The sequence below is a fragment of the Notechis scutatus genome, chromosome 2 (assembly GCF_049901735.1).
Source record: "Notechis scutatus isolate UNSWTSFEM ecotype Mainland chromosome 2, rNotScu1.2, whole genome shotgun sequence".
Lineage (NCBI taxonomy): Eukaryota > Metazoa > Chordata > Lepidosauria > Squamata > Elapidae > Notechis > Notechis scutatus.
In genome coordinates this window covers 102337916-102626273 of record NC_142010.1, presented here as the reverse complement: position 1 = coordinate 102626273, position 288358 = coordinate 102337916, and the positions used below count along the sequence as shown (strand labels likewise).

The window sequence follows — 288358 nt, the reverse complement described above, 5'->3', positions numbered from 1 at the left end:
ATTTACTTGTGCGTGGGAAAAGTTAGATTGGTTTCATTTTTGCTGCTATAATTTTGATGAACTTATTCATGAAGATCACAGGTGTCAAACTCGCCATGTCACATTGCCATCACGTGATGTATTGTGTAGTTTTTTTTCCTTCGTGGAACTGGGGTGGGCGTAGCCAGTACGTGATGCATCTGACCTGATGGCCACCACACCCCTGATAAAGATGATGAAGAATTTGGTAACATTATCAAATATTTTCTAAATTTCTGGAGTCTGTGACAAAACCTTGTATCTCTTAAGATTTTTTAAAAAAATATTAAAATACATTTAAGTAATTTTTTTAATCCTATGGATACAAAGTTAATATTTTGTAAAATTTATGCGTCTCTTTTTAAAATAAACTCTAAATGTGGCTAATCCTGTCTTGCATTAACAGAATTCTTAAGACAGCTAAAAAACAATGGGCCTCTGTCCCAATGTGGCTTTTTTGGCCTACAGTGTGTTTGTGATCCTGTTTCTTCTGGTAAAAGTGAAGACAAGAAATGTCTTCAGTGTTGGGAGTTTCCGGTTTGTCGGCTTCGCGGCGGTAGGGATTCGCGAAGCTGCGCGATCCCTGCCGCTAGCCGTTTTGGGGCTCCGACCGGACGGGTGCGGAGCAAGGCTGCCCTGCAGGGGTAGCTGAAGGTAAGGGGATCCGGAGGAAGGGTTTGGGGTGTTGCAGACCCCCTCCCTGGCGGCAGAACCCCCTGTTACCAGGGCGGTGCAGCGGCGGTCCGTAATGGCCGCCACAAAGAAGTTGACAGCCGGGCAAGTATGCGCAGGAGGAAGAAGAAAGTTATTGAAAGTAAAAGTTCTTCTTGGTCGACCCAGGGCTTTGAGATTTTTCTAATTTAATTCCTGGAAAAGATGGTTTTCTGATGATTTCTTCCACAAGAGAAAAAAAGCGGCTATTTTGAGGTGCTGAAGGGAAAGTTTACTCTCCTCCCGACGGAATTAAGCCGGAAGGGAGAGGATAAAGAAAATATATTAATTTGGATCTTGTTGGAGGAGATGCCTTGAAGACTTGAGGACAGAAATACAATCTTAATAAGGCTTTAAAATATAGACTTGGATTCTTTTTTTTTTATTTGTTTGATACCACCCCTGGAAGAGGAAGGGGGAATTTTGGCTTGCTTGGATTTATTGAGGATTGTGGATTTTGGGATTGTTTTGCCTTTCTCTCGGAATATTTGGTTGGTGTAAGAAGAAAGAGGAATAAAGAAAAGAAAAGATTTATTTATAATGGCTTTCCTTTTTGAAGACCTGAGGGATGAATATGAGCAAACAAAAGCAACCTGCAAAGATGGCATGGAAAAAGCTTTTCTATTTCTAGAAATGGCGCTGGTCAATTACCAACAGACAATGGAACAGATGGAACGGAAGAAGAACAACAAGGAAGAGACGAAGACGCCATCTTCATTGAATCCCAAAACTTATCTAAGGAAGAAGGAAGGAAGAGAGCAAGGAAAATGAAGGACTTAAGATCTAAAAAACATTTGAGAAAGAGAAAAATATGATCCAAAGTAAATATAATGATAACAAACAAGAGAAAAAGGGAACACAACAGAGAAGGGATCCCAGCAAGGTAGAGGTTAGAAGAAGAAGGGGGGTAGGAAGATTTGGTGGGGGAAGAAAGAAAGGGGAAAGGCGGAGAAAAGCCTCAAAGCTTTAAAATTGGATGGGAGAAGAGGGATTTTTTTTAGAGACAAAGGATGAAATATAATTTTCTGTAAGAAAGATTCTGCTAAGGTACAGAAGATGGTATTGTAACATTTATATTTGGAATAGTAAATTAGAATGGTTTAAGATTTAATAAGAAATTAAAATGTTGAAGTTTTTAATAATGATTGATTTTTAAAATGTAATAAAATATCGAAGGAAAGGAGGATACAATGTATTTAAACATTTTTGGTGGATAGAATGTACCAAGCAGAACCAAATTGGGTATTTGTTATGCTGAATGTTAATTTTATTAACTTAGGGGAGGATAGAAAGGCATCATACTCTGATTAGTGATTTCAGGAGAAATTTTTTTTTATTATAAGAAGAGATAGAGAGATAAATGAATGGGCAAAAGATACAAATTTAATGATTTAATTAAGATGGATTAAATAAGATAGAAATGTGAAGAGTGATATGTGCTATTATTTTAGCCCATGCAAAGAGAGGTAACTGGGGCCAAGGTACTTTACTAAAAGATTTTTTTTATGTTTGTTTGTGTTTGTTTGTGTTTTATGAGAATATTGGGAAATTATTGTAGAAAGACAGGGAAAGACTTAATATGTAATGATTTGTTTGTTGTTGAAACTTTTAATAAAACTTGTTTTAAAAAAAAAAAAAAAAGAAATGTCTTCAGTGTTCATTTCAATGTTCATTTTTTGAGAGAAAGAAAGAGAAAACAATACTTGAGGTTTGATTTCAGTTATTATAAACTTTTCATGTACTGTAATTTGAGTTACCTGCTGCACCATGTCAAGCATGTGAAGATCCAGATATCAGCCAGTATTGCAATAGAAACACCTACTTAGCCATATGCTGATCTTTACTGCTCCTTTATGCCTTTTGCATATTTGATTTTTACAATGGATTCAGCTTCAAATTAAGGATAGTTAATATTTTCCAATAAAACAAGTCTTAAATAGTATTGATATTTTTTTCCATCTGTTAGTCAAAATACTATTTTGTAGCTGTTGATTTTTAGTTTATAAATCTCTAAGTCAAGGGTCCCTAACCCCTGGGCCATGGACTGGTCAGTATCCTATTAGGAACTGAGCCTCACAGCTGGAGGAAAGCAAGGGGAGGCGAGTGAAGCTTCATTTGTATTTGCAGCTGTTCCCCATCATTGCTTCAGTTCCATCTCAGATAATCAGATATTAGATTCTCATAGGAGTGTAAATATCCTACTGTAAATTCCGCATGCGAGGGATCTAGGTTTTGTGTCCTTCTCATTCCATCAGGTCTGTGGAAAAATTGGGTTCGATGAAACCAGTCCCTGGTGCCAAAAAGTTTGGGGACTGCTGCTCTAGATGTTTATAAATTTTAAAAAATCTCTTGAGCTGATCTCAATTCTTTGTGACTACATCCATGCAGTTTTTTTTGGTAGCATTGGAAGTATAGTTTGCCATTGCCTTCTTGAATGTTTTTCCACTTCGTATACTTAGCAAATTACATTGTACCTGACTTCATTGTACTTATAAAGAAGTAAAAATTACTGAATTACATGAAAGATGTATCAAAATATCATTAGATTATGGCTGTTGGTTAAATGTAAGTGATTTGATTAAATCTTTATATTTTTAAAATCAAGAAGAAATTTGTGTTTCAGTAGAAGAGATGTCAGAGCCTAGGGGTGGGGTGAAAAGGGGGTTCAGCCTAGAAACCCTAGGTATCCAAAACAAAACAAGCCTGACCCTCCTGAGTGTTGTTGACCCTTATCTAAGCAGGTGCCAATCATTAGTTGAGAAGATTCCTATGCTAGACGTTGAGCAACAAATCAGTTTAATTGAACCTTCACCTGTTGACCTGGTTCTTCATGCCTGATAATTTTAGTAAATATAATTCTGTAGATCTAAAATATATGACTCAATATTTGGAGTTGTACTCATAGATTTTATAAAGATTGTGCCTAGTTTGAAATATTGACATTGTGGGTATTATGATATACAGTAATAACAATTTTGTAAAAAAAATTGAAATAATTTTTAAGATGTAAATCATTCTAAAATAACTGTTTTTATTGGTAATGGCAAGCAAAAGGTAAAATGGTCTCATAAATGTCTAAAAATTCTAGCTATTGAAGCCAGGTTTTAAAAATATAATATGTCTAAGTCTGATTTTTATCTTTCTTTCATTACCTAATATAGAACACCTATACAGTTCTTGATATTTTTAATGAAAAGAGCATTAGTTATAAATTACAACTAATATTTATATGCAATCATACTCTATATATGTTTTTAACAGCAAAGTACCTTTCCAAAATAAACTTCGTACAGTTTAGAAATTCAAGCTATGTTATGTCAAGCTTATTTTAAAAGTCATTGATAAAATAATGAGAAATTAAACAATGCAAACAGTGATACAACTCTGTTTATATATCATTGGAATGAGATCAACTAACTATCACATATCTCAGACAAGCATTTGAAAATTTTTACTCTTACAAAGATCCTTTTCAGAATCTCTATAAAAATCTCTTTATTTGGCATATGTAAAATCAAAGATCTGCCATGTTCTACATGTGTTACTCTCATCAACTATATTCAGCATGGCCAGTGGCAAATAATTATGAAAATTGAAGTCTTGATAATTCCCTGTTGCTATCTTTCACCTAGATCCTCCACTTAACACATAGTTGTTTTTCTTTTCCCTTATATAGCCTTCCTGTTAGCAGAATAATTCATTCTTCAGTCCTTGATCTAAGTAAAGAAACTGTGCCATATTGCGAATACTGGAACCGTTCTCTGTCTCACAAGACAAATTGCAGATTTGCAGCCATTGTTTATATTATTATTATTATTATTATTATTATTGTGGACTGAGGTCTATACTTGATATTTCTTGGAATATTTCTGTGCTATTTTACTCAAAAAAATTGGGGCAAATTAAAATACACTAATTTCAATTTAATTCACATTTAAAATAGATCAAAGTAGTTAACACAATTAATTTTATTTTTTCATTTGGTAACATTAAATTTTAGTATTTGACAATATGTTTTAGTGATATACTGAGGAATATACCAAAGTTTTTCTGGAGCATATGTAAATCTGCTGTAGACAATAACTGCAAAGGTATTATACTGAAATCAACTCATTTTTTATTAATATTTAATTCTTTACACTAAAATGGAAGTTTGCAAAATACATGCGATATTTTCCAAATCAAACGCAGTGCTAAATTGTTGAATAAGAACCCAAGGGAAGTATCTGAGAAAAGTGATCCTTTTTATAGAAATACTTACATTATTAATATGTAAATTACTTTCATATTGTATAGCAACAATAACACCCAACTTGATACAGTAAGTGTGAGATTACTTGTGGCACTGATAGGAATGACAAATCAAAAGAGGAAAAGATATGGACTGCCTGTCCTCCACAAAAGAGGCAGGCTTCCAGACTTCTACACAGAAAAATTGGGAGGAAATGGAAAAGAGATTTTCCACCCCAAATTCCCTAAATAAGGGTATCTGTTACAGTCCATAAACCTGAACAGGGAAGGGGAGGGGAGGTGAAAAGGAATTGTTAAGCTGGTAAGTAAGGAGTTTTAGAAAATATTTTTCAGTTCTGAGAAAGAAACTCAAAATACCCTTTCCCCTGATTTGGTTTAGTATAAAATGAAATAGAGAAAAACATAGGTTTTCAAGATTCTGTTATTCTGTCTTGCAACAATGAAGAACGTTCCTCGAATCTTTATTGCATCTGTTACTTGACATTGCCTAGCTCAAAGAATGGCAATATCTTATTTGAAAGTAATTCCTTCACCAGAAATCTCTTCTACCATCTTTTAAAACATAATACAATAAATAAATAGTTACATAGATTCTTGTTGTCTGAATTAACATTTTCCAGTATAGACTGCAAAGACAGATGTCTGATATTAAAATAGAAGGCCTTAGATAAAGCCTTAAAGCATCTATCTATCTGCCTGTCTGCCTGTCTGCCTATCTATCTACCTACCTACCTACCTACCTACCTACTACCTTGATATATAGACTTTGACTTTTGACATAATATATTAAGTTAAGTTGGGCTCCACAAAAACCTCCAAGCTACATGTTGAGCTGTTTATGTTTTTTTTCCACCACTCGTGAATATTACTGGGGTCGGGGGTGGGATTCTACCAGTTCGCACCTATTCGCTAGAACCGGTTGTTAACATTCTAAGCAGTTTGGAGAACCAGTTGTTAGAAGAAATTACTGGCCTAATCCTATAAGGAAGGCAGGAAGGAAACATTCTGGTGTTGCTTACAGAAACTGCCTCTCAGTTAACCCTTATTACATTCTTGGCAGGACTACACTTCCTGTCTCAGGAACTTCTCTGGAGTTTTTTTCCCCCCTCCTTTGCTTGTATGGAGTGACCATTCAAAGTTACAATGGCACTGAAAAAAGTGACATGACCATTTTTCACACTTACAACTGTTGCAGCATCCCCACAGTCATGAGAGGCCAGGCAAGGAGATGCGTGCCTCGATGTGAGTGATATTGAGTTGGCCACGCCCAGCCAATAACATGACCACCAAGCCATGCCCACCAACTAAGCCACGCCCACAGAACCGGTTGTTAAAAAATTTGAATCCCACCCCTGACTGGGGTGGATTGTAAATAGTACATAATCTCAATAGTACAGAAATGCCAATGTAAACCTGCTTTTACAAGACCTGCTTCTCAGTGCTTACAAGCAAAGGTCTTGGTGGCTAGCTGATGGAGCAGGAAGTATCCAGGATAGTTTGTGAAACTGAGAAAAGGGATCTTGTAATGTGTGTCCTGCTGACCAAAAGAATTATCTTGCTTTTATCCTGATATCACACTGAGGGTAATTCAGTTCAGCCAGCATCTTAAAGCCTCTCTGACAGCCAGCACACAAGGATCTCTTTCATAATGTGCTGCTCTTTCTTCCTAACAGCTGTCTCCTTTAGCTCCCTTCTCTGAGGCACTTGTAATCATGTTATTGAATTAGTGGTATTTAAATTTGCAGTTTGACAATGGATGTTTTTTGACTATGAGCAGCAGGAATGAGGAACTTTGAATGCTAAAAACCACCATACCTTCAGTCAATATTACTGAACAATAAGCTGTTCGGGAAGACCTCCTCTGGATTTAGAATTAAAAGCAAATGCCACCTAGCATGTTGCTATCCCTTTAAATGTATTTTTGAAAAGCTGTGGGCTATGAATTTAAAGAGATTTGTGCTATGAGAAGATGTTCATAATAAGGTGGATTAAAATTGAATGGTCTGTTTGTTTTGTTTTGCACACACAAAAAATCAGAGCCATATAGTTAACAGTAAATTGGGAGAAAGGCAGATAAGGGATCAGTATTGAGGAGAACAAAATTTATACAGTAAGAATTTGTGTATGAGTCCAAAAGCTCAGAAGACAGAGCCTCTGGTCCTGGTGACTGACCCAGATTGGACCCTGCAACATTATCCCAGGACATATATATTCGCCTTCGTTCGTAAGGATTTGTGCTAACTGAAGGATGGGAGAATAGCATTTAACTCAACAGCAGAGAAGACCACTGTTGGATGATGATATTTCTAAAAAAGTATAACATAGGCTTCCAATGCCTCCCTGAATATTTTGTCACAAAATTACAGAATTTATGAACGAATTTAGCACAGGGGTATATTCTATCTTCAAATTTTACACTTAATTGGGCAAAATGTAATGATGTAGCTGATAGCTTGTTTTATCTAAAGCTGGTGAATTTTATTTTATTTTTTATTTTTCATCTTGCCTTTATTATTTTTAAAAATAATGCGAGCAGTGAAAATATCTAATACTAGCTCTATACCCATGCTTCACTACAAAACTATGTGATCTTGCTTAGTTTTTGGGGAGGAAAATAAGGGGGGGAAATTGTGCCTCTGCCTACCAGCATCCATCGGTATTCATCTGGCTGAATACATCCTGTCAGTGTGTTTGGAAATTGAAACATGGAAACTGAAACAGTATTTTGCTGTGTAAGCAAGGAGACAGCAAGGAGACAGCAAGGAGACAGGGCATGGGTTAGCTCAACTGCTCTGTACTAAAGCTGCTTGGTGCTCTGAAACTGAAACTGAAACTCATCTGCTTGTGTTTTGCAGGTGGGCAGGGGAAGTAGAACTCCTTAGCATCAAAGGGTGTTAATAATAATATACGAAATACTAATGATCTAATGGTCATTTCGAAAAATATTTTCTTAGTGAGCACCTAGAAGCCAAGAGCAACATACGTGCCAAATTTCAAGTTTGTAGGCTTTACGGTTCTGGAGATTTTGTGATGACATGTAAATGGTATTTCTCTTTTATATATATATAGAAGATTCCTTCCTCCTTCTACTTTGCTCACAATAACAACCTTTGATGTAAGTTGGGCTGAGTGAGAGTGACTGACGCAGTCACCAAGCTGGCTTTCATGCCTAAGGTGAGGCTTGAATTCATAGTCTACTGGTTTCTAGCCAGTTCCTTAATCACTAGACCAAAACGGCTCTCATGCCAGAATAATTAATGCCAAATTAAATTTGTGTTTTCATTAAAAAAATTATTTACAGACATTTCTAAAGTTCTGTTTTCACTTTGTCATTATGGGGAATTGAATGTAGATTAATGAAAAAAAAATGAATTTCAACAACTGTGAAAATCAGGCTGTAGCTTAACAAAATTGGCAGAAGTGAAGGGGGTCTGAATGCAAGGATTGGTCACAAAGTTATTTTTGCATCATAACTATTGGACCCTAGAAAGGCTGCTGGTCCTGACGGTGTCTCTGGCCGAGTGCTTAAAGACTGTGTTGATCAGTTGGCTGGAGTCTTTTTTTTCCTATGGCACAAGGTTTACTGTAATTGCAACATTAGCTGAACCCTGACATTTTCATTTTACTCTATAGACACCAGTATGAAAAATACTGTTATTTATACCACCTAATGCATATACTATTTGTTATCAGCCTTCTGTGATGTGTCTTTCATTAAAATTGATATTGATAAAACAATCTTGCCATAAATAAGAGTATTATCAGTATAGCCCTTTGTTCTATGTGAAGATGTATAACAGTCTGTTGAGTAGCTTAAAAAAATAAGGAAAAGATGTAGAAGGTTTCAAGTTTGTGTAGCAAAATAGCAAAGGAAAGCTTATCTCCTATTAGCTTTCCTGCTGAATACCTTCCCTTTTAAATTATTTCTCAGTGTGATACCTTAAGACTTTTCCATACAAAGACTCTAAACCAGGTTAAAAGAACCCGCCAAACTTTTGTCTGTGTTCAGAAGTTAAATCAGTATATTTCTGGCTTGGTTGTGGTTTATTTGAAACTACAACTCAAACTGGTTTTGTTTTAGCTTTTTGTTTTGATAATGTTGCTACTTTTTGTACATTGTAAGAAGTCTCATTTGGAGGGACTTCTGCCTTACATTGGTTGTTGGCTCCCGTGCATCACGTCTTTCAAGGGGAAAGGTCAAGGTGGCTTGCTTAATTTGCAGCTTCCCTTTATGGGAAATGCAGAGAGATGGAACAAGATTGTTTTTCCTCTCCTTATTGTCAGTGATTTGAAGTGTCCAGATCTGAAGACAAAGGGAAACTATTTATCAGGAAAATAGCTTGGAGGGAGAAGAAACTTCCAATCACTGCAATCCTAATCAGATTTTTCCCTTATTGCAGGGATGGTATTTTAGATGCAGTTCTATATTAGTCTGGTTTAAATTTATAAACTGTAAACTGTTCTTAATTTAGTGATCTCCATGGGAAACTATCTGACCAGCATTTCTACCTGTTGAAAGCACATGGACCATAGTTTGCTTTTAGCTTTTATGGTGTTGTGTCCCTATGCCAGTTTCTTATCTACAGAAATTTGGGTGCTGAGAAAAAAAATATTTACACTGGCCTCTTAATTGAATGTTGATGTTTACTTTGTGGAAATTTTTATTTGCAAAATGATCTTAGATTTTTAAATGATATAAATAGTCCTCCATTTACAAACACAGCTAGGCCCAGTATCTTGGTCATTGAATGAAGTGGTCATTAAGCAAAATGCCATGTGACTGTTTCATTCAAAAATTACAAAGCCAGCTCTCCCGGTGGTGGTTGTTGAGTGACTTTGAGGTCATTAAATAGACAGAGTATTACCAAGGAGATGGCCTAGGTTTCCCCTTATACCTGGGAGATCTAGGCCTCCTCCCCACCATAGTGGTGAGAATAATTGTAAGAACAATAACATTTGCTAGTATCTTTGCTAGATTTGAGGTATATTTCTCTAACAGAGTCCAATCTTTCCGGCTTTGCAGGGTGGGGGCAAGAGAGGATGGTTCTGTGCAAGCACCCAGCAAGCATGCACATGGCTCCATTTGTGCGAGTGGTGTGCACATGCACATGCCACTCATGCAGATGGAGCATGCATGCATACACTTGCCCACTGCTCTTGCAAGTGAGGATGTGCGTGCATGTGCACTTGCTCACTGTTTCCCCCCCGCCGTGGCCATGATCCCTGCTCTAGCATATAGGTACCAGATAGTTTCTCTTGGAGATCACTGAATGAGAACAGTTTACAGTCAGTGGTGGGATTCAATTTTTTTTACTACCGGTTCTGTGGGTGTGGCTTAGTGGGTGTGGCAAGGGAAGAATACTGTAAAATCTCCAGTTAGAGGTGGTATTTGCTGGTTCTCCGAACTACTCAAAATTTTCGCTACCGGTTCTCCAGAACTGGTCAGAATCTGCTGAATACCACCTCTGTTTATAGTTTATAAATATAAGTGCATCAGAGCATACCTATGTTGGGTAAGATGGAAATATCATTTTTCCACTATTACAACAAAAGGTGATTTAATAGTGCTTCAAATATAGGCTGGGGCAGAGGTGGTATTTAGCAGGTTCTGACCAGTTCTGGAGAACCGGTAGTGAAAATTTTGAGTAGTTCGGAGAACCAGCAAGTACCACCTCTGACTGGAGATTTTACAGTATCCTTCCCTTGCCACACCCACCAAGCTATGCCCACAGAACCAGTAGTAAAAAAATTGAATCCCACCACTGGGCTGGGGATCAAATGAAGGAAATATTATGAGGATCATAGCAACCAAAAAAGGCTGTTATGACATGTTTGTGCTAGAGTTTAAATGTAAATGAGGAAAGGCTCTGAGATAAAATCACAGAGACATTTAAATGTCAATAACAATCAGAATAATAACAGCAATGATCCTTGTCTTGGTAATGCACAGCATTAAAGCTGAACACTGAAAAAGAAAGAAGATATTTTGAATCATGGATTTGGAAATTGTTACCAACAGTACCATGAACTGTAAGGAGAAGCAATCAGTTGTAGACCAATGGCAAGTAGAAATTCATATATTTTGAGCAGATGATAAACTAGAAACAAATACTATATTTGGCATAACTGAGCAAAATAAAAGAAAGAGAAGACAGTACATAAAAACTGCAGATTACCTCTAAAAACATAATTACTGCAAAGTTTGTTCCACACAATCACCAGGAGTCAAACTTGACTTTCTGGGGCATAGCTAAGCATAACATCTGAGTGCATGTTTTACATTTAAAAAACATCCCTTGTGGAGGAAATTTCAACGTCTTTCTACAATTCATCCAATCTTTAAAATGTAAACATAAAAGTTGATGAGACTTTCTAACCTACTTGGAGTATCTGCAATGAAAATAATATCAGCATTATGAGAATTGTGTAAACTAAGCATTTTAATACAATAAAGTAGGAAAACATAAAATGTTTTGGAGCTGTAATTTCTCCTGACCTTCTGAAACATCTAAATAAAGACGTACACAAATCAAAGTGAAATTAAGGAATAATTCAGTAGATCTTTCTGACAGATTGATCTAAAGCAGGCTTGCACATGAGGCCTGGAGCCTGCCAAGCAGCCTTGTGCAGCCCACAATTTTTAAAAAAGTAGTAAATTTATAGCTGCTGCTGCCACCCTAAAAGGATGCTGCTGAACATCTCCAAGTTTCACCACTGCAGCCAATTCCAGTGTTTCTGCTGCTCTGCTAACTGTGGAAAAGCTTATTCCCATTCTATTCCCATTCCCAAACCCATTCCATTCTAGTCTAGTCTATTCTATTCTCCAGGTATTTCTTGGTAGTCTGCCAGGATTTTTAATTGATCGTTGTGATCTTTCCCTTGATTAAGATGTGCAGGGGCAGTCTAAACAAAATGGTAAAATATGAATATTTTTTTCCTTGGCTTATAATGTTCGTTTAAGGTTGTCTCATTTCTATTTTTAAAAAAAGTTAAAAGATTGATAATGTATAAAATTTTAGAACGAAAATTTAGATACTTTTTCTGTTTGTAAAAGTATTACTATGACTCACTGTGACTGATATTTTAAAATAAAGTAGGAGAGAAAACGTTTGTCTGTCTGTACTCCAGAGGTGGTATTCCCCAGGTTCTGACCAGTTCTGGAGAATCGGTAGTGGAAATGTTGAATAGTTCAGAGAACCGGCAAATGCCACCTCTGACTAGAGATTTTACAGTATCCTTCCCCTGCCACGCCCACCAATCCACGCCCACAGAACCAGTAGTAAAAAAATTTGAATCCCACCACTGCTGTACTCTAAGATTATATTTTCAACGTTTCTAAGATAGTGATAACCTCTGACTACAAAATGAAGTAAAAAACTGCTTTTCATAGTGATTGTTTTGGAAAGACTAGCAAATTGTTCAGCGCCAAAATAAATTTTAAAAAAACCTAGAGGATTATTCTGTTACATGTATTAATGAGTATTAAATATATTTTACATTTGCTAATGAGTGAGAAATATGTTGTATTTCTTTGTCATATACAATCAGATTATTCTAACTGTTGCTTTTAAAAAAATAATGTACCATACCGTTCCATTTAAATTTTGGAATGTTTTGCCACTTGAATCAATCAGTGTTTGAACCTATGGATAAAGGGAGAATCTGGTTTTCTTCTATGCATTTATTCAACCTTTTCTAAAATTTAGTCTTAATATTAAGATGCAGACTTAGTTTCAAATTAACATGGAGGGTAAACTGTTGCTCTGCTAAGAGCAAAATATTAAATTCATTTCTTGCTGTTTCCAAGAAGTCTTATAGACCAAGTATAGTTTCATATTCAGCAGAAGATAAATTGCTCTGTTTTTCCTGTGAAAGTTTCTAAAAATAGAGTGTTCTGAAGCTCCTATGAACAAAAGAATTCTGTAGCTCTACCTTTGTCATTGTCTCTTCTATCTGTATTTTAGCTGTTTTGCCTGAAGAGCTCCATCATTTAATATTCCAAAATGTTTTTTCCTATGTCTGTCCTAAGGATATTTTTTCCTAATTGCTCAATTCTTTCAACAAAAATCTCAGAATTTCATCTAATACCTAGGGATCTTTAAGAAATAGAAGTACAAATTTTAAAAATATATTTTAAAGATATACTTATTGCAAATCAAGAGTCCAAACTTATATTAATTCCAAAACATTACTAGACACCTATATTGCTGTACATATTTTAAAAAGCTATTGTATACCTTTATGCATACATTTAAAATAAATAGTATTTATTTAAATTCTATAGTGTATAGGCAGCTAATTATTTTGCATATAAATCATACTCGAATAAAATATTTAATTTATATTACAGCCTGTCTGCTCCGTAGGTAGTTTCTGTTAGTTACAATTGCTTTGCAATGTTTATGAGCATGTGTAAACACACACACACACACACACACACACACACACCGAATAGCTGCTAGGTTCTCTCATTGGACCTTTGTAACTCATTCTTCCTCTCACACACATAGACATAAACCACTAAAATTTGGCATCAAAAAGGATTTTTAAAAGATGTTTTTGTTTAATTTACAATTTTTTACATTTTTCATTGATCATTATCTCCATAAATTAAATAAAAATAAAGTGTTATAAGTATATAGTTGCATAAAGATATGAGTAAGAATTTTGGTGAATGTTAAGGCCATTGGAGAGTGGGGTAGAGATAAAAGGAGATAGACAGGATACATTTAGTTGAGGAAATCAGAGAAAACAGAGTCAGGATTAATTTATTTATAAAATTTGTTGATTTATGTACTTATAAAATTTATTGCCTCCCGGCTCATGTCCAACAACTCTGGGTGGCTTACAACATGAGAAACCTGAAAAACATTAAAAAAAACATTCATGATTAAGATAACAGATTAAAAATATTAACAATTATATAGAGACAAGATGGCAGAGAAGGGAGCTGGACACAATGGTGTGGGGGAAGAAGTGGCATTGAACTTAATTAGCCAAACACCTCCAAGAAGCTCCTCCATTGGTCCCCAAGCCAATCTGGCAGAATTGGGATTGGATTGGGCAAATAGAGGATATGGAGGGAACATGAAAAGGGAAAACAAAAATAGTGGATTAAAGGTAGGCCTCTTTTCCGTTCTCTATTAGACAGTTTCTAGATTTGTGATATTTTCTTCACCCCATCTTTTCCATGGTAACCATATTTGCATGATAATACAACAAGCCATATTTATTGTTTGGGGTTAGTATGTTTTCCATGTCAAGCATATAGGGTAGATAGTGAGTTAAAGTGTCTTAACCTGTGACTATAACTGCTTATTGATTGTTGTACATTAACCACAGCTCACTGTTTCATATAAACCTGAGATCATGGCTAAGCAAATGGATTATGGTTAAGCAACAATATATTTTCCAGATAAATAATACAAAGGGCAAGAGAGGCCACAAAACGATGCAGCACCTTGAGCAGTATTTCCTTTGAGCCATATCTCTTTTGCTTCTGGTCTTGTCATGCCTGTGAGAGTGAGATGCTAATGGAAAATACTAGAAAGGGGAAGACTCAGCCTTTCATAACTGTTTCTAGGATCTTCGGTAGAGTTTATTTTCAGGAAAATTACAGAGCTACAGGAGGAATAATTAGATTTTTTTCCCCTTCTCCACCATGTCTCTCAGAAAAGTCTTCCATGAAGTATTGTAGAATAACTTTTTGATATCATTGTGGACGAATGAGATGGGGGCTGCAATATGCAGCTCATTGAGACTTCCCATTTGTGACTCACCCATATAATTCATCCTGCTCTGGCATGGTACTTATAGCCATATATATAAATGAGGAAAGAAGCAAGATTGATAGATGAACTATCATTAGAATTGATCATTTTAAATTGTAAAAGCAGACCAAAAGTAGAATAATATAGATATAAAATTGTTCATCTACCCCAGGATGAAACAAGCAGATTTCTTATTCAGATCAAATCCTTTATCATAGCCGATGACTAGATGTACTGTAGGTACAATTCAATAACAATATTATAGGAGTGGGAGGTGAATGATATTAAGGTAACTGAGAAATTACACAAGAGAGGAAAAAGGAAGAGAAAGTTAAAAGAACGGATAAGAACAGGAGTACCAAACCGTATATAAAAACAAGACAGAGAAAATTGAAGTATGTACCAAGCTATATTATTGTAAAACAGTCTAGTATAGTATTTAAATACTAATACATTTAATTTTAGCTAATTTAAGATGTGCTGATAAAATGCAGAGATATACAGTACAGTAATATTACAGTATGCGTAGTTAATGATGCTTATTTAATACCTAGTATTTTATGATAATTATAATTTATGGTTATATTAAATGAGAAAAGAGAAAGAGAAGAGAAAAAAAATAAAATAGTCGAAGGATATTTAGCTCTCAGGTTGAGTCTAAAGTTAGTTGTTGCTTAGTTTTAATTATTGCAGTGATAAACTTAGCTGCGGTGTGGGTGATGTCACGATTTAAGTCTGATAGTATGTAATGGCTATACAAATTATCAGTTCTTCCTAGCATTCACAATAAAAAGAGGAGTTAAAATGTTGTTTCAAATATCTTTGTAGGAATTGCAGTAAAGAAGAACATTTTGGAGTACTTCTGTTCTCCAGATTCACAAGGCCTTATATATTGGGATACAGAGATGTGGGCATAGCAGCCATATACATTACAAGCACCAATGGGACCTAACCTTAAAAAAAATTCCTTTCCTGAACTTAAAGGAAGTGAGAATGTACAAGAAGCTTGCAAATTCCTTGGAACTTGTATCTAATAGAATTCTAAAGCTCTGACAAAGGAAACTGATTTCAGATTGATATTCAGTATCCCTCAATCTTTGCAGCACTAGCTTTTTGGCCAGAGCGTGTAATTGTATAGAAGAGAATTTACTATTCTCATATCTGATTTAATACATTTGTAACATCCTCCAAGGAAGATGTTTTTCAGCCTTCCCTGGAGCCCAATGTTATAAAATTTCTCTGAGTGTTCTGGAGAGAATTTCCCATATTATCTGAAGCAGCTGATAATGGTTCTATTATCTTTTCAACATTGGCTTTCCATTTAGGTAATCAAATGCTGTTTACCATTTTGATCAGCATTGATCTGCAACTGAAGATTATTCCACTCTTCAGAACTGTAAAGATAAGATGGTAAATGCCAAGTTCTGCCTCTCTAATCCATTTTAACAGCTTTTGGGTTCTGACAAGATAAAATCTGTTGATTTAAGGACACATGTTGTACTTGGACACCATCTTGCTTGAAGTTTGTCAGTACTTTAACACAGAATCAAGATTTGGTACATTCTACATGACTGAATTGTTAAAACAACAATTTTTACTAAACTTTGGTAAATTCTAAATGTAATTTGAGATAGGCAGAAATTGCTAGTTGCAACATAATGGAAGGTTTATTCTAAATGTAGACATGCAAAAAATATGGACATACAGTAATGTAATATGAAGCATATTTTGGAAAAGTTAGCCAATTAGGATATATGTATGCTTATAATTTGGGGGGACTGCAGATATTCTTATTTTGGCACAATTCATCTTTCCAAGAGAAATTTCTCTTGGCTTATTTTCAAAAATATTGCATTAACATAACTTTAGTAATTTCTACATATTTTTTTAAAAATGTGGTTCATCCACAAAAGACTGTCAAAATTTGTAATAAAATATTTGTATTTATAGTAGAATAAAAAGGAATTATTCAGAGTTTGCTGAGTTAGAATAAATTAGACCATGGATGAACATGAATATTTGTTTCTGTTTGAACATAACCATATTTTGATAGCTATGAACCATTTAACCATATTTTGATAGCTAACCTAAAATCTAATGTTACAAAAATTGTGGCTCTTAATACCAAATTTCCTAGAAAAGAAACAGACTAGTTCAAAATATAGCAATAGCACTTAGACTTATATATTTCTCCACAGTACTTTACAGCATTCACTGATAGTTTACAAATGTCAGCATAATTATCCCTAACAATCTGGGCCCTCATTTTACCAGCTTCAGAAGGATGGAAGGCTGAGTCAACCTTGAGCCGGTTAGGATCAAATTCCTGACTGTAGGCAGAATCAGCCTGTAATACTGCATTCTAACCACTACCCTACCATATATCAATCAACTATAATGTAATATATACATTATAGTTGATTGATATATTGTGTCAACAAGTCATGGTGGACTCTTAGCAGTCACATACTGGAAACAGATTTTCCCTTGGTGATCTGTCCCTTTTCTGGTATGTTCAGGTGTTCCAATAGTACACTGAACACCATTATAACTGAGTCTATCCAGCTTCCCACTGATTGTTCTCTTTACTTCCACCTTTCCCAGCCCAGCCTTCACTAGAAAATTATGTCTTTACATAATGTGTATCTGAATTTGAGTATGATTATTTATGCCTTGAATGAGAACTCTGGATTGATTTGTTCAATGATTCATTTGTTATGGCTGTCCATAATATTCTCAGAAGTCTTCTCCAACCCCAAAGTTCAAAAGTTACAATAACAATAGCACTTAGATTTATATACTGCTTCACAATGATTTACAGCCCTCTTTAAGTGGTTTACAGAGTCAGCATATTGCGCCCAGTAATCTGAGTCCTCATTTTACTGACCTCAGAAGGATAGAGGGCTGAGTCAACCTCCTACTTCCAATTTTTGTTTCCATCGAATGTCACAGAGAATGCCATGGTTCTATCTTTGTAGGTATAGACACAACCAATATTTTAATATCTTTTTCAAGGCCTTCATATGATTTATTTCAAGTGCTAGTTTGTAGCATATTCATTCATTGTTTGATACTTTACTGTTGATGGTTGATTCTAAAAAGCAGAAGCTATCCACCACTTCATCATCAGTCATAAGGCTGGTTATTCTACCTGTTGTCCTTAGTTCTATCTTCTTTAAATTCAATCTTAGTCCCATTCTTTTTGGTGTGCTCTTGATTTTTGTTATTAAATCCTTTGAATTTTTAACTATCAGAGTTGATCAATGATTAATAACCAACTATCATCATTGCACAGTTTATTGATGCTTCTTCCTCCATTTGTCACACTCATTTTCTTCCTATCCAGTTCCTCTTAATATACTGTATATTCAGCATGTAGGTTGAATAAATAAGGAGATAGCATGCAGCCATCAAACTTCTTTGCCAACCTGGAACCATCCTGTTTCATAAAGTTCTGTCTATACTGTAGTTTCCTGACTTGTATATACATTTTTCATGAGGACAATAAGATTCCCATTTTATGAGCATTTTCTACAGCTTAATGCATTCAACATAGCCAAAGGCATTCCTATAATCAATGAAGCACATGCTAAATTATTTCTGGTATTTGGACTATCTCAATTATCCATTGCGCACCAGCATAAGTATCTGATACTCCTTGGCCTTTTCTAAAGCCAGTTTGAACATCTGGCATCTCTTTTTCCATATAGTGCTCTAATCTGTATTGGATGATCCTAAGCAATATTTGTGCTAGCATGTGAAATTAAGGATACTGTGCCATACTTTGCACACTCTGTTAAGCCTCCTTTTTTGGTATTAGTATGTAGATTGACCTCTTCCAATCTGTTGGCCACTATGTCATTCTCCAAATATGCTTAGAGCTTTTACTGATTCTTCTTGTTGCTTGCCAAAGTTCTGTGGGTATTCTATCAGTTCCTGTAGCCTTCAGACTTGGCAGTCAAAAGAATGCTGATCTAACTTCTAGTACTAGAAATTCTAGTACTAGAGATTCTTATAAGCAAGGAATATTTTCCAAGGAATCTTGGCTGTTGATCTTACTATACAGTATATCAGTACACTCCTAGCTTTGTTTAATCTCCTTTGAATCTGTTGCTATCTGTCCATTGGTATTTCTTAGCATACCAATTTGAGGTTGGAACTACTTCTGAGTTCAGAGATCTTTTGAAAGACATTCCTTGTTTTTCAATATCTGTTTCCATTTTCAGCGTCTTTACACATGATGTTGAAATCCTGCTTCTTGTCTCTACTAACTTCTTGTCTCTGTAATTCTTTGTTAAATTTATTTCTGAGATTTTGGTCTTTCTTGGCTTTGGCTTCCCTTCTTGGCAATTTCCTTAGTTGTTTTGACTCCCTTTTTACTTTCTTCTGTTTCTTCATTTCTGGCAGTCTCTTTTCACATTAAACCTTAAAGAAGTCATTCTTTAAATTCTTTCCACTGTTCCTCTTGTTTTCTAACAATTAGGTTCAGAATCTCAAAACCATTCCTAATTTATCCTTGAAAATAATGGGCATATTTCAAGATCATCTCGTACAAATTAACTAGTTTTCTTCTTCTTTAGTTTAGCTTGGAATTTACACATGAGCAGTCTGGAATCTGTTCCACAGTCAGCACCTGGCCATGTCTTTAATGCTATAATTGAGTTACTTCATTTAGAAACAACATAATCAATTTGATTTCCATATATTCCATCTGGTAATGTTAATGTATTGAGATATTGTTTTGGTTGTTTGAAGCCAGTGTTAGCTATGAAGAATTCATTGGAGTGGCAGAAATTTATAAGCTGGTCTCCTGCTTCATTTTAGCTTCCTAAATCATACAATCCAATTATTTTTTCCTCTTTCAGATTGGCAACTTCAGCATTCCAGTCTCCAATCACACGCAACACATTTTGCTTGCATCTTCTGTCGGTGTCAAGTTGAACATGATCATAAAATACAGCAGCTTCCTCTTCTTCTGTACTGGCAGCTGGAACATAAATTTGAATGATCACCATATTAAAGAGTTATACACAACAGATCATCAATATTATTTGGTTATTCATTGCACTGTAGCTATGTAGTGTTCTTACTATACTCCTCGTAACAATATAAGCAGTGCCGTTCCTTCTTTGTTTTTCATATCCTGAATACTAAACAGTCTGATTAAAGATGTACACTTTCAATCCATCTCAATTCTCTAATGTCTAAAATGTAAATTTGTAGTCATTTCACTTAATCTTTCTGTTGAACCTCCCCATGTTCTTGCTTCTTGCATTCCATGTTCCTTCTGTAATTCTGCCTTTGTAGCTTTGGATCTTCTTTCCCATCATCTGGTTTCAATATCACTGCTGCCAAATATAGATGTCTTCTTGTTTTAGCTGTGCAGGTGGAATGACTTTCATTCCTTTGGTAGTCTCTGCTGGGAATATATACTTTTAGCATATAGTTCTGGTGTTTTTTGCTCATCCCTCCCAGGAACACCCCCAGCCACCATGAGGAAGCACCACAGGACTTTATGAGAGGACGTCATAATAGCCTTTTTAAAATGTAAAATGTGCAATTTCTGACTCTCATTTCTTCACTTTATATCATGTGAAAAATCAGGTTTTTCCCCTAACTGATCTAGAAAATACAGTATTAACAAAATAACAGAATAAGAGAGCTTGGAGATCTTTTAGTCCAACCCCCTACTCATGTAGGAAACCCTATACCATTTCAGACAAATGGTTGTCCAATCTCTTCTTAAAAACCTTCAGTGTTGGAGCACCCACAACTTTTGGAGGCAAATCATTTCACTGATTAATTGTTCTAACTGTCAGGAAATGCCTCCTTAGTTCTAGGTTGCTTTTCTCCTTGATTAGTTTCCGTCCATTGGTTCTTGTCCTGCCTTTAGGTGCTTTGGAAATTAGGTTCACTCCCTCTTCTTTGTGGCACCCTTCAAATACTGGAACACTGCTATCATGTAACCCCCCTTTTTATTTTTTTTTATTAAATTACCCAATTCCTTCAACCGTTCTTCATATGTTTTAGCCTCCAGTTCTCTAATTATCTTTGTGGCTTTTCTCTGCACTATTTGTAGAGTCTCAGCATCTTTTTTATATTGTGGTGACCAAAACTGAATACAATATTCCAAGTGTGGCCTTACCAAAGCATTATAAAGTGGTGCTAATACTTCACATGATCTTGATTTTTATCCCTCTGTTAATGCAGCCTACAACGGTGTTGGCTTTTTTGGCAGCTGAAGCACACACATTATTTTAAGTACATTGTTCTTTATGTTTAAAATTGAAAACTTTGCTTCAATCCAAATCAGAGGAAGAAATGTTTTAAATGCCCAATACCTCTTTTCTTGAGGGTGGTTTGGAAAATGCAAAATATATGGTCTCACCCCTAAAGGTGAAATTATTCAAGCAAAACCAAGCATGACTAAACAATTTGATTTGTGTAAGAAAAATGCATGGGCATGCTTAATTTCAAATCTCTTGTTATTTATTTTAAACTGCTTTACTGCAAAAATGATTATATCAAATTGTTTGTGTTCAAGATTAAATAGCATGGGTTAGAAATCCCATACTAATCCAAAATCACCCCTATGAAGACACACAAACTGGGTGAGTTTATCTGCTGGGAACGCTGCATTGCTTTGAAATTACATGATTGTAAATTATACAAAACCCTCAATATTCTGTGCTGCCAGCTTGTAATGTTACTTTTTCTGTCTTGCAGATGACGTCAGCCTTTCTCATGGTATCATATCTATCACAACTCAGAAGAAAGAAGCCTGGTAAGTGTTCGCATTTACGATAAAGAGTTAGTATTTTAACATTCTTCTGAGATTTAACATTCAGTTTACTTTTCACTTGCATTGGAACATTAAGCTTCATTTAATGTCATGCAAAATAAAGCGTATAACCTCACCATATAATCCTTCTGGGGAAATTCCATAGCCTCTCTTTGAATTGAGGCATAATCAAGCCAGATACATGTAAATTTTAGATCAGTGCAACATATCTACTACCTGAGGATTGATCTTAAGTACATTTATTTGAAAATTGTGAAAAAAATATAACGCTGTGGAAGACTGCCAGAAAAAAAATGAATATGGTTAGAGTTGGTGTGTAATATTATCCTTTTTTAAGCCTTTAAGTAGTATGTTGCTTCAAATTTTAATATGAACCTGCTATATTAATAATGTAATAGGAGTATGGCTGTGAAACTAACAAGAGTTTCAGTCTCCCCCATTATTAATATTGGCAAATAGCAACTATTCTGGTTGTGACTGCTGCAGCTATTTTGGCAAATAGCAATAGCACTTAGACTTATATACCGCTTCACAGTGCTTTACAGCCCTCTCTAAGTGATTTACGCTTAGAGTCACTTACATTGCCCCCCAACAGTCTGGGTCCTCATTTTACTGACCTTGTAAGGATGGAAGGCTGAGTCAACCTTGAGCCTAGTGAAATTCGATCTGCCAAATTGCATGTAGCTGACAGTCAGCAGAAGTCGCCTGCAGTACTGCATTCTAACCACTGCGCCACCACAGCTCAAATCCAAAGGCCACAATTTCTGCATTCCTTTTCTATATGCTCAGCAAATAATATGTACACTTATTCTCTCATGTGGACATATTGCTGTATATATTGTATATTAACTTGATGAAAGTTTACTGAAATATAGTTTTGTGCAAGTTTGTCTTTTATTCTAGAAAGCAAATAATGCATTTGCAGCTTGTGTTGAAAGAATCTGCCATCCAAAAGTGAACAAGGAATCTAAACAAATGAATGCAACAGTGAAAAATTTTTCCACTATTGAATGAGGAAGCAGTTGCCAAGAGCCACAGAATATAAGAACCAATTTTCATGCATGTTAAATACACACACGACCCCCTATTACTGTAACTTTTTTGTGTTTTTGAAAGGTTGTCATGTGAGTTTCCTTGGTTCAATCATTGTTGCCTTACAATGTACTATTTCATCCAATGGAAGGTTACACACAGATACAAGAGTTTTCACAGTATAAAGATAGTTCCTTGGGGATTGTTATTAATTATTTTTTAAAAACTGGCATTGGACTTACAGCAATTATGCCTTAATAGTCATATAGACTAATAATAAAAAATTGTCTCAATTTATAGTTTTTAACTGACATACCTTGACTGTTCTTTTCAGCAACAAGACAGAAGACTATTTAAAATTCAGGAAAGGCTGTTGTAAAGCAGATCCTAACAGATCGTTGGATCAAAGAAGCACGAATGTCTTGTGGGATTGCTCTACGCTGGAGACAATGGGTAGTGTCTCCAGGGAGGAAAGCACTTTAGAAAAACTTTCTGGTTTGAAGGATTCAATGAATTCTAAGGAAGCTGAATGGAGAAATCCTTGTAACCCAAAGGAATTCAGTTCTGCAGTGGAATCCAAACTCATAACAATGCTGCAGGTGAATACTAAGGATTTAGGAAGGGAGACCGAGCACTTACACTCTCAGGCTTTACCACCACTTGTTGGAGTACAGACTGTTAGTGAAGATGAAAGATACCATAGCAGTGAACCAAAGCATGTAGACACCTTCAGCAAAGAACACTTGAACAAAAGTCAAGCATTGGAGAAAGAAGACTTTCACAGATTTGATTGGAGTTCTGGGCACAGAGAAGGGCATGGGCCACTCCCCAAAAACACAAGTAAATCACCAGATGTAGCAACAAACCTGTCTGCTAAGAGACGGTCTGCACGAGAAGCTTCTTTGTTGGCTTTACCGGTATTTAGAAAAATGCTAAATCCCCATTTAAATAAAGCAACCAGTGTAGAGTGTGTGTTCTCTCCCTGGAAGGGACAGGCAGTGGATTCTGATATAGATGAAATAAGTTCTGCTATTCCAACTGACTGGGCATTAGAGAAATCAGGACTTCAGACAGCTATGGATCTTGTTGTTCATAAACATGGTTGGACTGTTAGTGACAAAGACACTATGGAACATGTTCCCCTAAGGTCTGTGGAATCTCCTTCCTGTAGCACTTTTGATGAAACAAGACCTTATATGTGCAATGTCCTTTTGGAGGAGCAAGAAAAAGATGATGTTGGCCAAGAAGGGGATCCAACTGTTTACACATGCATTGAGTGTAGCATCTATTTTAAGATGAAAGAACATTTGATGGATCATATGCTTCAGCATAACAGAGGATTGGATCAGGACAAAGAAGACACTAGAGGTCTGGATCAGTTGACCTGTAATGAGTGTGGATGGGGTTTTGGGGACATTGAATCTCTAGACCAGCATAGGAGGCTTCATCAGCAATCAAGAGAAAAGATCATTGAAGAAATTCAGAAGCTTAATGAATTATCAGATGAAGGGAGAGATGCCAGGCTACAATGCCCAAAATGTGTGTTTGGAACCAATTCTTCTAAAGTGTTTGTTCGGCATGCAAAAATGCATGTTAGGGAGAGGAAAAACCAAGGTTTGAAGAATGTGTTTGGCAGTTCTGCTTGTAGTGAACCACAGAATAGCTCTATGCACAATGTGTATAAACATTTCAGGCCAAATGAACATATATCTCAAGTTGCACATGATGCACACAGTAGAAGTAAAAAGCTTAGCATTTGCACGCTTTGCAGCTTCCCTGCACCAGATGAAAATATTTTAAAAGAACACATGAAATATGCTCATTCCCACCTGCCCTGGAACATAGAGACTTTGGAAGCAGACATGAACCAACCTGGGACTAGTAGGGATGACTATAGCTCTAGCGAGTCAGGACGATTTTTGGAAAATGATTATTTGAGCAAAACAGACAGATTCTTTCCACAGTACCACTGTGAAACTATGCCCCGCTACAACTCTTTCCTTGAGTGCACAGCAGGTCATCCAAAACTTCATAAAACTAATGGCACTAATATAAAGGACATCCCAATGCCAGGATTTCGGGCTAGGAAACGAGCTCCCTATAACTCCTCACAGAATGTCTTGGCAATGTCCACTCTTACCTCATCAAAAGCTTATTCTCCATATGCCTTGAACCAAATGAGAAATAAAAGCACAACTCTGCCACTTGAGGCTGAGAGAGAGAGTATCCAAAGCCATACAGGTGGGTTGGAGGAACAACTGTGCAAATGGTTACCTATAAACAATATTAGGACGACTGAAGAAGAATTCCCTTTGATGACAGAAATAGAATTAGCACAGAATAGATACTTTAACCCTTTTGTTATTCCTCAATCTGCCTTGGAACTCAAAAGGACTTTTGTAGGCACTTTGAAGGCAATGGATTGTACAACCCTATCAGCAGGACAGCAACAGCAGTTACATCAAATGGTTCCTATTGTTCTTGTTGAGGAAATTAATATTTATCCCCAAAAGAGGAAGAAGCCGAAGATGAAGAATCTGAGAAAAAAGTTGTCACCTGCAAGACACTTTGGAATGGAGGAATCTCTTCCCTTAGGTGTATTTCTGTTAGATTCCTCTCTAGAAGGATCTCTTGAACTGGATGATCTTCTGGGTACAGATTCCACAATGCTGAAAAATGAGGAGAGAAAATGCCCATACTGTCCTGACAGATTCCACAATGGGATTGGTCTGGCCAATCATGTGCGGGGCCACCTGAACAGGGTGGGTGTGAGCTACAATGTCCGTCACTTCATCTCTGCAGAAGAAGTGAAAGCTATTGAGCAAAAATTTTCCTTCCAAAAGAAGAAGAAAAAAGGTAGTATGTATTCAATTTGTATTTTTTCAATGTTTCCATTTTTTTTTAATTTCCTTGAAAATGGGTATGTATGCTCTCCAATTTTATTTCCTGAAAATATTTTACAATATCTTTGTAATAGCTGGATATTATTACATTATGATCTAATAGAGATTTTTTGAATGGCCCCTCAGTTTCATTATATGACACTGATTATTATTTTGTTTTTCATAGTTGCAAACTTTGATCCCAGTACGTTCAGTTTAATGAGATGTGAATTCTGTGGAGCTGGCTTTGACACACGTGCAGGGTTATCCAGCCATGCCAGGGCCCACCTGCGGGATTTTGGCATCACTAACTGGGAGCTCACCATTTCACCAATTAATATCTTGAAGGAACTACTAGCCAATTCATCTGAACAACACCCCGTGTTGCAGTATGTGATGGAAACAGACCCCTCATCTCCAAATGAAGAAAGAGAGATGCTTGGGTTTGGGCCCTGCAAAACTACACTCCCCATATCTGATTACAGCATTTCACAATCAACTTTTCCCCCCTTCCCTTCTTCCTGGGGAGATGAGACCATGCAGGCTTTCAGACATGGTAAGCACCTTTTAAACTGTATGTGTATCCAGGAAACAGTGCCGATATAATTTAAATATTCTGCCTTCTCTAGTTTCCTTGATAACAGCATGACGTAAATGGTGGCGTTTGCTGAAAACATGGAAGTGCAGTTGAAGTGCAGTGGTTTTTACAGGTCCATTGAGGAGAGCCATAGAAAGCTGATTTATAACCGGGGGGGAGGGGGAGTGTTTTCACTAGTATGACATGATTTTGTATGTGTCTTTAGGAGGGAAAAGGGGGCAAATGACAAAATTGCAACACAACATTGCACACAGAAGTACTGCAACAATCTGTAGCTTACCTTGTGACATCACAAGGTACGTGATGTCACATTCCTTGTGAGGAGCTTCTGTGGTGCAGTGGTTAGAGTGCAGTACTGCAAGCTACTTCTGCAGCCAGCTGCCTACAATTTGGCAGTTCAAATCCCACCAGGCTCAAGGTTGACTCAGCCTTCCATCCTTCCGAGGTGGGTAAAATGAGTACCCAAATTTTTGGGGGCAATATGCTGATGCTGTAAACCGCTTAGAGAGGGCTGTAAAGCACTATAAAGCGGTATATAAGTCTAAGTGCTTATTGTTTAAATGCTTATCACAAAATACTAGTTTCTTATACAGGCTGGCTTCTAGCTAATTTCAGCTGTACTAATTTTCATTTTCTCTGCAGCATTTGATTATAGATGGCTCAATCCTAACTTAAGCCTGTACCTTGCCTTATAGTTAGAGTTTTGAAGAAAAAAAGAACAGCAATATATTTTTTTAAAGTATGAGGAACAAAGAGGGGAAATGTTAAAAGAGGAAGATGGAAAAAAAGGAGAAAATAGAGAAATAGAACAGAAAGAAAGTACAAATGTGATGAAGGCATAAATTTGTAACATGACCTAATAACACATGTTCACTGTATGGAAAATGACCAAGCCAGGGTATCTGTAATTAGTTTACGTTTATTGCTGGCAAAAAGCAATTTAAGGAGATGATGGTGAGACAGTTTCAGTCTGTGAAATGCTGAACCACATTCACACTATAATAAATCAGTAGGCAACTTTTCAGTAGGCAAAGCTAGAATTGTTTGAAAAACAAGCATTGATGTCATAATGCAATCCTTATTAATTTTCTTCCTAATGCAATCCTTATTAATTTTCTTCCTAATATTTAGGAAATCAATTTTAACCTTTATGGTGTTTTTAAACCATGCTGTTATGGTATGTTATGGGATGGATATACCAGCAACATATGAAATATGGATGATAAAGATGAGATGATGATAATAATAATGATAATGATTTCAGAAAAAGCCCATGTTAGACTTATTTTTGCAGGAAAATAAAAACATTAATTAAAGAAAACTTCCCTGATAAAATTAATATGGAGACATAATCATCTAACACCAACTAGAGTCCTATACTGGGTGGAAAAAGAGATGCCAGATGTTCAATCTGGCTTTAGATAAGGCCGAAGAGTAGGAAAAGTTATTGCTGATGCATGCTGGAAAATTGAGAAAGCCAACGAATACAAAAAAGAGGTCAGTGTATACCTCATCAATTAGAAAAAAGCCTCTGATTGTGTTGATCAGGTCAAGTTGTGGAAAGTGCTGAGAAAAGTTTGGAATCCCAGAATATCTCATTGTCCTCATGAGAAACTTACGTACAGGTCAGGAAGTCACAATATGGGCAGAACTTGATGAAAGAGACTGGCTTCACATCAGCAAAGGAGTGCAACAAGGCTGCAAGCTTTCCTCTCATTTATTCAACCTATATACCAAATATATATTAAAGGAAACTAGATCGGAAAAGATGAGCATGGTTTTAAACTGGAGGAAGAAGAAAAATCAGTAACCTGCACTATACTGATAACACTATTCTGATAGCTAAAAACATAAAGGGTCTGCAATCCCTAGTACTAAAAGAGCTTAGTGAAAAAATGGACTAAAATTAAAAAAGACCAAACTAATGTCAAGAAGTAGAACAACCAACCTTAGAATTTACAATGAAGATATCAAATTGGAGGGTAGACAGAATATAAAAAGCAATTTAGGCTCAACCATCAACAATAAAAGAACGAATAGTCAAGAAATATGCTGCAGACTAGCACTTGGTAGAACAGCTATGAAGGCCTTGGAAAAGACACTCAAGTGCTGTGATGTGTCTATGCCTACGAAGATGAGAATTTTGCAGGCCATAGCATTTTCTGTGATACTCTGTAGAAGCTAAAAATAGACTTTAAAGAAGCAAGATGGGAAAAATATTAACACTCTTTACTTCTGTTGTTGGAGAAGACTCCTGACAATGCCGTGGACAGCCAAGAAAATAAACCTATGGCTCATTGAAGAAATCAACCCAAAGTTATCACAAATGGCCAAACGACCAGGCTCAAATTATGTTACTTCTGATATGTTATGTAAATATCTATATCTCTGAAAATGCTGGGAAAGTTGGAAGGAAAGTGGACAACCAGCACAAGGTGGTTGGATTCAGATACAGTGGCAATGAATTTACTGTTGGGAGACTTGAAAGAACAAGTTAGGGATGGATTGTCATGGAGAAAATTTACCTTATGTGGTTGCTAGGAGTCAAAAAGAACTTGGAGATACATAATCAATCAATAAAATGGAAGTTGGTGTTATGTTCCAAGTACTCACAGAATTGTTGTTTTTCTAATGCATTTAAATTAACAGTGAGATGGCCAAACCAGGTAATGCAATCTAGATTTGTTCAGATTAGAATCAAACTGGCATAATTTTCCATTCTTAATGTATAGGAATGGAGGTGCAATGGCTCAGCAGTTAAAGATGCTGACCTTGTAAGTTGGAAAGCTGATACCCCAGATTCGAGACAAGAGCACAACGGGGTTACATCCCATTACTTTTCCCAGGACCTGGCCATCCAACAGTTTGAAAGCATGCAAATGAGAGTAGATAAATAGGTATCATTTTGGTGGGAAGGTAACAGCATTCTGTGTGCCTTTGGTGAATAGTCATGGTGGCCACACCACCATCGAAATGTCTTCAGACAACATGGCTCCCTCAGCTAAGAAACAGAGACAAACACCACCCGCTAGAGTTGGACAGACTGGATAGGGGGAAAGCTTTACCTTAATATATAGGAAAAGCCACAGAACTAAAAAATGATGAAATATGAGAGAAGATCATCAATGCAGTTATAGTTTTAATTAATTGGGAGAAGAATTAATGAAGAATTTAGAAGTGTCAATATCACAATGATATAGAAAAATAATCCCAATGGCTGCAGTTTCTGCTGTTCTCTTTGAGGGAAGGCATGCATAGAATATTTAAGTCTTTAAAATATAATCTTGTTCAGTATTCAGTTGCAAAAGTTCTCAATGAGGGAATATGTAGCCTTTCACACCTAGAGGACATAAGATTTAATCTGATGGGTATATGTACATAGAATACAAGTATGTCTATTGTATTCCTATGTTATAGTAAAGTCTGTTTCATTAAACATTTCCCTAACAATGTACATACTCTCTACAAAAAGAAACAAAGCACAAAGAAGGGTGGAATACAACAGGTAGCTCTTGTACAGACAAAAGAAGCAACTTCTTCAGAGGATCAAAATAAATATACTTTATTTATTAATTGGGGTTGAGATAAAAATAAATAAAGTAAAAAAGAATCTGAAGCTGACCCAAATTATTTTAAGGATAAACTTTTATGAAATTGTGAAAAACTGCAAAAAGTCCTTTTTAAGTTGTATATAAAAAATGGCAGTCTGAATCCACATAAGCCATTAGCAAAGTGACTTGTACTGAGTGGAAAGTGTGCTCACATTATATGGTGGCAATCCCCAAGGTAGCATGAAGAGAATTTTCAAGTAAGGAAAAAGATGAAATAATTAAAAAGACACAGTGGAATATTAAGGGAAATATTTAACATTTAAAAAGACATACATATTATTTAAGTAATATGCCTATTTTTAGTTGGAGAACTCCTGAAGCATATTTTTAATGTAAAGAATAGAAAAGGAAACTTTCTTTAAAAAATTATACCTTTTAGATACTTTATTTATTAATTAAATTTATATGACACCTATCTCATTTAGAGGCATCTCTAGGTGGCTTGCATCCAAATAAAAGCAACAAGATAAAAATTAAGTCATTAAAACAATAAATATTAAAATTGATTCAAAAATTAATAAAGATGCAAGGAAGGGAACAAGATGCACATGGGGAGAGGCTCTTATGTCTAATCTGCCATCAGCTGGAATTTGGAGTTCATATTTCCGGGTCATATTTTAGTCATTAGCTACTTCCACTATAGCACATCCTCATCAGGCCCCTGGGCCAATTGGCAGAGTTTTCTGGCCCTTCTGGAAAGCCAAAAGGATGGGTATGGACCTCACCTTAGGGGGGGCATCATGTTCCAGAGGCAGGAACCATAGCAGAAAAGGCTCTTCTGAACTCTACCGACCAGAATTCCTTGATCAAAAGGGTCCACAGCAATAGAGCTTAATAGTGGTGAATATCTGTAGCTCAGGTATAGGATGAGGGTAAAGGTTCATTCTCCAAGCTTGTATGTTGGTTTCCAAATGTTTCATTACCAGGCTAGGTAACATCTTCAGTGGAGTTTAGGGTATATCGGTGTCAGTGTTCTTCTGTTTATAGGGGCTTCGTGCGGTCAGTAGGTCAGTTAAAACAGGATTCATGAACACCAGGTAGCAGTCAAACACCACAATCCCAAATCCATAATTTCTACCCACACTGACACCAAACAGCACCAGTTCAATTGGAACAACACAAAGATCACCAGCCATGCTATCACCCACCACGCTCGTGGGATCATCAAAGCCTGGAACTCCACAAGCAATTCCATCAACAGACACACTGACCTAAAACCAGCCTACAAACCCCTCAGAATCCAAATCAACCGAAGAGCCAACCAGAAACAGCACTGACCCTTAAACAACCCATGCAAACCTCCCCCAACCAGCACTTCACCCTCCCAATGACCCTCACCTGATGTAACCTCCCCATCCCAAGACTTTCACAGGTGATTTACACCTGACCCATCACAAGACCCTGAACTGGTGGGACCCTCACTTGACATGACCTCACTATCACAAGACCTACTGACCACACAAAGTCCTTATAAACAGAAGAACACTGACACGCCCTAAACTCTGCTGAAGATGTTACCTAGCCTGGTAATGAAATGTTCAGAAAGCAACCCACAGGAGAACTTCCATCCTGAGAGCTTAATAAGATTGCAAAATTAGAGCGTAAAAAATAGAAATTCCAGCTGATCAAGTGGCAAATTAAACATAAGAGCTTTGTTAGATTAAACCAAGGGACTACCAATCCTTTATTCTGTTTCCCACAATAGGAAACTTATTGAGAGAACACTTCAAGGAATATTTGAAAGCACCAACCTTCCTATTTTTAAGCAATTAGTATTTGGAAGTACGCTTTCTTTAGTATTGGAAGTAGCATATAAGTAGTACCATTATCAGTTTTATCCCCAGGAGAAGGTTAGGTATTCCACATCCACCAGACCATTTTTAAAAATTAATCTTGCAGCCTCATTTGATTGCTTCACTGAATTTTGTTGGAATAATTGACAATGCTGGTAGCCAAGCTTTCCACAATTTTGAAATAGGAAATGCATGAAAAATTGGAGTTTAATTCATAAAAACTGTACAGTTTTTTACAAAAGAGGAAAAACCATGTATCAACTTTCAAGGATGGATCACAAAGAGTTGCTCCATTTATTTACTATTGGCAAACAATTTTTAATATGTAGCCTAGAATTCTACTGTAAGTAAATATATCTGAATTCACATTTTCTGCACTTGAATAACTTTTGGACCTGCTATAATACATGAAAGAGTGTAGGAACTGATATAAGCAGCTGATACAATACCTAGGCTTCTGTACACCAGAGGGTCAGGAGTGGGATTCTACCTGGTCAGACTGGTTCTATAGAATGGTTGTTATGATTCTGCCCAATTCAGAGAACCAGCAAATCGCACCACTGTCTGGCCCCGTCCCTCCCTCCCACCCACCACTCACTCCTTACCTGGTATGTGCGCCATCAAACTTGGTTTGGTAAGTTGCTATTTTTTTTTTTTTTTCCCGACCATCAGCTGTTCTGCTGTGCCGGGAGATTTAGATTAGCTAGAAAGCAGAAATCATTGGATTTCTTGCTTTCTAGCTAATCTAAAAGCAGAGCTGAACCTTCCTTAGGACTGAAACTTCTATTTTTCAGTGCAGACTCAGGTAGCAGATTGCAGAATGGTAGATCTCTAAGTGAATCTGTGATTCTGTGAGCAACTCAATCTGCCTGCCTGCTTTGCCTGATTTTGGGTAAAAGTTGCTCTTTTTATAAAAAAAATAATATAATATTTACATACAAGCCATGCCCACGCAGTCATGTGTCCACCAAGCCACGCCCAGTCAGCAAGCCACACCCATAAATTAGGCCACACCCACAGAACCAGTTGTTAAGACATTTGAATCCCACCCCTGCAGAGGCCCTTCCAGCTTTGTGGATCAGCGGAGGGGGGAGATGGTTCTGTGCAAGCGGTGGGTAAATGCGTGTGCAAGCATTTGCCTGCCACTTCTGTGGTCTGGTTCCAAATAACTCAAGGCCCAGTAGTGGGCTATAGCCCAGGGGTTGAGGGATCCCTGCTGTGCACCAAATCCCACATTAGTGCAAGCTACTTGGAGCAATTTGAATGACAGTAAGCTATGTTTTGAAAAGAAAAAGACCACAACTTCATCAAAAATTAATTATACAGATGCATTGATTTGTTGTTACTCTGCTTTTTCTCCCATTCTTTTTCAGAATGCCTCATTTGAAACATATCATGACCATGTGTAAATAGGGAGGAAAATAATGTTAAGTTAGCATCAAAGTAGATAAATTTGTTATTAAGCTAGAGGTGACTTTTGAAATGTTGATAGCATGTTATCACTCCCCAAAAATGGTTACTGTGGGAGAATGTACACGTTCCACAATAGCTGCCATGGAAAACATGGCTAGACAAAATTATACCCATACATTACAAAATAAATTTTGCAAGTTTGCACTTTTGTACCTCCTGATTTTTCCATAGGATAGTTTTCAATCCCATACATTTTTTTGCTGGTCAAGCAGGCCTATTTCCAAACAAAGCCCTAGACAGGTAGTCCATACAGGTAGTCTTTCGCTTATGATGACAACTGAACCCAAAATTTCTGTTGCTAAGCAAGATAGTTGTTAAGTGAATTTTGTCCTATTTTACAATCTTTCTTGCCGCAGTTGTTAAATGAATCACTGCAGATGTTAAGTTAGTAACATGGTTGTTAATTGAATCTGGCTTCCCCATTGACTTTGCTTGTCAGAAAGTCACAAAAGGGGATCACATGAAGCCAGGACACTGAGACCATCATAAATATATGCCAGAATTTGGATCAGGTGGTTTGTGGGTGCTGCTACAGTTGTGTGAAAAAGTCATAAGTCACTTTTTTCAGTGCTGTTGTAACTTTGAAAGGTCACTAAATGAACTGTGGTAAGTCAAGCACTACCTGTTTACTATTTGTGTTTTCTGAGAAAGGCTAGGAATCCAAACATCACTAAGCATATTTTTAAAATAGGTTTCTGAGGCTAGCTTTTACTTCTCAATATACCAAGCTTCATTAATATATTTTAATAACATAAATTTAAAAAACCTATCATTTCTAATATATCAGTAATTTAAATATAGACTGTTCAGCATTTCTGATTAATCAAAACCTAAAAATAATTTTATTAAATAATTTTAGTTCTTTAATCTGCATTTAAAAAGGTAAAGATTCCCCTTGCACATACATGCTAGTAGTTTCCAGCTCCAGGGGGTGGTGCTCATCTCTGTTACAAAGCCGAAGAGCCAGTGCTGTATGAAGACGTCTCTGTGGTCATGTGGCCGGCATGACTAAATCTGAAGGTGCACGGAATGCTCTTACCTTCCCACCAAAGTGGTCCCTATTTTTCTACTTGCATTTTTACATGCTTTCAAACTGCTAGGTTGGCAAAAGCTGGGACAGGTAACGGGAGCTCACTCCATTATGCGGTGCTCGGGATTCGAACTGCCGAACTGCTGGCCTTTATTTATTCCAATATAAATTGAAGTATTTATTATTAATTAATTTATTTATTGAAATAAATATAAATTTATTCCAATATACATTGGAGATTTATTCCAATGTAAATTTGCATTTACATTGGAATAAATCTCATCTCATTAGGAATTGATAAATGTAAGATTGTAATAAATGATATAATCTATTTTTCTTACACACAAAAGTAAATTGTATTGTGTCTTTTGTGAAGCCACACCCAGTGAATTTCATAGGACTTATTTTTTGGTAAGTGGGTATAGAACAATAGTCTAGAGATGTAATGTGTACATGAATGTGTATTAAAATAGAGAGTACCTTCTATTTTGAAAAAGTTAAGTGGTAAAGAACTTACAACTTTAATAAATATGACATTATTGGAAGATGTGATTAGTCCATCTTAATTGAAAAAAAATTAGGCAAAGAGCTTTTTGTTATGACTCAGTTAAAGTTATATCTCTCTACCCATCAACCAGCATAAAAATTAATGAGCATACATTTGGGGTGACATTACTATTCCAATTGTCTCAGTTCTGGTGTACAGTTGATGGACTATTCCTCATTTACCATGGAGAAAAGTTTGGCCTCTCCCTAGCTGGCAGAAAAGCATTCATTTACAGAACTGTGATGAGTAGTAATTTTGACAGGTAGATATTTAGTAGTTTATCAGGTTTAATTTGTCAGAATTTCAGGCCAAGAATCAGTTTGGAGACTTGGTACATGAAGAATTTTGTTTGAAACACAATTTCATTAGGTTTCATGCAATAGTATCTTTTTTTCTAAATAAAGTGTAATGAAACTCATATAAAAATAGTGGTCATGACACATGTCTTTGGGAGAGCATTTCATAATAAGGGGAAGTTCCAGGTAGCCTTGTTGGCAGTTGTGACAGTTAGGTGTCCTGTAGTATAAAAGAACCATTTTGTAGTTTGGATTTAGATGTTTGATTAAAAAATAATAATCTTTTGACAGAAATAACTATTCTGTGGCACTCAAATATTTTTTCCCCCTTCAAATCAATCTTGGCTCCTGATAGCATCGACACCTCTTGTAGCTTTTTAGTAATAGTTCAGAATTTACAGTGCATTCTTCCTCAGAATTTTCAAGCAGATGCTTCTCACAAAATATATGTCCTTTAAAGCTTTAGTAATCCCAAAATGAATTTATATCTGTGACAATCATTTTTATGAAATTCTTCAGCTCTTTTTATAAGTCTGAAAGCAATCTGACCTTAGGATGCAATAAGTACTGAGTGAATTAAATTCTAAGTGTTTGCTAATTTCATAAAAGCTTTGATTTAGATATGCTATCTGTTCATAAATAAAGGTGTATCCGTTGTGTTAATGATGCTAGAATCTGAAAAACATTTCCACTTAAGAGTTCAGCTAAACTGATTAATTTATCTAAATCCCCGAGCAGTGTAGAGAGCTTAAATTGTGATTACGGTAGTTACTGCTGGCACAATAAGCTGAATTTCCCTTTCCTTATATGGATTTGGCCAAATCGGTAGTTTAGTGCTGGAATGGTTCCCCTTGAATCTCTAGCGTGGCTGTTAGGAAAGCTCCTGGGTTGCTCCCGATCTACAGATACGGAGCTGGTTTTTCTCGCTTGGCTCGGCGCTCGATTATTTCAGCTGACCAATCTCAGCTGGAGTTTTCGGCGCTCCACCGTCCCGCCTCGCTGCCGCCCTGCATGTGCCGGAGCCAAGATGGCGGCCTCCACCCTCTCTCAGCCCAAGGCGACAAAAGCGGTGGCGGCGGCGCGGCCCCGAGACGAGGAAGAGGGTGCGGGGCCGCCTTCGGAGGCCGGTAAGACCCTGGAAGTTAAAACAAAACAACAAAAGGGAAAACTCGGCTTGCTCAGTAGGAAGGCCGATCTCGGCGTGACAGCTTAGATGTCGCTTCCCTCTTCGGATACCCCCTTTCCCGGCCTCCGGATCAGCCCGGGCTGCGCCCGAAGAGATCGCGGCGCTGGTTGCTCCCTGGAGGGAGGCGTCGGAGGGCGTTGAGTGACAAGTAGCTGCGCCCCGTTTCTCCTCGCCTGCCCGATCGCAGGCCAGGATCTCTTTTATGTCAAGGCCTCGGTTCCCCTGTCTTCAACGACAACAGTGGTCCTCATTCATTCATCCGCCCTTTCCTTCAGCTTGCAGCACCCACAGCCACTGGCCAGCGCCTGTCGCGGCTGGTCCCTGCCTCTGAAACGGAGAAACCTGGTATTTGGAGAAGAGTTCGTTTCATAAAGCATATTTGTCCTTGAAGAAGGGAGAGGGGTAGCGAGGATAATCTTCCACACTCAATTGTTACTATTTCCTAATTGTGTCAGTTCTAAACAAGAGCGGCCTTCATGCTTATGAATATCGGTCTTCTGGTGGATTTTTGAAAATCCTTTTAAAATGTAGTGTTTATTAACTCATCTAGCTAAAAACCTAAAGGCATATATGAAAGGGACTGGTTACACTGTGAATAAATATATAAGATGTTGGTGCTATGGTTATGGGGAAAAATGCTTCATATATGCCCGGGTTTAAACACTCCAGAATGATTGATTCTGTTTTTAAAGCTAACTGTAGAAGATAAAATAATACAACAAAGTATTTATATTTTGATGTGCTGTTGATTTTGTTAATTAATTTCCTGAGTTTATAAAATATATTTATCTCTGATGTGTACCAAAAATTGAATCAGTTTTATTTAATAGAAGATCCCTAAACTTAATATTGTGTCTCGGTGTTCTTCTTTGTAGTTTGAACTGACATATAATTACCCAGAAGTTATTTTAAAGTATGTTTTATTAAATACATTCCTACCCTTAGGATAGGATAAATTGTTTAACACCAGACCTATGAAATAAAATAGGTTGAGGAAGTGAAGATCCAAGGTCACCCAGTCATCTTTATGGTTGAGTGGAGATTTGGTCCCAATACACTATGCTAACACTTTGCTTTAATAGAATTGTGGTTCATGGAGAGTTTTGATTGGAAGTTTCCCCCCTCCGTTATGGGGAAACATTGCCTTTGTAATTTGTTTTCAAATTATTTTATTATGGTAATTGGTAATCTTACCAGTTACAAATTACAACATTTTGTAAGTTGTATAATTGACATATTGACCTTCAGGTAATGATTTAAATTAACTGGATTTTATTGTTACAATTTTTCCTCTATGTGTGCACTTAATTTTTATATGCTTAACAGAATTCTGGATGCCACTGAGTGAGGTACTTTGAAACTAAATCCAAAGAGTTTCTGGACCAAAGAAGGAAATACTTTTTCACATACAGCATAATTAATCATTGTCAGTAGTTGTAGAATGGGCAACCAATATACTTGGATTTAAAAGGGGATTGAACAGACCCATGAAGGAATCAATAAATATTAATGCTAATGGCTTTTAACCACTCCCTTGGCTACAGGCAGCATTCATTATAAACTAATTGCTGAGAATTAGGTAGGAGGAGGTTATTCTCCAATCCAGAATGGGAAATGAATAAAAATTGATCACTTATGTGGCAGAGCATGCTGTACAATGTGAGCCTTGGGTCTGATCTCACAGGGCTTTTCTTATGTTCATATATACAAGCAGGAAAGTTTGCTGAAATAGAAACTGGCATCTAAGCGAGTAGCAGAATTTCAGATGTTATTATATTACCTTTCATTAATAAATTTGTTTAGTTCAGTGAATATTAATTCAAAATATTTTATGACTTTCTACCCAAGGAAACAATCTGTTTATTTTTATTTACCTAAAGATTTTTTTTATTTAATTATCTCTGGTATTTTTATTTTGTTCCTTCAAGTTTGAATGTTTCAAGCTTTTAAATTTAGTTGGCTGTTATGTTTATGTATAATGGAATAATCTGATTTGTAATTTTTGTACATAGCTGATTTTATTTTTCATATTTTGATTTTTAAAAATATTCCATATACATTTTGAAGAAAAATAAGGATTGTATTATGAATATCCTATTTTAATGTTCTATTTTTTTCTAATAAGATACATATGCAGCAAAACTAAATCTAATCGATCTTTACAGGACTTAATTCCAAACATAAGATTGCACTGTTAGCTTAGTATAGTTTATGTCCATCAGGAAAAAGATTTTTTCTTAATTAACCTGATCAAGTAGTGGATAACTTATATAGTACTTAATATTGTCACACTCCTAATCTACAGTTTTCAATTCAATCCCTATAATCCCTTCTGTCGTTTGGTAGTTATGGTTTCTGAGGAAGAAGAGGAGATGATTACCTCAGAGATGAGCTCGCCACTCCTCCAGAAGAAGAATTCTTTGGCTGGATCACTAGATCAGATTCCAAACCGAATAGGAACCTCACTTTCTCCTGAATCTTCAAGCAACAAGGCAGACTCCCAGGATGCCAAATGTGAGTCTCTCACGGTTGCTACTGAACCTTGTGTGGTATCCATGGTGGAGAAACTCTTCTCTGTGCCTCAGCTTATTTTTAATAAATATCTAATCATTTATAACTTGTGTGAAGGATGTGTAGGGTGAATATTAATTATAGATTTTATTGCCCAGTATACAATTTTCATGATTAAAAACTTTTATTTATCTAGATAAAATATTACATAAATAAATCTATAAAACACTTCAAAACGTTTATGTGTATAATGGTAGAATAGTTCTACTAATGATTTTATTCTAATGGTTTGTAAAGTTACTTCAGGTGACCCTTCATCTGAATATCAAATGAAAAACAAATTTCAGGAGATTGTGAAACCCACCTCAAATTTTGCAAGTAAGATTAGCAACTTTACATATATTGGATATTTTAATTTTTTTTCAAATGTAATTTTTAATTTAATTTTGGAATACCATAGATGCTGTTTGGGTGAGTCAAATGTAATCTTTAAATGCTGCTGCTAATGTTAGTAGCCTGCTTAAAGGAAAGAGCTGAGAAATGCTGTTCTATATATTTTCATGCATTTTAAAAATAATTCAAAATTGTATGTGAAAATACACCTTTGTTCATTAATAGGATTACCATTCATCTAACTGAAGTATCCTTTTTCAGATATGAATTGATGACCATAATATGCATAGATACGGTACTTAATGAGACTCAAAATATTTTCTCATTGTTATAAAGTGTAGCCACAAATCTTTTTGTACGTACAGAGACAGTATAATAGAAGATGTCTGTAGAATTATCCAATGCTGCACTACTGGCTAAATGAACAATACTAGAACAGTGCACTGTGTCACATCTTTACTGAACACGTTGAATCAATATTTACTGTTTTTTTGGTAGAAAAGTTAATTTTAGTTTTAGGTTACCACCTCTCTTAAGTAGTAAGTCGAATTAGATATTCCAGTCAATATATCAGGCAAATAAATTAACAATCAGGTATGAGTCTAAGGTGTTCTCCTCTTTAAAAAGGAGTTCACACAACTGGAATCTGCTGTTGATGATTAATTGATGGAATCTGCTCTTCCTGATCCAAGTTTGTGGAAATGAATCATGTTCTGATCAAGAGAGATCTCTACAGACTTTGGAAAAGGGTTTGGTGATGCCCTTGTGGATGGAAATGGTACTGAAATCATTGCCAAAGTTATTGGCCTCTGTCAGACCATGATCAAGGAGATAGCATACAGATTGAAAAAAAATGTACTCTAGTATCATTGTTATTTTTCTGAGAAGTGGTCCAGCAGAAATTACCCAGAAAACAAAATATACAATGCTATGGGAAACTGGGAAACTACAAAGAGGTAATAAAGGATCTATGAGCCATTCTTGCATTGTCTCTTATCAGTGTTCATGAGCCCATCATTAAAAAAACAATGAACAAGTGTTTGCACAAATGAGACTACAGTGGAAATGTTTGCCATTCATGAGAAGTATTACATCTGGAGGGAAAAAATGCATTCCAACAAAGAAACTTGTGCCAGCTATAAATCATGGTAGCCAGATAATGATTTGAAGCTTCTTTGCATCTTCAGAATCTGAAAGTCTGACATTCGTTGATGGAACAGTAGATTCTAGACTGTATCAGCAAATTCTACAAAAAAAAATAAATCAGGATATTTATCCTTGAGCTGAAATTTAAACAAATGCAGATCATGCTATATGATAACCCCAAGTAACCAAGAAATCTTGGGAGTGGCTGAAGGAGAAGAAATTTCATATTGGAATGACTCAGCCCAAACCCTGACCCTAATTGAATCTTGTGGGCAAAACAAGCCCCAACATTACAATGAATTTAAGTAGCTCTGTAAAAAGAAGCAGACAGAATACTTTAAAACTGATATGTAGGACTTGTCAACAGATACAGGAAACTTTTAGTTGAAGTCATTGATATTATAGGAAGTACCACCAGTTATTAAATCTAGAGAGTGTGTGTGTTGATTCAGTGTGTTCAATGGAGATGTGTGTTGTTTGTTTAGCCAGAATATCTCAATAAATTAATAGGAACTAGGTAAGATTCAGATCACATTGTAGGTCACAATGCTTCCAGATTAAATATAACTTGGGGATTCACAAGCTTTTTTCATGATTGTATGAAGTTTTATTTTGCAGGAATCTTAAATATTGATTTGTATATTCATTTGTATATTTCTGAAACAGGCACGATACATAGAGAAGATTGAAACATAGGCATCTTTTTATTTTATTTAATATAGCAAATCAATAGCTATATTTCTTTAAAATATTTTGCTTTGATCTTCAGCTGAAAACAATTCAAGAGCAACCTAAAATATAAATAAAAACAAGACATTTCCCTTCCAAAAGCTTATATATTTTAAAAAACACAAAAGGAACAGTGGGAGGAAAATAATTTTTAAGCACTAATTCTTAAAATCATATCATATTGTTATAACAGGCAGTTTGAAAGAAAAAATCCAGGAGAAGAAGAGACAGATATATTTGATCCCTCAGTAGATTAGATGGAATGCTGTGGATACTTGAGGAAGACCCTATTTCTCATCTCTCCCCACTGCAGCTGTATATATAATAGAGTCCTATTACTGCTGTATGTCCAGCAACAGATGAGAAACTACATTTGCCATAAGTTTGAAAGTCTAGTAAGAGTTACAGTGTTGTGTTAAGATGGTTAGGCAGTGTAGGGAATTGATCCTGTGTGATTTCTAGGATTTAGTTATGGTAAGGCAGCTGAAACGAGTTTATGTGTGAACATGTTTCAGAGTGATGGCTACACAACGGATGAGAAGTTAATCTTGATTTGATTTTTACTGAAGAAATTTGCAACCACCACTTATCATTTAGCAAATGTATCTGTTGTAAAATAGACTGCAGAAATCATTTTCCTCATCTAAGTCTGGCTGTTTTGTGGAGAAGGGTCCCAAACAAGATAACATAAATACATTTCTGGTCTGCTGAGTGGTAGCAAAGATAGTCTAGGGTTAAGCTTAACATTGTCTCAATCAGTCACTCTCCTCTTTCCAGCACCAAACCTCACGAAATGTGAGGTCTGTGGTACCTGCTTCGAGACCCGCAAGGGCCTGTCCAGCCATGCTCGTTCTCACTTACGGCAGCTTGGTGTGGCTGAGTCTGAGAGCAGTGGAGCTCCTATCGACTTACTTTATGAACTGATGAAACAGAAGGGAAAAGTGGACAGCAGCCCCGTCTCTCCAAGTCTTAGCAAAAAATCTGCCTCTCCCAAAGAAAGGTCTGCAGGGTCCTCCCGGCCAACACTGCTGCTGCCTCTCGACAAAGCCTCGGAAAGGTCACAAGAGCCACCTGTAAACAAAGCAATCAAATCCCCTCCAGGTTTCACCCCCAAGAATGTTTCCCAACCAGGATCTCCCATATTCAAGAAAATGGCATCTGCTCTGCCTGGTTCTCCGCCACAAAAGAACCCTGAAGACAAAAGCCCCAAGCTACCGTTGGGCCCTCTGCAGAATTCACCTAAAACACAGTGGTCACAACTGGAGGATGAAGGCCCTTTAAATCTAAGTGAGTCTGTTTGATCCTGATGCTGCTTGCAAATAGGAGAGCTGGCTTTGCCGGTTGCTACTGCAGGGAGCTCTTTGACTTTCACATTACCTTGTAGCGTGAATCCCTGCAGGATTGCCCAGTCGGGAGACGCATTTTACAACTTTTGGCTTTACCTGGGTTACTCCAGTCACACACATCGCAACTTGTGTACATTATAGTATTTGTGACGTGCACCATATGAGCGAATAAGACAAATAGGATGCATTTGATCTGGTGCAAAGATTTCTGTTCTAAAAGAACTACTGAGGTTGAGATTATGATTCGATTAGATGGAGTATTTTTTTTTCTCCGAGTAAGTGGGTTTTGCATTTTTAAAAATCCTAAATACTTCATCTCAGCAAAAGAGGCACTTCTATGTAATTTAGCAGTCTCTTTGTCCAGCTTGTCCCTCATACTTACACAATTCCAGGTTTTGCTGCAAAGCTTTTGTGTGTGCCATTTTTATTTGTGCCCAGAGATCATATGTTTTTATGGTTGGAACTCAACGATATTTCTCCATTAAAGGGCCAGCAGGCATAAACACCATCTGCTTCTTTCTAAAATCTTGAGCAAAGTTACATTACCTTTGAAAATAATAGATTACATTCTTAGCCTCCTGGGAAGAAATAATCATTAAAAATATATAATAATTATAGAATACAAGATAGTACTTTAATGCTACTAGCATCACTAGTTTTCTGACTGAAGAATTCTTTCTAGTTTACACAACGGTCCTCCCCCAATTACATGCACATTTTTCCTTTTTGCCATCGTTGTTGGGATTTATTTTAAGATTTGTGGACTTGTGACTCATAATGGAACTTCTCTGATCTGAAACTAATTTAGCATATATTTCTGGCTTCTATATTCAGGGCTAAGTCTGTTCAGCCTTTCTGTGAAATCTGTAGAAATGGTATAAGCCATCCACTATCCTTCCGTGATTTCTTTTGCACTGGAGAGTTTTTAGTGTCTGTGCTATTGATTCAGCCTTTTTCAGCTCTTCAGTAATTGTTACTGGTAGCTTTCAGTGAGTTTCATTTAGTTTTGCATATAGGCTGAGGTAAGTAGAATTATAAAGAAAGAGCAGTTGTCTGATGGGTTTGAGCAAGGATTCTAAGATAACTTTTTATGTCTAGGAAGTGGATAAGGAATAATAATACATAAGGCTTCTGTTGTGGTTCTTTTCATTGTTGTATCAGCAGTGAAGTCCACAGCACTACTTTTATGCAAAATGTATTTCAACCTGATATATTCATCCCATCACTGAATTCTACACTAGTTTCACTGACTAAAAATTATATAGTGTATCCAAGTACTGTTTGTTGCTTTTCGGAATAAATTTAGGGCAGACACACTGTTCACAATGTAATAGTTTAACTATTTAATTACAATCCTAAAGTATGGTGCAATTCTGCATCAGTTATAACACTTAAGAGGTTGCCACCAGAAACTTTAATTTTCCAATCCTGCTCTGAGCTATTATTCATCTCTAAATGGATGTCTTCTCTAAATACTTTGTGTTCTAAAAACCTATGCTGTCTTTATTTTGAATGAAGAAATGTCAAATATTATTTTGTCTTACATATCCAATAGAAGATTTTCAAACTATAACTTGTTATTTTCTTTATGGCTTATATGGCTTTTCTGAACATTCGTGTACATTTGTCATAGGCATAAATGTAATTAATTAAAATAAGCTCTTAAAATATTAGTTCTGCAAAACCCAACTAACAACTCCTGTCAGTTTTACATTTTGTAATACATAAAAGGCACAGCACTGCAAAAGGTACGTCAGTGTCTTCTCAATCCGTCTTATTTTGAAATCAAAATGAAAGCTTATTAAATGAAGATGTTTCTAACAAATGGATAGATGGGAGAAATGATTTCTTATGGGAAGAATTCCACTCAGTTGAATGTCATTTAGCTGTGCTGACCAGATTGGTAAGGAGCTTCAAGTCATGAAATATTAGGAAAACACAAATAGCACTGTTCTGTCTGCTATCTGATTTTTCTGGCATCAATTGATATTTGGAAATTTGACATAACTAACTTTTTATTATTCCATTCTCAAAAGTAGTTACGCATACTTAAACAGCTGTTGGTTTAAGCTGAGATAGAACTAACCTATACATCAAAAAAGAGAATTTTGTTGGAAAAATTGACCTGGGTCAGTGAAAGGAAATGTTAAATATCTCTTCTGCAAAATTGTTTATTTTAACTATTAAATCTGCAGCTCTGCTAAGGGTGAATAACAAGCCTCTCCTTTGGAGTTGTTTATCAATTACTCCTATAGGTAAATATTTTTAACATGCCCTTTCTAAGAAACGAGACCTTTAGGGAAAAGTCCTTTTCAGGTTTTAAAAGGTGCTTGAGACACATTATTTATGTAATCGTATCTCTTGTGATCAATGTTTTTTTTTTCCGCAGCTGTAGATAGTGACTCGGGCAGAGAAATTGACTGCCAATTATGTGGTGCCTGGTTTGAAACCAGAAAAGGGCTGTCAAGTCACGCTAGAGCCCACCTGAGACACCTGGGAGTGAGCAATCCAGATGCTAAAGGATCTCCTATTGATGTTTTAAATGATCTCATCAAAAATGAAGACTTCAAAGGCCGTCTTTCCTCTCTCATCCATAGCGAGAGAGACTCATTAGGGGAGATTGGGAGTTCTGATGGACACAGCCCAAAGAGTACAGCTACAGCAACACCTACCACAGGCATGAAACAAGCACACTCACCAAGGCCTTTGGGCAAACAGCCATCTATACTCTCACCTCACTCCCTTCCACCATCCAAGAAGCTGAAGCCACATGGGCACAGGCTGTCACTTGTGGCCAGTCTACAAAGGAAACAGGGTCTTTCTTCCAGTGCGTACTGGGCATCAGATGCTGAGATGGCTCCACTCAATCTCTGTAGGTTCTATCAGCACTGGCTATTGTCCCCTCCTTCTCTTCCTCCTCCCCCTCTCCCCCTCTAGTTTTGTTTATGTGACATGGAGCTGTGCACTTAGAAATGCAGACCTCTTGTCATTACCTGCCTTATGTCTTATTTAACCAGTAATGGGGTGGAGAATCATACTCTTTGGCTTGCAATCTCCATTGCACTTTCCCTTCAAGGGTAAACCTTTCCCAGCTGGCCTCTGCATATATGCTGAAGTTCCTTCTCTGGGCATTTGCTCTATTTGATCAGAATAGATAACCAATCCTTGACCCAGGTATGACCCAGCGATATGCTTGTTTTCTATGCAGTTAGAAATATCAAAAGACAAGTGTGGACTCCACATAGTACCTTATAGAAAGGGAAGGGTTTGGTTTTTTTTTTTTGCTATTTAAAACATTTTTTCTTTTGCAGCCCCTGGGCCTTTTTGTGGCCCTGGGTTGGTTTCTGACTTCTCCATTTTGTAGGGCATTCACTAGCTGTATTCATTCGCTACAGAATATTGAATACCAATATGTTTCTCTTTGACACATACAGCCTTAGCTTTTAGAGAACTAGGATGAAGATTGTTTCTTTTGCCATTTATATCAGGGCTTTAACTAATGTTTTCACCATCCCATATCAGGGATGAAGGAGTGTAACTTCAAGGTAATTAAGATCATAGCTGTTTTCCTCCCTTAATGTAATTAGATAAAACCAGTCAAAGGGTCTCTTCCTACTGGTGATTTAACAATTGTTTGATTGTTCTGTATTACCTAAAGACAATTGCATGGTGGCAAATAAAGGACACTTGGTGGTTTTCCCCAAGCTTTCTGGGAGTGAGTTCTTTGATAGGGAGACTTATGTAGACATTGAATGATGGGATGGAAAATATAATTATTAATTTATACTTTGGGATTAACTGCTCAAGTGTACAATAAGCCAGTGTGCTTAATGCAGACAGGGGGGGGGGGCTTTTGTATTTTAACAGTGACTATGTGGTAACTGCCATGGAAATGTGTGAACTTCTTCCCTCAAAAGCTGAATGAAGTTGGATTAGAAGGAAACTATATAACTGTGCTATACTTTAACATTAGAAGATCTTGTATCAGCTGTGTTCACCCTTTTTTAATTGGACATTTTCTGCTGTTCTCAGTTCTTTGTCCATATTAACAGGGAGCCTTGCTTTAACCTAGATTTCATGGTGTTTTATTGGAATTATTGGTGTTTATTCTTTTGGCCAAATTTACTGAAATACCAGCTTTGCTTGTGAAAAAACCCTTGCATTATATATCTGCTTCATACTCCATATTGGACGGGAATACATAGTTGGTACCCACATCATCCTGCTTTTTCCTGCATATTTTTTTCAGTCACATTAATTTATTGGTTCTTCTTTCTTTCTTTTATTCTCAGCCTCTGGTGCAGAACCTGTGCGGGACATCAGATGTGAATTCTGTGGGGAATATTTTGAGAATCGCAAAGGGCTCTCCAGCCATGCCAGATCCCATCTACGTCAAATGGGAGTGACTGAGTGGTACGTGAACGGTTCTCCAATTGACACACTCCGAGAAATTCTGAAAAGGCGAGCTCAACCTCGGACCAGTACCTCAAGTTCCCCAGCACATGGTCAGAAGTCAATGACCCAGTCGGTTCTTGGAGGCTCTCTGGAACCCTGTAGCCCAGGAGAAAGCCACATGCCTGGGATCTCTAAGAAGGCACAGCAGCCAGGGAGCCCCATGGGACACTCGCCTACCTCTTCTCCTCCCCCAACCGCTAGAAAAATATTCTCCGGGCTTCCTTCTTCTTTGCATAAGAAATTGAAGCAAGACCAATTACGAATGGAAATCAAGCGGGAAATGATATCTGGGGGACTTCATAATGAATCGCATCTGTCTGACAGAGCCTGGTCACCACGGGAAGAGATGTCTCCACTCAATCTCTGTAAGTGTTAGTAATGGGTATTGGATGCCCACACAACATAGTTTTTTGATGCACATCTAAATGAAACCAAATTTCATAAGATATTTCATTTTTTTGTTTTTGTTTTGTTAGGCAGTGAATTTTGGATAACAGGAGACTGCATGCCATTTTGACAATTTTATCCGTGTATGCAAATGTATTTTATACTATGGAAAAGGATAGTTTTGTTTTTGATAGTTTCTTAATAAAGCAAGAAGGTTTAAAACATTTAGTAATTCCCAAAATACAGGTCTAAACAGCCAATCATTGTAGAGTAGCTTTTCCAAAACTTGAGAGCTCTCCGGATGCCCTAGACTTTAAATACTAGAATTCTCCAACCAGCATATATCCCTTGCTGAAAATCTAAAAATATGGCAACATTGGAGAACAGCTGTCCTATAAGTTGTAAATGGTTGAAGCATAAATATAGACAAATAGACAAGGTTGGATCTGCCCACCCTTATGTGACTTGAAAAATGCTGTAGAAATAAATCAGAGTGTTCTGATTTACTGCTAGTTCCTTGTTTGTTAAACATTTTCTGTGTGTGTCTTTCTCTAAGCTGCTCGTGCAGACCCTGTCCGGGAAATTCGTTGTGAATTTTGTGGCGAGTTTTTTGAGAACCGGAAGGGGTTGTCCAGCCATGCCAGGTCTCACTTACGTCAGATGGGAGTAACTGAATGGTCAGTCAATGGATCTCCCATTGATACATTACGTGAAATCATAAAGAAAAAGAACAAGCCGTGCTTGATAAAGAAGGAGCCAAACACAATGAGCATTGAGCTTCCCACAGCTATGGGAGACGATGGAGCTGATCCTAAATTGCCTGGGAAAATTCTGCAGCCCATGACATTGTCTCCACTGGGCGGAAAGACTGGAAAACCACATCTTGGTCGGGATATGTCCTTGTCCCTACTCAAGTCACAGGAGGGATTCTTGGCACCACTCTCTGCTAAACGGCCACTATCAGATGAACGACTGAGTGGCCATGAAATGAAACATAAAACATACATCCAGACCGAATTGCCATTCAAAGCCAAGTTGTTACATGAAAAGCCCACTCATACATGTAAGTGCTATCGAGGTACAGGGAAAGGATTTGAAAGGGATTCAAATAAAATTTGGAATTCGGTGACAGGGCTTTTCTTTGTGAAATTGAATTGCTTTCTGACTTGGTAGAGTGAAAAAGATGGGATGATTAAATAGTAAACCAGGCACAGATGCCAAAGTAACTCTCGGTATTTTATTTTGTTTTATAATAACTTCAAGCCTGTAGTAGTAGTATACTCAGCGGTTTTTTACAAGCTCTTTAGTGCAAATCATTATCTATTGGGATAGTTTTAAGGTGTATAATTGTGAGCATATCTTTCTTCCTTTCTGTATGTTTAATTCTCCCACCCTGTCATCATGGTTGATAAAGAAGTTTCATCATTTGCAGAAGTGAGTATTAAGCAAACAAATAAATAAACTACTGTCTTTCAATCATAGTTCCATGCCCTCAAAATGGCCAAAAGGTATTTGCAGCATAACTCTTTTCATGGAAAGAATAATGAGTTTACTTAGCTTGTAAGTATGATATTAAGAGTTGGAGAAAACAGTGCTTTAGGGTTTTCAAACAGAACTTTTCAAAAGCCTTAATCCTGAGTAATATTTAGGGAGACATAGAAATCATGAGATGGAACAGGTAAGGGTATCATTCAAATTCTGAACTGCTGATTAAGCCCTTTATTGAGGATTTTGCTCAGTCTGGCTCCCTGCCTTTTCTGCTTCCAGCCAGTGAAGCCTGCTGTGAACTCTGTGGCCTCTACTTTGAGAACCGCAAAGCACTAGCCAGCCATGCTCGGGCACATCTCAGACAGTTTGGCGTAACTGAATGGTGTGTGAATGGATCCCCAATTGAGACTTTAAGTGAATGGATCAAGCATCGCCCCCAGAAAGCGGGAGCCTATCGCAGCTACATCCAAGGTGGCCGGCCCTTTGCAAAGAAGTTCCGCAACGCTGCTCACCTGCGTGATGGTGATGCCTCTGGGAAGAGAGTTGCTCTGAGCCTGCATGCAGGCAGCCCTTCACTGATGAGCAGAAGCCTAAGTGGGGAAATGATGCCAAACGAGCACAGTAAAGGTGTGGATGGTTGTGGCAGCAGTGAGCGACCTGCAATCACGTCCCCTTTGTCGCTTGTAAAGGTGGAAGAGCATCAGCAACATAACATCAACAGTGAGTCGTTGCTCTTAGATTGCCAGCAGAAGATGCATTGCAAAGCTTGCTGGAGAGAAAGGTCTTGGTAGAGGAGGTATTAGCTTCCTTGTGGGGAGGTGGGTATACTGGCAGGGATTTGAGTGCTGGTACTTTGTAAATGCCTCACTGCCTGTGCCTGGTGGTTCAAATGGTTTGAGTAGTTATAGTAAAGCACTTGAGTAAGGTTAATTAAGAGACCGTTAGGTTAAAAGCTCCGATAATGTTGTATTCCAAAATGGGCAGAAAATCTGATGTGACTTTCAAGACTCCCTTTTCTTATCCGCCTTTCCAGCACTGACTTTCCTGAATACATTTAATATTAAAAAGTCCTTTTTATTCAACCTCTATCTGATCTGCAATTGATTTACTATATTCCATCACACTTTTTGAACTGACAGACCTTTCTCTTCATTAGAGTTTGAACGGAGGCAGGCAAAGCCCATTGAGGCTCCTCTACATAGGGAAGAGGAATCCAGTGACTTGCAACAGAGGGCTGAAGAGGTCCGCCAGCCAGCCCCCAGAGTAAGACCAGTGCCCTCTTTGGTTCCTAGGCCACCACAGACTTCCTTGGTGAAATTTGTGGGCAACATCTACACACTAAAGTGCAGGTTTGTCTCATTCTTCTATTGTATTAATTTCCAAATTCAATATATTAATCATGGGATTATCTGTGGCTACACCATGCATCTGTGTGACCTCAGACAATTTTTCTTTTCTGAAACCTCTTTAGAAACAAAGAGATAAATTGGGAATCTCAATAGATCTTTTTGCATATATAAAGTTTCACTCTTTGGCATTCTAATGACACTAATTGACATTATGTTCTTTGCAGATTTTGTGAAGTGGAGTTTCAAGGACCCCTCTCCATCCAAGAAGAGTGGGTGCGGCATCTTCAGCGCCACATTTTGGAGACTAACTTCTCCAAGGCTGATCCGTTGCGAAGTGGGACTGATATGCCTGCAGCAGCACCTGTAGCTGAAGCCCAATAGCAAAGCTCTTAGGAAGCACCAGCATTCCAGGCTTTCTGCCTTACATTTCCAAATGTACAAGAATAATGTTGAACAAATAGGAGTGAACACAACGTTTGTTTTTCTGGGTTCTATAGTTTCGCTACAGAGTCCAGGTATTATTCATAGACTTAATTTGGACTTTCAGAGGCTAAGAGAAGAGTCCAGAGTTTGAGCACTAAACAAAACCAAGTTGGGTTGTTTTTTTTTTTTTTTTTTTTTTGGAGATGTCCTTATTGATAGCAGTGGCATTCCACACTAGAGCTTCTTGTGTGTGTACTGTCTGCACAGAGGGAGGATGGGTTTTTTTTTTTAAAGCAAAAAAGAATTGTCCTTAACCTCCCAGTAAATGCAATTTTTTCCAAAGACACACTCTCCTCACACGGAGAAAACATTTCACTCGCTCTGTTGCAGTTCAGGCTGTAGAAGATGTTTTGGTGAGAGAGATGAATGTGAGGTTCTAGTGAAAGTTGTGAACATGGGGGTCATTTTGAGCCCAAACATAATCTGGGAGGGTAGAAGAAGAGCTAATTTGCTGTGTGGGGGAAAGCTATTGATTCTATATGTGACCTTAATATATGTTTGATTCCTTAGATGACAAGTCTTTAGTTTCTGTGGACGTTGGATCCTGTTGTGCATGTTCACATCCTCTAATTGTGTGTAATGGGGTACTCCATCCCAGTACGTTATAGGGGAAATCAAGAACTTCTTGACCATATACGTTTGCCTCTTCCTTACTTCCTAATGTCAATTGGTTATCCTTGTTTCCTGTGGAATTTTATATGTAGGTAATCCTACTCTGCAATACTATGGCAGTTTGATTTTGGTAGAGGGATAAGATTCTCTTTTATCTTAAGCCTTGGGCTAATGATTGACCTCTGCCTGAAGATGACATGTCCTTCTGGCCAGTTCTGAATTAATAAGTTATATCCAGGAGCGACTGAAGAACTTGCCGCACAGACTTCTGGACTTCTTGTTGGAGGGGCTTTATATGTTGTTTCCTTTCTAGCAGGCACTTGGTGCAGTTCCCGGATCAGCAACAGTAAGTCCTACTGGAATTTCTGCTTTCCTGTTTTCGATTACCGTTGCCGTCTTCTTTCTCTTCATTGAACCTCAACTTTTTAAACTCTAGTTTTGTGTAGAAATAATGAGCGTTTGTTTTTATTTGGAACTCAAGCTGATCAAAGCTAGAAGAGAAATTACCTTTTAACTTTTTCAATAGGCATATTCTGGTTATTATTGTACCTAGGAATATGTATATTAGATTAAACTCTGTTCTGGAAACAAAATGGAGAAACTGAATGTGTGCTTTTTGAGTCTTTGTAGAAATATGAAATAAGTGAGGGAGAGAGAGAGAGAAAGAAACAGAGACAGACAGACAGACAAACCTGGAGTTTATGTAGAGGGAATTATAAGAGTGGATATGGAAACAATTTCCTGAAAAAGTCCTAGATCTTACCACCTAGCATATATTGAAGCATTGTGTGCTTTCTCATTCTGCTTTTCTCTTAATGAAAAAACTAAGCTTTTGAAAAATGTTGTTCATTATCCAAGATATTTTCACAACTAATGTGGCATAGGAGATTGTAAACTAAATTTCTTAGGGCAATTAAAACAATAATTAAGGTCTTGCATTTTTAAGGGATCAGTAGTGTCAGTAAGCTCATTTTTATCAAGAGGACATTTATTTTGAGATGCAATTTTTCCCTCTAATAGTTAAAGTATTAATCCATGTACTTTCCTTTGATAGTTAAAATATTAATTCAGTCACCCCTTAAGGTATGAAATGATCTTAATCTAAAACCAGAATTTCCATGTCAAAGGAGTTTTCCCCTCCACATGTAACTACAATACCGAAAGCTACAATAACAAGGCATTTTGTAACAATAACCACTTTAGTGAGCTGAATACATTCCTTTGCAAAGTTTAAATGTTGATTTTAGTTCAATTGAAAATTGAATAGTGAAAATCACTAAGATTAGTGAGGTCATAACCAGAAAAATGGTAAACAAATCAAGATGCAAGCCTTACTGCTCTATAATATGCATGCAATATCATACAGGTAGTCCTCAAGATACTGATCTCTCTTTTTTTTTGATAAAAGTTTTATTTGGGTTTTCATAAAGCATAATACAAATAAAATATCTTTTTGAGAGCAGCATGATTCCAGGTTATCACATCTCCATACAGACATAATCTCAGTTACATATTCATCTTTGTATTCAATTTCATATCTTGTCTCTATTTTATCAATTTCTCAATAATTTTTCCCTTCCCTTACTTTCCTCAACCTTATTTATGATTATTTCATTCCTTTCTAATTCAATTACATATCTTTTTCTAAATTTCTATATCTTTCTAGTCATTATATTTGTACTTTTGTCTGTCCTGTTTACAATTTCATACATTCTTTTTCCATCATCATCCCGAAAGGGAAAATAAAAAAAACAATTCCCTCCCCTTCCAGGCATTGAAAAGCAAGGTTTCCCCTATGATTACCAAGTAGAGTGTGTCACCTTTATATCTTATAATTGTTATCCTTTCAAATCTCATTAAACATTTAATTTATACATTATATAATTATAACATTCAATTTCTAATATCTATTTTATATCATATAACTCTTATCAACCTAATTCCACTTGGTACTTTCCCTTAAAAATACACACTAAATTCTAAAAAAAGAAAAATTATATAACAATAATGAATCAAGTGGTTATTCTATTCCAATTCATCCTGACAACTGATATTGATTTCATTATAAATCTTTTACATTTCTTTTCAATTGTATTTTATACAATGTATTTTAAGAACAATTAAAGTATTTTCATTCCTTCCTCTTATTCCCTCTTCTTTTACTTTTATTCCCTTTCTCTCTTTATTTCATTTAATTATTAGCAAACATTCCATTACATAACAATACCAGTTTTGTCTTTCACTTTAATCCGTTTCATATTTTCTAGCTCATTACTATTTCCAATATAACAACACTATATCTTGTACCCTTGCAGAATCCTCTTTTAATTTATATTTTAACCATTATCTTTATGTCTTTTAAATAGGCGAATACCTTTAATCCTTGTATGTTTCCGCTGTTTATTTCCTGTTTCTGTCCCTTATAACTTCTTTTCCTTTTTATCTTTCCCCTCTTTTTCTTATCACCCTTTTTGTCCCCCTCTTTCTCTGATTCTCCCCTCTGTAATCCTCTTTTCTGCTTCTTCCTAATGTTATATTTACTTTTCAGACTATTCTTTTTTTTTTAGTTGTTTCCTCAGATCTTGAATTTTTAACTCCCTTTCCCCCCTTTTTCCATTTTACCCCACATTGAATTGTTTGGTCGCCAAAAATGGCTTCTTCTTTGTCCAGCCCTTCTTGTTCTTCAAGCATTTCTTGTTTTTCATAGTTCATAATCTCCATTTCTAAGAATTGAAGTGTGAAGCCAAAGGATCCTTCTCCCTCTTGCGACTATTCTTTTAAGTTCCATTTTTAATTCCTCAAGGAGTACTGCCATTTTAAGCACTTTTAAACGACCACCCGATTAATTTTAATTCAAACCACTAAAAATCCAACACCCAAAATTCCAAAAATCACCAAATAATCCAAAACTGTTTCTTCTTCTTTTTTCCACTTTCTCTTTCCCAGGGCTCTGTTATCTTGTAACAAAGTTTCAGTTACAATATATCCTTTGGAAGTCTTGTTAAAATTTCACAGTTAATTCTTTTTATTTCCAGGTGGTACTCTCTGTTGTTTCCAAGTTCCACCCTTTCTTTTTTCCTCCACTTTCCTCCTTTTGAAGGCTTTAGAATATCCAGAAAGTCTTTATTTTCCCTTTAACACTTTAATTTCAGCTTAAAATTGCCTGTTAGTGTCAAAGAAAATTAACACAAATTTCTTACTTAAATCTCTTCTTTTTAGCATTCAAAGCCAATTGCAACTGTCCATGTGAGAAAGAAAAAGTACTTTTTCCTTTTCCGACTCTTTTCCGCCTCTTTAAAAATCTTTTAGGAATAACATTCTTAATAATTTTAGTTCCAGGGTACCTTGCTTAGATGTTATTTCTGCTTAGGCCGGTCTGTCAAGCTCTCCCCTTTGTCTTCCCTCCTGCTCAATCTTGTCTGGTTGGGTTCCTCTTTGAGATGGCCATTTCTGACCGCCGCTGCAACCGCCTTCGGGAAAGGTAGTAATGACCAGCCGAGGAGGAGAGATGCGGCTCCCCTCGACTCAGCTGGCGGTCTCCCCCCTCTTCGCCACCTCTACAGGGTGACTTCAGTCCCAAATCCAAAGGATCAGGGCGCTCCAGCAGCGAACACGGATCGAAACCACGTATGATCGCGGATTTTGGTGTATCGCTGAAGAAGCCCAAACTGGAAGTCCACACAACTGATCTCTTAAATTCAAGATGCAACTGGCCATTCAAATTGACGACAGACTCCAAAAACTGTTTATAATGATATTCTGAATGTATGGCTACTGTAATGCGCCCAAGTCATTTGCCGTTATGACTGACCTCAAGAAACGTTGCAACACACACACACACACACACACACACACCACTGTGTACCCACAGATCTTAGTGCTGCTCCTCTCCCACACCCATTGCACACTTACCTCTTGAAGATCTGTGAACTTTATGTTAGGAAAGGCTAATCATCCCTGGACCACAGGACTGCATCCCAGAAGTGGCCACTATTTTCAGTGCACCAAAAATTCCTTGCAGAAATAGCAGCTGCTTCTGGAGCTTTCTGTCTCAATCAGCTGACAGTTGGGAGACTGCAGGCCTCTCCTATTCTTGTTAGGCTTTGAGGAAGCCAGCTCCTTGCATGAAAAAGTGGCAGCTCCAGAACAAGCTTCCCAAAACCTTTCCCTTCCTGACTGTCAGCTGATTGGGGCAGAGGCCTAGCTGGACTCCTTCTTTTGAAATGGGAATCGGATAGGAGGAAGCAGGCAGAATATTATGTAATATTGAAAAATGCTATTCAAGCTTTTCAAAAGAAAAACACAAATCATAAATATTGATTTAACTATCCATTGTTTCTGAAACTCAGAAAGAATCTGAGAATCTGTGAGAATCTTATCATGATCCTATACAGGTTCTGTGCTTATATCTTAATGTAAAATCAGTTGCGTTGATTTGCTGCAGTAGTTGCTTTCTATAAAAAGCATGTAGGGGTCATAAAATATAAAATATGTTTCTTGTTTTATTTCATATTAGCTTTGATAGCCACACAGAGGCAAAATATGGACTGATTTGGTTTAGCTAAGCTTTGCACTTCCTTAAAACTAGAAAATCGCTTCACATGTACTGATAGAACAAAGATCTTTATTAAAGGAACAAATATGCCTTCCCACAAATATAGTCAAAAACCATAAAGCTCATTGTGAATAGAGTTCCTTCATTCAGAAAAAAAGTCATAATGGTGTGTTGATATAGGGTTACTATACCCAACTCTAGTCATTCAGTTACTATTGCATGTATTTCTTTAAAATTTGGCTAATGGTATATTAATAGAAGAAGTTAAGCATAATTAAAGAAACAATCTAATTGAAGGGGTCAGACTAATCAGTAGAAGAAAAAAGTAATTCAAATAGTATATTCAAATTAATGGATCAAAAATGGGAAGAATATGTATAAAAACAGTACAACATGATTAAATGACATGCATTTCAATCCATAAATAGATTTGTTACATCTTAAACATTTGCCTCAGGAATATTTCACTGGATGAGTTAAAATAAATATTTAACTGGGTGAGTTTTAGAAGATTAGACACACAATATACATAGGTGTAGATAAAAATATTAGCATGCATGACTAGGATTGGTGAGCAGGAAACAATACCATGAGACAGTTATCAGAATATAGCAGGCAGTAGTACTGCTAGATTTGGGATAGAAATCTCTGGGTGACCATTACACATTGCAAACGATATTGTGGTCTTTTGGATTTTTGCAGCTCAAATTTACATCCTCAGATACTTGTGTTTCCAGGTGTAATTCAAAGTACAGGTTGCCATCTATAAAAACATACATGTCTCAGTACCACTTTTCTCTGGTATTCACTGCCTGACCTATTATATCTGGCAGGGTTGATATATTTCTGTTAAACAATGCCATCTGAATTCTAGAGAAATGCCTTGGAATGTTATCACTTCTGGACTCTGGAAAACATTGCTACTCTGCTCAGCCCTATCCTTCCCACTTGCTTTTAGAAAGGTGGTGAAAAATTGGGCTTTTCAAATAGGCCATGAGCTGGTGTGTGATAACACTGAATGATGTATAGTGATTTTTTTAAAACATCAGTCACCTTGAAGGTTTCCAATTTAGTGGCTTAATAATACATAGCCCAAAAGGCATTAAGAGTTGTTAACCTAATCCTGCGTAGCTTTTTCTCCGGTAACATCACACTACTAACTACAGCATACAAAACATTTGCTAGACCAATACTTGAATACAGCTCATCAGTCTGGAATCCTCATTACATAACAGATATTAATACAGTCAAGAAAGTCCAGAAATATTTCACGAGAAGAGTTCTCCACTCCTCTACTCATAGCAGAATACCTTATGCCACCAGAGTTGAAATTTTAGACCTAGACAATCTAGAACTACGCCGCTTTCGGTCCGATCTAAGTATAGTACATACAATTATCTACTGCAATGTCCTACCTGTCAATGAATACTTCAGCTTCAACCACAACAATACAAGAGCACACAATAGATACAAACTCAAGGTAAACCGCACCAAACTTGATTGCAGGAAATACGACTTTAGGAACAGAGTGGTCAATGTCTGGAATACTCTACCTGACTCTGTGATTTCTTCCCCAAATCCCAAAAACTTTAACCTTAGAATGTCTACTATTGACCTCACCCCTTTCCTAAGAGGTCTGTACGGGGCGTGCATAAGTGCACCAACGTGCCTACCGTCCCTGTCCTATTGTTTCTTTTTTATTAGTATCCATTTCATGTATTCATAACCATGCTCATCCTTATACATGTTAACTAATACTTGCTTGACAAATAAATAATTAAAATAAATAAATAAACTTGAATAAATAGGTAACTTTAGCATACATTTCATTATAATCTGGAATCAGAGTATGGAAAAAGCCTTTAACACACTAGTGAAACACACTTTTAAAAAGTGAGGCTTAATTTACAGAAGTACACTACAGCATGGATTATTTTACTCATCAGTTCACAACAGTTGATTTCACAGATAATGCTTTACTAAAGAAATTACGTCTAAGTCCCATTGTTGGACTTAGGTTAAGTTTTTCAAGTGTGCATTCTCAGTATGTCATTTTTTAAATTGACACTTTTATTGCTACACATTTTTACATATATTTATAAAAAATTACTATTTTAAAATTAATATTAGGGAAATAACTTCCATTTGAATTTTTCTGAACTTTTCATCAGATAAGATGATGAAAACAAAAAATGGAGGAAAAAAATAGAATTGAAATCAGAGTTGTTCAGTCAGCTTTAAGATAGATATAGGATTGGGCTACAAACATTCTAATTAAATATAATAAAAGGTATGTCCTCTCAAATTTATTGAAATAAAAATCCTGATATGTCCATCAGTCAGTAATCCTCAGGATGGTGAAGTTGTTTGAAATTGGATTCAGATCCAGGAATCCCAAAGTATATTTGTTGCCCATAAGGTTCAGGCACCCAGGTTGTCATGGAACTGGAAAGAATTTAGTTCCTGAATTTGAGAAATATTCAATGTCTTTGAAAAATGGTTTATGTAACCCCCATCCCCCCCACAAACCAACAAACCACAAGTTCTTCAGGCAAAGCAAAAAGCATTTTACTAAGCAGAAGTCAAATCTTTATATTTGGTGCAGAAATAAATGACACATACATTTGATACATCAGCATAAAAATCAAACTATAAAAGCCATTGATTAAAAATGAAAAAGTAGACACCCTTAAAATATGTTGCATCTTTTTTCCCACCCAGGGAAAAGAGGAGATGCAACATATTGTTTCTTTAACACCTGCAACACACTCAATGACTTCAGCAAAGGAAATAGTTTTGCTCAAAGAAAAAACATGGTTTCCTAAACTTCAAAAGAAGACAATGCTATGCTAAAGGCTTAATATCACCTTTATTAAAATGCTAATAATGAAATATAAAATTCCAGGTAACAAATTCCCTATATGTTTCTCAAAATATTAATTTGCTAATTCACCTTTTAATTAATTAAGCAAGTGAACAGTTAACATTTGACATCGCTTGGGATCTATGGTGGGAGCGTTCTGTGGGGTAAACTAAGAATTATGGCAACACTGGATTGTAGGTATTGAATGGGTGCCTTGAATAAGACAACATCCAAGCCGGGCAAGGGCAATAAATGCTTCACCCACTCCAATCTGCCATCCAAGTCCCAAGCATTTTGATTTCCTTGAAAGGTTTCCCTGTTTCTTGTCAGGGAGAAATTATTTTAGTTAATTTCTGTTAATTTCTCTTAAACATTCATGAAAATTTCAGCAGCTTTGATTAATATACATAGAGACACGTACCTTTAAGGTTCCACTAATAACTGCTCTAAGGCCACCTTAGTTTTCAATACTACATCTTTCTGAGAAGTTAATTCACCCAGAAGTTGCTTACAGCTGTTTGAGGTGTCATTAAGAAAGATTTTAAAAACAAATTATACATTTGCAACAAATTCAGCTAAATAGCAATAGCACTTAGACTTATATACCGCTTTATAGTGCTTTACAGACCTCTAAGCAGTTTATACACTTAGCATATTGCCCACGACAATTTGGGTCCTTATTTTACCCATCTCAGAAGAATGGAAGGCTGAGTCAACCTTGAGCCTGGTGAGATTTGAACTGCCAAATTGCAGGCAACCGGCACTGGGCTGAAGTAGCCTGCAGTACTGCTTTCTAGCCACTGTGCCACCATGGCTCATGTAAAATCCTGTTTATAAAATAAAGTGTGTGTGTGTGGGGGGGGGGGAATGTTGTCAAATGCAATAATGTGATTTACTTACCAATCAGTACTTGGGGGAATATGAAAAATAGGGTATCCCTTACCTCCATGTGGGGGTGATGAAAAGGAGAAAATCCCACAAGTTTTATTTTGCAGGCCAGCATTTTTGATCACATAAAGCTTGAGCTGAACAGGAGTATGCTCTCCTAGCCCATCCCATATCCATTTGTTGCATTAAAAAATTGCAAAAGAAACAGAAGTCATGGCTGCTTAAAAATAAGAAGTCCACAAAGATTCTGAAAAAAACTTCATCAGGCCAGTTCCAAGAGTCTGTCAAAGTCAGCAACAGTTCATTTCCCCATCTGTTATGAAATCAGGCACTTTTTAAGCCTCATGAAATCTCCCAGCTAGAATGGATGGATCTAGTCAACTCAGAACTGTGCTCTCTACCACTGCTGCCTTCCAGAGCTCACTTTACTGCTTCTGTAAGGATAGAAACAATTTGGCAATTCATCTTGCCCGAACTGAAAGAACCTTCTCATAAGCAATAGCAAAGAGAACAAGTGCAAAACTGAACAACACAATGTTCTTCACTAGTCTACACTCCTTAGCAGCCTGATAAGTGATTGCCTTTAGTAATAAAAGAAATGGGACCCAAAAGTGAAATGACCAGATCTGTATACTGCTTCAAGTCTGGACTAGCTAGAAGCCATGCTTCTTAAGTGGCTATACGCTAATTTGTAAAGGATTGAGTCCGACATTCAAGGAGAATGGTAGCATCTCCTGAGGAACAAAAGAGTCAATGGAAAACCCATAATCAATTCTTTAAATATTTGAACAAGACCGTAGAAGCCAAAGCTCTTGGGTATCCAATTGTACCACAAGCAACAGGGTCCAGTTGTTTAGTGCCTACCCCCTCTTGGATCCTCGTTGTCTGCCTCTTCCAAAGATGTGGGAGTGAAGTAACAATTTTTGTGCCTACTTTGATGCAGGCTGATCTGAGCCCTGAGGGGTGCTGCACTGCAATCCTGGGACAGGTAATATAATTAGATAAAAACTATCTGAGCCCAGCCATGGCCCACCAGATGCTCCCACTTGCTCGTTCCACAGGTTTTGTTTGGGTGTCATTCTGTAGCAGTACTGTAGTTTTATATTGAAAACATGGGGCCTCAATAGGAAGCAATCCCAGAGATTTAAAAAGCAGCCAATACTTGAAGGCTGTCAGCTCCTACTTCAGAGCCCCTACTTAAAAGTCTGAATCAGATTTAGCAAGATTTTTAGCCAGACTCTTTCAAGGGGTGTTTCGTTATTAGAGAACGATGCTGCATTGCAGTAGATTGTATTGCAGAGTCCAGTCTAATGAAAAGGCAGTAGCCTTTATCTCACTGCCAAGAGCTATTTTCTCTTGTCAGGCAGCCATGCTTTTATATATTCACTGTAGTTAGCAGGCTAAAATTTGCAGAGCAATGAATCTCTTTGGCTCGAAAGGACTATTTGCAGATCTGTGCTGTAGCACAAGAATTAAAACAAACCCGAAACTGGACCTGGAAGGGCAAGCAATGACTAATCAGTTCTGTAACTCCCAAGAAAACAATACTGTGTGGGTTATGTCTCTGAAGTCAACAGGAGTTGACTCGAAAGTTTTAATTAATGTCAATCTCGACTTGCATATAACCCGGGATAAATCTATGTAACGATCCTTCAAATGGTTTCAATTTAATCCAACATAAGAACGAACTATGATCCCAGAGGTACCTCGATTGGAAACTTTTTTTTCCCTACCGAACAGCCTATTTATTGATTTTCTGAACTGATTATGGGCCGTCAATTTCGACTTCTAACCACCCCACTGATATCCTCCATGAGCTTATTACGCCGGTGTTCTGCACGAGGGGGCGGCTCAAGCGATTCCCACAAGTAGCCAAGCGAGATGGGCCCGGCCTACACAAAACACGTCGCTCGATGCGCAGTATCGCAATCCCCGCCGGGTGTCATCGCGGACCGCCTCCTTTTCTTTTTTCTTTTCTTTTCATCGCCCGCTGGGACCGCCTGCGATACCGCTTAATGGCTGCTCCTCCCCCCTCGTTCTCGGGGAACGGACGCTCAAGCATTTCAAAGGCTCTTCAGGGACCGAAGGAAGGAAGGGAGTTCGCCGCACACAAGGACTTCGCACCCCCCCCCCTCCCCATTGTGCGCACTTGTGTTGTGGGCGACACAACAGGTTGTACATTCCGATGGGCAGCTCCCGATAAAAGGCGCGCTCATCCTAGCCAAGCCAAGAATTCAGCGGCGGCTCCCATTTCAAGGCGTGAAAGAAACACCGTTACCCTCTAGAAAACAGCGTAGGCAAATTAGCCCCCGACAATAAAGCCCGTTAAAACTGATAAAGAGTTTAGCCCTCGCTGAGGACATCGAGCGGAAGACATTATTTGCTTGGCGGGCTAAAACTGACACCCCACTTTACCTACCGCTCACCCAATAGATCTGACGGACGTTTTCCTTACCGAGTGAGCTGCGGAGCTTTGGACCCACACGGCCCAATAGAACCGGAAAGGGGCGGGACGGAGGGCTACCGTCACCAATGGAAGAGTGAAGCTAGGGAAAGTGAGCACGGCGAACAGTGTCGGGAGGCGGGGTTAAAGCCAGCTACGGTTGCTGTCTGGCGCAGAAGATAACGGGTGGGAAGCGCTCGGGACCGCCACCGCCACCGCCATCATGAGCTATTCAGGTAAGGGGAGTGGGTGAGAAGACGGGCTCTCGAGCTGAGGACGGTCACGGCTTTGACTCTACGGGAGGGGACTGAGAGGAGGCCCAGCCCATGGCAACAGTCCGGGGGTGGGGTCACGAGCCTTGCCACCACCACCACCCCACCCCCTGTTTTCAGGCATTGCTGGCTCGAGTCCCTCGCCATCATCCGTGGTCGAAGCCGAAGGCTCTCGTCCGTCGTTCTTGTGAAACGGGCGGGGAAGCGGGGGCTTTGGCCCGTCGGAGAGGAGGGTTCGTGAGGGGCCTCGCCTCATTCTGGTCACCGGAGCTCAACCTCCGCTTTCCACCCCCCCGCCCGCCCATTTGTGGAAGGCGCGAGAAACGAAGAGCGGCATCGATCCTCTGCGCCGCCGGCGTGAGGGAAAGGGAGCTGGGCATCATCGGTATAAAGTCTGCCGCACGCCTAGAGGTCCCCGCTCCTGCCCCGTCCTTGCCAATAGTTGTAATAGGAGTGGGGATGAGGGAAGACGTACGGAACCCACGTCGGCGGTGGTTCCCTTTAAATACATCACACACGCACACACACAGGCAGACAGAGGGACACACACACACACACACACACACACACGGAGGAGAGAGGGGGGTTTGCTAGGCCTGTTGCCTTTTCATTTAGTGACCGTTCAAAGTTACAGCTGCACTGAAAACTTATGACCGTTTTTCACAGTTATGATCTTTCCAGTATCCCCATGATAAGGTGACCAAAATTTAGAGGCTTGGCAGCTGGCTCATATTGATGACCATTGCTGTGTCCCAAGATCATGAGATCATATTTTGTGACCTTCTGACAAGCAAAGTCAATGGGGAAGCCACATTCACTTAACAACCAGGTTAGTTACTTATCAACTGCAGTGATTCACTTAACAACTGGGGCGAGAAAGGTTGTAAAATGGGGCAAAATTCACTTAATAAATGTCTCAATTAACAACAGAAATTTTGGGCTCAATTGTAATTGTAAGTCGAGACTACCTGTATTAGAAACTTTTAGACTTTTTTTTTTTGAAGCTGGGTGCGAGGTTCAGAATCTTTATGGTTATCTTGGGTGTTTCCTGTGTCTTCATACATACGTTACAACATTTTTTCTGTAATGCTTTGGTGAGGTCTGAGTTAGGGTTAGCTAAATATGCCTCCTCAATTTCTTCAAAAGTGATTGCTGTCAGTGTGTGCATAGCATCTTCTTTAGCTCCAAAGTCTTAAAATCTGTGCTAAACAGGTGTGTGGCTGAATACTTAAACCTCTTTATAATTTAATTGCTCAACAATTTGGTGCATTAGATGTGATAAAATTACTTCTCCACATGTGTTAAGAAGCCATGTAAGTAATTTTTCAAATTCTAGTGCCACTTTTGATTTCAAATACTTCAGTAAAACCCTGATACTGGTGTGTAGAATGAACTTTGTGTAGTTCTGACTACCCTACTTGGTTTTTAAGTAAAGTTTTTTCCCCTTAGTATTCTACAAATGAGGTAGACTCTCATAGTACCTTTGAGGCTTACATATTTTGCTATAACACATAAGCTTTCATGAGCTGCAACTCAATCATATGTATAGGATGGCTATGAGATGAAATGAGATTTTATTTTTTTATGTTAAATATGAGGTATTGAAGTAAAACAGTTGTGATATAGGGTGGTTAGGCAGATAAAATTTCATGAGGCACACACTACCATACAAATACTTTGACAGGTAGCAATCATTACATGATAAAAACTCTCTTCGTTCATACATTTAGAAGTTTTATTATGTTATCAGCTAAATTACATTTCTTCATAATATCATTTTAGCCATAATCCATCCATTGCAGGATGAAGGCCTGTTCTGCATGTTTCCAACCTGTATGGTCCTGAGATTTCCTTTGCCAATTGGGCACGCAATACTTGCTGATGTCATCAATCCATCTTGTTTTGGGTCTCTTTTGTCGATGTTTTTTATCAAGTGGGATCCATTCTATGACTGCAGTTGTTCTTGCTATGTGACCAGCCCATTTCCAATTCAATTCTTCTACGGTAGTTAAATACTCAATACTCCTGTGCAGCCTCCCTGGCTCACATTATACCTCTCCCATGCACCCTTCCCAATCCACGTGGCATCTCCTGTTCACCCTTCATTTCCTCTCTTACTTGCATTAATTCTTCCCTGCAGCCCCATGCACCCCTCACTCTCATCTCGACCTTGCAGCAGCCATTTACCTGTCCTCTGGTCTGGGAAATTCAGCTTCCTGCCAGCATCCCGGTTGACTTTCCTTGTGGGAAGCTTGCAGGGAACATTGAAAATGATGATCATTTGGCCACAGCCGACCATAGCAGCACAGTAGTACTGAAGTGGCTACAACTTTACCACATTTTAACCCAGTGGAAGTCATTGCTCCTAAATTTTGCATGCCTTCTGTAAAAATAGAATAGAATAGAATTCTTTATTGGCCAAGTGTGGTTGGACACACCAGGAATTTGTCCTGGTGCAAATACTGTCAGTATACATAAAAGAAAAGATACATTTGTTAAGAAGCAAGAATCATAAGGTACAACACTTAATGATAGTCATAGGGTACAATAAGCAATCAAATCATACTAGGAAACAGTCAGTATAAATTGTAAGAATGCAAGCGACAAAGTTACAGTCGTACAGTCACAAGTGGGAGGGGATGGGTGATAAGGAGTGATGAGAAGATTAATAGTAATAGTAGTGCAGACTTTGTAATGGTTGAACAGTGTTGAGGGAATTATTTGTTTAACAGAGTGATGGTTTTCGGGGGTGTGGGACTGTTCTTGTTCTGGTGTGCAGTGCTCTATAGCATCATTTTGAGAGAGGACTTGGAACAGTTTATGTCTGGGATGTGAGGGGTCTGTAAATATTTTCACAGCCCTCTTTTTGACTTGTGCAGTATACGATTCCTCGATTGAAGGCAGTAGTTGGTAGTAATTGTTTTTTCTGCAGTCCTAATTATCCTCTGAAGTCTGTATCTGTCCTGTTGGGTTGTAGAACCAAACCAGGTTACCAAGTTAGCCCATTAGAAGTTCTTTGATTCCAAACTTTTGCACTATGATGCACCATTTAACCCAGTTGAAGGCTAAAAATAAACAGGCATAATACTTTCAGTAGATAGATCTTTAATAAGAATGCAAATTTTGCACAAAAAAGTTTGTTGCAGTCTTGGGCAGTCAGATCAATGTAGCATAAGGAAGAGCCAGGGTCAGATAATGCATTTTCATTCTCCCTCATATCACACATTGATTTTTTTCTTTGACTGCCTGGATAGCAGTATAAGATTCAATTTATAATATAAGCATCCCCAACCCCTGGGCAACAGATCACTACTAGTCTGTGGCTGTTAAGAACTGGGCCACACAGCTGGAGGTGAAGCGGTGGATGAGCAAGCAAGCAAAAGCAAACCATCCCCACCCCCGATCTGTGGAAAAATTGTTGTCCACTAAACTGGATCCTGGTGCCAAAAAGGTTGGGCGCTACTGCTATAATACAATGAGCATATGGAGCTATTCTGGTAATGCACTTTAGTTAACTACAAAAATAATTTTCAGACTATCAGTTCTATTTTTTCCTTCTAGGACAGCACTTGAGAAATAAATATTTAGGTAATATACAACTTATTACAGGTAGCCCTTGACTTATGATGTGTTCGTTTAATGATGGTTCAAAGTTATGACAGTCTTAGAAACAATGACTTAAAATCATTGTACCATCCCCTGTAGTCACAGGATCACAGTTGGAGCGTTTGGCAACCAACTCGCATTTGCAACCAGTTGCTGTGTCTTACTATCATGTAATTGCAATTTACAACCTTTTCTGCTGATTTCTGGCAAAAAATGCCCCTTGGAGAAGCTGGATTCATAGTCCCAGTTGTGGATATAAGTTGAGGATTACCTGTACCTACAATTAGATTTTTTTTCTTATTTAAAATGATACTGTTCTTCTCAACTTCTATAGGATAGATTTGTTAGGAGTATTTAGAAATTGTATTTAGGTATTTTCTTAAAGAATCAACAACTGATAATATGTGGTCATGAAGAAAGGTAGGATGGTATAATAAGATTTAAATATTCTCATATGGGCAATCATTTAGTAACCTGCTTTTGTATGTCTCAGTAATGGTGGTACTCCCATGAAAAGAATTATCTTGCTGCTTCTTTATTGTTAAGAAACTATGACTAGGAAGTAATAAATGTATATAATTGGTGCAGAAATGATACTTTTTTATTCTTGAATTTTTTGTCAGTATTCTGTGAAATGGATACTGTGACTGTAGATTAATACTATGGTTGTTTGATAAGGTTTCCATATATTACTATCAGTATTCAGATAAGGACAGATCTAAGGGATTATATGTATTTGTTGTTTCCAGTAATCTCTTTAAGAATGCTATTCAATTCTGCCTATACTTTCAGAATATCTATCTATCTATCTACCTATCTATCTACCTATCTACCTACCTATCTACCTACCTACCTATCTATTAAACATAATTCCATAGTCTTCTGAGAATATATGTGTATTTCCTCAAATTTTCAGCACTAGATCACACCATTGTACACTGCTCAAAAAAATAAAGGGAACACAAAAATAAGACATCCTAGATCTGAATGAATGAAATATTCTTATTAAATACTTTGTTCATTACATAGTTGAATGTGCTAACAACAAAATCACACAAAAATTATCAATGGAAATCAAATTTAGCAACCCATGGAGGCCTGGACTCAAAATTAAAGTGGAAAAAAACCACTACAGGCTGATCCAACTTTGATGTAATGTCCTTAAAACAAGTCAAAATGAGGCTCAGTTGTGTGTGTGGCCTCCATGTGCCTATATGCCCTCCCTACAACACCTGGGCATGCTCCTGATGAGTTGGCGGATGGTCTCCTGAGGGATCTCCTCCCACACCTGGACTAAAGCATCCCCCAACTCCTGGACAGTCTGTGGTGCAACGTGGCATTGGTGGATGGAGTAAGACATGATGTCCCAGATGTGCTCAATTGGATTCAGGTCTGGGGAACGGGCGGGCCAGTCCATAGCATCAATGCCTTCATCTTGCAGGAACTGCTGACACACTCCAGCCACATGAGGTCTAGCATTGTCTTGCATTAGGAGGAACCCAGGGCCAACCGCACCAGCATATGGTCTCACAAGGGGTCTGAGGATCTCATCTCGGTACCTAATGGCAGTCAGGCTATCTCTGGCGAGCAAATGGAGGGCTGTGTGGCCCTCTAAAGAAATGCCACCCCACACCATTACTGACCCACTGCCAAACCGGTCATGCTGGAGGATGTTGCAGGCAGCAGAACATTCTCCACGGCGTCTCCAGACCCTGTCATGTCTGTCACATGTGCTCAGTGTGAACCTGCTTTCATCTGTGAAGAGCACAGGGCGCCAGTGGCGAATTTGCCAATCTTGGTGTTCTCTGGCAAATGCCAAACCTGCACGGTGTTGGGCTGTAAGCACAACCCCCACCTGTGGACGTCGGGCCCTCATACCACCCTCATGGAGTCTGTTTCTGACCGTTTGAGCAGCCACATGCACATTTGTGGCCCGCTGGAGGTCATTTTGCAGGGCTCTGGCAGTGCTCCTGTCCCTCCTTGCACAAAGGCGGAGGTAGCGGTCCTGATGCTGGGTTGTTGCCCTCCTACAGCCTCCTCCTGTCTCCTGATGTACTGGCCTGTCTCCTGGTAGCGCCTCCATGCTCTGGACACTACGCTGACAGACACAGAAAACCTTCTTGCCGCAGCTCGCATTGATGTGCCATCTTGGATGAGCTGCACTACCTGAGCCACTTGTGTGGGTTGTAGACTCCGTCTTATGCTACCACTAGAGTGAAAGCACCGCCAAAAGTGCATTCAAAAGTGACCAAACCATCAGCCAGAAAGCATAGGAATTGAGAAGTGGTCTGTGGTCACCACCTGCAGAACCACTCCTTTATTGGGGATGTCTTGCTAACTGCCTATGCTTTCCACCTGTTGTCTATTCCATTTACACAACAGCATGTGAAATTGATTGTCAATCAGTGTTGCTACCTAAGTGGACAATTTGATTTCACAGAAGTGTGATTGACTTGGAGTTCCATTGTGTTGTTTAAGTGTTCCCTTTATTTTTTTGAGCAGTGTATTTCTACAGTAAATTCTAGAAAAAGAGGTATACAGTGCTGTTTCACCAGCTGAACATAAGCCTTAGGCTGTTCAATTCCAGATCTCAGTATACTGCAGAATATGAAAAATACACAAATTTAAGATTTTAGCAAAGGGAAACCCATAAATGAAATTAAAACTGTAGAGCAATGTGGCATAGAGTGTGGAACACTATCAATTTACATATCAATTTACATATAAACACAAATCTGAATCATTTTGAGAAATACTCATTTGTGAAATTTCTTTCTAGGTTATGGAAATTGGAATTCTGGAATAAACAGAGGTAAGTACAGTTTTAATGGAATGCTAGCATTTATTTTACAGATAACTCGATCACACTAATTTAACCAGAAAAAAATACCAAAATGTCACATTTTTTATTAATTCAATTATGATTTTTTATATTGTCTTTTCATTTATGATTAAATCCAAATTTATATAACTGCACCATTCCCTGTAAATCAGTAAAATTGATGCTTAGCTATAACTGATCTTTGACCTTCATAATGAATTTTGGTACACCCTATGAGCTATAGCAGCGGCCCCAACCTTTTGGGCACCAGGGACCGGTTCCGTGGAGAAAGGTTTTTCTGCAGACCTGAGGGGGCATGGTTTTGTGTGCTGCCTGCATTTGTGGATGGGGCTTCACTTGTTTGCGCACCCAATTTCTGACATGCTGTCAGGGTTCCAGAAAAATCCATCTCCAATTAAAATTAAAAAATCTGAGAAGCTTCCACACTGACACATGCCATGGACCCGTGCCGGGACCCTGAGCTATGGTAGCAGATTTTATAATATTTATAGTTCCATCGGTAGTTACTTAAATGCATCCTAAAAAGTATTTATTTTTAAAAGTGTTTGCAACATTTCACCTAATCTGGCTTCCCTGCCTAGCACTTTTCTAAATATATAATGTAGAACTTCATGCATCCATGGGAATTCAAATTTTTTATCAGTCATACCTTACAATTAACCTCATGAAACACAGGAGGGCTTCATTTCAAATAGATAAATTGAATATTTGTGTGCTAAAGATTTCAAATTATATCATCCTCTACATCAGTGGTTCTCAACCTGTGGTCCACGGACCCCCTGGGAATCCATGATATCATCACAGGATCCATAAAGTCTTGAAGAAATGTTATTATTTAAATCTTGAGTTAAGTCTTGGGGTCTGTTGCCATAGTCCATTGGCCACAAAAAGTATTTAAAGGGAGTCCATAGTGAACAAAAAGGTTGAGAACCACTGCTTTACATCTTTGAGAAACAATACTTTGAGAAAGTGGAGACTTTCATAATGTAGAAGGTATACAGATGATTAAGGTGTCCAGTTTGTTTGAGGGTTATCAATACAATTTTAAATAAAATTCAGAACAAATGTAGAATATTCTTCGTTCAAATCACTGAAATATCTGAATCCCTAATTAGAATAACTATTTGCAATTCAGATTCTGAACTGCATGCTTTTGTGGAATCTTCAGCTACATGATGTATCCATATAGATATATTTTAACTTATATATAAATATGTAAATATATATTCTGTCTTTATTCATGAAGTAGTCTTCTTTAATTGACATCCTAAAAGTTAATGCTTTCACTTCATATGTTTTTATTATATATATATTGACCCTTATTTTTAATTATTAATTTATATTTATATTTAATGTTTAATTTTATTGATTATATTGTGCACCATCCAGAGTCTCTCTCTAAGAGAGACGGGCTATTAAGAAATATGAAATATAAATAAATAATGTTCTTTGCTCACACAACTGTATTGTTGAAATAGATATCCTTCATCTTTTCTTACATGATGTATATTCTTTTCCATGCCTTAGAAGAGTAACCCTGTACATTTGCCCAGTTATGCAATTTTGTTAATTCATACTTTTTTAAATGTGCAAGACCTGAGTACTTTTTACAGAATATCTCCTTCAGTGAAGAAAACTACTATCAATATTCTAAACTATAGTTCTCTTGCAGTTTTCTATCTCCAAATATCAAGTAGTATCTTTATCTAAAGTAATAAATATTTTGTTGCGGGCAGCTTCCTAGCAAACTGAAAGACTGGAAATAATGATGTTATTTCTGCTTTTGTATTGTATGGCTTTGTCCTAAAATTGATCTACAGATGAGATTGTGGTATTATAGACAAAGACTTAGCAATACTTACTTTTAGGTATGATGGGAATTAATATTTCTCAAGACATGTATCAAATGCTGCTGCCGTAGAAATAAGATTTAATTTTATATGTTGAATTGGAAGTAGATACAAAATTTATTTTTCTAAGTAGCCACATGAAAGCGATATTCTTGGTGCTACCAATCTTGTATTAGACAGGCCTAATAGCATTCTAAATATCTAAAAAGAAAACTCAATAACTCTTTTTTATTTCAGGTTACGAAGATTATAATTATGGATATGGATACGGTCAGGATAACTCTGGCAATTATGGGTATGGTATGGGCACTTCAAACTCTTGGGAAATGCCTAATTCAAATGCAGACATGAACTTTAACGCATCCACTGGCACCAGCGCTGATGATGTAATTTCAAATTTTAACCAGCGCTTAGATATGGTATCTCATCTAGACACTGAAACGATGCAAGGAGGACATTATGGCTCAGGTGGAGACAGGTGAGTGTAGAGACAAAGGTTCAGTAATAGTTATAGAACAGGGTAGTTACTGCTTCTGGAAGGCATGTTGATCTAATCTTGTGCTGCTGCCTAAACATTGCTCCATACTACTACCGAAAACTTATGGGAAATACAGACTTAGCTAAGTTTGTACTTTTAATTGAACTTTGCAGGTAAGGTGCTTAAATATGTCTTTGAATTATGAAAATATGGTAGCTGAATTGTAATAAAATGTTCTGAAATAAATGTGGGTGTGAGTACTTTGATCAATTTCTGAAAACAGTGACCTATCCAAAGACTGCAGTTTTACATCCCATTCAAATAGCAAATCCATTAGGCAGAGTTTCTCTGGATTTTGCGTCAGTTGAAATTAAAAATTCATAAAAAGAGAATGTCTCCTTAGTGTACAGTATGTGTCATTGTTAATGTAAATGTATACATTGTTAGTTTAAAGAAAATACATTTTGAATATTTACATTTTTGCTTTTGAAATTCCTGCATTTAGATATTATATGATTAAAATATATATTGTTTATACTAGAATTAGTAGTTGGATAGTACTTCTGTATTTTAGATATATATCTAGAACAGTGGTAATGAACCTTTTGGGCTTGGCTTGTTAAAAATTAGGAAAATGCCTAACTTGATTTTGCTAACCTGTCACAGCATCCCTGGAACAAAAGAAAATCAATTTTTATATATTCTTTTATTTTAAAAAATAAGGTCCAAATTTCTGTGTGATCATCAGGGTGTGCCATGTGCCACTTGCCTTCAATCAGTATTTTCTTTCTGTTGATAGGCCACTGTGGTCTATCCGAGGCAGCTCCAGGTTGGACAAGTTCTTCATTCCTGAAATGGCTTCAGAGAATGCACTTCCATGGCCTCTGCAGCCTCTGAAAACTGTTTGAAACCATGACCCATTCTCATGTGATTTTCAGAGGCTCTGGTGGCCATGCAAGAGCATAATCCTCTCGCGCAATTTCCACAGGCACACAAGAGCATATCCCATTCTCATACAGGCTCCAAAAATCACATAAGAACAAGCCATACTTTTGAGAACAGTTGTCTTCACTCAAAATGTGTGGCTTTGACACATGTCATAGGTTTGCCATCACTGATATAGAAGGTTGGTCTAAATTGGATATATCTACTATTTATATCTGGAGCTACAAATATTTAAGTATCATTAAATCAAATGATTACTATATTCCAACTTTTTCTTAATTACATATTCCTTTGTTGAATAAGGGCTGAGTAGTTGAAATATAGTCGCTGAAGTAGACATATCTTGTATTGTCTTCTCATTGTAATGACATACATTAACATATACAGCATTAGCTTCCCAAACTAGCTTTTGGTTTTATGGAGCCATTTAATATAATGTTTATTTTTAAAATGCTACTGAAAAGTTGACTGTATTGTTCCACCCAACAGTTTTCCATTGCTATAAAAGTATATTCAGGAAATTAACAAAATTGTTTAGAATTTAATTGGTATGAAATATATTTTTGTGATACATTGTTACTTTTTCTGTTCATTGAAATGTTTCTTGCCTTGAGAAAAAGAGTTGTTGCAGATAACTGTGCCACATTCGAATAGTTATTTCTGTTTTTATGACTCATTCTTTACAGGCTGGAATGGTTTTTACACATAAAGCTTAGAAAGGTTTATAAGGATTCCTAAGCATTACATCAACAAAATAACTTTTCCAAGTTGAGAATGGCTAAAGTGGCAATTTTGTACAAACTTAAATCAGTGAGATTTCCTTCTCAGAATTTTCCAGATACAGAGTGGGCATTTATATTTGGCCTTAGTGGGCTAATGCTACATTGTGGTTAAATACTCAAATTTCTAAGAAAACACAGAAAATTGCAGTGGTGAGCCATACTATGCTATACATTGGTATGAGGATTATAAGATTGGTCAATGGTCCAATTCACTTTGCCTTGTTTTCTATTCTGAGTTACCTTTTAAAGTCTCCTCCTCAGCCATTCTTTCCTTTCCATATCCTTGCTTTCAGATCCTCGATACCAAACATAATTTGTGTACTTGTGTCCAGTGCTGACTTATTTATACAGCATGACTTTTAGTTTTCCATAGCAGTCAAAACAACATGCTACAGAAATAAAAGTGGTTTAGCTTCAAATATTTAATCACATTTGGATAACTATGCAGACACTTTACTACAATTTAATAAATGTAGCTTGAATCTTTAGAACTTTGGGAATATTATCATGAAATAGTGGTAACTCAAAGCTGTTTCAGGTTGAAAAAAGTATCCAAGTTAGATTGTCATTATAAGAAGCACAAAATATTATTTTCTTAGATGTTGTTTCTGGTGTTTTTCTACAATGAAGATATTACTGGCTAGGTGTCATGTATGAAATATATTGTTTTATATAGCTAATGATTTCTGATTCTTTCAAAAATTACTTGATAGCATAGAGTAAATTGGTAGAAACTTATTTTGTAAAGTCATTCCCGTGGGTTTCATTTGTTTAACATAGTAAAATATATATAGAAATTGGTATGTGAATCAGGACTAGATATAATATAAAATATAATTATATATAAAATATAATTATTTGCATAACTCTCCCAGGTGAAGGCATATTTGTAAATTTCATTAGATTACTTTTATGATGATTTGTTGAGATTAAACTTGATAATTATTCTTTTATTCAGCCCTTATATGTATGAAGCTGCAGTATTTATTTTCTACTGTAATGCACAATGAGTATGCTTCCTGATGAGTTCAGCTTTTAATGATTTTACTGAATATAGAATTCTGACTGTTTCTATTACAGATTCTTAAACACGGTGCTCTGTATACTATTGACCTAGATTCTCACCTTGCTCTGCAACTCTTGTAGGTATGATACATATGAATCCTATGACTCAAGGTCTTCAATGAATGATCGTGATCCATACAGATCTGGCTATGAATACAGTGAGGCCAAACATGAATCCGACAATTCCTATGAAGGTCACTATGACAACTCCTATGGCAACCGCAGGGACCAGTACCACAACAGAGCACGTGACAACTTTGGCCACCGGGGTCAAAACTGGGCCAGAGATGGAAGAAATAACAGAGACATGGCACCTTCATATGGGCGTATGGGTGGACAATGGAATGACCCACCAGTACCAATGGGAGGACGGGGCCATGGCCCCAATAGACCACCATCGCTTTTTTCCCACAAACTGTTCCCTGATTACAACATGTTCCAGGGCATGCGAGGTTTCTCTGGCAATATGCGTTTTGGAGGAGGCAGCATGAAACAACGAATGAGGAGAAACTGGAAAATGTGGGATGCAGATTTTAAAGTAAGTACCTATGCAATCTTCTCCATTTTTTAATGTTCTTCACCAATGCCCAGTGTCAAACTCCTCAAAGAGTGGGTGGCAAACGTGGCTAGAAATGGCTCTGTGCTACTTTGTGTTGTGTATAAGTTCTTTTCTGGATCTTGAGGCCCTGTGCTCATTCACTCATGCCCTGGTCAGCTTTCACCTGGATTATGGCAATGCACTCTACATGGGCCTACTCTTGAAGGGTATTTGGAAGCTACAATTGTTTCAGAAAGCAGTGGCACAAACAGTTCTGAGGCCTCTAGGGTGGCACATGTAATAATACTGTTATGCATGCAGGACTGGTTGCTTATCAATGCTAATTGGATAGCGAGGGGGGCATATAAATTTAATAAATAAATAGAATGCAAAGGTATCTGTTAAGTGATTTGTTTATTATTTTAATTATAGGAAACAGATTCCTTGTTTCAGATGTTTGCTTTTTTTAAAAAACCTATTCCTGGATACTCTCATTGCATCCCATATATGAACCAATAATCTTGGAGAAAAGTCCTTGGAGAAAAATTCTTTCAGCTTTGTATGAAATAGACCAAATTAAATCTGGGCATGTTTTTAGCTGTTTGAGGTAATTTGAGTATAAAGAAGTATGTCTCAATACATTTTTATTGATAATAAGAAAATAATTAGTTGTTACTTAAGGCTCAATATACTCCTATGTTTCTCTTCATAGAAGAAAAGAATAAAGAATGAGCCAACTGGTAATAAACGTAAACAAGCTAACAGTTCTGATGAACCTGATAGCAAAGCAGCAAAAACAGATAACTCAGATAACTCAGACTCTGATAATGGTAAGAACTTACTTCTAAAGTCTACCTAGATTGAGAAGTAATCTTGTTTTATTTTCATTGCATACTTTGTGTGTGTGTTTGTGTGTGTGTGTGTGTGTGTACACACACCAGTATTTTTGATTAAATGTTTCAGCTATTTTGTATTATGCATGGTCACCTGATATGCTGCTCTTTTTAGAAGAAGGGCCTGAAGGAGAAGCTGCTGAGAAGGGTTCTAAAAATGTGAGTTTGAATTTAGTCTTACTACAAAGATTTATCATTATCATTTGATATAATAGGGACAAGAGTTGGAAAGGATCCTTTGGCAAGCTAACCCAGTATAGCGATGAATGATGTATTGTTAGTTTTGTTGTACAAAGAACAAAGAGCAGAGGCTAGGGCAGTTTTGAAGGAATGCTTAAAGAACAAAGCTCTCTCAAGGCACCTTAATCCCTGAGCTGGAAACATCTACTTTACAGTAGGGTGTACATGAAATGGGGTTTCTAAGGGAGCAGTTGTTCAATAGTATACTCTAGATGAGTTGTGGCTAAGCTTTTTGGGCTCCTGTGCCAAAAATTATGAGTGCGCCAGCACTCCTGCACTCGCATGCCAGCACCCAGAATACAATGTGCTCCCCCCTCCCCATGCCCCCTGCACATGCGCTTGCAATCCCCCACCTCCCACGCCCTTATCTGCAAAGTGCCTCACAGCTGATTTTTTTGGCTGGTTTGAGGCCTTTTTCGGCCTCCCAGAGGCTTGGAAAAAGCCTCTGCAAGGCTTCTCAGACTGAATTATAGGCCCACATTGCTGGAAGTGACGAAACAGGCCTACAATTCAGTCTGAGAAGCCTTGCAGAGGCTTTTTCCAAGCCTCTGGGAGGCCGAAAAAGGCCTCAAACCAACCGGAAAAGAAAATCAGCTGTGAGGCGTGTGCATGCACAGTAAGGTAAGTTTGCCTACGGCTCGTGTGCCAGCAAAAATGGCTCTGCGTGCCACAGGTTCGCAATCACGGCTCTAGATTCTACAAAGATATAACTGGTATAACTATGAATTTTTTTCCAGTTTATTCAGTCAGATTTACTTTGATTGTTTCTACATCTTGTTAGGCTTCTGAAGCACATACAATATACCATAATTATAACCAAAATTCCACTTGTATGAAGATTTATTAAACTACAGTGGTGATTGCAAAAGAAAAATAATTGGTTAAATCTTTATAGACCTAGTCTGTGGAATGATGGCTTTGATGAGCTATTTTGTGGATTCTTTAGTCCTTAGAATAACAACATATACCAAATTACTTTAAGGAATTAATGAAACAGTTCTTATAAGTCATTTTTCTCATAAAGCATAATTAGTAATTGCAGGCTGGTCATATAAGGCTAATGAGTTTAGTATAGATAAAATAAAGCATGTGTAGTAACTATGTAGGCAGCAAGTAAACTAAGTGAAGCTTGCTGGTCATTCAAAGAGTCAGGCTGCAGTTGTAAACAGAACTAGCAGAACATTAAATGAAATAGCTAGAAAAATTGAAACACTAAGACTCGGAGTAGAGGTAAGCAGAAGTATGTAATAAAGTTAGTGTTGTGTGGTAGATTGGGGCTATTGCAGGATATATTGCTGAGGCCTGTGTATAAATCGTGCTCTGTACCTCATCTAATCTGTGAATGAGATACCAGTTGCAAAAAAAGATTACACAAGGTGAGAAATTGGGCTTATTGTATGTATCTAAAACACTACTTTTTATCTGAATTCTCTTCAAATGGATTTGCAATATACAACCTTCTCAGGACCTCAGAAATGTTATCATAAAAATGCCAAAACTGAAAAAAAGAGAAGAGCTTCAAAGGGAATAAATTCAAAAAAGATTGGGCTCTGATCATCTTCATTATACACTGCTCAAAAAAATTAAGGGAACACGGAATTCCGCTTTGAAGTCTCTTCGGCGACAGACAGAAATCCACGATCGTGCGCGGTTTCTGTCTGTGCTCGCCGCTGGAGCGCCCCGAGCCAGCTGGTTTCGGGGCTAAGCCACCCCGTAGAGGTGGTGAAGAGGGGGAGACCGCCAGCAGGGTTGAGGAGAGCCGCATCTCTCCTCAGCTGGCCATTACTCCCTTTTCCGAAGGCAGTTGCAGCGGTGGTCAGAAATAGCCACCACAAAGAAGAACTCGACCGGAAAAGAATGTGGAGGAGGAAGATAAGAAGTGAACATTTTGGCTGATTGGGTCAAATTGTAAAAGCAACAACTAAGGTACCCTGGAATTTAAACTTACAAAAAAATAACATCGCTCCCAAAGAAGAGTCGGAAGCAGCGAAGGAAAGTGAAAAGGAAAGGTTTGGTTGTTTTTTTTTCTTCTCTCTCCTTCCCTATACTGACAACTAAGAGACTTAAATAAGAAATTGGAAAAATCCGCTTTGACATCAATAGGCAATTAAGCTGAAAATAAAACAAAATGTCAAAGGGATAATAAAGATTTCTGGACACTAATTTTTTTTTTTTTTTTCATAAGCAGGAAGGGAGAGAAAAAGAATAAGGGCAGGATCTGGAAGAGGGAGGAGACTGCCTGGAATTAAAAAGAATCTACAGTAAAACTTCAACAAGACTTCTAAAAGATACATTTTAACTGAAACTTTGTAACTAAACAGTAACCCCAGGAAGAGAAAGTGAAAAAAAAGAGCAAAAAGAAACAGCTTGCGTGTATTTGGATTATTTGGTGATCTTTGGATTCTTGGTTATTACATTTGAATGACTAAAATTAATCGGGTGGTTGTTTAAAAATTTATACCATGGCACCACTTCTGGATGAATTGAAAATGGAACTTAAAAGGTACAAAGAAGATGCACAAGAAGGGAAGGGTTCTTTTGGCTTCGTTTTTCAATTCTTAGAAATGGAGATATGGAACTATGAGAAACAACAAGAAACGTCTGCAAAACAAGAAGACTGGGACAAAGATGAAGCCATCTTTAATGAACAAGTAATTTTAGGTGAGGAAGAAAAAGGAAAGTGGGGAAAGAGAATGGAGAATTTAAGACTTAAAAAAACAACCAAAGAAAAGAAAAATAATTCGAAAAATAAGTATAATACTGGAAAGCAACAGAAAAGGGGAATACAGAAGAGAGAAATAGAGGTAGAGAGACAAGGGGGTAAAAAGGGGAGAGAGAAGAAGAGAGGGAAGAAGGAAAGGAAAAGAAGTTACAAAGGACCGGAGCAAGATATAGAGAAACAGGACTTATTTAGAGATAATGGGTGAAAATCTAACTGAAAAAGGGATTCTGTAACGGTACATAAGATTGTATTGTTATATTAGTAATAGAAATAACTTTAGAAAATTGGAAACAATGTATGATTAAAATGAGGGATAAAATAGTTAGTGTAATTTAGTGAAATGTTTGTTAATAAAATAAGTGAAATAAAATAAATGAGAAAATTGAATTAGGAAGGAACGGAAACATTTTAATTAGTTAATGTTTTATAAAATATAAGTGAAGAGGAGGGGGAATTAATTATGGAAAGCTTATAATTGTTCCCATAGAAGTATGATACCTAATTGAAAAGTAATGTTAAAGAAGTTAAGACTTTAATGAATATTAATATTAATGATAGAATTGAATTGGAATGGAATGTGTTGTTTTAATTACATACATTTATAATTTTTTCTTTTTTTAAGAAAATAGTGTGTATTTTAAGAATGTACCAAGCAGAATGGAAGTTATGGAAATGGAAGTTATGTATTATATTGAATGTTATAACTTTAGGGTATATATTGAGGCCTAAATAAGAGTTAAATGGATAAACTTAAAAGATATAAAGGCGTCCTACTCCAATCAGTAACTACAGGAGAAATTTTGTTTAATGAGAAAAGATAATAGATAATTGAAACATATAATTGAAAAAATATAAATACAATGATTTGAATTGAGATGAGATAATTAAAATAAAATTGAGAAAATTAAAAGAGGGGAGAAGCTATGCAGAAAATGTAAAATAGTAATAAGATATGGAATAGAATATAAAAATGAGCATGAACCTGAATTTGTGTCTGTACGAAGAAATGTAACCCTAGATTACGCTACTTTCAAAAAAGATGTTTTATTTGTATTTTTTTTCTTTGTGAAAACTCAAATAAAATTTACAAAAATAAATAAAGGGAACACAAAAATAAGACACCCTAGATCTGATTGAATAAAATATTCTTATTAAATACTTTGTTCATTACATAGTTGAATGTGCTAACAACAAAATCACACAAAAATTATCAATGGAAATCAAATTTAGCAACCCATGGATTTGGAGTTACACTCAAAATTAAAGTGGAAAAAAAAACACTACAGGCTGATCCAACTTTGATGTAATGTCCTTAAAACAAGTCAAAATGAGGCTCAGTTGTGTGTGGCCTCCATGTGCCTGTATGCCCTCCCTACAACACCTGGGCATGCTCCTGATGAGTTGGCGGATGGTCTCCTGAGGGATCTCCTCCCACACCTGGACTAAAATATCCCCCAACTCCTGGACAGTCTGTGGTGCAACGTGGCATTGGTGGATGGAGTAAGACATGATGTCCCCGATGTGCTCAATTGGATTCAGGTCTGGGGAACGGGCGGGCCAGTCCATAGCATCAATGCCTTCCTCTTGCAGGAACTGCTGACACACTCCAGCCACATGAGGTCTAGCATTGTCTTACATTAGCAGGAACCCAGGGCCAACTGCACCAGCATATGGTCTCACAAGGGGTCTGTGGATCTCATCTCGGTACCTAATGGCAGTCAGGCTATCTCTGGCGAGCAAATGGAGAGCTGTGCGGCCCTCTAAAGAAATGCCACCCCACACCATTACTGACCCACTGCCAAACCGGTCATGCTGGAGGATGTTGCAGGCAGCAGAACATTCTCCACGGTGTCTCCAGACCCTGTCATGTCTGTCACATGTGCTCAGTGTGAATCTGCTTTCATCTGTGAAGAACACAGGGCGCCAGTGGCGAATTTGCCAATCTTGGTGTTCTCTGGCAAATGCCAAATGTCCTGCACGGTGTTGGGCTGTAAGCACAACCCCCACCTGTGGACGTCGGGCCCTCATACCACTCTCATGGAGTCTGTTTCTGACCGTTTGAGCAGCCACATGCACATTTGTGGCCCGCTGGAGGTCATTTTGCAGGGCTCTGGCAGTGCTCCTGTCCCTCCTTGCACAAAGGCGGAGGTAGCGGTCCTGATGCTGGGTTGTTGCCCTCCTACGGTCTCTTCCACGTCTCCTAATGTACTGGCCTGTCTCCTGGTAGCACCTCCATGCTCTGGACACTACGCTGACAGACACAGCAAACCTTCTTGCCACAGCTCGCATTGATGTGCCATCCTGAATGAGCTGCACTACCTGAGCCACTTGTGTGGGTTGTAGACTCCGTCTCATGCTACCACTAGAATGAAAGCACCGCCAAAAGTGCATTCAAAAGTGACCAAACCATCAGCCAGAAAGCATAGGAACTGAGAAGTGCTCTGTGGTCACCACCTGCAGAACCACTCCTTTATTGGGGATGTCTTGCTAACTGCCTATGCTTTCCACCTGTTGTCTATTCCATTTGCACAACAGCATGTGAAATTGATTGTCAATCAGTGTTGCTACCTAAGTGGACAGTTTGATTTCACAGAAGTGTGATTGACTTGGAGTTCCATTGTGTTGTTTAAGTGTTCCCTTTATTTTTTTGAGCAGTGTATTATGTTCCATTTAAATGTGGTTAAATGATTAGATGGAGAGAGATAGTATATATATTTTATCTCTATCTATCTTTCTATACAATACAGGTAGTCCTCTAATTGACCCTAAAATTTCCAGTGCTAAGCAAGGAAGTTGTTAAGTGAGTTTTGCCCCATTTTATGATTTTTTAGCCACAAGTTAAGTGAATTTCTGTGGTTGTTAAGTGAATCATGCAGTCATTAAGTAAATATGGCTTTCATCATTGACTTTGCTTATCAGAAGCTGGTTGGGAAGATTACAGTTGGTGATCATATGATCTTGTGACAGTGCAATGTTGTACTTGTTGTAAGTGAAAACTAGTCCTAAGTCACTTTTTAAAGCACTGTTGTAACTCTGAGCAGTCAATAAATTAATGGTTGTAAGTCGAGTATAGGAATAATGAGTAAATCATGGGAATCTACAATTTGAAAACAACAAATTTCCAGGGATATAGGATAAGGACTTAAATATTCTTTTCCAGGCTGATGGACCAATGTAAAGGCATACTAGAAATACAATTAATCTAATACAATTAAATCTAGCAGTTCCGAAGAAAAAATTAGTTACATAGTCAAATCCAGCTATCAAAAATAAATTAGAAATGTGACTATTACATTTTAAAAATCTTGCTGGCACCCACAAGTAATGCCCACCGAACTTTACTGAGCTGGCTAAATAGGAATTCTTGGCAATGTGATTGCCGTGATATTTTTCTTAATTAAAAATGTAAAGGAAATGAGTTGGTGACTTGAGCAGTGGTGGCAGCCTTTTATGACTTGCTTTTGCAGTTCTCTAATCATGTCAACTACCAATAATGTCAATTTCCAAAGGTTTGATTTATCTTTCTATATAGTACAAGTAGTCCTCGGTGTAAGACCACAATTGAGCCCAAAGTTTCCATTGCTAAGCAAGGAAGTTAAGCGAGTTTTGCCCCATTTTATGTCTTTTTTTCCTTTTTCTTTTTTGCCAAATCCTATATCTAGGGCTCATTGAAGAAGAAAAATGGAATAAATAATGAGTCAAGGGCTTTGTAAAGAGCCAAAGCAAAATAACGCACTATTACTAAAATACATGGTTACAGAAAGCCAACAATCTGATGTACTCAGTACAATTTGACCAATGCATCAAATTGAGTGGCTGGATCATGTAAACACATATAGTACAGTCGGGTTAATCTGATAATAACTGTGTTGTGAAGATTTGTTCTCTTTGCATGTAGCAGTGGTGCAATTCTGTGTAGTTTTGAAGGAAAAGTGTTAATGGATTTTGTCATTTTATGTATTCATTTTGTAATACTGCTATATTAGATATCTTCATAATAATAGTATTTGTCAACCTAATGACTTGGAAAACGAAAAAACTGAAACCACATTGAAGGACTCCATTGTTATTAGCAAGTTAAAATTAAAACACATAATGAAGAACTGAATAGTCAAATAGAGTAATAGGAAAGGAGGCATTATATATTCATCCCTATTTTTGCTGTTATCATGTGGGCATTAGTATAGACCAGAGGTGTCAAAGTCACATTGTCATGGCAGTGTCACATGACATATCAGGACTTTTTTCCTCTTTGCTAAACTGAGCGTGGGCATGGCCAGCCTGTCATGCATCCAGCCTGTGGACTGGGAGTTTGAAGCCCTGGTATAGACTGCATATTACTGATAGAGAGCATTAGTCTAGAGTGAAAAGAAAAAGCATTGCTAATTTGTACTTATGCTCAAATAGAAGGGCAAACTCATCCTAGGCCTTGCATTATATTGGGTTCTGTGCAAAGATGATTGTGATTAAGTCAGCTGCCCCTGCTCTTCGCTCTGTTGTTCATACATTGGATATCATTGTTGGTATATAATTAGTTCAAATGCACCTTATTTGTGTAATTCTGTTTACAGATTTGCGGTATCATTGTTTTACATTGTATATAAAACTCTGGGATACTATTAACATAGATTTCTGTCAGAGCCAGAGTTGGATGGTGTACATCAATAGTGAAAGACCACTTGGCATACTTCCATTTTCCCATATTATATCTGAGTCTGCATATACAGTATCTAGGAGGTTCCTTAACATAGCAATTGTTTTATCTGAAATTGCACAGATTTAAGTTAGATTGCTCTCCAAATTCAGAGCAAATGCTACTTCTGATTTTATTTTAAATAATCATTGTCTCAGAGTAATTATAGAGATATTTCCTAAAACCATTGAAATCATAAGGATTGTATAGAATTCTGAAATTTTGAACACTATATATTTCTTAGGGTTCATTGTCTGCAAATAAATTATTAATTATTGCTAATATTAATATGTGCAATTGTACTTTATTCATTAGCCTAGTAGCATTTTTGTCTCACTCTAAACCATCTTGATAGCTAACAGTACTTCTGATTACTTGATCTGTTGTGACCTTGACTGTAAGCCCCATTCTTCATTGTTCTTAATTATAATTTCAGGAGGGAGAGGGCGATGGTGCTGAAGATGAAGAAAGAAAAGAAGAATCAGAGAAAGGCAAGTATAAATATGCATAGATTTGTGTGTTAGCAAGAACTGAGATTGTAAAAATTAATTAATACCTGTTTTACTACAAATTGAAGTATTTCATTTATCTTTAATGCCGAGCTTACTTACAGATTAGGCCATAATCTGTTTTAAGAAAAATAAATTGTCATCTTAGTACTTGTATGTAAATTCATCATGATCAAAATGCTTACTGGTAAATTAGTAGAGTTTCAAAATGTATTGGAAAATGTTAACTCTTAACATTTCCCTAAAACAAATTTTATTCTTTTGTAATGGAAATATACTGTTTTGAACTTTTGATTCCAAAAATCACTGCAATCTCAGCATTAGATTAATAATTAAGCAATAAACTAATTAGACTCCAAACCTCCTTCATTTTACAAGTGTCAGAGGCGGGAAAATACCCTTTGACTTTTAAAGGCCAATGTATCTTATCATCACTTTAATCAGTTAATGTTCTTTAATTAGCTTAGATACTTTTAATTAGCTAAATTAATTTTATTTATTCAAATTATAAATAATGTGTCATGAGAATAATAATGGAATAATTGGATAGGATTGGTTTTAATATCAGTAGTTACTGTTGTCACACTGTGAAGATGAGGACTGGATTGGTCTGTTTTGAGCAGGAAGTAGCAGATTCCAGATTCCATCACTAGCATTCTGAGGAACTTTCCACCTAAGTCAAATGATTACTTTTGTGTACTGTTACCTGTAAAGAAGATAATTACCACACAGAACTTATTTCATGGGAAGAATATTAGAAGCCTACATAGGAGTTGTCTCTTCTGCTTATGAATGCCTCACATTCCTTCCATTTTTATAATTCTGGTCCAGCTTGTTAAAATGGGACATTGTCTGTCTCCAAGCAATATAGTTTCTTGCTAGTTTGCTGGTAAATTTCCTATTGGAAACCTTCAGTAGGGATTTTAACTTGTTATTGAATTTGTCTTCTTGTTACTCTTATCCCTCAATATTGTTACTTAAATTTTATTTTTCTTCCAATTCAGTTTCTCCATTGATTTGTTGCACAAACTTGAATGTTTCTATTTGTTAGTTTTAGCATGGCCATTTTATCAACATTGTAAATCCACTGAAAGATCAATGTTTACTCAGTATTTTCATACTGAGTAATCTGTCTTTGGGTAAAATATTTTAGGATGATTATCCACTGAATTTGTATTTAATTAGTAAGGAAATAACTTCAACTGAGTTATCAAAACATATATATTGATCACAAAAATGCCAACCAGAATAGAATCACACTACATGTAATCAGCAAGTACTTCAGGTAAATTGTGCAGTCTTCAGACTTATTTAATGTTCCCCAACATGGTGCAATCGACATATGTTTAACTACTTCTGTAATTGCATGGGAACAGTTATTCAACATATCTAGAGCAGAGTTCCCCAATCTTTCCAGCTTTGCAGACTTAGGGGGATCATTCCGCAAGAGTGGGGGCAAATAGATGTGCGCATGCACAGCTCCATTTGTGCTTTGGGCAGTCTGGTTCTGAATAGCTCATTGCCTGGTAGTAGGCTGTGGCCCGGGGGTTGAGGACCCTGATCTAGAGGACAGCAGATGGAGAAGATCTCTGTTTACAGCTTGCATGTGCGATCAAATCCAAGATTAGTTTGAACTATAATTCAGTTTTGTACTTAAAGCTATTAGGAAAGTTATTACTTTTTGTGCAGTACCATTGTTTGTTTGTTTATTTGCCACCCATCTTATATCCAACAACTCTGGCCAGCTTACAGAATAAAACATTAAAGCAGAAAAAAGATTAAAATAAGTTTACCAGTTTCAGTTATGTTTATTCTAACATTTGTAAAGAGAAAACTTGTAAGACATAATTATACATAAAAATATTCAGACAGTAGTATACATAATAGTATATCATCTGAATTTACAAATGAAGTCATTTGACCGTATATGATATGAAATTAAAAAGCTTGGAAATAGTACATTATTGGTAATTTACTGTTGCAATCAGATGTAAATTCATATTTTGTGTGTTAATACCTCTTGGCCGCCTCACACACAGAAATTCTAATTTTTGATGTCTTACTACATTTCAAAACTGAGATTATAGATATAACTATGAAATAATTTTGCATCCTTGATATAAATAACATTGTCTGAAGGCATGTGGGGATGTGAGCCCAAAATTTGATGACGGTAAAACAATCCTATTGTAAGGTAATGTCTAACTCCTGATCAACATATCGAACAACATAGCACTTGTAATCAATCTTTACTGAACAAATTGTAAGATGTATTAGCTACATTTTATGACCAAAAGAAATTAGTTTCATAATTTCTAAACACACCTAGTGCTAATTTGTATAGCAAATAAGAATATCATTCCAAAGGTTGCATGAGTAAATATGTTCATATGCTTCTTTAAAGTTGTTATAAATAACTGATTTTGTATTTAAAGCAATAGATATTGTTTTAATATGTATGTGTATAGAAATATATATGTGTATGTATGTATATATATATATATTTAGGTGCTCTGACAATTCAAGAAGAAATCAGCCAAATTAAGCGCAAATTGCAGGCTGGGAAGAAAACTCAAGAGAGGCAAAAAAAACGATACCGTGATCGTATGGTAGAAAGGTAAGCTGTTTCTCTGGGAAGGCTTGACTCAATAGCAATAATACTTAGACTAATATATTGCTCCGCAGTGCTTTACAGCACTTTCTAGGCAGTTTACAATTGTCAGCATATTTTCCCCAACAATCTGGGTCCTCATTTTACTGACCTCAGAAGGATAGAAGGTTGTGTCAGCCTTGAGCTGTATCATTATCGAACTCCAGGCTGTGGGCAGAGTTTGCCTGTAAAACTGCATTCTAACCAGGGCTCTTTGCTAGTATTTAGATTGTCCATTTTTGTGTGGTGGTCTTTTCTCTTTCAGATTTGATTATTTCATTATATTTACATGTTTTGGTTTTGTAAAACATCCAAACTGTTAACATAAGGAAAGTTGACTTGATGAAAGTTGACTTGATGTCTTATTTTTGAGTTAGGATTAGGGAGAACAGTAAAAGAGAAAAGTTATAGTGGAAAGAAACCAATATTTTTTCATAATTCTGCCTTGCATTGAGTTTTTTTGTTACTGGAATTTTGAGCAGTTATATAGAGGGAAAATAAGCAAATTTAAGATTAGGGTGCTGGTAGTCCCAGTAATTCTCAAGTTATGTTTAGGGACAGGTGATTTACAGAGAGCAAAATTATAAGACTTCAGGATGGTTTTATAAAACACAACATGTGAAGATTCTTTTTGTGCTGGAAAAGATGGTATATATCTAAAATACATCAGCTTCTCTTCCTAAATTGAAGATGAGTTCCCAATGAATATACTGTTCAAAAAAAGCAAATCTTTAAATAATTGTTTTATTTGCTATTTCTTTACAGAATTCAATTTGTATGTTCATTGTGCAAGTATCGCACTTTCTATGAAGATGAGATGACCAATCATTTGGAAAGCAAATTTCATAAAGAGCATTTTACATTTGTTGGAACCAAGCTACCGAAGCAGACTGCTGACTTCCTGCAGGTGAGTTTTCTCTCCTTAAACTTGCCTTCTACTCATATTTCCAAAAGCACCAATGATACTTTCCTATGAAAGAAATCAAGGAGTAGCAGTCCTTGCTTAACAACCCCTTGTTCAGTGACCATTTGAAGTTATAACAGTACTGAACTGACTGATTTGTGGCCATTTCTCATGCAGTTACATGATCTTAACCCAGGCATTTGGCAACCAGCCCATAATTACAACAGTTGCAGTATCCCATTGTCACATGATCTCAACTTACAACCTTTGCATCCTGTTTCCAATAAGCAAAATCAATAGAAAAGCTAGCAAGAATTTGCAAGTAATGTTACATGATGTGGCACTTAAGAAGTACAATAAGAACTACCATCATATCTCAGCACAGTCATGTGATTTTTTTCGCATTACAACCACAGTGCTTAGTGACAGTTTGCACTCCCACTTATAGCAGTTAATTGTGGACTGCCAGAAAATATGCCAGAAAAGGATTGTTTACTTGTATTTTTCACCATAAAGTAACATGGTTGCTTTGCTCTTTTTAATTCTTAGAAAGAAATGAAAATGTAACTTGACAGGAATTGGGAGAGGAATTGAGAATGGAATTTCATTAGAAGGCCTACTCTGAATTTTACTAGCATTTGTTTTAGTATTAACTTAAGTTTTCTTCAATGCAGGAATATGTAACTAACAAAACAAAGAAGACAGAAGAACGCCGTAAAGCAATTGAAGATATTAATGCAGTTATACAACAGATTTATAAAGACCAAGATCTTACACAAGGTATATATGTTTTTTATCTGAAAGTTTCTTAAAATCAGGTATAAAGTGAAATATATACTTGTTCCTTTTTTGTATAACTATTATAAAAATGCCATAGAGTATTGATTAGTAAATGCTTCAATATTCTTTGTACAATGGTCCTAAATTCTGTATTCCGCTAGCTAAGATCTTTTGAGTCATGGTATACAGGAGCACATAGAAACATCTTTTCAAATTGGTATAATGAGTTAATTTTTCCAGGCTTATACACAGCTTTGGGAGCTGTCTCCATGTTCAGATAATTTCATAGCTACTTCATGGGAAAGAATACGTAATAATAATATAAGCAGTTTCAGGATATTATACAGAATAGGGATATTTCTTAGAAAAATATTTTTATTTACAAGTGACAGTATCCTAAAAAATGAAGATCTATTCCCACCCCTTCCTTTTTCTAATTTGTATGGATAGGTCTCCATCTTTTGTTATTATTCAGTTCCATCAATATTTATTAAATTTATTTTTTGAATTAATCTGATGATATTTCTAGAACCTTAGAGAAGATGCAATGTTTCTAGGTTCCTTGATAGACAGATGTTGTCTTATGGTAATGCATATTCTCCTACAGGCTGTAATGTATGGACTTTATTTTACTTAGATATAAGCATGGAACATTTTGTAAAAAAGGTGGAGGCTGCTCACTGCGTTGCCTGTGACCTTTTCATCCCAATGCAATATGGAATCATCCAGAAACATCTGAAATCTCTTGATCATAACCACAACCGTAGAGTAAGTGAATTTTTTAAAATTTATTAAACCAATTTATATAACTGCCAATCTCAGAAACAAGAAACCCCAGGGGCTATACAACAAATCTAAAAACAGTTTATACATTAAAATTTCCGGATACTCATCAGAGGTAGCCCAAGGTAGAGTACTGTACATTGCAATAGTCACTGGGAAGTGACCAGAAAATGAGTGACCATGAATGTAGGAATAGGTGTAACTGGCACATGATATGAACTTGTGGAAAAGCTTTCATAGTCATAATTGCTACTAACTCTTTGAGCAGGAGTTATGAGTCTAGGAGAACCCCCAGATTGTTAATAGGGTCTATTTGGTCCAGTGCACACCTGTCTAGTACTAAAATGGTAAAGTCCCAAAACCAGAGAGGCACAAAACCCAAAGCTACTCAGTCTTGCCAGGGTTTAGTTGAAACTGTTATTTTCCATCTAGCAGATCTTCATAATCTCCAGACATCGTAATAGGATATCCACAGCCAATACCCTTTTCAGGTTCTCACCCTAAAGGTAGCATAGGGACAAAACACTCACCTGACAAATTTGGGGAGGAAAATAATCTTCTTTGCAGCTATTGGAGAAAAAAGCTTTGCAGGATGTGTATGTTTGGAGTCCACAGCAGTCTGCCACTACACTGCTATCCCACTCACCCAGCCTCTCCAATAAACCAAGCCACCGAGTCCTGGTGCCTCTACAGAGGGAAAGTCCCATGCCATCATCTGATCCGTGTGATGAGAGATGGCAGCAGCAAAGAAATGAAAATACAATACAGCTCAACAATGGCAACCAGCAGCAGGTCCATGTGCTCCAGCTGGCTCCATCTACTGCCAAGTGCCCCAATAGTCAGATCACTGCCCCAGACTCTAATACTCATAGCAAGCCTCAGTGCTTCAGCTGACTTCAACCTCATATATAATCTCCGGCTCATTCTTGCATTTGAGTGCCTGCAGCTCCCTGCAGCTCCACCATGAATAGGCACAGCATGGGTGTGGTGGGCATGGCAATACAGTAACTACAGCCAGAGAGCAAACACAATCTGCCTGTCTTCAACCAGCCCCCCCCCCAAAAAAGCAGAAAAAGCCTAACCGAGGTCCAGTCCAAGTCTAAAGTCAGATCCAATCCAAGTAACTGCCAAAAAATTTGCAGATTCATTACTAAAATAGTAATATAAATTGTAATAAATGCCTGTTCATTTCAAAATAAAATTAAGAAATGTTACAGTGTATATATTAGTATTTTAGTTTTTATTCTTGTGTAACAAGATTCTTCTCTTCTGTATAAATTTATTATATAGTTACAAGTGGCATCCTATATTTTCATTTCTGTGATTAAAGATGCAGTTTCCCTTTTGATTTTGTACATTTCTTATTACACAAAATATATAGATATCTTTGCTTGCAATTCACTGTTTTCTCTGAGTATCTTGAAGCAACAGAATCTTTATGAGTGGTCCAATATATATCAGATATGCCTCTACCCTTACCTTGTCCTCCTTTAAATGAATGATTAACATTAAGTGAATGTCGCTTTGAAATGAAAAAGATGTACATTCATGTTGTAAATAATGATATGCATGATTTCTTTTTTGTTTGTTGTTGTTGGTTTTGTTTTCTAGGCTATGATGGAACAATCTAAGAAATCATCATTAGTAGTTGCAAGGAGTATTCTTAACAATAAACTTATCAGTAAAAAATTGGAGAGGTATCTAAAGGTTAGCAAACATTTTTTTCTGAGACTTACTTTTACTTTTTTTCCCCAGCATACTACTGATGTTTGTATTACATGTGTGCTTATTTTCTCTTCTTGCACTCAAATTCTTTGTTTTTTTTCTGTATCCAGCTTTTGTTTCTGAGTCCAGATTCTCAGTCTTCTATTTCTTAGGTTACATTTTTTATTATTACAGGTTTCACTTTAATAGTGCAACAAGTTCCTTTACTGCTAGTTATTATATTCACCTTTAGCTCCAGTTTTAAGGATTACTAACATTTCAATTTAAATGTACTTGGTATTTCTCAATTGTATTTATTTTCCTATGAAAATGGATTTTTTTTAAATGATACCTCATAAGAATAAAAACTAAAAAATGTACTGGCTAATTAATTTTTATTTATTTATTAAATTTATATGGTTCCCATTTCACTGTGACTGACTCTGGGATGCTCATTAATGGATAGCACATTCTCTCCTTTTGGAAACTTTACCACATTATCAAGATGTGCTCTGGTTGGAATGTCATGGTTTCCAAAATAGATCTATTCAGTTTCATCCTTATCCATTTTTTTAAATTTATGTTCAGACCTCAACTGCAAGGACCATTTCACAAAATAAATCTGGGGAGAATCAGCACTCTGGCAACATTATCAAAATGATTAGAGAAATAATAGAAATGTATAAGGATCCAAATAATTCACACCAGAAAAATAGCAGTTAGTGTCTTGCATGGCAGTTAGTGATTGGTTGTAAGCATTCTGCTCCACTAAATTCACAGCACATATAAGACTCTGCTATTTATTGCCCAAGTTAAGTTTCAGATCTACTTTGAAGATGTTAGCAGCATGCAAAATGTCAGCACATATTCAAGAGTTTTAGTTTTCCTTTCTTCTAATTCAATATGTATTCCAAATCTGGAGCAGAAACTTTGTTGATCTCTTAAAACAGATCTGTTTGTTGGATGTTCCATTAGTGGAATTATGTCATTTGATTATTTTCAAGTGTCATTTCCATTGCATTAATAAAAATAATACCACAACTATATATTTGTATAAGACATGTCTTTTTGTAATTCTGGGCATTGATAATTTCTGATTAAAATGACCAAAACTCAGTATAGTATCGTGTTTTGTAGGGCGAGAATCCCTTCACAGATGATCCTGAAGAGAAAGAGGAACATGAAGAAAGTGAGGCAGGAACAAGTGGGATCATCGAGGAAGGAGCAGCTGAAGGTGAAGGAAACCTAAATGAAGAGCAAAGTAAAAGTGATGACAATCCTTCTGAGGAAAATCCTGTGGCTGATGAAAGTGCAGAAAATAAAGGTGATGGAGAAGAACTACAAGGACAAATGGAGGAATGGAATTTGACCACATCTCAAGAAAGTTTTGCTACTGAGCAGAATCCAGAACATGAAGAAAAAGAAAAAGAAAAAACAGAAGAAACACAAGACATTGTACCTTCAGAGAAGATGGAACCACCTGATGAGTGAACTTGCAAAGAAGGTTGAATCATTTTGAGACTCTGCATTAAATCTTCTAAAACCATACCTGTATTTGTGACACACCATGGCACGTGGCTTTTGGTTCTCATTGACCTCACTTTCACCTAGTTAACAACCTTTATTTGTAAAGTGTTTTTGAAAATAGCTTTTTTAACCAACTTTTCATTGTATTAGCTAGATTTTGTGCAGTACAATTTTTAAGTGGCTTTGTACTAGGAAGTATACTTTTTTTAGTAAATAATCAAAATCAAATTTTGTCAATTGGCTTATACCATGCTAAACCTTGAAAGGATAAATAACCTCTAAATTTTCCCATTTACTTTTGTATATAGTTGAAAATGTTTTAGTTCCATAGCTAGTCTTGTCTGAAAATGTCAGTAGCAGAATTCTGGGTTTTAAATTCTGCATGATTGGAATATCTTCCATGCAAGTGTAGCATTCTTCTATCTTTTTACTTTTAATATTCAAAAAAGACTTTGGTCAGCACAATAATTTTGCAGTGCTTTTATTTAAGAGGGAACATTTGCAACAGTTGGTTATAAAATATTATTAGGGCTATATGTGTAAGTTTCTGACAGAAGCAGAAACCTTGTTATTGTGCAGAAAGCCTCAAGGAGAAATAAATGCATTCTGGCACTTTCCAAAAATTCAATTTATATTATTCTGTTTGAAATCAGGAGGATTTCTTAGTTTCTGCTTATTTTAGATGGATGTTCTGAAAATGAAGTCTGTAGCAGCCCAACAAAAATCTACTGAAGAGTGTTACAAAACATTAAATATTCCCTTCAAAGCAGGTCTTCCAGTTGTCTCATTTTAAATCCTCCAAATCACCTCTACTGCATTTGCCAGAATATAGTATTGCTTCACTGTTTCTTTGTTTTTTAAGAATTTCAGGCATTAATGCTATTAGTTTAACCCTTGCTGCTACCCCAGTTTCCAAGCAATAGTGATACAGATACTGATATTCTTGTTCATGTTCAATTTACTATCCTTTCATTTCTCTTTATGTACATGCCCTCTTCCTATAGTGGAGATCAAGCAATGGAACCTGAAAATATTCAATGGACATATTTTTCTGGAAACCTACATTAGCAAAGACAAGGGTGAGTGAAGGAATCATTACACACTGGGTGGAGGTCTTTCTGCCTTATTATACTACTACTTCCTTAAGACTCAAGCAGCAAATAGCTGCTGGAGAAACATGTAAAAATAAGTTTTGTGAGAAAAAGCATTTAGTAATGTATCGAATTGACAGAAATTGAAACATTGACAAAGTTTCAATGTATTGCTTATTCTTAATGTATAATGACTCAAATGTTCATAGTGGTAGCTTTGTCTTGTACTCAATCGAATTGTAGATAATAAATTTTATGAATGTTGGGAGTACTGAAATTCCAATATAAACTTGTATTTATACATATGGATTGGTATCTTAAAAGGTATTAGTGGTTGGGCTGAACAAGGAATACAAAATATACAAAACAGCTTTGAGGTATTAGTTTTTAGGAAATAACTGACAGAGACATGTTGCCAATACAGGACTTCAGTAAATCTTCCATCTTCTTTCAACATTTGGGTTCATACATGCCAGTGGTATGTTTTTGCAAAATGATATTAGGTGCTATGAGAATTTTCTTTACATCAGTCTGAACGTTTATCAAGCCACATGTTAATTCCAAATAAATAGCATTTACCATTACCTGAGAACAGGGCTGTCAAACTCGCAGCCCGTGGGCCAGATGAGTCACATGTTGACCATGCCCATGCCCAGTTTAACAAAGGGGGTAAAAGTTGTGATACGACATGTGATGCCCTGCATTTGACACCCCTGTTTTAGAGTAACTCAAATGCATTATTTCTTGGATTATTAGTCAATTTGTAAGCAAATTTACTCATAGACTGAGTAATTATACTTGGGATTCAGCCTTACTAAAACAAATCTATATTTTCATATAATTTTAAAACCAGGGGTGTTCTTTTTTATTATATTTTTATCCTGCCGTTTATATATATAACTCAAAGGGGAAAACTAATTCTTGTGCCTCCTGTTTTCCTCACAACAACCACCTATGATGTGGGTTGTTCTGAGAGAGTGAGTATTCATTCAGCCACTTTTCATGGCTAGCAGGCCTGGAATTCTCAAGTCTCCTTGGTTTCTGATCCAGCACCTTCCCCGCTGCACCATACTGGCTTTCCAGTTTCTCTCTCTCTGGATTGGGATATTTGTACAGGGTAGTATGCACTGATGAAGGATGCTAACTTTTTCCCAGAATCTGATACTTTCTTCCTTTGACCCTGTTCTCTCCACCTCCTCTCTCCCCCCTTCCAATATACTCCAGCTGGGACATAAATCTTGGAGAGGAAACCCCTCCTGTTTGAAATAAGGTACTACTAGATGGGAAGCAATCTTGAATAGAATTAATGAGGTTGGGAATTAACCAATTACTTTGTAGAGCCTCATCTGCAAATGATGCTTTGATACTCCAGCTACATATTACTCACATAATATGGCGATTACCCAGTTTTTCTGCCTAAGACCATTTTGAAAATTTGAATCTGTATACTTGAAAGAAAATGCTACTATAGTTACTGATTTTATTCCAAATTACATAGGCAGATGACTGCAACTATGTTTATTCAATTAAATAGATATTCAGGAATTTCCTGAATATATATATACAGGATCTGGCCATGGGTCAGCCATTGGTTTCCTCATTGCATTTTGAGTTAAGCCCTTTTTCTTTCATGTAGGAGTAGCTATTTAAGGTATCTATAATTGTTTCCTACATTGCAATCTGGAAAGTTCAAAAGCACATTTCTAAAATGTACTCAAAGTTAAGAAATTATTGAGTTGTTGTATGTATTGTTGCAAAACTGGTATTATTATAGGAGAATCAAAGAAATAGTCTGTCCTATTACAGTTTCCAAATTTTTGTAGTCTAATGGAAACTTCCATTTTTCAATGTAACCTGCCCCCTAAAATCTTTTGCTTGTTCATCTAATTTGTCCAGAAAGTTGGAAATATTCTTCAACACAATTTGAGGTCATATAAAAAAAAACCTTAAAGGTGGAAGAGAACAGTAATAGCCCAACTTTATAAACTAATATGTGCTTTTATTTGTTCATGGTTTTCTTAACTTCAAAGGAGATATTACAATAACCAGTTTGTTTTGCTTGCTGTCTATGACTGAAATGGTAGAATAATTTTCTTTTATGCACTTTTCATATTCACATAAAGCGGAGCTTTGCCGCTGCTTCGTCCGGGGTCTCTGGGCAAACACGTCCACCCGAGCGGGGCTTGTCGCCTCCGGCACGCAACGAGCGCTGCCCTCGGATTCCCTGTCCGGTTGCCCCCCTTTTGAGGGCGATGGCAGTAAACTGTTCCCGTAGCAGCGGCTGCTCCGCTGACATCCGCGGGCAGACAGGCGAACGCGGGACCTTCTCCTCCAAGGGCGCCCGGCGCCTTTCTACCCACACCCGGCCCGTCTCTTTCAAGCGGCGGCGACTGCGGGGCGGGGGTCCTCCTGCGGGGACACCGGTGGGCGCGGAAAGAGGGGAGGGCGGGAGAAGCTCCTCTCCCTGCCCCGCCCCGGGGGGGGTCTTCCCCTTCTCCCGGTACAGGGAGCTCCGCGGTGCTGGGCGGGCGCCAAAGACGACGCTCGGGGCTCGGTCGGAACCGTCCGGCACGCCCGATCCGATGCTAGCGCAGCGGCTGCGCGCAGCTTCGCTCCAGCGGTGGCCTTCCAAGCCGTGGCCTTTCCCTTCCCGAGGCAACGCGGGACTGGGGCCGCTCCGGCGGCGGCGACTCCCAACGGCCCCAGCCGGGAAGGGAAGGCAGGCGGGGACTCCCAACGCCCCAGCCGGGAAGGGAAAGGCGGCGGCGGGCAGTCCCAGCCGGGAAGGGAAAGGCGGGCGGCGGGACTCCCAACGGCCCCAGCCGGAAGGAAAGGCAGGCGGCGGCGACTCCCAACAGTCCCAGCCGGGAAGGGAAAGGCAGGGGAAAGGCAGGCGGCGGCGACTCCCAACAGTCCCAGCCCGGAAGGGAAAGGCAGGCGGCGGCGACTCCCAACGGCCCCAGCCGGGAAGGGAAAGGCAGGCGGCGGCGACTCCCAACGGCCCCAGCCGGGAAGGGAAAGGCAGGCGGCGGGGACTCCCAACGCCCCAGCCGGAAGGGAAAGGCAGGCGGCGGCGACTCCAACGCCCCAGCCGGGAAGAGAAGGCAGGCGGCGGCGACTCCCAACAGTCCCAGCCGGAGGGGAAAGGCAGGCGGCGGGACTCCCAACGGCCCCAGCCGGGAAGGGAAAGGCAGGCAGCGGGGACTCCCAACGCCCCAGCCGGGAAGGGAAAGGCAGGCGGCGGCGACTCCCAACGGCCCCAGCCGGGAAGGGAAAGGCAGGCGGCGGCGACTCCCAACAGCCCCAGCCGGGAAGGGAAAGGCAGGGGAAAGGCAGGCGGCGACTCCCAACAGCCCCAGCCGGGAAGGGAAAGGCAAAAAGCGCTTTGCCTTTCCCTTCCCGAGGTGACGTGAGATAGTGAGATCGTTTCCCAAATTAATTATTTTTATTTTTGAAATTTACCAGTAGCTGCTGCATTTCCCACCCTCGGCTTATACTCGAGTCAATAAGTTTTCCCAGGTTTTTTGTGTAAAATTAGGTGCCTCGGCTTATATTCGGGTCGACTTATACTCGAGTATATACGGTAAGTCATACTAGAGCAGCAAGATAGATTAGAGTCAGGAGAAAGATTTGGCTGTTCTACTTTTGTAGGAATAGATTGGTAGGATAAGAAAGGGTTTATAGTGGCATAGTTGATTGGTGGAGCAGCAGTTCTCCAGAAGATCAGGTGTTCTCCTAGACCAGATAACCAAGAGACTGTTTTTGTCTCTAGTTCCAATTGTTTAAAAATTATTTATTGTATAAATGTACCGTCCTTAATCCTACTTCCATATAACACATACTATAATTTTTATCTCTGCATAAGAGAAGAATGCCAGCATCAATGCCTTTCTTTATAAACAATATACATATTCTTACGTTATAAAGAGTTACATAGCAGAATAATTTCATCTCATCTTCTGTCACTGCTGCAACACAAGTTTCTCTTCTGCTTGTCTGTGTTCCTGTATGAAATACTAAATTTGCACCTCAATTGTTTTTCAAATTGTATTTTTCATGAACAACAATGTTCTCTCTGTATAAACATTTTTAAATCAAGTTAAACTTAACTTCTAGTGACTGCATTTTGGCAGTTTCCTTGGCAGCATTATGGAAGTGATTTGATACTACCACCTTATAATACATTTTTATGCCATCTCAGTCTAGTGAGTCAGACATTCTTCCATTCAAATATTAACCAGGATTAATCCTGCTTTGCTTTTCAAATCAGTAAAGGGTTGATGGGACCACCTGCTCAGATTTCATTGTTTAAAAAGACAAAGGCACATCAAGATAGCCAAGTATCAGTCTATGAGCATTTTTTTATTATTATTACAGGCTTCAGCTTTAATAGTGCAACATATTCCTTTATTGCTAGCAATTTGTGCTCCTCTTGTCTGTTCTACTTCAATAATTAACTTGGCAAGTGCTGTCCTTATAGAACAAGTTAAGAAAAACTTGATTTGTCCTACCTAAACTTTTGGTGGTGGCTGCTTCTGACTTGACTTTCCCTCCCATTTAATGTCACCTTAATGGGAAAATAGTCACCAATTTGAGGTATCCTTGGTACTCTCTGACCTTGCTTGTTTTCTTGCAGAGGTTTCATTACCCAAACTAGATAATATCATCCGTTCTAGTAAGGAGTGCAGTTTGCTGTCGGTTTATATTCTAGTGACTTGCCTATCAGTGTTGGTGGGGATGGTCTTAGAGATTCTTTGGTTGGGCTGTTTGCTTCTTTGGCAGTTTCTTGATTGGGATATTGTTTACTTGATTGTTGGCCTGATGTTGGAGAAGTGCTTGGGTCTTTTGTTCGTTTTTGGGCTGGGTGATAGTCTCTTTTGCATAGTCTATAGATGTTGTTGATGTCTATGTGTCTATTGGTGGTTGATTTGTCAGAGTGCCAGGCTTCTAGGAATTCCCTGGAGACAATCAACCAACCAAAAAGGGAACAAAATGACCCAAGCACTTCTCCAGCAGCTATCAGCACCCAGATTAGCATAGATTAACTCCAAGGTTAACATCAAATCAAATAAACAATACTCCAATCAAGAAACTGCCGAAAAAGCCAACAGCAAACAGAATCTCTAAGACTATGCCCCACCAACACTGACAGGGCAAGCCACTAGACTAGAATATAAACTGACTGCAAAGGTGCACTCCTTACTATCACTGATGATGTTGCCTAGCTTCTATAATGAAACCTCTGCAAGAAAACAAGCAAGCTCAGAGAGCACCAAGGACACTTCATGTCAACCCTGAGCTACAAATATTCTTTATTAGAACCACCAATTTCTCTCATTAATGACTGACAGATGGATGTAGTAGCTGCTTGGGATGCCTGATTAATGGTAGTCACCAAGTTGACTAATAAACTGCACATGCCAAGCTGTTCTGTTCCTGTTTCCTTTCAGTGAGGTTCTTTTTGATCAGAACTGTAGTCCTCTTCTATAAATACTACACTTGTGTCCCAAAATAACCTGGCAGATAACATTACAGTCATAAGAGTGGCATAGAATAAAGCAGGAGGGACAGTTAAAGATTGAGCTCTGTCCTCAACTACTGCTGCAGAGGAATGATAGTGCTAGCAGTGAATGGATGTGGCTGACAGCATCTGGAGATAGTCTGTTGAATAGGTAATGTAACCCTGCACATAAATAATAGAAACAATAAAAACCCACACAAAACCTTTTGTTAGAAGCAGTGGAAAATCTGTAATACATTCATTGGTGATACAACCAACAATATCAACAAACCCTTGTTTAAACTTATCATAAATGCAACATAGGACTGTTACTCTTTCAAGGTAAAAGTTGTTTTATTTAGAAACAAATATAAATGTAGTACTCTTTCAGAGCTGTTATTGGAAGTAAAATCTGGTCTGGTTTTCTCATTCCAATCTGGGAGAAATAAATTGGAGGCAGGCTGCATTTAGAAAGGTGGTTTCCATTTATTTGGTAGCCAGAAACAACAGCATGTTTCTGGGTGGCTGACAAATTGGGATTGAGAGTAGATGGGCTTTTATACAATTTGGGGGGCTTTGTGATTGAGATGCCTGTTCCTGTGCAAGAATATGTCCTTTAATGGCAGTTGCCAGATTCCTATAGGGTCATGTAGGAGTCATGACTGGCTCTACATGCAAAAGGGGAAAAACAAATCCTAGGTGTTTTGTCTGAGCTAATCTTGTCAGTTTCAGTTCCTTGCCTATGATGCTGCTTATTTGGAGCTGCTGGCTGCCCTTTGTTTAAGAATAGAAATAGAAAATACCCATTCATAAAGTCTAGCCTCTTGAGGCTTCTACTTGAGGCTGTTTTCCTATAGCAGAGAGATGGGCTGCTTTCTGCCTTTGTTATGAGATTTTTCTCCTCTTCTCCTTTAAGGGAAATATTCTATTCTGCCTCTTTTAATATTCTGTAGAATATTTTATTCTGGGTAGGGGGCTCTTCCCACACTATTAAACCCTTGTTCTAAGTGACCATGAGCAAAGGCCGTTTGGGTCAGGAACGGGCATTGGTTCACAAGATGAACTTTTACAAAGCCTCCCTGGCCACGGCTGCCACCTGCTGCTTCAGCAGGAACCATGAGTCTAGGAGGACTCCCAAATTGTATATCAGAACTGTGTGAGGTCATGTTACCCCATCCAGAGTCAGAGATGTCAATTCTCTTCAACCTAACCCAAAATGCAAAAGCTACTCCATCTTGCTCAGTTTGAGTCACAACCAGTTTCTCTTCATCCAAGCCTTTACAGCACCTGAACAGCATCACTTCATCTGCATGGAGTAAATAAATTGGGCATTATCAGCTTACCAAACTTACCACCAGATGTCCTCTCCCAACAGCTCCATTGAGATGTTAAATAGGAGGCGAGAAAGATCTAAGTCTTGAGGCACCCCCTCACAACTAGCATTGGCCACAGAGAAAGGCCAACAGAATGGTGCCTCCCAATCCTTAGAGCCTGTCCAACAAGATTTATTATATTTTATACCAATAGCGTCAGTGACAATCCTTTACGATGTTAAAGCACTAGCTACCCCACCAGTTGATAAACTACATTTAGTGACAGATGGAGACAAAACTGTTTTCAAATTTTGTATTTTAGATACTGTATATGTACTTTTTACAAAGCTTGCACATTCACTGATGTGTCTCATGAGAACATCTTGCCCAGCATTTTGGAGAGCCATTGCTAGTCAGTTTGAACAAAACCTAGAGGAGGATTGACCAATAGTTGTACACACTATAAGGCATCTTCCATGAATAACAAAGTTAATAAGATGCTTCTCTAGCCATGTAAGTGGGGTTAGAAACGGGCAGAAAGTAGCTTCAAAAATCAGCACCCACATCCAAGCCATTTCCTACTGCAGCACACCTCAACATGATGGGGGGGGGGAGTGTCAAACAGTTGAGCTACACAGAAAATTTAGGAAAAGGCTGGGCTCACCTGGCATTTCCTCATCCTATTTTCTGCACTATATCCTGAACCATAAACTCCATTGCAAAGAACATGTTCGCGGAATTCCTTTCAAATGTAGTGCAGTAGTTTACCGGCCAGCGTGTGAACAGAGACGAGAAAAAAAATAAAAAAATTACAAACGCATTTCAAATCGGACCCACCAAACCAGGAAAGGGTTAGAGCAGGGGTCCCCAAAGTTGGCAACTGTAAGACTTGTGGACCAACTCCACAAGTCTTAAAGTTGCCAAGTTTGGAGACCTGGATTAGGGAAAGTACTAACGGGCCAAATAACGGACGCCTTTTTATAAGAGTTCATTGGTCCAAACTCCCAGCAATACAAAAAGGCACGTGGGCTTCACGCAGAGAAATGTCAGCCTGCCCTCCGCCCCGCCCCTCCAAGCAAAAGACTGGCTCTAAAGGTTCTTTTCAGACAAGAAAGCTCAAGCCGCCAAATTATCTACGGCGTCCTTCATTATTCGCAAGTAATAAAAAGGAACCTCAGCCCACCCGTCTTCGTTTGCTGTTTAGTCCTCTGAACGCTTATAAGCACCAGCCGCCTCTCCTTACTGGAAGAATCAACGGACAGAAATGGGAACCGGAAATCTCTCTAGCTGCACAAACCGTTTTTAGCTGCAAATAGGAAAGTTCTCCGGGCGTCGGAAGGCGTAGAACGTAGATGTCCAGCGACGGGCAAGCTAACGAACAGCCCAATGGGAACGACCTTCATACGGGGAGGCGGGAGCAACGGACCCTCTTAGGTTTAAACGTCCGGCCAATCGAACTTCAGGAATAGAGGCAGAAGCCAATCTGTGGCGACATATGGCGCTCGCGCACTCGGGTGGTGGGTAGCTGTCCGTGGTGGGGAAGAGGACGGCAAGCGAAGCCATGGATCAAAGTTACGGTGAGTCCTGCCGATGGATGCTCCGGCGAGTGTAAGGAGAGCTTCGGGCTTTGACAGAACCGGTTTCTCTTCTCAATTACGTAGTACCAGTTGCGAGTCGCGCAGCCCACGGTGCCTTCTTTCTCGGAGAGGCGCCGGCAGCGGTGATTGGACCTTGCGCTTGTCCCTCACCCAGGTTCCGCTTGGTGACTGGAGTGCTATTTGACCAGCGAGGCAGACGGTTCGAGTTTACCTTCCCCCCGCCCCCTTCCCCCCACCTTTGCGGTACCGAGCGAGAAAGGAGGACCGAAGTCCTATTTCTAAAGACGACACAAAATGGCGTGGAGGAAGTCCTGCTCGCGATAACGCTCTCTTCCTGCCTGCGTGTCGCGGAGGTCGATGCCTTCCAGTTTGTAAACAGTGGCTCGTGGGTCTTGCCTGTCCGCCGACGGCGCTTCTGGCTGGAAGAGAAGTGGACCAGTCAATCGGTTGAAAAGCTCATTCTGGCCCGCGTTGTATTTCCACAGCCAGCCCCCAAAAAAATTGACAGACGGGAGCAGATTACGAGGGACGTAATCGCCCCCTCCCTTCACGTCCCTTACAACCCTCATCGCAGTGTGTTACGGATTGCCAACATGCCCATTAAGAGTGTCAATAGGCCATCATCTGCTTTCTTACCTATCTCAGAATACAGAATAACAACAGCTGGAAGGGATCTTGGAGGTCTTCTAGTCCAACCCACCTGCTCAGGCAGGAAACCCTATACCATTTAAGGCAAATGGTTGTCCAACCTTTTCTTAAAAACTTCCACTGTTGGAGCATTCACAACTTCTGGAGGCAAGTTGTTCCACTGATTAATTGTTCTCACTGTCAGGAAGAACAAACTTGCCTAGCCACCTCGTTTTTTCCAGTCAGGTCCCCATGACGATGTCTTCCATCTTGTCCCAGTCCTAAGTGCTAAAGTAGTGTTTGGGGGCTTGTTTTCACACACTCCAGAATAGACCCAAGGAGTGTAAAATCGGTTTTGCAGTTCATCATTTTGGAATTCAGGCAAAATAGGATGAAGGGAAACAATACATTTTATGTTTATGTGTAGTTGTTTGCCAGTTCAAGGATGAATAAATAAATACTAGAGTACTTCAACTGAGCAGTGGGGAAAATCCAGGGTCTGAGGGCTTTGTGACGTTTATAGTGGTAGCAAGTGATACATTGACTTTATTGGTGGCACCAGACACTGACTCGCAAATTTGGCCAGCTACATTGAAGCTTAGCGAGTTGACTGAACTCAACTCGTGTGATTATGTTATGCATTTTGTCAAACTAGAAAATTGTTTGTTATGAGTATTGTATGGATATATTGCCTATTTGGTTTAAAATGTCAGGGTGTTTATTAAAATGTTTTATTTGTAAACAGTATGGCTGTTTAGAGAGGGAGGAGGATAATACACCAAGGGGAAAAAAGGGAATACCTTTTTAATGTAACTTAGAAATATCTGTGTACATTATCGCTTTTCTTTAATTGTATCCAGAGGCTAAGATCAGAGGAGATTCAGCTTTATTAAGTCATCTTTCATCCTGTCAAAAGTGTTTTCAGATCTTGTAGATATAGTAGTACTGAAAATAAAACAGGTAGCATGAATATAGAAGCAATGATACTTCCTATGAAACTGAATAACTAGATATTTTAATACTCATGGAAGTTTTGAATGCTAAACTTAATCCCCCTATAAAGTGGAATCTTAAAAACTAATAAAATGGGGTTTAGTGTAGAAATCATACCATAATAACCCTGATTGGTATCCAAGGCAACAGCAAGTACCTGGGTCCCTGCCAGATGCTTGTACTATAGCTTCCACAAATTTCTTGCCAGTTGTGATGCTAGCTGAATATTGAAATCCAAGATGCCAGGCATTATGTGTTATAAGAGACTATATGATACTACATAATGACTGAAAGGGTTTAGGATCCTATGTAAAAAAATCGGAACTCTCAATCTTGCTGCTGTTTCCATTTCTTTATCACATAACAATTTTAATGATGTTCTTTTGCAACAATTAACATAGTTATACCAGAGAATGCAACAAATGCATGTGTATTCACACTGTGTATATATGATGGAATTCACATTTTTGAATTGCCCATATTTTTCAGAGAGGTACTCGAGCCAGTATATAATAAAATGTTAAAATATAAAAACAGCATACAATAATTTAAAATTTAAAAAAATAAAATTTAAAAGCAGACAAGAATGATTGAACTGTTGAAAATTAGTTAAAAAGGTAAAAGGAGGGAAGGTTCTCAGGGTGCCAACCCTCTGGGCTTCCTGCATAGGGCTGCAGAGCCATGTTTTAATCTTTTTCAAAAGACCAAGGGAGGGTTGCTACCTCTCATATATTTGTATATATACACGCTATCTCTCTCTGGGAATTCTAGTTCCACCATGGGCGCAAAGCCAGCTAGGTGGTCTTGGCTAGTCACTTTTTCTTAGCCCTAGGAAAGGGGCAGTGTTAAACCACTTTTGAAATACTTTAGCAAGAAAACTGCAGGGATTTGTCTCGGCAGTCTCTGAGAATAGGACACAGTTACTTGCTAGTTTAATGTTCTGAAGTACTTTAATGAGAACATGTTAAAAGAGTACACCTATAAAAGTAATATTTATAGTAATGTTTATAACTATTTGCATTTTGAATATACATAGGAATAAGTTATATTAATTTCTCAGAAGAAATTGATTTATTTTTTTATAGAAAATGTCAGTGTCACAATTCTGTTCCAATTTTATTTAGCATATTGCCTTGATTTGTGTTACATAAAGTACATAATTCAATAGAAGAGAATATATTTAGCTCAGGGATGAACTCTGGAGTCCTTGATGCTCTTTGATTTTGGTCCTTTGCTTACAAACATTTCATTACCCAATTAAGTAACATCATCAGTGCTAGTGAGTATCAGATTTGTTCCCTGTTTATATAAAGTAGCCTGCTCTACTAGTGATAGTGGTGATGTGGTTTTCTTTTGGGTAGTTCCTTGATTAGTGTTTTGACAATAAAATAAAAACAGTTGTATGGGCAAGAAAATTAAAAAGCTAAGAAGGAAACAAAACCCCATCATCTGTAGCAACCAACATTCAGATAAGTGGCAGGCAGACAGACCGAAAACAATACCTAATGAAGGAACTACCAAGGAGAAAACAACAGCCCTCCCAATGCAGGCAGGGAAAACTATTGTACGTAAACAGAGAGTAAAGCCACATTGCAAATATTACCTAGTCAGGTAATGAAATATCTGGAAGCAAACAACCGACAACTACAGAAAGTATGTAATGTTAGCTTTATATGTTCAAGTATTTCCTTCCTGAAATATTCATTTAGTATAAAATAAATTGTTTATTTTGTTTCCTTTCAGAAGGGTTTTTGGTACTTTTCATAAGAAACCTTGGTTCCAGATAAGGATTTGTTTCTCTGTATTGTATGATACGAAACTAAATTATTTTTTTAAGTAAAATCTTCCATATTTCAATATTCTTAGTTTGCACATTTGAAAGAGTTGAATTCAGATAACCCTTAATTCCTACTAATCATTCGGGAAGCATGACTGGTTAATAAGAGTTTGCTTAAGAAGATTTTATAGACCATGTATAATGTTGCTTTCAGAATTAGTTACAGAGAATAGAACAAAATGTAAGTCATTGTATATAACCTTGGCATTTGGCCTGATTTCCTATTTTATTGGTAGCAATGGAAACCACACAACTTCACAATGGTTTGATTCCTATCAGATACACAAAATATACTGAAGATAAACCTCTGAATGAATATAGAAGATACAGAGCAAATCTTTAGAAATATAGTGTGGAGTTTCAAAATTTATTAATATATTAACTTTTCTTTTACAGGTTATAGTTCTTGGGGTACTGACAACACCAATACTCAAGGTAAGAAAATAAATATAGCTACACTGATAAGTTGATTATAATCATGACTATTTTAAACCTGAGTCACAAAATATATTAAATATATATTAATAGCATGAATTTTCAATAGCAGAATATTTTGAGAGTAATTTCAAAGTATATTGAAATATATTGAGAGTAATTTTCTTTTGGGCTTATTAGATTAAATATAGTTCATGTTAGTTTTCATCATGCAAATTTCTATCAGAATTTATATAAATGATTTTATGTAAAATAAAAATATTCAGCTCCTTCTTGACATGAATCATTTAATATCCTTTGTATAGGAAGATTTTGGAATCACTTGTTTCACTAATTTTAATAAATCTAGTGTTAATTTCTGATTTGTCTAATATATAATAATGCTAAATTTTTGCCATGGTATACAATAAAGAATAACTTCATACTTATTTGAATGTGAATTTTCCAAGCTGCTCCCACTGCAAGAACCCTGCAATGAAAGCAAGTCCCAATTTCGTTTCAAAGTTTTACCATGCTTGAAAGGGGCTTCCTCTTAGCCAATTTTAGTGAACCAGCAGATGCGGGGGCAAACTAGCCCCCCCAAGCCACCCCCCGCCGCCTTTTTTTTTTTTTATATCTCCCCCAAAAAAAATAGTTCCCCTCTGAAAAAAAAAAACATGCCGACCAAAGAGTCCTGGTCACCAATAAATAAACAAAAAATGGGGTTTCCTCGGCCTACTGCTTCCCTCGCCAAGGGCGGTGCATTTTAGCCCTGCGCCGGGGGGCCCCCCTGGGGGCTTCGCCCCCACTGGTCTCCTCCAAAAACGCAGCCTGGCCAGTTGGAACTTTCGAAATGAGGCAGCTACAATCTCCGGCTTAGCTCCACCTCAATACCAGAGTTCTCCCTTAAAATCTCGGCTCCGCTTCTCCAACATCGGCCGCCGCCCTGTTCTGTGTGAGGCCCAGCAAGTCCAAGTAGCTGGCGCACAGAACAGAGCGGCGCGGCATGTTGGAGCAAGTGAGAGAGCTTGGATCAGAGCCGCTCTTCTTCCAGCACAAGCCTCCCCCCCCCCCCCCCCCCCCCCCCCCCCCCCCCCCCCTCAACTGGCCAGCTGCTCTCCTCCTTCTCTGCCTGTTTGTTCTGGCCGAGGAGGAGGAAACCAGCCGCTGGCTGGGGGAAGCTTTCTGCGCCGAAAGAGGCAGCTACTAATCTCGGCTTTGCTCCACTTCTCCAATGGTCCAGCACCACCCTGTTCTATGCGCCAGCTGCTCGGACTTGCTGGGCCTGACACATAGAACAGAGCATGCTGCAGGGGCATCTCGCAACAAGCCCCAGGACATGTGGTCACCTGCTGGCTGGCCGGGCCAGGCCGAGACCTGGAAGAGGCACGTTCTCCAGGAAGAAGCGTGCTGCAGGAGGCGGAGTGCCGGGCAGGTGGGCGGATGTTCCGGGACCACTTAAAGGTCGACTTTAAGAGTGCCCCCATGGAAGAAGCCGAGCAAAGCGTAGTGGTGTCAGGGGTGACGGGGCATGTGTGTCCCTCCACAAGGAGTATGAAGGGAGGCAGACACCGTACCTCTCAGGAAAAAGTAGGTGCCAAAGCCCTGGCTGTCACCTGGGAGGGGACCGTGGAGGGACCCATCACATGCCCTTGTTGCCCCCGCCGCCTCTACTTTTGTTCTCGTTCTTGGCTTCTTGGGGCGCTCTTAAAGTCAATCTTTAAGAGCTGGAAGGCGTTTTGTTAGATCGCCACCAACTCATCGTTGGGAGAGGTGTAGCCCCTGAATACACGAGAAGTCTTGGGCAAAGTTCTCTGATTTTTAAAACGCATCCGTGCGGTGTTTGCCTCCCTTCATGCTCCTTGTGCATGCCGGGAGCACCTAACGAGCAAAAGAGGCGAAGTTGACTGCTATGAAATGAGCACCTTGGCTTCCCCTCTTGCTCCTCACAGTTGCCCTGAGCTGGTGCGGTTCTTTACTTGGGCAGCCAGAGGCCCGCAGCAGCAACAGGCAGTTCTGCCCGGGCTCCGCTCAGGTGTCCGGCTGGGGCTGTCAGGAGTTGCTACCGCCCGGCGCAGCTCACACGGCTCCAGTCCCGCGTTACCTTGGGAACAGAAAGGCAAAACCAGGAGCCGCTGAGCCTGAGCCTCCGGTGCCGCTGCTGCCGTTGCAAAGCACCACCGCGGCTCTTCCTTTTTGCCTTTCCCTTCCTGAGGCAACACGGGACTGGAGCGCTAGCGATAGCAACTCCTGACTCAGAGGGCCTCTGAGGGAGGGGAAGGAGGAGAAGAAGGGGGGAAAGGGGGCAATTCCCAAAAAATCTTGTGCTGACCCGGCCCATCTGTCAAATTTTAAAAGTCAATGCGGCCCCCGAGCCAAAAGTTTGCCCACCCCTGGCGTAGGGGATGGTTCTGTGCAAGTGGCCAGCCAAGTGTGTGCAGCTTCATTTGCACAAGCAGTGTGCATGCACGCAGGGGTGGGTTTCTACAAGTTTTGTCCACCTCTGTAGAACCAGTAGCTCTGAAGAGCAGCAGACATAGAACCGGTTCTATGTCTGCTGATGTTTTTGCCCACCCGTCCACCCGGGCTCTTACCTGATCTTTATTTCCTGATTTTTCAACTTCAGCTGCCGAACAAGGCACAGCTATAGTTAAAAAAGCAGGAAAAGAGGGCTGTTTCAAAGGCTGCGGTCTCTGCACACAGCGTGCTGATGACGATTTGCAGGCACGCGTCTCACAGCGTGCAGGGAAGCACATCATAAATTACCAAACCTCATAAATACCGAACCGGTAATTAACCCTGTCGTATCCCACCCCTGCATGCACGCCTTCTGTTCACACAAATGGAGACCGTGTGCACGTGCTCGCCTGCTGCTTGTGCAAATGGAGATGTGCGTGTGTGTGTGTGTGCTCACCCGCCATTTCTGCCATCCGGTTGCAAACAGCTCATGACTCACTATTGGGCCACGGCTCAGAGGTTGGTAGACCTACCTTAGACCACATAGAGCTTATGCAGATTCTCTATGCGTGTTTATCTTGGAGAGCTCCCTGGTTTTCAGAGGAACCAGGAGATGAAGCAGCATAACAGATGCCTAGAGCATCACAAGAAGACAAAGGAAAACTTGTAATGCAGCCTCCCTCTGGAGATACAAATAGAATTGACTCTTTTAGCCTGTGAATATTGGCAGTTCCCCAAGCTCTAAAATCAAAATAATGTTGGTGGCTTTTGGGCCTATTTGTTATGTTTAACTATGTTAATAATAAAATTTTATACATTTATTTTTAATTGATTTATTCATTTGGGTTGAAATGTTAATTATTTCTTTGGATAGATGAGTGGCTATGTACATGTTAAATAAAAAATCTCGATGTATTTAAGGTAGAAATAAACTTTGTCTGTGTCTCACTAAGGTACATATGCCACGAACATAGGAAGTTGGCAAGGTATGTGTTTTGCTTACTTTTCCAAAGTTTTGCTTTTCACTGAAAGAATGGGAGGCCTTTTCCCCACTTTTTTTTAGAAATAAAGTGGCATCCACTTTACTTATATAAGTTACATAAATCCATGTGTTTCTCATTTTGAACTTTGTCCCAAAGTATTACCTAATAGTAAAAAAGGATCAATGACCTACAACAAGGAGGCATCCCTTTCAAAAATGGCAATTTTCAGTGCAGAATGATGAGATAAAACATTTGGAAAGCATTCCAAAGTGTGCGGAGGGAAGCATATGGCAAAGGGAAGGTGTGGCAGTGGGTTCCAGGAAAGTTTCAGACTCATCAGGTGTCTACTGGATTTATCAAAAGGTGCATTATACCCCTAAGGTATTCTTTACCATCTCATTGAAACTTATATGTGGGACTATAAGTATTGCTCCATATAAATATGATTGTTTTGTTATACTAAAATAATACTTTAAAAGTTCTGGTGTGACAAGGAGCCTGATAGGTGCCATCAAGATATGTTGGACATATTTTGGTCCATTGCAGTTTATACTTTTGTATTTTATTTTTAGAAACACAGAAAACAGATGGCCAAAAAAGACCCAGTAGTCCATTGAGTCTGCCCTTTGAATTTTTCATTTTTGTTTTCTTTTTATTTATTATTTTGAATTGTGAATTATTTATTTTTTTATTTTATTTTATTATTACTATTTTTTAATTTATTTTTTAATTTTTTGTCGGGGGATAGATACATGTTTTTCCCAAGCATGCTTAACTCAGTTACTGATAATTGACTCTCTACTGGAAGTTGGCTCCAAGCTTCCACTGGTCTTTCTGTAAAAGTAATACTTTCTAACATTAGTTTTGAATTCCTTTCAAGAAGCTATGCATAAATGTTCTTTTATCAACATTTATGACAGTTCTGTGATACCATATTTTTTGCTCCATAGGATGCACTCCCCTCCCCCCAAAGTCACAGTGCCGGTCCTTTGGTGAATAGCAACCGGGCTGCCGCAGCAGGGTCCTTTTACAGTGCTGTAATCCACCTCTTCTGTATTTGTCATTACCTGCCTCTTCTGTCTCTTTTCTGCAGTCCAGGAGTCAATAGGCAGAGCTGGCACATGAGAGGACACCTATCTGTGGTCCTCTCAGGTTCCGATTTACAATATATATATTTTTGTTTTCCTCCTCTAAATCTAGGTGCGACTTATGGTCAGGTGCGTCATATGAAGTGAAAAATATGGTAGTTATATTTTTAAAAGTATCGTCTCTACCTCATACTGTACATCCATGGGCGTATCGTTTAACACAGACCTTGGTCTTAAAACAATGAACAGCATTAAACTAATACTGTAAATATTTCTGTCTGTTGTATTTGAAGGTGTGTATGATTTTTGATATGGAGTTGGTTTCCATTAATTTAGGTGAAAGCTTCTAAATTCTATTTTTGTTGGTTGTGCAACCTAGACTTATCTTTTTTTTTTTAACCAGGTTATGAAGGTTATGATTATTATGGTGCTCAAGCCAGTAACACTACCACGGGTCCCACATATAACTATGATGCTACTGTTCCCCCAACTACCTGGAATAATTCTAAAGCTTCTGACATGACAATGGGTACTAGTATGCCAGTTGTAAATTATAATACTGGAACAATGGAGGCAGAAAACTCTGATTCCATCATAGCAAAAATAAACCAGCGTTTGGATATGCTATCAAAGGAAACCAGTGGCAATGCTGGAGAAGGCATGGAAGATCAAGGAAGGTAATTTAAATTTTATTTTTAATCAGTTTTTAAGACTTGATTTTTGCAGTAAAAAAACTGATGGGATAATGCTTTGCCTGCATAGATTAGTCCAAAGAGAGCGATTTTAAAGATATCAGGCTGGAAACCAGGAAGCTACATTTTAGTCCCACTTTAGGCAGAAGACAGCTAGGCGACCTTGAGCCTATCATTCTTTTCACCCCTAGGAAGGCCAAACACTTCCGAAAATATTGCCAAGAAAGCCACAGCAATTTGTCCAGGCAATTGCCATAAATCTCTCTGTCTCTGTGTCTGTCTTCCTGCCTGCCTCTGTCTCTGTCTCTGTCTCTGTCTCTCTCTCTCTCTCTCTCTCTCTCTCTCTCTCTCTCTCTCTCTCTCACACACACACACACACACATAGAGCTCCAAAAAGCCAAAACATTTGTTTTGATGTAAGGCTAGGTTGTCTCAAGGAAAGCAATAATTTCTATTTCATATATTGATAAGGAGCTTCCTTTCTCTATTACAGTGGTAATAGGCTTGATTTGGAAGAATGATTAGATTGCAAATGTTGCACCGATAATTGATTGCACAACTTTAATAATGAGTCACATAACTGGTTTTGAGATTGCCGTCCTGCACATTTTGAAGTGTCTTTTCCAAATCAAACCTGAATTATTACACTGTTTCAACCCATAGTAAGTAGTGACCTGCTTCTCCAGAGAAATCATTACAACCTTTTAGAATAATGGTCCCTTAAAGTTGCTACCCAGGTATTTTTTTAAAAAAATAAATATAAATATTATATAATATTTTAAAATAAGAAACTTGTGACAAAGGGGAAATAATCCGTTTGAATGGATTTCTTGGTCATAGGCCTTTCTTTCTGACCCTTCAGATAACTCAACAGAAAAATTGGTAGCAATCCATGAGAAAAAAAATAATGGAACTGCCAGCATGGTGTAGTGCAAAAGCTGTTGGAAGGTCCAAAGTGACCCTGGAAGCTTGCATTGGACAGATACTATCTTCACTCCAACCTATCAGAATAGTTGTGGGGTGAAAAGAGGGGATAGAATGTTCTGTATACTGCCTTGAGCAAGATTCAGTCTGCGTCAGTCACCAGGACCAGAGGTTTACTGTTCCAAGCTTTCAGACTCGTGCCATGACATCTTCAGGGAACTTCTCTCTATCGGAATACTTGCTTTGGGCTGCTATATGTGTTGTATGTATGTGGTGCCTTCCTATTGGTTGATTGGTGTGTTACTGGCTGGCAATTGGCTGTTGTTTCCTTGGGCTGCCAATCCCTCGGTTCCTAAGTACCTGATAAGCTGGTGGTAAATCAGCACTCCTGTTGACTGACAAGGGGCCCTGTTTTGCAGGCTTCAATCACTTCCCTGGCTATCTTTGTAATTGCATGGCCAACTATCTTAGTAGCTGTGAAAGTGAATGCATGTTCTTGTTCATTGCAATGTGAGGCTATCAGTGAGTTCGGGTCTCCTCAAAATCTCTCGCTGCCATGAGCCCCTGATAAAAATATGGAGTATTTACTCATAAATTTTATAAAGTGTATAAAACTGTTGTCCAATACATCAGATGATGGATCTGTTTTGCCCACGTTATCAGTTCTGATTGTGTAGAGGTTCTTGGCTCTCAGGTGGAGTTCATTCCCAGCCTAACTACTTCACAACCTATCAGTGAATGATGGCTGTGGATTTCTGCATCTATGACAGATATTCAGCTGTTCAATAGACAGTATTGTTACAACTGAACTGGAACATCCCCAACATGGGTATTGGTAGTTCTTTAAAATCTCTCCTAGCTACTGACTGGATTTTTTACTTGTGATACAGCTCTTTCAGATTTGAGTCTTTTGAATCATACGACTCTAGAGCCGCAGTTCCTGACCGTGATCTGTACAGAACCAGTTATGATTATAATGAAGTTGGATTAGATCGGAATGATACTTTCGGAAGTCACTTTGATGGTCCTGGTAACCGCAGAGATCAACCTGGTAACAGAGGAAACAACTATGGTTTTGTTAGAGGGAGGGTCCAAAATCGAGGTCGTCCAAACACTTTCAATCGTGACCACTTCATGCCCTCAAGTACAGAACGGCTGTCTACACATTGGAATGAAATGAATTACATGGGCGGGAGGAATATGGGAGGACCTGGACCCAACAGGCTTCCATCACTCTTTTCTCGAGCACTTGTCCCTGAGTATAGGGATTATGGTGATTATGGAGACTATGGCGACTATGGAGAGTATGGCAACTATGGGGATTATGATTATGGCATGATGGGAATGCAAGGAATGGGAAGGATTCCTGGGAACATGCCCTTTGGATTCAGCAGAACACGTGGCAGAGTAAGTTTAACATGCTAATACTGGGTATTCTCATAGCTATTTTAATAATTATGACTGAGATTACTTTAGTAACTAAGAAAGTTGTGATAATCTTATTCTTTTTACATGTTCAAATGCATACCATCTTATTTTTTGTCTTTCCTTGCAATTTTTAATTTTTTCGATGGAAATGATATTGATAGGATCAGCAAGGAATAGCAAGAAGCATTCTTAAAATCTCTGGTACACTGCTGGTGTCAATAAATGGGCCAAGAATGTTTTGTTCAACTTGTCCCTAGCCCAAGAGGAGAGCTTTTCGTGGTCGTCTGGGTGGGCGTTCAGATAATGAAGGCGGGTTATACAAGCGGAAACAACCCCAAAGTGGAGAGGAACCTGACAGCAAGCAGGCAAAGACAGAAAGTGAAAGAGATGACTCTGACAATGGTAAACATTTAATTTATTTTGAGATCTGGATGCATTATTTGCTGAGACTAATACCTAGCTTCTAATCTATTATATACTTTGGCAACATCCACATTCAGTAGAAATGCGTCTCTGAAACTCAGAACTTCACAGCATTGTCATTTTTTAAAATAATGTATTCATTTTTAATAATTATATTTTGTTCATATCTAGATAAAAATGGTTCAGAAAAGAGATCTTGTGCATAACGGTACTATTGTTTTAAACTGATACTGTTGTTTGGACTGTTGAAAAATAGAAGCCATGCATTCACAGTGGTTTTATATTTTGTGTATTGACAGATGATGGTGAAGAAGATAAGTCAGCAGATGAAGGAGATAAAGGTGTAAGTATCTTTCCCAAATAAGATGAAAATGTTGTTTTCTGACATGTCTTTGAAGCTAAAAGTATTATAAATATTGTATGAGTTATTCTATTCATAGAATAAATAAGAATAATATACAGTATGTTCATCATGGGCCATATGCAGTTTTGAAAACCATTGCAATTGGAACAGTGCAATTTTCCATTTTTATTTCTTTAAAGTTTTTGCTCCTTAGAGATTTAATGTCCCAAAAATATACAGATAGTCCTCATCTAACCACTTGTTTAGCGAATGTTCAAAGTGACACCGGCACTGAAAGGTGGGGGGGTTTACAATTGGTCCTCATTGTGATTGTTGCACTGTCCCTACAGTGATGTGATTGTAATTCATGTACTTGGCAAGTGGCTCATAATTATGCCGCAGTGTTCCACAATCATGTCTACACGATTTTGCAACCTTCACCACCAGTCTTTGCAAACAAATTCAGTGAATCCAGCAAGAGGTTGGAAATGATGTTAATGTGACCACACGTGATTGGTGCATGATTCACCTAATGATGGCAGGTGGGACATTCAAAACTGCCATCATATGTTGGTGTGGTCACATGACATTGCTCTTTACAACTGTGTCGCTTAGTAAAGGAGTACCTGGCCCCAATTACTGTCAGTAAAAGCAAGGGCTACCTGTAATTCAATACAGAGTAAAAAAGAAAGCATTTGCTCTTCATAGCACACAGGATAATTGCTTCATTCTTACTCTAGAATTCTAATTTCAAAGATCATATTATCAAGCACAGCCTCCAGATGTGTTGAAGCTACACCTCTTATGTTCCAACCAACAAGATAATAATTATGCTTGCTGGGAATTCAGGGAATTGTAATCCTTGTGCATTCCAAGAATGCTGCTAGTCATGTGCAAAATCATTCTGTCTCCAGAGATGAAAATGTCTTAAGAAGTTGTATGATGTTGCTCTGGGCCACTGCAAGAAAAGCTGGATCATCTGCTTGAGACATCATCAGTACCTAAAATGATACAAAGTAAAGAATTCATTTTCAGAAAAATATTTGTTTCCCATCCTATCATTAGGTCAGCAAAGGCTGATCAAAAGTTAAATCATTGTAGGATACAGTAAGTGTTATTGCCTCCTCAGAAAATCAATATAATAGTGAAGATAATTTCATGGTTGCCTACGATCGTCTGCATATAACCAGCACTGTCTGTACAGTTCATTCATCTGAAAAGAGACTTTTTATCTCATGTCCACATTGTCATTTCCAATTATGAGACAATTGTGCTACATGTAACCTAAATGCAGATTGAGCTTAATATTATTTACTCTGCAAAGCATGCTTGAAAAGAGCACATGTGAATCCTGAAATCCCTTTCTTCCATTAGTTTTGAACTACCTGCTGTCCAGAAAGTCCAATTGCACTTTCCATAATTTTTAAATACTGGAATGAATACATCTTCAAATAGAAGAGGCTATAGTTCTAAGAACTAGGGAGGATTGAATCTAAATGAATATAAGTTGTTTATATTTGAATCGATAAAATCAGTCTATTTATTTGTCAGCCTTCTTGTAGAAAGTTGTTTTCAAATTCTGCCTTTAAAAGTTGAATTTTCAGAAGTTGTATTTCTGTTAAATATTTTTAAAATCAATATAAAATCATTGTTAACACACTTTATATAAATTTCTTTATAACTCTAGAATTAATGTGTTGCTTCTTCCTCTTTTTTTCAAGGAGTATAAAAGGCAATGAAGCTCTCAAAGGAAAAAGTAGGGTAAGATATATAGATGCAATTGAAAGAGCGATGTTTCTTTTCACTTGGAAACATAAATTAACTTTAGACTGAACCACTATTATTTCTTTGGGGATAGCATTCTAGTATCCAAGCTTTCCTGCTTATAATGTGGTTTTTTTTAAAAGAATAGTTAATAAATATACAAGTTGTACAATTCTTGCATAGGTCTTGATATAACAAACTTTGGATTCAATGAAACAAATTTCTGCTGTGGCTTATGTCATTGGTATAATGACATCCACAAATCTTCACAATGCCCTCTGTTTAATTCAGTGAGATTCCCAAATAACAAATTTCACTTTTCCTCAGTTAGTCTGCTTAATCAAGATTTCATTTTAGTTTGTTAGAATATAGTAATGGCCTTTTTATCTATAACCATGGCCATGGCCTCATTAAATCTAGAAGGTTAATATTGTAATAATACACCAGATATCTGTAAACCTTGAACATGTATGTTCTTTGGAAGCTTCCTTCTTCATCTAGTTTTATATTTTTAGATTATTTTAATTGAAAAAATATATAGGTGACAACCATCTGCCTCAAGAACAATCCATATTTCCATTAATATCTCTGACATCCCTATAAATCCCAGAGGTGCTCTTAGAAAATAAAATAGTTAAGTGGCTTTGCCCAGAGAATTACTGCTAATGAATGTTTTTAAAGTGGCAATTTTGTCCATGATAACATTCCCCTATCTTGTTCTCAAAATTCTACATGTGCCTACTGTTCCAAAATAGTTGGTGACTTCTTCCCTAAATGCTTATAAGCAAAACCTCAGAATGACTGAAATCAGTATTTGTTGTTGCTTTATCAAAATTGAAGCACCTTTGAGTACTGGCATCATAAATTCAAATTTGTAATGTTCCTTGTCGTATGATTGAATGACTGAGTTGTAACTTGTCTTTCATTTAGAAGTTCGGGGTGGCAAAAAGAAAGTCCTCCCATTTGTTTTTTTTTTGCACAATGCTCCTGTGAGGTAGGTTGGTCTGAAAGAGCAACCTAGAAATTTTCTCTGGCTGTGTGTGGACTAGGTTTCCCTGGTTCTAGTCCCAACACCTTAGCTACATTATACTGCCATCTTTCATTACATGTTTACTTTGATTTCTCAGCCTAATGAACAGCCCTGCTGTTTCCTGGTGATCTCCCATCCAGGTATTAAACAGGTCTGAAATGGCTTATCTTTTCAGATTAGACAAATTAGGTCAGCTTCGTATTTGTAGTAAAACTATGCATATGTGTCAGAGTCTATGATGTATAAATAAATGTTTGAAATTACATTAAACATGAAATTGTGGTACTTGTTTCTTAATACTATTCCCACGAGATTATCAGCATATAGGTCAAAGAGGATAAATAAATGAATGTTGCCTCTTAAATATGACTTTCTTTAGCAACTGGAGATGGCGGTGATGATGATGATGAAGAGGCAAAACAAAGAAAAGAGAAACAGAGGCAAAGGGATCGAATGCGTGACCGTGCAATGGACAGGTAATTAAAACAAATAAAAATTGGTTTAAAGTAGCATACATAAGATTGTATTTACTGAGCTACATATCAAAATCTAGTGGGTGGAGTGAAGAGAAAAAAATAAACTAATTTATGAATAAAGATAAATGTATAATTACATATCACTAATTATTTTCAAGTTATTTACTGTTATTTAATTATCATTTTAAATGTATTATACTTTGTCGACAATTACTGCAACCTTTTATGGTTTATATCCAAACTTTTGTGCGATATATGCAAACCTGCAACCTGAGGTGGTGTACTTCTTTCGTATAAAATATTTATTTTAGTTTTTAAAATGTTCATATGATTAGGTATCACTAGTTGAAATATTCGAAGCTTCTGAAATTATACCCAGAAGAAAATAGCCTGCATTGTTTAATATGATTTCTGTGATTAACATTGGTGCCTGTAGCACTGGAATGTTCCCATGCTTGAGATTTTGGAGCGAGCTCTGCTTTTTGCAGCATTCTGTATGAAGCAACGGGGCTCCTGCCAACTGTCTTCTGAGTGCCACAATGGTAACACATTGCTTGTTCATTTTCATAGTTTTGAGTGTTTTGCTTGGCATTTATAGGGTTTATGACCATCCCTGCTTCTGTTAGAAAGCGTCACAGTTGTGGAGGCAGGCTTCCTACTTTGGATGGGCAATTTTGATGCTTTTTTTTACCCCACTGATGGTAATTGTGGAAGTCTATCTTTCTGTCAGGTCTTATAATATAGGCCTCTTGTATTGGTGGTCTAATTGCTACCACATTTGCACTCTTGAGTACCACAGATGCATCTATAACAGCATAACTGGACACACTTACTACATTTGTGTTCCAGTAGTACTAAGCCCAGCTATGACTAACCATGCAACAAACCCCCACCAAGCCTATTACAGGCAGTAATTTAGCAGGAGATTTTGACCCCACCAATTCAAGGCAGATCACTAGATAAGCAGAGGTGCTTTTTCAAAAGGCAACTGGACTTTGGTTTTCCTTGAAGACGTTTTGTTTCTCATCCAAGAAGCTTCTTCAGTTCTGGCTGTATGTTGGACGATGGATGGCTTTATATTCCTTGCAGTCATCTGATTGTTAGCACTCTTTCTGAGAGTCATTGAGATCACATGGAAGTTTATTGGTGCCCTCAGAATCATATGAATAGCGCAAATAAAGGCTGGAACCTTATTGGAACTGCCTATTATTTCTTGGGAAAGATTTGATTGGTGGTTGGGAATGGTGTTAACTCTATTTTGATAGAGTTACTTGTCAGTCAGTTATGTGTGTTTTGAAGCTTGTAATCTATCATCTAGTCAGGTGTTTAATACATCTACAATTCCTGTTTACAAATACTAGGAATATAGATTATAAGGTATGTATTTTAGGAATACAGAAATTGATCTAAGTATGTGCTAATAATTATAGATTTCTGAAAAGATATAACAGAACCACAAATATATTCAAATTCCTTAATTGTAGCACCATTCATAGGGCAATTATTTCAACTCTTATTAATATTTCCTATAGTGTACAATATATACAAAATAAACATTTATGTTACACTACCATAAAAATGAATGTAATACAGAACTTAACAGAATGTTTTTCCAGAAGAATATCTATGAGAGTAAAGATAGTGTCTTGTTGAAAAAAAAATACTGCTAAAACATTGTTTCTTTTATAATGGTAAAATGAAAATTCAACATCAATCTAGGGGTATGCTACAGAGAGTCCCCAATGTAAGAATAAGTTCCATTCCCAAGATCTGTCCTTAAGTTGAATGTGTATGTAAGAAAGAACAGTAGTATTGTATAATACTATGTAAGTAGTATTGTATAACGAACAACTTGTCTGTTTATTTGGAATCATTTCATATTTAATTTGAATTTTGCTATAGTAGGCTCCATTCTTAACTATAGTTCATCCTTAGATCAGAGCGTTCTTAACCCGGATACTTGATATATTTGCTTTATTAAAATGCTATATGTTATATTGGAGAAAACATTTCAAAATTAAATTAGGTCATAGTTTTTGTCAAATTTGTAGGATGAATTGTACTTAATTTATTAATTTACAAATTTAACTTCATAATGCTTCATACTTTTGAAACTGCATTTTATAACAAAATGGTTTCTTATAGAATTCAGTTTGCCTGCTCTATCTGTAAGTTCCGAACTTTTGAGAATGAAGAAATGGAGAAACATTTGCAAAGCAAATTTCATAAAGAAGTCTTGCGATACATTAGAACCAAATTACCTGATAAGACAGTGGAATTCCTGCAGGTATACCTTCAGAAAATTCTAAACTGATGTAAATAATTAGAAACAATTAACTGTCTTCACTGTTGAACAGTTTAATTAATTTAATCATTAAAAAAGTGAAAAACTATTAAAAAATTTGTTATTGTTGTTATTGTTACTTAGATTTATTGTAACCCTTAGTCCAAAAGATTCCAAGCAGTTAAAAATACCTCTAAGTAACATAAAACCTAGATTGAATATTTCAGTACTCATTTAAATAGTTAAATTTCCAAATTAGACAAGATGTTAAAGTTGCTTGAAGGGTTACACATTTTAGTTCATGGGTTTTTGTAAAATTAAATTTATTATTGCTATAAATGATTTGTTAGAGCCACTATAAAGGCTTCTGCTGTACATTTTCATAAGTAGTAACTAAGGCTTTCAGTGGAAAAATGTAATTGAAATTGTACATTGCTACTTAACTATTAATTAACTTTCTGGGAAGATTGTATTGCCATAAGGCTGGAGGCGTAGTTGCAAAAACATATTTTACTGGGCTGCTTTTATTTATAATTTAGGGCCAGTAACTTGTATATTTAACATTGTCTACTCTCATTCTGTAGAAATACATTGTGAATAGAAACAAGAAAATTGGGAAGCGCCGACAAGAGCTGAGTGAGAAAGAGGGTACCAAACCAAAACCTGACCCATTTAAGGGTAAGAACATTATTAAGAGTAGAAGAAGACCATTTGATATGCTTTAACTATCATCTAGAAATTGTACACAATGCTGCAGTTGTCTTAATCCCTTGAGAAATAATGTTTTAAGTAATCTATATAGGTGGTCCTCACTTATGTCATTGCTGAACAAATGATATTTTGAACTGGTCCTTGAAATAACAGATGTTACAATGCCCCTGCAGTCGTGTGATCAAACTTTGGGCACTCGACAGCCCACCTGCATGGGACCCTCCACCTTCCTGTACCCCATATCTTTTGGATGCCCTGCACTCACTGTCCCTACTTGCCACTCCCAGCTGACTTTTGTCATCTTCCTCTCACTGCTGATGAACCAACAGCTGGCTTGGGCTCTTGTTGGCTTTAGCTCCTCATTGTGCACAGCCTTTCTGAAGCCTTCCAAGGCCTTGTACAGCTGCTGACTCTACGAGCCAGACTAGGTTTGCCTTGTCAGCAAAGGGAGGAAGATGGCAAAGGTTAGCGGGGGACAGTATGGGCACTAGAGGCAGTGGACAGCAGGATGGCCAAAAAGAGTGGGGATTGGGAAAGCAGAAACAAGTGCAACAGGGCTGAGTTCTGGACTATCGATGGCACAGTTTTGGCTTAATAGGGAAATGTAACTCTGAATACTCAAACTGCTGTTGCTAAGCGGTATGATCACTTGATGTTTCACCTAAGGACTTTCACCTAAGGACCACTTAGTAACAGAAATTCTGGTCCAGTTAATGTTGTTAAACAAGAGCAACTTGTAATGCAAGAAAAGAAAGTTGACATTTAGAAGGAAAAAAATATAACAACTACTAACTTGAGACAGCAGGAATATAGCAGACAATGCAGTATCATGCAGGAACAACAATGACAACAACAACAAAAAACTGGAGACAAGATATTTATCTCTTGTCAAATGACTTTTTAATTTTACATTTGTATTTTGGTCTTCCTTTAATCAGGGCATTAAACACGAGATTATTCTATTTTTATCTTAACCCTGTGAAACCCTAAGAAATTTCTTAACCCTAAGAAATTTCTTTTTATTTTCTCCCCAAGAATTCAAAAAAGTGTATCCCTTGTCCAAAACTTTCCCACTAGAGCAAAGCTTTCCTTGGTTGGACTGGGCAGTCATGACCTTGTGATATATATCACTCAATATACAGTAGCTCAATTACTGAGAGTGCCTTGAGTCTGGGTTTAATTGGTCATTTACAGCAGTTCCAAGGATAATGTAGAGATTTGAAAAAAGAACATTTAGAACACTGAGTTGTGGGAGACTGATCTAGCATCTGCTTTTAGGTTCAGTCTTTACTGTAACCCAACATGTCTACAGGCACCCGATGAGAACGGTTGCCTTATGCATCAGAAAGCCAGAGCGTGTGAAACAACCAGTTTGTTTTCTTTCAGGGAGTTAGTCGAGTAGAATAGAATACAAATACATATAGACATAAGCCCTGCAAAATGGAACAAGTCACCATGGGACAATTGGCCACAGGACAATTCATCATGGGACAACTCACTTCAGGGACAATTTAGCAATTCAATTTAATTATTTAAAATAAATAAAAAATATTTCAATTTTTATCATTCACATTTCATTCTTTCGCTCCTTTGGCATCCTTTCTTTAACAATCCTATTCTATCATTTCTTTGATATTAGCTGTGGCAAGTTGGCCATGACAATTTGTCATAGACCCCGAGTCCTGGTGATGCAGTGGTTAGAATGTAGTATTGCAGTGCAAGCAAACTCTGCCCACAGCCTAGAGTTCGATCCTGATGAGGCTCAAGGTTGACTCAGCCTTCCATCCCTCCAAGGTCAATAAAATGATGGCCCGGATTGTTGGGGGCAATATGCTGACATTGGAAACCTCCCAGAGAGTGTTATAAAGCAATATGAAGCAGTTTGCAAGTCTATGTGCTATTTGTTGTTGCTAAAATTAATATTGGGATAAATCCTTTCTTTCATTTGGAGGTTTGGGGAATTGAACTGTGCTCCTAATTTCGCAAATGTTGTGCAATCCTATATAAGATGGAGTGAACTGAAAACAGGCAGAGAGCAGTGAAAGAACTTATTTTCAGGTTTATAGTACCAATTCGTTAGAATCTTGTAAGAACTATCAGGAAACTTGAATTACTTCATTACCAAAATGTAAGAACTCCATACTCTAAAATCTTTTTCACTTGCACCTAAAATGTATTTCTTTAATGTTACTTTATTTTATGTTTACATCCCTAATAATGCTATTAGACATTACATGATAATCTTATAATCCTTTTCCTTCATGATTTATTTATTTTTATTTTGTCTTTGCTTTTTTATAAATAACACAAGATGACAAACATACATAATACTCCTTTCTCCTCCTATTGGTTCAATCCAAGGTCACCCAACTGGTTTTCATGCCTAAGGCAAGACTAGAACTTACAGTCTCCTGTTTTTAGGTCAGCACTTTAACCACTATACCAAACTGGCTCTCAGTGATGTTACTTTTAAAAGCTGTAAAATGTTTTAATAGTGATCATGACCATATGAATGTTTTTTTAAAAAAGGAAGTCTGGTTTACGTATTCAGACTATAGCTATTGTTCTGGTAAATAATATGTGTTTCATTTCTATTACCCCAGCATTGAATGGGAACATTCAATTTTTGTAATTTTTAATAGCATATCTAGGACTTTGTCAATAGCTTTTGTTCCAATTTTTTGGAAAACATCTGATTTATATTTTTTCAGGAATTGGCCAGGAGCACTTTTTTAAGAAGATAGAAGCTGCTCACTGTATGGCTTGTGACATGCTAATTCCTGCACAACAACATCTTCTTCAGAGACATCTGAGATCTGTTGATCACAATAGGAATCGCAGAGTAAGCAAAATAAATTTATTTATTTTTGGACAAGTCTATTACCTCTGGAAGATAACAACCTTGCAGCAAAGGGACATGTAGAAAGAACAGATACATTTATTTTGTTAGCTATCTTTCATCCAGGGATCAGTTAAAGTTCAAAGAATTTTCATGTCTCCTTTTTTTGTCAGTCAAATCATTTAAGGGTGGTATACATAATTCTTTTATAAGCCTCAGGCTAACATTCTGTAAAAAGTAAGTACATTTTATGTAAAGTTTTTTTTTCTTTTTAATGTGTGTAGACATATAAATATTTATCTTCATTATAGCAGTATATAAAGATAAAGGTGATGTAATTAAACAAAAAAAAACCTATGAAAAATTGACAATCATTTATTCAACCAAAAAATTGCAGACATGCCATATCCTTCTGTGGAAAAAGTAAGTCTACTCTTGGCTATAATATCACCCTCTTTGGCAGAAACAACTTCAAGTGAGGGTTTTACTTTTTCACAGTCTCTGATATTGTTTGGGATGATTTTTTTTTTTTCTATTCCTCCATTTTTTCAATTGTTCAGTGTTGGAGGGGTTCTTGTATGCACAGCCTGGTTCAAATCACCTCACAACATCTTCATGGGATTTAGATCTGGGTTTTGATTGATTCATATTTAAGGAGGGTGATAGGGGCATACATACTTTTTCCACATGTAAAATTTGCATTTATGGTTTTTTTTTAAATTAATGTTGAAATTAACATAAAATACTTGTATGTTAAAATATATGAAAAATACGTTAAAAATGTCAAAGGAGTGTACTTAATTCTTTCACTATTGTTTATGTGATAGTTCCAGTTTGATACCAACAAACCTGCTGTATAAAATCAAAGGTTAATATAAGGTTCAAAATCAGATACTTATGCTTGCATTCTCAGTACTGCCAATCCTCTTTATAGAGTGACAAACACTTTTCAATTTAAATAAAAATGATGAATACTATAGAAATATTTCCATACTATAAGGATTGCTTTCATTTTTCAGAAGCAGTAAGTTTGACTTTTTCTGCCATTAGACTAAATTGTGTTTATTAGTGATTTTAACCCAGACTGATAAAAAAAGAGAAGGAATGCTGTTAATGGACATAAAATAAATCATTCTTACTGCAGGAAGGAAAAGAACAATTTATGACTTATAGACTTAAGAAAGTTTTTGAAATATAAATGGTTTGAAGTATTGTAGAAATATAGATTCACTTTTTTCACTAATAGGTGGTATGAATCAACTTTAACAGAGACATTTAAAGAACCTTTGCTTTACACAATCATATTTTAATTTCTTGTTCTATATTCAAGTGTTACAAAGATTTTGATTAACAAGGTTTGGAAATATTTGGCTTCCATGAGTGAAAATGTCTTCTAGACATGAAAGGAAAGGAAACCTACTTGAGGGTCTGCTGAAGGAAAATGATTTTGATTAATTTTCTCCAAATTGGAACAGTATAGTGGGGCTTCATAGGACCAGGTAAGCTGCAGGAAAAAATGTTTTATCCTGCTCTTCCTTGAAAACAAGGTCCTATAAGGGAAACTATAGATCTCTAGATTGAATCCTATATAACTGTATAGACAAAACCCCAAAAGAATTTACTGTTTTTAATCTTAAATATTTGCAATTTTCCATGTCAATCTCATGTTTATTTTGTACTTAATAATTAGAATTACTTATACATTGTATGTGTTCTTTTCAGATGGCTGCTGAACATTTCAAGAAGGCTAGTTTTCATATTGCTAAAAGTGTCCTAAATAGCAAGCACATTGTGAAAATGCTAGAAAAGTACCTCAAGGTAAGAAAGCAGGATATTTGCTGCTCAGTCCAACTTCTGTCAGAGCAGTGGAGCAGAAACTCCAGTTTGGTCTTGACTGAGCATTTTATTAGTTACTGAGTATGCTGCATGTATCTTTCATGTAAATGAAGAAACAATGCTATTTGTCCAGTTATGCATAGTCTGAGTCTAGAAATAGTGTGGAATTCACTTTTTTTCAGATACATTGGATAAGTTGGATAGTTATTCTAACAATTAGCAGAAAATGTATAAGAAGTCTTTAGCTGTTTCTAAGTGGTGTTGAAGAAATTAAAATTAAATTTGATGAGAACAGTATAGTAAAACCCTAAATGGGAGCTTAGTGCCCAAAATCAGCACTGTCTGAAATATTTTTGTTTGTGGATAAAGTACTGGGTTTCTGGCTTATGGCAAGGAATAATCTTTCTTGAATGAAATAGCTCTGCTTTGATCTCCCAGCATTCCAAAGTCAAAGCATTTATTTCCCTGTATTCCCAAAAATCCTGTATGGAAATAATTGACATCAGCTTAGCCAATCTCAACTGTTAGACACTGATATATTAGGTGACAAAAATACTTGCATATGGCTCTGTGGGTCATGATCAGATTAGCCTTTTGCCTTGCTAAGAATTGAAAAGGCAGTACAGTCTCCAAAGCAGGAGTGTGATAAACCCATGATGGAAAGAGTGCATGCCTAGATGGGCACTTGCATGTCATGCGAAAACTTCTGGTGACCATCAAGGGTTTTCTTATGTAGCATATACCTAGTCATAGATAATTGATGACTTCCACTTCTGAGAGGAAAGATTGCAATCGTCTGTCCAAGTGAAGATGAAAAGCAAGTTTGGCTGCTACTATGACCTGGGAATCAAGGAGCAATCCAAGATTCAACAGGGACCCTCTTTTGACAAACACGAATCATGGGGTCTTGTGTGTCTGCACCCTCTCCCACTGGCCAACACTTTGGTCTTACTCAGACTGACCACCTGCCAATTAACTAGTTCCTGCTAGGCAAGCACTAGCAAAATTGAGACACTGCTCTCCGGGTCCATTGAAAGAGACTTTGAGCTGAGAACATCAGCCTCTTATTGGTACTGATGGCCCATATATTGAGGCTGTCTTCCCTTAGCGGCCTCTCATACACGTTGAACAAGAGGGGTGACAAAATAAACCCTGCGGTAGCTCACATGAGAGAGCCCTGGGGCAGATGAGCAGTTGCCCAGTGCCACCCTCTGGGATCTCTCGGAGGAAAAAAAATGGAACCACTCAAGCGCAACTCCGTCTACCCCTGCTAGGGTCCGCAGGTGCCTCAGCAACACCTCATGATCAACAGTATCAAAGGCTGCCGACAGGTCTAACAGAATCAGCATGGACCCCTGACCTTTGTCCATCAGCAGGAGGAGATCTTCGACCCACCCAGCACTGTCTCCGTACCATACCCAGGTGCAAAACCAAGCTGAAAGGGGTGAAGGAAATCTGAGGATTCCAGGTAATGCCAGAGATGCCCCATCAAAACACTTCTCATCACCTTCCCCAAGAAAGGAAGGCTAAAGGCAGGGTGAGATTGTTGACATCAAGAGATAAGTCTTGAAATACTTAACTTAATGCTTCCTGTCCTAAAGGATGATGGCACCTTGCCCTTCCTGAGGAAGCTTGTGACAGTCTCCACCAATCTGGGACTCTGAATCCCTCTCCCCTTTTTCTTTAATAGCAATTAATGGACAAATCCAAATTGCAGGGTAGAGCCTAATGCTCTTTAAAAAGTCCAGAACATCAATAAATAAGGCCGATTGGCTGGTTTTTCAGTCAAAGAAGAAGGGACTACTTATGTTACACGTGCATGAAACTTATTTCATGGAAATGGCAGTCAGGTCTGAATTTGATCCTTCTGGATCATAGAACAGATTCTTAATTTCTGGATAGAGAAATCATTATTCAGCCCAGTTCTGTGGGTGGGATTCATTGGATACAGAGAGGCACGGGACTTCACTCACTACCCCCATGAATGTAGGAGTTCAGAAATTGTTGCTTCTGTGCGATCAGGTACTTGACTAGATTCTGCCCTTAGCATGATGCTGCTGTTTATTGTACATACATTAGAGAAGAGTTACAAGGATGGGAGTAGGGAACATAGTGATTTTGGATACTATCATGGAATGGACAGGCATATCATTAGCATATGCCTGATGCTTTCATATGTTATTTTCTTTATTAAAGAACCAAAATCCACTTTAGAACCAAACAAAAGCCCTGTTCCTGTGGTAGACAATGCCAAAACCTGACCCCAATCTGAATAAAATTAGCATGGCTTCTATTTGTACAATTCCCATTACAGTTGCCACCTAGTGTTCTTGGACAGAAAGTAATCTACTTAATAATACCACTGAAATCTGTAAGTATCCATGATTAATTATAGCCCTGAGTCAATGCTGGACTTTGCTTAATAGGATCTAGAGAGCTGACTTGTTGGCTGTTGAATAAAACTGGCCATTTCTTAAAGATTGGAGTTTCTGCCACTAAATTTTATGCTCTAAAAGTAATTTGAGAAATGAATAGTCTACAGAGGTCACAACTACTGTATTTTACCTAATATTTACTCCATTTATTGTAAAATTACCCTTATAAATCCATAGTGAACCTATTGGAATTCTTTCATCCTACTGTAAGTCGGAGACTTAGTCAGTCTCAGGAGGTTTAGTGGCCAACAGTGATACGTAAAAATAATAATAATACCTTGAATAAAATATAGAAACAATTTTTGGGGTAATTTGAGACAGAAGAAGGAGCCCTTCTGCACTGAAGTAGATACTCATTTTTCAGACATTCAGTCTCAAACTTCTGTATTCTAGGTCTGAGAGTCTCTAAGACAAGATCAGATGGTTAAACACTGATAACATTGTACTTCCTCCCTTCATCAGGGTGATGATCCATTTACAGATGAAAGTATTGACCAAGATGTTGAAGAATCTGAAGTTTTAGAAGGTGCTGAAGGTGAAAAGGAAAGTGCTACTGTAGAGAAAAGGGAGAATACTGGGGAGGTGATCGAAACCAGTGAAATCATTGAATCTAGTAAACCAGAAGAAGATGAAGCACCTTGCTCTGCTACAGGTTTTTCAAAAGGTGAAACTGACGTGAAGGAAGAACAGGCAGAAGAGAGACCAGGTGTATCAGAAACAGCAGAAGTACCTCCTCAAGAAAATCTTGATGCAAAAGCCGAAGAAGTCCAAGTGGAAAAGCAGCAGTTTGTGGAGGAAGGGAAGGAAAACGCCCCTGAAATAATAACAGCTGAAAGCAGCAGTGTTGAGGAGGACCCTGTGGGGGTAACAAATACAGAGCTGTCTCAGGAATGACCAAATGAATGATTGTGTGGAGGTGTTTTTCCTGCTTTGCTGTATAATCTTTTCAGTACTTCCTCCTCATAATCTTTTGGTATATATTCCTGAATTGTTGCCAGCTTTGTTTTTGTCTGAAGCAAAGGATTCATCTTTCTGTATGGGAAACAGTCTTGTACTGTATTGTGAATAAGGTAGAAATTGGCAAGCTGGTCAGGTTACTTAGCTGTAAATTGATACCTTCCTGCATTTAGAACAAATAGAAATAATAGAAATAAATAAATGTGTTGATATTGAAATCCTTTTGGCTTTCACTTTCCGATGCAGAAAGGAAATATGGTGTCATTTTGAAAACGGGGAGGGAGTAGATGTTAAATGTATTTTTTTTTCTCTTGTAAAGTTGATTATTCATTTAAGTTTCTGGAAAAAGAACTTGCCATAACGACTGTTAATGTCATTTAGCCAGTTTGCAGTATTGCATGAAAAATAGCATCTGTAATTATATGCAAAATGTTAAGCACAAACTTACTGTGTATCACACTTGAGTTGTCATTTATGCTGTGCATTATTTCAGAAGTTGTACAGGGAATGATAAGCTGGTTCTTCTTCATTATGTTGAGAGAGAAGCATACACTGGGAGGAATGTTATTGCAACACTGCAGTCTCACTTCCCTCGTCTCCCAAAATCTGTCAGAGGGGTATTATTCAGAGAATAGATTGTCAAAAACTCTGCATGCCAGGAATAATGAAGCAATATCAAGGGCAGTAAAACGTAGATAAATTGTTATGATTGATGCCTGTAGCATAGCATTTGAAAGTAGAACGAACACACTTTCATTGAATTGGCAATTAAATAAACTTCCAACATGGAGAATTACTGTCTGGTGTTAGTTTAATTGGCTCCAAAACAGGCACTGAAAACATAATTTATTCAAGCTAAAAGACCTGTATTGACTGTTGTAGTTCAGGGTGCAAACTTCTTTTCTTATTTCAGAATAACAGAGGTATTAGATAAGAGAAATAAACTTTTCAGATAGTATATAAAAAGCTGAATAAATATTAATTCTAGGTCAAATTTTTGTATCAATTATATAGGATAATAGCAATTTCAACCTTTTATCAGCAAAAAAGAGAGACAAAATTATTATCTAACAATATTGTTTTATGATTTGTTCTGCACACAAATAATTTTAAATGTATTGCATAACCACACTCACAAATTATTAACCATACCCAAACCACATGTTTTTAAATGATTTCTAAACGTTTTTCTTTTGTTAGTAGTTGTGTATTCAAAATGGGCAGAGGAATCTATCCAGTTGCTATGAAAAAATGTCGATTTTCACTGAGGTCACATTATAAAGCTCCACAAAAGTGCCCTATTTTGAAGTTTTATTTATTTAATATATTTATATGCTGCCCATGTCCCTGATTAAACAACCCTGGTGGCTTACAGATTATCAAAGGATAAATAGAAAAGGAATTAAAAGTGTTAAAACTCTGCATAAAACAAAAACCAAGGATGCATGGGAATGAGGTCTTACCTAGTTATCAAACGTGTGATTACCTATTTTAGTAAAGGCATTGGTTTCCATTCACAACAGCTTGTAAAGCAGACTATCTGGCTTCCATTAATGTTTGTTAGTTAAGATCATTCAGAACTGTTGATAGCTTGGAATTAAAATACCTACTGTTGGCCATAAACATTTTTCTTTGCATTTCATGAGTGCTTATTTCCAAGGACCTAATCATCACATTTTACTAAGTGACTTGTTAATCAACCTTTATTGAATAAATCACAGTGATAGGGCTCTCCATGCTATACACATGGCTGATATGCTATAACGCCAACTACTTAGCAGAACATGTGCTTTGTGGGTAGAAGTTTCCAAATTTGTGTATAATTTCCAGCAAGGGAGTCCCTGTTCATTTTCAAAACAGCAAAACTGTGTCTACTAATGAATAACAAACTGTGTTTTTTATTGATCGATTTACTTCTGATACATGCACAATAGTCAGAATATGGAAAGACTTGGAGGTATATACAAAAGTGCCTTGCCCAAGACAAGAATCCTCATACTATCCCAGATAAATGGCTTTCCAAACTTTGCTTGAAAACCTGCTGTGATGATTTGAAACCCATGACTCCAGAAGGCAGGCTGTTCCACTGCTTAATGTTCCTTTCAGGAAATTCCTTTTAATTTTAAGTTTAAGTCTTCCTTTATAAAGCTTTCACCTGTTTTTTCTCTTCTTACCTTGTGAGAGATGGATAATACATCCATATTCTTTTCTCTGTGACAGCACTGTGCTATTGTGTCTTCCTATAGTCAAAGAGGGCTGAAACATTCTAAGTTCTGGGAAGCAAGGTAATATTTGGAAGTGGAAACATCTCCCCGATTCACTGGGATAAAAGGAGAGGAGGGATAACACAATTACATAGGCAAGATTTTGATATTATTACTTATCTCAATAAAGTACAGATAGTCCTCAGGTTACAACCATTCATTTGAACACTGTTCAAGGTTAGGATGGCACTGAGTGAATGGTAGTTAAAATGGATCCTTGTCGTTGCAGTGTCCTCACTATTGCACGGCCGTAATTTCCCACATTCTCTACTGGTTCCCCACAAGTGAAGTCAATAGGGAAGCCAGCAGGAAGTCAGAAGTTGCAGTCAAGTGAGATCCTTGGTCAGCAACCCATATGGTCCTCGCTTAATGACTGCAACCAAGACTAACTGCAATCTTAGAACTGCCATTGCTAAGTGACATAATCACATGGCATTGCACTTTATGACCGCATTGCTTAGTGATGGAAATTCCAGTCCCAATTGCCATCATCACTTCACAGCTACCTGTATAGTTATATCTTCCTATGGGGTTTATCCTTTGGTCTGATCTGATGGGGGGAACACTCTTCAGACTTCTAAAGGCTCAACATACCCAGTTCTTTAAGCCTCTCACCATCTTCACTCTTCCCAGTTCAGCATTTTCTTGAATTCTGGTGATAAGAATTGGGTGTAGTATTCTAGGTATGATCTAATCAGTCAGCATAGAAAACTAACTTGCAGCGATCTCATACATATGTTGATACTGCTAGACATTGTAGCACCTCTGTCACATATTACTTGACTCAAACTGTGGTGTACTAGGACATCCAGATGTCCTATGTTGTACCTTGCATCCAGTTTTTCCTATCCAAGTTCATATCCCTGCATTTCTTACCAATTAATTGTATTTTGTTACAAGGGTCCAGTGTTCAAGGCTATCAAAATCCTTTTAAACTTAGAACTTTGCTTCTGAGTGTTAGCAATACAGAGGTGGTATTCAGCAGGTTCTGACCAGTTCTGGAGAACCGGTAGCGTAAATTTTGAGTAGTTCGGAGAACGGGCAACTACTACCTCTGACTGGAGATTTTACAGTATCCTTCCCCTGCCACGCCCACCAAGCCACACCCACACAACCGGTAGTAAAAAAAAAATTGAATCCCACCACTGATACACTCCAACATTGTATCATATGCAAATTTAATGAGCATAATTCTATCCCCTCTTTTAACTGCTTTATGAAAATACTGAAAATACTTGGCCTGGGACAGAATCCTTATAAAAAAATTCCCTCCACTGATGGAATTTGGAAAATGGTATCTTCTACCTATCACTTTCTATGAAAGGGAACATTCCTTCAATATTCTGTTTGGCAAGTATTTTGTATGTAAATTTCCCTGTTTTATATCTGAAACAATGTTCTTATGTCATTACAGTTCTGAAAAAGTTGCATGTATATTGCTTAATGTAGGTGTTTTTCTGTTCATTATTGTTTCCAGACATATAGGCTCAGAATAAATAAGTTCCTCACAATAAATATGATTTTCTTCAAGATCTGCAAACTTTCATTTAATACATAGTGAGTGAATTGGGGTGTATCATGTGATTATTCCATATGTTTTGAGCTACAGTTTCAATCAACTGTTTGCTCATAGTCATGTGCTACTGAAAACTACCACAAACCCACAGATTTGTAACTATACTGGTTAGGTAACATTTTCTTCCAATATGTTTGCAGAAGAGGAAGCAAAACTACTGGAGAAAATGATAAGGATAGCTAAAAGAGTCATGGTGGAAAATTATGGAGATTTGCTGTTGTAGGCTTTTGCAAATACATTGATTATTTGCTTTTAATTGTTAATTTGTGACATTGGTGTTAATTTATGACATTTGCCTTAATTCTGTAGTTCTGTAGTTCTCAAAAGAGCTAAGGATCAACTTGGATGTTGGATAAAATGTTAGTGTTTACAATTCAACTTGGCACTAATGCACAGGTGTCAAACAATCATGTCAGCTGACATATCGTGACATTTTTTGCCTTTGCGGAGCCAGGGTGGGCGTGGGCTGCATGTGACGCATCTGGTCCATTGACCACCAGTTTGATAGGTCTTGTTAGGTATAACATTGATACCAAATATGGTTTGGGTGAATAAATATATAAAACTTAGATATCATGGTTTAAGTGCTTATCACTTTAAGCACAATGCAGCAAGCAATTAGCCGATTAAGGGTGCGGTTGAAGTTACAATATAGGAAGCATTAGAAGCTGGAAAGCTTTCTGTCTGGCTGTTACTATCTGTCTGTCTCTGGCTGTAACTGTGAGTTACTGTCTGTAACTGTAACTGTGTGCTGCTGCGACTAACTGTGATTACTGACTGTGAGTGCCTGTGACTGAACTGTTATTGTTTGCTACTGTTTGCTGAATATCCAGCGTTTGTTTCTCTGGAGAGAGAAACCGGAGGAGGAGAAGATATCTTTATCGGCTGATAAAGATATTGTAAGGACTCTTAACTTGGACTATACTAGTGAGTCTTACTGGATGGAAATACTGTGAATGACTTAATGGACTGAATGACAATGCTTAAACTCTAACTGGATTAAAAACTATTTAAACTACAAACAGTGTTTGTGTTCAGTGTGTGTATACTCTGGGGCCCTTCCGCCTCGTTTGGCTGCCTGGCTTGACTACTGCTGCAATACTCTGCTAGGGTTAATTCCCAAAATCCTAACATTGGTTATGGGCCCAGCAGCATAGTCTAACTAACCAGGATATAGCAGAGAGAGTTGGTGTGAGTTGCACATTACTGTAAAAACAAACTGTTTTAATTAGTTTAAAATAGTCAAAATATCTGAAGAGCAATGGCACAAGTAAATTTGTCACAACTGTCCATGATATCCAGGCTGGATGGAACAAACTATGTTTCATGGTCAATGAAATGTAGTTTACTTCTACGCAGAGAAGGTTTGTGGGACATTATAGCAAACCCACCAGATGTGAGTAGCTGGGATCCTGCTGATGATGATGATAAAGAAAAGTTACAAGACTTTAAACTAAAGAATGAGCAGGCTTTATGCATCATAGGACTGACTCTCTGTGATCAGCAGCTTGTCCATATTCGTGGAGAAGAAAATGCTGCAAACTGCTGGGAGAACCTCAGGAAGATTTATGTTCGGGACAGTGTAGGAGCACATATAAATCTTACACGGAAGCTTTTTCGAACGCATCTTCAGAGGAATGGAAATATGTTAGTTCATTTAAACTGTATGAAGAGCATTTTTCAAGATTTGCAAGAAAAAGAGCTTATATTTAATGAACTGCAACAAGTCTACATAATATTATCTTCATTAGATCAAAGCTATGATGACTATGTGACTTCGTTGGAAGTATTGCCAAAAGAAAGCCTCTCATTAACCGAGATTACAGGCAGGCTACTAGAAGAAGCCAGAAGGAGGCGTGAGCGTGACGAGCTGAGAGAAGATAAGAAAGAAGAGAAATTATCTTCAAAGCTTGAAAGAAACCAGCAAAGCAAAGTAAAGCACCTGGAAAAAGAGAATTTATCTTCAACAGCATACACAATTAAAAAGTGTTTTAATTGTGGAGGCAGAGGACATTTGGCAAGGTTCTGCAAAAAGAGAAAAAGCCAGAATGTAAAAAAGCCAAAGAAAGCATTTGAACTAGCCATGTTTAGCAACTCTGATGTGAAGAACAATTTATGGGTGGTTGACAGTGGCGCATCCCACTGCATCACAAGAGATAAGACAAAATTTATAAAAATGTCTACAAGTTCTCAACATATATCTCTTGCCAATGGCTGGAACCTGAAAGCGAAAGGTCAAGGTTTTGCACGTTGTCCGTACATAAACCAGGATATAAAAATGTTGTATGTACCGCAACTAAAGTTTAATTTGCTTTCAGTAAGGGTATTAGATAAATTAGGTTATGTAATTACTTTTAAAGATAATAATTGCATAATTGAAAAAGATAACAAAAGGGTAACTGCAGCTTTAAATGGAACATTATATGTCTTAGATAATAGTAAGAAAGGGGAGGCTCAAACTGTATTTAATAATATAAAGCCTCATGATGAATGTATCCATTTATTGCATAGGCGTTTGGGGCATGTAAATTTTAAAATGCTAAAACGTACAGTTGAGTTATCTGAAGGAATAAGGTTAAAACCTTGTGATAAATATTTGCGTTGTAATGTTTGCTGTGAAGATAAGAGCAAGGTATTGCCTGCAAATAGGCTAAATGGTTTCAAAACAAAAGAACCTTTAGAAGTAGTATTTGCAGACATAATAGGTCCAAAGAAACCCAGTATGGGGGTGCTAGATATATACTGAGCATTATGGATCATTATTCTAGATATGGGTTTTGCTATTTAATGAAAAGCAAAACTGAAACATATCAACATTTTTTCAATTGGCTTAGGTTTGCTGAAAGAAAGTCTAAACGGCAACTGATAACCCTGGTGACAGATAATGGTACGGAATTTATTAATAACAAATTCCAGAACAGACTTAAGATAGCTGGAATAGAGCATAAGAAGTCTGCTCCATACAGGCCAGAACATAACGCTTTTATTGAAAGAAGAGGCCAAACACTACAGGCAATGGTTAGAACAATGTTAAATGATTCTGGGTTACCTGATTCTTTGTGGGGGAGGCTACAATGTGTGCTAATAACATATTGAACAACGTTGTTAATACAACAACAGGTGAAATACCATTCACCAGATGGCATGGCAGGAAACCTGATCTAAGTTACCTGCACACATTTGGTGCACCAGCATGGGTGCATATTCCTGCACAACTCAGAAAAAAAGGGCAACATAGAGCTAAAAGATTTTTCTTCGTTGGTTATCAGGCAAACCATAGGGCATATAGATTTTGGGAGAAAGGCACATCTAAAGTGTTATGTAGTGCTAGTGCCCAATTTCTAGAACATGAAGGATGGGAGAAATTAGAACAGGATGCCAATAAAGATGTAATTATTGAATCCTATAGAAATCCCATTAGTTATCCCTGTAACTTTAAAAATAAAGTAAAGAGACAAATACAGGATGAAATAGTGCCCATAAAGGAAGAAACAGATTCAATAGCTGAACAGGATGAGGAAGATGAACAGGTAGTAGTTCAACAAAGTCCTCCTGTAAGCCCTGTAATTCCCAGAAGAACTACACGTATATCTAGACCGCCTGATAGGTACCAGGCTAACACAGTATGCCAGATTAATCAAGTTCCTAATTCTGTAGAAGAAATTAAAAAGTATCCTAATAAGGAAAAAGAAAAATGGTATGCAGCAATGAATAAGGAACTGAATTCATTAAGAGATATGAAGGTGTATGAAAATGCTAAATTACCTGTAGGAAAGAAATCCATTGGCTGCAAATGGATTTTTAAGGTAAAAACAGATAAAGATGGTAATTTAATCCATAAGGCAAGGTTAGTAGCCCAAGGTTTTAGGCAGAATGCTAATGACTATGATGAGGTGTTTGCACCTAGTCTTAAGGCAGCAACCTTGAGAGCAGCTTTAGTGTGGGCAGCTAGTAAAAACTATATAGTTAACCATCTAGATGTGGAAACTGCTTACTTGCACGCCCCATTAAAACATATTATTTATATGAAAAAACCTGTTGGTATTAAAAGTGAAAATAAGGATAATAATGATTGTTGGTTGTTAAAGAAAAGTCTCTATGGTCTAAAACAATCAGGCTATGAATGGAACCAGTATATTGTAAAGGTACTAGACAATATAGGATTTAAAGCTGGTTTAGCTGATCCATGTCTGTTTAAGAGGGAGACAAATGGGAAAGTATCATTATTATTACTATTCACAGATTACATTGCATTGATAACTGAAACTAATGATGAAGCAAATAAAATAATAGCATCATTAGGAAAGAGAATAAAGATCAAGCAATTAGGGAGATAAAGAAGTATCTCGGTTTGAATATAAAGAAAACACGGAAAGGTTATAAGATATCTCAGGAAGATAAGATAAGCAAATTGCTAAAAGATTACAAGATGGAGCTTTGTAAGCCAGCTAAGACTCCAATGAGTCAGGAGTTTAGCAACACTGATGAACAAAGTCCTGAGTTTGATAAGGTGATTTATCAATCATTAATTGGTAGTTTGAGTTATATTAGTAATTGGTCTAGACCAGATATATCGTACTGTGTGAATCAGTTGGCTAGATTCAATTCTGCACCATGTGAAAGACACTGGATTGCAGCTAAGAGGATATTAAGATATCTTAAAAAGACAATGAATTATTCATTGTATTTAGAACCAAATGGTGATTTAATTCTGTGTGCTTATGCAGATGCTAGTTTTGCATCAGAAAGAGACACTAGAAAGTCGACTTCAGGAACAGCCATAATGCTGGGTAAGACATTAATAGGCTGGAAGTCAATAAGACAACAGCATATAAGTTTGTCTACTATGGAGGCAGAATTCTCCTGTTTATCATTGTTATGTACAGAGTTAATAATGTATAAACAAATGTTAATTGATATAGGTATAACTGTAGATTATCCTATAATTATACATGAAGATAATCAGGCAGCAATTCAAATGGCCACAAATATTGGAGTAAAAACAAGGAGCAAGCATACAGATCTAAGATACCTAAACGTGAGACAATCTGTAAGAAGTAAGATGATTCAGCTAGAGTACTGTATGTCGGAGGACAATTTAGCTGATAATTTTACTAAAGCCCAAGGTGCCAGTAAGCACCAGGAGAGTTGTGAAAAATATGGGATAAGATTGTAAGGTATTATATATTTATTGCACCCAAAAGGGGAGTATGTTAGGTATAACATTGATACCAAATATGGTTTGGGTGAATAAATATATAAAACTTAGATATCATGGTTTAAGTGCTTATCACTTTAAGCACAATGCAGCAAGCAATTAGCCGATTAAGGGTGCGGTTAGAAGTTACAATATAAGGAAGCATTAGAAGCTGGAAAGCTTTCTGTCTGGCTGTTACTATCTGTCTGTCTCTGGCTGTAACTGTGAGTTACTGTCTGTAACTGTAACTGTGTGCTGCTGCGACTAACTGTGATTACTGACTGTGAGTGCCTGTGACTGAACTGTTATTGTTTGCTACTGTTTGCTGAATATCCAGCGTTTGTTTCTCTGGAGAGAGAAACCGGAGGAGGAGAAGATATCTTTATCGGCTGATAAAGATATTGTAAGGACTCTTAACTTGGACTATACTAGTGAGTCTTACTGGATGGAAATACTGTGAATGACTTAATGGACTGAATGACAATGCTTAAACTCTAACTGGATTAAAAACTATTTAAACTACAAACAGTGTTTGTGTTCAGTGTGTGTATACTCTGGGGCCCTTCCGCTCTCGTTTGGCTGCCTGGCTTGACTACTGCTGCAATACTCTGCTAGGGGTTAATTCCCAAAATCCTAACAGGTCTTCTTAGTGGAATTTTTATAATATGACAGAACTGTCTTCTGTACTTGCAACCCACAAAGGTTTTCAAATTCTGCTCAGCTTAATACTATAATAGGGACTTTGGGGCAGCATTTGAGGATGTATAATTTATTCCTCTGCTTCAATTAGCAGATATGCCTCCATTTTCCACAATGGATGTGCTACATCCACACATTTTCCAAAAAAGGAGTTGAGTTTAAATGTGTAGATGTAGCACAGGTCTGCTTTCTTGCAGATAACTCTCTTCTGCACAAGAAAACTAAGAAAACCAGTCATTTAATTAGTTCTTTATTGTGGTCATTGACCAGAATTCTGCAAATTAACAGAATAAACTGCTTTTTAAAAATTTTTTAAAAAACCACACAAATCAATTCTCCCTGATTTAATACTAATCAATAGGAAAGGCATAGTTGAGGAAATCAGTAGTAGAAATTTACAACATCATGCTGAAACAAAACTGTACATAATTAAACATTTGGACTTCAAAAGTAAATGTTAATAAACTCAGGGTAATTTAGGGGCTATAAACCTACTTTTCTAAAGAGAAATTGAAAGTTGTGCATACTTAGTTTTGAGAAAAAAATGCCTGAGCAAATATTAGTATATTTCAAACATCTGAATGGTTATCATTTAGAAGATCACGTTTTTTTCATTTCAGAATGCAAGATGACAATTTGTATATATGTATATATAAGCTACATGATGCCTATAGAACTGTGCTTCTCAACCTGTGGTCCATGGACCCCCAGGGAGGCACAATGTCATAGGGGGTCCACGAAGGTTTGAAGAAATGTTAAGACTGAAATCTTGAATTAAGTCTTGGTGGTCTGTGGCCATAATCTATGGCTACAAAAGGTATTTAAAGGAGGTCTGTGGTGGAGAAAACGTTGAGAACCACTGCTATAGAATATTAGAAAAGTACACACAACCCCGCAATAATAACAATTCAACTGTGCACCCAATTATCCATACTGGTGGTAGCCAACATTTGTTAAGATATCTACAAGCAACATTGAAACAAGATGCTTTATCTGGATTCCTACATTGAGAAGGATATGGGTCTACATAGTTTAAATGAGTCCTTCCAACTTGTATGATTCTAGAATTTTGTTGAATCTCATTCTACATCCCATTTGTAGTTTATTCAAACTTGAAGGTAAGATAATTATGATCCAATTACTATTTCTTTCATATTTCAGGGTTCAGGTTCGGTGATTAGGGTTGATAAATGTTACAGCTGAATATTATAAATGTTCTTTAAATTAAAACTAAGAGCTAACGATTGAGCTACACTCTTCTCAGTAACATATAGTTATTATTTTTTTCAAGAGGCAACTGGACTTTCTGGTTTTTCTTTGACGACATTTCACTTCTCATCCAAGAAGCTTCTTCAGTGAGGATGACTGAGAATCTCCATAGACATATATTTAAAAGTTTGTATGCTGGGTTCAAAATTTTTCCACAGAATATGAACTTTTAAAAAGTAACAAAAATTATACAGGGAAGTGGTATTTGGAAAACATTTTTTTTACATAATGTTTTTATAAGATATGAGTAGATCTCAGTCATTCCTATCCTACATGCAGCATTCTTTGCTAAATGGTCAGAATGTATGTGAATTTTAGAATATTTGCATTATAGTAATATGAAATGGAAATTTGCTTGCTGAATACAATAATAATCACATTGGAAGTAATGAAGTATTTGTAAATTAACAACGTAAGTTTTTAAACACCATTATAAATACATTTGTGTACCTTGTAGTATTTAATAAGGATGGAAAATAGATGATTAATGTTATGTGAATTGTGCCTGGTTTTATGATCTTTTTTTGCCACTGTTCTTAAGCAAATCACTGCTTAACTGAATCATGTGATCATTAAAGGAATCCAGTTTCCTCCATTGACTTTGTTGGAAGTTGACTGGGAAGATTGCAAATGATGACATGAACCCAGGATGCTACAGCTGTTTTAAATACATGCTGGTTGCCAAGCTTCCAAATTTTGATCACGATTGTGGGGATGCTGCAATGGTTGTAGGTGTGAGGACTGGTTGTATCACTTTTTTGTAGTGCCATTGTAACTTCAGTCATTAACTAAATGGTTGAAAGTCAAGGTCTATCTGTACTGTACAGATGTGTAAGGTATTCTTCCAAAAATTATGAATAGGCAAATTCCAGAGGAATATTGATCTTCCATTAGTCTAGGCCTATAGATACATTTTTTTAATCTGTTGAGCACAGGTGCAACATTTTCTCTGCAACTGATTGATTGCTTTATACAAGCACTACTATTCAATAGAACTGTAGTGAGAACACCAAAGTAACATGTTTTATGTAATTTATTTCTTCACAGTACATAGCTGCTTCTAGAGCAGTGTGTCTTATTTGGAAAATGTCCCAGATAAATAACGTTGGATGAAAGATAGTTGCGCAGCTAATAACTCTGCCAGTGTTAGCCATGCTTCTGACTGCTATACTTTCACTAATCTCTCTCCACATCCACTTAGTTAATCCAGATCTGCTATTAAGTCAGACAATGGAAGCAAAATAAATCTTCATTCATCATCTGGAGTAAAAAATGGTGTCAGAGAGTGCTGGAGTTATAGGCAGTCCTCAACTTACAACAGTTCATTTAGTGTCTGTTTCAATGTTACAATGGCACTGAAAAAACTGACATGACAGTTTTTCACATTTAAGACCATTGTAGCATCGCCATAGTCATGTGATCAAAATTCAGATGCTTGGCAACTTACTCATGACTGTTGCAAGTGTCCATGTGATCACCATTTGCCACTGTTGGAAGAAAAATCCGGTCCAGTTCCAAGCCAGGAGAAAGGTGCTAGGAATAAAATGGAGGATAGCTGGCTGCAAGGAAAGGTTTATTTGGATTGCAGAAACTTCATTGACAGAAACTTGTTACTGGGATGGCTGACCCCTGGGCTATAGATGGATTTTTATAGGACTCTGCTTTGGGGGTTGTGCAATGTAGTGAGCCTTGTGTCTTTTGCTATTCTAATGGCGGTGAGTTAATCTTATTATGTCCTAAAGATCAAATCCTGTTCTGGGTGGGAAATGTAAATTTTAATCCCATCAGCTGGATCTGAAGGTGCTTTGTTTGTGAATAGATTGGTTCGGTCTTCCTGAATGGGGACAAAATATCCATCTCTAAAGATTTCAGGCATCTGCTGGAGGCTGTTTTACTATGCAGGAAATTGGGGCTGCTTTCTGCCTTTAAGTAAGAGCATGTTTCTCCATTTCTCCTTTTAGGAAATATAATATTCTGCCTCTTTTAATATTAATAAAGAATATTTTAATCTGAGGGGGTGGGAGGGCTTCCTACACCACCTTCTGACAAGCACAACAAACAGAGGGGCCAAATTCACTTAACAACCAAATCACTAATTTAACAACTGCAGTGATTGTCAACAGTGGTGTCCCCCAAGGCAGTGTTCTAGGACCAACTCTCTTCATACTCTACATAAATTACCACTGTGATCATATTAAGAGCAACTGCGTTCTCTTCGCTGATGATGTAAACCTCTTCAACACCACCGACAATACTGCAACCCTTCAAAAAGACCTCAACTATGTATCAATGCTGTCTTACATATTGGCAAAAAAAATATATCAGAAAATAAAATACAAGCTGACTAGTCAAGACCTTGTTGATGATCCAAACTCTGTCAAGGACCTTGGAGTACTCATCTCTAATGATCTAAGTGCTAAAGCCCACTGTAACTACATAGCAAAAAGGCATTAAGAGTTGTTAACCTAATCCTACGTAGCTTTTTCTCTGGTAATATCACACTACTAACTAGGGCATACAAAACATTTGCCAGACCAATACTCGAATACAGCTCATCAGTCTGAAACCCTACTAACTAGGGCATACAAAACATTTGCCAGACCAATACTCGAATACAGCTCATCAGTCTGAAACCCACATTACGTATCTGATATTAACACAGTTGAGAAAGTCCAGAAATATTTCACAAGAAGAGTTCTCCACTCCTCTACTCATAGCAGAATACCTTATGCCACCAGACTTGAAATTCTAGACCTAGAAAACCTAGAAGTACGCTGTCTTCGGTCCGATCTAAGTATCGTACATAAAATCATACATTGCAATGTCCTACCTGTCAATGAATACTTCAGCTTCAACCATAACAATACACGAGCACACAATAGATACAAACTCAAGGTAAACCGCACCAAACTTGACTGCAGAAAATACGACTTCAGCAACAGAGTGGTCAATGTCTGGAATACTCTACCTGACTCCGTGGTTTCTTCCCCAAACCCCAAAAACTTTAACCTTAGACTGTCTACTATTTCCTAAGGTCTGCAGGGGGGCATGCATAAGCGCACCAAAGTGCCTACCGTCCCTGTCCTATTGTTTCTTTTTATTTTTTCTATATGTGAACAAATTAGCATGGCGAGGGGTGACGGGGCACTATGGCATGGAGAGCAGGGAAGAAAGACTATCTAGCTACACTGAACACCAAAGCTACAAAAAAAGGAAAAGATTTCTCTCAATGAAATTGCATGCACTAGGATTTACTTGCACATTATTCCCAAGTTTTATGAAGACTTAAGTACCTGGTTGGTGAAGAGCTGAATGTGCAGAGGAGAAATTTCATACTGCGACTTGGATTGCTGCCATCACTGTGACATCCTGTTCCCCAGGCATCATGTACTGTCTCCAGTGGTTACTGCCCATCCTCCTCATTCCCAAGCCCCTCAACCCAGCCTTGTGGTTCAGTCACTCAATGTTCATGGGCTTCTACCTTCTGAGTTTCTTGTTGGAGCGGAAACCTTGCACAATCTGTGCCTTGGTCTTCTTGGCCGCTCTGTTTCTCATCTGCTACAGCTGCTGAGGGAATTGTTTCTTATACCACTGCTCTGGTTCCCAACTGCCGGACTCTGCTCATGATCCCAGTGTAGTTGGCACCTAAAATCTTCTACTTGGTTGCACTTTTTTTTTCCCTTTTAAAAGGACAGTGTCATGGGAAGGAGGGAATATAAGGCATGTGATTGGAGTACATGTTTTGGTTAAAATGTTTCATTCATGATTATCCACACTTCCACAATCTTCCTGTACAATTTGACAAAAGTTGTTATTAGTAATAGCTGGCAATGCTGTCTGTTCGAGGGTTTGAAGCAGAACTGCTAATGGGTGCCATCCTTTCCTTTGGTATTGTTTGAGTTTGGTCCTTCCCAGCGGTGGTATTCAAATTTTTTTACTATCAGTTCTGTGGGTGTGGTTTGGTGGGTGTGGCGTGGCTTGGTGGGCATGGCAGGGGAAAGGATACTGTAAAATCCCCATTCCCTCCCCACCCCACTAACCTGCTTTCCAGCTCCGTTCTCCTGTACAGGGCAACCAAAGAAGACCCAGCTGATCAGCTGGGACTTGGGAGGCAGAGAAGAGATGTGGGCGGGGCCAGTCAGAGGTGGTATTCCGAACTACTCAACATTTCCATTATTGGTTTTCCGAACTGCTCAACATTTCCGCTACCGGTTCTCCAGAACCTGTCAGAACTGGCTGAATACCACCTCTGGTCCTTCCATTTCCAATTTGGTGGTGAAGAGACCTGTTGAGTGTTGTCTAAAGTCAAATGAGACATCCTTTGGAACATGAATGTCTGATCTTTGTTGAAACAGTTGCAAAGCTGTTTCGCCATCTTGAGTTGGGTAGAAAGCTAGTCCTTCTCACGGTATTCATCTGAAGGGGAACTATCAAATGGTTAATAAGCCTGACAGCACCTGGAGCCAGAGGCTGCTTATTATCTCAGCAGGCCATCCTGGAACATGTACCTATACTGCCAGTTTCCCAAACTACTTCATCTATGTCATAGCTCAAAAATTCCAAAATCATCACGATGCCATTTTTAATGCACAAATGCAGAAGCTTGTCTCTCTCTCTTTCTCTCTCTCTCTCTCTCTTTATCCCAAACATCTCTACCAAACATTTACTTTTTATGGAGGACCCTGAATTGGAAAGAAAGCATGCACTGCTGTAAAGCTTGGGGAATCTTGTTTTTTATTGTATTGCTTTTGAATTTTAAGCTGCCAGCATTTCATTTCATCGATTCATAACTATGTTTATACTTATATCTGTTATCTTATAATCGCTTGACAAAATAAATAAATTTAACTGTGACAAGAAAGATCGAAAAATGGGGCAAAATTAACTTAGCAACAGAAATGTTGGGCTCAAGTATGGTCGTAAGCCAAGAACTACCTATACTGATATCAAGGCATGCTTACGAACTGGCAGCGCGAGTGATTCGTGGTAACTGTTACCGGGCCACCACCTCTCTCTTCTATGGAGAGGAGAGCGATGCAAGGCGGCCAGCAACCTTAATTCCACTTAATCTAAACTTGTCAAGGAAAAAGCTGGCGTCCTTTTCCTCAGCTTGCAAAGCTTCCGCTCCAAGGCGGCCGGTCGTCATTCGCGCCACAGCCTCGGAGGCTAGGAGGTAAAAGTGTGCCTGGATGGTTAAAGTCCTTGGCGCGAACAAGGCCGCTCCGCCTGCCGAGGCGAGCGAGGGGACGGCGAGGGCGTCCTTTACTACACGGGGACTCTTTTGTCGCAAGGAGCTGAAGCAAGAAGAGCGTTTGGGCGACCAACCTTCGGTCTGTGGAGGAGGGGAGGGGAGAGCGTTGCTTCCTCAGATTCAGAGTATGCGTGTAGAGATTCTCAGCCATCCCAGGTCATGGTTGTCCCAAATATGCTTTTTCAAGAGGCAACTGGGCTTTCTGGTTTTTCTTTGAAGACATTTCGCTTCTCATCCAAGAAGCTTCTTCTGGTGAGAAGCGAAACGTCTTCAAAGAAAAACAGAGAGAGCCCAGTTGCCTCTTGAAAAAGCACCTCTGGGACAGATTCAGAGTAATTTTCCGGCAAATCGGTACATTCGCACGGCGGGGCGGCTTTCTCACAGAAAGGCTTGTTTGGTCTATGTGCACTAGCGACGCGCTTCCGTGTGTTATACACTCGGTCGGATCTTCAGAGGTGGAGAGGAAAAAAAAATGAAGGCATCACTAGAGGGCAGGAGAGAGATTTAAAAAAAAAAAAAACCACCACGAATCCATCTAGCGGTTGTCCTGATATTTTTATTTTGCAGGTCGGATGTGGGAACCCCGCTTTGGGGGGGAGTGAATCATCACGGAGAACTCGTGTGAAGAAGCCCGTTTTTAAGCTTGGAACCAGCACAGAGTTGATAGAAGTAGAAGGTCGGAGGTCGGTCTGATGTGGCGTTCACAAATGGACCGATCTGGAATGCTGCATCTTGGCAAGCGGGAGGGGAACCTTGATCCTCCGGCTTGCTGGGACTGGTATCGTACTGGAGAGAAAGCTAAGCGGTAATGACGGGGGTGGGCGGAGGGAACCCTCTCGTAACTGTGACATTATTGAAAGAAAGGCAGTGTCCTTAGCAATAGGGATCTTTTAAATACAGAGCCGTCATCCACTCCATTTCCCGCTCGCTCCCGAGCACCGTCGCAGAAATGAAGGCAACTTTCCCCCTCCTCGCCAGCCTCACCGCCGTTCGATTCAAGGGGCGTGCCTGAGAATTCGAAGTCCTCTGTTTTACGCGAGGCGGGGCTTGCTGCGTGATGACGTAACGCGCTGCGCGGTGAGGTCAGCGTAGTGCCGCTGTTGCTGGTCCCGCTGCCCGTCGCTCGGTCTGCTTTAATCGGGGTTTTTTTTTTTTAGATCCTCGACCCTCCAAGAGGAGTGTGAAGCTTTGTCTGTGGCCGGGGCTATACGGTATTTGCTCCGATAACAGGATCGGTGGCAACACAGCCTGCTGCGGCTTATCGTTTGGTATCAGGTAAGAGCTGGGCCGGGCCGGGAGAGGCTGCGGAGGTTGGTATTCTCCTTGGGTAATTACGTTGCCTTGCCGGCGTAACCCGCATTGCGTAATGTGACCGTTGCGTCAGGCGGATTACGTATTTTGCGCCGGGGCCTATTGCGCAAAGGTCTTTTGAATCTGCGCCGTTTGGTGATGGGGCTTTTCCTACGGTTTTCCGAGAGTGAAAGGAGCATTTTCTCTGTCTGTTTTTATGCATGTTTCGCAGTTACCGGACACATTGTATGCGTGGGCGATTGCGTGGTAGTTGATTTGATATTTTGCACGGTTACGCGGATTGCGGTAGGCGCTGAAGAGGGCTTGGAGAGGTTGCGGAATTTGCGTAAGAGCGTCGTCGTTTTCCCCCTGTAGGATACGCGATTATCGTAAGCGTGTCTGTGTCCTCAGCGCGTACCGCTAGGAAGTCGGACTCCGTTTCCAGAGCGCTTCCCGCCTTTGCCGGCTGATCCGGATGGCTGCGCGCCGGGGTAGATCTCCGTCCGTGCGCCGAAAGAGAGGAGACTCGGCGCCTGGGAATCCAGTCTAGTGCGCGGGTGGCGCAGTGAGGGAGCCTGGGCGGGGCGGGTGCTGATGATACTTCCTGCCGCCGCCATTTTGTCGTCGAGCAGGAGGGGAAGCGGCGGTGGTGGTAGCGGCTGCGGCCCGGGCCTGGAGGGCAGCCGGCTGGTAGGCAGCGATAGTTGGTGGAAGGGGAACGGGAAGGCTGGCTGGCTGTGGAGGAAGGAGCGCCTCTGGGCCGCTCCGCCTTTCGCGCCGTGCCCGCCTGCTAACGGCGGCGGTTCCCGCAGGCCCGGCCTGGCGCTGCTCCACTCCTAGCGCCGCCCCCACCTGGCATTTCAGGAGAGCTCGGGGTTGTGTGCCTGCCTTGGCCCGCAGAGACTCCCCGGGAGCGGAGGCTTTTGCTGCCTGGCCATAGGTGCCTTTCTTGGCTCCCAGAGCACAGCGTTTCTCGTGTTTTGTAACCTGACCGGGAAGGCTGAAGTGGCGCGGGGAGCGGCATCCTGACTAGCCATGCCGCAGTTGGCGTCCGTGTCGAGCTCGGTAGTAGCTTGTGACCGGATGGTCCGCGCTGCCGGCCGTTGACTTCTTAACGGCTCCTTTTAAAACTCAGCTGCCTCCCTTATGATTCTCCTGAACTTTCACTTCCCTTCAAATGTTCTCTTACACGTTACCGTTCTCTCTTTCCCCGTCCTTTTCCCATGCGGTCAAATAAAAGGCTTAGCACTAGGCGAAAAGTTCTGTGTGGTCTTAAATGTAAAGCATGGATTGCAATCCAAGTATTTGTTTAGAAAAAGCAGAAGAAACGATTGCATCTTGTTATTTAATTTCTAAAGGATACCTTTCCTACTAGGTCTTTCAAAAGAAAACTTCCATGAATGCAATTCATCGATCGATGAATGGGATTCTTAATATGCTGTCTCATCTTCGACAGCAGTTTCAGAACGTGAAAACTTCCCATTTAAATAAGTCAGAGATAACTGTCACTCATTCTTGTATAAATAGTTACCTAGATAAGTAAGAAATTATTTTATGTAACATATCACTGGATTCTGTAAACTGCATAATGCTTACTATGCTATGGCACAATCAGTTCCTGTTTTTGTTTAATTGAGAGTTATGTTGCAGGTTAGGTGGCTAATAAAATTTACAATATCAAAGATTTTGTTCAGTATTATTAATCAGACTCTTAACCTAAACTGACAGGTTGGTTTGGAGTAAACAGTGTTTTTATCTTGTAAGTAACAAAATAAAACTTTGACATCCTGGTCAATTATCAAAGTGATTCAGTCATATATATTTTTGTATTCCAATCACTCAAGCTTTCACTGGTTATAGATATAGTTATATTGACTAACCAGGTATCTCCCTGGCCATGCAGTTACTCACCTTGTATGAAAATAGTTAATTTAATTTTTTTCATCTTGATTCTTAGTGTACATTATATATGTAAGAACATGTTTGCAACTTAGAAGATTTTTAAAAACAAGTTCTTGAAGTAAATATTTATTTGTATTTCTCCTTTCTCAATTTCATCATCCCTAGCAGAGATAGTAGAGATTAAAGAGTCTTACTTAAATTAGCTTGCTGTCATCTATACTATCTGATACGGTAGTTTGTATGCTATATTGAAGGATAAATAGTTGTTGATTACTAAAAAAGAAGCTGCTACTCAAAAGGAAAAACTATTTTGATGAAAAAAAATAATTCTATTATGAAGTGTTTAGATAGTACAGTTGTGCATAATTGCAAAATATAAACTATTAAAATAGTCACCAGAAGCTTTTATGATTGGCAGAGTTAACAATTACAATTTTGCTTGTCATACATGAAATTTTCCATTTTCATTGCCTGCAACATAGGCTATCCCTTCTCTAGGATTTCAGTAAATCATTTTTGGACACAAAAAGCCACAAAGACTATAGGTCATATAGGCAAAACTAGTATTTGGGGAGACAGTTCTGCCTTTCATTTGTTTTGAGTGTAATTCAAAATTTGCTTTGCATTATAATTTTGAAAAGTATGCTAAAAAACTCTTAATGACATTTATACACTGCAATATATGAGACTGCACTTCCACATATGAAATATATGAGTCATATCTAGTATCAGTGGAGCATTCTTTTCCTCAAATGAATAATCAAGTCATTCACCTTTATGGAAAACTTTGCCCCAAGTGTTTATCATTATAATGTTGTCTGCTTAGCATTAAGTAGTCAGTATTCATAAATATATGTGATGTTTATATGATTTACATTCTGATGGTGGGCCCTCTATGTGCAGTGCTTAAAATATATTGAGAGTTAGAATCCAACCTGTCAGATAACTCATCAAAATTCAGGTGCTTAGCAACAAATAGTCCTTGACTTACAATCACAAATTGAAACTATAATTTCAGTTGCTAAGGAAAGCTGTTGTTAAATAAGTCTCACCTGATGCTACAACTTTTTTCCATAGTTGTTAAATGAATGACTGCTGTTGTTAAGTGAATCCAGCTTTCCCTATCAACAGAAACAAGCTTGAAAGGTGACAAATGATGTTCATATGATGATGGATCATGCAACAGTTATAAATACATGCCGGTTGCTAAGCACCTAAATTTTGATCACATGACCATGGGAATGCTGTAATGGTAGTAAGACCAAGGATCAGTGGTAAATATGTCTTTACAGTGACAATTTGCTCTGGAAGTTTCTGCTTGAGTTTTTGGAAATATAGGAATCTGTTGCAGTTCTTTTTTCTTAGTATAAGTCTTATGTAAAAATGTGAATTTATTTCACATTTTAATTGCTACATAAATGGAAGAATTTAGTAGTGGTTTTACAAATTTGATTTGCCGATTTGAGATCTTAGATCATATACATGTTTTGAATCAATTGTTCCTAAAAGCAACAGTGTAGAACCTGCTGTCCTCCAAATACCTTTGACCACAAGTCCTAAAGCAGTCCTAGATCAGGAATTGTTACTATTAGTGTCCAGCACTTCTTACATTCATCAACTTTCCCATCCTTGTCATAGAATATGAAGATGATTCACGACATACTTTTATGGTGTCATTTGTCCTCATCCTCCCCCCCCAAACCACACATTCTGACTTGTTTTGCACTTTTCTGTGCTGATGAAGGGCATCATTTTTCTAGTCTGCAATATTTCAGATGCTTAAGTGCATAGACTTTTTTTCCATTCCTGTCTTATGAATCAGATCTCAAAATGTCTTAAATCTTCTAATACTATCATGTTATCTCTGAAATTCCCAGAGCTACTCATTCCAATCCATGTCCATACAGTATGTATCCTTTAATAGACATCATCAAGTTCTCTTGATCAGGATGAAAGGTAGGTAGCCATGTCATTTGTGGCATTATGGAAAGTTTGCAGTTCTAGGATTTTAAAAGTGAAAAGGTTTTTTTTTTTTTAGAAATGATGTCACTTCTGAGGTATATTTGATCACCCAATACAAATATTATGTGAGGTAGAATTTGGGAGTTCATACCTGCGATTAATTATCTAAAATGCCCTTTTTAGTTAAAGTTCTGATCTTACATGAATATGAACTATTTATTGCACTCAAATCAGCCATCAAAAAATGTAGCTAGGAAAGATACTGTACCATTTTATAGATATGTATGTTAATATAACTTTGGTCTGCAAGTTTTTCAATTTTAATCTTTTAACACGTCTTCAAGTGCCTGTAGTTTTTTCCTATGCTTTTTCAAGAAAATTCAAAGCTAGGAATGGCTCCATTTATTGTTTTTTAAATTCATCATGGCTTAAGAGCACTGAATAGAAACAATATTGTATTATTGACTCAGAACAAATAATTGGAAAGACCTGCATGTTTTTTCTAAGCAATTCTGTATTTGAAAAGCAAGTGGATTATTGTATGAAGTATAGCTGATGCTATAATAGATGCCTCTTTAGTATCTGTTTATATCAGTCTAGGCTGTATAGTTAATCAATTAGACAGCAGTTAGTATTGTGGTTTTTAATTGTATTTAGTCTGTTGGAATTGTTTATTTTAGGCCTCAGTGTCCATGATTAATGCCTACATTGCAGGAGAAAATCAAGTGGTGGCTGCATTATTGGTCCATGAGGAAAAGCTGCCAGCTTCTGTAGAAGACCTTGCCACCATTTAGTCCAACAAAACTAGAATTAATAAATGCAGTGTTTTGGAGTTTTGAGAACTATTCATCAAGCAAAATGATACATACTAAAGGATGTGAAACATGGATGTCATGTCAAAATGTACTTGCCAAGAATTACGCTGCTGCATTTTGGACCAATTGAAATTTTTCAGTAGTCCTCAAATGCAGCACCATCTAAAAGGTCCTGTAGTAAATTAGGTAAATTCTTATGAGGACACAAGCTACAGTCATAATGTTTCATTCAAGATGGGTTGTAGTTGGCACATTAGCATAACAGCCTTACCTGGGCAAAAGCCTCCATCTGCCCGTCTGATCAAAAAACATTAGTTTAAGAGGATCCCACAGTAGTTGCTCCTCCATATTCCCAAAGGCTTTCTGGATAGTGATATTCTTTAATAAAGTCTCAGATTGCATTTCTCATTGTTTTCAGTTTATTGCTATACATACAGTACTGGATTATAGGTCGGTACAGTTAACCTGTGCTCGAACAAAGGTGTTTAACTTAGGTTTCTTGACTATGTAATATAGGACACTCCTAGCATCCATTGCCTACTGACAGAATGAGCACGATTAAACCTTTCTTGAATTTAATTTGGGGTGCTTTCAGAAGGAAAATGCGTGCTGTAAACCTAACAGATGCAATTTTTTTCTAGATGGCAGTTGGTACTCTTGTTTAAATTCTCAATTCTTTTATCTCTGATCTGTTAGAGGAAGAAAGTCAAGATAGAATAAGTAGATTATTAGAGAATACAGAATAGACTGCTTTTTCAACATTTGGTTAAAAATTGAATTCCTGGGATCCAATTATTTAAAAGTACTTTACATCCATGAAGTTTTGAAGATGAATATTTAGAGACTTTGATGTGTATGACCTCTGAATTTCTAAATATACTTAATGCTTGAGTGAAGTTCTTGGCTGAAAAAGAGATAAAATATATTGAAATACAAGAGAGGACTTGGTGATAAAATGTCAACTAAAAACTAAAAATGAGTATGGTAATGAGAAATTCATTTTCACTTCAAACTTCGGGGAGCAGAAATTTTTAGTTAATCAAATGTACTGTGCTTTTAGCATGCAAATATTTTTGCAACTAGTTGCTTGAGTATTTTATACTTACACACATCTGCCCTCACTAGATTTTAAGCCTTTGAATGATTGATGTTAATATTCACAATGTCATTCAATGTACTAAAATTTGGTTTTTCTATTGAAAAATATTATCGACTGAAACTGCTTTCTATTTTCCTTAAGTAGCTAATACATAACATGTCAATACATTACTTAACCTTGTAGGTACAGGCAATACTATGACTGTAATTGAGGCCACAAATTTGGTAATAAGTTATGATGGTGATATAGTGGATTATCATGTGACTCTGCCTAGTTATGATCTTTTAAGCAAACACTGTGATCATTAAGCAAACCTATTGTTTACTATGATGTGTTTTCCTGGAAATTGGAGGTAAACATTGGTTTCTGGCAAAAAAACAACAACTTGTGGTCAGATAATTGCAAGATGTCAGAACTCCAAATCCAGATCATGTCCCATTTTCAGTGTCCATTGTAACTTTGAGTAGTCACTAAGTAGCTGCTCATAAGTCAAGGACTACCTGTACATAGTTCTATATGTTTCCACTGCTTGCTTTCAGAAGATAAATTACTACACCACTCCAGGCTTAATTATATTTGTCTAAAATTAACTGTTTAAACTTAATTGGATTCCCACTGAATCTCCAATCTGAATTCCTTTCATGACGTTTACTGTGAATATAGTTGATAAGTTGAGGATAGTTCAGAAGTGAGATACAATTCGCAGTTTCTTAAATATGATCAAGATGCAAATTCTTTATAGAATTATTTACTGCATCACATTTCTTATTTCATATTCACTTCACAATACAAAGTGTACAGAGCAGAAACAAAATTTGTTTTAAACTGGGAAAAATCTTTCATTTTAGATCAACCCTGGTAACTGCAGTGCTGCTTTCCTGGAAAGGAACAAAGAATGCCAGTAGGATATGGCAAAAGTATGTACTTTCATGAGGGTCATCTGTGTAGGAAGATCATCACAGATTTCAGCTAAAACAAGCCGCCATATCTGTACTGGGCATCAGCAATATGGGAGATATTGTCAGATTATTACAATGACAAAGACATCGTTTACTGTAGGTAGTCCTTGGTTTATGCTGATAATTGGGACTAGAATTTTTGTAGGTTACTGATTAGATCATAAAGTATGATGTCACATGACCACTGCTTAGCGAAGGCAGATTGGGCACTTTCTCCTGCTGTCAATAAATGAGCTTCTGCGGTTAAGTGTAACATCATGTGGTTGCCATTTGCAACCTCCCGCCAGCAATGACTTTGCTGGAAACCAGTAGTGAAAGTCATAAATGGCAATCGTGACTATGGGGCCCTGATGCTGTAATTGCAAGCTGGTTGCCAATTGGCTGTATTCTGTATATGTGACTGTGGGAACACTGGGATGGCTGGGACTTCAAAATCTGGTCATGAATACTAACTTGCTTAGTACTATTGTAACTTCAGATGGTCGTTGAAATAGTTGTTAAGCGAGAACCACTTGTACACAGTGGAACACAACGGTACAATCCCCTTGTATTTTCCCAAGTAAACTCTGTAGATAGCCCTGATAGTGATTGTTAATACAGTGCTGGATGATGAATCCCCTCAAGTCAGGTGACACTCAACATACTATTGAGGGAGAGCTGAGGAGCTTTACACGTATCTTTGACTAATGACTAGTTGCTTTAGCAGCCATTCAGACTTATGACAGACCACCCAAAGGAAGTTTTGACCTGGTTCTGAAGTTATAATGGCCAGACTATTATTTTGGGCACTCAGCACCTGGCCCACATTTACTTCTGGTTTTTGGCAAAAAATTACCCAAAGCAAACAGTGGGTTTGCTTAACAACTAGAATCTTTGTTTAACCATGGTGTTAGCTTAACAATCACCACAAAAATGTTGTAAAAATAGGTCTAGGCATGATGTGACTTGCTTTATGACTGTCAACGACTTACAATTATAATGGCCAGACTTCAATATGGTCATAAGTTGAGGACTACCTGGAATGGTGTTTTGATGCTTGATTTAAAGCTTTGTGGATGTCTAAGTTGTTAATATTGTCATGCAAGTGAAGAAAATCCAAAGCTGCAAATACAATCATTAGGAAACATGGAATGTAGGACCCATGGACGTGGAAAAGCTTCACAGGGTTGAAATGAATCTAGCACACATTGATACTGGCATTAGCCAATTGAAATAGTCTGGAATCGGACGCTTTCAGTGAGAAAATCATACATATTTACTATTTAAGTCATGAAAAGCAAAGAGCAGCATTGCTTTCATATTCATGAAGGATATAGTAGAATCACTATCTGAATATAATACAGTCAGTGACTGGGCAAATCAGTTATACTTCATAGACAGTTGTTTAATATGACAATTATCCAAACTTATGCTTTAGCTATTGATCAAGAAGAGGTTGATGAGTTTTATGGTCAAATTCAATACAAAATCAACCTAATATACCAGCACGATATTCTGCTCATAACTGGTGATTAAAATGCTAAATTGGAAGTAGTAAGAAGGAAAATCTAGTAGGATTGTATGACCTAGGAAACAGAAACTAAGCAGGAGAATTCTGTACCAATTTCTGGCAATCCAATTATTTTTTTCACTGCTAACACAGTCTTCAAAGATCCAAAATGAAGCCAGTAGATACATAGACTTCAGATGAAAGCACAGAAATCAAATTGATAGAAGGAAGCAGAGAATTTTAGATAAAATGACAAAGACATGGCCAAGGGCTAATTGTGGAACAGATTACAAGCTAGTTATGATGTAGGCCATTCCATCTTTTAGTATACATTTTAACTATGAGAAGTGAAGCAGGTTGGTAGATTTAGAAGCTGGTTTTTAAATGAATTTTATAGAGCAATAATTTATTACTGAGCCTACTTTGTTGTGATGGAGGCAAAAAGCTTTTATCCTTCCATCATTTAATTCTTTCAGTAATACCCAGCAGAACTTTTGTAAGTCATTCAGGACCATTGGGGACTTCACCTAATTGGAGATTTGAAATATCTTGACTAGATACTGCTGAGGTTAGAATCTTACCAGATTAGCCATGGTTTATCTGTTCATCTTATAAAAGTGCACATGACCTTGACTGGTCAGAGTCTTCTGTATAAACTTTAGTTGTAAATTCAGATATTACAGACAATATGCTGGGTTGAGTTTGACCAACCAACTACTTATTTTTTAGCCTCAGGACTTAAGAAGAGGGAGTCCAATTGGCTTACTTACCCAAAGCTTTGAGTGCGCATAACTTTATTAAAGGAGATTGTAGTGATAAGTATCTCCCTCAACACCCAAAGTGGTAAAAGAGGAAGTAAGAAGAAGTAGTGATGAGACCATTCCTAAGGAAAGATGGATCCAAAATTATAAACATAGTCCATTTGCTAATTTCCCTTTCTAGGTAACATGTCTGTTCTCCCTTGTAAGGTTACAAGAGTCCAGGCAAAGGGTTAACTCCATCTCCTAGCTGATTGGACTGAGTCTGTCAAAGCTGCTTAGCTCCGCCCCTGTTGCTGCACACGCCCCAGCTTTCGACTCAGTCCTCAGCTAGAATGGACATGTTTTTGCCTCTCTTCCCTAACTAAATTGCAAGGGAAAACTTTCCAGGCACGAAGAGAAAAAAAGCTTAAAAAATGCAGCTCCGCTTCACAGCTGATCAGTGGAGCCGTGAAACAGGTGTTTTGCCACTCCAGCAGCTCCAACGTTGCCGGCAAAAGCCGCAGGGGCCGTTTCTGGCCTCCACAGTGTTCGGCAGCCATTTTATATTCGGTGGGTGGATTCGGCCTGCCTCTCCAGGCCCTCCAATGCACCATGCTGGCCAGCGCTGGGCCATCGGCCCCTCAGAAGCTGCTGGATCATAAATAGTGGTAAAGGGGTGAGTCGTGTTGTGCTGGTGGGGGACTGTGTCCCTAGCTCCGAGGTAGACCAGGCTCTACAGGCCTTGGGGCCACGCCTAATCCTGGTTTAAGGCCCAAATTCTTCAGGCCCTGCTCGGGTCAATAGTGCCAGCAGGGTATGTTAACGTCCTGCTGAGGTAACAAGGGCTGAAGAAGGTGTGGCCTGGAGCATTGGGGGATAGGATAATTCATCCCCACAATTTTAATCACCCCTCATCAACTTCTCTTTGTGTGGGTATGCAACAACAGAAGCCTCCTTTCCAATATGGCAGATGCCCCTAGGGGAGGCAGGGCCTCCAGGACATGCACCCACAGCCCACGTCCTCTGCTCTGGCTCATAAGAGCAAGCAAAGGAAAAAGGCCTTGCCAGCAAAGAAGTTCTTTAAAGCGGAGGAAGGTGTCAGAATGCTCTAGAAAAACAAATTGCTAAGAGCCAGAAGGCTTCCAGTAGGAGGAACATCAGATCACCTTCAAAAGGTGACTCAGCTGCTTCTCAGCTGCCTGGTCCTTCTACCAAGACAAGAGCTCAGGCCTGGTCCCAGATGGAGCTGAAGGTCCTGCTATGCAGCAAATTTATGCAGAAGGCAGGCATTATGGGGACCCACAAGATTTGGCTTTTTGTTCAGAGCCTTGGCAACAGCAAACTGGCAGACCTAGGCCTGGAGTGGAAGCAATGTTAATTCCTACAGCAGCAGATCTTAGGGCCACTGAATCCACTGAAGAAGAGTTTCCTCTTACTATGTGGGTCATTATAGAATGGGCCACCCGGAAAGGAGTAGCTGAAGGAATCCAGAGATTTAGACATCATTCCTCAGAAGTTTTGGAGGTCTCTGTGATCCCACCAAGAGAACAGGTGGGGTGCTTATCTGAAGGGGGTTCCTTAATTCAGGACCCTGGATCTTCTGATCCTTCAGTGTATGCTCCTTCTTCCTTGGCAGGGGAGGACCTTTCTTCAAGGTGAAGGTTTGGCTCATAATCAGCCTGCTTTTTACGATCTGTTCTGCCCTAATCTATTCAAGTCTTTGCTGTTTAAAGCCAGAAATACTGCCAATCTGGGCCTAGATGCTAATGACAGAGATCCCAGTGGGGACGCTCATATGGAGTCTGATACCTAAGCTCTTACTCAAGGTGGTGCACAAGCAGCTAGATACACCTGCTTCCAGTCCCAGTCTATCCGCTACTGATTGTAGATTTTTCAATATGGGGCCGGAACTTACCAAGAGCCTGCAAGTTCCAGTAGTAGATGATCCTGTGGCAGCATTGGCGTCACTGTCATCTGCTCCTTCTGATCCTGAGGAGGTTCTCAAAGCTGACGAAGAAAGGATTGAACAGTCATTGCAGAGGGTCCATCAAGCAGCTGCTTAGGCAGTGAAGGCATCCACGGCTGCTTCTTTTTTCACTAGAGCCTCCCTCAGATGGCTGAGACAACTGCAGGATAGGCTTCCAGTCTCAGATATTAGAGCCCACCAGGATATCAATAAGCTGGTTGCGGCTGCAGAATTTACTGCTGATGCCACTGTGCATGGAGCCAGATTTGCTACTTTTTTAAAAAAAAACTATTTATCCCTTCCACTTGTTTGCTTCATTTATGAGCCACCATAGATATTATATCTTGTCAGGGTTTTCTTTCTCAGGACCATCAAGACAGTTTTCAGGCTTTAGCTAACTGTATTCGGAGAGAGGGATCCACCCCTTTGGCTTGCTTCTTTCAACTATTGGGTAAGATAGTGTCATGCATAGGCATCATACCCTGAACCAGACTTCATTCCAGAACTCTGGTTCCTCTTGCCTTATCAAAAGTTTGGCAGAAGCCATTCTTTGTTAAAGGTCAAGATTCCCATAGTCCTTTCAATGGTGGCTCTCTAGGGCCATTGCTGAAGGGCAGTTTTTCAAGGAGGCAGGCAGGATCATCATCACCACTGATCATCACTCAGGTTGGGGTGCTCACTTGTTGTCCCAGATGGCACAAGGTTTTCGGTCAGCAGAGGAACTGGTGCACAATATCAATTAGCTGGAGCTCAGGGCAGTCTGCCTGGCTCTTCGGCAATGTCATCAGTATGTGGAGGATGTGCATGTCCTCGTGATGACACAGTGTGGCCACCAAAGCCCATATTAACAGGCAGGGAGGTACCAGAGCTTGGTCCCTCATGTTAGAAGCGGAGTCCTTAGGCAAATGGGCAGAAAGACATCTATTGTCCATACGGGCAAACCATATTTCAGGCAGCGACAATGTGCAAGCAGATTGGCTCAGCAGAGCCATGATAGACCATGCTGAGTGGAGGCTGCATCCTTCCCTTTTTCTCCAACTGACTCGGAGATTTGGTCAACCCTTGGTGGACCTGTTTGCCACACCTGCCAATGCACAGTTGCCAAGATTTTTCACCAGGTTCATCACCATGGGGGCTGAAGGGACCAACACTCTCCACAGCAGGTGGCCTCCGGGCCTGTTGTATGTCTTTCTTCCTCTGCCACTGTTATCAGGAGTGGTACAGAAAATCTTTGCAGACAAGGTGGAGGTTCTCCTCCTGGCTACTATATGAGTCTGATTCTATCATTGTCGTCTTTTTCTTGCATCTTGCTAAGTTCCCTAATATCCTTATGTGAGGCAGATGTTGATGTGTCCCCCCCTTTTTTATCCTGTTTCACAAATAAATCATATTTGTTACAGGGAGGGGACCTAAACAGGTGCTTTATCAAAACAAAAAAGAACCCAGTAATTTATTTTTTGTTTGTCTTTGGTAGAGTGTTGTATTATGATCCAGCAAGGCTTTATTTATTTTATTTTATTTATCTTTTTAATAACTAAAACCATAACTAAATCTCTTAGGGTTGCTGTATCTCTGGTTATTGATGGAGAAATGAAAGCCTGTGGATAGTTCCAATTATGAGTAAAAGAGAACTAGGATTCTATTTATTTCTGCTTTGTTCCCATCCAACTCTAGGCTGACTGTATGGTTCACAATTTAAAATATATGTGCTGTGGTGATTCTGGCTTGGGAACTCTGGTTACCAAGAACCAAGAAAAAGTACAGTCTTCTCTGGTTTTAGAGATTTACACAGACTGCTTTCATTTACTTTTTACCCATTTAACAAAGCAGAGATACCTTGGGATCCTCAATTGTCCTTTTAATGCTTAACATTGCACCAAAGAATTGATACCAAGATGATGAAATACACAGCAATAGGATTAGTATAGAAAACAAGTTGCACAGTATTCACTCTTTAACAGTATGATTGAAGATCTCTATGCAATAAAAACATGGTTTTGCAACAAGCCCAATTTCTCATCCTGCTGTTCGTAAGTTTATTAATAAATGATATAATGTTTTGCTTAAAGCCTGCAACAACAAATAATGCTTTATTGTATCTTATGCACCAAGATATCGTTCTGTAAACTATTTTAAAATCTTTAAAGGATCAATTTTGTTTTTAAATGTTTTATTATATATGTGATAAATGGAATAAATGTTGTTGGATTATAATACATTTTTTCTGATTTCCATATAATTTTTGTTAGGCAGTAATTATTAGGAGTTTTTTGTTCCGATAGTCACAGTTCGTATAAGGAGAAAGACTAGAATAAAATCACTTGTGGTTTAAAAATGTAATGTTGGTACTGTAGTTAATTTTTGTAGCCTATTTTATAATTTCTGGGATTGGTATTGGAAAGCATGAAACATTTTCATAATATTTAAAATTATATTTTTAAATTTGATCCGTGGACTCTCCCAAATCTTACAAAGCAGATTTGAGAAGCACTTGTTGTGGTTTCACATAAGTACATCTTTTTGAACACTGAATGTGACCTAAGAATTCTTAAATTCTGGAATATATTTTTTCTGGGATTAGTGTTGTACTTTATGAATGGTCCAAACAAATATCATGCTATTTCATAAATCAGGATAAATATCAGCTCTTCTGCCAGATGAGAGAATGAGAGAGAGTATAATACACACACGCATGCACGCACGCACACACACACAAAATATTATCTTTTAATTTCTATGGACTGGCTTTGCTAGGCTCTGGGCAGCTCACAACAATCAAATATGTGAATTTTAAAAAAATGGCAAAGATAAAGGAGCAAGGAATCTCACTCTCCCTGGTCTAAGGCTTCTGTGAAGAGCCACGTCTTCATGGCTCTTCTAAATTACAGTAGAGTGGAAGCCATCCAGATCTTGGGGTGAACCTAGTTCCAGAGTACAGGTGCTGCTACAGAAGTTGTGTTTCTGAGGTCCTTAAAAATTAGACTCTTTAATTGAAGGAATCTGGGTACACCAATGCTACAGGGTTGAATCAGCTAGATGGATGTTAATGGGAGACAGCCCTATGTCATGTAGGCTTTACAGGTAACAACCAGCATTTTAAAATCATACTTGGAACTAATTGGCAACTAGTGTAGCTCATGAAACAGAAGTGCTACATGGGCTTACTGAAGCACACTGGAGCAGTTAAAGCCTGCAGATGATATTCAAAGGCAGCCTCATGTAGAGAGCTACCAGATGACTAGGGAGTGAGTTTTTAGTTGACTCATTTTACTTTTATTCATAACCCTGTTTTGGCATTATCTGAAACTGTAGGCAACAGCTAACAATAAATACAGTGCCTTATTTTATGTCATGTTTACTGGTTTATTATTTTTCCAAATAGTTTTACACATTACAAATAGAAAGAATAAAAACTACAAAAAATTAGAAAAAAATAAAAATAAAAATTGAAAAAGAAAATAAATGTCAAAAGGAAAAGGGAAGAGGACATAAGTAACTTTCCCCTTCATCCCAGGAAGTGAAAATAATTTTAATAGTTTAGTACCATCTCTTCATATAGCAGATACTATCTTCTCCCCATAATTCATCACTTAAGTTAAAAAGCAAAAAGCAAAAGCCTTTTCATTTGTTCTTTTTCAGCAAAAGTCCAGTAAGGGAACCAAATATAACTAATTTTATATTTTAACCTTGGTCAAATAAGCCAACCCTCTAATCCTTCCACAAATTTTAATTTTTGACCCCTTCAAATATAGTCCCATAGCTTGTTTTGTATTTGTCTTTTAACCCAAGAATATTCCACAAGTTTAAAAACCACTGAGTTAAATTTGTCCTTTATGACAAAGTACTTTATGACAATCACTTGTCATAAAGTACTTTTGAGATTTTAACAGACCAGTAAGTACTGGATCCACCAGTACTGTGGATCCAGTAAGAACAAGTTACCTAAACCACTTTTCTGGCCTAATCATTTTTTAAAAATAAAAAATTTATTTGGGTTTTCACAAAACATAATACAAGTAAAATTTCTTTTTTTGAGAATAGCATGGTCCCAGGTTATCACTTCTCCATACAGACACAAATTCAATTTCATATTCATCTTTGTGTTCTATTCCATATCTTATTACTATTTTAACATTTTCTTAATTATTTTTCCCTTCCCTTAGTTTTCTCAACCTTTCTTTTAATTATCTCACTCCTTTCTAAATTCAATTATATATATCTTTTTTGTAAGTTTCAATACCTTTCTAGTCATATTTATACTTTTGTCTGTCCTGTTTCAATTTCATATTTTCTTTTCTCATTGAACAAAATTTTCTCCTGCAGTTACTAATTGGACTATGACACCTTTGTATCTTTTAATTTTTATCCATTCAACTCTTATTTAAACTTCAATTTATGCCTTTACAATTATAACATTCAATATAACACATAACTTCTGGTCGAATTCTGCTTGGTACATTCTTTTTTTTTTTTTTAAACAAATTTTATTTTCAAGACAAACAATACATATATACACATAAACACAAAAACATAAAAGCATAAAAAATCTCTTTTCTGAAAGTTGCTTAGTCCCGGGTTAAAACTCTTGATACAGACACAAATTCAAATTCATATTAATTTTACATACCATTTCATATCTTATTCATATTCATACATTTTAAATTTTCTATATGACTTCTCCTCTCCTTTAAATTTTCTCAATTTTATTTTATTTATCTCCTCTCAATTCGTATCATAATATTTATTATTCTTTGTCTGTTCTATTCCAGCCAACCATTTATTTTTCTTCTTTAAAAAAAGAAGAAAGACTTCTCCTGTACACTATATGGAGTATGATGCCTTTATCTCTTTCCCCTATATTTATAATACTTAATATAAAACACATGACATACATTGGGATTCTGTCTGGTACATTCTAAAATTATACTATATTATCAAAAATAATACAAATCTATTCATTAGTATTGATATTCATATCTTAAACGTTTAACCCATTGCTTTTCAATTAAATCACATATTTTTATGGGAGCCCTATTTTCCATAATTATTCCCCCCCACATCACATATTATAGCTCAATATTTCATTAAAATGTTCCTCCTTCTACTTCAAATCTCATTTCACAAAAAAATTCACAAATATGCCATATTCTAATCATTAATATTAACAATCATTTATATCTTAAACATTTTATCCATTTCAATTAAATATCATGCCTTTGTGGGAACACTTATGCTTTCCAAAGATTATTACCCCCACCACCACCACATCACAATCTTGAATCATATGAAACTTTTGGTTAAGAAAAAGGGAGTACTGTAATGAAATATGCTTGGTACATTCAATTCAGCTCTATCATTAATGTTAGTTATAATCTTTGACATCTTTAACATTCCTTTTCAGTTGAGTATCATACTTCTAGGAACACTTATATTATTTCCATAATTTTTTAATGTTTCTTTCATATTTCTCTTCACTTAAATTTTTATAACACATTTGACTTCCGATGGTAAGGCAAGGACGAACAGAGGTGCAGAAGCCCGTCCGTGGTTTCAGTTAATCTCTTTTTGCGGTTGGTGCGATCCTGGAGAGATTCGTGCCGGCGTGGGGGAGACTCGGGTTGCATTGTGGGGAGGGCAACCCCCCCTGCAGCGAAGAGAAGCCCTCCAGAGCCGAACAAGCAAGAAACAGCCACCTATCAATGGCGGCTCCGAAGTCCGGACTGCCACCGATGTAAAGAAGCGAGTGAGTGACAGTTTGTGGGATCATTGGTGAAGAGTGTGGCAGAGAAAATTAGCGGCGGAGAGGATGATTGGAATGCTATAGACTTTTATAAGGCTGTTACAAGTGTCTGTCCAGAGCCCTAAAAGGAAGTGGCCAAAACGGATGCGAGGCAAGTGAAAGTGAAGGGGCTTGGCAGACAGAAGAAAGATAAAGGACAATAATGAGGAAAAAGGGAAGTTTACAGGGTCGGGAGATATACCACACCGATAATAATAGAAGGGAATCTAGTGGCTGGAAGGTGACTGGAAGGTGTGGATGATTTGGACAATTTCATTCAATTTTTATGCTGAAAGACTTTATTAAATCGGAGACGGGAAGAAGATCGGAACTGACGGAACAGAGGCAGTGCGGCGCCACAGGCAATACTTAGAAACCCTGAAGTTATCGTAACAATATAACTGATATAAACCACTTCACTGCCCCTCAGGGAGTATACTGATTTAGCTGAGGTGATGGTTCCATATGAAGAGAAGTAAGCCACACAACCCGCAACTCAGCTTTAACCCTCAACCACAACCCTACCTCAACCGATCCACCATCACCCAAGACTAGGCATGCACGCCCTAACTACCTCAATTCCAACTACTGCTGGCCTTAAATGCAAACTACTCAATGCAAGAAGCCTCGTGAATAAAATACCTGAATTTTTCCTCCTACTAAATATGGCTAAATTCGACATTATATTTGTCTGTGAAACATGGCTCAATGCATCTCTCCCTGACTCCATTACCACAGTAAGAGACTATCATGTCTACCGATCAGATCGTGAAATTCGTAGAGGAGGTGGTGTTGCTATCTTCTATAAAAAGTCCTTACATCTAAAAAATATACAAGTTACCCAGGAGCTTGCTCTTCCTGAGACCATCATCTGTGAACTATCCTTAAATATCACAATTCGATTCTGACTATGTTACAGAGCACCTGATTATGACATCGAACATGCAAACAAGCTAAATACATTACTAACATGGGCTGCATCCTGCCCATACCCTTTTATCTTTCTTGGTGATTTCAATCTACCTCATATTGACTGGACCCTAAATGATTGTACAACTGAAATCATACACACAACCTTCTACAATGCTATTACAAATCTGGAACTGGAACAACTAGTAACCAACAACACTAGACTAAACAACTGCCTCGATCTCATCTTCTGCAATAGTTTGAATTTAATTTACGGAATACAAACTAAAGAACCCTTTTCCAGCAGTGACCACAATATGATTGACTTTTGTCTCAACATGCGCCCACACAAAAATCACCACAATGATGTAATCCCCAATTGTAACTTCAAAAAGGCAACTATGATCTTATAGACAACGATCTCTCATCCCTTGATTGGCAATCTCTATTCACTGGATGCAATACTGTTGAAGACCATTACAACATATTTTTACTTGAAGTCAAAAGAGTCATCAAACTATATGTACCAACAACAACTCCTAAAACAAAACAAAAAAGCAGATTACCCATAACAATAAGGAAACTTCAATCCAAAAAGAGATCACTCTGGCGGAAAAACAAATCTGGTCACGTTGCCAATTTCAAAAGCCGATACAAAAATTTATGCCACCAGATAAAGACCGAATGCACCAATTATCACATCAAACAAGAGGAAAACCTTCTAAGCACCAATTCCACCGTGCTTTTTACAATTTTGTAAACAACAAACTAAAAGACTCAAGGTCCATCCCACCCTTGATAGGACCTGATGGTAAAGACTGCAACGACGACACCATTAAAGCCAACATCTTTAACACATTCTTCGGCTCAGTATTTGTAAACAGCAATGGATCATGCCCAGTATTTCCTAGCCGTACCACAGATAACAACAATGATCTAATACATATCGATTTTACAGAAGACAATGTTGAAAAAGCACTACGCAATCTAAAACCATCTCTATCTATTGGACCGGATGGAATATGTGCCTACTTCTTAAAAAGCTATCCACTGCCATAGCCAAACCTCTAAGCATAATCTTTGAAAAATCTTTCAGGACCAGCTCCTTGCCTAACCTATGGTCACAAGCCACAGTCATCCCCATCTTCAAAAAGGGAGACCCAAGCCTAGTTGAAAATTACAGACCAATCTCCTTATGCTGCGTCACCTGTAAAGTCATGGAATCAATTATTAACCAATCCATCATCCTCCACTTAGAGACAAACAACCTACTCTCCAATAAACAATTTGGTTTCAGAAAAAACTATCCTGTAATCTGCAACTCTTACACTGCAAAAACATATGGACGACACAACTCGACCAGGGCAAAGCAATAGACGCAATCTACATAGACTCCTGTAAAGCCTTTGATTCAGTGGTACACGACAAACTACTCCTAAAAATAAAATCCTATGGTATCTCTGGACAACTGAATAACTGGATAGAAGCATTCCTGGCAAACAGACAACAAATGGTCAAAATTGGGAGCGCCCTATCAAATTCTGTACCTGTCAATAGTGGTGTCCCCAAGGCAGTGTTCAGAGTTCTCCACTCCTCTACTCGTTGTAGAATACCTTATGCCACCAGACTTGAAATTCTAGAACTAGAAAACCTTGAATTACGCCGTCTTCGGTCTGGTTTAAGCATGGTATATAAAATCATACATTGCAATGTCCTACCTGTCAATGAATACTTCAGCTTCAACCATAACAACACAAGAGCACACAATAGATACAAACTCAAAGTTAACCGCACCAAACTTGATTGCAGGAAATACGACTTCAGCAATAGAGTGGTCAATGTCTGGAATACTCTACCCGACTCTGTAGTTTCTTCCCCAAACCCCAAAAACTTTAACCTTAGACTGTCTACTATTGACCTCACCCCTTTCCTAAGAGGTCTGTACGGGCGTGCATAAGCGCACCAACGTGCCTACCGTCCCTGTCCTATTGTTTCTCTTATTCTTCTTTTATTTTTCTTATATGTACCCATTTCATGTATTCACAACTATGTATACACTTATACTTATTATCTTGTAAACAATTGGCAAATCAAATAAATAAATAAATAAATAAAATAAAATAAATAAATAAAATCAGGAAAATTGAACTTAAGGAATGCTAAGACGAAAAGTAAAAGTGGAAGCTTCCGAATGTGTGGAAATACCGTGTAATTACAGTCACTACTCAGCATTTCTTACCTCCCCATTTCCGGTGCATTTGGAGTATAAGCTCTTAAATTTAGAGACAGAAAGCTAAAAACTTACTTTAAAATTCCTTTGTTTACTCCCTTTTTCCTGTATACATTTGCTCATTTTTTCTTTATTCCCCCATCATCCGGCGTTATGATGAACTATCTCTCCTTCAATCTCTCTTTATAATAATTATAAATATGTATACTGGGGAAAGGAAAATTGATTGTTGTAATTGATTGTTAAATAATTGAATTAACTGATGTAATTGATTTATTAATAATAGTGATAGTTATACTTTGATTAGATATATAGGGAAAATAGTAAGAACATTAAGTATTATTTAATAACTATAGGATTTTATATATTAATATTATAATTCATTGTGTAATCACAATCCACTTGGGGACGAATGTAATACTGTTTGTCTTTAAGAATATTTAAAATAAAGTTAGATAATACATATATTTATTTATAATATTTAAATATAGTTGGATATAATATTTATATATTTTTTCATTACATGAAGTTATGTATAGAGGCTGAGCATTGAGACCTTACAAAATTATATGTGTGATTTAGAATTTGGATTTAAAATAATACAGTGATAATATTTTTATCTATAAGAACTTATACTCCAGTAATTAGTTAAGAGTACAGCTATCCAGCAGATAGATAGATTAAGTAATTAGATACCAGTCAATCCTAATATAGAGATTCTATTACTGAATGTTAATTTGGGATAATATAATTAATATATTACAACAACAGAAACAAATCTTAAAAGAAATGACTTCCGCAACAACTACAGCTCTGAAAACTGGAAGAAAGGTCACCCCGACGTCGGCAACAGCTTCGCCCATGGCACAAAAAACCATTGAAGAAACATTACCAGTGGAGAAACACGCTAACATCTCAAATGCCAACATCCAATCAATTCTGCTGACTTTACAGGAATCGATGATGAAGCTGCAAGAAACAATGATGAAAAACCATAATGAGACAAGAGCAGATATCAATAAACTAAAAGAAGAGATGGGGAAATTAAAAGCAGAAATGAAAGCGGATATCTTCAAAGTAGAGAACAAAGTTGGATTATTACAGCAGACCTTGGAGAAAAATGAAGCAACAATAAAAGAGGTAGAGAAAAGGACAGAACGAACTGAAAGGAAATTAGAAAGGGTAGATGAAGAATTAATGTGAGTAAAGAAATGGAGGACTCACTGGTTTACCTAGAGATGGATAATGCTGCTACATACTTGAGATTCTAAAATGTAGTAGAATCCAAAGAAGAAGACTTGGAACAACTCATGGCAGGAATATTGGCTGGACTATTAGAAAAGGATAAAGATGACATCTTGAGGGAGTTTGATGAAGTTTACAGCGTTAGGACTAATTATGTGAGATGCCACAAATGCCCAAGAGAAGTCCATATATGATGTGCGAGAAGGAGTGTCCGGGATATCATATATAGGATGTCAAGAGATGAAACAATCATGTATAAAGGCAATGAAGTCTTGGTTCTCAAACAAATACCAAGAAGAGTAAGAGAACAAAGACGAGATTATAAATTCTTAGCAGCTTACCTAAATCAGAAAAGAATCGTATTTAAATGGCTAATCCCAGAGGGGATGTTCGTTTCTTGGGACGAAAGGAAAATCAAAATAGACTCCATGGAAAAGGCCCAGGAATTATATGAGCGATTGGTAGGCCCGGAAGACCAGAGCAGTAAGGATGAACTGGAAACAAACTCCCAGGAAGATCAAGGCTATCATAAGAACAGGGATGGAACTTTAGGAAATCAAGGAAATACTCAATTACAACAGGAGAGAGAAGAAAGTAGGACACATCTCCAGGCACAAGGAGAGACCGGAGCCATTACAAGACAAAGGGCGAAACAGAACTAATTAAATGGAAGAAGAAAAGAAACTACTATCAATTAATATAAATGGTTTAAACTGACGATAAAAAGGAAAAGGGTAATAGCCAAACTAATCAAACAAAATGCTGATATAGTATGTCTACAAGAAACATAAAGAAATCAGATGAAAAATACTGAGACTGTCCGAAATTAGGGAAGCTATTCACCGCACCAGCAGACATGGGGAAAAAGAAAGGATTGCAGTATATGTTAAAGAGGATTTGAAAGCAGATTTACTATGGTCGGATTCTGAGGGAAGAACTCTGGTTTTGCAGATCTGGATTAATGCCATCCCAATTCTCTTAGTGGAAACCACGCCCCGAATGGAGATGAAAAAGAGTTTTTTAAGCATCTTTATGGAAAAATAGTAGGATTGGAAAAAAGAAATATTTGTATCATAGGAGACTTTAATTCTATTGCTGATTATCAAAAAGACCACAGTAATGGGGGAAGGAACAAAGGGGAAAAAAGAGAGCTTCCCAAAATATGCACGGAAATGATGAAGGAGTTAAATTTGATTGACATATGGAGAAGATTACATCCTGAGGAAAAACAATTTACATTCTATTCAAATCCGCATCAAATATGGACACGAATTGATATGGCATGGATGAATGGGGAAATAGCAAATGAGATAAAAGAGATTGAAATTCTACCCAATGAATGGGCAGATCACAATCCAATTCAGATAATATGGAAGGGTAGGGAAAAACCCAAGAAAAGATGGACGTTAAATACTCAGTTAATAAGAGAAAAAGAATATACCAACAAACTCAAGGAGGAATTAAACTATTTTTTAAAGGAGAATGATAATGGAGCAACTATGAAACAAAACATTTGGGATACAACGAAGGCAGTAATAAGAGGTATAACAATCTCTTATAACGCCAAGAGGAATAAGGAAAAATATGCCCAGCAAAACAAATTACAACAAAAAATTAAGGAATTAGAAACTCAATTACAGAGTACCCCAAAGGATTCAAAATTGCAAAATCAGATAACAATAACTAAACATAAATTGAATTTAATTGAACAAGAGAGAATGATCATAAATTTGAATACAACTAGACAAACGTATTTTGAGCATGCCAATAAGCCAGGGAGATGGCTATCATACAGACTTTAAAAAAAGGAAAGAAAAAAGATTGATATACCAGCTAATAGATGGAAAGGGGGATATACAAGAGGAGATAGAACAGAAAAAAGAAATTGCCCATAAGTATTTTGAAGAGTTATATAAAAAGGAAGAAGTGAACGAAGATAGAATAAGATACTATTTAGATGAAGTAAAGGATAAAGCAATTGGGGAAGAAATGGAAGAATTATTAAACAAAGACATTACCTGGTTCGAATTGAAATCAGCAATAGAGAACCAGAAAAACAACAAATCCCTGAGACCAGATGGGATCCCAGGGAAGCTGTACAAGGCAATAGCAGAACAAATATGACCTCTTAATGGTGGAAGTTTTTAATGATGTCTTATTGGCAGCCAGAATGCCTGATTCATGGAGGGGGGCATTGGTTTCGCTGATCCTGAAGGAGGATTCGGATCCCCGATATATACAAAATTATAGGCCGATTTCATTGTTAAATACTGATTACAAAATATTTACTTCTATTATAGCAAGTAGACTAAAAAGAATGTTAAATGAGCATATACATGAAGACCAAAATGGATTTCTCCCGACCAGAAAAATCAGGAATAACTTTACGAAGCCCACCCCGAAAAACAAATTGCACTTATGTTTTTAGATGCAGAGAAGGCCTTCAATAATTTAAATTGGCAATTTTTAATAATATGAATTTAGGCACCAAATTTGAAAATATTATAACAACCATTTATGATACACAACAGGTGAATATTATAATAAACGGGGAATATACCCACCCAATAAAAATAGAAAAAGGAGTCAGACGGGGCTGCCCACTCTCACACCTGCTCTTCATATTATCACTAGAAGCATTATTAACACGAACTAGACAGAACCCAGACATAAAAGGATTAAAGGTTAAGAAAGAAGAATAAAAGTTGCAAGCGTTTGCGGATGATATGATTTTTTTTCATTGAAGAACCAATAGAAAGAGGACAAAAATTGATGAATGAATTAGAACAATTTGGATCAGTAGCAGGACTAAAAATGAATAGGAAGCAAACAAAATTAATGACCAAAAATTTAACAGAAAAACAGAAATTAGAACTAGAAGAAATTATGGGAACATAAGTGATAAAGAAAGGAATATGGTTGACAGCACATTGTAACACACTTAAGGAAAGTAATTATGATAAATTGATGCAACAGATAAAGAAGGATTTAGAAACATGGGGCAAGCTGCAACTTTCATTATTTGGCAGGATCGCTGCTATTAAAATGAATATTCTTTCAAAATTCCTCTATATATTTCAGACGATCCCAATCAAAGTACACAATTTTTTTTTTTAAGAACTTAATAAAATAACTGTAAAATTCATCTGGCAAGGGAAAAAACCTAGAATAAACTTAAAGGCAATGCAGGATATGAAGAGCAGGGGAGGGCTGGCACTTCCAAATTGGGAGTTGTATTATAGTGCAGCCTCTTTAGTATGGTTGAAGGAATGGGTGAATTTAACCAATAAGAAAATATTATTCTTAGAAGGCCATGATTTGCAGAGGGGGTGCATGCTTTTTATGATATGTTGGGAAAACTAGCCAGAAATATTTTCACAGACACCTAATCAGAGATTCATTATTGACTAATTGGAAGAAAATACCAAAAAAACACTATTTAAAAATACCAATTTGGATCTCAACAATGGAGGTGATGATTCACCCAAATAATCTGGATATTACTAAAATGATTAAATATAAGGACCTATTGGATACGCAAGGAAATTTGAAATCATGGCAAGAACTTCAAGATCGAGGATTAAAAATTGATCAGTGGGCATATCTTCAAATTCAAAGTAGATATAAACAGGACAAGACAGAATTTGGAATTAACAATAAACTCCAGCGATTAGATAAAATTTTATTAGGATCAGGCAAAAAAAAAAAAAAAATAACAAAATTTTATAATTATTTATTAAAAGTAGAATTAGAAGAAGAAATTGTAAAAGGGAACATGATAGCCTGGAGTAGGAATATAGGACGTAGTATCACCATAACAGAATGGGATAAGGTCTGGGGTAGAAATAATAAAATTACAAAATTACAAAATCGGTAGCATGCAAAGAAAATGCCTATAAAATGTTTTATAGATGGCACCTTCCTCCTTCGAGATTAGTGAAGACGCACCCCTATATGAGTCCGAATTGCTGGAAATGCAAAAAAAAAAAAAAAAAAGAGGGAACTTTCTTCCATATGTGGTGGTCCTGCTCAAAAATATTGGCAGAAAATTAGAAATTGGCTGGAGGAAACGACAAGAGAACAGATCGAATTCAAACCAGAGTCCTTTCTATTAGGGATCTTTGATAAACAAATACCAAAAAAAGTGAAATATATAATAATACATATTTTGACAGCGGCCAGATTGGCTTTTGCACAATGTTGGAAACAGTCTCATGTTCCATCAGAGGAGATGATTCAAAAAAAATTTATAACACATTTATAGTAATTAAAATGTTCCCTTTCCTAATTTCATTCTCTCATTCTCTTTATTTCATTTATTTATTTATTAAACATTACATTACATTACAATGAGTATTTTATTATTTTAATCACACTTGTTTCATATTTTCAAAGTTCATTTCTTTTTCTAATATAACAATACTATCTTATGTACCCTTGCAGAATCCCCCTTTCAATTAAGTTTTCACCCATTATCTCTGTGTCTTGTACGTTTTCCCTGTTTCTCTATGTCCTTGTTCTGTCCTTTATAATTTCTTTTCCTTTCCCTCTTCTCCCTCTTCTTCTCCCTTCCCTTTTTGACCCCTTCTCTCTAATTCTGATTCTCTCTTCTGTAATCCTCTCTTCTGTTTCTTCCTAATGTTATAATTACTTTTCAAACTATTCTTTTTTGGGTTGTTTTTTCGGATCTTAATTTTTTCACTCTCTTTCCCCCCTTTCCTTTCTTTTCCTCACATAGAAATACTTGGTCATTAAAGATGGCTTCTTCTTGTCCCGCCCTTCTTGTTCTACAGGTATTTCTTCTTGTTTCTCATAGTTCAGGATCTCCATTTCTAAAAATTGAAATACGAAGCCAAAAGAACATCTTCCTTCTTGTGCATCTTCTTTCTGTTTTTTAAGTTCCATTCTCAATTCTTCCAAGAGTGATACCATTTTAAAAACTTTTAAACAACCACCCGATTAATTTTAGTCCTTTAGATCCAATAGCCAAAAATCACCAAGTAATCCAAATAATCCAAAGCTGTTTCTTCTTGCTTCTTTTTTCCACTTTCTCTTCCTGGGGTTCTCTTGTTACAAAGTTTCAGTTAAAATGTATCTTTTAGGAATCTTGTTAAAGTTTCACTGTTAATTCCTTTCACTTCCAGGTGGTCTCCTCCCTTTTTCCAGATCCCACCCTTTTGTTTTTTTCCTTCTTTTAAAAGTTTTTGAGAATCCAGAAATCTTTATTATCCCTTTGACATTTTATTTTCAGCTTAAATACCTGTTACTGTCAAAGTGGATTTTTGCCAATTTCTTGCTTAAATCTCTTAGTTGTCAATATAGGGAAGAAAAGAAAAAAACACCAAATCCTTTCCCTTCCCTCTCTCATTCGCAGCTTCAAAGACTTCTTTGGGAACAGTGTTGTTCTTTATAATTCAAATTCCAGGGTACCTTATATTATTGTTTTTCCAGTTAGACCCAGTCAGCCAAAAACTTTCTCTTCTTATCTTCCTCCTGCACATTCTCTTCCGGTCGAGTTCTTTGAGGTGGCCATTTCTGACCACCACAGCAACCGCCTTTGGGAAAGGGAGTAATGGCCAGCTGGGGAGGAGAGATGAGGTTCTCCTCGACCCTGCTGGCAGTCTACCCCCCTCTTCACCACCTCTACGGGGTGGCTTAGCCCTGAAACCAGCCGGCTCGGGGCGCTCCAGTGGCGAGCACAGATCGAAACTGCGCACAATCGCAGATTTCGGTCTGTCGCCAAAGAAGCTCAAACCGGATCTCCTTTTCTGGCCTAATAATTGTTCATCTCCTTTAAACAGCGAATCATCCATCGATTTCTTTATACTTCCATATTCTCTTTGTCTTATTTAAATACATATTTAAATTAATTTCAGGTTTATCCATTGTAGTTTGTTCTTCAGCAACTTCATTGCTACATAACCCATCATATCAAATAATTTTAAAGATCAAAATTCCAAAATGCCCAGTAAAGATTTTTGCTCCGTTTTTGATGAAATAATTTATTATTCTCTGGCCCCTTAGAACTTTTCTAAGTTTGTTTCTCTAAGCATTAAGCCATTGGGAGAGTCCTGACCTTCTTGACTGCTGTTTCCTAAGCAGCTTCTTTTCCTGATGTTCCCTAAGGTTATCTGCATAGTCCATTACAGAAATCATTGGGTCCAAAGATGCCCTTTTGAAGTGGCACATCATCACATCTTTCAAGGCAAGAAGGACCATCCTTCCCTCCTGGGCCTAGTCATGGATCACTCTTGGCTCCTTCTAGGATCCAAGGGAAGGCCTCAATCTGGTAAACAGAGGCCGAGCTGATAGCACAGAGAATCTTGTCCACTTTCTCTGGAGTCACTCAGCCTTCTCTGCCCATTCATGGTCCAAGTTGAAGTCAATCTGAGTGGCTTTATTCATCAGATAATCTATTAGATGTTCAGAGGGCCCCCCTATTCAATAACAATAGAGTTACTCTAAACCAGTGGTTCCCAAACTTTTTCAGTCCACCGCCCTCTTGGTGTTACAAACTCGTCCTCAGTGCCCCCCACCCAGGGTGGGATTCAAATTTCTTAACTGGTTCTGTGGGCATGGCCTAATTTGTGGGTGTGGCTTGGTGGTGATATGACTGGCTGGGGGTGGCTTGCTAGCTGGGCGTTGCTTGATGGTCATGTGACTGAATGGGCGTGGTTTGGTGGTCATGTGACTGGGTGGATGTGGCCATGTGACTAGCAAACCAAATATAAGTGGTCCTCGCTTAATGGCCGGTTGCTTAGTAAGTGTTCTAATTTATGACTGACCTCCCCAGAGCTACTTGCTTGTTTTTGGAGTTTTGACAGCCATGCACATGCGCGCGCGCACACACACACACACACCCTTCTAACCCCTTCTGGAGCAGGTGGTTGGACTAAATATCTCATCCACTTTCTGCTTCTTTCTTTCTTTCTTTCTTTCTTTCTTTCTTTCTTTCTTTCTTTCTTTCTTTCTTTCTTTCTTTCTTTCTTTCTTTCTTCTTTTTCTTTTTTCTATCCCTTCCACCCCCCTTCTTTGTCTGTCCTTTTTCTTTCCCTTTTTCTTTCCCTTTTCTTTCTTTTCTTTCTTGTCTTGTCCTTATCTCTCTCTCTTCCCCCCTCTCCCTCCCTCCCTCCATATCCCATTCGCTTTCTTCTCCCTCCCTCTTTCTTTCTCTCATTCCCTTTTTCTCTCTTTTTTTCTCTTTCTCTCTCTCCCCTCTCTCTTTCTTTCTGTCCCTTCCTTCCCCCCTCTTTCTTGTCTATTCCTTTTCTTCCTTTCTCTTCCTTTCTCTCTGGCTTTTTCTTTCTTTACTTTCTTGTCTTTACCTTCTCCCTTTCTCTCTTTCCCTCTTTTCTCTCTTTCCCTCTCTCTTTTCTCTCTCTTTCTCTCTTTCCCTCTTTTTTCTCTTTTCTCTCTCTTTCTCTTGTTCCCTCTCTCTCTTTCCCTCTTGTTCTATTCTTTCCTTAACCTATCTACCTATTTTCTGCCCAGGTAGGCATGACCTAATCTGTCAGAGGCCTGGGCTAATCCTGCATCACCCCGTTTCCCCTTTCAGAGGCCCTGGCCCTTAATCTCCCCATTTCCTCCCCCACAAGGAAACCTCTTTCATCGTCCCACGGCCGTGACTTTACCTTCCTCCGTGGCTGGCTGCCAGGGAAGGCAAGCCAGGGCTGAGCTATTGTTGTCACTGGTCCCACATCACCCTTGTCACGAAGGCCTGCAGCCGCCGCGTGGGTTTTTTTTTTTTTTTGGTGCGGCTGGACTGCAGCCTCACCCAAAAAAACGCACGGCGTTTGGAGGTTTTTTGCAATGAAAATTACCAACCTCCGGCTTTGCTCTGCTTCTCCAATGCGCCGCTGCGGCCGTATTCTAGGCTCCGGCCCCATAGGTCCACCCCACTGAGCCCGCTGCACTGGAGGGACTTGCCCAAGCAAGTCAATGGGATGAGCCTTCATGGCCAGTGCCTAGAACACAGAGGTGGTGACACATTGGAGAAGCAGAGCAAAGCTGGAGGTCAGTAATTTTCACTGCAAAAAGCCTCCAGATGCATGTTTTTTTTTCAGTGCGGCTGGACTCCAGCTGCACCAAAAAATACATGGCGTCTGGATGCTTTTTGCAGCAAAAGTAACTAACCTCCGGCTTTTCTTGTTCTGCTTCTCCAACGCGCCGCTGTGGCCGTCAGCGATTGTTGCGCATGCATGTGATGTTGCACATGCGCAATAAGGACTAACTGGGCAGGGAACGGAGGAGTGGGCGGAGAGGAGCAGGGCCAGCCAGGGGCCCGTTTTACCGGTTCTCCAAACTACCGGGAACGGTAATGAACCGGTAGAATCCTGGTTCCTGAATTATGCCCTGCGAGGGACCCACCACCAGCGCCCCCCTGCCGCCTCTTAGTGCCCCCCTGCTGCCCCCTTGCCTCTTAGCGCCCTCCTAAGGCATCCCACAGCCCCCCAGGGGGCGGTACCACCCATTTGGGGAACCACTGCTCGAAACAGAGCGGCTGAATGGCTATGAGATGAAATAAAGACAGGAAAAATAATTGACATTTTGCTACTCTTTTCACCATGAAATAATTCATGATACCAGCTTCTAGCTGTGTCTGGTCAAATATCACTTCACATTTTTCTTCAAAGGAAGACCATGGTTTTTCTAGTTCTTCATATCCTGGTGCTGTTTGGTAAACTAAGGTACACCCTAGGACCAGCACACAAGGAGAGGCTGTTTAGGAGCAAATATGATCCAAGGCCCCGGGTGCCTGCCTTTACAGGTAGTGACTAGACCTGAACTGAACTGCAAAAATCCCTAAGGTCTCCCTGGAATCCCACTAAGACTATCAGTCACCTGGGGCTTGCCAGTTGAATGGGCCCTATTCCCCATATGGAAGGGATGATAACAGTGAATAAAAAGACATGCAGGGACCCATCCATCAGAAGAGCTGAAGGATTTGAGGTTTTCATGAGCTGTAAGCCATAATCATCACAATTATGACAAATCATGGCTTGAACTATCTTGCTTTGCATGTCATGAGTCTATCTCATATATTAGTTTCACCTTTTAAGTTGTATTACTGAAATAAATGAACTTTTGCACAATATTCTAATTTTTCGAGTTTCACCTGTATATAAATGCAATAAATAAACAAACAAGGGGCTTAAAAGGCAAAAGTCATGAAGGTGTCTATCTACAATCAAATTAGTTGTATTAACCGCTAAGGTTGTATTTCAATGCTCGGGAGTTTAACAACTTATTATTGTGCTTGTCAGCTTTAGGAAGTGTTTGTTGAGAATAGATAAATCTTTGGCCTAAATAAATTAGGTATTTATCGTATACACACCATCTTTAAAAAATCAGGTTTTTTAAGGTTTGTATTTAGCAAAGGTGGAATTGGGGCTTAGTTTAGTTTCATTATCCAAATTTAAATGTTAGGAATAGAATATTTTTCTCTTCATTCCTTTATTTTGATACTGATCTAATTCATTGTTCTTACAGAGTTGTACTTCATTGTTCTATGCCAGAAATGGATATTAGAGCATAATTACTAGAGGAAAATAATCAGCGATAAGCTCTGCTTCAAGGTAATATTTATTTATTTTTGCATTAGAAGATTTGGTTTGTTAATTGTGTGTATCTTGGGCTTTTTTGTGTTGATCCAATATATTTATCAGAGGCAGCACATTTGAAAATGAGAGTTTCCTGTTCCAAATATCTTTCACTGTGTCTTTTTTGTAAAGTTTTATGGTTCTAATTTATTAAATGCCCAGAGTCACTTAGATAATGAGAAGAGTGGTATAAACATTTGATAAATAATGTGATGGTTAAGGTAAATCAAAAAGAAACTCTTTACCAAATAACAATTTATTTGGCTTCCTTCCAAGGATAAACTTTATTTCCAGTGTTGCTGAACCATAGCTCCCAGTGCCATTGCTTTGTGAAAGATGCTGACAGATAAGTGCGCTTCTGGTTTAGCCTTTCTCAACCTTTAACCCTGGAGAAGCCTTGAAGTAAATTCCACATTTTACATTTAGATCTTTGATTTTGGGGTAGAGGTGGTGGAAGCATAGGATGAGCACATTTGCAGTCAACATGCTGTGTTGTAGGTGCATATTTTGTTTGAAGTTATATGATGTTCCATCAGGGCTGAAGCAGTATGGTAAATCATAGATGGGAAACATGGGACCTTCCAGATGTTGATGTATTTGAGCTTTATAAGTTCCAATCACTATGGCCAGTGATGAAGAATGATGGAAGTTACAACTTAAGGATGGTTTGAAATCACATACTGCCCATCCCCTTTGTAAGTAGATGGTACTTGAGTTTCTGGCAAATCTATTTTGAATTTTTTTAAAAAAAAATAATGTTAGGGTACTTGATAGTCAATAAGAGAAATAGCTAGTGGAAGTGGACAGAGGAGACGTGGCCCATCTATCCCTGGTTTAAGTTCAGGTTCCAACTTATATAAATTAGACTTTACAGAATTGGCTTTGTGCCCATATGATATAGTTTCTGAAAGAAAACTACTGCATGACCCAGGGATTTTTGGCCCAATAGGCAGGGTAGCCAAAAGGACAGAGATAGGGGTGGGGTGGGCAGATGAAGTGCATATTGTAGTTATAAACACAAACTGTTTGTCAATTTTCGCCATGTAATCATGGGGGCACTGCAATAGTCATAGCTTCAAGGATTGGTTATTCTACCATTCATTCAGTGCCATCATAAATTTGAATGGTTGCTGAATGATTTAAGCGAGGACTACTTATTACTTCAGTGACCATCCAAGTCGTCATCTGGATTCTCTACATTGATTGCTTGTAATGTTTAAATCAGGCATGTCCAACTCATGGCCAATAGGTGGCATGCAGCCCTGAATAGCTAGTAATCTGACTCCACAAGATCATAAAAATATTTTAAAATAAAGTTATTTATATACAATTAATTATATTGTATATATTTATATGTAACCTAAGACAATTCCTCTTCAATCATTGTGGCCTAGACTTAGATACTCATAGTTTAAATAAACAACACGAATTAACCAATAGGCACGTTTGAGATTTGGCAACATTATGGGCATATTCACTAAATGACTGTTGTAATAGATGTGGTCAGACTACAGTAGTGAGGTTACTTGATACCACTGTGTTTAGAATTGTAGAATGCTTGTTAGCGTGTCACCTTAATCTGCTTTATGTTTCCTATGCAATGGATACATTTTTAAATGAAGTACACCTGCTAACAACTACAGTATCTTTATTAACTATTTGCAAATATGATGGTAATCAAGTATTAATTTTGCAACCAATGCATGCATGTGACAACAACGCACATTCAAGTAGCGCTGGCATAGCTATATCAGACAACTTATCTGAATGAAATGGCTGCAACTAATTATTTTTGCCGCATCTCTCTCAATCACGTGTTTATTTAGCAACCATTTTGCTTAATCACCTGGTGGTTGGAATGGAACTCAGTCACTAACTGAGTAGGTATACTGGCTATAGCCCTCTAGCATTTTTACTTTTTTTATTGTGTTTGTTGTACATGCATGGCTGAGGGATGTTACTTTGAAAAAAAATGTTTAAGCTAGCATTTTACTTTGCCTTATGCTAGCATCCAATTTTAGTTTTATTTTTTACCAAATCCTAATCTAATCATGCATTCATGGAGTCTGCCAAGTGCCAAGGCACATAGTATATATAGTCATCACTTTCTTAGTTTATCCCAAAATTCTTTTTTTAGCATCCTGAGCAAGGAACTTGGCTTTGTCAAAGTTTAATTAAAATAACTAACAAGAATAAGAACATAATCTCTGGGCACCACGTGCTCATACTAACAGACAATGTAGCCATTAAGGCCCATATCAATTGCCAAGGGGGTACCCACTCCAGGTCCCTCATGCGAGAGGTCGAGTACTTGGGACTCTGGTCGGAATGACATCTATCCCTGAGAGCAGAGCATATCGCAAGAACAGCCAATGTACAGGTGGACTGCCATAGCTGAGCCACAGTCGACCACTCAAAGTGGCGCCCGCATCCTGGCCTGTTCAAGGCACTGTCCGAAAGGTTTGGTTCTCTGATCCTGGACCTGTTTGCTACCCTGTCAAACAGCCAACTACCCAGGTTTTATTCCAGGTTTGCAACACCAGGGCCAGAAAGGGCCGGTGCACTCTGCACTCCATGACCCCGAGGACTACTATATGCCTTTTCTCTGCTTGCCCTCATCCCAGGGGTAATCAGGAAGGTACTGGCAGGGAGAGCAGAGATCCTGTTCCTGGCTCCTCACTGGCCCAGAATAGCATGGTTTGCCAACCTGGTCACCCTATCAGTGTCCAGGCCCTGGAGGATTCCACCAGACAGAATCTCCCTCAGTCAGTGAGCTCTCCTCCAACCACAATGCCTCCAACTAACCGTTTGGCATTTGAGCGGAGAGCTCTGAGGCTGGACAACTTCTCCAGCCGAGTGATACTGATCATCCAAGCCTCTAGGAGGTAGTCTACCAACCGGATCTACAACGCCACCTGGAAAACCTTCTGCACCTCGTGCTCCAAAGCTTCTATTGATTCCCTCTCAATATCGGTGGCCCAGATCTTGGACTTCCTGCAGGAGGGGCTAGCAAGGGCCTTTCACCCAATACGATCTGCAGACAAGTGGCAGTCTGATCTTCTGTGTTATCTTGCGGGGATCTGGAGTCCCTCGCACAGCACCCAATTGTGCGCAGCTTCGTCAGGGGCACAACCAATTAAAAACCTCTGATGGTACACTGGTATCCCACCTGGGAACTGCCTAAGGTTCTTCCAAGCTCTTCCCTCTGCACTTTTCGAACAGTTGCGTTCTGCCAGTCTTCACATCCTCACCTGCAAGGTGGTTTTTTTAATGGCCATCACTTTGGCGAGATACATCTCTGAATTGGCAGCCCTCTCAATAAGGGAGGACCTGTGGTCCCGTGATCCTAACAGGGTGGTTCTACGATTAGATCCTTCATTCCTTCCCAAGGTTAATTCTTTATTTCACAGGGCACAGGAACTAATTTTACTAGATTTTTGCCCTGGCCCAACCCATGCCCTAGAGAAGAAATGGCACACTTTGGACGTCAGGAGGGCTCTCTATATCTATATTAAGAGGTCAGCCTTCTTTCAGAAATTGGAGTCCCTATTTGTATCCTTTCAACCTTCCACATTGGGTAATAAGGTTACAGAATTAATAATAGGCCGGTGGGTATGGCCTTACATCACCAAATCATATGAGCTTCTGGCTCTCCCATTGCCTCGGTGAGTGACAGCCCACTCCACTAGAAGCGCAACCACTACGGCAGCGTGGGCCACACAGGCCTCCATTGAGGAGATATGCAGAGCAGCAACGTGGTCCTCCCAACGTGGTTTATACGGCATTATAAGCTGGATGTCTTTGCTTCTGCTGAAGCGGCTTTCAGCAGACAAGTTCTCCAGAAGGTGTGTACACAGACTTGGGAACTCTTGACCAGGCTGCCACCCACCCTTGGGATGAGCCTGCTTTGATATGTGCCATTCCTTGGATTCTCCTCAGCACACTAGAGAAGGGGCATTGGTCTTCTGACATGCTCCTCCTTGGTGTGCTGAGAGAGAATCCAACCCCACCCTGGCAGCTGTCTGGTCCAAAGTCCAGGAGTGGCCAAGCCAAGCCAGGAAACACATTCAGGTCAATCATTATTGCCTTTGTCGAAAACTGCGGACACAGACATGAGAGATATGGCTATGAAAGATTGATAGACTCAGTCTAATGAGCAGAAAAGCAGAGCTAACCTATTCCTTGGGTTGTCTCTCAGCACATCGAGAAAGAGCGTGTCAGGTAAGACCATTGCCCCTTCACTCCGTGTAGTTCACTTAAGGTTGGACAAAGAAACAGGGTAATGGTTCTGGTTTGAGTTGTCTAAATTCTCGGCGTCATGATTCATAATGTTCCACAGGTTATTCCTAGCTAAGCAGGGTCTCCCTATTGTGAATCTGCTGAGATGTTTAGATCTACAGGATTGCCTACCAGCACCATTGCCAGAGGTTTGGCTTTTCAATACTCTAGAACAGGGGTGTCAAACTCAAGGCCCGCGGGCTGGATCCGACCCGCAGGGTGCTTAAATCCAGCCCACTGGGCCGGCCTGGGAATATCAAGGCCTGCGGTGCCCTCTGGTGGCTAAAACGGACCACGTGCAGGGGGGCATGCCTCATTTTCACCCTCCATGGCCTCCTGCAGCACTCTGCCGGCTGAAAACGGCCAAAAACAGCTGAAAAATAGGCCACGCAGCCCGTTTTCAGCCGGCAGAGTGTTGCAGGAGGCCATGGAGGGCGAAAACCAGGCACTGGGGACACATGCTCACCGAACCAGTTGTTACATTGGTTGAATCCCACCACTGCTCATGATCCACTATTGGGCCGTGGCTGGGTTGGGGACCTCTGCTTTAAGAGCATGTTGTGGGTACTTAACATGACATGGATTGTTGTATCAGAACAGCAAACTAATGAGGATATTTCCCTTTTCCACCTCTAATCTCCAGGATACAGTTAACCCCAGATTATCTGATTTTTAAAATGCATTTGTTTTTCTGGGTAGGTGTTTATATATTTCTAAGCCAAGCAATGAACTGCAGTAGTTGTTGCTTTTGTAAAACACAATTGGATAAATGCACAAAATGCATTAACCCCCAAAGTGTTTTAATTGAATGCCATGCATGATCTTTAATGCATTTATAATACATTATTTCTGGGAAGGCTTCCCCTCCCGCACACATATTAGTACTTCTAAGCCATGACATGATGCAATAGAAAACAGCAAAGCTTTCCTCCCTATTAAAACATGTTCATTTCTCTTCGACATCACCCAGCTTAACATTTATATATTACTTAAGTTGCTGAATTTCTCTTGCATGTGCTGCCAATGCTGTTTTTTTTACTAGAGCTGGTAGGAAGACATAGGAATGTTCATAGATTAATTATTCACTTGAGTTTGTAAGAAACTTTTCACCCAACTATAATTACATAATTCCACTCCTATGATATGCTGTGCTTAAACAAATCAAATCATTTATGTTTTAATATGTATTGTTTAGTTTTCATAGTTGATAGTACAGTTTAGTTTTCGGATACTTTTGTTTTTTGTTTTGTTTTATAATGTTGAAATTGAGGGGACTTCTGGAAGATATGGTTTTCAATTTTTCCTCTTAAAAAAGGGGAGTTTTGTTTGTTCACTTTTTAATGTATATTAAATAAATAGTACAGTACAGTGTTAAGGTGTTTTTCAACCAAAAATACTGGAAAATCATGCCATCATTTTTGTGGTTGTGATTCGAGTGTTTGCCTACCCTGCTGTAAACCATTGTTAAACAAATCTAGCCATTAAGCTTTACTTCCATGTAAGCACATTTGACTATACTTTGTAAACTCAGTTCCTAGTTTTAGGATGGGAGCCTTATAATAAGATCTGTTTGATATGATCTGTTACTAGAATCCCATGTTGGCTTCTAGTAATAGCTCTGCTTGTTTCCAAGTGTTCACAGATCTGTTGCTTGATTATCTTTTCCAGGATCTTCCCAGGAATTGATGCCAAGCTGATAGGTCTATACTGGTAGTTTCCTGGATCCATTATATTTTCCTTTTTTTTTTTTTTTTTTGAAGATAGGAACCACATCAGCTCATTTCCAGTCCTCTTGTAGTTCCCAGTGCTCCTGGATATTTGAAAGATATATATTGTTCACTGATTTCGGGATCTTGTCTGCCACCTCCTTCAGAACTCTGGGATGTAATCCATCTGGTCTTCATGATTTGAAGTTGTCTAGGATAGGCAGAAGTTATTTTACCATTTTCTTGTCTATTTTAATTAGTATTTCTAGTCTGTTTTTTGTTAGATTGGTCTATTTTTTCCTTTTGTATGAAGACACGTGCAAAGAATGAATTAAGCAGTTCTACTTTCTCCCTGTTGTCATCACTTCTTTTTTTTTTTTACATGTTGAAATAAACTTTTTTTATTATTTTTTAACATTTGTTGCAAGTCTTACTTTGTTCTGACCCTTAGTTTTCCTGACTTGTTGGTTTTCTGCCTTAGTTATGTGCCCCTCTCTCCTTTTTGTACTTATCCTTTTTGTTTTCTGGTTTATAGAGGGTTGTTTATGCAACCATGCTGGTTTCTTCTTGGGTCTCTTATTTTTCTTTTTCAAGGGTATTTTGCTGGACTGGACTTTTATAATCTCATTTTTCAAAGTCTCCCAAGCTTCTTCATTTATTTTCTCCTTTAAGATTTTCATCCATGGAATCCTTCCCAATCCTAAATTCATTGAAATCGGTTCTCTTAAAGTCTAAACACTAGTTTGATTTTGTTCTATTGCTTGTATCTGCATTATACTGAATTCTAATATGACATGATCACTCTCCCCCCCAAATTCCTACAATTTCAACTCCTTCATTTCATCTCTGTTAGTAAGAATTACCATATTTTTCAGACTATAAAGATGCACCGGATCATAAGACACACCTAGGTTTAGAGAAGAAAAACAAGGAAAAACAATAGTTTTTTGCCTCCATGCATCCTGTTTTTGCCCTCCCCAGTCCCCAGAAGCACTCTGCAGGCCAAAATCTGGCCCATTTTTTGGTCTCCGGAGGCTTCTACGGGTCCTGTTTTTGTCCTCCCCAGCATCGGGCCCATTTTTAGCCTGCAGAATGCTTCTGGGGGCCCTGGGGAGGGCAAAAATTGGGGATGCCAAAGGCAGAGTGCTTCTGGGGGGGATGGCAAAAATGGGATGCACAGTGGGGGAAGCCAAAAACAGGCCCGTATTCGCTCTATAAGATGCATTTCCACCTACTTTTTGTGAAAAGAGTCCAAAAATATTTCCACCCTGTAGTTCCCTCTTCTACTTTTTGTGAAAAAGTGCATCTTATAGTCCGAAAAATATGGTAAGTCCAGTATAGCTGACCCTGTAGTTCCCTCTTCTACTTTTTAGATGACATGATTGGGATGATTTAGTTTTAATTATTACCAGTAATCAAGTAGTTGCTAGTTTTGAAAGTAGTATCCCAACAAGACAGTTAATGCCCAACAATATAGCAAAACATTTAAAATGGGTATCTGTAATTTGTAGCTAGCAGATACAGGATTTTGAACCATGAACTTGAATGTCCTTGTTAATATTTTCTATTCTTTTGGCACCCTCTCCTGGATGTCTTCTATACTGCAGTGCTTTATAAAAGTATTCAATGTAGTTTCTTATAGTACAAAATATTGTTGAAGGTTTTTTTTAATGCAAGACTAAAGCATAGGAAAGAGGAAAAAAATCACTTTCCATTATTGCTATAAAATTTAAGTTCATGATTTTAGCTTTTCAGAATTTTTCCCCAGCTTTTAAAACATGACCAATTAGGGCTCATAACAAAACAATGAATAAAATGGTTAATGAATAAAATCAATAAATACTAGCCATACTAGTAATGCATCCCTAAAAGCAATGTCCTGAAAAGTATGTTTGCATAATATGTTTAAAATGTATTAACATCTATTATTAAGTAGCATAGATTATTGAGAACAGAAAATAAAAATAAAATATTCTAACTCTCAATGTTAACTATAATTTAGGATGGCAATATTACAAGCATTGAATTGTTTAGTTTTCTCATTGAAAGTTGAGCACAACATTAAAAAAAACCACTACATTTCTTATCAAAATATCCCAAAGGTGCTTTTTCAGGAGGCAACTGGACTTTCTTTGTTTTTCTTTGAAAACATTTAGCTTCTCATCCAAGAAGCTTCTTCACCTCTGGATGGGTGGTGAGGAATGGAAGGATTTATACTCTTTGCAAGCAGCTGGTAATTTGCATTCTTTTTAGAGAGTTGTTGAGGCCACCTGGAGGTTTATCTGTGTCTTCAGAGTTACCTGAGTGATGCAAATGGGTGTGGAGCCTATTTATCATTCTACTGTTAAAACAATATTTTCAGTTTGGTGAATTTCTAGGAAAAAGGGGAAAAGCGAAGGTTAAGGATATACTGTACTAATATTTCTAGAGAAAACAGCTAGGATTTAACTTTTTAATGGACCTTTATGAGTGTTATACCATCAGCCATCTGCTTAATATTGCCATATTCTTTAGAAGAAAATGAATGTTTTCTTTTTATTGAAAACCAGAGCAGTGTTCTTACATTAATATTTTTTGTGATGAGTTCTAAAAGATATACTTAACATCTTTGGAGAATCTCCATTTAGTACTGACTTCATCTTGGTTCAGAATTGCACTCAGCCAGATTATTGCTTACTATTAGAGCCAGTGATTCTGACAACTATCAACCACTCATTAATTTTCCCTTATTTCCCCAGGCCTTTGGCAAAGGTGATTGAAGCCACATTTTCTTTATTCCTATCTATGTTTGTTTTCTCTACTATCATTGTTTATTTTGTGTGCTTTTTATATTTGTTCTTTGTTTTAAAATGTATTAATAATTTGTAATTTCATTGGGAGTTGAGCAGCATATACAATTATTTAATTTATGAATTTGCTTTGCAGAGTGACTGGTACAGAATGCAATGGGATCGATAGCATGTCTTCAGAGAGTGGCCCTGGGACAAGACTGAGAAATTTGGCAGTAATGGGGGATGGACTAGAAGCTACACAAATGTCTACAGCACAGGCACAGACTCAACCCCAACAAGGCAATCCTTCATCCATTAACCCAGCTCCACCTGAGACCTCAAATGCTAGTAAACCCAAGCGCATGACCAACCAACTACAGTACCTACTCAAAGTGGTGCTCAGGACACTATGGAAACATCAGTTTTCATGGCCTTTTCAGCAGCCTGTGGATGCTGTCAAACTAAACCTCCCTGTAAGTATACCTAACATAGGGAAAGGAAATTTAAATGTAAATGATTTTTTTTTAAAAAATTGTGGACAGCAAATAAAGAATGGGTTTGTTTTGAAAGATATAACAATCATAAACTATAAATATGCTGTTTTATGAGGATGAAAAAGCAATATATGTTACATTTTTTCAGAATTCCTGATAAATTGGAAACAGTCAAAAACATGCTGTGGGCTACTTTTTTAAAATACAAAAGCAAAAGAGATTCATAGTAAAATAAGGATAGTAATATAGATAGATTATATTAGTTTTCATAATAGGGACAGAAAGTGAATGAAAAAACAGAATAGACATACTCAGTAGATTGGATTTGATAGAGTTGGAAAAACAGTGCTTTTAGACATACCGATTTATATGCAATTTCCCAGTTCTTTGGCGTTGTTTGTCTAATTTAGAAACATAATTTCTTGAGAATTGTATCATTCTATACACTGAATGAACAGTATCAAATAAATATTTATTATAAGTACAATGTTGTCTTAAGAGAATGATGCGTAAGTGTATGTATCGCAAGTCATAGTAACAGCCATATATGATTTGTATTCTCCAATTAGAAATCTGTTTCTATTATGACTTGATGGGACATGACCATTCTTTTTCCTATCCTGTTCAAGCTGTGTTCTCACTGAAGATTAGTGCAGAGGGAAAAATGGAACTTAATTTTATTTAGTCATTGTCCAATTCTAGACAAATGAATGGGCATACAGGTAATCCTTGTTTAGCAACTGCAATTGGGGCCAGGAACACAGGTTGTTAAGTGAAGCATTTGCTAAGTGAAAAATCATGACTGTTAAATAAATAACGATCTTACTCATGCCAGTATGCAATAATTGACTAATGAAGATACAACAGAAAGAGGTGTTGAAAAGATTGTAAATGAGGACATTGGTTACCAAGTTACCTTTTCCATCACTTTAGTAACTGCTGTCGAGGCAATCACTGAGCAAGGGCTACTTGCTCTTTAGTTGGAAAATAGAATAGAATTCTTTAGTGGCCAAGTGTGATTGGACACACAAGGAATTTGTCTTGGTGCAAATGCTCTCAGTATACATAAAAGAAAAGATACATTCGTCAAGAATCATAAGGTACAACACTTAATAATCATAGAGTACAATAAGCAATCAAATCATACTAGGAAACAGTCAATATAGATCATAAGGATACAAGCGACAAAGTTACTGTCATACAGTCACAAGTGGAAGGGGATGGGTGATAAGGAGTGATGAGAAGGTTAATAGTAGTACAGACTTTGTAAATAGTTGGACAGTGTTGAGGGAATTATTTGTTTAGCAGAGTGACGGCGTTTGGGGAAAAAACTGTTCTTGTGTCTACTTGTTCTGGTGTGCAGTGGTGCTCTATAGTGTCGTTTTTGGGAAGGAGTTGAAACAATGTATGTCCAGGACGTGTGAGGGGTCTGTAAATATTTTCACAGCTCTCTTTTTGACTTGTACAGTATACAGGTCCTCGATGGAAGGCAGGTTGGTAGTAATTGTTTTTTTTGCAGTCCTAATTATCCTCTGAAGTCTGTGTCTGTCCTGTTAGGTTGCAGAACCAAACCAGACAGTTATAGAGGTGCAGATGACAGACTCAATAATTCCTCTGTAGAACTGTATCAGCAGCTCCTTGGGCAGTTTGAGCTTTCTGAGTTGGCGCAGAAAGAAGATTCTTTGTTGTGCTTTTTCGATAACCTTTTTGATGTTAGGTGTCCATTTTAGGTCATGTGATATAATAAAACATAGAAATTTGAAGGTCTCTACTTTTGATACTACGTAGTCTAGTATTGTAAGAGGTGGTAGTATGGGAGGGTTTCTTTTAAAGTCTACCACCATTTCTACGGTGGGGAACAAAAAGGAACCATTTATGAGGTTTTGGAAAAGATGCCTTCTCTACTTTTCTTTGCTTCTTTATCTTTCTTAAATTAGTGAATTAAAATTATATATATACCTATATATATACATACACCACCCCCCTAAAGCTTCTTGGTCTTCATTTGTATTTGAGTGTGTAATTGTCTGGAGTAAATCTTATCGTACGGATACTCCTTATTTCTTTAGGTTGTTTGAGGACGTATTCTAACCTAAAAGTTACAGAACTTGTCTATAACTTGATTGTGGTAAAGTTGCATTAACTGAACCAAAGAAAAAAGGTATAGTAAGATAGTAGTAAGAAAAAAATTGGCCTACTGTTGCTATAAACTGCCAACGGGCATGATAATAATCAACATATTCAACTATTGGTTTAGGAGAAGAGCTAAAAATAAATTTTGACCACGCCCAGTCTAGTCAGTACAATTAAAATTCTGGTTTGATGGCTGTTTAGGTGCAGATTCCATATTTTGTCTAAGTAGGGCTATCGGATGAACAAGATATAGGCAGTTCTTGCTTAACAACCATTTGTTCAGTGTTTGTTCAAAATTATAGTGGCATTGAATGAAGGGATTTAGAGCTGAGCCCGAACTTACAGCCATTCAGGCCACTAAGATCACCTGATTGTGATCTGAGCCCTTGGTAATCTATTCATACTTACCTGTGTTTCCCAAAAATAAGCCGATCTATTTATATATATAGAGAGAGAGAGAGCGCATATATTTAGAGCACATAGAGCATATAGAGAGAGCATATATAACATGATATTTTGTGTGTGTGTATAGTATATGTATGTGTGTATGTATTGTGTGTGTGTGTGTGTGTGTGTATACACACACACAAAATAAGCACTAGAGCTTATTTTCAGGGGATGTCTTATTTTTTTCCATGTATGGGAGGTCCATTTCTTGTGCTTACTTGCTGCTGCAATAGGACAGGAGGCCGCATAGTGTGCCATGGCCACAAGGCAGGGTGGTACAGGTATTTCATGTGTTCCACAGCAGCTTATCTGAGGGCCCTACTGCAAGCCATCCACACCCCGACACTTGCCTTGCGACTGCGGCTCCAGCAACCCTATGCAGCAGGACCCTGCATGGCCGCCAGCCTACTTCTGCTTGATTGCAGCTGCAACAAGCAGGCAAGCCAAGAGATGGTGGGTCTGAGTGGCAGCCAGCCATGGAAGGCTCGTCTTTGCATCTTTCGGCTTGCCTGCAGCCCGTGTGGAGCATCAGGATGGCCTGCATTCCCCCCGCACCTCTGCCTCTGTCTGCTGCTGGTGCCACCAAGCAAAGTTGAGCCTCCAATGGCTGCCCACCAACTCTTGACTTTCCCGCGGCCCGCGTGGATGCATCCTGATCACCACCACCACCCCCGCCTGCTACTTGGACTCATCTGCGCTGCACAAGCTGTGGCTACTGCCAGACACCATCAGTCCCCTCGCTGCCTCTATTGCTGGCCACACCCTACCTAATGATAATCTTCACTAGTGCTTATTTTTTTAGTAGGATTTATATTAAGTGGAAGCTTAAAAATCAGGCTAGGGCTTATTTTGGGGAAAACTGTACAATGAGTTCCAAGCACCTCACAAATGTGACCTCCATTTGTGATCTTCTCTCCAGCTTCCCCAAGGGAAGTTACCAGAGAAGATCACAAGCCGCTGCCATCTTCCAAAAGGATTCCCTTTGGTTTATATTAATACTGGTTGATTGTATGATTTATTTGATTCTGTGTGTTTAGCTTCAAACAGTGCTAAAAATATTAAAACTAAAATTGACTCGCCATGAATTACAGTAATTGTCAGGATAATTGAATGAGTTTGCACAACACACTAAATCCTTCTTTCATCCAGTTAAAAGCAACAGTGGCTAGATTAATGTAATTTACCCCATAAACCTTGATTAATAAACACTTGTTGACATGGCATGCTATATCTATAAACGAAAGAACTCCCTCTTGTCTTTCCAGACTGGCTGCAAATACTCCATGCTACAAGCACTGTGTACCAAAATCCTGCTTGAATGTTGAACTAGACCTTTTTCAGCCAGCCTCCTTGAGAGTGAAAAGGCTGCCTGCTTGAGGGTTTCCATGTCCCTCTAGCATACAACTCTTTTGCTATGTCATTTTTAACAACACAGGAGATCACTTAACAACTACAACTTGGAGTGCTGAGATTGCAGTTAATGGAGTAAAGAAGTCACATTGTTCTTGCTTAATAACCACGTCACTCAATGACCAGAGATTTTGGTCTCAATTATGGTTGTAAATTGAGGACTATCTGCTTGTTTTTCAGTCATGAAATAATTTGCATCAACAACTCATCATAGATATGAGAAGTGTTGTTTGAATGTTTATTTGCCATATTTATTTTTCTATAGGATTATTATAAAATTATTAAAACTCCTATGGACATGGGAACAATAAAGAAACGCTTGGAGAATAACTACTACTGGAATGCTCAAGAATGTATCCAGGACTTCAATACAATGTTTACAAATTGTTACATCTATAATAAGGTTAGTTTTCTCATAAATTGGACTTTCAAATGATGTATCACCTGTATATTTCCAATTTGAGATTTCATTTTTTTAGTTTGTATATGTTTATTAAATTTAAATAAATTTAGATAAATTTATTAAATTAAAGGAGCTGAAGCTGGTGCATGTTGTTCAACTTTCTTCCCCCATTTTCTCCAGCAACAATCGTGAGCTATATTAGACTAATAGTATGTGACTGGCTCATCATCACATAAATAAATAATTGAATGTTGTAGTGAGTTTTGTAGTTAAGAATGGACTTAAATCTGGGTATACTAGTTGCTCTTTTCCTTCTTTCCTTCCTTGGTAAAATGGTGTATTTATTTCAGGTGTGGACATTTTTTTTTCTCTCTCTCAAAAGGCCATAGTGTCTTAGGGATAATCTGTTGGACTGAAATGAGAAAAGTTGTATTTTTCTGTCTAACAACCTAGAATGTACCTCCTCTGTTGAGAGCAGGTACAGGAAGGAAACAGATTGTTTTCTTGTCTGATATTTGAAACAGTCTCTTGCAGAGGAGGTCTGAAATTGGTGATATATGCATGAATGTAGCAAAGTTTACAGGTTACGTACTTCTTAGTTTACATAAATATAATTTATTCTAAAATTTAAACTTTAGACAAAATCTAAGAATTCCACACTTATCAATGCTACTTTGCTTAAGAGCAAGGGTCTTCAAACTTGGCAAGTTTAAGACTTGTGGACTTCAGCTCCCAGAATTCCTGAGCTAACATTACTGGAGAAGGAATTCTGGGAGTTGAAATCCAGAAAGTCTAAAAGCTGTCAAGTTTGAAGACCCCTGCTTAAGAGTTTCACTGGCCATGGCTTCTGGTACTTTACATGTGTAGTTTATTATTGTAAGTATTTTTAAAACAATAGTTTTCCTTAATACAAATCTTAAATATTTTAAATAAACCTTTCAAGAGTATAACATTAATATACCATACTGATGAAAAATAGAAAATAATGCTTCCAAATTTTGATTTCACACTATTTCTCTGAAAAAGGCAATTTGCCAGTGTAAAATAAGGTTCAGATCCAAGTTTTTTCCATCAGTTAGCTGTTCATGAATCTGTCCACCACAATTTTTTCATATTTACAGATAATAAGGAGAAAACGTGCTTTGAAGTTTCCTAAACTTCTATCCAGAACACTGTTACATTTGACAACAACAACAAAAAGCCGTAGTAAATTAGTTTTACAAGTTGTCTGTCTCTCACTTAGTCATACACAAAGTATATCTCTTTTAGTAATGTAACCATGAGATAGAGCAGTGGTCACCAACCGGTGGGCCGTGAGAAAATTTGGGTGGGCTGCAGAGAAATGTCCCCCCAAAGCCTGCCCACCCGCTGGCTCCCACCCTTCGGCTGAGCACAAACCTGCAAAAAGCAGCGCAGCCCTTGCCGGGCAGGACGAGGTAATGGTGCTGTTGCAACAAGAGGGGGCTGGCAGGATGGAGATGGCCGGAAGGTGCAGGAACGCCACGCTACTTGCATTTGCACAGCATTCCCGCACCTTCCAGTTTCCAGTCTCCTGGCCTGAGCTCTTCCTTGATGGCCATGGGCTGTAGGGACAGCCCAGGGCACGAAAAGTACTGGCTGGTGGTGGTGGGAGGGGGCGGAGTGGGCAAGTCTGCACTCACCATCCAGTTCAGAGGTCCAGAATGGGGCGTTGGTGTCAGTTTTCTTGTCCCTCTTGGTGCTCTGCTTTGCTGCCCCCCACCCCGTACGGCCCAAGCCATCGCTGCCCAGGGAAAGCACAGGAAAAGTGAGCAGAAACATAGCTCTTGCTGGGGCAAAAAAGCTGAGATCGAGGAAGGCACCAGCAAGAGAAGATGGGAAACTGCTGCCTTTGAAAAGTGCCGCTTTCTGTTGCCTGTGCCTTCCAATCTCTGCTCTTTCTCCCCAGCGAGAGCTGTTTCTGCTTGCTTTCTTTTTTGGGGGGCAGCAGAGACGTCAGGGCTGGGGAACGTGAAGAATTGTGAGCGAGCGCTGGAGAAAAAGGCGTGTTGGAAAAGCCAAGACACGTTTCCAGCACGCTCTCCTCTTTCCCAAAGTAAGATTGAGTGGGGGGAAGGGTAGGAGGGAAGGAGCAGCCCGGCTGGCTTTCCTTTGGCATGGGGTGGGGGTGGGGAGAGACCAAATGCCCAGACCAAAAGAGCGCTGAGGAAGACGGGCTCCTAATAACCAGCCTGTTTGTGCAGGTGAGAACTCCAGCTTTTCTGGACTTGACACCCCCCCCCCCCTTCAGCCTCCACACAGGAAGGGATCCTTCTCTGCTTCAAAGCGACAGGAGAAACCTGGAGCTTAGCCTCGGGGAGTCCTCTTGTTATGTGGAGGCTGAAGTGGGGAGTGTTGCCTGGTTATTAGGAGCCCTTCCAGCCCGGCCCTCCTTCCCTCCCCCAGTTAACTCCAGGTAGCCACACCTGGCAAAGGAGGGAGAGGTTTCCTCTGACTTGGGGGAGATAATGAGATGGCTCTGCTTTTCTTCCATTTGAGGGGGAGCCGGTTCCTTCCCGTCCAGATCTTCCCAGCCTCCAGGCACCATGTGGCTTCTTAAATCCTCCCTCTTTCCCCCCAAAGGATGAGAGAGGCCCCTCCTTTCCCTTCACTCTGTCCCATAGTTATGATTAAGCATTTACGATTTTGTTATAATTAAATAAGCATTTGTGTGTGTGTGTGTGTGTAATAAAATTATTTTTAATATTAAATTTATATTTAATATAAAAAATAAAATTTTATATTCAATATATTATCTTTTTTTAAAAATAGTTTGGTGGTCCCCGAGGTCGAAAAGGTTGGCGACCCCTGAGATAGAGTAAATGTATAAAGTTGTATGTTGAATGGTCCTCTTCTATGGTTGATAGCTAAAATGATTATACAATTTTTTAATCTGTTAATGGCAAAAGAGGAACTAACATAGAACATACAAATAAAGAAATCAAAATATAGTATACAGCTTAAGCTACAATGCATAAAAGATTGCAGACTACATTAATAGCAACTAGACAAAGTAACTTCCATATTTCATGCTATATTTCTACAATGCCATATAATGGCAAAAATATGGCTGGTCTGTCTTCAGATTGATGATTCCAAATATGTGTGAGTTTTTAAAATTTTATATATTTTTATTTGTTCAGCCAGGGGATGATATTGTTTTGATGGCAGAAGCTCTAGAAAAACTCTTCCTACAAAAAATCTCTGAAATGACCCAGGAAGAAACAGAAATTGTTATAGTCCAAACAAAAGGGAGAGGACGTGGTAGGAAGGAAACAGGTATTGATATTTAATCTACTGTATTCTGTACTCTCAGTTTTTGTACTTTGTTTGAACTAGCAAATGCTACTATGTGTATGTATGTTTATAATTGTACTTGAAAAATAATCTTTCAGATAAAGGCTAGTTTTGTACATTAGTCAGCTGTAATACAGTTTGCTTAGTTTTGACTTAATGTGTAGTGTGAATCTAAGCATTGTGAGCATAAACCGTAGTTTATTGGTCTGCATATTGTGTGAATCCAGCCAATTATATTGTATAAGCCATGTTCAAGTAACTCATAGGTTAGTGCAGCCTGCAAGCTGACTCATTATTAAATCTAAGTGAACAGTATGTATTTACAGAAAGTAAAGATTTACCCTCACTGTTTAGTTTAAAAGTTGGGAAACTGGTATAATTACCAAAATACAATGGAGAAAGGAAAGAAGGAAAATAACATATTTTCAAATGGATGGTTTATCTTTACTAGTTAATAGAATAAGGTTAGAGTTTGTTAGTAATATATATATCGTCATTGAGAAATTGTATTGTAATTCAAATACAAATATGAGTTCTCAGACTAAAAAGTCTGAAATGAAAAAAAGCAAAATGTCAATTTGTATTTTTAGGGACTTGATGTGCATACTGTGATTGACTCTCTTACAGTGACATCAAAGGCAGGAGCATCAGTGGTACAGAATGCAACTCAAGCATCATCCCCACCACAGACGCAGGCTCCACCCCAAAATTCCCAACCGGTGCAAACAACTCATTCCTTTCCCTCTCTAACCCCTGACCTAATTGTTCAGACACCAGTAATGACAGTGGTGCCGCCCCAGCCTCCTGCAGCACTGCCTCCTCCCCTCCCACCTTCAGCCTCAGCTCCTCAGCCCTCTCAGACACACACCCCGATTATCCCAACATCTGCACAACCCATGAAGGTGCGTACATTACAATTCCTCTTATTTTAATTGTTCACCTAAGGGAAAAACTTGCCGTAAGTCATACAAAACCGTGCTCAGGTACTTTATAGCTTTCCTTAAGACTGCTTCATTAAATACTTTTAACTTTTATTCTTCTGATTTGGAAGGTTAAGAAGCAGGAATATGTTATGATACTGCAATGCTCTATTTCTGCAGGGCTCCCAATAACTGGCACAGTTCTATGCTGTCAAATTCAATTTTTAAATGCTCAAATTCAAATTTTAAAAGTTTAAATGAAAATGTTAATTCAGCAAGACATTTGTTATTTTAGGGGTTCTAACACCAGTGGGTTATTAAGCTTAATTATTGCACTATTCAGGTAACAAAGATGTAGAAACCTTTGGACAAGAGACCCTAGCTTATAACATTATAAGATTCAATCTTATAATTTCTAGGTAGATTAGCAAAAGTGTTTAAATTATGTATAGTTGCTTTTAGTCAATATAGGTAAAATTGAATTATATGGATGAATAATGTGTTCTTTATTAGGGTATGAACATTTAAATGTATAAGCTAGAGCAGGAGTGTCAAACTCAAGGGCCGTGGGCCACATCCTACCCAATGCAAAGAGGGAAGATCAGACCAACGTAGCTTCAGCCCAGTTTACCCAATCTTTGGCCTGGTCTAACCAGTGTGAAGAGAAAACATGCCAGCAATTTGGGAAGTGATGTCAAGCTGGCCATGCACACCCTGTCAGCCATGCCCGCCTGGCCCCCTGAGGTCAACCACAGCCCTGATGCGGCCCTCAATGAAATTGAGTTTTACAGCCCTGGGCTAGAAGGATCACCAAATTTACTTGGCTGAATACCCTTTATTCTAAAATCTGAAGTTTTTCTATAGTACATTTTTGTTCAGAGTTATTGCAAACATCCAATTTTAACCTGCTTGAAATAAAGCCATACAGAACTAATATAATAGATATGTAAAACATTTCAGATTTTGGAATTCCTCTCCTACTTACACATGTTAGATTGTTTGTCTTCTGTGGAATATTAAAAAAGCATAACCTTCCCTTGTAAATCAAATAAATGCAATTTTTTTGTTTGTTAGGTTTGTTATTTTAGAAAATACTTTAAGAATGTTTAATGTCTATGCCCACCATACCACACTTCATATAAAAGTTATGAAATTGGTGGAAAACATTAGTATAGATACAGTGTTTTGTGACAGAAACTCACCGGGGGGGGGGGGAACGGGACAACAAAGATTAGATTAGAATTGATTAATATTGCTTTCTATATTTGATATATAGTTAGCACATTGATACCAACATTGGTTAGTACATTGTCGTTTTTCACATTGTATTTGGTTTTAACCAATATAGTTACAAAGTTAAAAATGTGTATGTTAAAAGTAAAATACTAAAATAAGCACATATCAATAATAGAATAATTTTGTCAGAACATAACATACAACTTAAGTGACAGGTATGCACTGTATGTATACAAATTGCTAGATAAAGACAGATCAGCTGAATACAACATTTATGATTTTACTTAATCATGATTTAGCCTAGTATTCAACATGAAACTTGTTTTTCATTTCTGTCTTTTCATAGAAGAGTAAATGTCAAGTCTTCCCATTGTAATGACAGCAATATTGTCATTTATTTATTAAAGGTTGCTGTCTAAAATATGCTTAGTAAGTCCCATTAAACAATTCAGATTTGTTTTTCATAAACTTGCATAAAATTGTGCTGACAATTCTTTAAAAGCAAATACAAAAGAGGCTTTATAAAGTATCGTAAATGTTGATCTTTTCAACATCTTTTTTTATTGATTGATTGAAATTTTTTGGATTTTTTTTCATCCCCTTCCTCTAGGAAATAAAAGTAGTATATGTACTATACACCCTCTCCTTTCATTTTTCTTTATAACACTTATGAAATGAACTAGATGGAGATACAGTTACCAACCCTAAGTCTAGTAAGCTTCTATGAAAAGGAAGCATTTAAAAAATGGCTCTGCTTTTACCTTGGCTCAATAATACTGCTTAAAATAAAGATTTGATAAATAGCTAAACATATCTTCCATTGGAATTGTTTATTGCAAAAAAACTACCGTGTTTCCCAGAAAATATGGCCTACTCAGAAAGTAATCATAGCTTGATTTTTACAAGTGTACCCAATATAAGCCCCATCCCAAAATAAGCCCTAATTAGGACCCCGCCCACTCCAAGGTGCACAGATAAAAATTAAGCTAGGGTGGGATGGGGTGTGTGGAGCTGCCTTACTACTTACCTTTGGATAGCTGCAGCCAGGCCTCCACACACCTTGGCCCATTTGTTCTAAAGCCGGCAAGACTTTCCTGAAGGCCTCTGTAGCTGATAACAGAATCTGGATCGATCCGGAGCTGTGTTATCTGCTAGAGTGGCCTTCAGGAAAGCCTTGCTGGATGAAAAAGTTCCTGAAGGCCTCTGATAGTGAAAAAGAGGCCGGGGGCAAAGCACGTAAGTGAGGTGAGTCAGTGGACTACATCCTCACACCCACCCCGAAAATAAGGCATGGTGCCTTTTTTTGATGGCAAACAAAATATAAAACCCGATCTTATTTTTGGGGAAACAAGGGTAGTATTCCTTTCAAGATCATTTTAGGACCATGGTGGCGAACAACAGCATGTTGTTATTAATAATAATAATAATAATAATAATATCCCTGAAATAAGAGCAGCAAAAAATTTTGAAAAAAAATCTGACTTTCTTAAAACTATTGAGTCATTCAGCTTCACTACAAGTTCTGTGACAGATTTTCTGATGATTGTTTTCTGTTCCTTGTATAGTGTTTTAGATACTTATACGTGATGTCTGGTTATTTTCATATATATGGAGTGTGCTTAGTTACGAGAATTCCATGGTACATTCATTTATTTTATTTATTTTAATAGGCTTATATGCCGCTACAATTGTCAACTGATTCCAAGCGGCTTACATTCCCACCATGCATAAACAAGGTTAAGATAACAAAAATAATCAACAATTAAAAATATAGATAATAACATATTCCTATGCCAAGGAATCATAACCTCATATACACGTATACATTGTGGCAAATAAAGAACAGAAGGCTACATAGAATGTCTGTTTGCTTTGGTAGACAAAAAAGGGAGTGAAGAGGAAAGCAGACACTACAACTCCTACTACAATAGACCCACTTCATGAATCATCATCATTGCCAGCTGAACCCAAGTCTGTCAAGACAGGTCCACGAAGCCGACCTGTGAAACCTCCAAAGAAGGATGTTCCAGATTCTCAGCAGCATGTAGTAGAAAAAAGTAACAGTAGCAAAGTGTCAGAGCAATTAAAGTATTGTGGTGGCATCATAAAGGAGATGTTTGCTAAGAAACATGCTGCATATGCATGGCCCTTCTACAAACCTGTGGATGTGGACGCTCTTGGACTCCATGATTATCGTGATATCATTAAGCACCCCATGGACCTGAGTACAATTAAAGTAAGTGTGGGTGTCTTTTTTTTCAACTCTCGTGGTAATAAATACATACATTAAAAATACTACCTATGGTTGTCCCAAAGGTCCTTTTTTCAAAAGAAAATTAGACTTCCTTGGTTTTTTTCTTTGAAAATGTTTTATTTCTCATCCAAGATGATTTTTCACTTCATTTGAGGAAACTTCTTCAGTTCATTGAAGAAACGTTTTCAAAGAAAAAAATCAAGGAAGTCCAGTTTCCTTTTGGAAATGCATCTTTGGGTCTACTCTGTTATAGTATCAAATAGAGCAAGTCTACACAACATATCCATGGATCACTTACACCCTGACAAGCAGCCTTCTCTGTGGCCCACCAGTGTCTTCAAAATTACCCCAAATTGGGTAAACATGGTTTTTCTTTGGATAATGATACACAATCCCATTATCCAATTCCAACAGGACATTTAAATTGACTTAATTTTATCTACACTGGCTAATGACTTCCTGAGAAGTGCTTTTGGGTGATGAAGGAAAAAGTTTGTCTTATCATCTTCCTGTAGCACTCCCATTAAAGTGCACTGGCCATAATGTCTATGTAATATGAACAGAGGAAACTTTTCTAGACATTATTTCTCATCAAAGACACTTTAAGATTATTTAGTAAATAATTGGTCATGTTGTACCTAAAGTTTTGAGACAATAGTAAATCAGGGATTAACTCTTAAGACAGCAGTTGCACAGATTGTAACTTGTTTTGTGTTGGAATTATAGCAATATTTCTCCTCTCAAAACAGTAACAAGATTTGTTTTTGGTGTAGATGTGGAAACATGAGATGAATGTACTTGGGAAATACTACTATAGGTTAAGAATTTATGAACAAGTCCTATATTAATGAAAGCTGACTACAAAGTGAATTGCTTTGTGATGATATAGTTTTATTTCTTCTGAATGAATGTCATATTACTTTACATATACTTGCTGTAGACAAAATATTTTTACTAAGTAGTTAAAATGAAACCTACTCTTTATTCCAGTCCATTTCCTGTTTAGAAGTTTATTTGCTGCTAGAGAGAACTAACTCTCCCATTTTTGCATTGAGCAATAAAGTATTGTTTCACAGGACATTAAGCATCAATATCATTTCCCTATTTTGATCTAGATTTATGGGAGAACTAGACCATTTGGCTTTATTCACTAAACCTGTTTAAGAAAAAAAGCATGGCATAGCACAATAGTCATTGATGTTGAGAAATCTTATCTATAGGGTAGGTTTCTTGTATTCTCTACTGTATGCATTCTGGAGTATGCATTATAAGTCCATGGTTTATTGTAGTAGAACCTGAGAAAAAAATTAAAGAAACAGAATGTCTGGGTAAAAAAGTATCCATTTTATACTAGTTTATTTTTCACATTCTGATCTTATAAAATAAAGCAATTCGAAAAGCAGAGCTAATTTCCATATTTTAACTATTCTACCAGGGTAGATACTTCTGTTTCTTTGTAATCTTATATACTATACAAATTAAAACAGAAAATCAATAGGATTATCAACAAATGAGATACCCTGTTAAATGACATTTGGGTTGAAAATAATTTTATTTTCTTATACATTCAGAAAACATGCAGGGTACTTCTATAGAGAATTGATAATCTTATTTCTGAAATGGCAAAATATTTTGCCCTATTTATAGGAAATAATACTCATTGTATTTTAAAATGATTTGAAATTTATTTAAAATTGAAGTTCTTTCTTTGTTTAATCTTCAGTCCAAATTGGAGAACCGGGATTATAGAGATGCTCAGGAATTTTCAGCTGATGTCCGATTGATGTTTTCCAATTGTTACAAATATAACCCTCCAGATCATGAGGTAGTGGCCATGGCACGGAAACTACAGGTAACAAAAAAATTATTTAAAATAATGTTCTGCTTTAAATACATAAATGTTTACTTTTTAGTAAGTCATAGAGTAATTTTCAGAGTAACGTAAAATATTTTATATCTTTGGGAATTGTAATTCGTTTGTTATTCAGTATTTAAAATATGTATTACATATGTAGGGGTAAAGGCTTTTGTACCTTACTTTGATGTTTACTGATTCCTCTCTTCAAACACCACTATAATGTTAGGTGCAAAGCACTCATATACTTTGGCCTAATTTTTTTAATTGGAGTAATCATGAAAAAATTATTAAACTTCTGTCAGTGTTAGTAAACATATTTAATATCCAAACAGCATTTCTGGAATCCTTGAAATCCAACCCTCAGTGATGTTATTATGTTGCTGATCATGCCTCTTGTATTACCCAGTGGTGAAATGAACAGGATAACACCCTTCCCCTGTCCTTATATATAATGGGACCTCAAGATTAAGCCAATTTTGATCAGAAAGATTGATAAACTGCAGGAAAGGGGTGTTCAGGATAGGTACAAATCAGAGCATTTTATTTTTTTGAATTCTGAGTTTGGCGATACCAATATTTTGGTGCGTGCCACAAGAAAACTTCATTATTCTTCAGAATAATGCTGGGATGTATTTTTACAAGCACAGCATTCATATGCCCACTGTATTTTGCCAGGATGTCTTTGAAATGCGGTTTGCTAAAATGCCAGATGAACCTGAAGAACCTGTGGTTCCAGCTTCCTCTCCAGTAGTAGTGCAGCCACAACCCAAAGTGCCCCCACCATCATCCAGTGACAGCAGCAGTGATAGTTCTTCTGATAGTGACAGTTCATCAGATGATTCTGAAGAAGAACGAGCTCAGCGACTAGCAGAGCTCCAGGAACAGGTAAAACGTTTGTGTATCCTGCTTTTGACCCTGACTGTATCCTCTTTTCTCCAGTTACTTGCTTAATTCTAGTTTTTGAATGTGGGACCAAGTTTTGCTTGGTTCCCTCCATACCCACTATACATATACAGCTCTAACCCAGTGGCCCCCAACCTTTTGAGCACTAGGGACCGGTTCCATGGACAGAAGTTTTTTAGGGGGCACGGTTTTGTGTGCTGTCAGCATCCTGCGGATGGGGCTTTGCTTGTTTGTGCGGCCCAGTTTCTGTCATGGTGCGGACTGGTGTCGATCCACAGACATAGGGTTGGGAACCCCTATTCTAGCCCACACCTTCCAGTTTTTAATGTTTCACTACATACATGAATAACAAGCTAACAAAAGAAAACTAGCCACTCTAGCTTACTGTTTCATACATCTAGTTATGAGCTTCTTCCCTTAGTTCTTCTTTACAAAGTTTCCTGTTGTTGAATATACCGCAGAAATCTTCATACTGGCAGGAAATAGCGCATCAAGCACTTTGTCTTGATGCACTTGATGCACTAACACGTTCATTTTTTCAGGTTTTTGACTGGAAAAAATGGCATTGCTTTAAAGTATGGACATATTAAAATTTGTGTAACACTTGAAGCTGTGGAATTTTTTTAGGCTTGCATAGAGACCTGGAAACACTTGGGCTGCTTGGTGTGGGTCCAAAGCAACTGTAAATCATTTTTGAAGCATGCACAGCACTAAGGAACATATAGCTGAGGTGTTTTGAAAAAACCAATTAGTTGCACACCAAAGTGAGTGTGGTGTCATCACATCATAGGACAGGAAGTAAAACAAATATTTTTTTAAAAAAGAAAATTGTATTGATATATATGTCTGCTCCTTAGCTTAAAGCAGTGCATGAACAGTTGGCTGCCCTGTCACAGCCACAACAGAATAAACCAAAGAAAAAAGAGAAAGACAAGAAAGAAAAGAAAAAAGAGAAGCACAAAAAGAAAGAAGAAGTAGAAGAAAATAAAAAAAATAAAGCCAAGGATCCACCAACTAAGAAGGTTAAGAAGAATAATGGGAATAGCAATAGCTCAAGGTCAGTTCCCTCTTTATATTCATGTATATGCCAATCTGTAGGGTGTTTTTTTTAAGCTTTATCTGTAGTATGAGGGTGTTTTTAGAAGTATAACAGAACTTCTTTATTTTGTCTATCTAAATTCCTGGTAGAATTTACATAATTTTAAACAAGGTGTGCCAAAATTTTCAGATTTAAAACACTTACAAACCAGTTATTCTGACCTTAACAAATGTTTCAGGCTTGGATCAGTCCTGAAATATTGGTATCTTGGTGAAGTCAGACCTGCTATTAAAACTTAGAGTTTTGAATACAGAACATTACAGGTTTGAACATTTTGCACACCACTGTTTCTAGCCATATAATAAGGGTAATTATTATATGGTTAGAAACTCTGTAATTTAAATCAGGATGCTGCCATGCATTTGACCTTAAGTTTCCAAAATTATATACTGTATGCTTTCTTGGTTTTCAGCTAACTGAGGTGTAAGTACAATTTTGGTTTTAGCAAATGTGTTCTTTAATATTAAAGGTCTTAATTCTACAGTAGGACTTTGAGAGTTCTCTGTGGAATTGAATATTACTTGCTTATACAATTGAAATTTGCAATACTGGTGAATTATTTTAATTTCTTAAGGCTTAGAATATAGTTTTAAAATGACAATTCTTTCTTTGTGAATAATGGGACTTCGTTTAAAGCTGTCTGGGTAGTGCCCTTTACCTCACTTCAAGTAGAAGTTCTGTTTCCGCTTTTTGAGAGATAGTTTAGGCTTCTATCCCTAAGTCAATTCAGTGTACTACAGTAGTAAAAAGCATTTCAAAGAGGCGCATACAGGAGAAATTTTTAAAGAAACTATTACTGCAGCTTCATCTTTGCAAGGGTCATTCATTTGTTACATAAATTGATTCTGGCTATATCCACTTTTTCTGCTCTCAGAGGGTCCAATTTCAAGCAGTCCTTTAGTCATACTAGAACATTTTCCCCCAAATTTCCTATAGGCCTTAGAATCTGTTAGTTTAAAAAACAAAAAACTGGGACCCCTTCAATCAAGAAGCAAAATTACAGTCATAGGAGGCTTTTCTCACTACAATAATTGTTGTATTACAATGCACAGTTCATTCTTCAAAACATTCTCAGAATAAAAATTGTCTATGCATGCCCTTGGGAATTACAGTTTCAGTTTTAGTTTAACCTCAGCAACACCAGTTTCTAAAAGTTGTGGTCTGGATGTGTTTATCCATGAATGTTTCATTCATTTTAAAGAGGTTCAAGGGACAAACCATATTAGATGTCATTCTTCACCTGCCTGTTTAACGAAATGGAAATTACATACAGGAAAATTGTTGTTCCTTTCTATTCAACCATCCACCTCCTAATTCATTGGTTAGAACATCACAACACAAAAAGCTGGTTTTACATTGGCTTTACAAACAAATCTAAAGCTACATACTATAAATGTAAATTATTCTCCTGTGATCATATTATTGCATAAATATGACAGCACTTTACCTTGAGAATAATTTTGATCCTACTGGGAATACATTTCTAGTGATGAAACAATTGGATCATGTTTTTCAGGCTGAAGTATTTCTATTATTTTAGCCTTAATAATATATGTGAAATGCAGGGTATTGCATAAGAAACAGGTATTTTGTTTTAATTCAGGTAGCTCTATTTACTTTTTGTGCTTTCAGAAAATGGAACTCATATTAAAGATTTGACATTTAAAGTCAAATTATCTCACCAAAGCTGTGTAGGTGAGACTGGTATTTTTAAATTGTATGTCTGTTAAATAGGTAGGGTTACCAGAGGTTTTTAGAAGGAAATTGTAGGAGATGACCAGGCTGAGTTTGAGGATAGGGCCAAATGAATAACAGAATAATAGAGTTGGAAGGGACCTTGGAGGTCTTCTAGTCCAGTGATCCCCAACCTTTTTGATGCCGCGGCCCGGTACCGGCATCAGCTGGGCGCCGCCATCTTTTGACGAAAAGTGCTTCGGTGACCTCACGGAAGCACTTTTTGCAAAAAGATGGCGGCGCCAGCGCTTCGGTGAGCTTTTTCGGGTAGAAATGGCTTTCTACCGGAAAAGCTCACGAAGCTAGCGCCGCCATCTTTTGATGAAAAAGTGCTTCCGGTGAGCTTTCTACCCGGGAAAAGCTCACCGGAAGCACTTTTTTACCAAAAAAAGATGGCGGCGCCCAGCAACCAGCGGCCCGGTAAGACTTGTTCCGCGGACCGGTACCGGTCCGCGGACCGGCAGTTGGGGACCCCTGTTCTAGTCCAACCGCCTGGTCAAATAGGAGTCCCTATACCATCTCAGATATTTGTCCAATCTCTTCTTAAAAACCTCCAGTGTTGGAGCACCCAGAATGTCTGGAGGCAAGTTGTTCCACTCATTGATTCCATGATTTTGGAGTCACTATATTCTCACAAGAGATGCTAAGTTCACCACCACCCCTTTTGAATTCCATTAACTCTTACCTAGCGCCAATTTGTCTTGATTGTTAGTCATTTGACCCTGCCCTTGGACTCAGCCTAGTCATCTATACAGGAATTTTATAAAAGACCCTTCTAAATCTGCAGCTTGAAATATAAAAGTGGGCACAATCCTTACAACTTCAGTTCAGCTACTTCAAAGTCTTTTCTGATCCTCTTAAGTATATCTGTGTCAATGCTCAGAAGATATTTAAATATGGATTGCCTCCTATATGATTTGCATTGCTGTTCTAATTGCTTGCCAAAGGTTACCTAATAATTTTTGAAAGTTAAACTTTGGATTTTTAAGCTATAGCTCATTAAAATAGACATTACCGTGGCTTTGCGAATGTAGAACACCATGCTAATAAATTTAAATACATTCTAGAATAACATCTTTGTATGAAATTAGAGAATCACTTTGTTTCATATAATAATGCATTACAATTGTTCTTTAAAGTAATAAGAAGGAGCCTGTGACTGTGAAGAATACCAAGCCACCTCCAGTTTATGAGTCTGAGGAGGAGGAGAAATGTAAGCCAATGTCTTATGAAGAAAAAAGACAATTGAGCCTGGACATTAACAAGCTCCCTGGTGAAAAATTAGGCCGAGTTGTCCATATCATCCAATCAAGAGAACCCTCGCTCAAAAACTCCAATCCTGATGAGATTGAAATTGACTTTGAAACATTAAAGGCGTCTACTTTGCGGGAGCTGGAGCGATATGTAACATCTTGTTTACGGAAAAAAAGGAAACCGCAAGGTATTTTTCAAGTTCAGAATAGTTGTTTCAAATTCCAGCTGTATGTACTAAATCACTTTCTATGGTGCAGAGATAGAAAATATACTAATATTGGAGCATGATAAACTTTATGCAAGAGTCATTCATTTTGAAATTGTACCTTTTCCAGCAATTAGCCTTTGTGGTGCAGTGGTTAGAGTGCAGTACTGCAAGCTACTTCTGCAGCCATCTGCCTACAATTTGGCAGTTGAAATCCCACCAGGCTCAAGTTTGACTCAGCCTTCTATCCTTCCGAGGTGGGCAAAATGAGGACCCAAATTGTTGGGGGCAATAGGCTGACGCTTTAAACCGCTTAGAGCAGGGGTCTCCAACCGTAGCAACTTGAAGGCTTGTGGACTTCAACTCCCAGAATTCCTCAACCAGCTTTGCTTGCCCACAAGTCTTCAAGTTGCTAAGATTGGAGACCCCTGGCTTAGAGAGGGCTGTAAAGTCTAAGTGCTATTGCTAATTAAATTAATTTTTTTCCAGAACAATGAACAGGTAGTTCTTGACATATAACAGGTTGTTTAACAACAGTTCAAAGTTACAGCAGCCTCAGAAAGGCTGCTTTATGATTCGTAAAGACTTCTGGCTATTGTAAAACGCGCTCTCCCCCTCACATTATCACATGACTGCACTCTGGGTACTTGGCAATCTGTTTACATTTATGACAGGTTGCCAAGTGCCCTGCAATCGGGTGATTATCATTTGCAATCTTCTCTTCTGTCTTCTCCAGAAAGTCAATGGGAAACCAGCAGGGAAGCGTGCAAGTTACCACCACCTGCTGTGGTGACTAGTCTCTCATGGCTGACTGGAAAGTACTGCCTGCCAAAAGGAGTTCACTCCCTCTGCCAGGTTGTGGAAAGATTGCTCAGAATCTGAAGATCTGATCCCATTTCTTCAGCGTGACAGAGGAGTTCTTTTCCACGCACGGTGGATCGCTCAGCCCCTCTGCTAGGCTGCAGAAATGGTACTTGGATCCTGAAGATCTGAGCACCCATTTCTGCAGCTTGGCAGAAGGTTTCTCTTCTGCACATGGAAGAGTGCTGAAAAACTAGCAAATGCCATTGTTCTAAAGACTAGAAATATTTTTCTAATCTTTTCCCGTAATAGTTTGGAAGCCCCCTTCTCCAAACAGTGTAGTTTGGAGAAGAAACCTTCCAACAATGGCAAGAATGAAGCCTCCGCAGAAAAGATCGAAGGTAAGTGGACCTGCGTATAGTGAGGTGGGGAGAGTCCTAGGCTTCCTGGACATGGTGGGATGGGGAGAGGACCTGGACTTCCCAGGCATACCAGGGCAGAGAGAAGGTCCTCTTCCCAATTCTCTGTTTAATGACTTGTGTGATCAGTTAATGACAACTGGGAGAGCAAGATTTCAAAATAGTAAGAGCATGAACATGCTAAATTATTTGAGAATTTCAAATTTTCAAACTCCTATTCCCTTATTTCCTAAAGCAATAAATAGCAAACTGAATTGTTCTTGTGCTTTCAAGAAAATGGATGGATCAGAAAGATTTTCTGTTCTTCTGAAATCAGTGCTTCATTAACCTAATGAAAACATACCAATCTGTGGAAACTTTTTATGTGAAAAATAGTTCTTGGGATGATATTCAAAGAGCATCTATGTTCTGACAGACAGAGCTATCTGTCAGTGGAATGAATTCTGTTTACCCACTTCAGAGTAATCTATATCTGAAAGATTGGGATGCTCTAGATTGGGGAGCAAGTAAAAGGAAGAGCTGTTGTGGTTATGAGCAGATATCCAAACATCTGATATTTAATAGGAATATTTCATGGCACAAAAATAGATTCTGGATTATTGTCTGATCCAATGACAATGCCTATTACCTTGTTGCAGCAGAGAAAGTGGATGTAATTGCTGGTTCCTCTAAAATGAAGGGATTCTCCTCTTCAGAGTCTGAGAGCACCAGTGAGTCCAGCTCCTCCGACAGTGAAGATTCAGAAACAGGTTAGATGCAGATTATTTAAAGACTCAGTCCCATACCTGTTTCCTGTATAAATAAATGTATTTTTAGTACTGGCTTGGTCTTTTGATTTTTAATTTTGGTATTTGTATTTAAAGTAATATGTATGTATCTGTATGTGAAATCTTCCAGTTTGGATCAAATATGTTGAACAAGTGCCATATAATTGATATGAACTACATTATACATTGTAATTAATTTAACCTTACAGAACCGTTTTATAATTGATGCCAATACAGTTTTATATGTCATGAATTAAATTCACAGGCTAAGAGAAACAATGATTTATCACCTAAAATAACAGAACATTAAACTAGTTTTAAAGAAAAAACAAATAGATATAAGCCTCTGTGTGTGTGTGCGTGCGTGCATGTGTGTGTGTGTGTGTGTAAGAAAAATAACGTAGAAAAAATAATTTTTGAGGAAAATAGGCAAAGCAGTGCAATTATATTTGTATTGCCATACAGAATTTTTATATTAACTGATATTAGCTATGAGAGGTTTTATAGATTTCACATAATTCAAAATATAAACATTGTTTGTAAAATAACATTAAGATTATACTTGTGTGTGTAATTTTTTTTAATTGAAAGTTTGGTATTTGCATAATCCAAAAAAATCATACATGGTTATTTAATTCTCTCAGAGATAAACAGTTTTTACAATTTAATGAATAAGTATTTAAAATACATAAAATCTTGTACACTGTTAATTTTGTAGATGTTTGGCATTTATAACATTTTTAAGTATTGGCCAATTCAAAGAATAGTTGAGATTTTATCTATTAAGCTACTATTCCAAATGTGAATGTGCCTTCGAGTTCATTTTTGATTCTTGGTGACTATCTGCACAAGTCGCTGCAGTTCTACTGGCAACGTTCAGAAGTGGCTTGACATTGCATCTCTCTAGTGCTGAGTAGAAGTGACTGACCCCAAGGTCACTGAGTTAGCTTCATGCCTAAAGTGGGACTAGAACTCAACAGTCTCCCAGTTTCTAGCCTGTTGCCTTAAACATTATACCAAACTAGTTTTCTGAATAGACATATTTAATTGAGTCTGATTTTTTAAAATGGAAGTCTGCTCAAACAACCATTTTCCCCCTTTATCTCTTTTTCCTCCTGTTCATTGTCTGAGAACCTTCTTCAGAAAGTTGAGGAATTGGTTGCTTTCTTGAACAATATACACTATGTCACAAAAACCAGCTGCATGAAAGGAAATTTATCTGAAATTTAGTGAAATAGGTGGAATTTTACTGTACAGTATGCTTTTTTTATAAAAAGGCTTCTGTTTTGGCTCTGTGTTGGTTCATAAAAGAGAAAGGGAAATAATATAAATAGACTTTTTAAACTAATGTTGGTGAAGTGATAGGGACTTTACAATGGCTTTTTTTTGTTTTAAATTTAATTTCAGATATAGATATTATTTCATGTATCCTTTCTTAAGCTGCCATATATTTTAAAAAAACAGGTTCTTTAGAATCACAATTCTGCAATGAAACTTTCTGTGCAGCAGATTAATAAAAATATGTGCTGCTTTTATTTTTTTAGTGCTGACTTTGGCTTATATTTCTGCATTAAACCTCTTGTTGTTTATAAATTTTGAAGTCGTATTGATGAAACACTGATACAGACCCGAGACACAAATCCTTACTTAGTCTAAATCAGGCATATCGTATTTCATTGAGGGCCGCATCAGGGTTGTGTTTGACTTGGGGAGGGGGGGGGCATGGCCAGCTCAACATCACTCGTGTGATCAAATGCCACTTTTGCTAGTAGTTTTTTTTTTTTTTTTGCTGGCAGTGGGCTGCAGGAGACCGTCACAGCCAAAAAAAAACAAGCCTGGGAGGGCTGCATGCAGCCCTCACAACCTCCGTTTTTGATAGCAGAAGCACCGTGGGCTGGTTCTTTGCTGTTTCCAGGGCAGCCCCACAGGCCAGATTTAAGCACCCTGTGGGCCGAATCCGGGCCCCAGGCCTTGAGTTCGACACGCCTGGTCTACATACACTGGTATAATGAAAAATCTCATTTTAATTTTGTCTTCGTTCTAAAACAAGTTTCTTTTTCATTAGTGGCACAAAAGATAGCTCTGATGATGTGCCTTGCTTTTTCCTTTAGTATTCATTTTTATCATAGGATTTGTTGTTGTTTAGAAAAAGGGAAAGGAGAGGCTTGCTCTTTATTATAAGACCTTAAAGGCTTGCTAGAAATTGAGTTTATTCATTTATTTCATAAATGACTATAGACTGTTGATTTAACTTGTTTATGTCATTCCTTAAGGGCATTTTTATAATATCTCCTAATAGGTTTTTATTGTTTTTATCAATGTGAAATAGTACTTTGTATTTATTTTTAATTATTGGCTTGATATGCTTGTTTATTAGATTAGCATGCATTGTGTTTGAGAAAGTGACTTAAAGAGGTTTATTCCAGAAGTGGAATATAAAGAAGGTAGTATTTCCCAGGCAGATAGCAGCTTAAGTAACATTTTGTGTCACATTGGGTATCTTTGCTGATAATATATTTATCCTATGTCAGTATTGGTTTTTAATGAGATCTTTCTCTTGTTCTGTGTTTTAACTGTGCTTGTTATTAAGATTACTAATGATCATTTCACACATGGTCTAAGTATGTTATGTTTTCAATGTGTAAAACTACGGTTGGATAAAATTTCACTTTGAAACAGCTTAGTGCATCATTAGATATGTCAGGTGTACCTTCATGGATTGAATATTAACGAAGATATATTACTAAACGGTGCCCAATGTCACATCTCTAGATATCTGGCAGAGAGCAGAAAGAGAATTTAATTGTTGATCCATTTCTTTTTTTTCATATAACATAAAAAGTGTATCTTGCATATAGGGATGTGCAGTATGTTTTGAGTCTAAATTGCCTCCGATTTGAAATGCACCATTTCAGTTGCAAAATGGTTATTTCAATTCTTTTAGGAGTGTTTTGAGCTTGAAACAGTACACTAAGTGGTGGTATTTGAGGTTTAAAACTCTCCAAAAGTAATTGGACCAGTTTGGATACAAATTGTTTTGTATATCAGTGGTTAGAGACGCTGAGCTTGTCAGCTGCAAAGCTGACAGCTCAGATTCAACACTCGAGCATTGCATGAACATGCGAGTAGATCAGTAGGTACTACTTAGGTAAGAAGGAAGCAGCGTCACGTGCGCCTTTGGCATATGGGCATGCTGGCCACATACCACAGAAAATGTGCTGGCTCCCTTGGCATTGTGTCCTAGAGTTGGATATGACTGGATAGGGAAACCTTTACCTTCACCCTTTTATTTTAAATTAGTAATATTCAGTTAGAACTTAAATAATGTTTGCGTGATTAACTAATTAACTAATTAATATGATAATACAGTAACTTTGTATATTTAATCTGTATTCCACACTTGCTTGGATACAGTTGGTCCTTGATCTATAACCATTCATTCAGTGACCATTCAAAATTATAACCCTGCTGAATGAAGGGCCTTAAGACTGGTCCCCAAACTTACAACTGTGGCAATGCCCCTGTTGTCGTGTCATCCAAATTCAGGCATTTGACAGCGTGCCGGCACTTAAACGCCTGCAGGATTGCTTCAGCTCCCTTCAGCCACTATCTCTCCATCCCATCCCATCTATGTCCTTTTGGCTCTCTACACTATGCAGCCTCTGCAGCCCTAGCTGACCTTCCCCATCTTTCTTCCATTGCTGACCAAGCATGCCAGCCTGACCCTTTGCAAGGCAGCTGCTGAACACATGAGACTCTCTTCCCCAGGTTGTGCACAATGGCTTCCTTGTGAGACGTGTGGAAAATGGTCTCACGCAGCCAGCAACTGCTTGGAACCAGGCTGGAAACGCCTCATCAGCAGCTGGAGAAAGGTCAGGTGGGGACAGCAGAGCACAGGATAGCAGGAACCATAAAATACAAGGTGGCCAGGACAATTGCAGCTGTGGCTTCCCAGGGTGGACAGATGTGGGCTGGGCTAGGGCTGGACTTCACACTGTACTCAGGCTTCTTGCAACCCTAGAGCCATGGTGCACCAGAAGCCCCTTTGTACTGAGCTTTTTGTGTGAAAGGCTTTGCACTATGCTGCTGCTCAGAGTTTCAGTCCCGGCTCAGCAACAGCATGATGCTTAGAGGCTTCTTGGTGTACCAGACCTGTGGTGCACCAAGAAACCCCTTTATACCATGCTGCTGGGTGGGGCTAGGGTTAGGCTTTGCACTGTGGTTTAGGGGTTCTTCCAGCCCCAGAGCTACAGGCTTGGTCCAGCAGCTTGACAGAATGAGGCTTCTTGAAGCGCCACAACAAGAAGCCCCTGAACCAGCCCCAGGGTTGCAGCATGCCAAGAAGCCCTTTTGTGCCATGGTATTGGGCCAGGGTGAGGCTTTCAATGACAGCAGTTTTGATTCAGCTTAGGGGTTTCTTGAAACCCCAGAACCACAATGCTCCAAGAAGCCCCTGAGCTATAATAGCGGTTGTTGTTTTTTCTGGCCTTCCTGCATTTGTACACATATATGTGTGCGCCCCAGCCTTCCTGAGCTCATGCCACACTGCAGCACCCCCTTGTAGGCAGTCTGCACAGTCCTCATCCTCCATATTCCTACCCTTGGATCTCTCCACTTCTCACTTAATGACCTGCACATACATCTAGAGTTAGGATAGCAATTAGGACTGTCAGTATTGCTGTCACTAAACAATGCAGTCATGTAACATCGTGCTTTACAACTGCAAGGTTTAGTAACCAAAATTCTGGTCCCAATTGATCCTAAAGTCGATGACTACCAATAGGAGCTAAGTTTTTTTTTTACCTTTGATTTGCATGGAATATAGATTGCATCAGAAACAGATGACAAGTCTTTCACACCTTTTTCAATTTTGCAATTCATAATGACTTAGTAAGGAGGAGAATCAGTTGTGAACTCATATATGCAGTGTCAGATGAGTAATTGAGTCTGTACTTTACCACATTATAGTTTATATTCTTGCATAATCTCCCATCAGGAAGAAGACAGTTCATGTCCTGGCCTTGACTACAACTAGCTCATATTTTTATTTGGATGAAACTTAGGCTTTTTTGAAAAGCTATAATGGTTTTTCTCAAATTCTCTCTTACTCCTTAAATCTACATCATAACTTAGTATATTGCATTCACTGAGGAACATTTTCGTTGAAATATGATTCAGCTGTGAAATTTTAAATAATGACTAGAGATCCAAGAGCTGGCTGGCTTGTGGCATAAGGCTAGGTAACCTGTTACGATGTGCACTTCAAAATGTTGCCTCTGCTTTAAAATATGGCAAACAAACTATGTTTAAAAAAAGTTTTCTTAGCAATTTGCTTCTGTTGTATATTACGTGCATGATTTTATCTGGCATAATTTAGTGCTTAATCTGTTACTCTTTTGTTTACTGTGTCTATATCATGAATTTGTATTGTTACCTATTAATAACAAAGTGAGGGTGAAAGATAGTCCAATCCTTTATCCTGATTAAGAATTATCCAAACTGATCCAAACTTTTACAGAAATTTTAGCCCCCCCCCCCACTTCGTGTGTGCGTGTGTGTGCATATATTCAAAAACTTTATTGTTACATACAAAAGCTTCTTTTATTGTTATATGGGGAAACTTTTCAAAAAACATCTTCCATTAAAAGCAGCTCAGTAATCAGGCATGAAAGATACAGAAAGGTTACACTAGAAAATAACAATGCTAACAGGATGTGTCAGTTTGTGGGAAATCATATAAAGATAGCTATGGTTTGAAGCACTTAGTTAACTATTTACAAAATTTCGATATAGCATTAAATGTATTTCTAAATAGATTTTTTTTAAAATCCAATGAGTTTTCATGCTACAATACAACTTTATAACTGTTCCTTAAAAATTAATCTGTGGTATACATCAGTACTTATGGAAGTATGTGGCTGTCCTTTTTTTATAAACCCAAATAAACGTGTAAGAAAAATCTGAATATTAAGTTCCATATTTAATTATCATTCAGAGCAGAATCATTCAGTAAGCTTGATAGTCAGTGACAAGGAATAATATATGAATTGATATTAACCAAATTTTCAGGGTTTTAGTGGGTTACATATCTAATAATAATAAATTTTGATATTGGCGAGAGCAGTAGCTATATTCTTCCAGTTTCAAGAAAATATAGAACTTCCAAATTAGTCACACAAAAACCCAGATATTGATACTCTAACTCCATCATAAAAAATAGTTTACTTTGGAAGGTTATTTATAAACAAAAATATGTATTTGGGGATTTAAAATAAATGTCTTTATTAATATTGTTAATTTTTTCTCCGTTTGCATTTGTTCCTACCATTTGTTTTTAATTTTTATTAAGGGATGGGGAAAATTGACCTTTTTTGATTGGAATGTATAAATTGCATGTTTAAGTAAAGCTGTAATTCCTCTTTCCCTTGACTGTTCAAAATGCATTAATCATGAATTGCGTATCTGCTGTCATTGTACAGTTACTATATTTTTGTTTGAATAATAAAAATAAAGAATTTATTTTTGCTGGAAAAAATGTACCTACTTTTTCTACAATAACTAACATTGTAATAACACTTAGTTTTGACATTTGAAAATGAATATTCATGTCCCCCTTTTAAAATAAGACAATAGTCTCTATCTCTAGAAGTTCAATAGGGAAATAAACAAGTCTTTAAACATCACATCATAAATATTCTATTGTTGATTATCAAATAGGAATTCAACATTTTATTTTCCTTATTTGAAGTGTGCAGGAAAAATAAGGCTTGGAACATCCTCCCTCTTTATGTGTTTATGTACAGACAGTTGAGGGAAGACTATTTTTATGCCCCCTGGAAAGGCATTTCACAGAGATCTTCAGTCTTTGTAGGTACCTTATGAGTAATAGTTAGGTGGCTGATAGAAGAATTCACTTATATATACAGGAGCAGCTATACACTACTTTCAAGCCAACCCTCTTAAGGTTTGGCAAACATGTGATAAATGGAATTTTTGAATCATTTAATGACGTGTTCAATAATGTTATGTTAATTAAAAGTTACCTAAAGCTGAGATTAAGCAGGTTTCAAGATTTCTGAAATATTTGTTACTACCTTTAGTAACTATTTGAAGTTACAATGGCATTGAAAAAAGTGATTAAGACACCCCCCCCCCCATCACACTTAACTACCATTGTAGCATCCCCATAGTCACGTGATCAAAATTTGAGCACTTGGCAACCGGCATGTATCGATGACACTTGCAGTGTTCCTTCTGACAAGCAAAGTCAATGGTGGGGAAGCCAGATCCACTAACAACCATGTTGCTAACTTAACAACTACAGTGATTCTTTTAACAATTGTGGCACGAAAAGTCATAAAACTCACTCACTTAACAGCCATGTTGCTTATCAGTGGAAATTTTGAGTTCAGTTTTGATTATAAGTTGAGAACTACATGTATTTTCGTAAGATTTCTACAGAGACAATTAAAACAAAATACACACTTCAGTTTTGGCCTACTTTCTTAATTTCAAAAGTTATGTTAGGTAGTGTTGCTACATGATCCTATAATGAAGAACAACTTAGGATGTTATCGATAGTTTTATTAAGTTGATACAAATAAATATAGTGTAATTTAGATTGCACTAAAAATGTGAAATTCTGGCTTACGTTGCATTCTTTGGTGGAATATGCTTTGGATATAAGAGAAATAGTTCAGGCAATGCATGGCCACACATTACAAGAAATGAACTACAGTCAAATGATGCCAGAAATATTTTAAGAATTAAATCCAGTGGTGTTTGCTGGGGAAATTAATCCTCTCTCCAAATCTTCTGTGGAAGATAACTGGATGGATCACCCAAAGCAAATATGGACATGCACATTGAGCGCAACTAGAGGAAGGGAAGGAGAAGAAACAAAATGCTTTTTTGAACAGAAAACTATTCATTTGATTTGCCCCTATCAAAGTTAACTTATATAAAATATTTTCTTTTGTACACTTTTGTACAAAAGTTCTTTCGTAATTTTTCAGAGTCAATCACAAAAATAATACAGTTGTCCGATTAGAATGTATTTCCTATAGAACAGCTATATCTAGCTTTAAAATAAATTACTTTGGTTTATGTTTTAATGCAATTCTTGTAAACCAAACAACTGTCTCCACCCTGAACTACATTTTTGTTCAACCAATATACAGTGGTACCTCAGTACTCATCCTTAATTGGTTCCAGGAGTTGCGATAAGCACAAAAAAAAAGTATGAAACAATTTTTTCCCATGAGGAATCATGTAGTAAGTCACAAGGCAGCTGAGACTGTCAAGTTCTAGCTCATGCATTGAGTGCCAAACAAACAATGAGTACTGAGACAAAATGTTCATGTCAAAATGCCTTAGGTACTAAATTTGATGAGTTTCAAAGCAGTTGAGTACTAAGGTACTACTGTATATGATTCCAAATTTATTATCATCTAGAGGTTTTATGCAGCACTAATGTATCTAGTCTACATTATTACGTATTTTTACTAATGTTTAACTTTTATTTTGTATTTTTTGTCAGCCAATTGAGAATGCCCAGTAAACCTGAAATGCTAACAAGTAATACATAAAATAATATAAAGTAATATAGTGCCCAATTGTAAAATACACCACTAGAGAACATAAAATGCAGTGAAAGCCATTGTTGAGGTTAAGATATGGGACTGGGGACCCAAGAGATCTAGGTTCAAATTCTTACTTCATTGGCGAGAGATTACTGGGTAACTGACCAGTTACTATCCCCTTGAATCTTCTAAAGAAAAAACAGTAAAGTGTATTACTGAAATTAATACAAGTATATACTACTAAAAGCTTCCCATTTATGAAGACATTGGAATAGTCTGATGATTTAATCACAGCAGAGTGATTTTTCAAGGGAAGGCATACTGCCAAACTGACCTTGAAAATGCCTTACATTACAATAATGTTTTCTTATTTTAAGCTAAATATTTACATCTATGCCTAATGTCTCAGGAGATGGCAGCACATGTCCAATCTTGTTTATCCCATAAAGCTACTTCCATTCAAAATAAGTATTTGAATAGGAAACTTCTGAGAAATTACAAGGTTATAAATTAGATCAGGATTTGGGGTGGGTGAGGGGATAAAATACTTGAAGAAAGCAGCAAACCCATCTCCATGTTTGCTGCCAAGAAAACTCGTTGGATATTTCTGTGAAGAAATCAGGAAGTCCACCTTTTTGATTTTTAAAAGCTAAACACATCACCAGGCTTTTCCTAATTTTGTCTGCCCAATACAATAGAACAGTAGCATTAATTATTTTTAAGTTAGGTTTCCTTTTTTAAACACAGTAATTCTTAATTTAGAAATCATCTCATAATTAAAATGCTAGAAGCAGTCTGTATGATTGTTATAGGAGTAAAGTCCTGTAAGAATAATATGTCATGAACTAGATTCTGAAAATCGTGATCTTCAAATTATATGTCAGAGTCTTGTGAGTTTAAAGTTTATTTATTTATATGAACTAATTGGGGAGCTTATCTTGACAAACACAAAAATAAAGTTACTCATCCATGCAAATACAGATTCAATATTTTGGTATCATAGCCTTAATCATTTTATATTTTTATTCCTCTTCGTTCTCTTACATAAAATGGGATTGCAGTATATCTCTTCAGTATAGCTATTATGTTTGGGTGAATAGTATAATGCCAGCAAAGCATGTATTTTGGAGCTGCTAATGTGTTTTTAACATATATTCTCTGTTCCAATAAAATGTGTAACATAAGATCTTAAGTCAAGTATGTGTCAAACGTTACTGTTTAAGTTGGCCAATTTTAAAATTCAAAGCCAATACTTTAAAGGTGTCTGGTAGAATTGGACGATTTCCCCTCAGTTCAGGCTCGGCAGTACTACAATCTTTGTTCAATTTTTTTGTGGCTCGTGCAACGTTGCCTCCTGGGCAGGGCTGGGATTTAAAAATCCCAACAATGGGTTCTCTGCCTGGTTGCTGGGTAGGTGTGGCCATGGTAGGCGTGGCCTACTGGAATTTCTGGGAGTGGGTGGGCATGGGCAGCCAGTCGGTTCAACGAACCAGATATAAATTTAACTTTTCTTCTCTGACAAGAAATTTGTCTTCAAAATGAATTTCAAGTATTACTGCTATCTGTTATTAGACCACATTTTTCTTATCATTTTATAATAGGATTGTGCAAAATTTTCTGGTGAAGAAGAGGCATATATACAGTATAGCATTTTCAGGTTATTTTAATATGACACATTCATATCTACTTAAGAATTTAAGCAGAATAGCCTAACTATCCTTCCAGAAATAGGTAACAGTTGAGTTACCTCAGCTTTCTAATTTTCCCCCAAAGGGGAAAAATATCTTTTCGATATAAACTTAAGTACCAAAAAGCAGCCAACGTCATGAAAGCAAAATTTAATTTTTGTGTGAGTGAAAATATATTGGATGATTTATGTGCAGCACAAACTTGAGCAAATAATGTAATAAATTCCTATAGGCAATTCAGGTGTTACCCATTAAATGCAAAAAAAATTGTTGTTCTTTTTTACTGCCTTTAAAATTATATGGAAGATAGACACAATGAAAGATATGCTGGGAAATAAATTATTGAGGCTTTGCCTCAACAACTTACACTAATTAATAGTTCATTGTAAAAAAAAAAAGTATTTTATTTTGTAAAATAAGTAAGCAAATAGGTTCAAATGTTCAGTATATGTTACAAGTATCAGTGCTGTGCTTTTGGATTTCAGCGTTTTAATCATAAAATGATTCATGTTCAAAAGCATTGCCATGCAGTAATCTTCTATTTTCTTTTCCCACAGAAATGCCTCCCAAAATTAAGAAAAAAGGACATCCTGGTCGAGAACAAAAGAAGGTATGTTATAATTCAGATTTTTGAGGGGATAAATTAACATGTTGATTAATAAACAATTTATTTTTAGACCCTACTGAAAGGAAAAAGAAGAGCTTTAATTATGATATTTAGGCTTCCTTGCATTAGGAATAGTTTGTACCTCCATTATATCTGAATTATTTCAGCTCTTAGCCATGGTCACAGGCAAGAATTTGCTTACTGTTGGAACTAACTAACCAGTCCTAAGTTGACAGAAAAATAGATAAAGGGACTAACTTTTTTTTTAAGTTGTTACATCTGCCATTTAGAAGACCTGCAAATTCCTGGATCTTCACCTTTGTGGAAAATGAGATTGAGTTGCCTTACTTCATCACTCTTCCCATCTTTCATTTTTATTGATTTTGCTGTAATTTCTTTTGCTTGTTCTAAGCAGTCTAGAGTTGAGAGTCCATATATTATTATTAAGGCTGGTTGCACAGTCAGTCAAATGTTTAAATTGCATTTGCTATTTTTGCCCATCTATTGAGTCAATCTCTGATTGCAAAGAATTGGCTAAGTATTCATATTTACAAAAACATCAGAGGTTGAGGAAACATATAGAAAAAAGCCATTGGCAAAAGTTTCAGGGAAGAAAAAAACCTTTCTCCACTATTAATTTCCTGTGCAAAAATGGCTCATTCCAAAAGTGCTTTGCATTGATTGTAGGACTGGCTTTTTTTTCCTTGCAGCATCACCATCATCACCATCTACAGGTGCAGCAGCAACAGCAGCAGCAGGTGCAACCACCACAGCTACCACCACCACCACCTCCATCTGCCCCTCAGCAAGCAGCCCCCGCAGTCAAGTCTTCTCCTCCAGCTTTTGTTCCAACGCAGATCCCAGTTATGGAGCATCCACTTCCAGGGAACATGTTTGACACTATTTCACATTTCACTCAGCCTATTCTGCACCTTCCCCCACCTGAGATGCCACCTCATCTCCCCCAGCAGCCTGAGCACAGCACTCCTCCTCACTTAAATCAACATGCAGTAGTGTCCCCTCCAGGTAAACTATTTTCAGGTGCATTAGAACCTGTATGTTGAGTTTGTGAGAACTAGCAATCCACCTTACTCTTACATCATTCTTTCCCAGTGGAGCTTTGCAGTAAATGAGCACCAGATCAATCCAGGATACTGTAAATGAAGTGGCAGTTCGAACCGGTAGTTAAGATTCTGCACAGTTCAGCAAACCAGCAAATCCCACCGCTGGCTTGTTTTTCAGCCTGTTTTGGGGGGCTTTTTTCAGGTCATTTTTCGGGCCAAAAACGACTGAAAAACAGGTGGGGGCAGGGCCAACCAGTGGTGGGATTAACCCCAACCAGCTGAATGCTACCTCTGCCTTTGAGGTAAGTGGCCAGGAGGCTGGGCTGGGTGTGATGAGTGACGTCACCCACCCAGTCACATGACCAACAAGTCACGCCTACCCAACCAAAGAACTACTTGTTAAGTTATTCCATCCCACCACTGCAGCCAGGATTGTATGTTTTACAATCATAACTAATGTTCCTCTGTTTGTAATTCTATCAGTGGAGCAAAGACAAAATTTTGAGATGATAGAATGGGCTGCAAATGGAAAATAACATCTGTTTAATGTCAGTTAACATAAAGTTAAATGTACTCAAGTAGAAAAGTACTATGAAGGGAATAGTTGGGAATTGTGGAGCAGGGGGTTACTTCTTTCCTTCTTTGAAATGGTTTATAATATTTCCTACAGTTTTACTCCAAAATGAGTTATCTAGTTCTCAGCTGCTTGTACAGATTTTGCCTTGGCTCTTTTGAAATAGGCAACCATAATTTTAAGTGATTAATTAAGCAATTAAAAATAAATTAATAGTAGTTGTAGTAATAATATCATGGGTCCTGTTGCACAGTATTTAATGTAACATTACTCTTTTCTCTTCAGCTTTGCACAATGCCCTGCCTCAGCAACCGTCAAGACCCAGTAATCGAGCCGCAGCACTCCCCCCTAAACCTTCTCGGCCTCCAGCTGTGTCACCGGCTCTTAACCAGCAGCCTCTGCTTCCCCAGCCCCCACTCTCCCAGCCTCCCCAGCTGCTTTTGGAGGAGGAAGAGCCTCCTGCTCCTCACCACAACCTGCCACTGAGTAATAGTCAGATGCAGATGTACTTGCAGCAGTTGCAGAAGGTGCAGCCACAGACTTCTCTCCTCCCTTCAGTGAAAGTGCAGTCGCAGCCTCAGCCCTCCCTACAACCTCCTCCTCACCCTCCCGGGCAACAATTACCACATCAGTCACAGCAGAGACCAGTCCATATGCAGTCCATGCAATTTCCACCCCATATCCCACAGCCTCCACCACCACCCCAGCCGCATCTGCCCCCTCAACAGCCTCAAGCCCCACCGCAGTCGTCAAAACCCCAGCAAGTCATCCAGCACCACTCTTCACCAAGACATCACAAGCCAGACCCCTACGCAACAGGTGAGTTGTTTGAGCCTGAAACATGGCAGCTGGATGGATGGGTCTTTAGATGCTTGCCATCCGGACAGGTGCATGAAAGTCATAATAGTGATTTAACACTTGTGAAAAATTGCTTGTTGCCTTTAAAAGAGTTCTGTAAAGAGGAAATGTAGTAAAGCAAGTTAAAAGAAGCTGGGTTTTTCTGATGAAAGTTACTCCCTTTTCTCTTAAGATCATCTGTTTGTTTGCTTATTCAGTTTATATCCCACTTCTATATTCAGAGGGAACACTCAAGATGGCTGACTGCATAAAATACGAAACCTAAAAACTTGCTGAAGGCATGGCTTTCAATATATATTTTTCTGTGATGATTTCATTTTAACCAAAAACTTGAAATTTTGCTAACGTACATTTTATTTTCTACCTCTCCAAAAGCTCATAGAAGTAGAGTTCAACAAGCAATCCAGAATCCAAAATAAGAGATGTCCAGTGCTCACAAAGTTGCATTTGCATTCAAGCCAGTGCAACATTATTTTTATTTCAGACCTTCAGTTGGAGGTGGAAGTTGGAGACAGAAAAAGACAGGGCAGCTTTTCCTCCCCATTCTCTTCTCTATTCTAGTTTTCCATGCATTCAGCTAAATCCCTGAAGAGGAATAATGCGCTTGCTGTTCATTGTCCAGTGAAACATCCTTCATTTGTTTCTCCCCTATCCTTCACTTGGTCTTGCTTTACAAATTCCAAAAATGGCAGGTCTACATCCAGTTATGTTTGTAGAGCAATAGCATACTCTTTAGTGACTTAGATTTTTAGATTTCATTTCAGTTTCTTGTCCCTTTTTTGTGGACTCGCTTTATTTGGAAAAGTTACCTGTAAAAGATAAAAGCAAGTGTTATTTTTGCCTCTTCAATTGCCTGTTCTGTGGTATTACAGAATTAAATTGCTGGAAGGGATCATTAGGCTTCTAAGAAATCTATCCCTCATCCTATGGTCCAATTCAAAGTGATCCAGCATTTGATAAGCATCTCTGATAAAAGAGATTTTACCACATCTTCGAGTAATTGGTTCCACTATCAAACAACTCTTAGTGTTTGTTTGTTTTTAATATTCAAGTGGAATAGGGATATTCATGTAACATGTTTTATTTCTGTTCTGAGGCCTTTGGTGTATGAAATTTCTGCTAAATTTTTTTGGAGTCAGGCACATTTTGGCACCGATAAGCCCCAGAACTTTTAAATTCTTCTAAGTTTCAAATGAAGCTGAATCTAGAGCAAGACTGTCAAACTCCTGGCTCATGAGCCAGATGCATCATGTGCTGGCCACGCCCACACCCCATTTAGCGAAGGGGGGGGAAAGTCCCAAATCATTATGTGACACCGCTGTGACGATGTGAGTTTGACACCCCTGATCTAGAGGAATCTTAGAATGATTTTATTTGACAAATAGAAATTTCTGGTGTGCATTCTTCCTCCTCTTAGGAGCTCCCTAGTGTGGATACGTTCCACTTCTCTGATCCACATGTGGTATTTCAAATTACTTTCCTTCCCTTGCTTGTCTTCAGCCCCTGCTATCTCCACTGTCCTAACACCTTCCCTTTCCTTCACTTCTGACCCATTGCTGATGTTGCAATGCAATGTATTCTCCCCACCCTGACCTTTCCAGGATCTTCCCTACCTCCCACTGTTGATGTACTGTCCTGTGCCTTTGTTCCTGACTGCAGTAATCTTCATAATAAATTGTGATTCCCAGAATGGCATATCCACCAGTTTAGCCAACCCAATTTGATTTTCCCAATTTCTTTTGCTGAACCCCCAGCCTCTACTGTCTGTATTGTCAGCTTGCTCTCACTCTCCCCGACTCCTGACCAGTCAGCTGACTGGAACACTGGAATTTTAGTCCAGGCCTGCCGCAAAATAGCCTTGTTTTTATTCCATGCATGAATGTTTTTGATGGAATTTATACTATTCAAAAGGGACTACATTTTTGACCTTGCATTCTATTATAGTCACTTCTATACCACTCTTCTTCAAATAACTATAAAACTGACATTTCCTCATTTACAGTTCTGCAAGTGAAAATTTACTGAGTGTAAATAGGTGTTTAAATGAGCAAATCTCAGATAACTCAAAAGCTTTTTTTCTCCAAGTTGTCAGCTGAATATCATAAGTGCATTTTCCAAAGTTTTTTTTTATTATTTTTCTGAAAACATTGGTGCTGACTTATTCCAGGCCACTTGAGAGAAGCACCTTCCCCTCTCATGATGCATTCCCCTCAGATGCCACCGTTCCAGGGGTTGCCGCACCAGTCTCCACCACAATCAAATGTTCAGCCAAAAAAGCAGGTAAAGGCATCTTATAAACAAAAGTTTATTCAGATGTTTGTTTCCATAAACATTTTTCCAGCATCCATTAGAAAGCAGATTCCTTCAAGAACTTTTATTGGTGGGGAGGCTCAGACAATACAGGGAAAGCCACGAAAAGCCATGATTATTACTATGGCTTTTGTTTGTTTGTCTTTCTTTGCCAGGAACTAAGAGCAGCATCTGTAGTTCAGTCGCAGCCTTTGGGCAAAGAGGAGAAGATGCAATCCCCAGTCATTCGAAATGAGACCTTTAGCCCTGCCTTGCGGCAAGATCCTACCAAACACCCAGAGAGCATCAAGCCACCTGTACATATCCAACAACGTGAGTGATTTGTCACTTTGTCTAGAAACTCCATGTGTTTTGTTGTGATCTAGTTTACATTAAGGGGGACAGCCCAATTCTTCAGTTCGTTTTCATGATTTTTTTAAATAATTCTAACTAGACAGAAAGACTGTTAAGTTGTAATTTTTATTTCAGGAACAGAGATGAAAACAGTGGACAGTGGACGGCCTGTTATAAGACCTTCAGAACAAAATGCGCCACCAGGAGTCCAGGACAAAGAGAGACAGAAGCAAGAACCAAAAACACCAGTAGCACCTAAAAAGGTAATTGAATTATATATTGTTTTCTCAGTAGGGAAAAAAGTTGATAATGAACCCCCATAGCAGCTTTAATATTGCTAAATTTCAAGTGTGGCTTTACAACTCTAGTGATCAATATCAATTTTTAACAGAACTATGATAATCCATTTCCTAACAAGAAGGGTGTTATTGTCTGAAGTGTTTATACAGAAATATTAGCAATAGTCATAGCTCTTAGAGTTATATAGCGCATCATTCAGGGCTTTACAACCCTCTCTTAAGCAATTTACGCAGTCAGTATATTACCCCCAACAAATCTTGAGTCCTCATTTGACCAACTCATGTCATTTTTAATTTCCCTGAATTATAAATTAAACTTACTATTTATCTACCTATTATTGATGAACTCAATCAGTTGGGTGTAGAACAGTACACAATAGTAGCAGTTGGTTTTCTTTTCACTGACCTTTCATTCATTATGCATTGCTTAAAATACAATTTTATAATATTTATTCCAAGATATATTCGAGGCTCAGCTAAGAAAATATTTGCTTCAATTTTAGTTTTATCTTTTGTTTTCTAAATACTGTCTCAAGAATCATCAAGCTTGATTTTAATAGTTGGGAAATCAGGGAATATTGTTTTCCTTGCTTATATTCATTTACAATTTTAGTTTAGACTTTGATGTACAAAAAAGGCTAGGATTGTCTGTACTGAATATACTCCCACCCTCACCACCCATAAGAAATAATTAATTTAACTTTTTAACCAATTTAATTTTTGATGCAAAAGACACACAGAACAATCCACTGGCATTCAAGCTCCTTTGTTGTGGGCCTTAGAAATGGGTATTTGTAACCAGTTGGTTCCAGCCTAGGTTAGGTTAGAGGGGTTTTGTCTGTAAGTTACCAGCTACATTTCTATGGAGATTCTCAGTCATTGAAAAAGCACTTTTGGGATTTCCAGCTAAATTATTTTTATCCCTTTCTTGAAGGCAAGGGAAGATTCTGGTTTTTCATGTGCACCAATTACACCATGTTACAAGTTAATTACTGATCCCGCACTTCTTTTCTCCACAGGATTTGAAAATAAAAAATATGGGATCTTGGGCAAGCTTAGTGCAGAAACATCCCACCGCACCATCTTCAACAGTAAAATCCAGCAGTGACAGCTTTGAGCACTTCAAGAGGGCCGCCCGGGAAAAGGAGGAGCGTGAGAAAGCCTTGAAAGCTCAAGCTGAACAAGCAGAGAAGGAAAAGGAGAGGCAAAGGCGGGAACAGGAAAGAATGAGGTGAGAAACATAATTAGTTGAGATAGGTAGGGGTGTGTGTGTGTGTGCTTATTTTCTTCCATTGTGTGTGTGAGAGAAAGTACTTTATGTTATCCTTAAAGTGTCTGCAAGCACATTTTGTGGGGGAAAACATTTGGGAAAATTTCAATATTAATTCTGAGCCTTCCCTCTAGAAAAATCTTAATAACCAAAACAAACCTTGTCATGACAACAGCAAATAGTGACCTGTGATTGGGTCCGTTGGTATAGAGTCAGCCTCTTTGACAGAGGCTGTGGTGCTCCCAGCCTTGAAAAAGCTATTGCTGTGCTCCCTCTTCAACAGGCTCTCCTTGGACCCAGTGGTCTCTAATATCTATTGACCAACCTCCATCTTTCTCTTTCTGGGGAAGGTTGTTGAGAAGGTGGCTGTTCCATAGATGATGAGAACTCTGGATACACACCTGTTTCAGTCAGGTTTCAGGCTGCAATTTAGTAATGACACTGCTTTGATCATGCTTATAGATGACTTGTGATGGAGCAGGGATGGCAGTGGTGCATCCATTCTTGTGCTCCTTGATGCTTTGGTGGCTCTTGATGCTGTCAACCATGGTGTCTTCTGAGTTGGTTTTGTGGGTTGGGGATTGGGTTCTCTTCTTTCTCAGCCTGGTTCCTGTCAGTGTTGGATGAGGGGGAGAGATCATTCCCTAGACCCTCATTTATGGGGTGTTGCAGGCTAATTTATCTCCCTTTTTAACATCTACATGAAACCGCCGGGTGAGGACATCTGCCAGTTTGAGGTATATGATCATCATATCTTTAAAATTATATCTTTTGATACCAGGCTAACCAAGTGAGGCTATTGAGGTTCTGTCCCAGTGCATGAAGGCTGCGCAGCTCGTGCCATGGTCAACTCACAGTTTAACAGCTTAATGCACTATAAATAGAGCTGCCCTTGAAAACCACCCAAAAGCTTCAGCTGGTCCAGAACAGCAGTGCAGGCAGTGATGAGCATACCTTGGTATGCCCATGTAACACCTCTGCTTTGTTAGCAGTTCTGGGTGCCAGTTTGTTTGTGATTCAAAATGCTGGTTACTATCTATAAATCAGGCCTGGTTACTTGTCATAGCATCTTGCCCAGCTGGTCAGATGTGGCAGAATTCATTTGATTGAATAATATTATCTGGTTGGCTGAATTCTGGAAAAACACCTTGTTAGTAGCAGTACCTGTCCTCTGGAATGGGAATTCCCTCTGAGATTCAAACAGTGCCCCCCTGCTTCTCCTTCCCCCCAGGGTATTTTGAAGGGCTATGAAGATGAAGCCCAGGTGTTTGGTGCAGTTGACTGAAGCTCTTTTCTTCTTTTTTCTTTGTTCCAAATGGGGTTTGCTTCCACTGCCATCTTTGTTCCTTTTGCTTTATGTTGTCATTGAAACTTTTGTGCTGTTTTTTTTTTAAAAAATGTTTTTACCCAGAGTTTCTGGGAGTCAGGCAGCATATAAATTTAATTTAACACATGTGAAGGTTTGGAACCAGAAGTGATATTCAGCAGGTTCTGACCAGTTCTGGAGAACCGGTAGCGGAAATTTTGAGTAGTTCGGAGAACTGGCAAATACCACTTCTGACTGGCCCCGCCCCATCTATTCTCTGCCTCCCAAGTCCCAGCTGATCAGCTGGGTCTTCTTTTGTTGCCTTGCACAGGAGAACGGAGCTGGAAAGCAGGTTACTGGGGGTGGGAAGGGAATGGGATTTTGCAGTAACCTTCCCCTGGAGTGGGGAGGGAATGGGAGATTTTACAGTATCCTTCCCTTGCCACGCCCACCAAGCCACGCCCACAGAACCAGTAGTAAAAAAAGTTTGAACCCCACCACTGTTTGGAACAGAATTCGTTCTTGTCATTCGATAGGAACAATAGCTAATAGCTTTTGAAGTTTGGTGATCAAAATTAAAGGCATACCTGGCAGAAGACAATGCAGGAAGGAGGAATCAAAGGAAACTATTGATCTCAAGGACTACAATACTTTTTTTCTTACTAATTTAATTTTTAAAACATTGCCATTTACATTAAAAACTAAAACTGTACTTTAATGTAAGCATCTCTCTGCTGGAGTTTTAAAGGAGCCTGAAGACCTGGCTACTCATTAGGGCTTTGATGAGGATGATTCTAGGCCTCCTTTTAACCTAGATTATTTTTATTTTGGTTGCTTTGCTTTATTTTTTTCCCCACCCATTTTTTTTCCCTGGCATCTTTACCCTTCTTTTGTTGCTTGTTGTTTTCTTGTCTTGTTTTTTATGTTTTAAATTATTTGTAAAATACCAGAATCTCTGGGAGTCAGGTTGCATATGAATTTAATTTTAAAAAATAATCTCAAAACATTCTGGCCATGACTCATCCTTTTTGAAAACAGTATGTTACTCAAAGACAGGGCAGTCAGATAACATAAGCACTTGTATTTACTACTGGTTAAATCACTGGCAACTGGTATTTTCCTCTTTTTTTCCCCTTCATTTCACTTTTCTGCTGGCCCTCCATGCCTTATTTCTTTTCAGTGCCATATGGGAGATTTCATACAAGTAGACCGCGTTTAATGACTGCCTCAGCAGTTACAGTGATGATAAAAAAGTAACTCTGCAACCTAAATATCAGCATTTATGGCCTTCATGACATCGGTTTCAGTCATATTGTTCACCATTACAGTCAGTCAGTACACATTGCACTGCTAATGAAGAGATTGCCTAAACAACCAATCTCTTCCTGAGCTGCCACAACTTCCCCCCAAAATGCTAATTGCAAGTTAACAAGCTCAGCTCTCATCTTAATTAGTTGGCTCCCAGCTGCTGCCTGTAACAGACAAGACTCTAATTAGGTCCACATCTTCAGCTTTTGTTTATCTCCTACACTGTTCAATGGGCAGCTAGGCATACAATTAATGCCAGTTCATTCCTTTGTATGTATATGCCCCATGGTATGCCTGCTTCCTTTCTTGTAATCCATTAATTCTCTTCTTGTGAATTATCTCAGTGCCAGGGTAAACCTTTCAAAGATTAGAGGAGTGGGGGAAAGGTGTTATAAGATTTGGCCTTTTACACGTCTTCATCATGACTCAAGTTCTGGAAATGTTCCCAACTGTTTGGGCTGACCCAGCCATTTGGGGCCATACCCTGTCACTATAAGGCAAAGGAAAGCTAATTAAGATCCTAAGCACAGTTGTGGACACAAACATTCCACTTAGCAACCATGTTTTCAATCTCAATTGTGAAAACTAAATGAAGACTACCTGTATTGCAGGCTACAGTTCCTGCCAATGTTTCTCTGGGATGTCGGGTCTTCCAGTACCTTCCAATCAATGTCCCAAGGCTAGGTGGGATTTCTAGTTTCCCTAATGCTATGAAGCGGAGGCCAGATCATCATTTCTGCTGTTATTCCTGATCCATGAACAGGAGTCGTGAAGAAGAAGAGGCTCTGGAGCAGGCACGTCGAGTTCACGAGGAAGCCCGGCGGCGTCAAGAACAGCAACCCCAGCATCATCCCCAGGCTCAGCAGCAGGTGTCAGCGGCAGCCTCTGCTCCCCCGTCACAGAGCTCTCAGCCGCAGGCTTCGCAGTCCATGCTGGACCAACAGAGAGAGGAACTCCGGAAACAAGAACAGGAACGAAGGCGCAGAGAGGCAGTAAGTAAAAGGAGAATGGCACCCTCTGGGCTTTGAAAAGGTTCACAGTTCCCTTAGCGAGAGAGGCTGTGCTTGGCAATTTAGTTTTGAAGTAGTTTTCAAAGTGCCAGAAATGGCAGCTTTTGTCCAAGTGTGACACTAGTGTCCAGTAAATATACCTCAATCTTACAGACCTAATGGCACTTAACATTTCAGTAAAAGAAACATTATTAGAATTGTGTAGGAAAACAAAATACATGTGTCACCCCAAATATATATAAGGCAAAGTAAAATGAATACCTTGATCCTTTTGAAGAAAGATTTCAGTGTTTATTTGGAGATTAGAACAGTATTGGATTTTATTGAGTTTAGGAAAAATACTGTATTATCATTTGTGAAGCAGGACTAATAATACTGAGGGAATTAGAAAATTACTTGTAAATTGGTACTGTTTATTTGAAAGATTGCTACCTTTTTTAACTTTCTGGTTTTTCCTCTCCAGACATTTACCTTTTCTTTCCTTTCCTTGTTTCTTATTTCTTTTATTTCAACTATTTGCTTTCTGTGAAAAACTCATCCTGTTCATGCTACAAATACATATATACCTTTCACATATATACTTTGAAGTTTATCAGTTCTTTCTCCCAAAATATTGACCTTCCTCCCCTCCCCTTTTAACTCAGTCCCACACATCTGGACCATCAGTTCTCGCAAGCTAAATCCCTTCCTGTTGTCACTATGTAATGTAAACCTTTTTTTCTTTTTTCACTCCTTCATGAATATTCCTCAGCGTATCATGTTTTTGTATTATGATCTTGTATATGATTTCTGATAAGTGAATATGGCTTCCTCTTGGCTTCTGCTAATTTTAATCTGCATGATCAGCTTTTATAGATGAAAGTTCTGGATCAGGTAGTTGCTATTACTGCTCCAATTTATTGGGATTTTTTTTTTTATGTGAACCTGGATGACTGCTACATTCTTTTTCTCTTTCCTTTTAGATGGCATCTACTATTGACATGAATTTCCAGAGTGATTTGTTGGCAATATTTGAAGAGAATCTTTTCTAATAGCACCTGGTTTTCTTCGCCTGAACTCCTTAATTTCCCAGCAAATTTTTGACTCTCCACAGTGTTGTTGGCAGCTGGGAGGAGAGCATTCCTGCAGCCTTTCTGCATGTGTGACGGTTATGGCCTCAGAAGGATCAGCAGAGTCTGCCTTACGATTTGACTTAATTCCCACCCACCCCATTCCCCCAACCTCACTGAAGAAAGCGAGACCAAGATGAGTCAACTCTGTACTAGGTTTGCATCAGTGGACATGCAGTTGCTGGGAAGGGTGCCCCTTATCACTTGATATTCTCTATGCCAAACCTACTTGCAGTATATCCAGAACTTGATGCTGTTTACCCTTTTTCTATTCAAAAGCATTCTGAATTCCAGAATGTCTTTGACGCTACCGTGCTGTATGCTGGCAGCACCAGACACTCTGCATTGAGAGGCTGTGTACACAAAGACCCTGCCTTGGCTTTAGCAGGGAAGACACACAAGCTGTTTTGGGTCCTTTCATCACTGGCTTTGCCTTTAACTAAACTTCCCACAAGCCTTTAGCTGGGAGCCATTCTCTGTAAGTGTTTGCTTGTGAAAAAGGGAATAATTTAGTGGAGGTGTCAAGTAAGTGTAACTGGCCATTTGAGTGAGGTTTTTGTTTTAGCATTGTGTGGATGACAGGAATCTGAGCTAGACTACCAACCAAAGTCAGTTTCTTTCAATCTGTTTCTTTTCCTCCAGATACATTGGCACTACTCAACTCTTTGAGTAGGTATTCTTGTCTCTTCATTACAGAGTGGAGTGGAGTGGGGAAAACTTAATACCAGGGGAAACTCCCACCCTGTCAATAGTGTTTGACTGTGGCTGTATTGTATAGTGAATATAGTTGGCATATATTTGTTTGAGTTTTATGGTGAGCTCACCATACTCTGTAAAGACACTGCTTCTATTTTGCTCAGTTCCAGACTTTTAGTCTATATTTTTAACTGTAATACCAGAAAATTACATTTTGGGTTTTAAATGTCATGGAGTCTGTTCAAATTAGTTTTTATACACAACAGAGCAGCTCCGGGGAGGGAGGTGGGAATGGATTTGGATTGGCAGGAAGGAAGACCTGTTCCTGTTGTCTTCCATTAAGTCCTTTAACATTTTAGCAGTAATCATTTTCTCAGCACTTTTAGCATATTGTTTCCATTTTACTCTTTCAAATGTTCCACGTTTATGTGCCATAAATACCCACTATACAGTACAATACTGGTGTGTCAGTATTGGCCAATCTCTGGAGTAATTAATTGGTTTTACTTTAATACGGTGAATATGCATTTGGTCTGTACTGATCATGGAATAAACTCATCTCTTTTTTTTTAAAGTTGGTGTCGTACTGACATTTCTTTTAAATCTTGCTTATGGTAAAATGGCTTAGGTGAGAAAGGCTGTAAGGAGACTTGTTCTATTCATCTGTCTTGCTCTCGCAGGCAGGGAAATCTCCAGCCAATTCATATTATTTTCATCTTATCACCAAGCTAGCTAATATTTACCCTGGGAGCAGTAGTAGTGGAGCAACAGCATTCTGTAGAAATGGTAGGAAGATGAACACCAAATATCAAGCAGTTAGTGTTTTCTCAGCATGGCTGGTTTCACATTGTAGCATCAAGCCAAAAGTAGGAGAACAGCACACTGATTGTTTCCAGTCTTGTTCCTGTTTGGGGCAAATCTCAACATGCAACCTAATTTCCAGCAATAAAATTTAGCCCAGCTTCCTGTGTTGTGCTAAATTAGGAGCGCTTGAACTATAGTAGTTGACCCTGTGAGGATCAAGAGAAAGATATAGTATTTCACTTTTCTGCACTGTTGGTCAAAATTAGTGTTCCAATATGAATTGCTGGACATGGATTTTCTATTCAGAGCTTGCAAATTGCCATTGTGTTGCTACTTCTTTTGAAAAAAACATGACTGCTTGCTTCAAAACTTCAATTGGACTTCAAGTAATGGGTTTGGACTGTGAATTAAAGTTATTCAGAGTGCTTATTCTGGTCAAGAATGCTCTGGCTAGCTGCTGTAGAGAAGACAACTGTTCTCTGGGCAGCTCCGCCAACTTTATACTTGCACCCTCGGCCAAAGACATCTCTGTTTTTCCTGATGACAGAATTTCTTGTCCTGCCAATGTCTCAACTCTTCATTTTCATTATATTGGACTACTGATTTCAACAGCTACACCATCTGCCCAATTTAATTATGACTAATGTGGAAAGAAACGTTAAGAGAGCAGAGATCCCAGATGGAGTAAAAGAAGGTAGCTATTTCTGTTCATTGACTTCCAGGTCCCTAGACCTGCGGGGGGGGAAACCTGAATTGTCCCTCCTGAAACATAGTTATGTATCAAGAGAAATGGGGCACCTAAGAAAGCATTTATTGTCTCCAAAAGTATTGCTCTTAAAACTTGCAATTTGCTTCAACATCATTCTCAGGTCTTTTTGTAGGAGTTGAATAACTGGACCTGCTATACAACACCAAGATCAAGTGATAGGTCATTTGTTGCCTATTTTCAATCTAACTTGGCCTTGGCTTTCCAATGCGCAGTTAAATGTCCATGCCTTTAAGCAGTTGGAAGTGCACGGTCGCACATATTAATATAGGTAACTCAGGTTAGTAGCCATGTACAGAAGAAATGAGACTGGCTCTAGAGGCAATTGTTTCTTCGACAGTCTTGTGAACAGCCAGTTCTCACGCTGAATTTTTACCTAAAGGTGCCTTTTAACTCTACATCATTAGAAGATCTCTGCCTTTCTCCATTGAGTATTAGATTGTTGAAAGATAAATGGGAAAGTTTAGAAGGGGCAATATTACCCCTCTTTTTCTGAAGGCTTCTTGCTGAAAAGGATGTGCAATTAGGTATAGATCAGGCTTTCTGTTACAAGACGTTGACTCTGCTTTCCTTCTTTCAGGGAGTTGCCTGTCTTGAGAAGGCCATGAAATGTTGTGCTTTGTCTCCAAACATAGTAATTTTGTCTGGAGTGGCTTAGGCTCATAGCCAGTAACCACCTCTAACATTAAAATGCAGTTGACTGGTCTGAAAATCTGGATTCCCGAGAACCAGACTTGGGCCTCAGATTACCTCTCGTACAGAACACCTAAATGTTCTGTTTCTGGACCAACATAAAGGTAGTTACCATATGCTGGATTGTATATGACACTAGTTTCCTCCCTTGATCTGCTTATGTGTGGGTGTTAACACTTCAGAATCGGTGAAATGTTAGTTCACCAGCTCACACAATTTCTTCATGAAGGCTTATTGGTTGGGTTAGCCCTTATAGTCTTCTACTTAATCCCAGGAATTGTCAGGAAAGGGGGCTTCTATCTCTGGCAACAGCTCACACTTGAATGAAAATAAGTCCCTTGCATCCCCTTCTTGTCCCTGTGTTACTGCACATGTCTTTTTACCATGAGCTAATTAACTAGCCTTAATCTTCTCTTAGCTCTTGTTTGGATCCTTGATGAGGAAGTAGGAATGTTGGTTTTCCTCTGAACATGTTCTGATTCTTTCATTTTCATTGCCAGTCATTTCTCACAGTATTCTTTGACCTTCCATCTGTCCATCTCCTCTCCCCAGTCACCTCTTTTACAAAGCACTTTGGATGAACATCTCCCTCCTTTAATTTTATGCTCAGGGTTTTTGGGGTACTTTAAGTGCACATCCGCTGTGAAAGTTGATCACATATGAGCTCACTGCAATTGTACATAACAGAACTGCACCACACTGATGAAATTGAAAACATAACGAAGTGGAGATGCTGGAACTTCTATCAAGAGAGCACCCTCTGTTGTAAAAAATTTTAAATAAATAATTTATATGTATGCAATGAACAACACCCCGTTCCCCGTATCTAGTCAATAGCGAGATTAGTTGTTTTTTATTTTAATGTTTAACCCTCTTTTTGCATTGAACATTTGCCAAACTTTTTCTTGTCTGTAGTTGAGAGTTTCAAAACCGTGATAGCCGTTTTTTTTAGCTTGGTGGCTTTCTCCGTTGTCTTGTTCTTCCTCACTTTCCTCTTTGATCATTTCTGTGTTTTGCAAACTTTTTGAAATGTTTACAGGCCTTTACTTATTTACTTTAATTTTTTTTTTAAAAAAACAACCTGTACTTGGTCTTTGATTTTTATACATTTCTATATGATGAACATAGATGGTATCATTAAATTGGAGACTTTTTTTTTCTGCCAAAGGGTTGCTATTCTTTTTCTTCTTTCTTTCTTTTTTTGGGAGGGAGGGGCTATATGTGTGATTTATTTTTGTTTTTATAAAATGTTTGAGTTTATAATATGGCTATTCAGACTGAGACCTATTTAATTTCCCCTTCTTCCCCCTCCTCCATGTATAAGTTCAATAACTACAGAGTTTTAAGTGTAAGGGTGTAGCCTAAATGATGTAACCTTGGTTATTTTTTTTCTCCCTGCAGTCCTGTACAAATAAATAAATGAAATGTACAATTCCACTGTACTTAATGCACGGAACGCTTGGCAAATAATTATGTCAGTGAATTTGAAACTTGTATTAAACACTTTAGACATTTGTAGAAGGGAATTCATAGAGTTTTCACTTATATACTAAAGGTTTTTTGTGCAGTTCTCATTGCAAAAATAAACATTTGTACTGAATATATGAAGTAAACTTTTTCCCTTTCATCTTTCGCTCTTTAGTAGCAAGATTTGGCTAAGGTTGTATTGAGTTATGGCTCCCAATAGTTCAATAGGCTCTAATCCCAGTTTCTATTCTAAAAGTGCAATGGAAGTTAGGCTCCAGAAGATTTTTCTAACATTTCAGCTCTTGCCCATGCTGAGAATTAATTTAAACGAGAGACCTACCTGGTCAAATCCAACATTTCAGACAGTAACAATAGTAACAATAACCTGTATGAGAAGATCAGCAGGGGAATGCAACCATACTGCTAGATTTAAAGATAGCATCCAATATTTGAAGTAACATGGTGTATCAGTCAATTGACTACACAAAATAAAATTATCAGTATCATGTGACAAATTGTGTTGGCTTTCTGGCTAAACTGAATAAAAAAAGTCTGAAACATCTCAGGTGGTCAAACTGAAGGGCTAAGACTGCAAGTCTCCCATTCATTAAAAACCTGTGTTTTCCCTTCCTTGAAAAACAGGAAATGAGAAAGCTGGAGTAAAAATAAAGCCCATCAAAAAGATAGGTGAAAATCCCAGTTCACTCACATCTGCACAAAATGTGCTGGCTTTGTATAATAACTTCAGCCGTTGCAGTGCTTATTGGCCATCAAAATATGAGTCTAGAGAAAATATGCAGTTCTAGGTGCAGATACATTGCATCAGGAGTGCCTCACATTTCAAGACTAAAGTCTAAGGCCTGTCAATATGCTGTTGTAACTTTGAACAGTCATTAAAAGAACTGTAAATTGAGGACCACCTGTGTAAATAAACTTGTGCTTCCAGCTTTTTCTTTGTCCCCAGCCACCTTGCATCCTGGCTGCCTTCCTAGCAGGCAGCATCCTTTTGCATAATCTTTTTGTGTACATCTTCCCCTATCCTCAACCTCTGGAGGGAACATCCTCTCCTTAGTTTCTCTTCAGTTGTTTTAATCTCCTCAGTGATTAAATGGCCTCCATTACTTCTTAGGTGGAATTCAAGGAGTTGTAATCCTAACATACTAGGGTGATGTCACATCGAGAAAGGCTGCTAGGCACTAATAGCTGATTTCGTTCTGATTTTGAAGAACTACATCTCCCTGTGTGGGATGATGTCAAAAACTTATTTCCTCATTGGATTTCATGCTTTGGATTTGTGCTCACAGGAAAATAAAAGAACAGACCATTCCGTTTTTGGGGAGAGGGGAGAGTCACTGATTATCCATCTTGACCTATACATACAGTACTATTATGTCAATTCATACATGATTTTAAACTGTAATGTAATTTGGATTTTGATTCAGTTTCCTAACCATTTCAAAGACCGCAGGGAACCATTGGTGAAAATGTGACATCACTAAAATAGCTTGTGGCCTACAGGTAGTCCTCAGCTTACAACTTTTCATTTAGTGATTGTTCACAGTTACAACAGCGCTGGAAAAAAGGGACTTAACAACTGTTTTTCAGTTACAACCTTTGCAGCATCCCTATGGTCATGTGATCGAAATTCAGATGCTTGGCAACTGGTTGATATTTATGACCATTGCTGTGTCCCAAGGTCACGTGATTACTTTTTGCAACTTTCTGACAAGCAAAGTCCATGGGGACTTCAGATTCACTTAACAACAGAGTTACTAATTTATCAACTTCAGTGATTCACTTAACAACTGAGGCAAGAAAAATCATAAAATGGGGCAAAACTTGCTTAGCAACTGTCTCACTTAACAGCAGAAATTTTGGGCTCAATTATTGTCATAAGTGGAGGGCTATCTGTATTCTCTTCATGAAAATGCACAGGTAAAAAACCGAATTTCCTGAGTGGGTGTGAACCACAGCCGCATTGCTCTTTGCTTTTCTGAGAAACGATCAAGAACCCAACCTTCTAGGGAAGGGAGATGTTGTTTTGACAGAGAGCTCTCCGAACAGCTGGAAATGGGCAAATGTCCCACTTTTGGTGCTTGGTGAGCAACCTGCTGCATGCATAAATAATGACAAAGGAACAAGGCTCTTCCTGTCATTCTTATAGCAGTAGAAGGTTTAATTAATCTAATCATATGAACATATTATATATTCTATTAATTCTTACTGATGTGGTATGAATGAGATGTGACTTAGACAAGAACATTATAGCTTATTAAATTACACACAGAAAAATGGATGGCAGAAAGTTAAATGTTCATAACAATATTTGCACTATAAATCCCTCTTTCCTGTCTCAGAACTAAACTTACCCAGTTCCCCCTCAGGCTTCCGTTCTGGACCACTGCTGACACGTGTTGCTGTTTGGCTTGTATTTTTGGCTTGCTTTATGAATGTAGACATCCAGAGCTACCGTAGAATCAGATGGCCTTATAAATGTAATAAAACTGAACCTCTGCGGACTTGTCAGAACCGCTTGCAATTAGTCTGAATCTGGCAGAAGTGGATGCAGTATCAGCATGCAGGTATCTGACCGATCATAACAGGTTGGAGTTGTTTGTTCCTATGATCATTCTTGAAAATATATTGGCATAGCCAAAACTTGTGCTTGCCTTTCTGGCAGTTGGATCACCTGCTGACTCATTGTCAGCCAGCCGTCAGCTACAATTCCAAGAAGATCTTCAAATCCATCACGGGCCTGCTGACCCTCCCACTTAAGAGGAAGAATTTATAATTTTATTACATTTCATGATGCTATTTTCAGCCCATTCTCTAGCCTATTAAGCTTGCTGTGAATAAATCCTTTCACCCAGAAGCGTAAATACATCACCCAATTTTGTCATCTATCTGAAGAAACAAAGTCAATCCCAAAAAGGGGTTTTCACATTTTTTTAAGAACAGGGGTGTCAAACTCAAGGCCCGGATGCGGCCTGCAGGGTGCTGAGATCTGGCCTGCAGGGCCACCCTGGAAATAGCGAAGGACCGGCCTGCGGTGCCTCTGCCAGCAAAAATGGAGCTTGCGAGGGCTGCACATGGCCCTCCCGAACTCTGTTTTCTCTGGCAGAGGATTGCATGAGGCCATCCCAGCTGAAAACGGAGCTTGCAAGGGCCATGTGTGCCCCTCCCCAAGGTCCGTTTTTACTGGCAGAGAGTTGCAGGAGGCCGTCGCAGCCAAAAACGGAGCTCAGGAGCCCGTTTTCGCTGGCAGAGCGCTCGGGCCGCCACAGGCATCCATCCCCTGACACAAGTGACATCATGCTGGCCACGTCCACCCTGACCACATCCACCCTGGCCCCCAGAAATTAAACACAACCCTGATGCGGCCCTCAATGAAATCGAGTTTGACACTCCTGTTTCAGACCATCTCATTTGTTAGTAAAACAAATCCTGGAACCTCTGTCAAGTAGCGAAGCAAGAGTTATAGAAAACTGACAATAAAACAACAGGTGAACTGTTTATTATAAATGCAAAATGAACATTTCCACTTGAATTACACAACTCTTTAACTAATGATCTTACCAAAGAAATCATTGTTCAGTGATCAGAATGTGATAGTTTTATTTGGATAAAATTCAATGTTTGGAGCAATTCATGTTGCCTGTAAGAGAGATCATCTATATTTAGTCTTTTTGTATACTTTTTTCAGCATATGAAGAGAAGGTTCTCTCACAAAGGTTTGTTGTTGTAAATGACATAAGGTATTTTAGGGCTGAACTGCCAATTTCAGGATATTCAGTTCTAATAAGTCCTATATGAGGAAATTGTTTTTTGTACTATGAAATCAGTCAAAATTCTTCTCTTTTAACATTAATTCAAATACAGAAATGCACAAAAGGACAATGCTTCTGTTTGAGGGGGAAAAAATTCCCTAACAGTATACAAATCAGGCAGTATTGTATCACCAACATTTTGATATTTGCATTGAGGGAAACTGCTTGTTAATAAAAAAACATCACCAAGATTCAGAAAGTATTGTTTTCAGAAACACTCTCTCTAAACGGAGCTTTAATGGATCTACATGCATTTTACTTTGAAGTCTGAACCTATTTAAATGTATACCTTACAGTAAAATATTATTGATAAATAGATCAGAAATATTTTCTGACACAATTTCTGTGCCAAGTCAAGAGAACTCTTCAGTAATGAAAGATGATCTTCTTGCAGATCACAGTACTGAACCACCATTTTTGAATGAAGCAGATACCTCACCAGATTACAGTAGGAATATTTTATGTAGTTTTCCCATTTCTACACTCAGCATTAAATATACTGGAATTGCCCTTGCTGTTACAAGTTCACAATTTTAATTGCCTACAGTACAACCTTGAATTATTTTGGCATGCATTTCACAAGTGCATGATGATGAAGACAGCAGTGATTAGGTTTAATATGTGTTTTTATTGGCAGACCACAAACCTGACATTATTCCAACAACCAATTTTGCAAGCAGAGTATTTTTGATCTGACATGCATTCTATTAATCATTTGTGCATGATTCTACCAACTTTTCACCTGCTTTTGCTAAGTGATAATTGACTTGATAAGAAATTTTATACAAAATGTATAAAATGCCTAATTTCTTATTCTCATAATATGCTTTTGAAATGGGATTTTTATCTTTCAAACTGGGAGGATGTTCAGGTGTCTTTGCAATTTTGCAGCATTCAGGCAACAATTACCCAATCATACACAGGCCATTGCAGGATTCAATTAAATATTCATATTCACACACAGTTCTCGGGGTCATTTTTCTTGGCAGTCCACAAAACAATATTTCTGTCATTATATTTATGTTGCTGTTGCTGGGAGCCAATAAAGCAAATAAAGTTATTAAATGTACTGCTTCTATTACTTATTCCAGATTATCATTTCTATAATCCTATTGTTTCCTGTATATTTCCAACTGTTATCTGAGTTTTTCCCACTATTTTACTATTATTTTTTAATCTTCCATTTTCACATTTTTTCTGAATCTCTTCCAGTTCTGCATTCCTAACTTTTTTTTCCTGATAATCCTAATGTAATATAATCTAATCTTTGATCTGCTCATAGTTGTTCAATGATATTTGAGTCTGGATATTTTTCCCCACACTTTAAACATCTGCTTTAAGAAGTCGTGCTTTGTTGGTTTCAGTTTATAATAGCAGGCCATAATTGCATGATAGCCCTTGATTTATGACTGTCATGGAGCCCAGAATTCCACTGTAAATTCTGACTGTCATAAACAGAGGCACCCATATGACTGGATTCGATTTTACAACTTTTTTTACAGCAGTTGTTAAACAAATGCCACTGTTGTTAAGTGAACCTGGTGATCATTAAGTGAGCACAGTGGCCATTAAGTGAATAAATGTATTTCTACGGATATTTTTGCCAGAAACTGGTAAAAAAGTAATAAATCATGGTCACTTGATCATGGAATGCTACAGCCAGCCATAAACAAACTGGTTGCCAAGTGTCCAAAATGCAGTCATATGACCAAGGGGGAGTTGTGTAGTTGTCAGAACCCGGTCATAAGTAGCTTTTGGGTGAGCCATCGTAACTTTGAGCAGTCATTAAGTGAGAGTACCGTGCACTATACTTTTGTCTTGCCTATGGCTGTTTTTTGAATGATTCTACAGAGCTAAGCCCTAGTTGCCCATCCAAAGCTCCTGGATCCCATTGCTCACTTGTGGAGAGATGCTCAGGAGTGCTAACATCTGATGTGGTTCTTGTTGATCCAGGTAACAATCAGCCCAGTATAAGATTCTTCTTTTGTTTCCTCACCATAGAAAATGAGTTGATGGATACACTCGCTCTGACTCTTCTGAGGCCTGTGTGGCAGGGTGAGCCTTCCGATAGGATGGGTCACTGCTAGCATTGCTCTCATTCTCTTCAGAATGACAAAAGCCCCACCCCTACCACAAGGGGGTATCCATGGAGGGGAATAAATTATTAATAATCACTTATTTATGGTTATGACCTCAATGGAGCCCAACATTTCTGTTGTTAAGTGAGTTTTGCTCCATTTTATAACCTTTCTTGCTATGGTTGTTAAGTGAATCACTGCAACTGATAAACAACCCAGTTGTTAAGTGAAACTTTGCTTGTGAGAAAGTCACAAAAGATGATCACATAACATTGGGGCACAGCAACGGTCATAAATATGAACCAGTTGCCAAGCATCCGAATTTTGATCACATGATCACAGGGATGCTGCACAGGTGGTAACTGTGAAAAGTGGTCGTAAGTCACTTTTTTCAGTGCCGATGTAACTTTAAATGGTCACTAAATGAACTGTTGTAAGTCGAGGACTACCAGTATTATGGTTTGTGTGTGAGCTAAATTTTTCCAAATGTGTGCATAGTATACAGTACCTAATCAGGCCTAGCAACACTAGCCACGGTAGGATTTGTTTTGCTTGTTACATTTTCTCCTTTTTCTGTGCCATCTACAATTAACCCGTCTTCCTTCTGTTTGCCTATCTCTGCAAATGTGTTTCTCATGGATGTTTACTCTAGAGCAGGGGTGGGCAAACTTTTTGGCTTGGGGGCCACATTGACTTTTAAAATTTGACAGACGGGCCGCCACCTGGTGTCGAAATGCCTGTCATTCCAAGTCAAAATCAAATGAATGCAATCATTCAATCATTCACATCAAACCTTAATTCTATACCAATCTTCGGGCGGGCCGGATTAAAAAGACCAACGGGCCGGATGTGGCCCACGGGCCGTAGTTTGCCCACCCCTGCTCTAGAGGAAGTCCCACCCCAAAGGGAACTGAGGCACAAGTGCACTGTAGCTCAACAATACACTGTAGCTCAACCAATACACTGTAGCTCAACCAATACAACCCTAAAATTCTATTAATTCCAAGCAGGTATGCCCTGCAGGTCACTCTGATAATTAAGAAGACATTTTGAGGATGTGCCCACTCATGCCCACAAATAGTCTGCAATGTGAAACATGGAGCGACTCCCCCCAAATGCTCTTGTGCTGCTATGCATGCTAGAGGCTCCTGCTGGATTTCTAGTTTTCTCTGCTTTCAACTCCATCAACTGCTTTTAGAAAACATGGGCTCCCTAGAGAAACAGATACTACAGTTTGAGGACAGAGAAGTGTGTGTGTGTGTGTGTGTGGGAGGGGGCATTTCGGAAAAGGCAGCTGTTCCCTATGCAGACAGCTTGCAAACCCTGGTAGCAACAAACCAGACTGCAAAAGTAGTTGGAATGCTAAGTGCTGTTCAAGAAGTGTATATAGTCAGTTTGCAAAGTGTGACAGTTGTAAAGTGGGTTATGCATATGACTGACCTGATTTTATGACCTTTTTTGTGAGTCCTAAAGCAGGGGTGTCAAACTCAAGGCCTACATCCTGCATCTGGCCCGTGGAGTGTTAGATCTGACCCACGGGCCTGTCCTGGAAACAGCAAAGGACCAGCCCTGGTCAGTGAAAACAGAGATTGGGAGGGCTGCATATGGCCCTCCCGGGATCTGTTTTCGCTGGCAGAAATTGCAGGAGGCTGTCTCAGCCAAAAACGGAGCTCAGGAGCCCATTTTTGCTGGCAGAGTGCCCTGGTCACTACAGGCACCTGCCTCCCAGACACAAGTGACATCAAGCTGGCCATGCCCCCCTGCCCTCCCTTCCAGGTCAAACACAACTTGATGCGCCTTCAATTAAATCAAATTTGACACCCTAAAGCAACTGCTGCGGTGAAGGCATCAATGTGGTCTTATTTTGCTGAAAACTGGAAGCAAATGCTAGGTTTTGGCAAAAAAAAAATACCATAATAAAACAGGTTATGTAACTGTGGGATGGTACAAATTACCTGTAATTCCTGCAATCTTCTTAGAAATAGTTTTAGAACTGTTGCCACTGATTTTTTCATAGGGTTAAGAGAGTATGGTTTTCCAAGGTCATGTTCCTAGTCAACATCTAAGTCATTAGATCATAACTAGCATGTTCAATAAATAACGTGCTATTAATTTAAATGAATAAGGTACCTTTCTCTTCTATATACTTCTGCCTCCTTGTTCTTCAAACTAGATTGCCAAATGATACCGCATGCATATGGTGTTATCAACCAAATGTCATTTACTTCATGCATCCCAATACCCAATGCAATAGTAAATTGCACTAGCTGTGTGACATTGTCATGCATTTTGTCATTCCCCCTTGCCATCTTCCTTGCATGTGCTTTAGCTCCCATGGAAGATGCCCTTGCTTCTGCAAGGTTATGTAACTTTGCAGTAGTTGGTCTTGCCCTAATTGTACTGTTGTTTTTCAGTTGATGAAGGGGTTTGTTGGATTTATACCTTTCTTGGCTCCTTAGTGTTAGTATGCTGTATTGGCTAGGATTCAGCACTCTTAGGTTCAAATTCAGTTCCCATATTAAACTTTAATCCCAAGTCATGCGATCTGATGGCATATCATAAACCAGCAAAGAATATTCATTGTGACACTCTATGGAAGAGAAGGTTGGATTTTGAAGAAGCAGGATATAAATAGCACTGATGCTTTTGATAGTTGGTGTTGGAGAAGATTCCTGAGAATGTTGTGGACAATCAAGAAGACAAACAGATAATTGAAGAAATCAATCCAGAGTTCCCAGGGCAGAAATGTGCAGACTCATTCTATTTTGGACACATTGTGCAAAGATAAATCTTGAGAGAAGTCTGTAGTGCTGGGAAAAAATGGAAGGAAAGAGAAGAGGAAGAGAATGAGCAAATAGCAAGCTTGATGGACATTACAATGGTAATGGATACATCATTGGAAGACCTGAAGGCCAAGCTAGAGACAAATCTTCATGGAAAAAACAGTCTATGTGATCACAAAGATTCAATACCGACTTGATGGTACATAATAAGTTCTTTTGGACCACTAGGCCCCAAGAGCAGCTGCCTAGGAAGTAGCCAGAGTGTGAATCAAACAAGATCCTTCCAGCTTTTAAGTACTGTAAAGCAGCTGGAATTTCAACCATTCGTGTGCATACTTTAGAATTTATTATTTCTATATTACTGTTGGCATTGCATTTCACCCAACATCAGCTGCCTGTCTCTCTGTTTTTTTAAAAAAACTGAAAGGCAGATGGTTCTCTTCCAGGAAACTAAAAGTGACTTGTTTGGAGCCTAGTGGCTTACTTTCCCATAAATAATAAACACAGAGGCTGAGTTCATACATTGTGCTTAGCCACGGATTTCCTAAGTGAAGAAGGCCCCAAATATAGTTTAATATAGCAGGATCCAATCTGAGTCAGTCAGTGGGACCAGCAGCTTGTTCTTCCAAGCTTTTGAACTCTTACTGGAACCTATCCTCAGGGAACTTTTCAATCTCCAGGATGTGGAGATCCATACCTCTGGTCCCGGTGACCGACTCAGACTGGATTTTGCAACATTATCCTGGGACACGTATATTTGCCTTCATTCAATAAGTTTATATACCGGTAGTTCAGCACAAAGTCAAAATAGAGCTTAGCGCATGTACTAACCCTGTACCGGTAGTTCTCCACTTACAACAGCTTGTTTAGTGATCATTCGAAGTTACAACGGTACTGAAAAAATTGACATGACCAGTTTTCACACTTATGGCCATAGTAGCATCTTCATGGTCATAGGATCAAAATCCAGACGCTTGTCAACAGACTCATATTTATGACAGCTGCAGTGTCCCGGGTTCCTGTGATCCCCCTTTTGTGACCTTCTGACAAGCAAAGTCAATGGGGAAGTCAGACTCACTTAAGAGTTTGCCTAATTTAACAACTACAGCGATTCACTTAATAACTGTAGTGAGAAGGATCGTAAAATGAGGCAAACTCACTTGGCAACTGTGTCACTTAACAACAGAAATGTTGAGCTCAATTGTGGTCATAAGTCAAGGATTAGCTGTATTGTATACTGATCAAAAAAATAAAGGGAACACAAAAATAAGATATCCTAGATCTGAATGAATGAAATATTCTTATTAAATACTTTGTTCATTACATAGTTGAATGTGCTGACAACAAAATCACACAAAAATTATCAATGGAAATCAAATTTAGCAACCCATGGAGGTCTGGATTTGGAGTTACACTCAAAATTAAAGTGAAAAAAAAAACACTACAGGCTGATCCAACTTTGATGTAATGTCCTTAAAACAAGTCAAAATGAGGCTCAGTAGTGTGTGTGGCCTCCACGTGCCTGTATGCCCTCCCTACAATGCCTGGGCATGCTCCTGATGAGGTGGTGGATAGTCTCCTGAGGGATAACCTCCCACACCTGGACTAAAGCATCCCCCAACTCCTGGACAGTCTGTGGTGCAGCGTGGCATTGGTGGATGGAGTGAGACATGATGTCCCAAATATGCTCAATTGGATTCAGGTCTGGGGAACGGTCCATAGCATCAATGCCTTCGTCTTGCAGGAACTGCTGACACACTCCAGCCACATGAGGTCGAGCATTGTCTTGGATTAGAAGGAACCCAGGGCCAACCACACCAGCATATGGTCTCACAAGGGGTCTGAGGATCTCATCTCGGTACCTAATGGCAGTCAGGCTACCTCTGGTGAGCACATGGAGGGCTGTGCGGCCCCCTAAAGAAATGCCACCCCACACCATTACTGACCCACTGCCAAACCGGTCATGCTGGAGGATGTTGCAGGCAGCAGAACATTCTCCACGGCGTCTCCAGACCTTGTCACGTCACATGTGCTCAGTGTAAACCTGCTTTCATCTGTGAAGAGCACAGGGCACCAGTGGCGAATTTGCCAATCTTGGTGTTCTCTGGCATATGCCAAACGTCCTGCACGGTGTTGGGCTGTAAGCACAACCCCCACCTGTGGACGTTGGGCCCTCACACCACCCTCATGGAGTCTGTTTCTGACCGTTTGAGCAGCCACATGCACATTTGTGGCCCGCTGGAGGTCATTTTGCAGGGCTCTGGCAGTGCTCCTCCTGTCCCTCCTTGCACAAAGGTGGAGGTAGCAGTCCTGATGCTGGGTTGTTGCCCTCCTACAGCCTCCTCCACATCTCCTGATGTACTGGCCTGTCTCCTGGTAGCGCCTCCATGCTCTGGACACTATGCTGACAGACACAGAAAACCTTTTTGCCGCAGCTCGCATTGATGTGCCATCCTGGATGAGCTGCACTACCTGAGCCACTTGTGTGGGTTGTAGACTCCGTCTCGTGCTACCACTAGAGTGAAAGCACCGCCAGCATTCAAAAGTGACCAAACCATCAGCCAGAAAGCATAGGAACTGAGAAGTGCTGTGGTCACCACCTGCAGAACCACTCCTTTATTGGAGATGTCTTGCTAACTGCCTATGCTTTCCACCTGTTGTCTATTCCATTTGCACAACAGCATGTGAAATTGATTGTCAATCAGTGTTGCTACCTAAGTGGACAGTTTGATTTCACAGAAGTGTGATTGAGTTGGAGTTCCATTGTGTTGTTTAAGTGTTCCCTTTATTTTTTTGAGCAGTGTATTTTTCCCCTTTCCTCCACCCTTGAGATGTAGGTGTGGTCTTCCTCTATTCATTGCCCTGCTCTTAATCTTCACAATATAAATCGAGGACTACCTGTAGTTACACGGAATGGATGCGGAGGTCGGTATTACGCGGAGAGGGGCCCCTTAATATCGCGGGCATTTCCACAGCCTCATCTTGCTCTGCAGCCGCGGCTGTTAAGAAAGCGGAGCCAAAGGGCCCCAAAAGTCACCTGCCAGCGGGCCTCGACTCCTTCGCAGTTTTCCGAAGTAGCCCGCCACTGCCTTCTCCTGGCGATTTCCCCGTCTACTCTGCTATGCAATGGCCTCCAGAGCCCATTTCGGGGGCCTAGTTAACTACCGGCAACAGGTCTAGCCCTGCTCGGTTTGCTGCCCCTTCGAACATAAATACGCGCAGCACGCCAGAGGCTCGACTACATCGGCTGCGTTAGATGGACTTTGAAGCCGGGCCTTCCTGGGGCTCTAAGGAAGGGCGAGCCCGCGCCTTAAAAAACAAAACAAAACGCTTCTCGTTCCGACCTCTGGCCTCTTACAGCAGCCGAGCCCCCACTCCCGCCCCCGAAATGGGCTCTGGAGACGAGATCCAGGCCCGGCTGCCAACTCCGATCTTCCCCGGAGCAGCGACCAACTCGCCGCTTTTGCCAGCCTCGGTGGCGGCCGGGTATAACCTATGGCGGCGGCGGCGGTGGCGGAGGATGCCCGCCAGTGGGCGCTCTCCCCGCCCGAGCCAGGGCGCACAAATAGCGCCAGCCTTCACTTGGTGGGGCGGAGCTGCGAAGTTGGCTTTAAACGGAGGAAGCGCGGCGCTTCCGCTTCTCTGAAGGTGAAAGCTGGGGTTTGGGGTGACGTCTGAGCTTTGGGCATTTGAGCATCGTGCTGCGGTTTGTGTGCGGGTAACTGTCTCGTGGATCGGATCGGGTCATGCCAAGCTCCCACTCTTCGACACTGGCTGGGATTCGGTAGTCTGGGCGCCCGGGTTCGCACGACACGCGGACCCACCATGTAGCCGATCGCGTTTTAGCGTCGCGGTTTGTGTGAATGCAACCGCGGTGCTGTGGATTTCGCTCCCGTGGTTTTACCCTGTGGGCAAGGGGTGCGAGAGAATCAATTCCGGCAAATCTGTCAGATTGTTTTCGAAGTGGAGAAGGAAAACAAAAGAATGTAGGAAAGCGCCAAGACTTTTGCCAAGTTGAATAAGAGATGTCATTCTGCAAAACCTAAATGGAAACATTAATTTTTGAATTTACAGCTCTCCCCTTTTCTGAAAGACAGCAGCTATAGTCCTTGTGGAAAATGTCAATTAATGTGAATGTATTTCTTCTGCCAGTCAGGTGATGCTCTCTATTCCCTCTTAGAGGTGTTATCAGTAAATTTATCTAAAGTATATTCTTATTATCCTGGCTGCTCTTTATGAAGCTGCATAGCATTCAAAGGAAAGGTTGGGATGTTACTGTTTTGTGGCTCAGGATGAGTTTGGATATAGATTTTTGTTTTCTGTTCACAATTGTTTATGCATCCTGGACATCCTAGCCACAGGTAAACAGGAATCCCTTTTCTCTGGGAGTTGTTGCAATAGATGTAGCTTGAAGTATTTGTTGGTGTCTAATGTTATTTGGAATAAAATACCTAAAAGAAAAAAAATCTTCCCTTTTGTCCAGGATTATAATCCAAAAAAAATGGCATCCCTCTATCGCTCCTTACTGGTGCCCACTCGCATAATGCTGAAGGCCTCCAACATTGTGATGCAGTTGACCTTGTATGGTGCTGGTTATATTGCTGCTCTTTTCTACTCTATGTGGGTGTTCAGGATGATACTTACTAAGGGCCCACGTCGGGTGTTCCGGAAGATTGAGAGGCTCCCACCAAAGATCCTCACTGATTCCTGTTATGGTGAACACAAGTATCTGACCCTCAAGGTGAGTCTGCTTAAGTAAAGGTAGAGTTCCTTATGAGATCACATTAATCAAAGTTCACTTCAGATGTGAAGATAAGATCTGGGAGCATAGTGCTAAGAAATATATTTGAAAGGCTGGGAGGGACATGCCTTAAGCCTTGATTACAGGCAGGTAATGCCTGTTTAGCATAATAATTACTCTTCTGAATGGCAGCTGCTTTCAAGAACACAGGAAGAAGACTTTGTCATCACTTGTTGCCCAGTTTCTACCTGCAGATCAAATATCTGTAGGCAAAATGTGCTTTCTCACATGATCCTTGCATAACGGTGTGTTACTTCTTTCTCTATCTTGGCACATTGAGAAGTCAGGGACACGGCTCCACTATGTGACAGCTGGTGAAGAAGGGGCTTGCCTGATGCTTTTTTTGCATGGATTTCCCCAGAACTGGTAAGTCTTGCTTTGGTGTGGTAGTTGTAGAACATGATCGTGCAAACAGTTTTAAACTGAGGATTGGCATAAGTTAACAGCCCAGAGTACAGGAATCCAAAATTGTAGTTATCTTGGATTTGGACAATAGTGAATCTGTAATTTAGATTTGAGCAGTAAGGTGGGCTCATATCTGTACTCAGGAAACGAATGTCTAAAATAAGTGGGTAATCATGTCCATGGCCAGAAAAAAGTCAAAAGATATCATACACATGGCATATTACAAATGTAGGAGAGATGCATGACATAACTGGGACAAGAATTACCCAGAGAGAGCTGATGTTCAGCTAATTGGAATTACATTTCTAGAAGTCACTGTAAATTGTTGTCAGACATTCAATTTTAATTACAACTGCAAAATATACAATTTATTTAATGTTAAGTTACATGTCAAATGAAATGTAAAATATATGCCCAGTGGAATATAATCTTAATCGAGTGAACTGGGAGGTCAATATGAATGGCATCAACTTAAGCTAAGAAAATACGTGATGGCAAGGGAGCCTTTCATTGTCCTTTTTCCTTTATGTTGTTTGGGTGTATATTATGCAGGTTTTCATGGCGCCATCAACTGATGGCGTTCAGCCAAGAATTTAAGGTGGTGGCACTTGATATGAAGGGCTATGGCCTTTCTGATGCACCACTGGCTTGGGAGTGCTATCAAAGGGATATTATTCTGGAAGACATACAAGATGTCATCGAAGCCCTGGGCTCCAGTGGAAAAGATGGTGAGTTCCGGAAGAAGGAGGGTTTTTTTTCCTGACTGGAGAATATGATCTGCTATAATGATAGCTCCCTGTTCTTGGGTGTGGGGGGAGTGGAAAGGACATACCTGCTGTTGCTTACCTGGCTAAGCTTTCAAAAATACTTCAGGGAGCTTTTTGTGCCTGAGTGAATTGATGGCCAAGATGCTTGTTCAGGCTTTCTTTCCTCCTGGAAGTTTTTCTCTTTTGTTCTTTAGAGGATCCCAAGTGCATCCTTGTAGGTCATAACTGGGGAGCAGCAATTGCATGTGAATTTGCAGCCAATTATCCTAAAATGGTGGAGAAGCTGATTTTTATGAATGGTATTCCAGCACACGTTCTCTTAGGTAAGGCTAATCTTCTTCTGTGTCTTTGGGCTCACCATAAGGGATTCCTTATTCAGGGTTCAGTGGCCGTTGAAATTGTATGTGAGTGGTGTTGGGATCTGGCTGGAGTATTTCACAGCATGAGTATTTATAGAGGAAGGAAGCCTTTTCTGAATCAGGTATTCTATCTCCGTAAGTTGGAACTGACAGCCCAGACCAATTTGTTTGTCATTTCTAGAGAGGTCTCTGGTCCAAGTTACTAAAAAATACACAGGATGAGTGTGGCACATTTACATGTAAGAAAGTAGCTGTGGCTCAGAATAAATAGCCAGGAGACAATAGGCACCTACAGATACAGATATTGGTTCACATTGGCAGCACTTGAATTCATTAACGGGCATGAGGGTTTTGAGACAATGCTGAACCATGTTTAGAATGAGAATAAATGCCAAGGGGAAGTGAAGTCGAGGCCAAATAGCAATGCCATCACATTCAAGAATGCCAATCTTTCTTGGTAAAAACTTGGAGTAAGAAGAAGGAGGAAGTTTTGAAGTTTGCTGACTTTCATCTCCAGCAATGGGTTTTTATAGAGTAAGCCCTAAAATAGGATGGGCCTGTTTAAAATGATGGAAAAAATTTTATACCAAAAAAAGAGAACAATCCACAATGATAAAAATCCTGACCCTGTGGGTATTATATAGTCCTGCCAACTTTAAAGTGCTATTTCAACATTGAATTGTGTTGCTGGGCATGAAAAAAGGATTCTTGCTCCTGATGGAATTTAATTGCATAACACATTGGCCCAGAATTCATGCAAAATATCAGTTGTTTCCCTTGCTTGGGCTGGCAGCGGATCCAAATTCTAGGAATAGAAATCCAAACTGAATATTTGAATTTTTGACTATTTTAAAAATGTTTGTCTAAAGAGGGCTTCAAGAGAAACATAATCTGAAGATTAACTGAAATAACTCCAGTGAGGCTTCTTAGCTCTTCAAGGTGGCCTTTTTCAGATGTTTCATATATATTAAGCATTGCTTGTTTGCCTGAGTTTATTTTCCTTTTCAATCTTGCAGAGTATTTCCCCAAAAATCTCACCCAAATTATTAAATCCATGAACATATTCCTCTTCCAACTACCAAAGATACCAGAATGGCTATGCTCCTTGGATGACTTCCATGTGAGTAATGATTAGGACATAACCTGCAAATTTGTAACCTCTTGCTTTAGGAGAGTAAGCTTACATTAAACATATAGTAATTTCTGGGAGGAATTTTGGATAATTTCTTTAAGCCTGGGTATGTCATACTGCATGGGTGGTGGTTTTCCTTCTTGGGTCCCTATGCCAGGTTTCCTGGTTTTATCTGAACCCTTTGATGCTGTCTGCTTTTCTTTTTAAAAAAATCAGATTCTTTCCCTCCATGGTGCTTCCCGTGAAGCTGTTCCATTTTTTCAGTTTGTCTCCACAGAACAGACAAGAGTGGAGTGAAGGGAGGATGTTTCAGTGGTAAATGAACTCCATGGAATGTGAGGCAAAGGTGAATTTGTTTCATGAAGATCTTGGGGATAAATAAAGAACAGCTCTAATTATCTGAAAGATGTTATGAAATGCTTAGATTCTGATACGTTTAGAAGGAGGAGTCTGCTGTATATTTTCCTCCCTATTTGCCTAGAGTTACGTTGTTCTGATCCTCAGTAGACTTTCCAACCCAACAGAATGTTGGGGAGAAGCTGTGTAGTGGGGCCTGCCTATCTCTCTGTCAGCAGGAGGACTCTGGAAACTGAACAGGAGGGGACCAGGTTGGGTGGGGACAGAGAGAGGGAGAAGCTGGCAAAAGGAAGTTTGAGTTCAAAAATGGGGATGATCCAGCTGTGGAGAGAGAAAAAAACATCCCCATTCTGTTGATTGCTCCATGCTAAGCCCCCTTGGCTGATCCTTGCTGGTCATGCAACCCATTGAAGAGTATATGTAGCTTGCTCTGTGCATCCCAGTGTACAGAGGTGTACAAGTAATACAGGAGGGGAAGGCAGAAATGCAGGTAACAGCTGTTGTGCTGTCCAGACAGTTTATAGTTAGTTAGGAATTGGGAGCTGTCCCCTTAAGGGAATGCATCGTGGTAAATGTAGTTAAGGTATCCTGGGAAATGTAGTCCATGTCAAGTGGTCACATCTGTAATCCTGATTGGTCACTGAATTGACCCTTGGTGGGTTGGGGGAAGTTTCTTCACTCTTGCCTGAACCCCAGCAGCGTGCTGGTGCCTCACCCCCTTACTCCTTCATTATGGGGATAAAAAGAGCACTATCCTTTTACACCATAAAGTCAGCTATGCAGAGAATTAGACATTGAGATGAATCTCGACGTAACTGTGAGTTATATTTGAGGATGCCTGATGAACCAATAAAGAGACTTTGTATGGATGCCTTTGTGGAGTTTAACCTGTCTGCCTTATAATCAGCTAGTGGTTGTAAAGGCCAGAACAGCTGTAACATATAGTCTTATTTCACAGAAGCCTGTGACTGCTGTGGGTAGAAGCGAGGCTCTGCATTATTTCCTTGTTTTATTGGGTATTAAGAAATCTTTAATGGCAGCCAACACATCCATACTTTTGTGTGAAGTCACAGAGACAAAACAGTGAAGCAATTCTGTCAGGTATCCAGTCCCTTTAAACCAGAATCCAGGAAGATGAAGAGACCAGACATATTGTTCATATGGCTTCAAGAGATCCAATGGGGTATAATCATGCAAATGTTGGACTAGGGCTGCAGGAAGTCCCAGGTTCAGATCTACAGTATCTTCAATCATAGAAGCTCCCTTGGGACCCGTCATTGTCTCTCAGTTAAACTACCTCATGGGACAAATGGATATGCAAATGCTACATACACTCCTTGAAGAAAGAAAAAGGGCCTATAAATGTTGTGCATAAATGTTTAATCTCTCATAAGCATTTTCAACAGTTTTCTCTGTCTCAAAACACCTGTTGTTATACAAGAGGCATAGGTGTCTGACCTGCATCTACATGTTCTGTCTTATTTCTAGATAATAAAAGCGGGAAGAACAAGCGAGAAGACAAGAATCCAGAATGTTGATTCACAGGAGAGGAATTGCAGCCTTGATTTGTATAATTTCTCAAGGCCTAATGCCTTAACTCCACCCATTAACTACTATAGGAATATTCTCAGGTGGGAGAACACTCTACCTGAGCTCCGGTCTTGGGTTGTGTCAGCATTTCTTCCTTCCCTTGGGGTTCTCTGAACTGAAATCCAATTTCTTTTAATATATCAGGCTAGAGATTGAGAAAATCCTGTGAGCTTTCAGAAAGGCAGTCTGACAGATCTTTATTTCTAGTAAAATTGGGAGATATTGAGTGGTAGACTGATGCTAAAGTTCATGTTCTGGTGAGAGGGAAATTCCCTGAGGATGGGCTCCAGCACAAGTCTGAAAGCTCAGAAGACTAAGCCTCTAGTCCCGATGACCAACCCAGATTGGATCCTACAACATTATCCCGGGACATGTATATTTCCCTTCATTTGTGATGCTGAAATGTGAACATGCTGTCTTTAACAAATCCTCCTAGCTTCTTAGTGATTGGTGTGCATGAAACCTCGGGGGGGAGGAATTTAGCATGTAAAAGCAGCAAGCTATGAATTACCCAGGGCTCATTTTAATGTTTATCAACATGCCTCTGCCTTTACAGCTGGATACCGCCAAAGCACAAAGATATTTTGGTGCCCACTCTGCTGCTCTGGGGAAAGAAGGATGCATACATGGAAGATGGGCTGGTGAATCAGATACTGCCCTATCTCCAAGGCAGCTACCACATACATTTCTTCCCAGACGCGAGCCACTGGCTACCTGAGGAGCAGCCTGAAAAAGTCAATCAAGTGATACGGGATTTCCTTCAAGGGAAGAAAAGTGGCAAAGAGCTAGAATAACTGTTCTGTAAAGTAAAGGCATCCTTACTGCTTGTCATAAAGAAATAGCAGCTGCTTGAGCTGGCTCTGGATTTCTGATCCTTGTTTTGTGTGGGATGTCTGCATTGTATTGGAATCCAAGTCTCAGATAGCATTAATTGGCATTCTCCCAGGCTCCACTTACTTTTTTGCACATCCACGGGGTTTAAAATACAACAGAAAAGCAAGTCTCAGCTATATTTGTGGAAGTGCCTTGCTGTGGCCAAGTCTTGACCTGTTCCTTACTGCCGAAGATTGAAAGCCAAAAAGTTATTGGCTTGAATCCTATTGAAACCAAAGTTCTCATGACGAAGTCAGCCTCTTGTTGAATTATGAACCTGGGATGTACTATCAATGCCTCATGAAGAATTTGCTTCATGACCCATGAAGGATTTGGAGAAATGACTGTGCTGGGAGATATCCTAAAATTACCTGAGAGCTTATTTGCAAAAATATTGGACACTCCATTACTCTAAACAGAGAAAGAACAAAGACTGCTTCTGTAGCAGGAAATGTCCTATGTACTGTACATACGATAAATTGGGCGGAAAGAGACTATTCAGTATGTAAAAGGATAATGATGTGTGTAATTTAACATAATATAAGTGCCTCTGATGCAAGATTTGGGTACATTTGCCGCGAAGGCATTTTGCCCTGAAGCATGGGGGGGTCTTCCGGGCCCCCCCCTTGCGGCAAACCACACCAACCCCCTGGAGCGGCCGGGCTAAGAGGCGTGCTTTCCGGCGCCGGGCCGCCCAGCCCCCCCCCTTCCCCACACGCCCCCCACACCCATACACCCCCTCACAGCCCCACTTCGGGAGCCAAGTCTTGGCATGACCAGCCTCAAAAAAGGCAAAAAACCAAAAGAAAACCCAAAATAACCCTATTGGGGAATGTTGGGGGTGTCTACATGGTCGTCTTATTACACATGTATAATGGTTGCCTGCAATTGTGATAAAAGGCTTTTTGGTTGTAGATTTCATTTATCCTCATATTTTGGACCTGATCTCTAAGAGGTTGAGTTGATAGATTGTTTGGGTCAGCAGGCTCTAGTGCAGGGCTGATTCTGGAGAATGCAAGATTGGAAGCCCCAATCTTTCTTTTCCAGAAGTCTTTGGAATTGACACATACTAGTTCCATGTTGTGGCTTAATAGCGTTTTTTAGGGAGTGCCTTGCTTGGCACTTCTCTCTTGTCATGGCATATAAGAGAAGGCACACACAGTCTGTACTGCTTCCTTATGTTGCCACCTGCTGATATACTGTAGACAGTGCAGACAGCTGAAGCTATGGGCTCCTCCTGAGCAACTTCTTGGATGGGTTGATAGACCAATGTCACAAGAAATAGACTTAATCGGTTTTTTAAAAAGAAAAGGAGAACATGTAACAACCCTCTTCAGCTTTGAGCAGTTGCATTTAAAGGTTTAAGTAATGGGGAAATAACGTTCAAGTCACAGACTGCAACTTTAAAAAACTCTCACATAGAAGAACAACAAAGGGCAGTGTAGGCTCCAGGACCAATTGATGTTGATCCCTCTTAAATTAGAGGAACTGTGCTGGAAAGAAAGTCCATGTTGCATAACAGACACAATTTGTACTCAGTGTAAAGAGAATATAAATGCCAGAGACAATAAGGCGTAAAGAGCAAACACCCTTTTATTGTTATTATTATTACATTTATTTGCCACCTATCTCTCCGAGGGGCTACTCTCGGGAGCTTGCAGTTAAAAAGGAAGAAATGAAAAGAGTGTAAACAAAACAGAAGTAAAATAATAGAACAATAAATTAAACAATGGAAAAGAAAGAGAAAACATAAGTAGGATAACAAAAAGGTGGGTGGGTGGAGAGCAGAGAGCAAGCAGAGGGAGGAGGAGTATGCCATCAATCCAGCAGCCACCTCTAGTGTGGAACTCCCTTATTTGGTCCCCAGCCCAGGCCTTCAGGCTCCTGCAGATGGACATGAGCATGGGGGAAGATCTTACCTTCGAGCAGGGGTGGCAAACTCACATCATCACGTGAAATAAAAATAATCTCTCATTAACAGATGGATGAGCACAGCGTCGTCACGTGATGTATCGGGACTTCCCCCCCCCCCTTTGCTAAACTGGGCGTGGGCATGGCTAGCGCATGACGCATCTGGCCCATGGGCCGCGAGTTTGACAGCCCTGCCTCAGAGAGTACGATATTCCAAAGGCAGGTGCTGCAGCAGAGAAGGCTCTTCTGGATCCCAATAGTCAAGAGTTTGATGACAAGATCCATAGTAGGTTCTCTCTGCTGGCACTAGTAGGATGGGCTTGTCCTAATGGCATGAGGTGGTTCATCAGGTAGCCTGGACCTATTGCCATTAAGGGCTTTAAAGGTCATAAACAGCACCTTGAACTTCATTCAGTAGCCGACTGGAAACCAGAGAACAGGAGAGGTGTAATATGGGCCATCCTAGGGGTCCCAAAGACTGTTCTTGTTCCCACACGTTGTTTTTTTAACCATCCTTGTTTAGCTTTTTATTTTTGTAAAGCAATAGATATTGTCACTGTTTTTTTATATCATAAACTAACTATAACTAGTTTCCTGAAAGAGGTTTTTGCCATGGTTTTTCACATGAGACCAAGGACATGGTCCTTCAATGACATAGAAACCCAAGCATTTGTGATGGATCCTACTTGCTTGTAGCATGTTGCTCATCCATCTGTTAATGAGAGATTATTTTTATTTCTTATTTTGGTGGCATTTGCCAAGGTTATTTACTGTGAATGCTTCCTTTGAAAGGAATGAATGGTTGAGTTCAGATTGTTTCTTCCTACACTTCTACATGACCATTCATAAAATGATGGCACCAGGGAGGAATGGATTAGAATGGTTGATAATGATAAGATAGTCGTAAGACTGCTCATCCTCAGTCTGGCACTGGGAATAGTCCATGCTCTATGAAGAATCCCTTTTTCTTGGAATGGATCCAGGCGTTGCATCCACAATGATCCCTGAACTTCCCAATAGAGGCCCCTTCCTCCCACCTTCATTTTTGCCTGTAATATACTGGCCATCTAAATTCCATTCTCACCAACATGGATTTTTGCACTTCTGTTCCCTCAGATTTATAATAAGCTTCCTCCTTAAATAATCTGACAATCTGTCACTCTCTCCATGGTGATACAAATGTTTGAATTTTCAAAAACAAAAACAGAACTGGCTGGTTTCTGTCATACAAACCCTTTTCTCACCTGCTGTCCTTCAAATCTTTATTATCTTTCCCCCTAACTCCTTCACATCTGCTTTTGGGCCATATTTTACAGCTGGTATGAGAGGACGGTGCCATCTGGTTGCGCCTACCAAGTAGCTTTCAGTCTTATGAGTGGAGATATAACACTTTTTGCAAGCGTGGCGCTCCTATTCATGCCAGATGTAGGAAAACTGCTTAGGTTGCCTTGTAGATTAAAGTGAGAAGTAAAACTGAGCGACTGTTCTGTTTTTTGGAGCAGGAGCAGCTCCAGCATCAGAGGAAGAGATAGATACACAATTTAGCCAAATTGTCTTAATGTCTTCCATCTGGCAGGCACAGTCAAAATCAATTATTGTCTACCTTTTTGCAAGTCTTGGTTAGTTTTCTGGACTGTTTTCACACCAGCAATCATGGAAACTTTCATGTTTTGTTACTTTTAAAATAGTTTGCTTCTTTCCTTCCTTTATCCCTTGACAGATTTCACAGTCTACATTTATGTTGTTTAACTCATTTCCTGTTTCCAATCAGCTACAATCCACCCCTTCAAATCTACAATCCCTGTAGTCTGGAGATCATATTGACTCATCATATGTTTCTATGGTAAAGCTTAAAAACATGTTGATTCTATATTATCTCTAGCACATGTTTTGGGAAGCAAAGATTTATAAGAAAATATTGAAAATTAAAAACCAGAACTCTTTCTGATGCTGGAAAAAGTAATTTTATATACATATAGGTCCAAATATATTTTTTGCAGCTCTTTGCTCTATTTTTTTTTTTTCAGGTGCCAAGAAAGTTAAACAGTGCTCCCTTTTTGCCCCTGTTTGTCCTCCTTTTCAATTGTCCGTGTCCTCTTTTGCCTGTTCAACTAGCTAGTATTCTTACCCTCAGTTGCAGGGGCAAGAGAGAATGCCCGGGGCAGAAATTGAGTAAGTCCCATACATATGGACAAAAGGGGTATTTCCCATGCAGTTGTCTTCCTTTTGCCTTTTTGGCTTCTCTAAAGAAGTAAAAGCCTGATCATACCATCACGGAGAATCTCATTATGCAGAATTGCATGTCAAACCATCCTGAGGCTCCTAATATGCACTTTTTCATCCGGGACTCTGTCCTCACTCTGAAAGGAGCACTGAAAGGGCCAAGGACAAGTCGGAGCCCTGGGAATTAGGTAAAAGAGGACTGCTCAGCAGGGAGTATTGCCAAAGGCTCCCTGAAGATGGTGAAGAAGCAGAGGCAGCTCTACCCCTCTTTATAAATAAAATGGTGGTCAAAAATGGTGCCCTCATTCCAAGGAGCCAGGCCAGAGGATGCTGTGAATTAAACTACTGAAAGATTGGCGCCAAGCCAACTGGAGCCTTATCTCTGCTTGCCTGGCTCTTTGCCAGCTCCCTTCCCCCAGTTTGTTCCACTGTGGGAATGCTCTTCCTCAGGCACCAGAAATGCTTGGCTCTAACACTTAGCATATGGCAGGAGGGCCTAGCCTTAGGAATGGATCACTTAGGCCTGATCCTGCATGAGAAAAGCCTCCTGCCCCCTCCCTCTTAAACTGAAAAGGGGGAGAGTACCTTGGTTTAAGAGAGGCACACCAGTTGCCCAGAGGTCAAAAAGAAGACTGTGTTAGCTTGGTGACTGGAGATGTACATTGTTAAGAAAGAAACATTTGCCTACGGACATCGTTCTGTCTCCTAAGGCCTAGCTGTGTGGAAGGGCTTCAGAATGAGAGAAATGTGCTGTCTGCGTAAGGCTTTTTGCTTCAATGCCAGACATTAAATGCAGGAATCAAGTCTGAGTTCAGGGTAGTGACCAGAGGAAAATCCAGCTTACTTTCAATTGATCTTTACATATTAGGCCTTTGAAGTAATGGGCACTTGTTTTTCAAGTCAGCTGTGTTATTCATGACTCTGGTCCTTATAAAGGTACAATAAGAAAATCACACTCTCTTTCCCTCAGTCATAGTCCTAGTCAATATTATTCCAAAATGGCCTAACATACTATTTGACTGCCGGCGGGAATCTCCAGGAACCGAGTGGACTTCCTACTTTCTTATTTACAGCTCTGCTTTCCTCAATGGAAGGTTCTTCTGTTGATCCAGATTGTGACCTAAGAAACAGATTGCATTAACAATAACACCTGGGCTTGTTTTGTGTTGTAAGTATATATGTGGTATAAGACAATGAGATTGGAGGGAGAAGCCAGGAGCATAGGGGAAAAAAGTGGAACAGAATTGTGGTGAAAGTGACTTTTCTGAATTGATATTTCAAAAATACCTCATAACTGTGTATACAGGTAACTGGACTCCAACTCCAACGAGGTGGCTGTGCCCACCCAATACACCGACAATGGGGGACAGCATGTAAAGCAGTTGTTTTGAATTTCCAAATGAGTTATTTCTTTTACAGACCTCTTTATTTTCAAAAAATAGTATTTTTCTACCCCCTACAAATGTTGCTGGGCTTCAGTTCTTATGAGTGCCACCAGCACGACCAACAGTTGGATAGCTGAGAGGTGCACAATCTACCTCACAGATGAAGAAACCTCTAGAGCTTAAATCCTACGGTGTATGTCTCTCCCTTCCAGGCTTCTTTGAAAGACTGAGGCTCTTCTAGAGTCAAGTGGCATCAGATATTAGATGTGTTATTAACTAATTTTGGGGGAACTGCAACTGCTAAGACTTTGTCCCACATTGCTCAAACAGACAATATGAGCATGTTATATAAACATAGCTAGTAGGGTTTAGGATTTACGTGGGCACACCTAGTCAGTTGTGTTTTATTATATACCATAATAATGTAATAGACTACATCTTAGCAGGATATGGAATCCAAGATTATTTCTAAAATCCTAGGAAACCATACTCTTCCCAAGGTTAGAAATCCATTTAAAATATATAACAAAACAAGAGAGAAAATGTAACTGCCTCTGTTGATACACTGCTCTCAAAGTTGTCCTGTCAACTCAGTGGCTTCCATATTTTGGACCAAATATAGAAAATCAAGGAAATTTGTCTTTAAGAAACAGCAGTTGGAAAGGGAGGTATCTGGAAGAAAATAATATAACAAATAAACAAAATGAATACACAGTCCTGTTTCCTGAACTAGGCACGCATATATCTGGGCTGCTCAAGCTCTACACAACCATGAAATGATAGTAAAGAATTTGTTCTTTACATATCTGTTACCATCCTTGGTTGCAAACATCTAAAAAACTCAAAATTTTTGGAACCATATGATAATTGTACTCTGAACTGCAAACAGATTAACCAAGTCTAGCGTTAATTCAATTACATGAATTAACTCACACAATTAATTAATTTAGAGTTTAAAGTGTACAGAAATTGGGCTAAATGCTATGTGGTTCAATCAACCATGGTTAATGATAAGCAAACAACCAGTGTCTATCTTCCACTTTCACTATAGCTATTTTGCTCTTTTTTGTTTTCATGGGCACATTATGTCATTTATTCAGTGTTAATTCATAAGTGATTCAACTCTATGCTTTTTAAACTTCCCAATTTAGTCTATAGACCTGGTAAGTCTTGGTGATCTCCAATCCCTGTACGAAACCAATTTGACCCTGGCTAGTTTTTGGAGATCAGACAAGATCAGCTTACCAACAATGGTGTTTGGCCGGACAATGATACATTTTGTCCAGTAGGGGGAGCATTTACCTCAGGATTAGCTAAATATATAATTTCACAGTATTAGATATGGAAATAATCTGCTTTATTCAACTTTATATTATATTTTGAAGTCCAGAAGTTAATATTAAATGTTTTCTTTTGGAAGCAGTATACAAAAATTAAGGTTTTATCATTTTAAATTGTGTTATTCTCCCAAAGAAACATTTTAAATAAAAAATACAAATAATAAAATATGCACAGCAACAATAAAAACAATATCTTAAATACTATGAATACATTTATAATACATTAGACATTAGTCATTAGACTGGCCCCCACTCTAACACTCTTTCATAAGGCACTGAAGACATGGTTCTGTCAGCGGGCCTGGAGAATCCAGAGCAAAATAGAGCCCATTAAATGGTTTGTATAAATGTATATTATTACTGGTATGTTGTCACCGGTGTCAGGGCTTATCATTTTAGTAATTTATTATTTTATTATTTTCCTTTTTATTCTTTTTATTTCTTTCATATGGTTTTATATCCATGTAAGCTGCCTTGACTCACCATGTCTTAAAAGTTGGCAATATCAATTTTCTATAATTAAATTATAAATTGTTATCTATACCAGATTACATAAGTAACAGTAAAACTTTATATCAGTCCCTCTATCATCTATCTATATATGCTTATTCCAAAGCTGTTCAATAGACATCATTTTTAAAGTGTTTTCTTTCAATAATGGACTTCAATAAAAGTCCCCTGAAACTCCCCCTCAATTGAATTTTGGTAGCAGCATTGTGTGATAGAAAAGGATATGTTTTATTATATTACTTAGGTATTACTTAGTATTTCTCTTTGCTAACTGTGACAGTCAGTATTACAAGCAGCTAAAGAATCAGTTCACAAAGTCAAAGTTCTTTGCTCCAAGCATTTTCACTCCCATCAATCTTATATACTTTTTTAAAAAAACTTTCCTTTTGCACGATCATAATGCAGATAATTGAAAAACAAAAATTAGCCGTGTGACACCACAGCTTCCCAAAAGACTAACTAATCATGGTTTCATGGGAGAAGCTGGTAGTGGTAGTGGTTCTTCTTTCAATCTGTTTTATCACCTGACAAATTTCTGCTGGGTTTCTATCTGTAGGCTGTCCTTTTTTCAGCTCATTTTAATTATTTGCATTTTCCTACATCTCTTCATAGGGCTCTCTCTCTAATGGTATAATCAAAAGAAAAAAAGGGCAGGTGTCCCAACTTTATAACATAAACCAAATTACAAATTTGCTTGTTCAAAGGAAACTTCTTGTCAGGCAGTGCAATACATTTCAACACCAGATGCTCAGCTCTCTGCTCAGCAACTTCCTTACAGAAGAAATTTCAATTCAGTAAGTGGGTTTGCTGCAGAAAAGAAATGAATCATAAGATCTGCTTGCTGAAAAACAAAGAAAACATTCTGTGTTTGTGTGTCTCCCCTGCAAGATTTAAACTCTAGGCTTTGCCTCCTGTCTTCATGAATGAACTTTTGACTGTTCTTTTCACAGATTTGAGAATAGGGGACATCTGTTGTTGCTTTTTAATGTTTAGGTAGCAGTTATGTCAGTTTTTTAATGTTTAGGTTATGTCAGACCTGAGATCTGCTGTTCCCGAGTTGCCAGCTTCAAGTCTTATGTTTGCATCCTGCCAAGTTCCATAACAAGCAAGCAAACCATATAGTCTCTACCTCTGTGAGACACACACCTTTCTTCTTTCTTCTATTATGGTGTTGCCAGGGGCACAAGGGCCTTACTGGAAAGTTTGGTCAGCCATCTTTGCTTTACAGGATCCAGCTGGGTTGTGCAAATCTATGCTAAATGTGCCTTTTCTACATTTGCCAGTGTATGGGAAACAGGTAGGAATTTTTCCCTATCTTGTTACCATCTTGTTAGCAAGAGAAAGCAGATCCCATGCCACTCCTGACCATTGGGTTTTAGTCAGGGAGTGGTAAGGGTTTTCCCTTGCTGGACACACAGTGTGCCTTGCAAATAGAGACCAGGTAGCTAGTCCAAGAGGTAGATGCACTTACCAGGTAACTAAGAAAATGGTCAGACATAAGGCAGTCAATGATCCACCCATGCAGTCATGATTTAGACTGTTTTTTGTTACTGCTGACTACTCTCTTGAAAATAATATTCTGAAGGTCACCTACTGGTGATGCAGTGGGCTGAAACAAACAGGATGTGGGAAACCATTCACAATGTGGCCCAGGCCAAATCATGGCTTTTCCCTCCTTCAAAACTCCTTCCCCTTCTCACTGTCTGTTAGAAGAAAATATAGATTGTTTTCTCCAAAAGTCTTCAGATGAATGATTCCCCAGGTTTTTCAATCTAGGCCAAGAATTACATTTAGTTTATAGTTGATTTAAGGTCACAGGCTGTCCACTTTGGAGTAAAAGTCCAGGAATATCCCGGGTGGTAGGATAACTCTGAGCCCTCTGTTTTAGAAAAAAGTGCTTCCTTATCAGTGAACTTAATTCATCTACACAAGAATGGAAATCCAACAACTGGAACAGCAGGGTCCCAAAGAAAGAACCCAAATCACAAAAATTACTAGGAAACATCAATTTAAAATAATTTCAATCACATGCCCAAGAAACAGTGTTCCCTTAATTAATAAGTGACTCTTAAATACTGTAATTTATATCTGAGTTATATTCCTGAACAATTACCAATTTGTATTCTGCATAGTTACATGTAGTTTGCTGCAAGTTGTTTCCCCAGCAATTGTTAACTGCTGCACTTTCTCTCCATGTTCAGAGAAGGCTAATTTGACCATTTGTATCTTCAGAAAAATCAGTACCTTTCCCTTCACCTGATTTTCCCTTCCAACTCTGTTATTCTATGTTCAGTAGCTGCGCAAGTGTGGAGTGACTAGGGTGCTATTCCTCTTATCTGAGAGTGACATGCCTTTGGTTATGGGCTCAAAGCTTAACCTGGAGTGGGACTAGCCAGCACTTGGATCCTCCAGATCTATGGTCCAAGTCGATAGACTAAATTGAAAGTTTAAAAAACTAAAAGAAGGCAATATTTGTTATCTTTCTGTCAAGAAAACTTAATGAATGTTATCAGTCACTAGGAACTGAAATCAATTCAATAACATTTTTATCCTTTATACATATGTATAGGCACAGGCAGTCAGTGGTGGGCTGATGCCAGTTCTGACTGCTTCTAGCAAACCGGTAGTTCCGACAACCAGCTGGCCCTGCCCTATCCTGTCCTATATTTCCATCTTTTTCAGCTCAGCTGATTAGCACGGCACAGTGGATTTCTGCGCCTCAGCTGTTCTATTTACTGGGGCTGCCCTAGAAGGTAAGCTGTAGAGGTTCAAATTGGTGTTTTTTGAACGCTGCGCACACACTCACAGAACCGGTTGTTAAACCGGTTGCAGCCCACCACTGCAGGTAGTCCTCAACGTATGACCACAACTGAGTCCAAAATTTCTGTTGCTAAGTGAGACATTTGTTAAGCGAGTTTTTCCCCATCTTACGAACTTTCTTGTCACAGTTAAGTAAATCATTTCAGTTATTAAGTTAGTAACATGGTTGTTAAATGAATCTGGCTTCCCCATTGACTCTGCTGGTCAGAAGGTTGCAAAAAGTCTGGTGGACTTGTGGTAAAACCTTTTGGGGAAAAAAAATACATAAATGGCCAGAAAAGATGATTGGAAAGCATGTAGATTTTAAACTTGAACTATTTTTATTAGGTATATCAGGTAAATTTGATAAGAAAAGTATGTATTTAATATTGCATATTTTGACAGCAGCGAGGATTATATTTGTGCAATGCTGGAAAAATGAAGAAACATCACGAGATGAAGAAATAATTAAGAAGATACTAGCGTGTGCAGAAATGGACAGACTGACATTAAAAATGAAACAGAAAGAAGATTCAGAGTATTACCAAACATGGAATCTCTTTTATCAATGGTTGGAAAAAAGGGGTGGAGATTAAGAATCTAATATGTATTGTTAAGCACATTAAATACCTAGACAACATGATGTTTATTAAGCACTAAGAAATGTAAAAAATAATTTTAAAAAGTCACAAAAAGGGATCACCTCATGCTCACATGATCAAAATTCAGACTTTTGGCAACTCTCTCCCAACTGCAACCATCATAAATGTGAGTTGCCAAAAATCTGAATTTTGATCATGTGAGCATGGGGATGTTGCAACAGTCTTAAGTGTGAAAATGGTGTTTCTTTTTTCAGTATCATCGTAACTTTGAACGGTGAGTAAATGAACTGTTGTAAGTTGAGGACTACCCTGTATAACATGTAGCGTGCTATAACCAATACTCACCTTCTAAGAACAAAATATTAAAATAAATATTTTCACCCACTGGTATCAGGAAAGGAGCGCGTGCATGCTTATACTTAGACACAGACAAGTGCACGGTCACAGATCTTGGGAGCAGGAAATCATGAATTCTAGACTGAAGAAGGGGTGAAAGTGTCCAGGCAAAGCCAAGTCATATAATAGAATACGGCCACAGAATTAAGAAATCAATCTAAGAATTTCACCGAGGATAATGAGAACTTTGCAACCCATGCCGCAGTTTCCTAGGGTTTAGCTCTGCATGCGTCTTTTTAAATTGCAAGGCCTACCAGGAGGAGGTGGGGAAGGAGACCTTTTATCCCGAATCTCTTGCCAGAAGTGAAAGGAATGCTGTTATTGGGGCCATGCCATGAACTTGACCCGGTGGGGTGTACTGGTGTGAGCTTAACCGGAAGCCTTCAGTAGCTGGTACAAGAATGGACTGAAATGCTGGGAACCGTCTGCATTTCAGAGCTATTTATACCATTCTGCGTTGTTCCCTTACTGGTCCTCTCGTTTATTTGCGTCCCACGACTTGGGGCATTGCTCCCTTCTGACCTTTTCTTCCATTCTCCTTTATTTTTAACATCATCCTTTTCTCCAACTGGTTAGCTCCCGTGGGGAAAGAGTAGAAAGGAGTGGGAACCAAAAACATCGGGTTCTGTTATCTTGCGCAAGTCTGGGTGGGTCGGTCTTCTAGTGAGACAGGAAGTTCTGGCTTCAAATTTCTTACAGAGAGGTTTGTATACAAGAGCTCTTCTATATGATTTGTTTTTGCAATCTACCTCTAATTATTCCTCGGGAGAAATACAGGAAGTGGCCTTATATTGCAGGTCAAACAATTCATTTGTTTTAGTCCAGTCTCATCTTCTTGTTAGGAGCAAATGTTAACCCACAAAGAGATTTCCCACTAACTTGCTACTCGATAGCTGGATATGGGTATAAATGACAAAAATATATTTGCACAATTCATTTTAAATTATGTTTCTTTTTCAGTTCCTCATTTGAGGTTGTTTGCATAGATAAAACATAAGGAGAACATGTTTTATGATGTACCATCAAGCATGACAAATACAATATGCATTACAAATTGTAATAATAAGTTGTAGATGGTTTATCTAGGGAATATATTTTGCCCAGGGAGCTCTGTGACCCAGAGTCCTCCTCCACTTTCTTCCAAGAGAGAGACATCAGCATCTACTGGGAAAGCAAAGAGGAAAAGACAAGACAAAGCCAGTCTTACAAAGTATGCTGGACAAAGAAATCAATGCCATCTAGGTCAGCACTATAGGTAGTCCTTGACTTATGACCATAATGGTCATGTGATTGACCCAATTTTATTACATTTTTTTGTAGCAGTTGTTAAGCAAACATTTGCAATTGTTAAGTGAACACCACGAACCTTATACAAGCCAGTTATTTGCTATGGAGCGTTTTTGTGGGTAACCAGAAGTCAATGCCAGTTTACGGCAAAAGGCTCAGAATGAACAAAAACTTGCAACAAAAGTAAAAGATAATTTTAAAAAAATCTTCCAACATATAAATAACAAGAAAAAAAATAAAGGAAACAGTCAGTCCACTAAAGAGAGAAGATGGCAAGGAAGTAACAGGCAACAGAGAGAAAGCAGAACTGCTTAACTCATTCTTTGCCTCTGTCTTCATGCAAAAAGAAACTATAGCTCAACCCACCAAAAACATAACTGTAAAAGACAGACCAGAAATAAAAGTTAAAATAAGCAAAAAAAAATACTAAGAGAACACCTGTCTGATCTTGATGAAAACAAATCACCGGAGCCTGATGGATTACATCCCAGAGTTTTAAAGGAGCTGGCAAAGGTCATCTCAGAACCACTGCACCATATCTTTCAAAAATCCTGGAGCACCGGGGAACTACCAGAGGACTGGAAAAGAGCTGATGTGGTTTCCATCTTCAAAAAAGGGGGAAAAAAACAGATCCAGGAAACTATAGATCAATCAGCCTAATATCATATACCCGGGAAGATACTGGAAAAGATAATAAAAAAACAGATCTGCCAACATCTAGAAACAAAGTAATAACTAGCAGTCAGCATGGGTTTGTTAAGAACAGATCATGCCAAACCAATCTTATTTCATTCTTCAACACAGTGACTAAATTAGTAGACCAGCAAAACACTGTGGACACAATATATTTCGATTTCAGCAAGGCATTTGACAAAAGTAGACCACAACCTACTTCTTAGTAAGCTAGAAAAAAGTGGAATAAATAGCACCACCACTAGATGGACTCGCAACTGGCTGGCAAACCATACTCAAGGAGTAGTCCTTAATGGGTCTAAGTCTACATGGAGGGAAGTAAGCAGTGGGGTGGCACAAGGTTCCTTCTGAGACCCAGCACTCTTCAATATCTTCATTAATGACTTAGATGAGGGAATAGAAGGGGAAATTACCAAATTTGCAGATTGATACTAAGCTGGTAGGAATAGCTAACACCCAAGAAGATAGGCTCAAGATCCAGATGGATCTTGACAGACTGGAACACTGGGCCGTATCTAACAAAATGAAATTCAATGTAGAGAAAAGTAAAGACCACACCTAGAGTACTGCATCCAGTTTTGTTCACCACATTATAAAAAAGATGTTGAGACTCTAGAAAAAGTACAGAGAAGAGCAACCAGGATGATTAGGGGACTGGAGGCTAAAACATACAACGAACGGTTGCAGGAACTGGGCTTGGCTAGTCTAGTAAAGAGAAGGACCAGGGGAGACTTTATTTATTTTATTTATTTATTTATTTATTTGATTTGCCAATTGTTTACAAGATAATAAGTATAAATGTATACATAGTTGTGAATACATGAAATGGGTACATATAAGAAAAATAAAAGAATAAGAGAAACAATAGGACAGGGACGTTAGGCACGTTGGTGCGCTTATGCACACCCCCTACAGGCCTCTTAGGAAAGGGGTGAGGTCAATAGTAGACAGTCTAAGGTTAAAGTTTTTGGGGTTTGGGGAAGAAACTACAGAGTCGGGTAGAGTATTCCAGACATTGACCACTCTATTGCTGAAGTCGTATTTCCTGCAATCAAGTTTGGTGCGGTTTACTTTGAGTTTGTATCTATTGTGTGCTCTTGTGTTGTTATGGTTGAAGCTGAAGTATTCATTGACAGGTAGGACATTGCAATGTATGATTTTATATACCATGCTTAAATCAGACCGAAGACGGCGTAATTCAAGGTTTTCTAGTTCTAGAATTTCAAGTCTGGTGGCATAAGGTATTCTACAACGAGTAGAGGAGTGGAGAACTCTTCTTGTGAAATATTTCTGGACTTTCTCAATTGTGCTAATATCAGATACGTAGTGTGGGTTCCAGACTGATGAACTGTATTCGAGTATTGGTCTAGCAAATGTTTTGTATGCTCTGGTTAGTAGTGTGATATTACCAATATTTGAGGGGCTGCCACAGGGAGGAAGGGGTCAAGCTATTTTCTAAAGCGCCTGTAGGCCAGACAAGGAATAATGGATGGAAACTGAACAAGGAGAGATTTAACCTGGAAATAAGGAGAAACTTTCTGACAGTGAGAACAATCAACCAATGGAACAGCTTGCCCTCGGAAGTTGTGGGAGTGCCATCACCTGAGACTTTCAAGAAGAGATTGGACTGCCATTTGTCAGAAATGGTGTAGGGTCTCCCGTTTGGGCGGGAGGTTGGACTAGATGACCTACAAAGTCCCTTCCAACTCTGATTATCTGTTATGTTAAAACATAGTCACGTGATTGTGGGATGCTGCAAATGGCCATAAATGGAGACAAGTTGCCAAGCACCCAAGATACAGTCATGTGACTGCTTGGGGGGGAGGGCTGTCAGAATTTCAGAATGAGGTCATACCTTTTGGGGCAGGGGTCCACTGAAGCTTCAGTCACCAACTTTTGACTTACAATTGGTTGTAAGTCAAAAGGACTACCTGTACTTTTATTGTAACAGCTATAGAAACAGAATCTAGCAAGTCTGAATGTGCTTCCCCCTCCTTCTTGGTATGAACTGGGGATCTGCTTTTATGAGGCATTTACTCAAGTTATTCTCTTGGCCCAGACTCAGGATCCTTTGACCTGACCGTAGCTTTGGTAGCCATTCTACTCCTGTCCTTTGTTGCATCTGCTTTCTACAGACATGCACCATCATGATATCCCAACCCAAACACGAAGACATATGATTTGCCCAAAGCAGGGATGCACATATGAAAGGCAAAGATTTGAGTGAACCCATGACTTCATTTTCTGTCATCTTGGATTGCTGTGGATGTCTACAAGTAAAGACAATTTATGGCAAGGCAGGCATTGCCCTTATGCACATGCCACTTCATTTAAAAGCATGTATTAAGTGCTTCTCACTGGAGATAGGGAAGCAATAACCTTTACACAGATTTAAGGCATTTTTTGTGATGGTGATCACCTCTGGGATTTGAGGTGTTAAAGATGCTCTTATAAAATGGCTGCCATAGGGGTGCCTGTTCACAAAATGCTGCCATAGTGGGCAGGACAAGCAGGCAAAGCCAGTCCCTCTCACTCATCACCCAGGTTTGTCTTTTTTTGAAAGTGTTGAATGCATTTCCAAAGAAAGTGTTAGGTTGCAGCCACCCACATTGTTTCCAGGAATACCAAAAGTATCAAAATGGACCAGCTACTTTCCTACAGATCAGGATGATACTCAGTATTACCATGTTTACACCACACATCCTATTTAATTTTTTGAATAAAAAAGGCTGTACTCACATTTTAAGGTAACATTTGTGTTATACCTTAACTATGGTTATAAACCTTATTTAGGGAGTTTCTACCTTACAAGCTACTATAAAATAACCACACTGATAACTACATGACACACTAGGCTAAAATGCGGACAGAGTAGCTATTTCGTGGTTCACTGCATCCTGCAAAGATCGCAGGATCTGTAAACTAGACTGGTTAATAATAAGAGTAGTAAGAGGGCCACAAAGGCTTGGAGGAAGATGTCCATAATACCATGACTTATGAGCTCCACTTTGTCGGAAGGAAGGAAGGAAGGAAGGAAGGAAGGAAGGAAAGGAGAAAAGAAGGCAAAAAGGTGTACAATGACTACTGGAGCACAGGGCTTTTACACCTGGGCTAAAAGTTACCTATTAAAGTTGTCACGTAGTAAAATAAATAAGTAAATAAAACGGCCCAGAACCTTCTCTTTATGACTCTCAGGCAGCTGCCAAAAGACACTCCACTGTGTGAGGGCAGCCGTTTCCCCGCTCCTGCAGGGGACGGGAAACAGGCGCCCGCGTCGCGACGCTGTCGCGAGTGCTACAAGTCGGCAAGCAGGCAGGCAGGCCGGGAAGCGGGCGCGAAAGGGAGACAAAAGGCGCGGATTCCCAGTGCCAGGTTTGGCCGGTGAAGCCCGATCTAGATCGGGTGAAGCGCCGTCCCTGAAGCCGTAACCAGTGACGGGTCCTTTCCTAAACCAAGCAGGTCTGCCTTCGGGTTAGGAAATGCACAATTCCCCCAGCGTGGTGGAGGCAGCTCTCCGGCGTGGGGATTCCCGCGGAAGCGCCGACGTCAAGCCGCGTCCTGAACCGAGATGGAATCGCTCCGCGGCTCTGCCTCGAGACTCGAGCAACAACTTCAGCAGGGAGGCCCCCGCAGAGGGCGCAGTGCAGCAGTTTGGGTGAGCCTGGATGCCCGCCAAACTGCACGTAAACCCCCACGGTGAAACTGAGGACTGTAGCGTATTGGCCTAACTCTGGTTGGCTACTTTGTGGCTCACCCAGTTGCGCAAAATCCCTAAACTCGGGTATATTCAATAAACTCTGGATCAAGTAATGCAGGTCAGTCCTTAAAGGAAATCAACCCGGACTGTTCTTTGGAAGGAGGGTTACTGAAGCTGAAGTTCAAATACTTTGGGCACCTAATGAGAAGAAGAGGAGCCATTGGAAAAGACCCTGGCCTGGTGCTGGGAAAGACTGAAGGCAAAAGGAGAAGGGGAGGGTAGAGGATGAGATGGTTACATAGTGTCATGGATGCAAGGAAAATGAATTTGGCACACAGTGGAGGGAGAGAGGGGGAGGAGAGAGCTGGCACGCTGTGGTCAATGGTAGGGGACCAGCGAGCAAGTGTGCAAAAGTTCATTTGCATATGCGTGGCATTACGACGAGTGTGCAAACTCATTCCTTCCCGTTGCCACATGCCACTGCCATTAGTCCATGCAGCCAGTGGTAGCGGTGTGGTTGGGGACTGCTAGTCCATGGGGTTGCAAAGAGTCAGACACAATTTACCAACTAAACAACAAAAAATAAGCCAGAGACTTGACAAATTGTCTGAACTTCTGCTGGCATGTGTATGTAGTGGGATTGAAAATCTGAATTACGCACCTGGGGAAGAGTTGAAATCCTAATGGTAAGTCATTGGATAGGCTTCAGCGTGTCATTCCAGCTCTCTTGTCTGTCTTCCTACCTCAAATGCAAAAGAAAAATCTTTACTGGCTTAGGCTTCCCATGCAAATGTGAGATGAAGATTGCTCCTAGGGAGTGGGTGTGAAATCGTTAGAGGAAACCCAATATTTATCCATTTGGATGACTAAAGTAATACCACAATGCATCAGATGCTATTATAAAAACAACATCCACCAAAAGGAGGATGACTACAAAATAGATTAGACTAGGGGTTGGGATTGCCTCAGCAACTTCTGAAAAGAAGGAAATGCATTGCATTGGATAAAGAAGGGATCGTCTGCTGCCTGACCTGTACCATGCCTTTAACTGCTGTTTTCTTTTTCCCTGAATTCAGACCAGAAAGGATGGAAATCAGAACGAGAAGGAAGATTGCCTCATAAAAATGCCTGAGACCTGATCTGCTTGCTAGGATTTGCAGGAGTTCTCCAGTTCTATCTGGAGGCATTTCCTAAGCTGGTGGCTTAGAGAGTGGGCCCAGGGAGGAGAGAGAAGGGCCTCACAGTGGGGCCTGACAGAAGCTGGGGCCCTGAGGAGACCAGTTTAATTTGCCGGGTGGGGTGGGGGGACATTCAGAAGACAGCTTTCTTTCTCTCTCATAAACACACCCATTTCCTGGCAATGCTCCAGTCCCACTACAATAGGCTGCTGTTTGAAATGTTCTGACACAGCTGGCAGCTTGATGGGAACAGCTGGTTGCCTAGAGGAGAGAGTGGATTGGACCATGGTTTAAGATTAGGGGCCCTGGGTAGGGCTTAAGCTTCTCTCCCCACCTCTTCCCAAGGGAACAATAGCACCAGCTTCGCAAAAACCCAGCCAAAGTTTACTCCAGGCTCGTTCTTTCCAAATGGGCAGATTAGGTCAAGGGTTGATGTTTGTAACGTAAAATTCCTGCATACAATAGACAGGTGGTAATATGGGAACTTTTAGTGAACTATATCCTGTTCTCTTATTTTGATTTTGCTTTCTTATTTCTAACTTGGATTTGCTCGATGTATAGTTGGTTTCCCTTGCACCCCCTTCAAAGGTTTATTGAATATTCCATTCATTTAATTCAACATATTTATTTACTATCTAAGGGAGAAATGACTGCAAATCTATAGCAAAACACACAATTTACAACCAGGTTTAATTTCTGGTGCCCCATCTTAGGCTTCAAAGTGCTCCCAGAGTCACATATCAGCCTAGTTAATGGTTTGCTTAAATCATGATTTAGTGAGTACATTGGAATTGGCTGGGCAACACACCACTCCAAGCCATATTTTAAGGTTTGATTGTGACTGTCTTAGGTCAGTTTCTTGTATTTGGATAGGTTGCTTTTCAACATGAAGTAGCCCAAGTGAGCCCAAATAAATGAAGTTACATCATTGTCATTAAAATCAATTTATAAAGTAACAATATCCATTCTAAAGTAGGAAGTTTGTCATATTTGAAGGATAGCATGAGAAAACAATTTTTAATCATTAAGATGCAGATACAAAGTGAATATGAGAGAGCAGTTAAAAATTGATGAAGTTTCATTTGAAAATAGACTGCCAAGCAATTATTTGCTGATTTTAATATAAATCAACTAGTTTCCTATCTTGCTATGCCTGCTAATATTTTGCCAGTATTTTGCCACTCTCTTTATCCTCTCTCTCTCTCTCTCCCCTCTCTCTCTCTCTCTTCTCTTTCTCTTTCTCTCTCTCATTCACAAATACACACACACACACAGTTTCCCTTTTGCTGCTACATTGTTTATTTGATTTCTGTCTAGCAGATTGTACAAACAATCTATTGCAGTATATTCAATAAGTCAATCAAATGGTATAGCATGTTGAATGATCCTGTGTAGTACTGTGTAGCTAACAAAATACGTGTGAACCAGATCAGCATGTTACAATAAAATAAAAATTGGGAGTTCAGATTTATTACAATACTTGCAACAATGCAGTAATTTACTCTTGTTCTTCCTATGAAGATAAGAAACAAAGAGCTGTAATGGAGATACAGCAGTTTATAAGACAGCTATCGTATGCATAGTCACCTGAGACTAAGACCTCTAGTAAACATGTCTGGGATTGTATTAAAAATGCTGAGTGTAATCAGAGAGATTAATTGCAATTAGTTGAATCTGGGAAACCAGCACTTTTAACAGTACTTATATGGAAAGGGACTGTACAGTTTTCTTAAAGAAGTTGTTTCAGCTTCCCATTACATGTCATTTTTTCATACATAGATTACAAAATCAATAAATGCAATGATTTAACGGTATATTAGAGAACTCTATTCGAAGCCCCCTCCCAGTGCAGGAATCTACTGTTTGCTTTGAGAGAGCCTCTGTCTAAATACTGCCAACCAAGGAGACTTGGCCATCTCCTGAGGAATTCTGTTCCATTGTTAAACAGCTGTTACCATCAAGATTTTTTTCCTGATGACCAGTTGAAATCTACTTCCTTGTAATTTAACCCCATGGTTTCTTGTCCTAGAACAACACTAAATAATTCTGCCTCCATCACATCCCTTAATTAGAGGAATGTGATTATGCTTCCCACCATCTTCTCCAGGTTAAATATATCTGAGAGTCCTAGCTATTTCTCAGAAGATTTTCCTTCCAGCCCCCTTACCATATTCGCTGCTGTCCTCTGGACACACTTGAGTTTGCAAATGCTCTTCTTGCCCACACTGGTGTGACTGTTGCAAATGCAGAGGATTTATAACTTCTCTTGATTTGTTTGTTGATGCAGCTCTGAACCAGAGGTGGTATTCAGCAGGTTGTGACCAGTTCTGGAGAACCAGTAGTGGAAATTTTCAGTAGTTCAGAATACCACCTCTGACCGCCCCCGCCCCCATCTATTCTCTGCCTCCCATTGAGTCCCAGCTGATCGGCTGGGTCTTCTTTTGTTGCCCTGCACAGGAAAACGGAGCTGGAAAGCAGGTTAGTGGGGTGGGGAGAGAATGGGGATTTTACAGTATCCTTCCCCTGGAATGTGGTGGAGAAAAATGTTTTGATATGGCACCAGGAGTGCATCTTGCTCATACAGACTTCCTGCAAGTTCTCCCATAGCTGGCGGAAAATATTCACTAGTAATGGTGAGAGTTCAAGTCCACACGTCAACATCGCCATGATTGAGAAACACTGCTCTAGAGAATCCATGTTTAAAGTGCACATTTTGTGACACAACCCTACTTTCAATGTTTCAATTTCTTCATATAGTGGCCCACTGCAATATCTTATAATCTGACCACACACTGTAAGTCTTGAATAGATAGAATTCCCTTTTTGTTTTCCCAAGTGCTTCTCCCGTATAACCTGTTTTATGCCATGGCAGAACTCGTGAAAACCAGCTAGGCTTTTCACATTCCGTTGGGAAGGTGGGTCCAACTCCCAGGTGATTTTCCAGTTTGCTGGTTAGAACCACAATGCCAGAGTTGGCGTTCTGAATGGGCAAGCAAAGAATCTTATCTGGTTTTTTTTTAATTTAGTTTCCACATTCGGTAAAATTGTGGAAGTAATGTTCAGGGAGAAAGAAAAGCAAGAAGACCCAATTAACACTCTAGCCAGCCTCTCTGAAGTGAAAACTGAATATGTGTTAAAACCCAATATTTGATCAAAACAGGTAATCGTAGATTTAGGCTAACTGTACTGAATGTTATATATGCAAATAATTTTAAATTTTGTTTTCATTAAAATCTTCACATGCAAGACAGTATAATTGTACAGTAAGTTAAACCTTATATTTCCAGATTGTTACAACACGTGTTTAGTTCTGCATCGGCCTTCCCTTCTGTTTTTCTTAGAAGCAGGTGAAGGGAGAGATCCTTGGCAGAAAAGCAGGTAGATTCTAGAATCTATCAGGAGGTTCAGTCAGATTGGTGGCAGCTTACTGTATGGAGTATCCAGGCCTGTGGTGTGGAATTTTATAAACCCTCTTACTTTAGAGAGATTCTAATATATGAAGGCATTGCAACAAATAATTGTTTCCTGGCTTTTACCAGGCTGATAACACTTGTCCTGTGGAATGGCTGAAGACACAACATCTTGTAGCTGTGCCTCTGATGGGGTCCTAGGTCCCCTCACCTTGTTCATCCTTGCATGCTTTGAGTTTGCTTGTTTCCTGCTCAGAGGACAATAAGTACCAATTGGTAGAAACTACAGTTTGGGGGCTTTTTCCCACCCTTTTCAGCCTCGAGAGCAAAAAACCCTTTTTCATGTCTTCTGCCATCTGGGTTCCAGTAGGTACTCAAGGCTGAAGCCCAAAGAGCAAAGGTTGACAAGGGGTATAATATTTCATTGGAAAAAAACCCGGATGAATTCATGCATTGTAGTAACCTGTGAGGTGACCATCGCATTTTGGCTTAAAGCAGAGCTGTCCACCTTGCCATTTTTAAGACTTGTGGATTTCAACATGGCTAGTTGGAGAATTCTGGGAGTGGAATTGTCAAGGTTGGACACCCTAACTTAAAGCTTATCATAAGGTATGAACACATAATTTATAGAACCATATATTACGCAAACCCAATGAATTCTGATTGGATGCTGTAAAAGTAGCTTAAAACTACAATATGGGTACAGCTACCATATGGCTCTTTAAGAAAAAATGAGTGACTTTGCAGTGGACTCCATTGCCCACTGAATGTGCTTCCCTCAAAAAAAAAAAAAAGAAAGCTTAAAATGCTGTAATTCAAGAGTGTTCAAGAAGGTCAAGAAAAGCTGTGATAGCTTCAGTTTGGAGGAGCATCGTAAGACAACCGCTTTGTTGGGCATAATCAGGAAATAAAGAACCTTATTTCCCCCTCCCACCCCCATGCAGCCCAAGAAAATGGTTCCCCTGTGGCTTACTTCTTCCTCGTGGTTGATAGATTCTCCTACAAATGGCCTCTTCCAAGATATAAAATGATTTATCTGAGAAAATAAAAATAAACCAGACTTAAATTGTTTCTAAAGAGGACAGTCCAAATTGGGAGAAAAGAAACCTCTGGATTTCCCTCCAATTCTGCCTGCAAATCCCCCTCCCTCTGGTGTCTCTCCAGTTTTGGCAGATGTGGATTTGAAAACTCTTTTTTGCCAATAAACATAGTATTTCATACTCCGTCTATAGATTACATTCTGGCTCCAAATCATGGAAAGGCTGTGGAGAACTGAACCAAGGGATGAATTCTAAGAGCCTTAAGTGGCTTAACTCCCAAGTTTCTTATCTCATCTAACAGAAAGCCTGTTGCCCTTCTGCCTTTTGACATGTTTTAGGTAAATGATTTTGTCACTCATTTAGGTAGAGTTGAATGTCCTCAGAAGAATGCAGGTTGCTAATGGTAAAAACAAAAGAGAGAGAGATTTGGACTTTGACTGGGCCACAAGCCAGCCTTGCTGCGAGGGGAGAGCATTGGAAGTTGAAAGATGCCTCTTTTTCATCCGTGTCTAAATGGGAAACAGCTGCAGCTGTTCCAGCCAAAGGATTGCAGAACTGGACTGTCCCTTGGGAGAGGGTGTTAAAGATAATACCAGGAAAGCGGGCATGAAAGTTTGACCAGGGCCTCCAAAACTTTCTTGCTGGCATGTCCTGCCAGAGCTGGCAGCTGGGCAGCCAATTCTCCCTTTTTAATCCCAGTACTTTGGCAAAAAAACAAAACAAAAAAACCCCCCAAAGCTCCATTCTCAAACCTATTTGCAATGACCAAGCCTTGGATAATAACTGATGCAAAAAAAAAAAAAAAATACCAAAGGATATAAGCTTAGATGGAATGCATCCCCTCCCTGCACTGTATAAACCAACTTTGTAATTAGTGGGCAGGAATTTCATGTCAGAGAAAGTTAACCTTTGGGGGCAGCTTTGAACCATAGTATATCTAAAGGATCAACCCAAAGTCAGGCCCCATAGACTATTATGTACCTTACATTAAATGTTCAAATTAGTTACCATTTTCTTCCGAACAGTCACTTCCTCATATGATGCATGACCTTTGAACATTCCCAAATAGCATTTTCTCTGAAAATGGAAAACACGAATGAAACATATTGTCATTGAACCCTGGGATCTAAAATTTTGATACATCCTGTATATCTCACACTACTGAGTCCTCTGGATTTATTTTAAAATACTTAAAACATTTTTCCTCATAGTTCACCTCCAGGATAGTTCTCATAATAAGCAGCTCCTATTCGAACTGGTTATAGCTTTTTTCCAAATCCTCTTAAATGCAAGTTACCTTTTCTTGAGGAATAGTATCCTAATTTTCATATTCTTGTTGGGTTTAATTTCTGGGAATGCCAAATGCTTTCTTTTATGTTTCGTTCCCATGCTGTGAAGCCACCCTAGTCACCTTGTTGTGTAAATGATGAAGCAAAATAAACAGGTACTTCAGCTGTAAGCCTGCCAGAGTAGAGGCTGAGCTGGAAGAAAGCTGAGAATAACAGAATAAGAAGTTGGAGGGACCTTGTAAGTCATCTAGTCCAACCCCCTACTCAAGCAGGAGACCTATGCCATTTCTGGCAGATGGCTGTCCAGTCTCTTCTTGAAAGCTTCCGGAGAGCAGAAGGCTATGATTCAAATGGATTAAAAAAAAATATCCAAGACATTATTTTATGTTCAGAGAGCATCGTGGATGAAAGAGCAAAAAGAAACCATGCTTTAGGAATTATCTTATAGTTGTTTTGCACTTGTTCCCTCCAGGCACTATAAGGATTATGAATTGTTTATTCAGAGATGGAAAGCCCAGGGAGAAGTTGGCTAGCAGAGGTTAGGACTTCGACAGACTAAAAGAAACCAGGGGTGAAGAAGATGCCCGTGGGTACACAGGAAAATTGGCATTGTTGCCTTCAATGATCACTTGGCTAAGCGCATACCACTAGCACCAGTCTGTGCACTTTTATTCTTTGTGTGTTGTGTTTTAAATGTCGTCTGTAGAGTTTTGAATTTACAATCTGCTTTTGGCACAAGGCTGGGATTCCTCAGTATCAGCTTTCCATTAAAACAAAAGTTGCCAGCTTCTGTGATTGAAGCTGAAAGCTAGAAAATATTTGGGGGGGCACAGTGTGAATGTGATGGTAGTGGTGGAACAGGAGGAAGAATGTCTGCTACAAGTTTAGGAAGCATCCTCACCTTTGCAGAATGGCGATAAATTTCCTAAGTTCCATTGACTTTGCTTCTTTGCTCATAGTACTGTATCTCCCCTCCTTCAGGATGATTCCATTTACCACACTTGCAGAATATGAACTATTATTTATTTATCTATATGTTTGTTTATTTAGAATACTTATACAGCTGCCCATCAAATGTAACAGAACAGAATAACAGAGTTGGAAGGAACCTTGTCGGTCATCTAGTCCAGCTCCCTGCCCAAGGAGACCCTACACCATTTCTGACAGATGGCAGTCCAGTCTTTTCTTGAAAACTTCCAGTGGTGAAGCTCCCACAATCTCTAAAGGCAACTTCTGTTCCGTTCGTTGATTGTTCTCACTCTCAGAAAATGTCTCATTATTTCTAGGTTGATAAGTATCCCAACCTGAGGTATCTCTTGAGATATCCCAAACTGCAGAGGCCTAAGGCCTGTCCTCCCTCACCAACACTGGACTGGAACTGGCCACAGACTAAGGGGGAGAGCCAGTGCACAACAGTGCCCCCACAACCCCTGAAGGCAGTCCAGAAGGCTATTCCTATCAAGAGTACTGAAATCTGCCAGTCTTATCTCAGGTTCTGCATAGATGATCCACAAGTGTGACTAATTTGTTTCAGAGCTGCTACCAGGCCCGAAGCCTGCATAATCAATTTCACCCAGCACCAATTTCACCATTCTGCCACCCCTAGGCCAGGTCCAAGAAGGACCACCCCTGCAATGAGCTGTTAATGACTACTTTGACCCAACAGGATGGCACTTCCTGGCAGGTCTTAACCAACCAGGAGGGTCACAGGTCCAAAATATAGGGGGTAGGACTCGCAACCGTGAGGATCTTGTTTACTTCCTTGGGAGTAACCAATTCAAACTCTTCTAAGATAACTGAGTATTGAATTTGGGCTTTTGGAAACAAACTCATACATTAGGTCATTCTAGTGTATACCAGATGAATTTTCTGGCTGGGAGCCCAGTTCAAGCTCAATTTCCTATATGCTGACACGTTCTACCACCACCTCCCTCATCTCAACCATAAGCATCTCTCTTATCTGAGCTCTATATGACAGACTATGATGTAAGAAAGAAAGAACTTGAAGATTACTTATCACCGAAACATGCTCTAATTTCCTATGTTACGGCTCAGGAAAGGGCTGGTTTTTACTCGGAATCATGATATCCTAAGAGTGAATAGAGTGTCCCAGAATTGCAGAATAGACTTCCCTGAACTAACCAACAACTACAAACATTTGTCCTACATCTGGTCCTCTGACTTATAGTGTAAGATTCTGAAACTTGTTTGAATCTAGCATCTTTCTTTTGACAAATTAAGCTATGGGTATAGCTTTTGATTAGGCAAATTACAGTGTGACACACCAAAGCCAGTGCCTGCAGAACATGGGAAATAAACTCTGAACTAAATTAACTTGGCTGGGATCAGAACATTCACATCCAACAGAGAACAAGTGGGTGCTTGCTTTTGCTGTATAAAACGAACCATGGAACTTGTGATTCCTGGGGCATCCATGGATCTGTAACAAGTGACCTATTCCCACTGTAATGTGTCAAAATATTTTCTTGCTTGGCTCATTATGATGTCCAGCTGCAAGGAAAATGAGGAGTCTTCACCAGCTCAGCTGCTATTTAACTCAATTCTTCTCCAAATGTTTATCATCACAACAATAAGCATTAAAACCTAGAATTGTTTTTTCTCTCTCTTCCTTTTCTTTGTTTCTTTTCCTGTTTCTTTTCCCCAGGTGTATAACAGACATCAGCCTATAGATGGAGCTTGCCTTATTTTTTAACTTCACGTAGGTTTAATGATGCTGGTGATGGAAACCATATTTCCGTTCTCTGCTCTCAAAGATATTCTTACGGTGCCTTGTGGGAGAAGTGTCTACTCGGGGGTGGGCTATATGTGCAGGATCCACTGTCCCCTTGAAAAAGAAAACATTCGGGGATGACAAGGAACAATTGTCACTAATGGAATGAAGGACTTCTCTCTGATCCACCTTCCTTGTAATCTCGAGGACCAAGATGTTGGTGACAGGGCATCTATTTTACTCCTGGAACCTTCAGGTTGAATGATGAAAGTTTGTTTGGTGCCTTTCTATGCAAAGAAAGCAGAGCTAAATTGACTGTGCTCAAGAAGGGTACAAGGCAAGTTCCTGTTTCTTATGTAAGGCAAACAAAAGCCTGTTTAGCTGACAATGTTCATTCTTGCCCAGAGCCCTTGGGAAGGAAGATCAAAGCAAAAGGGAGGTTAGTAGGACCTACGTCGTTTACAGGGAGGAAAACCTGTGAAACAACAAAACAAAAACAAAATTTGGTTGCAAAATAGAGTGGGTTGGCCTTCATTATCTCCAGGTGCCAACAGTGATGTTCGTCTTCCTTCACCACAATCCCGGAGATGGCTCAGGAGAAATGATAGCACATCCAGTGGATATATGTGGAAAGTGCAGTTAGCAGCTATTTCAAACTGATTCCTCATTCCTGCACTATTAGCAACTGGATGGCATCACTAAAGCATCAGAAAGACAGAAGTAGGTAAACAGGGAAATAAATTACCTACACTTTTAGCGTTTTTAATTGCTAAGTAGAGAAGCAGAGTAAGAATCAAACAGGGCGGTATCATAGATTGGCAGACTCTAATGCTGGGAAAGGTGGAAGAAGAGGATGACCCATAGCAAGACAGTTAGACTCAGCTACAATGAGTCAGACCAGGTTAGAGATAGATCATCATGAAGAAAAATCTCTATGTGGTCCCTAGGAGTTGAAAATGACTTGATGATACATCACCCCACTCTCCCACCCCTTGGATGATCTGAAGCTGTCAATTGTTTTTCCAAGGAAGGAACTCCTCTAATGTTGTGAAACCTCCAAAACTGCAAGCAACTTGGAGGGCCTAACTTTATATTCTTCCTGTTTCCACTCTTGGTTACTTTTGTGTACAGAACTCTTATCTAAGACACTGCACAGTATAGCAATCTGTTCAGTTTCCTCCTGAAATGTAACATTCAAATATGTAATCTGCCTTGTAACTACATCAATACACTGATTGCTGATAACAGCAGGTCTCTTTCTTTGTTTAATTTTCCAAACTTAACTAGATGGCAAATGATTTATTATTAGCTAATGGACACATGACTGTTTACTTTTTGCTATCAGGCTCACTCACAATAGCATGTTGATATGTGTGTATGTGAGTGAATGTGTGTGTGTGTGTATGTGTGTGTGTGCATGCGTGCATGGGAAAGTTACATTGTGTTATATTTCACCCAGAAGGGGTTTAATTTGTAGCACGTTCCATGAACTGTCAGCATTTGTGCTGCCCTTCCTGCTTTGGGTGAGAAGTTGCTCCTGTTAAAGAGGAACAATTCTTGAAGCAATTGCAATTGATCTGGACAGGGTGGGTGGGGGGAGTTGTTTTTTTCCTCCATATAATAGGTGGTCTTCCACTTACGACCCCAACTGACCCCAACATTTCTGTTGCTAAATGAGACAGTTATTAAGGGAGTTTTGCCCCTTTTTAAGACTTTTCTTGGCACAGTTGTTAAGTAAATCACTGCGGTTGTTAAGTTAGTAACATGGTTGCTAAGTGAATCTGGCTTGTAAAAAGTGTAAAAAATGGTCATGTCACTTTTTCCAATGTCATAACTTCAAGCGGTCGCTAAAGGAGCTGTGGTAAGTTGAGGACTACCTGTACATCCTTAATTATGATACCTCTTTTAAAGTTTATGCTTCTGTTAATTTCTTTAGGCTCAACTTGCAGAACAGGTAGGATATAGACTGAGTGTCTTAAAGATGTGAAGGCAGCACAATCTGCAGACCAATGAGGAAGCCTGCTGTGCTATCTCATAGCCTTTTTTTCATACAAGGTCTCAATGGAAGATACCCAGGCAATGAAAGGCAAACATGGGCTGCTTTGATTTCAAGAGTCAAACATGCCCTGATATGTTCTGGCTCTATCATGCACACCCCAAGCACGGTGTCTATTTCATGGTTACATTCCCCCCCCACACACACACACAATACACACATTATTTCAAATAGGTAGAAATACATATTTAGACCAAAAAAGAATTCTAAACCTGAGCCTAAAAATGATAGAATGTACAACTAAGAAGAAGTACAAGGAACATAACAGATAAGACAGACATGAAATTGTTCTACTGTTCATCTTGAGGTCATCTTAAAAGTGAGACAATTATTAAGTGAGTGTTGCCCCCTTTTATGACCTTTCCTGCAGCAGTTGTTAAGTAAATCACTGCAGTTGTTAAGTTAGTAATGTTGGAAGAAAAACCCAGTCTGGTTCCAAGCCAGGAGAATTTAAAAATAATAATAATGGGGTCTGGCTACAAAGAAAGAAGGTCTCCATTTATTTGGTTTCCAGAAACTTCAGGGACAGCATCATGTTTCTGGGGTGGCTGACAAAATGGCTGAGTGAGTAGATAGATTTTTATAGGTTTTGGGGTATAGATCAGGGGTGGGATCTGACCCATATAACTACCGGTTCGGTGATTTACGTTTTACGCTGCATGCACGTGTGAAACATCGTCAGCTTGCTGCTTGGACAACTGAGCAGCGCTGCGCACGGGAGCGCAGCATTTGAAAAAGCACTTTTTCCTGCTTTTTCAGCCTCAGCTGTGCCACACAAAGCAGCTGAGGTTGAAAAAGCAGGAAATAAAGGACAGGTAAGAGCCCGGGCAGACAGGTGGGCCAAAACAGCAGCAGACATAGAACCAGTTCTGTGTCTACTGCTCTTCAGAGCTACCGTTTCTACAGAGCCGGACAGAACCGGTAGAATCCCACCCCTGGTATAGATGTACCTTGTGAGCCTTGTGTCTTTTATTATTCCAATGGTAGTGGGTTAAGTCTATTATGTACTGAAGGTCATGTCCTGAAGGCATTTTGTTTTATGAATATATTGGCCCAGTCTTCCTGAATGTATTGATTGATTGATTGATTTTATATTGCCACTTATTCACTCATGGCAACTTACGGTGACTTACAGAATATAAAACTACATTTAAAACAATAAAACTAATAAAAGGAATCAAATAAATTAATATAGTATAATATAATAAAATCACCCCCACCCACTCCCATCCCGTCCTGGTGACAGCCGATCACACAAGCCATTTAATGGGCTCCATCCCACTCTGGGTTCCCCAGGCCCGCTGGCAGAACCAGGTCTTCAGCGCCTTCAGGAAGAGTGCTAGAGTGGGGGCTGTTCTAATCTCTGGGGGAATGATGTTCCAGAGAGAGGGAGCCAACACGGAGAAGGCCCTTTTTCTGGGTCCCACCAGGTGTATCTCTCTTGGGGATGGGACCTACAGCATTCCCTACCTCCCCGCTCTGATGGGTCTCAATGGATACAAAATCTGCAAAAGCCAGGTTCTTTTGCAGATCTTTCTATTTTGAATAGAATACAATAACAGGGACCTTGGAGGTCTTCTAGTCCAACCCCCTGCTTAGGCAGGAAACCCTACACCACTTCAGACAAATGGCTATCCAGTCTCTTCTTAAAAATTTCCAGTGTTCGAGCATTCACAACTTCTGGAGGCAAATTGGTTACACTGATTAATTGTTCTGTCTTCAGGTTTCTTAGTTTGAAGCTGTTTTCCTATGGCAGGAAGACTGGAGCTGCTTTCTGCCTTTGTTAAGATTTTTCTCTATTTCTCCTTTGGGGAAATATAATATTCAGCCTCTTTTTAATGTTAAGAATAAAAAATATTTTAATCTAGGAAAGGGGGCCTTCCTACAGTAACATGGGGGTTATTAAGTGAATCTGGCTTCCCCACTGACTTTGTTTGTGAGGTCATAAAATTTGATCACATGACCTCAGGACACTGCAACTGTCATAAATATGAACCAGTTGGTAAGCACCTGAATTTTGATCATGTGACCATGGAGATGCTGCAGTGGTCGCAGGTGTGACAAACGGCCATAAGTCACTTTTTTCAGAGCTGTTGTAACTTCGAATGGTCACTAAACAAACTGTTGTAAGTTGAGGACTACTTGTCCTTATTACACAAGCACAAAAAAACTAAAATGTATTTCCAAAGCAAAGTAGTTAAAATATAACACTTTCCATTATTGTTCATTAACACAGTTCTCTCATTACTAACATATTTGTAAAATTACTTCTTTCTAATATACTCAGTTATTTAAATGGACTACATGTATGTATGTATGTATGTATGTATGTATGTATGTATGTATGTATATTTGTTTTAATATTTTCAATTGAGCATAGTGAGGTTGTTTCCCTTTATTTTAAAGACATTCATAAAGTGGCATTTTATTCAGAGGGAATAGCTAGAAGAGAAAGGAGGGGATAAAATGGATGTTCACAGAGTCACATGAGCTGTACAGACTCACAGCAGTATAGAGTTTTGATTCTTAGCTGCTTTGCTTAGAAACCCAAAACTTGTTGCTTGAGATTTCACACATTGGTGGGGACACTTTCTCATATAACTCCTTGACTTGCTCATTTGCTTGCTTAATCAAGAATGTTGCATTGTCCAAAATATTTTCTCAAGGCAATTTATAGTACTTATCATAAAGCTCTTAAAATCAATATATAAAAAGTTTTAATTAAAAGTACCATATAAAACAATTTCAGTTGTATTCTAAGAAACAGTATAGTACGATGATAGATTTTAATATATTGCATTAAAGTATAGTCTGTTGCTTCAATAGAAAGGAATTATAAAAAGTCAATTTAAAGGCAAGCAGAAAAATCAAGGAGGGGTTTTCTATAAATGTGGGTTACCACTGAAAAAGGCGTATCTCTGAGGACAAATAGCCCTGAGAGCGGGCCTGTGAGTAGATTTTTGATGAACATTTTAAGACCCAGGTAGGTTCATCTGAATGAAGATGGTTCTTTGAGGAACTTGGTTCTAAATTGTTTATGCTGAGGATTCTCAGGTTTTTTAATAACTTACCTCATTAAAATGATAATTAAAAGGGCGTGATCCCATCATGAATAAAACTAAACTCAATGAATTAGGACTGGACAAGGAATAAATATACTATTACTATATAATTTATACATTCTTTTTTGACTTTAGCTTACTTTGATCAGTACTAGACTGGTAATCTTTAACTTTATATACCCCCCTATTCCCCCCACCTTTCAAAGGCTAGAAATTTAAAATGAGGCATAAAAATATCGAGCTTCACAAACACATATACATATATTTCTGAAGACATTTATGGGTTACAGATTTATTACAGCACATAATTCTGAAATCATCAGCCAATAAGAAATCACCCATGACTCACAGCACTATGATTGGTGGATATTTTTATATATAACTAGAGTCATAGTTTTAATCATCCCTCAAAATTTTGTTTTGACTTTCTAGTGGGCTTGCTCAGGCAAAGCAGAGAGAAGCTTTAATAGTACTCTTGCTTTAGCTGTGCAAATAGGGTCAACTTTAAAAATATTATTAAGATTCCTCTTTAAATTATTTGCTTTAAACTTAGCTTGGTTATGAATTGGTAAAACAGCTGGCGTAAAATTAATATAACCTATCCTGAATGGTCTGTCCCTGTAAGTATCCAAGTTTCAGCATTGGGTTCCAGATGAGTTGAATGTTGTTTCATCAATTTAAGCTGGATTTAGTAACCAGGGTAGGAGTAATTGGAGCAAGGTTCATTGCCTCTGGAGAGAATTGCAGTTGATGTACTAGTCCAAATTGGTTGTCAACATCATTTCCTGAATAACATTGAATCTAGGGAGATACTAAATTGCTGTTAGTATTTCAAGGCAATTATAGATTTACCTCTCCAACCAGTTTTTCCCATAGTAGCTCCATTTTGACAGCATCAGAAGGTTATGTGGCCTCATTCATTCTAGAAACAAGACACCAATTCAGTTCCTTATGGATTAAATGGGTGGGAACCAGAAATACAGGTTAACGTCATCCACAAAAAACTGTTTTTTAGCCCAACCTGTAGCTACAGACTATATTTTTTATAGCTTTAGGTAGCTTCTTATAGATTGTATGAGGGGGATGTTGTATGAGGTATGCACCCATTTATGAATACATCCCTACACACAACATACCTTACTCTCTACTGGGCCATGCTGACATGACACAGGGAGAGGAAACTGTATAAGTAGTCCTTGACTTATGACCAAAATTGAGCTGCAGATTTATGTTGCTAAGTGAAACATTTGTTAAGTGAGCTTTGCCCCATTTTACCGTCTTTCTTACTGCCACAGTTGTTGACTGAATCACTGCAGATGTTAGTAACATGGTTGTTAAGTCGATCTGCCTTCCCCATTGACTTTGCTTCTCAGAAAGTCACAAAAGGGGATCACATGACCCCAGGATACTGAAACCGTCGTAAGTATGAACCAGTTGCCAAATGTCTGAATTATGATCACATGGCTACGGGGCAGCAGCAACGGTCATAAATATGAAAAAAAAATCATCAATTGATTCTTTTCAGTGCCGTTGTAACTTTGAACGCTCACTATACGAACCGTTGTAAGTCGAGGACTACCTGCAGCTAATGAAAGGCTCGGTAGGGTTACATTAAAGGCACCACTAACACTGTCATTCCCTGAAGTTTTTCTTCACGGAGGCGCATAAACTATCTTGTCAAACCTCTTCCTTTCTTCACCCAGGGACCGATTGCAGGATGCCTGGTTTCTCGCCCTTATTAGAAGTGAGAAAACAATAAGATCCTTCCACTTACCAGACAAGATAGCTGGCAGGCCCCACACTGCTTCATTTTCAGTTGATGTTTCTTGCTGGCAAGTTGAACCGGCTTGTTGACTACACCACTGGCCAGGCAGAAAGACCGCTCCAAGGCTCTAGGGCAAGGGTCTTCAAGCTTGGCAAGTTTAAGACTTGTGGACTTCAACTCCCAGAATTCCTGAGCTAACATGACTGGAGGAGGAATTCTGGGAGTTGAAGTCCACAAGTCTTAAACTTGCCAAGTTTGAAGACCCCTGGTCTAGGGCTTCAGGTTAAAACAGGGGCAACGTAGACTTCCAAAATACATCAAATGCTAAGAATATGCAGCAGCCTTCTGTCGTTTTGAGAAATAAAATGCACGGGAACCCTGTTTTAAGGAGCCAATCTGGATGGGCCAACGGGACTAGAGATTTAGTCTTCCAAGCTTTTGGACTCGTGTTGGAGCCCATCTTTAGGGGACTTATTTCTAGCAGAGCGTGGGCTTTGCCCTGCTCTGTGTGTGGTATTTATATCATGCTTGTTGTGTTTGGTTAAAAAGGCCTAAAATGATACAAACTCTGAAACAGATTTAACGTGATCAAAAAATATCCCCCCCAAACCTTTTTTTAACATTCCCACAAATCTCAGCCCAAGCCATGAAACCCTCAGATTCCAATTCAGCCAATATTATGTGTGGCCTTGGCCAGGATGCAAAAGGTTGATCATTTCTGTTTAATAGGACAATTTAAACTGGGGTTGGACTGCATGTCCAGAATATGAGTTTTAGGTTAGAAATGTTCAGATTTTGCTGGATGTAGGATAACAAAGCAGCATTAAAAAAATAAGGACGGGGAGGGTGAAATTTCATTTAATCCAAATTCAGATTAAAATTAAAATGAATTAAATCCAAACAGAATTAACACTGTGTCAGCTAGATTCATTTTTCCCCTGGAGCTCTGTTTTTTAAAATCAGTGGAAAAATTGGGATTGATACCACTATGGGTGGGGTGGGTTCTGCAACTTTTTCCCCAGACAAAGCCCCTGTCAGCGTTCCGAGTAACGCATCCAAGGAATTCAGAACTCCGAGGCTGGAGCTGAGACCCCCATCCTGATTTGTCCATGGGGAAGTGAACTTCAAAACTGCCACAGAGATGCATTGGCTAGAGAGGTTCTTTTAAACTCTATCTCCTAAGGATGCTACCTCTGTCATGAATGAGGAAATAGTTAAACCCGGCAGTCAGGCATTTAGGGTTAATTGGCCTTTAAGGTTAATTGGCTGGGTCATTGACTCAGTTTTCCTGTTTGCAGGACAGCCCTCTCCCCTCCCCTCTCCTGTTAACAAAGCCAAGCCACTAAGTTACAATTCACCAGCAACTTTAATGGCACTCAAGGATTTTATCTGAGGCTTTGGGAGGCCACACCTAAACTGATTGCCCCCACAATGTAGATTTTAAGGAGCTCCTGGAGCTCAGAAGCAATACCCACCCATCCTCCTTCACTCCTGGTCTTAAAAATTAGTCTGACGTAACCAAAATATAGAGTTGCAGTTTTATAAGGGTGGGGTGGGGGTTGTTCTAAGGAGAGGTCCACTTGTAGCAGGCCTTTGGTTTGGGGCAAAGGAGTTGGGTGATTTGCCTCTCTCCCTCCTCTGAGAGCCTTGGCAAAGGATGAGTGGGAACCCAGCATGCAGAGTGGCAGCCCGAACATTCCTGAAAGTCCCTGGCTTCGGCTCTCTGTTCATGAGGATGGAAGGCAGCCAGGCTGCCAGATGTGAGTTATTTGCCTGTAGCAAGCAGCAGGCCTGGCTCAGACGGGTTCCACCACTTCTTCGACTTGAGCACTGATGAGAGCCACATTAGCCCTCCGGCACAGGCAATTTCTACAGGCAGACACGTCAGATTAAATAAGGCCAATATGGAAAGTGGAACATTTTCCAAAAAAAAAAAAAAAACCCCTATGAGCAAATCTCAGATGTAAAACCTTCACGGGGCCATCTAGGATTCACAGTGGGTTGTGTGAGCTTTCATTCTAAACAAAACATTTGTAGTGTTGTGTTAACAACCTTCTGAAAAGAGTATTGTTGGACTGAGACGCTCATAGCATGCTTTATGAATCTTGATTGGTTCTATTAATACTAGTTGGTTTGCTCCTGTTCAGTTCTCTTCCCTCCATTCCATGGTTCACGTTCAACATATTCACATTTTAAAACCTACCAAAACATCTTACAAAGTTATGGTTTCTCACATATTCAGGGCAAAAATGAGATAGGAAAGATAGGCAATGTATCCATGGCCTAAAGTCATCGTTTGTCCCCAGGTATTACTGAAAGAATGTATACGTTACCATCGATGTGTGAAATCAGGCATTTTATAGAATGCCTGGGAAATCTATAGAATGCCAAAAATGGGCCGTCAAAGCATAAAATGCTTAATATTTCACAATTTCCTAGGCATTCTATGCAATGCCAAAAGACAAACCGGCTAAGTATAATATACTCCCACTAAAATGCCATTCTAGCCTTCCTCATTGCAACAAGTAGGTCAATACTGGTCTTGTATTTTTTTCAGTAAGAAAGTAATGTACTTTATTTTGCATTTCTTCTTTCATTTTCATATACGTCCTTTCAATAAAGACTAATAAAGACAATAACTCTAACCCTAATCTTTTTCACAACTCTTTTCATTCTTTTCCTAAATAGTTCTTGCCATTCTGTAAGGTATTATATATAATGCCCAGGGAAAGTATATAGCATATTAAAATAGCACAGACATTTCATATTTTGCCTAAAAATGTCACACATTCTATAGATTTCCTAGGCATTCTAATAGAATACCAACTTTTCATAAATTGCCCGTTAACATATACACATTTTCAACCCCTGAAGAATTCTCCAACCAAATGTTCTCTAGATGACATCTTCCTTGTTCTCCCATGCCAGTGTACCAAATTGGATATGTTGATAATTGCATTATTTATTAATCAAATTTATATAGTTTCCCATCTCATGAGAAGTGACCCTGGGTAGTGTACAATAGTAAATAAGAAAGAATATATACCTAAAAACAGAGTTTAAAAAATAGAAAAATTAGCATTAAAAGTGGTTAAAACTAAAAAATACATACAAACCCCAAGCAGAGAGAAAGAGAGAGTACATGGT

The 288358-nt window shown here is 38.7% G+C and overlaps 5 protein-coding genes, 2 long non-coding RNA genes and 1 pseudogene across 37 annotated transcripts in view; 7 read left to right on the top strand and 1 right to left on the bottom strand.

Moving 5' to 3' along the window:
* The window catches only part of WIZ (WIZ zinc finger), a 62968-nt gene extending 11476 nt beyond the window's left edge, over positions 1-51492 (top strand). For 7 of the 14 annotated variants that reach the window (XM_026676977.2, XM_087955642.1, XM_087955639.1 and 4 more), the window contains exons 3-13: positions 21477-21534; positions 22919-25443; positions 25654-26022; positions 38347-38514; positions 41557-42066; positions 44515-44997; positions 46418-46945; positions 47524-48030; positions 48735-49175; positions 49612-49804; positions 50029-51492. In XM_026676977.2, the coding sequence (XP_026532762.2) occupies positions 21477-21534; positions 22919-25443; positions 25654-26022; positions 38347-38514; positions 41557-42066; positions 44515-44997; positions 46418-46945; positions 47524-48030; positions 48735-49175; positions 49612-49804; positions 50029-50185 (5939 nt within the window). In that variant the 3' untranslated portion in view covers positions 50186-51492. The other 7 variants (XM_087955643.1, XM_087955640.1, XM_087955644.1 and 4 more) reach the window with 6 other exon arrangements.
* LOC148132150 (uncharacterized) lies at positions 41732-61702 on the bottom strand. The gene is made up of 3 exons (XR_015747638.1): positions 61661-61702; positions 42508-42671; positions 41732-41850 (listed from the first exon to the last, which is right to left on the bottom strand). It is a non-coding gene; the product is annotated as an uncharacterized LOC148132150 (long non-coding RNA).
* A 4-nt stretch (positions 61703-61706) lies between these two features.
* AKAP8L (A-kinase anchoring protein 8 like) lies at positions 61707-92797 on the top strand. 5 transcript variants are annotated; one of them, XM_087955652.1, is made up of 14 exons: positions 61707-61884; positions 68306-68338; positions 70456-70696; positions 73570-74026; positions 74739-74856; positions 75035-75078; positions 83011-83065; positions 85592-85700; positions 86499-86640; positions 87312-87417; positions 88055-88185; positions 89812-89907; positions 91042-91408; positions 92436-92797. In XM_087955652.1, exons 1-13 carry the CDS (start codon positions 61872-61874, stop codon positions 91393-91395), a joined length of 1899 nt encoding a protein of 632 aa, XP_087811778.1. In that variant the 5' UTR covers positions 61707-61871; the 3' UTR covers positions 91396-91408; positions 92436-92797. The 5 variants fall into 5 exon arrangements, with proteins under 5 accessions (XP_087811778.1, XP_087811780.1, XP_087811777.1 ...); XM_087955653.1 differs by adding an exon at positions 62587-62749 and having other exon boundaries at positions 61779-61884; positions 91042-92797; XM_087955655.1 differs by adding an exon at positions 62587-62749 and having other exon boundaries at positions 61780-61884; positions 70456-70513; positions 91042-92797.
* Positions 92798-100423: 7626 nt separating this feature from the next.
* AKAP8 (A-kinase anchoring protein 8) lies at positions 100424-129097 on the top strand. 3 transcript variants are annotated; one of them, XR_003371732.2, is made up of 14 exons: positions 100424-100912; positions 104787-104825; positions 108215-108247; positions 109736-110009; positions 111839-112355; positions 112634-112778; positions 113099-113140; positions 116316-116412; positions 118558-118699; positions 119281-119374; positions 122119-122249; positions 123969-124064; positions 125357-125550; positions 126980-129097. XR_003371732.2 is itself a non-coding variant. In XM_026676969.2 (13 exons), exons 1-13 carry the CDS (start codon positions 100897-100899, stop codon positions 127409-127411), a joined length of 2058 nt encoding a protein of 685 aa, XP_026532754.2. In that variant the 5' UTR covers positions 100424-100896; the 3' UTR covers positions 127412-129097. The 3 variants fall into 3 exon arrangements, 2 of the variants coding, with proteins under 2 accessions (XP_026532754.2, XP_087811776.1); XM_026676969.2 differs by lacking the exon at positions 125357-125550; XM_087955650.1 differs by lacking the exons at positions 108215-108247; positions 125357-125550 and having other exon boundaries at positions 100477-100912.
* A 2543-nt stretch (positions 129098-131640) lies between these two features.
* LOC148132149 (uncharacterized) lies at positions 131641-138103 on the top strand. The gene is made up of 2 exons (XR_015747639.1): positions 131641-131822; positions 137152-138103. It is a non-coding gene; the product is annotated as an uncharacterized LOC148132149 (long non-coding RNA).
* Positions 138104-141623: 3520 nt separating this feature from the next.
* On the top strand, positions 141624-142363 carry LOC113418207 (apoptosis inducing factor BLCAP-like; annotated as a pseudogene). The gene has a single exon (XR_015747309.1). The product of XR_015747309.1 is annotated as an apoptosis inducing factor BLCAP-like (transcript).
* A 2409-nt stretch (positions 142364-144772) lies between these two features.
* Positions 144773-232465, top strand: BRD4 (bromodomain containing 4). 9 transcript variants are annotated; one of them, XM_087955625.1, is made up of 23 exons: positions 144780-144812; positions 144888-145005; positions 175605-175690; positions 176251-176409; positions 184624-184942; positions 189219-189356; positions 192518-192653; positions 193299-193573; positions 196707-197063; positions 198805-198933; positions 199615-199824; positions 200700-200899; positions 203815-204116; positions 205993-206103; positions 216949-217001; positions 217709-218024; positions 218922-219455; positions 221662-221774; positions 221960-222116; positions 222273-222400; positions 223456-223667; positions 227084-227312; positions 228293-232465. In XM_087955625.1, exons 5-23 carry the CDS (start codon positions 184658-184660, stop codon positions 228359-228361), a joined length of 3954 nt encoding a protein of 1317 aa, XP_087811751.1. In that variant the 5' UTR covers positions 144780-144812; positions 144888-145005; positions 175605-175690; positions 176251-176409; positions 184624-184657; the 3' UTR covers positions 228362-232465. The 9 variants fall into 9 exon arrangements, with proteins under 9 accessions (XP_026532747.1, XP_087811751.1, XP_087811755.1 ...); XM_026676962.2 differs by lacking the exon at positions 176251-176409 and having other exon boundaries at positions 144773-144812; XM_087955628.1 differs by lacking the exons at positions 144780-144812; positions 144888-145005 and adding an exon at positions 145409-145511.
* A 12656-nt stretch (positions 232466-245121) lies between these two features.
* Positions 245122-252331, top strand: LOC113418204 (epoxide hydrolase 3-like). Of its 3 annotated transcripts, none has more exons than XM_026676959.2 (8): positions 245122-245259; positions 246037-246294; positions 246638-246720; positions 247312-247487; positions 247721-247849; positions 248902-249005; positions 250863-251005; positions 251521-252331. In XM_026676959.2, exons 2-8 carry the CDS (start codon positions 246055-246057, stop codon positions 251756-251758), a joined length of 1113 nt encoding a protein of 370 aa, XP_026532744.1. In that variant the 5' UTR covers positions 245122-245259; positions 246037-246054; the 3' UTR covers positions 251759-252331. The 3 variants fall into 3 exon arrangements, with proteins under 3 accessions (XP_026532744.1, XP_026532743.1, XP_087811782.1); XM_026676958.2 differs by having other exon boundaries at positions 245123-245271; XM_087955656.1 differs by lacking the exon at positions 245122-245259 and adding an exon at positions 245280-245709.
* Positions 252332-288358: the final 36027 nt, after the last annotated feature.

What these genes read in the sequence shown, in the direction of transcription:
- AKAP8L (XM_087955652.1), top strand. An exon ending in TGTGGGATGCAGATTTTAAA is followed by an intron (nt 74,027 to 74,738) that starts GTAAGTACCTAT and finishes TTCTCTTCATAG; the next exon opens with AAGAAAAGAATAAAGAATGA. An exon ending in TAACTCAGACTCTGATAATG is followed by an intron (nt 74,857 to 75,034) that starts GTAAGAACTTAC and finishes TGCTCTTTTTAG; the next exon opens with AAGAAGGGCCTGAAGGAGAA.
- AKAP8 (XM_026676969.2), top strand. An exon ending in AGACAGTGGAATTCCTGCAG is followed by an intron (nt 118,700 to 119,280) that starts GTATACCTTCAG and finishes CTCATTCTGTAG; the next exon opens with AAATACATTGTGAATAGAAA. An exon ending in TGCTAGAAAAGTACCTCAAG is followed by an intron (nt 124,065 to 126,979) that starts GTAAGAAAGCAG and finishes TCCCTTCATCAG; the next exon opens with GGTGATGATCCATTTACAGA.
- BRD4 (XM_026676962.2), top strand. Translation starts at nt 184,658, where the DNA reads ATGTCTTCAGAGAGTGGCCCTGGGACAAGACTGAGAAATTTGGCAGTA. An exon ending in ACGTGGTAGGAAGGAAACAG is followed by an intron (nt 192,654 to 193,298) that starts GTATTGATATTT and finishes ACTCTCTTACAG; the next exon opens with TGACATCAAAGGCAGGAGCA. An exon ending in GCCAGACCCCTACGCAACAG is followed by an intron (nt 219,456 to 221,661) that starts GTGAGTTGTTTG and finishes GACTTATTCCAG; the next exon opens with GCCACTTGAGAGAAGCACCT.
- LOC113418204 (XM_026676959.2), top strand. Translation starts at nt 246,055, where the DNA reads ATGGCATCCCTCTATCGCTCCTTACTGGTGCCCACTCGCATAATGCTG. An exon ending in CATGGATTTCCCCAGAACTG is followed by an intron (nt 246,721 to 247,311) that starts GTAAGTCTTGCT and finishes TATATTATGCAG; the next exon opens with GTTTTCATGGCGCCATCAAC. An exon ending in GCTCCTTGGATGACTTCCAT is followed by an intron (nt 249,006 to 250,862) that starts GTGAGTAATGAT and finishes TCTTATTTCTAG; the next exon opens with ATAATAAAAGCGGGAAGAAC.